Source organism: Eulemur rufifrons, chromosome 7 (assembly GCF_041146395.1).
Source record: "Eulemur rufifrons isolate Redbay chromosome 7, OSU_ERuf_1, whole genome shotgun sequence".
Taxonomy (NCBI): Eukaryota; Metazoa; Chordata; class Mammalia; order Primates; family Lemuridae; genus Eulemur; species Eulemur rufifrons.
The window spans coordinates 254,190,747-254,479,104 of NC_090989.1; the positions used below are offsets into that span (position 1 = coordinate 254,190,747).

The 288,358-nt window shown below is 47.2% G+C and overlaps 3 protein-coding genes across 3 annotated transcripts; 1 reads left to right on the top strand and 2 right to left on the bottom strand.

The window, feature by feature from the left end:
- The first annotated feature begins 3,726 nt into the window (after positions 1 to 3,726).
- DCAF10 (DDB1 and CUL4 associated factor 10) lies at positions 3,727 to 52,953 on the top strand. Its single transcript, XM_069476602.1, has 7 exons — positions 3,727 to 4,920; positions 19,673 to 19,786; positions 34,241 to 34,438; positions 43,199 to 43,401; positions 45,600 to 45,710; positions 48,411 to 48,556; positions 49,561 to 52,953. The coding sequence occupies exons 1-7, from the start codon at positions 4,364 to 4,366 to the stop codon at positions 49,927 to 49,929; spliced, it is 1,698 nt and encodes a 565-aa protein (XP_069332703.1). The 5' UTR covers positions 3,727 to 4,363; the 3' UTR covers positions 49,930 to 52,953.
- Positions 52,954 to 67,586: 14,633 nt separating this feature from the next.
- On the bottom strand, positions 67,587 to 82,981 carry SLC25A51 (solute carrier family 25 member 51). Its single transcript, XM_069474456.1, has 4 exons — positions 82,950 to 82,981; positions 82,399 to 82,425; positions 79,863 to 79,987; positions 67,587 to 68,756 (listed from the first exon to the last, which is right to left on the bottom strand). Exon 4 carries the CDS (start codon positions 68,713 to 68,715, stop codon positions 67,822 to 67,824), a length of 894 nt encoding a protein of 297 aa, XP_069330557.1. The 5' UTR covers positions 68,716 to 68,756; positions 79,863 to 79,987; positions 82,399 to 82,425; positions 82,950 to 82,981; the 3' UTR covers positions 67,587 to 67,821.
- Positions 82,982 to 95,114: 12,133 nt separating this feature from the next.
- On the bottom strand, positions 95,115 to 226,906 carry SHB (SH2 domain containing adaptor protein B). Its single transcript, XM_069476605.1, has 6 exons — positions 225,622 to 226,906; positions 179,701 to 179,821; positions 140,705 to 140,920; positions 124,457 to 124,628; positions 118,537 to 118,656; positions 95,115 to 95,601 (listed from the first exon to the last, which is right to left on the bottom strand). The coding sequence occupies exons 1-6, from the start codon at positions 226,333 to 226,335 to the stop codon at positions 95,418 to 95,420; spliced, it is 1,527 nt and encodes a 508-aa protein (XP_069332706.1). The 5' UTR covers positions 226,336 to 226,906; the 3' UTR covers positions 95,115 to 95,417.
- Positions 226,907 to 288,358: the final 61,452 nt, after the last annotated feature.

Below are 288,358 nucleotides of genomic sequence, written 5' to 3' on the forward strand. Positions count from 1 at the left end.
CACTGCACTTTGCACAGATTGTAACTGCTCAAGATGGATGAAAGAAAAAGCTTGAAACTGTGACCACTGCATATGAAAATTATGTGTCATGATGCTATTAAGGGACTGCATTCATTGGTTGCTTTCTATGTCCAGACATAGGTGGGTCTATGGAAAAACTTGAGATGTCCTTATCAGTCAGGGTCTAATCAGGAGACAAACTACATAGTAATTTGAATAGGGAAAGTTTAATATATAAGAATGATTATTATAACAGAGCATTGAAATAATTAGGGAATGTCTAGTAAGAACTAAAGAGAGCTTTACAGAGTATAGGAATAGCGGATACAAGGAACAGCCACTACCCCTAGTGCTGAGATAGAGCTCCCAAAGAGGAGCCCCTGCCCCTCAACCAGGGCAGACTGAGACCTTGTTGGCAAGGCATGGCCATGGCTCATTGAATGGCGAGAAGTCACTGGGAATCTGCCAGTGGAACTTGTTATAAATCCACCCTCCAGAATTTTCTGGCACTTCTGGGGTGCTGGGGAAAGCTATTCATGGAGAGGGTTTCCTGGAAGCCTCTGCTATAAAGCTACCCAATAAAAGCGCTAGGGAACACTGTTAGCTGCTGGGTGTTTCTGGCCACCACATAAAGCAGGAGTAGATGCCTGAGAAGCTGCCATGCTGCAGGAACGTGCCAGTGAGCACACTAGGACCAGGAAGCAAAAGCCCTTCCTCCTGAAATGCTTCTACAGGGCCTTCTATATAAAAAGTTTATCATGATAGCAAAAGAAAAAATATTTTAAAGGCTCAGATCTATTTTCTCAGAGCAGGCAGTGAAAAGTGAATTTGGAGGAGAGAAGCAATACATTGATAACTGGCACAAGGTATCATGAGGTTGTAAGATCAAACTCATCACTAATAGCAATAAGGTAGTCTGCCCATTCCCAGATGGCTTCACTGGTAAAGTATACCCAACATTTAAAGAAGAATTAGTACCCAGTAATTTCAAACTCTTCCAAAATAGAAGAGGAGGGAACACATTGCAGCTGATTCTATGAGGTCAGTAATACCCTGATTTCAAAACCAAAGACACCCCAGGAAAGGAAACTACAGATCAGTATTCCTTATGAATATAGACACAGAACTCCTCAATAAAACATTGAATCCAGCAATATACAGAAAGGATTGTACACCATGACCAAGTGGGATTAATCCCAGGAATACAAGGTCTTTTAACATCTGAAATCAGTTAATATACCATTAAAAAAGGTTTTTTCCTTTTCTTTTTTATCTTTTACATTTCAAGATCATCGAGTATATACCATCTTAATTGATGCAGAGAAAGCATTTGACAAAATCTAAGACCCTGTCATTTTTTAAAAACTCAATTACTAGAATTAGAAAGGAACTTCTTGTCTGATAAGGACATCTATGAAAAACCTACAGATAATATCATACTTAATGGTGAAAGACTGAAAACTTTACCTATAAGATCAGGATTAAGAAAAGAAGTCTGCTTTTACCATTTCTATTCAACATTACACTAAAGGTTCTATTCAGGGCAATTTAGCAAGAAAAAGCAATAAAAGATACCCAGATAGGAAAGGAAGAAGTAAAACTATCTCTATTTGCAGTTGATATGATCTAGTAAATAGAAGGTCCTAAGGAATCTACCAAAAGAAAAGTAGTTAGAACTAATAAACAAGTCCAGCAATTTTACAGGATTTAAGAGCAATGCACAAAAATAAATTGTACTTCTGTACCCTTGAAATGAACCTGAAAATGAAATTTTAAAAATAATTTAATTATTCGAGGCCAGGCATGGTGGCTCATGCCTGTAATCCTAGCACTCTGGGAGGCCGAGGCGGGAGGATCACTTGAGGTCAGGAGTTCGAGACCAGCCTGAGCAAGAGTGAGACCCCGTCTCTACTAAAAATAGAAAAAAAAAAAAAATTAGCCAGTCAACTAAAAATAGAAACAAAAAATTAGCCGGTCGTGGTGGCTCGTGCCCATAGTCCCAGCTACTCGGGAGGATGAGGCAGAAGGATCACTTGAGCAGAGGAGTTTGAGGTTGCTGTGAGCTAGGCTGATGCCATGGCACTCACTCTGGCCCTGGCAACAAAGTGAGACACTGTCTCAAAAAAAAATTTCAATAGAATTTTAGTCCTGTGTAGATTATTCTTATTTTAAGTTTTAGTAAAAATTATTTGGAATAAGTGAGCATTCATACTTTAAGTAGGAGCATTTAGAAAAAAAAATCTGGCATACTGACTTGTTCCATGTGTTACAACTACCACTGCGTTATGTTTGTGGCTATCTTAACTATTCAAGAACCATCTCATTATCTAACAGTTACATGCAAACCTACAAAATATCTCTGCTGTCATTTGGTTTCTCTAGATTCTCTAAATTGTCAGTGAACAATTCTTAATCAGCTTTGAGGCTCTAGTGTGTTAATTTTGAATTGCTTGAACTACGAAATCTGATTATCTTCAGCCAGCATAAACTCTCACTGCAGAGTTTGTGTTTTTCTGTTGGAACTGTACCTCACATACCTTGGAGTATGTAACCTTTTAAAATTGAGTTTAATTTCACTTTTTATAAAAGGTAATTTATTTTCAAGTAAGGTCACACATACACAAAAGAAAAAAGGCAATAACATTGATAAATGTATCGTGGTCAAGGTTTTGCAGACCATAAAATTTTAGTCATTGACTGTAACTTTAGCAGCGCTGGGGTAGGGGTGGGGTAGGGGGAAGCAGAGGACCGCCACTAAGTATCTGTTTTAGCCAGAAGTTGTGGGTCCTTAGGGACATTATTTGTCAGTCATAAAACAGACCACCTCTTCTGCTCTGTGGGGGCAACTTGGGGGACACCTCAGGAAGAATGACTCAAGATGCCTGCTTCTCACCTTTTTCTTAGTCAGCTCATGGACAGGAAGAACTGAGTAACTACTAACCTTCCTGGTGGGAGGACTTGCTGAATGTTCAGCCTCTGAATTTCATTCCCTTCCTCCAGAGGTCCTTCAGATCTTTCCTCACAGATGTTCCTCCACAGATCTTCCAGACTTATCTTCAAAGTCCCCAAATGTGAGCTTTCTACAACACAGCTTTTGATCAAGGCCTAGAAGAGTTGTCAGTTCTTCACTCTACCTCTCCTTGTATCTCAAGCTGTACTTTATTGAGGGCTCTGCTTCCCTTCCCAAGAAACCCCCAGTTCCCGGTAATCCTTTTCTGCAAACAAGTACTTATCCTTAAGACAGATGAGGGTTAGGCCGGGCGCGGTGGCTCACGCCTGTAATCCTAGCACTCTCGGAGGCCGAGGCGGGTGGATCGCTCAAGGTCAGGAGTTCGAGACCAGCCTGAGCAAGAGCGAGACCCCGTCTCTACTAAAAATAGAAAGAAATTATATGGACAACTAAAAATATATATATAGAAAAATTAGCCGGGCATAGTGGCACATGCCTGTAGTCCCAGCTACTCGGGAGGCTGAGGCTGTAGGATCGCTTGAGCCCAGGAGTTTGAGGTTGCTGTGAGCTAGGCTGACGCCATGGCACTCACTCTAGCCTGGGCAACAAAGTGAGACTCTGTCTCAAAAAAAAAAAAAAAAAAAGACAGATGAGGGTCTTACATCTGTGTCATGGCCTCCACGCCCTGCCTGGCAGATAAGCAGGACTCACCCTGTGCTCTATTGCTCGCAATTTGATTGAGTTTTCCAGCTCCCTTCACTTACTCCAGGCTGAATATGTGCTCCTTCCTGCAGAGAGGAAGGCTTTAGCCTCGACAAAGACTTGACCTACTGGACAGTAGCTGGGAGTTGGATAGATATTCAGGGCACCAGTAGACTCCCTTATTTTAGGCCCTGTACAGACCAGGGCTTTTTAGTGTAAAAGTTAACTTTTGCGTCCAGTGACTCTCAGGATAAGTAGGCAGTATGCCATGCCATGCCATTTACTTTGTGTGACCTGCACATAATACGGTAATTTCTACTCCCTCACTACTCTGTGCAAAATCACACCCAGCCTCACAGGACTGACTAGTCCAGTTCACTCATCCCTGGCACGCATCCACAGGTCACTGACAACTACAGACCGACTCTGCCGTACACGGTGCCCAGGCGCTAACTGCTCCATACAGCCCGGCCCCTGGCACCCTCAGTCGCTCACACGTACAGCTCCCTTCCTCCGTATCCCGGGACTCCAGCACCCGCAGCCGGCGGTGTCCCAGCTTTCCTGGTCCCCGGCGGACGGTGGCCCAGCGGCGGCGCAGGTTTCCAGCCGGCGGGGTGAGGCCGCCGCACGCCGGAAGTGGCGGCTGAGCGGGAGCGCTGAGGTGGCGGCCGGCGGGGCAGCGGCCGGGAGCGGGGGGCGGGGGCGTTGGTCATGTTTCCCTTTGGGCCTTGTAGCCCTGGAGGGGACGGGGCGACCAGAGCCGGGGCCGAGGAGCTGGCGTCCCATGGGGGGCAGGCGGCAGCCGCCAGGCCGTCCTCTCCCCCTCCCCCGCCGGCGCTGCCACAGCCCGGGGCTGACGCAACCCCTCCCCCGCCACCCGCCCGGAGCCCTCGTCGCCCCGGCGCCCCCTCGCTGTCCTCGGCCGCGCGTGCACCAGAGCTCAAGCCGCCCAGATCCCCGGAGTCCTCGGCTGCCTCCGCCCAGAGAGAGCCGTCATCGCCCTCCCCGCCGCGCCAGCGGCCCGGGGCAGACTGCAGGGCCGGGAGCCGGGGCCGGCATGGCCTCGGCGCGGGCCTGGGCGGCCCTGGCGCCAGGCTCTTTGGGTGGCTGAGAGAGCGCAGCTTGGGCCGCGGGCTGTTCGTGGACCCGGCGCGGGACAATTTCCGCACCATGACTAACCTCTATGGTTCCATCCACCCCGCGGACTCGGTGTACCTCAGCACCCGCACCCACGGTGCCGTCTTCAACCTTGAGTACTCGCCCGACGGGTAAGCGCGGCCCCTCGGAGGGCGGGTCCCAGCCCCCGCCCAGCTCTGCTGCCCGTGGACGGCCGCCCAGGACTCGCTGCCTCGGCTCGGGTCGAGGTTTGCGAGTCCGTCTGGCCTACGTGCCCCTTGGGCACTTTCTGAAGCGCCTTATCGCTATTGGAGCCCCCTTCCCAGCCTTTTGAGGTAGGCAAGCCAGACCTCATTTGCTCCCCTTCAGGACTCGGGGATAAATGCCTAAAGCTACACAGCAGGTCTTTCAAGCCAGCCCAGAGATAGGGCTTTCTGGTACATAGTAGGTGCTCAGTAAATACATTTTTAATAAATGCCCTTTTTTTTCCGTGTCACCCTAGGCGTGCGTTTTTCTCGCCTAAACTTGTGTTAAGGGTAGGGAGCCTGTAGATTTCCTGTACCCTGTTCCTAGAGTTGCCACAGGGGACAAGTGCGGTCCTTTGCTCAAGGAACATACTAAGACACCGCAGAGAGGTGCTTCTCCTGAGTTGGTCCGTTTGTGAAGTTCCCAGGCTAGACTACTACATGCTTCTGTTAAGGGTGTCCAGCTTTTTTCTCGGCTGATTAAATATTTCATGTTTAGTCTTGTTTTACTTTGAGCTATGGGAAATTTTCGAAATAATATATATATTTAAAACTTTGCCTTGTGAGTACACGTTTAACAGCAATCCGAAGAAAAATTGGCACACGGTTCTACGATGAGATGACGTTGTTAATATAATCTTAGCCCATCAAGGCTTCTGGGGCGGCAGTTACTTAGTTGTTCATTCATTGATTCCCTCAGTCAGCAAATATTGGTCGAGCACTTGCTGTTTTCCAAACACAGGAATAACAGTGCTGAGCAAAACCAGCTAATGGCACTGTTTTCATTGAGCTTGGGGCTTACTGCTTCAACTAGATGGTAAGTAACCATACTAAATAATGCATAATATATATTTACAAATTGAGATAAAGTCTTGAAGGAACCTGTTGTGGACTAGGGCATGCAAGGTTTCCCTGAGGAAGTGACACTTGAACCAAGATCAGAAAAATGAGTAGGAGGTAAATTAGCCAAAATAGGGTTGGGGACGGGATAGATGTATTTAACATGGAGACTGGTATATCAAGGGACTTATGTCCTACCTGTGGTAGGAGAGCAGCATTCCATGTTAGAGAAACTGAAAAACAACAGGTTTACAAAGCAAAAGGTTTTACTGAAGAAAGACCTAAAATGTGCTAGGAAAAGGAGCAAAGAACAGAATCAGAAATTACTGTGAGCAGGTAGACCCTATTCCAGTTCACTGATGGAAATACTTCTTCCTACTCACAAGTGCTGGGATCTCTGGGGTTTCTCCTTACAGCAGTTGGGTAGAGCTTGTAGCAGTGGATGCACTCCTAAGTAAGGGGTAAAATTGGTGAGAGGAGAAACTATTTTGCGGAAGTTCATTCATGGAGCCTCCTCTCATCCTTCCTCCAACCAAGCCCTATTCCTGAAGTTCTCTGAAAACACCAAGAGTCTGTTCCTCATAAACATTGAGTTTCTCTTTTCTCCATATCCTGGCTTATCTCCTCCCAGCCTCCTACCTATTCTTTCAAGAATTCAGAAGTAGCTATTTCTACTCTTTTGATGTGAGATTTTTAGGTAGAGGGTGGGAGGGGTAGAATGAGTTATGAAGAAGGAATTACAGGGCTTTGAGAATGAGGGATATATTATTAATACTTACAATTCTTGTTTGAATCTAGGCTGTATTTTCCCAGAAAAACATTTTTGTAAAAGATGCTAGGCATTCTGGTACTTAAAACAATTCAATAATTTTTAATTACATAATTAATATATGCTCCTTGTGGAAAACCTAGCCAATAAATAAGCAAAAAGAAGCTAAACATCACTTATGATCCCAGAGACTGAATGGATAGCCAAGGAAATTTTTCTTCATGTATATTTTAGTATAAACATGGAATCATACTGTTTTGTAGCCTGCTTTTCTTATGGTATATTGTGAACTACTTATGTTAATATATTCCTACATTATTTTAAATTTTTCATTAGCTTAAATAAAACCTCTTTGTACTAATATTTTATATTTATATCCTTAGGATAAGTCCCTAGAATGATTGCAAAAGTTATGAAAATTTATGATACCTATTGTTAAATTCCTCTGTGAAGATCATACCAATTCTCATTCCTGTATTCGAGACACACTTGAAAGTGCCTTTCTCCCCATACCCTTGGTAACATTGCATATTGCCATTATTTTTCATCTCTGTCAGGGTGATGAGTGAAAATAGTTCAATGTTTTAATTTTTCAGTATTTTTCAGCTGTTATGCCCAACATTTATGTTGGACTTAAAGTAATTTTACAGGTAGTTGATATATCTGTGTTAAATGAAATAGTTTTTTATATCCTTCAGAGGTATAAGTTAAATCAGCTTATCAGGCAGCATAACCATTGTCACTTAACAAGGACTTCTCAATACAGAGGAGGAGTGACACAGAACGTAAGGATTGAAATTATGAATTTAATAGGCACCAAACTAGAAGGAATTTGGCACTAAAAAAGAAATGAAAGAATATATGGACTAGAAGGTAATTTCTAAAGAATTCTAAAAATGTTTTAAGTGTTAACAACATTGTCAAAATAAGTGTATACCTCCTACAATGACATTTTGAAAAAGTAAATTTGATAATGTTAATAAATTAGATAATAGTATGTCAGACCTTCTCAAGCTGTCCTCTATGAGAACACATTAGGTACAGCTATAGAGAAAATTAGTATATTGGAAAATAGAAGTGAAGAAATTGTCCAGAATGCAGACCTCAGAAACATAAAGACTGAAAATATGAAGGAGGTTTAGTGACATGGAGCATAGAGAGAAAAAGCGTACCGTATATTTAGTCAGACTTCCTGAAGAAAATGAAATATAATGGAGTTGGGAAGACTATTTGAAGACATGGTAGCTGAGAAATCTACAGAATTGAAGAAAGGCACCAAGCCATGATTTAAGAAGCCCAACAAATCCAAGCAGGAATCCTCCCTAGATATAGTGAAACTGTGGGACAATAATATAAGATCTTAGAAGTTAGAGAAAAAAAGAACTCAAAGGAGAATTAGGAGAGTGATAGCCAATTAGTCATCAATTACAGTGTAAAGCCAGAGACAGTGGTCATTATTTTCAATTTGCTGGGAAAAACCTCAGACTAGATTTATACCTGACAGATGGATTCTCTGTCCTTGTCAAGAACAAAGATGAAATGAATACATATTCAGACAAGCAAGGCTGAGTGAGTTTGCCAGCAGAGTTTTTTTATTTTTATTTGGAGACAGAGTCTTGCTCTGTTGCCCTGGTAGAGTGCAGTGGTATCATTATATCTCACTGCAACCTCAAACTCCTGGGCTCAAGCGGTCCTCCTGGGACTACAGGCATGAGCCATGAATGGCTGGCTAATTTTCTATTTTTAGTAGACATCGGTTCTTGATTTTGTTCAGGCTGGTCTCAAACTCCTGACCTCAAGGAGTCCTCCCACTTTGGCCTCCCAGAGTGCTAGGATTAGAGGCATAAAGTCACCACACCCAGTCTACCCGCTGATTTTAAATAAAGGAATTCTAAATTCAGAGAGAAGGAAATTATTTTCAAATGGCAGGTCTGAGATACTAGAAGGAATGAAGAGCAAAGAAAGTGGTAAATGCGTATGTAAAACTAAATCTGATAATGTCTTTTGGAATTAACAAAGATGGAGCTAAAATAGTAGACGATAGTATATAAATTATGAGGGGATGTTTTAAGTTCCTTATGTTTTTTGAGGGAGAATTATATATATTATGATATATTAACTTCAGACTTTAATAAGTATGCATATTAAAATTTTCAAGGAACCAAAGACAAGAAAGTATATATAATTTCCAGACTAGTAGAGGAAAAAATATGAAATGAGAAAAAAAATCCCCAAAGAAGGCAAAAAAGGGAAAGAAAAAAAAAAGCATAATAAAGCACAAAGAATAGCTGAAAATAATCTAAATATTACTAGTTACAATAACTATAAAGGTACTGAATGTTCTAATTAAAAGGCAAAGATTATTAGATTACAGGGAAAAAAGTAAAAGGATTGTGGAAGATGTATCAAACACATTCTAAATAAAAGTAAGCTGGTGAACTAAATACCAGAATAAAATAGGCTTCAAGGCAAAAAAAATTATTAGAGATAGACAGTCACTTCATAATGATAAAAGCTCAATTCACCTGGATGTTTGGGCATTTGCCTAGGGAATTTTTTTTTTTTTTTTTTTTTTTTGGTGGAGACAGAGTCTCTTTCCCTTGTCCCAGGTAGAGTGCAGTGGCATCGTCATAGCTCACTGCAACCTCAAACTCCTGGGCTCCAGTGATCCCTCCTGCCTCAGCCTCCTGAGTAGCTGGGATTACAGGTGAGCGCCACTGTACTGGCTAATTTTTCTACTTGTGGTAGAGACAGAGTCTCGCTCTTGCTCAGGCTGGTGTGGAACTCCTGACCTCAAGGGATCCTCCTGCCTTGGTCTCCTAGAGTGCTAGGATTACAGGCATGAGCCACCAGGACTGGCCTCGCCTAGGGATTTAAATGAGTCTAAACTTGAATGACCTTTAGATTTAAAATGTATACATCAAAATTTAATAACTTTAAGGGAGAAAACAGGGAAATTTATCATCATAGGGAAAGATTTCAGTGCACCTCAGTTAATCAGGCAAACACAAACATAAGGATATACAAGATATGAAGAGCACCATTTAAAATCTTGCTTTTAAGGGCTCTTATAGGCTGCATTCAGGCCTGATATTCAGCTGGTACACATTGGCTCAGGTGTACCAATTGTTAAAATGCACATGTCCATAGTAGTTGAATAGTTACTGCGGAAGCCTGTTAAGTGTCATCCTAATTACTTCAGCACCTTCCTTGGGACTTCCCAGAGTAATCCATTATACAGCAACTAAAGAATTAAGAATCGACACAGCAAGAGACCATCAACAAACATCTCACTGCAGAACTATAGGCCAGCATCCATTGTGAGTGCTCCTCACGCACGCCTGGCACTCTCCCACACACACAGAATCCATAGGCAGATGCCCAGTGACCATCGAGTTTCCCAGAGGGCAAGGCTGCCTACCTTTCTCAAGTCACTTTCACATGGCCACTTGTGGGAACTACAACCTCTGGCGACATACAGAGAAATTCAGTCAAATGAATAGTACTGTGCTACTACAGTTATCCAAACATTAACTCTCTTGGCACAGTGTGTACTGCATGGCAGGATAGAATCTACAGCAGATGAATGAGGCCTATGGGGATGGTTTGTGGATGAATAACTCCTGGGATGCAGATCCTTAATTTTCATTCCTGTTGAATTTTACCATTATTTAATGGGATAAGTTTGCCAAGACCCACTGAATACCTGCTTACCACAGATAATAATAAAACTCATTTTATTAATGAAAATGACTACGAAAAAAATTCTTTTTCTCTGTACCAGTCCCATTTAGTTGGGGGAACTGAGAAGCAGAACGGTCATTAAACAAAGGTTTTGTACCTTGGTGTATGTATGCTTTTAACTTCCATACTACGTTACCTTTCCTTTGAATCGAGGGAATAGGTTTGAGATAAATATGATATATCACTGAGTTATTTTTGTGACTTGGTTATTAATACAATTAAACACATTGAATATACGAAATTAACAATAGGCATTCTAAAGGCTAAAAGTATTTTCAATATACTTCAGCAAAAGCTGAAAAGAAGATTTAGCCCCGTGAACATTTCTGTTGATGTTAATAGAGATTTTTGTTTTTCACTTTTCTTGACTTTTCAGTTTTCAAGTTACTTAATGACTATCAATTTAATATGTCAATTCATGGTTCAGAAAAGGGCTTCTGGGTCAAATTAGAGATGATGGCTACAATTTCTAAAAATTAATAAATGGAAATTGCTAGAATAATTTGATGAAAAATTTGAGCTATAGCTAATATCATTTGGCAAGTATTTTTACAATCTGTATAGATCAGTTTATTTAGAAAATGTTTTTAAATTTTGTTCATGTTAAGTTATATTACCATTGAATATTTAACCTTTTAAAATATCATATTTAATTATGTGTAACTCATGCTTATTTTTTTCAAACACAAGAAACATTTACAAAATTTTCACTTATAAGGCCATAAATTTCAAAAAATTTGTGTTGTACAGAATACGCTTTCTCACCACAGTGAGAAAATAAATAAAAAGATAACTAGAAAAATCTCATGTATTTTAAGAAACATTTATAAATAATTCATAGGTCAAAGAAGAAATTATAAGGGAAATAAAAAATGTTACTGTGAATGTGCCTGATCTTATCCTGCAAGCTAAGCAGAGTCAGCCCTGGTTAGTACATGGATGGGAGAAATGTTTATAGCTAAATGATAATGTAAGTGGCACATGTCTCAAAACTTGTGAGATGTAAGTAAAACAGTACTTAGTAGGAAAATTACAGTCTTTGAATTAATAAACTGGAAAGGAAGACAAGGAAAGTTAACAAGCTAAATATTCATCTCAAGAAAGAGAATAGCAAACTTATTTGCAAATAATAGCCAAGTATATCTATAGCAAGCAGAAGGAAATATAGTAAAAAAAAAAAAGTTGAAATTAGTGAAATAAAAAAAATCAATAGACATAACAAGGAGAAAAGTTTGTCTTTGAAAAGACTTATGAAAAACACTCATGTCAATGATCAACAAAACACAAACAATTTCAGAATGAAAAGGGGGACAACTTCAGGTCCAAGAGGTAGAGATTGTAGCTTTCCAGAAGTAGCAGTCTTAGTGGCTTGAACCAATCCTCTAATTGAGAATAATCAGAGAAACCTGGGGAAATATTAGGCTGGGCACAGTGGCTCACACCTGTAATCCTAGCACTCTGGGAGGCTGAAGTGGGAGGATTGCTTAAATTTAGGAGTTCCAGACCAGCCTGAGCAAGAGGGAGACCCTGTCTCTACTAAAAATAGCAAAAATTAGCTGGGTGTGGTGGCATGCCTCTCTAGTCTCAGCTACTTGGGAAGCTGAGGCAGAAGAATTGCTGGAACCCAGGAGTTTGAGGTTGCTGTGAGCTAGGCTGACACCATGGCACTCTAGCCCTGGCAACAGAGCAAGATTCTGTCTGAAAACAAACAAACAAAAAAACTTGGAGAAATATTAAATATTTAATGTAAGATATAAAAAGCTTATGTTTAAAGGGATTGAAGAATTATCAGGGCAGGCAATAAAGAAATTGCAGGATGAAAATCTATAAAATAGGGAAGCCATAGATGTGAGCCCAGCATTTGAGGTCACTTTTCTCTGAGAGACATCTGTCAATTTCAAAAGCGGCAGCAAAGAGACTATTCTGAATAGAGTTTCTAATGGACTCATAGAGTAGGCTGGATGAGATGATTTAAATTGCACTTTAGGATCTGACAGGGAGAAGACTTCTGGGTGAAACCCCAAAAATATGTACCCTAGGACTAGGGGTGAATCAGGAATAGATGGTACTCATAGGGACTAAAGGCCAGCTTCAAATCAACTTTAAGAAGTTCTTAGATTACAGGCACCTCAAATGTAGCCTGCTTGCCATAATTAAATGTGAATCTTTTCTGGAAGAAGATAATATCATCCAATGCTTTAAATTATCTCTATAATTGTTTATATATAGTGATGGGCATTCAATAAAAAGTAACCAGGCAAATAAGGAGATTAGTTGTCTTAAACCCAAGAGAATCAATACATGATAGAACTAGCCCCACAGGAGATCTGACATTGAAACTTTATTCATGGCTGGGCGTGGTGGCTCACGCCAGTAATCCTAGCACTCTGGGAGGCCGAAGCAGGAGGATTGCTCAAGGTCAGGAGTTCGAGACCAGCCTGAGCAAGAGCGAGACCCTGTCTCTACTAAAAATAGAAAGAAATTATCTGGACAGCTAAAAATATAGAGAGAAAAAAATTAGCCAGGCATGATGGCACATGCTTGTAGTCCTAGCTACTCAGGAGGCTGAGGCAGAAGGATTGCTTAAGCCCAGGAGTTTGAGGTTGCTGTGAGCTAGGCTAACGCCATGGCACTCCAGCCCGGGCAACAGAGCAAGACTCTGTCTCAAAAAAAAAAAAAAAAAAAAAAACCCACAACAATTTTATTCAGTATGTTCAAGGAATTAAAAGATAAGATGGAGAAATTTAGCAGAGAACTAGAAGCTATAAAAATGAAAAAACAGGCCGGGCGCGGTGGCTCACGCCTGTAATCCTAGCACTCTGGGAGGCCGAGGCGGGTGGATCGCTCGAGGTCAGGAGTTCAAGACCAGCCTGAGCAAGAGTGAGACCCCGTCTCTACTAAAAATAGAAAGAAATTATATGGACAACTAAAATATATACATAGAAAAAATTAGCCGGGCATGGTGGCGCATGCCTGTAGTCCCAGCTACTCGGGAGGCTGAGGCAGTAGGATCGCTTAAGTCCAGGAGTTTGAGGTGGTTGTGAGTTAGACTGACGCCATGGCACTCACTCTAGCCCGGGCAACAGAGTGAGACTCTGTCTAAAAAAAAAAAAAAAAAGGAAAAAACATACAAATTCTAGAATCGAAAAGTATAGTAACTGATAAGAATGCACTGGACGATTTAACCACAGACTAGGCACAGCTGAAGGATTTGTGAGCTTGAGACTAGATTGGAAAAAAAATACAGAATAAAGCTCAGATTCACTAATATGGGACATAGAGATTAAATATATATCATAAGACAGCGAAAAAGTCATATAAATGTAACACAGAAGGAGGTGTTAGAATGGGGATGAAGCAATATTTGAGGAGATAATGGCTGAGAATTTTAAAAATTGACAAAAGACATCATATATTGAAGAAGAGCTTTAAATCCCACGCAAGAGAAAGAACCACACTTAGGTACAAGAGTAAAGCTGCTAAAAACAAAATGAAGCATACACATGCGCAAAGACAAAGAGAAAACCTTAAATGCAGGTAGAGGAAAAAGATGGATTACTTTCAAACGCACAAAAAGAGATCTAAGTTCATTGCCAAAACAATGGAAGTCAGGAGACAATAGATGCAATCTTCAAAGTGCTGAAAGAAAATAATTGCCTACCTAGGATTTTATATCCAAATCTATCAAGAATAAAAGTAAAGAAATTTTCAGACATAAATATTGAGAGAATTCACCACTGTCACATCTACACAGAAAGAAGTAACAAAAATTATTCTTTAGAGGGAAGCAAAATTTTATCTCAGATGGAGGATCAGAGGTATAGGAAGAAATGAAAAGAACAGAAAAAGTAAATATATGTGTAAATCAAAATGAGTGTTAACTTATAAAACAAGACTTTTTAGTGGAACATGAAATTTATATATAAATTATACCTCAAAAATTAAATATTAGGGTGGTTTAAAGGGAGTTGGAAGTGAGCTAAGGTTCTTGCATCATCGAAGAAGTGATAGAAGTAATAATTTGTACTTTGCTTTAAAAAACTGATGCATGGGCTGGCTGCAGTGGCTCACTCCTGTAATCCTAGCATTTTGGGAGGCTGAGGCGGGAGAATTGCTTGAGGTGGGAAGTTTGAGATCAGCCTGGGCAATATAGCAAGACCTCTGCTCTACAAAAATTTTTTTAACAAATTAGCTAGGAGTGGTGGCATGTGCCAGTAGTCCCAGCTACATGGGATGCTGAGGCAGGAGGATCACTTGAGCCCAGGAGTCTGGGGTTATAGTGAGCTATGATGGTGCCTACTGCACTCCAGCCTGGGCGACAGAGCAAGACCCTGTCTGTTTAAAAAGAAAAAAGTTGATGCATGATGTATTCACTAAAAGAATACTATTCACTAAAAGAATAGTAAAAGAAGGTATATTTAAATATATACCTATAAAATTAAATGTATAAGGTATATTTAAATATAGACTATATAGGGGGAAATAAGTACACTAAAATTTTAAGAGCAAGAAAGAAGATGAAATGGACATAGAACAGACAGAGCAAATGGAAAGGAAATTCTAAGATGGCAGCTTTAAACTCAAAGATTACTAATAATTACATTAAAGGTAAATCGATTGAGACAATGTTTGTCAGATCAGATTTTTAAAAACTTCTTACAGAAGACATACCTGAACTGTAAGGAGACAGAAAATTTTAAAGTAAAAGAATGTCAAGGCATACCATTGCTAGCATTAATTAAATGAAAGTTGGTGTGCTCTATTAATATCAAAACACAAAAGGCAAATTCATATAATTTCCAAGGATTGAGATTGAGCAGGGTGTGTTCTTCAATGAAAGTACAAGAAATAAATAACTAGAAAATTTCTTTGTTTGGAAATACCCTTTTAAATAACTTGTGAGTCAAAGAAGAAATCACAATATAAGTTATACAAATATTTGATGAAAATACTGTATATCAGGATTTGTGCAATTGCAGCTAAAACCATGAAAAATCCATAACCCTAAATGCATGTATTGGAAAAGAAGAAAGGCTGAAAGTCAGTAAGCTAAGTACGCATCCATCTCAAGAACTTCAAAACAGAATAGCAATTTACACCCAAAGAAGGTAAAAAGGAATAAGATCAGAGTACAGTTTAACCACTTTGTAAACTATTTGTCACTGTCTTCTAAATGATCAAACTAGTACCTATAATTCAATTTTACTCTTAGTATATAGCCAACAGAAATGTATACATAAGTATTGCAGGACATGTACAAGAATTTAAAGCAACCTTATTTATAATGTTTATAATTTACAAATGTCCATCAACAGTAGAATGTATAAATTGTATTTGTACAGTGGAATAACACTCATTAATGAGAATGCCAGAGTGCTAGTGACCACATGGATGAATCTCATAAAACATAATGTGCAAAATAAGCCAGTCATAAAAGAATTCATACTCTATTCTTTTACTAAAAGTTTTTTTAAAGGCAATATTAGAAGTCAGTAATGGTGGTTACTTTTGGAAGTAGAGGCATTAGTGATTAAGAAGTGGCAGAAAGGGAGCTTCTGAAATGTCGGTAGCTTTCTATTTGACCTACATGATGATTACATGAGTGTATTCCATTTTGGATTATTCACTGTGATGCATTCATATGGTTTGTGCAGTTTTCTGGATGTATTTCATACTTCAATTTTAAAAGTTTAAAAGTAGAAATAGAAGATATTGTGACTGATTTTATGCCAATAAAATTTTAAACTTCAATTATACAGGCCAATTCCTAGAAAAGTAGAAATTACCAAAACTGACAATTGTAAAAGATTCGAAAGCCTAGATAGTGCTATAATCATTAATACTGCCTCAGTAGTTAGGTCCAGATGGTTTTATAGACAATAACAAGGATCAGTCTTCAACTCATTTTATGATGTTAGCATAAGCTTTATACAAAACAAGAACAGCATAAGAATGCAAAGTTACCATTCAGTCGCACTGAAGAAAATAGATGGAAAAACCCTAAACAAAATATTAGCCAACTGAATCTAGCAATGTTGTAGAAATAAAAGATTGATTTGAAATTAGAAAATAAAGTTAGTGTAAATCACTACAATAATATATTGAAGGAAAAAATACTGGACTATCTCAATAAATGGTGAAAAATAACTTGCACAATTTGAGATGTATTCATGAAAAAAAAAAAAAAAAAGAACCTAGCAAAATTGAAGTAGAAGAGAACTTCCCTTAATCCAGTAATAGGAATCTGCCTGCAAAACCTACAGCAAACATTATACTTAATGGTGAAGTGTTGAATGTATTCTTGCAGATCCAGGAACAAGACAAGAGTGCCTGCTGTTAATATTTCTGTTCAACATTATTCTGAAAGTCCTAGCCAGTGTAGTGGAAGAAGAGAAGGGAAAAAGTTTTTTAAAAAAAGAACAAAGCAATTATTTGTAGATGATATGATTGTCAACAAAGAAATCCAAAATAATCTACAAAGTATTAAAATAGTAAGATTGATGGATAATATTAAAAAAACAGTTACATTTTTATATACCAGCAATAAAAAAAGGAAAATTTTAAAAAGAACGTTTAGAAAAAATCCAAAAAATATCAAGTACCCAAGATTTTTTTTTTTTTTTTTTGAGACAGAGTCTTGCTCTGTTGCCCAGGCTACAGTGCCATGGCTTTAGCCTAGCTCACAGCAACCTCAAACTCTTGGGCTCAAGCAATCCTCCTACCTCAGCCTCCTGAGTAGCTGGGACTACAGGTGCATACCACCATGCCCAGCTAATTTTTTCTATTTTTAGCAGGGACAGGGTCTCACTCTTGCTCAGGCTGGTTTCAAACTCCTGAGCTCAAGCGATCCTCCCACCTTGGCATTCCAAAGTGCTAGGATTACAAGTGTGAGCCACTGCGCTTGGCCTAGTACCCAGGATTAAGTCTAACAAAAAATAGGCATGGCCCATGTGGAGAAAACTGTAAAACTTTATTGAGAGAATTACAGAAGATTTAAATAAATGGAGCTATACTGTATACATGGATTGGAAGACTCCATACTGTAAAGATACCAATTCTATCCAAACTTTTCTGTAGATTTAATGCAATCTCAATTAAAATCTGCAGCTGGATTTTGTGTGTATGTGTACATAAATTGATAAGTTGATTCTAAATGTATAAGGATGGTCAAAGATTTCAGAATTGCTAAGATACTCTTGCTAAGAAAATTTTGAATGTGTTGGAAAATGTACATATTACTAGATGAGGTGATTTAATATCATATAAATTCTACCCAAGTAATCTGTAAAATCAGTGCATTACAATAAAAATCCCAACAAGATTTTTTAGCAGGACTTGACATGCTATATATAGAATTTATTTGAAGAGAAAGCATGATATTAGCCAAGAAAAAGTGTTTTAAAGCAAATGAGAGAGTTTTGCTTTGCTGCATAGCAAATTTACTATAAACTTTTTAGAAATTAATATAATGTGTTATTGCACAGAATATAATATAGAGTCCAAAAACAAAACTTACATACGATAAAGATGGCATTACAAACCAAGGAGAAAAGGATAGGCTTTGATATTGGGACAAATTATATCCATTAAAAAATATATATATATATATCAGGCCAAGCGGGGTAGCTCACGCCTGTAATCCTAGCACCTTCAGAGGTTGAGGCGGGAGAATTGCTTGAGGTCAGGAGTTTGAGATTGCAGTGAGCTATAATGATGCCATTGCACTCTACCCAGGGCAGCAGAGCGAGACAGTGTCTCAAAAAAAAAAATATATATATGTGTGTGTGTGTGTGTGTGTGTGTGTGTATCATACCATGCACAAAAATATAATTGGATTAAAACAAAACATTAACTACCAGTTATATAGATGTCTTATTTATAATACAATGTTTAAGGTTAAAAATCTCCTAGAATTATTGATTCATTTACTTATGCACAAAAGGAGAAAAGTTCATTTCAGGGTTCTTCTGACTGAAAAAGAAATGGCTACTTATGTATCTTCAAAATTACAGATACTAATATGAATATTTTTACTCATGATGACCAACTAGCATAAAAATTCTTCAGATATTTTTAAACTCTGAAGTCCATATATCTCAAAAAAGGGTTTATGGAGATACCCTGTAAAGGACAATTCTATGTTTACTAAATATGGAAAAGATTTCAATGTAATAGATGTGTTTTCATCTCCCACCTTATCTAAAAAGTTTGTTATAAATAGAAAAGTTTGGCTATTTAAAATTCTATCTTATGCACTTTCATCTTATGTGTATAAAATTCTGTTTGTTATTGGAACTGTAAATTGGGAAGACCTGAGGTTTCAAAGACTCAGGATTTCATTTGCTAGATCTGAATCTGAAAGAGCAATGCCCGCAGAAATCTAAGACTTAATAAAAAGAAAAGACAATAGATTTTCACAAATCAAAATGAGGTTTGTAAAGGGTTTACAAAAATATAACTTTGCAATGTAGAAGGACTGAAATGAGAAAAAACTAAAAAATTATAAAGGAAAAGATTGATAATTTAACTGTTCTGATAGGACATGTACCAGATCTTTTCCAGTACATTTTATAGATATTGATGAAGAAATATATAATTTGGTTGTATATGATTCCCCCCCCCCAAGTTGTCTCATCTATGCATGTTTTTTGGTAAGCAACTGTTCTCATTTATTTTTTTCCCTTATTTTTATAGATTTAGAGGATACAAGTATAGTTTTGTTACATGGATATATTGCATAGTGGTGAAGTCTGGGCTTTTAGTGTAGCCATGCCCCAGCTTTTCTCATTTAAAAATATGTTTTGGGGTTCTTTCATATCCATATAAAGATACCCTTTCCTTTTTAACTTCTGCACAGTATTTCAAATTATTATGTAGCAAGGGTTATATAATCAATCATTCCCTCTTTCATGTTCATTTGTTACTTTCAATGTCTCTTTTTTATAATGGAGCATATCTTTGTATATGTTTCTTTGTGTTTATAAATGATTATGTCTTTAGATTAAATTCCCAGAAAAAATTGCTGAGTCAAAAGATATGCCCATGTAAAATTTTGATAGATAATTTAGAGGTGCTCTCAAAACATAAGCTGTACCTGTTTATGCTCCACCGTAATGTATAAGAGAGAGTACCATTTCCTACTACTCTTGTCAACCTTGGATAATATCAATCTTTTAAATTTGCTACTGATATGGGCAAAAAAAAGTTATTCATCTATAGCTTGTTTAATTATTACAAATAAGGTAAATATCAATAACCAGAGGATGCTAGAAAACTAAACAAGAGAAATGTGTCATTTGCTTTCAGGTCAGTGCTGACGGTTGCTTGTGAACAAACTGAAGTTCTGCTTTTTGACCCTATATCTTCAAAGCACATAAAAACACTTTCTGAAGCTCATGAAGACTGTGTAAATAATATCAGGTTAGTATTATAGTGAAAAAGTGAACTTTATTAGAGTGGCCCAAAATATTCTGTTTTGGAAGTTAGTGAAAATGTATAATGTCTTATTCAACAGTGCTGAAATCATCCACATTTGTGAATTGTGAGTCTAATTCCTTGTAAAACTAATTCCTTTAATTAGAAAACTGGTAACCATTTTGGATTGGAATCTTCCTGAAATACTTCTATATGATTTTACCTTTTCTCTTCATATATCAGGGTCATCATTATGCTGGTCCTATAATGCCTTTGTGCTAATGATCTGTGTACAATTAAGGCAGTCGCACTGCTTATCATCTCTCACCACCACCCCACCACTCCCCAAATCCAAACTATTAGGAGGAAAAAGCACATGCACAGAGAACTTCTTTGTAGCATTGTTGGAAACTCTATAATTCTCAATAATGTGGGAAGTAATTTACCATTGAGAAGTTTAGTGATTAATATGCAGTCATTAAAATGATGGTCATAGAGACTACATAGCAACATAGACAAATGCTTGAGATAATATAGGTTAAAATTGTGATAAAAATTATGCAAATATGAAATGATGTAGAAAGAAAAAATTAAAAGGAAATATTTTAAAATGCTAATAGTAGTTTAGTTAGAATGGATAGATTATGAACAATTTTCTATTTTCTAAACTGCATATAATGGGATTATTATACTTTTATAATTATTACTTTTAATATTCTAAAAAAAGAAATATAAAAATTATTTCTAGTCAAGGAAACACACTGCATTTCAATATAACCTGTATGCTCCAAACACTGAACAATAGATTAAATTACATAGCACAAAAAACATAGCCAGGTTCTAAAACAACATAAACATCTTTGTGACACAAAGCTGTGAAGTCTGAAACCACAGGTCCACTGGGTTTCAGTCTAACACTGACATCTAATAGTTTTGCTCTTGTCAGGTAAAAGGATTAAAAAGTGCTGAAGTGCTTCATGTGAGGCAGGAACTAGAGCTGGAATCAATATATGAAGCCAGGGGTTTGGCTGAAATGTCTCTCTCATTTGTAAAAGTCTGAAAAAAGATAAAATCTATTCACTACTTTGGTCTATAGGTTTTAGCCGATAAAGACATAGCCTCATCAACAGGCATTGAATGAAGCCACTTGCTGAGTCAGTGACTGAATGTATGTGTATGATATTCCCAATATCATCATGAAACTGAAGCCCTGAAATGTAATTAGGCCTGGTTGTGGACTGGGGTTCCAGATGGCCAAGAGGGGGCAACTCTAAAACCATTACATAGGAAGGGAGAGAGAAAAAATTTTAAAAACTTTTCCTACTCAAAATGAGCCTATAACCAAAATTCTAAAATTTATGAGGACATCTATCTAATATTAATATCATAACAAAATCAACCACAGACATTTTCTGTGGATGAAATTAATGTTATGGAGTAGTCCAACAAAGATTTTATTTTAAAAAATAAATTATTTATTTTTTTTTTGACTAGGTAATACATGCACGTGATACAAAATTCAAAGGTACAAAAGGGTAAACAGTGAAAAGTAAGTCTCTCTCCACCTCTGTCGCCTAGCCACCCAGTTTCCCTCCCCAGAGGCAACCACTACTACCAATTTCTTGCTGTCCTTTCTGAGATAGTTTATACATGTACACGCATTTATATACACAGCCATACATATACTTTTATATAAATGGTAGCATTCTACACATTCTATTATTTACCTTGCCTTTTTTACTTAATAACATATTTAGAGATCATTTCATATTAGTATTCACGGGACGATCTTATTTTTTAACGGCTGCATAGTATTCCATTGATAGGGAGAAACTTTTAAGCCTTTTTAGAATGCTCAAAGAAATAAAGGATACTTTCCAATTAAAGAGAGTTCAAAATTGTGAAACAAAAGAGATTAAACAAGAACAAGTTAATGTAGTAAAGAACGGACTAGAACTCTTAGAAATTAAAAATGTGGTTAATATACAAGAAAATACAATAGATGTGATAAATCCTTTATACCATTAATAAGTAAATTAGTGAGTTGGAAAATAGTACTAAAAAATTCACACAGAACACAGAAAAAAGATAAAAATATGAAAGAATAGTTAAAAGACAGAAGAGTAATTGAGAGACTCCAGTGTATGTAAAGAATTACAGAAAAAATGCAGAGATTAGTGGAGAACTAAGTTTTGAAGACATGATGGCTGAGAAATTTTAGCATTGAAGAAGTGGGCTGAGACCTCAAATCAAAAGGGAACTTTAGAGTGTCAAGTGTTACAGATTAAATAAAGATAAATCCACATCTAGACAGGTTGTGTTGAAACTCTAGAAGATCAGAAATCAAGAGAAAAATCTTAAAAGCCACCAAAGTTAGAAATCAAGATTACCTACAGATGAATGAGGTATCTTCTTGGGGAAAAAAAAAAAAAAACCAAAAAGATTATCTACAGAGGTACGATAATTATACTAACAGAAAGTTTCTCATCTGCAACAGTGGATATCAGGAGAAAATGGACTGATATTAATATCTTTAATGTTAAGGCAAAATAATGTTCCTTTCTATATTATATGCAGGTAAACTGTTAATCCAGAGAGAATAATTTTAATTAGGTAAAATGTTATTAATTATTAATAGCAGAAAAAATAATTTAAGAGTTTTTTGGGGGAATACATTTAAAACAAAATTAAAACTAAAATTCTAGATTAGCACTGTCCAATAGAAGTGTAATGCTAGCCACATATGCAATTTTAAATTTTATAGTAGTCACATTAAAAAAGAAAGAGGCAAAATTAATTTTTTTTAATTATTTTTTTCTAGAGATGGTGTCTCGCTCTGTTGCCCAGGCTGGAGTGTAGTGGCATAATTATAGCTCAGTATAGCCTCGAACTCCTGGGCTCAAGTGATCCTCCTGTCTAAGTTTCTCCAGTAGCTGGGATTACAGGTGTTAGCCACCACTCCCAGCTCAAAATTAATTTGCAGTAATTTATTTTATTTAACCCAATATGTCTAAAATGTTATCATTTCAACATGTAATCAATATAAAAATTATTAATATATTTTACTTTCATTTTTCATGCTCAGTCTTCAAAATACAGTGTGTATTTTACACTTAGAGTACATCTCAATTCAGACTGGCTATGTATCAAGGACTGAAAAACCACATGTATCTGATGGTTACCAAATTGGACAGTGTGGCTCTAGATAGTAACAATGAATAGGTTGTATGTATGGAAGAGTTTTGTTCAGTGGGAAGGTGTAATATATTAAGGCCCACTTCATGTTCAGGAGGAAGATAGAAATACTAAGTAATTTCAGACTCTTTTAGAACAATGTATAATTAAATATATATGATGAAAAAACTAAAAAAATGACTAAAATAATGGAAATATAATTTATAGCTTTCAAACCAGCAGAAGGGGGAAAAGGAATATTGAAAACTTGATCAGTTTGGTAGAAGACAGGAAAGCTTAAAAAAGTTAAAAAAAAAAATCAAGCAAAGGAAAGAGATGATGAATAGAAAACAAGAAATAGAAAAAGTTTCAAATATATGAGTAGTTCAAAGTAAATACAAATAGATTGATCTTCTTTATTAGAAGACAGAGTCAACAATTTGAATAAAAACATATGTGTGTGTATATATTATGTTTTTAGAGATACCAAACATAAAACCACTAAGAAAATGAAAAAGAAAACTGATGGGAGATTATCAATATCAAAAAGATGAAAGACCAAGGGCTTTAATAAGGATAAAATGTAACAGTATATACTAATAAAAGGAAAAATCTATCAAGAATATATAATAATCATGAATTTATATGTACCTTAAACATAGCCTTCAAATATACAAAGCAAAAATAGAATTTTAAAGAATTAGGAGTCTATAATTCTAGTGAGATATTTTAATACAGTTCTGTCCAAAACTAGTAAATCAAGCAAATAAAAATTAGGCTGTAGAAGATTTTAAAATATCCTGAACAATGTTTCTAATTAAAAACAAAAATGCTGGATAAAATGTAATATGTATTTTTTTTAATGTATAGTTGAACTGATAAGAAGGAAAGGAATCCTTGGGCCAAAAATGAAATGGAAGCAGGAATGCAAAGAAGCAAACAGGTATTCAGCTGGCTTTTATCCTGGAGGCATCTGCCAAGTGCTGGTGACCTTGAGCTTCTGTTTTGACAGGTATGAAGAGTACAGGGAATAGGCAAGTTAATTCTAGGGCTACTTGAAGGTGAGGAGTCTAGTAGAAAGTGTCTCTGCATGAGGCTGAGACCCCAGAGTGCTCACTTTCAGCAAAAAGATGATCTAGAGATAAACCACCCTGTTCATCTATACTGTAGCATTGGGTAGAAGGGTGTCAGAAAATCTCCTCTGTGAATATCTAACCACGATCCAGTGCTCATGCATGTGTGGGACCCAGATTCACACCATATGGTCCAAAACCTCCAGCCAACAATTTTAAGTTGGATCCAGGTTGGAAGTGCTGTTATAGGTACCTGCAGCTACTCAGGAGGCTGAGGCAGAAGGATCACTTGAGCCCAGGAATTCATGGCCAGCCTAAGCAACATGGTGAGATCCCATCTCTAAGAAAAGAAAAAAATATATGCGAAAAAAAAAAAGAACAAACAAATGCAAATCATCTCTGGAGGAGAAAACTCAGTATCATAAAGAAGTTGATTCTCCCCTAATTAGTCTATAAATTCAGTGCAGTTTTTTTTTTTTTTTTTTGAGACAGAGGCTCACTCTGTTGCCCAGGCTAGAGTGAGTGCCGTGGCGTCAGCCTAGCTCACAGCAACCTCACACTCCTGAGCTCAAAGGATCCTCCTGTCTCAGCCTCCCGAGTAGCTGGGACTACAGACATGCGCCACCATGCCCGGCTAATTTTTTCTATATATATATTTTTTTTAGCTGTCCATATAATTTCTTTCTATTTTAAGTAGAGATGGGGTCTCGCTCTTGCTCAGGCTGGTCTCGAACTCCTGAGCTCAAACGATCCGCCCACCTCGGCCTCCCAGAGTGCTAGGATTATAGGCGTGAGCCACCGCGCCCGGCCTCAGTGCAGTTTTAGTTAAAATACCAACAAGGTGTTTCATAAAACTTGATTTTTTAATTAATTAATTTATTTTTAGAGATAGGATCTCATTCCGTCATCCAGGCTGCAGTGCAATGGTGGAATCACAGTTTACTGCAGCCTTCAACTTGTGGGCCCAAGTGATCCTCCTACCTCAACCTCCCTAGTAGCTAGGACTATTGGCGTACACCGCCATATCGGGCCAGTTTTTTCTTTTTAATTTTTTGTAGAGACGAGGTCTTGCTGTGTTGCCCAGGCTGGTCTCTAACCCTTGGCCTCAAGCAATCCTCCTGCCTTGGCCTCTCAAACAGCTGGGATTACAGGTACGAGCCACTGTGCCCAGCCCCTAAAATATATATAGAACAGCAAATGCCAAGAATAGCTGAGGTGGTTTTGAAGAAGACTAAATGGTGGGAGTAATCACATGTCCATATATCAAATGTAGTCTTAGAACAGGGATAGATTAAGTGACAATGAAATATCCCAGAAACGGACCTATGCGTATATGAATTATTATTTTTTTTTTTTGAGCAGGGCCTATGAAAATATTATATATGACATCAGGGACATTATGAATTGGTTGGAGGAGAAAATGGAAAAGAGAGACTTGGTTATATATATATGAAAAAATAAAATAAAATTAGATCTCTACTTCACACCGTAAATGAAAATAACTTCAGTTAATGACCTAGTTATGAAAGCATACCTTTAAAGGTTTAGAAGAAAGTATAGAATATATTTTTGTTCTAAGTGTAAGAAAGGTTTTGGTTTTGTATTATTTTATTTTATTTTATTTATTTATTTTTTTTTTTGAGACAGAGTCTCACTCTGTTGCCCAGGCTAGAGTGAGTGCCGTGGCGTCAGCCTAGCTCACAGCAACCTCAAACTCCTGAGCTCAAGCGATCCTCCTGTCTCAGCCTCCCGAGTAGCTGGGACTACAGGCATGCACCACCATGCCCGGCTAATTTTTTCTATATATATTTTTAGCTGTCCATATAATTTCTTTCTATTTTTAGTAGAGATGGGGTCTCGCTCTTGCTCAGGCTGGTCTCGAACTCCTGAGCTCAAACGATCCGCCCACCTCGGCCTCCCAGAGTGCTAGGATTACAGGCGTGAGCCACCGCGCCCGGCCTGTATTATTTTATTTTTTGAGACAAGGTCTTGCTCTGGTGCCAGGCTAGAGTGCAGTGGCATCATCATAGCTCACTGCAACCTAGAACTCTGGGCTCAAGTGATCCTCCTGCCTAAACCTCTGGAGTAGGTGGGACTACAGGCGCATACCACCATGCCCAGCTAATTTTTTTTTTTTTTATTAAGAAAGAGTTTTTTAAGACACAAAAAGTACAAACTATTAACGATTGCTAAGCTCAACTGCATAAAAATTTAAAATTTCATTGTAACCAAAGACATCATAACAATGTGAGAAGAGAAGCCATAGGCTGATGGGAGAAGATATTTTGCACATAACCAAAAAAGGATTAGTATCCAGAATATATAAGAAAATAAGCCTTTAACAAAGTAAGTAGAGAATCACAGAAGAGAAACTACAATGAGCAATAAATATGGAAAGATTTTCAAATTTGCTTTTTATCATGGAAGTGCAAATAAAAATAACAGGAAACACCAAGTATTGAAAGATGTTGAGAAATAGGAACTCTTAGATATTATTGATGGAGTGTAAATTTGTAAAATTATTTTGAAGAGCCGTTTAACAATATTTGGTAAAGTTGGAGATAGATATATTTTTTGTTACTGGGCAGATTCAAAGAGATTAATATTTTTTTAAGAAATTAATGCATATGTGAACAAGGAGATGTATAAATAGAGTTCATGATAGCATTGTTAGTAATAGAAGTTGGAAACAACTTAAATGCCTATAAAGAGGAAAATAGATAAATTCTGGTATACTCATACAATGGAATACTATACATTAGTTAAAATAAGTGAACTAAAAACATCAACATCTGATATACATCTCAGAAATTTAAGGCCAAGGCAAAAAAGTAAAGTGTAGAATGAGCTTTACAGTGATGCCATTTATATAAAGTTTTGAAAACTGTACAAACATAAGCTTGATGAGGGCATGTATTTGTCCTCTGCTCTATCCTGGCACCTAAAACAGTGCCTAGCACATAGTGGGTGCTCATTAAATATTTACAGAATATATTGAGTGCAAAACAATATATAAAGTGTTTATGGATACACACATCTGAATTCATGGTATTAAAAACTTGCATGGGGGGAATGACAAGTTTTGGATAGTGGTTCCCTCTGGAGAGGGAGGGAGGGGAATGGGATTGGGGAGGGATACATAATGTACTTCAACTGTGTTTGTAATGTTTAAAAAATATCTGAAAGATAACAATTAAAATCAATAAAGCTGGGTGGTGGGTATCACAGGTGTTTGTTATATTCTTCATAATTTTATCTATGTTGCTAATATTTTATATATTTAAATTTTTCTTATCTCAAAAAGAAAAGACTTATGTCAAGTTGTTTGCCCTCACTCAAAATGACCTTTAACTAATCTGCTGTTAGAATTTGTATTCTTTATCAATGTCAGCTTTCGTTTGCTGCTGTCAGAGTGCCTGCCACAGCTCCTTATGCCTGCAAATTTGAATCTGCTTTTTCTGATCTATTGATTAGACAAACAGATTTTGAAGCTTGTTTAGAAGTACATATAACTTAAGAGTTTTGAGTGAGATCTGAAGGGTCTTCAGTGCATGAGCTTAAGTGTGCATTATTTATTAATAATACTAACTTCCATTTTTGAGTGCTTACTCTGTGCCAAACCTCATATGAAGCACTTTTCATACATTATATTTAATCCTCACAGTATCCCATGTGAGATATTGTACCTATTTTAAGGAATGAAGAAACTGTGACTCAGATAAAGACACTTACCCAAGTTCTTACATAAGTGGTAGAACTGGAATTCATATTTAGTTCCATTAGACCATCTTACTATACTGTTCAGAGATGTGGGCATGCATTTTCTGGTTTGATTCTAAATAGTCATTTTGTACATACTTGGTAATATTTTCTAATTCATTTCTTAAATTTGTGGTTTGCTTATCTTGTAAAATAAAAACACTGATAGTTGTGGAGAATATTTTCTGTTACCTCATATTTTGGGAAAGTAAGGGGGAAAAGTCCATAACTTAAATACTTAAACCTATTAAACAGGCTTCTTATTCATGAAGGATCTGTATGTGGATTTAAGACTTTATTTAATAATCTGGGTCCCCTCAATTATGAGCACTAAGGTCATCATCATAAGAGTATTTCCTTAGTGATATGACAATTAAAAAATTAGTACTCATTTAAATATATCTCAGGATCTATTTCTCCCTCCCACTGTCTTCGTTGGTCTGTTGCTTTTACACTTCAGACAATATAATACTAATGCAGTGCTTATCAATAGGAACATGAAATTTCTTATCTTGCAAAGGATGTAGAATTTCACAAAACCCTGAGAGTGATGTTAAAGAACTGGTCAAGTTATTTAAAAATTATTGGCAAAGAAGGATCTCATAGAGAGTGGTTATCAATTAGAGAAAAGAAAATGACAGAAATGGTTACATGATAGACACTTCAGAGAATTTTGTGAATATCTCACAGGACTAAGGAAAGGCTCTTGGGAAAATTGATAAAGTCCTTGAATATTTATATAGATATGACTCTCTTTTTGATTGTAGTACAAAACTCAAATATGAATACAGATGTCATATTCTGCTATCTTAGTGTCACTGGAAAGATTATGTAAAAATATCCAAACATTTAATTTATTCTTGTTCTAAGAATTTGCATATATAGATGCTCCTCAACTTCCCTGTAAACCCATCGTAAGTTGAAAATATTGTAAGTCAAAATATATTTAATACTCCAGTAAACCCATTGTAAAGTCAAAAATCTTAAGTCGAAAAAATCGTAAGTCAAACTATTATTAAGTTAGGGACCTTCTGTAGTAAAACAAATGGGGAGAAATTTATTTTTGTGATTTTATTTTATTTTTAAGACAGGGTCTTCTCTGTTGCCCAGGCTAGAGTGCAGTGGCATCATCATAGCTCACTGCAACCTCAAACTCGTAGGCTCAAGCAATCTTCCTGTCTCAGCCTTCCGAGTAGCTGGGACTACAGGAACACACCACCATGCCCAGCTAATATTTCTACTTTTTGTAGAGACAGGGTCTCACTGTGTTGCTTAGGCTGGTCTTGAACTCTTGGCCTCAAATGATCCTCCTGCCTCAGCCTCCCAAAGATCTAGGATTATAGGCATGAGCCACTGCACCTGGCCAGTTTAATTTTTTTTTTTTTTTTAAAATAAAGACTCAAGAACACTTTTTCACTTGTGCAATGAAATGTTGGTACCAGTTTTAAAAGAATTCACTTTCAGTTGTTTTTATCTTTTACCATATTCTCTGATAATGAAGACCTCAGTTTATGCAGATGTCAGTGTATCCATAGCTGTTATCATCATGTATGTTGGAGTTTGATGGGGACATTTGGAGAAGTCCTATGGTTCAGAGATTCATAGATTTCAGTATGTGTGAAGGAATGTCTGCCATTTATTAGGACTGTGGAGTTATAAATATTTCACAATTATTAACCTGTTAGGCTAGACTGACTTTTAGTTTGAGAGAACTGAGCCACATCTCCAAGGACTCGTTTAACAATTTACATTCTCTGCATCTGCTTATCGAGACAAAAATTGTTCTAAGTGCTTTAACCAATCTTCTAGTCTGCATTCTTAATATTCTACAATGTATTCTCTTTACTAATGATTCTCACCAAAATTTTTACAGATAATACTTTGAGGTGAAAATAAGCCAACTAAAGTCAAAGTGTTGCATTTTTCATTAAGGTAAACGTATTCAAGTCAAAATTACTAGCTTTTATTTCAAGATTATAATCTCTCTGCAGTTTGGTATTAAAATATCCATTCATGCAACAATTTTAGTTTTTTTAATGACCTTATTAACAAAAATTAAAAAGCTAATCCCCCATTTTATTTTTTATGAAAATCTGGGAGTCTTGGAACTTAGCCATCTCAGAGATCTTTCTGAAACTCCCATCTAATCATCTCATTCTCTTCCTTAAAACCCTTCAGGTGGACACTGTAGCCTACAGCAATATAATCCCCTTGGGGTTTTTAATCCATATGTGCCTTAAGTATTTTCTATAGACCAAATAAAATATTTTTATTTTTTTCTAAATTTTTGAAAGGTATGAAGATGCTTAATTTATTTTAAAAGTTTGACTGACTTTCCAGTAGCCTTTTATATTTTTTTGTATGCATCTTTCTCACTCATATAATTTCTATTAAGTGTGGAAGTCATTGAACTAGTTTTATTTTGAAAAGCATCATCACAACTATAATCCCAACACTTTGGGAGGCCAAGATGGGAGGGTCTCTTGAAGCCAGGAGTTTGAGACTAGCCTGGGCAACATAGCGAGATCCTGTCTCCACCCAAAATTTAAAATTTAGCCAGGTACAGTGCCATGTACCTATAGTCCCAGCTACTCAGGAGGCTAAGGCAGGAGGATCACTTGAGCCTAGGAGTTCAAGGCTGCAGTGAGCTATGATTGCGCCACTGCACTCCAGCCTGGGCGACAGAGCAAGACCCTGTCTCTTAAGATAAAAATCATCAGTAAAGGTAAACCTATAAGGGAAAAATGGATTTGATAATGTAAGAATTAAAATTTTGATATAGTAAGAAAACATATGCCACATTAAAAGGTAGAAATATGGGGAAAATATATCTAACATACAGTATTTGAAAAATGAGATATATTATCCTTACTATAAAGAGATTTTTACAACTCACTAATAAAAATAATACTGCAGTTGTAAAATCAACAAGGAACATGAATAGCAATTCATAAAAGAAATATAATTTTCTAGTAAATGTGAAAAAAGTTCAACGTTACTAAAAATAGAAGTTTCGACTTAAAACAAGATATTTTTTCCCTAGCACTTAGCAGAATTTTTTTAAAGACCTGTATGGCGAGGGTTTGAGGAAATGGACACTCTCCTAACTGCTGGTGGAACTATATATTGGTATGTTCTTTTGGAAGACAATTTGGCTATATGTATCAAAAGGCTTACATTAAAAAAAAAAAAACCATTTTACTTAGCAATACATTTTTCTGGGAATGTACCTAGAGAAATAAATAGGGATGTGATTAATATTTGGCTGTAAGGATATTCATCTTAGTATCTAAATACCCAACAATTACATATCTATTTATAAAAGAAAAAAGATTTCAGTTCATTCATGTGGTAAACACTATTTAGTCATTAAAAATGATTTTGTTAATAAATCTTAATGACATGGCAAAATATTAATGAGATAATATTAAGTTCAAAATATGGAAATTAGGCTAAACATCAATAAACAGTGGTTATTTTGAGTGATGGATTTTTTCCACTTAAAAAATATTTTTAATGGAAATGTATTTTATCATTAAAAAATAGTTATTGGAAATCACTGTAGAATAAATCTATAATATGTTCCCTGTGTGTCTCTACTTTCCTATACACAGCACTCCTAACTACTGCTGCTTCTCAGAATACACCATCCCCTTAACATGCCTCTGTACCTTTGCTTACCGCTGGCCACTTAGGGAGTTCCTACTCATCTGTTAGTTCAAATAATACCACCATGAAGTCCTTCAGCCACCTACTTTTCTTTGCTTATTCCACACAATTATTTTGTGTAATTGTGTAGTTACAATGTCTTCTCCACTAGGCAGTGAACTCCTATCATTTTTTATTTAATAAATATTTGTTGAGTGCTTGTGTGTCTGTCACTGTGTGTATTGTATACTGCAGAACTAATTATGAACTAGGCAAATAGGTTCCCCCGGCCTTCAAGGAGTTTACAGCCTTGTGAAGTTATTCCTTACTCTGTCATATTAAGTATTATGATAGAACTGTAGAGTGCTTTGGGAGCTTAGAGAATTGGTGGATCTACCCCAGGCTGGACAGAAAGGGATGGTTTCCTGGAGTGGATGACAGCTAAATACAGTCATGTGCCACATAACAATGTTTTAGTCAACTAAAATGTTGATTACATATGACAGTGGTTCTATAAGATTATAATGGAGTTGAAAAATTCCTGTTGTCTCATTTTTATCATTATTTTAGAGTATATTCCTTCTACCTATAAAAATAAAGCAGGCCGGGCGCGGTGGCTCATGCCTGTAATCCTAGCACTCTGGAGGCCGAGGCAAGTGGATCGTTTATGGTCAGGAGTTCGAGACCAGCCTGAGCAAGAGGGAGACCCCTGTCTCTACTAAAAATAGAAGGAAATTAGCTGGACAACTAAAAATATATAGAAAAATCATCCGGGCATGGTGGTGCATGCCTGTAGTCCCAGCTACTCGGGAGGCTGAGGTAGGAAGATCACTTGAGCTCAGGAGTTTGAGGTTCCTGTGAGCTAGGTTGACGCCATGGCCCTCTGGCGCGGACAACGGAGTGAGACTCTGTCTCAAAAAAATAAAATAAAATAAAATAAAAAATAAATAAAACAGCCCCAGGGAGGTCCTTCAGGAGGTATTCCAGAAGCAGGCATTATTATCATAGGAGATGACAGTTCCATGTGTGTTACTGCCCCAAAGAGCTTCCAGTGGTGCAAAATGTGGAGGTAGAAGATAATGATATTGATGTTCCTGACCTAGTGTAGGCCTAGGCTAATGTGTGTCTTTGTGTCTTAGTTGTTAACAAAAATGTTTTAAAAGTTAAAAAAAATTTTTTAATAGAAAAAGTCTTACAAAGATATAAAGATGATAAAGATATAAAGATATTTCTATTCAATGTGTTTGTGTTATAAACTGTTATTACAAGAGTCAAAAAGTTAAAAAAATTAAAAGTTTATGAAGAAAAAAGATTACAGTAAGTCAGCATTAATTTATCATTGAAGAAAGAAAAAATAATTTTTATAAATTTAGTGTAGCCTAAGTGTACAGTGTTTATAAAGTCGACAGTAGTGTTCAGTGATGTCCTAGGCCTTCACATTGACTCACCACTCACTCATTGACTCACCCAGAGCAACTTTCAGTCCTGCAGGCTCCATTTGTGGTAAGTGCCCTATGCAGTGTACCATTTTAAAAAAATCTTTTATATAGTATTTTTTACTGTACCTTTTCAACGTTTAAATATGTTTAGATATACAAATACCATTGCCTACAGTATATACAATTGTCTACAGTATTCAGTACAGTAACATTTTGTACAGGTTTGTAGCCTAGAAGCAATAGGCTATACCATAAAGTGTAGGTGGGTAGTAGGCTATGCCATCTAAGTTTGTGTAAGTACATTCTATGATATTCACACAACAACGAAATCCTCCAACCATGCATTTCTCAGAATGTATCCCATCGTTAAGCGATGTGTGACTGTATTAAAAAGAAAGTAAGAATTAACCACATCAAGGGGCAGTGGAATGGTGGTTTCAGGTAGCAGAAACAGCTTGTATAAAGGCCTGGAATTTTAAAACCATAAGTTTCAGGAAGGTTGTTACGAAGTTTGTGGATGTTGAGGTTGATTTCTGACAAGAATTATATATAATTTTATCCTGAAAGAAGCTCCAGAATTCATTTTTTCTGCAAGAGATTAGGAAGTTACATATATAACAGGATATTGTTAGAGAAAGCATCCTAATGTTACATTCAATAGAAATTCAAGTGTGAATGGTCAGTTTGTTATTTTCTAAGTATTTGTATAAAATATATTCTCACTGAGGATTGAGAAATTAGTGTAAAATAAAAAGTCTGAATTATAGATTATTTTAAATCTATTTTATAATCTTGACTGGTCCTAATAAAATGTTGTTAAGTGATATTATTTGGGGAATACCTTTGAATTAATAGATTCAAAATGATGGCAATTTGTATAGCAATTTCTGTATATAAACATGTTCTAAATAGAAAGAGATACTACTTGTAGCAGAGTAAATATTTCTCATGATTTTGAAGGGATGCTTAATGTGTCCCTCTCAGTAATCAAGTCTTCAAATCTCCTATATCTCCTATTAAGTTCTCTCACATCATTTTTGTTTCCTATACAGATTCTAAAGTTCCTTTCTTTCCCTCTATTACTGTTTTTCAAACACTCCTATTTCCAGTTCCAAATAAAAATCAGTAATTTAAAGCAAATGGATCAAATTACAATGTGGCTGTCATTAAAGCAGCGTATCCTGGCCCTGTGATTATATGAATTATACTTACTGTTTATAGTATATCAGAATCACTGGGTTTATACGGTGATTTTTGTATCCCCTTTTTTTTCCTTTCTTGATTAGATAATATTGAGACTGTTTCTCAAATCATGTTGCCTTTAAATGAACCAGTTTTGTGGTTTTTTTTTTTTTTTGCTTTTATAGATTTCTTGATAACCGGCTGTTCGCCACCTGCTCTGATGACACTACAATAGCACTGTGGGATCTGAGAAAACTGAACACCAAAGTATGCACTTTACATGGTCACACTAGCTGGGTGAAGAACATCGAATATGATACTAATACAAGACTCTTAGTAACATCAGGATTTGATGGAAATGTCATTATTTGGGACACTAACAGGTTTGTGAATAGGAGACCATGTTAGGATTGTGAACAAAAACTTTTTTTTTAAACATAGTGAACAAATTCGGTGTCTGTCCTAGCCTTGAGAAAGAAACGCACTTTAGGAAAAACAATCAAAAAGTGATTCTACTTTTTGTTACTTGCACTTAGTCATATATTACAACTGAAAATTTTGGAGCTGGGTGTAGCGGCTGAAGCCTGTAATCTCAGCTACTGGGGAGACTGAGGTGGGAGGATTGCTTGAGGCTAGGAGTTTAAGACCAGTCTGGGCAACATAGTGAGACTCCCATCTCTAAAAAAGTTTTAAAAATTAGCAAGGTGTGGTGTTTCGGGCCTGTAGTCCCAGCTATTGAGAGGCTGAGGCAGGAAGATCACTTGAGCCCGGCAGTTTAAGACCAGCCTGAGTGATATAGCAAGACCCCATCTCAAAAAAAAAAAATAATTTTTTTGGAGAAAATTATATGGGAAGGAGACCAAGTAATATAGTTAATGATGAAAACTGGTTTATAAAATGAGTTTGCTGAATTTAAGGAAAAATGTTTTTATCATTTCTTCTGTGAAACTGAAACGTTTCTCCCTCTTTGTTCTTTTAATTCTAAATATATTTAATTTATAATTTTGTACTTGCACTAAAAGAGTGGTTCTCATTTGGAGTGGTTATCATCTGAAAGGGAATGTTTAGAAATAATATATGGGGCAGTTTTGGTTGTCACTATGGGGGAAGAATGGGGGAATTTAATCAGCAGGGACCAGAGTTTCTGAACTTCCTGTAGTACACAGGACAGTTTGCATAGTGGACCAGTTGTCCCACCTAAAATGCCAGTTATGCCTCTGTTGTGAAACATTTCAATAAAATGTCTCCTTAAAAATAAATTGATCATTTTTTAAAAAAAGAAATTGATTGAATAAAGAGTTGATTTCTGAGAAATAATTAAAATATGCCTGTTACTAGCTATGGTGAAATGATAATACAGTAACATATCAGGATCATTTCTGAAATATTCTTCTGAGAGATCATATATATAGAAAGGGTCATATATATATATAAGAGAGGGTCTGTTTGAGATTTCTGGCTACACATATTGTTTGAATGGAGGATAGAACTATTGATTAGACTAAGACAGGCATACCTGCTAAAATTTGGAAATAAATTTGTTTCTTAAAGTATAGAAAGATAATTTAAATAGGAATATAAATGATAACTTCCAAATTAGTAGAAGGGTAAGAAGCTAATAAAACATGATCAATCTAATAAAAGCAGAGAAGGGGAGGAAAAAAAGAATCATTTAAAACATAAACAGATAAATTAGGAAACACAGAAATGTGGTAGGCAAATAACCTAAACATCAATCCAGATATCAATAATCATGATAAACATATATGGACTAAACTAGCTAAGCAAAATATAGATAGTATTAGATTGGATTAAAAAACAAAACCAAACTATATTTCCTTTGTGAGGAACCCAGCTAAAACATACCAACCTAAAAAAGTTGAAAGTAAAAGGATGGAAAAAAATAGCGGATAGATACACATCAATGAAGAAAATTTATAGCTACACTAATAGCAGACAAAATAGAGTTTAAGGCAAAATATTATTGTTGATAAAAAGGTACTATATTAAAAAGTTCATTTCACTAGAATATAAATGAATTGTGAGCTTGTATGTACCTATAAACATACCCCAAAAGCAGAAATGTACAGAATTATAAGAAAAAAGTGAGAAATCCCCATCTCTGTGGAAAATACTAATAGCATTCTCTCATTTACTAATTGATATGATAGTCAAAAAATGAGTAAGGCTATAGAAGATTTAAATATTATTAATAAGCTTGATGCATTATACATATTTAGAATTCTGCTCCCAGCAAATAGTGAATACATCCCCTCAAGCAAACTTAGAACAGGTACAAAAGTTCAGCATGTACTGAAATACAAAGTAGGTTTTAACTGGTATCAAAGAACTGTTATCACACAAACCATTTTCCCTGACTTCAGTACCATTTAGTTAACACAGGTGATTAAAAATTCACACGTTTAGAGACTTAAAAAATCACTTTTAGGTAATTCACTGCATTAAAGAAAAAATCATAGTGAAATCAGAAGATAGACTGATGAATTGATGAATTAAGCATCTTACTCAAAAAACTGGAAAGTAAAAAAGTAAACCCAATGAAAGTAGATGTATGGAAATGATAAATATAAAAGCACAAAATTAATGAAATTGAAAATGAAAATACAACAAAGAGGAATTTTTAGAGCCTGCTCTTTGAAAAAGGCAATTCTCTGGTAAGGTTCATCAAGAGAAAAAAAAGAGAGGACATATAGAAATAAAATTAGCAATGAAAAATGAGACATAAAAAATAGAGAATAAGATGATAAGATCAGCTTTATGCCAACATACTTGAAAACTTTGATGAAATAGGCAGTTTTCTCAAAAAATGCACCTTAGCAAAACTGACCAAGTAAGAAATAGAAAACCTGAAATAGTCCTATTACCAAGACTGATATTTAACTAATATGGACTGGTTTAGCTGAAGTAACTGTTAAAAGATTGAACTTCCTCCATGCAAATTGGTAAATAGCCACTGCCCTGTGTTATCCCCTGACACCCTATGTCTGCCTAGGCCCCTCTTTTAGGGATACCTCCCTCAAGATCTCCCCATGATGCATTAGCTAAAGTCTCCCTTACACAATGGGGCAATTCTAGGACCCTGTTCCGGCATAGCCATCCTTACCTATTCAGACTAGCTAGTGTTCATGCAGTTCTGATTATTTAAATATTCTGAATATCACCTTTGCCATGGCCATTAAAAGAACTGGAAAAAATCAATTAAAACTTATCTACAGGCTGGGCACGGTGGCTCACGCCTGTAAACCTAGCACTCTGGGAGGCCGAGGTGAGAGGATCGCTTGAGCTCAGGAGTTCGAGACCAGCCTGAGCAAGAGTGAGACCCGCTCTCTACTAAAAATAGTAAAAATTAGCTGGGTGTGGTGATGTATGCTTGTAGTCTCAGCTACTTGCGAGGCTGAGGCAAGAAGATTGCTTGAGCCCAGGAGTTTGAGGTTGCTGTGAACTAGGCTGACACCATGGCACTCTATCCTGGGCAATAGAGTAAGACTCTGTCTCAAAAAAAAAAAAAAAAAAAAAAAAAAAAAAACAACTTACATACAATACTAATAAAAGAGCAGCCTTTTCTGTTTTACAGATAACTTCTACCTAATATTACAAATAAGAGAACATTCTAATTTTACTAACTTGTCAGATTCTAGGAAAAGAAAATTCTCCTTACTTCATATATAAGGCTAGCATGACCTTGATACCCAAACTTCTTAAAAGAAGTACAAGATTTGTGCACTGAAAACTATAAAATGCCACTGAAAGAAATTAGAGAAGTTGTAAATTAATGGAGAGATATTCTATGTTCATGGATTGGAAGACTCAGTATTATTAATCACTAACAAGTACTGGCAAGAATGTGGAGAAACTGAAACCCTCATTGCTGAAACCCCCATGGCTGGTGGGAAAGTAAAATGGTACAGCCACTTTAGAAAACAGTTTGGTAGTTTCATAAAATGTTAAACATAGAATTACCTATGACTCACCAAACCCATTCCTAGATACTTACCCAAGATAAATGTCCACACAAAGACTTGTACATGAATGTTTATAGTAGCATTATTCTTTTTTTTTTTTTTTTTTTTTTTTGAGGCAGTCTCGTTTTGTTGCCCGGGCTAGAGTGAGTGCCGTGGCGTCAGCCTAGCTCACAGCAACCTCAAACTCCTGGGCTTAAGCGATCCTACCGCCTCAGCCTCCCGAGTAGCTGGGACTACAGGCATGCGTCACCATGCCCGGCTAATTTTTCCTATATATATTTTAGTTGGCCAGATAATTTCTTTCTATTTTTTTTAGTAGAGATGGGGTCTCGCTCTTGCTCAGACTGGAGCATTATTCTTAATAAGCAAAAAAAATGGAACCAGTCTAATATCAAGTGGCAAATAGATAAACAAAATGTATCTATACAATGGAATACTATTTAGCAATGAAAATGAACAAAGTATTGATAAATGCTACAACATGGATGAATCTTAAAAAAATAATGCTAGGTGAAAAAAGCCAAATTGCAAAAGACTACTTATTTTATGATTCTATTTATATGAAATGTCTAGAATAGGCAAATCTATAGAGATAGCTTAGTGGGTTGCCTGGTCCTGGGATTGGAAACACGGAATGATTGCTAATGAGCAGGAGGGATCTTTTAGGGTGATGAAAATGTTCAAAACTGGATTGTGTCGATGATTGCACAACTCTGTAAATTTACCAAAAAATTATTAAATTGCATACTTAAAATGAGAGAATTTTATGGCATGTAAATTATACCTCAATAAAACTGTTAAAAACATTAATTAACTAGAGATAGAAGGAAACTCATTAAAAGTATACACTAAAAACCTACAGCACATTTTTTAGTGGTGAATCTTTATAAGTTTTCTCTATAAAATCAGGGAGAACATGCCCACTATGACCACTACTGTTTATTAATGTCATGGGGTCAGGGGGGAGACAGAGTACTAGTTGGTGCAATAGAAAAAAGGGAAAAATATAGGGATTGGAAAGAAAAAGAAATAATATTATTCACCGATGGTGCAATAGAAAAAAGGGAAAAATATATATAGGGATTGGAAAGAAAAAGAAATAATATTATTCACTGATGATATATCAGGGGTTGGCAGATTTTTTTCTATAAAGGACCATGTAATAAATATTTTAGGCTTTGTATACTATATAGTCTCTGAGCAGTCATAGACATACCTAAATGAGTGGGTGTGGCTATGGCTGTGTTCATATAATATAAACTTTCTTTATAAAACAGGCAGTGGGTGAGGTTTGGCCTATGGATCATAGTTTTCCAACCCCTGGTCTATATACAAAATCCTAGAAATTCTTGAGAGAAATTAGAATATTAGTAAGAGCTAGCCAAGATTGCTAGATATAAATTATGGAAAACAGTATGGAGGTTCTAAAAAAATCAAAAATAGAACTACCTTACAATCCAGCAATCCTTCTGCTAGGTATTAATATATAGCCAAAGGAAATTAAATCTGTATGTCAAACAGTTATCTGTACTCCACGTTCATTGCAGCATTATTCACAATAGCCAAGATATGAAATCAACCTAAATGTCCATCAATGCATGAATAGTTTTTAAAAATGTGGTATATGTGTACAACAAAATATTGATACTATGCAGCTTTTAAAAAGGAAATCTTGTCATTTGCAACAACATGGATGAACCAGGAGGACATTATATTAAATGAAATAAACTGGGCACAGAAAGACAAATATGTGGACTCTAAAGAAGTCAAACTCATAGAAGCAGAGAACAGAATGGTGGTTGCCAGGGACTGGAGACAGGTGGGTGGGGTGTAGCATTGGGGAGATGTTAGTCAAAGCATACAAATTTTCAGCTAGACAATAAGGCATAAGTTCAAGAGATTTATATTATACAACAATGTGTGACTATAGTTAATACCAATTTATTGTATACTTGAAATTTGCTAAAAGAGTAGATTTTAAGTGTTCTCACCATAATAAGTATATGAAGTAATATATATATTAAATAGCTTCATTTAACCATTCTACAACATATGCATCATGTTGCATACCATAACTATATATAATTTTTATCAATTAAAAAATAAAAAGTATTACATATAAGATCAAAATGTAAAAACAGTGTTCCTGTATCATAAGAAACAATTTAAATTTTTAAAAGTATATAATTTTTTGTAATCAAAAAATTTAGCTGGTATGTAGGAATAAATTACAACAGAAGATGTGTATAACCTTTATGGAAAATATTGCAAAACTTAATTTAAGTCATGTAAGATGTAAATAAAGTCTATAGATGAGAAGACTCCTGTAAAAGTACAGTAAGCAATTTTTTTTTAAAGGGAATAAACTCATAAAGATGGAAACAGGAGAGGAAACAATTATAATAAAATTTTAGAAGTTGAAAAGCAGGTAGATAAATAGCAACTGACATAAGCAATTTGACTTAGTAAGTCCAGGAAAGCTAAATCCTAAGCTGGCAGTGGGGAAAAGTTAAGAATTTAAGACAAATTACAGAGAATGCTCAAAATATCATAGGAACTGGCAACTTAGGGTACTCTGTAGTAGAAGGGGTAGCTAAAGTAAGGTTTCAAGTGAAAGATATTTAAGAACTTATATCTCCTCAAACTATACCACTGTGCAGTTGACCTCCCATTTTAGCAGAAGTTTTGAGTTTTATTCTCTAAGGAGTACAAAATAGAGAGTCTCTGTATTAGAAGACAGCAGACACAGTTAAAGACTTGGGTTCCTTACCAAAAGGTGACCAAATGCACACTGAATATTGAATTGAGAATTCCTCAGCCATCTTCCAGTTGATGATCCAAAGATACTGTCAATAGGAGGTCCTCAGAAAATGGCTTTACTGTATATAGTGAAGCTCAAGCCCTACCCTGCACTCAAAATTCCCAGTCAGCTTTAGTTTCTCACTCTTAATTATGAGCAGACAGACAAACATAATCAGACTTTTGAGAAAAACTTATAATATATAGACCCACACAAATGGGGAGGATTTTTGGAATGAACAGAGACTACATAGGGAGAAGAAAACTTAAATTTTTTTTAAAAAGCTATTAATATCCTCTGAGAGATTAGAAAAGACATTGTATGCTTGAAACAAAAATAGGATGTAACAGAGGAGAAAAATAGAGGGAAGGCTTCTAAGGTACTGGTATTCTACTTGTTAACATGGCTAATAAATCATATGTGTTCATTTTTCTTTAAACTCTACATATTTTTATCTGTGTACTTTTTTGTAGGTATGACATGGTTCATAATTTTAAAAATAACAAAAAAGGAAATAAAAGAGGAATAAAAATAGGCAAGGAATAAAAATCTACCAACAAAAACAGGCAGATTTGAAAAAGAGCCAAACAGAATTTAAAGAAGTAAAAAACTAGAACTGTGGAAATTTTTAAAACTTAGGGTGCGGCAAATAGGTTAGACACAGCTTAAAAAAAATAGATCAGAAGATAGATCTATTGAAAAGTTACCCAGAATACAACATGAAAATGGGCAGATAGAAAACATGAAAGCAGTTAAGAGATAAGCAGAGTCAAATATGAATGTTTCAAACATTTATTTGGAGCTATAAAAGAATAGAGAAAAATGGATGAAAGGCAATGTTGGAATAATGACTAAGAATTTTCCAGATTATATGAATTTTAAGATTTGGAAGGTCAACTAAATCCCAATAAAGATAAAAGGAATCCAAATTTACACATATCAGAGTGCAACTGCAGTACTCCAAAGACAAAGAGAAGATCAGAGGAAAAAAATAAATAAATTATGCAAAGTAGAGCCAGGAGTGGTGGCTCACACTTCTAATCCCAGTGCTTGGGAGGCCCAGGCAGGAGGATCACTTGAGCCTAGGTGTTTGAGATCAGCCTAGGCAACATAGCAAGACCCCGTCTCTAAAAAAATTTTTAAAAATTAGCTGGATGTGGTAGCACACCCACCTGTAGTCCCAGCTACTGGGGAGAGTGAGGCAGGAGTTTGAGGTTGCAGTGAGCTATGATCATGCCACTGCACTCCAGCCTGGGTGACAGAGCAAGACTACATCTCTTAAAAAAAAAAAACAATTATTCAAAGTAACAGACTAATACGAGACTTACAGATAGTAACAATAGAAGCCAGAACTCAGTGGAATATTATCCTCAGTATTCAGAAAGAAATAATTATCGACTCAAAGTTATATGCTCAGCTAAACCTTTATTCAAAAAGAAGAGTGAAATAAAGATTTTTCAGAACAGTAAAAAAGAGTTTACCTCAACAACATCTCACTTAAAAAAATTGTGAGGAATATACTTTCATAGAGAAACAGGATGATCTGAAAAGGAAGATTAGAGATGACAGAAGGAATGGTGAGCAAAAACATTGGTAAGCATGTATGTAAATTGAAATATACATTGACTATAAATTCTATTTTTTTAAACAGTTGGAAATTTTACAACTTTTTCTTTTAGTATAGTACTCATGTTTTCATTCTACTTTCCTCATAGAATTATATCCTGCTGTATTTTATGCTTTAGTGGTCATTCATATCTGTAACAAAAATATGTAAATAAACTGTCATTAATTTAAAAAATTATTTCCTGTGACCACAGAGCTATAAACGTTAACTTTTTCTGGATTTAATTATCATTACAATATTATTAGTCCACAATTGATCAAAATAACATGTATTATTTTAAATACTATTAACATAAAAAGTAAAATTTTATTGAAAAGATGTCTCTTTTTGAAGTTTCAAATATTTTTAATTGACACATTGTAATTGTACATATTTATGGGTTCAATTTGATGTTTTGATATGTACATGTTGTATAATGATCAGATCAGGGTGTTTAGCATGACCATCACCTCATGCATTTATCATTTCTTTGTGGTGAGGACATGCAAAGGTCACTCTTCTATTTTGTAATGTACTATATCTTCCTGTTAACCATCGTCACCCTGTTGTGCAATAGAACATGGGAACTTACTCTTCCTAATTGTAACTTTGTACCGGTTGACCAACCTTTCCCCATCCTCCTAAATTCTATTTTGAAGGGCAAAAATAAATAAATAAATAAATAAATAAAAAAAATACAACTCTCGCTGACACTATATAACTCTAGGTTTTGTTGGTTTGATTTCTTCTGTAGGTGTACAGAAGATGGGTGTCCACATAAGAAATTCTTCCACACACGTTTTCTCATGCGAATGAGATTAACACCAGATTGTTCAAAAATGTTGATTTCAACATCCTCTGGTTATCTCTTAATTTTACATGATCTTGATTTAACCAAGTCTTTAGAAGTAGGCAGCTATCCCATTTTGAGAGCAAGAAGAACTACATCAAGTTCAGGTAAGCCTTTCTTTTTTGATTAAAAAAAGATTTTTCTCAAGAATCTCAGACAGGCCTGGCACGGTGGCTCACGCCTGTAATCCTAGCACTCTGGGAGGCTGAGGCGGGTGGATTGCTCGAGGGCAGGAGTTCGAGACCAGCCTGAGCAAGAGCGAGACCCCGTCTCTACTAAAAATAGAAAGAAATTATCTGGCCAACTAAAATATATATAGAAAAAATTAGCCGGGCATGGTGGCGCATGCCTGTAGTTCCAGCTACTCGGGAGGCTGAGGCGGTAGGATCGCTTAAGCCCAGGAGTTTGAGGTTGCTGTGAGCTAGGCTGACGCCACGGCACTCACTCTAGCCCGGGCAACAAAGCGACACTCTGTCTCAAAAAAAAAAAAAAAGAAAAAAGAATCTCAGACATAGGGATGGTATATGTTTCTCTTCTGAAAATGATAGCAGGAAAAAGGGAAGAAAATTAAAAGGCATTCTTTGGAGAGCTCAATGATAGCGTTTCTTCCCAAGCAAGTATAATGATCTGTGTCTTTGACATGGCATTAATTTGTACCTCCGTATCACAAATGGTCTAGGAAGAATAACTGCTAACTCAAAAAAATATTTTCTTTTAGCTTTCTGCTAACGGGATCTTTTGTCAGTACTTCTGAATCATTAAGTATCTCAAAAATTAGTCATGGCTCAAGGTAGTATCAGTCTTCTTAAGTCCTTCTGGGATCCAGCAGAGCTTTTAAGTTATAGCCAATGTAGAATTTTAGTTTTAAGTCTGTACTGTGTCCTAGACTTCCAGATGTCCAGATACAGGTAGCTGGTACCATCTTATCTCATGACCCCAACACCTTCCTCCTAAAGCCCTGTTTCTTCTCCCATTGCTGATTCCATTAGACTTCAGTGAATTTAGGTTTAGGGTTCAGAAAAGCTTAAGTATCATATTTTATCAACATTATGTGATAAAAAGACTATATTTCATCTACCTTTGGGAATGAGAGGACTAGTCTGGGGATATACCCATCATTTATAATATCGTGTTTATGAATAAGAACCCAGAAAGAAAGACTGCAGCATTTGAAACACAGAATGTACATAAATTGCTATTAAAAGGTAGCTTCAAATGGTTGGAATCTTTCTCTGTGTGCACAGGGCCACTTCCGAAGATTCCTTTGGGAAAGTGCAGGCATAATTTTATTGCAGTTGCCCAATTTAACTGCTAAAAGTAGAAATTTAAGTTTTATAAACTTAATTGCAAACAAGAGATTTCATAATTATGCAAGTATAATGCTTTTAGATTTAGAATTACCTTTTAAGTTAAACATGATAATCAAGTTTAGCTTAATGAGAAATTATGCTTTATATGGTCTAGCTGGCCTATTTTGACTCAACAACAAAGAAGGTTTTCAGTCTCCCAAGGGTAATTCTGATACTAAATAACACCACAGGAAATTAGATTAATAAGAATTGCAACAGAGGTATGGGGCCACTAGAAAAGTGTAATGAAATAGAGATTATTGTTTGGAGTAATATATCAAACTCTACTATCTGATACTCATTTTATTTTTTCCACAGATTTCAATGTAAAGTTTTGAATTGCTTAGTATTCACATAAACTAGGTGCAGTGGTACGTGCCTATAGTCCCAGCTACTAGGGAGGCTAAGGTTGAGGTGGCAGGATCCCTTGAACCCAGGAGTTCGAGTCCAGCCTGGGCAACATAGTGAGACTCCCCTGCCCTGCCTCATCTCTTAAAAAAAAAAAAAGAGAGAGAGTATTTACATAATTTCAAGAGTGATAATAGAAGTTTTTGGTACACTTTAAAGAAGGATCTGTTCGTATTCCCAGTAATGGGGCTGTTGCTTAGACTCTATTCTAACATTAAACAATAGGCTTAAGAACTTAGTTTTCATTTTCATTGAATTTTCTTGTTACATCTTAGTACAGAAATGATGAAGAACTAAAGATGCCCCTATGCTTATTTGGTTGTTTATTTTTATTTCACATAAGCAAGTTTTTGGTATAAAAGATTTTAGAAAGGGACTAGACCTTAGAACACTTCAAAGAGCCATCCTGCCTTCCTCAGTCTTAGTTATAGGTCAATTTTTTGTGAGCATTCTTTTGGATTTTAACAGTATGGTTCAAGTAGATAATTAAAAAGAGAGACTACCAGAGTTATGCTAGATTTATTGTCAGAGTTTTTTGTATTTTTAAGATTTGACCACTTCATCAAGTTCATCTGGTCCTAGAGTTTCTGGTTCACCTTGTCATCATAATGATTCCAGTTCATCTGAGAAACACATGACACGAGCCTCTCAAAGAGAAGGTAGGTTAAAAGTTGGATTTTATAATCTTGCAACAACAGAGGCCACCAAATAGCTTTCTTTGGTTTGGTTTTTATCTATAAAAATAAAAACCAGTAGAGATGAGGAAATTTCTTACCCCTCATCATTTTCAAAAAGCTAACGAGAGTATCTGGAGTTTGAATATCTTGGGCTTAAATCGTTGGCGGAATTTGAGCTTTGTTTTTATTACCTGGACTTAGTTTGGTCTAGTTGGGAGAAAAAGTAACTGGGAAATATAAATTTTAGTTAAGGTTGTTGGGAAAATTAAATGAGATTATGCATGTGAAAGTGCTATATAAATATAAGGGATGAATTTTCAGGTGATTATGAAAGTCATCTGGTTCCCACCTGGTGGGCTTTTTGCTCTGCCATTTCTTTATCTGTGCAATGCCTGACAGCCTCAGAGGGGTTGTGGGACAAAGTGTGAGCTACAATCTGGCCCCACTCTGTATTTGCCAGTTTTTCCCCAGCCATTCTGGCAGAACTAGCTGCTCTGCCTATCTCTTCTACTTCCTAACTGAAATGCTTTCTACCTGTATGAATTCCATCTGACTGTTCCTTTTCAAACCAATCCACATATAAGGTCTTGCAGCCTTTATTGTTTGTTCTCCTCTTTGTGAACTGGGTATTAAGGGCCAGATATGGATTTTTTTTTTTTTTTTTTGTCATTTTAGAGATATACATGTCTCTACCTCCATATTTAGGGCAGAGACTAAACCTCAGACTTCTAATTTGTGTTTTCTCTAGGTAATTTGGCCTGGTAGATGCTGGTTATCTTGTATGACTATGTCAGTAGAATGGTTTGAGAGCCCTTTCTAACCTAACCTATGGCCAATCCACTTTCTTTTGGATGTTGAAGACAGTGATGTTTCACTTTTAAGGTTAAAAACTCCTCCCCTTAAATTTAAAAATTTATGCCCAGAAGTATAACATTTCTCCTTTGATTTGTAGCAAAAACATCTTTTGCAGATTCTACCTGTTCTTTTACTTGGGCTATGGGAAACAAGCCAAGGCTCCTAATAATCACTGAGAAAAAAATCTTTATTGATTGACTGTACCATCCACAAGAAAAAGAAACTTAAGAAGAAAAGAATAGTTAACATGCTTGCTTGTTATTGACCAGTGTGGTAAACACAAATATAGCAGTTTGTATTATATTATATTATATTATACAGCATAGATAGTTGGGAATGAGGAAAGAGATGATAGATGAGGAGCCTGGGAAGAAAGAAAAAGAAAATTAAAGGGGGAAAAGAGAATAAAAGGTGGGAGAAGGTGGGACTTATAGGTGAAGTTGCTTTGAATGTTGGAAATCCTGGATCTCCAAGTGTCCGAGTATGTTAACACCATCCTTTGGCAGATATAATAGCTGCATAGAGCAGAGGCTTTCAAACTCATTTCAGCATTAGAAGCCTATTTTCCACATGAAATCTGCTGTGGATTCTTAGGATGTAGCACAAATAAAATCAAAGTAGCTCTGGTTCAAGTAAAATTAGAGAGACTCTTGACCCTCTAGTCTTCCTCACCCAGTCTCCACCTCAGCTCCCATGTGGTTCCCACCTTTTGCCAGCTCCTAAGGAACCTCCAAGGAGCACAGCTAGCAAATTGCTGCTTACCTATTTAGAATGGATTTCTTTTCTGGTTTTGTTATAGGTTTTCAAAATTCTTAAAATAGGGTTTTTTTTCCTCTAAAATTAATAAAGTTCAGTCATGTTTGAAATCATTATTCAGGTACAGTTTGGTTGTAACAGTGTTATTTAGAGCTTCACAGGTTTTTGATAACGATGTACTAATCTAAAGGGAATCTTTAAAAAGAAGATAGCACATCTGCTTGAGAAGCAGTTCAAGAAGGATCTATCTGACAAGGGAGGTCATTACCTTCAAAGTAACTCCTTCCATAGTCAGAGAAGTATTGAAATATTTCTCTTGATATTAAATTTCTAAGCTGTTTTCCCACAATGTCTATGAAATTGGTTCTTCACATACCTGACGGATATGACATACTCTCATTAATAACAGTGGCTTACTTCAGCAGTCATTTTCATTGGGGGATAGGTAGAAGGAAATGATGGGGCATAGTAGAGTCACCAGGAAAATATGTGATGGGCAGTGTCTCCCGTCCCTTGTTTTGACATGCTTCTATGTGAGGTGTCCTCCCTCACCTCCAAAATTATAGGTCAATTGTTGTTTATAATACTGTCTTGGGGGCCATAAGTCCTGATGCTTTTATCTACTTAAAGGCAATCCTCATGGCTTCCAAGTATCTGCTTCTCTGGACTAGAGAGCACCAGATCCAGTGAGATGAGAATGGCTGTCTTTACTTTTCTAGCTTCCTTCCATGTCACATAACTTTGGTTCTTACTTACATAAAGAGCTTTCTGAGATGTAGATCCAAATCAAAAGGACCCCTAGTCAGCTTTCATGCCTTACCCTTAAATCGCTGGTGGTTCCTGCTGCAGAATCTTGGATTCTAGTTCTAGTCATACCTTTTTCCCATATTCCACCCCCAAAACTCACTCACACACCATATGTTGGTGAGTACCATGTTCTTTTACATGTGGTAGAATAAAGGGCAGACTGAGGAATGAGGGCATGGGAGGTGGCTGCCAGAAATCAAAACTTTGATGAATTGCCTTAATCCTTTGATAATACAAATCCCATATCCTCATTTTGTATCTCAGGAGTTTCACCACGAAATAGTCTTGAAGTCTTAACCCCTGAAGTTCCTGGTGAGAGAGACCGGGGAAACTGCATCACATCCTTACAACTGCATCCAAAAGGCTGGGCCACTCTTCTTCGGTGCTCAAGCAACACTGATGATCAGGAGGTACAGCAGCAATGCTCCACCTTCAACAGGGCTCATTGGACAAATTGCCATTGCCATGTGTAGACACAGTCTCTGCCCTCAAGGGCACATTGTCAGATCCTGCTTCTCGACTCTCCTGTTGCTGTCCTCTTCTGCTTCATGTGGTATCTTTATCGCTTATAAACTCTTCCTATTCTCCTGCCTGGGTGTAGCAAGCTGGGAAGTACTTTAAAGGCCATGATCAGCTCAGATTGTGCCCAGCTTCTTAATTCTTGTCTCCTTCATCTCACCCTTAAAAAACACATCTCATGCCTGTGTAGTCCCAGCTACTTGGGAGGCTGAGAGGATCACTTGAGTCCAGGAGTTCAAGACCGGTCTGGGTGATATAGCAAGACCCTGACTCTAAAAAACACCAAACAAACACGCACAAAAAACCCCACTGGTAAACATGGGACTGAGATGTTTTCAGCTCAGCTGGCTAAAAGTGAGGTTTTGCTAAGCCAATTGAGTATGATAATTTTCTTTTTTTAAAAACCAGGGAAACCCTGGGAAAGGAAGGGTCTAAAATGATGACTAGGGGAAAAGGTCTTAAATGACTTAATGATTTTCCTCACTCTGGAAAGTAAGAGTCTTCCAAGGAGCTCACTAAAAGGAGAGAAGAAAGAGCCTTTGAATTGTGCAAGGGAAGAAGTAAGGTACTCTAGGACTTGGATGTACCCCAGGAAGTTTTAAAATATCAAGATTGTTGTTGCCCTCAGAAAAGACAATGTATTACTACAAAAGTCACAGGCAGCTTCAGGGAACAAAAGGCTTTAAAGTGTTATAGCACAGAATAACCTAAGCTTAAGAAGATAAGGTATGGGACCTTCAAGTTTCCTTAGTTGGAAGGAAGATAGCATTCATCTGAAGATTTCTTGCAGTAATTCTGTGGCTTTGGCAATATGTTGAGCTTTTTTAAAATAAGTAATATCTGTAGTACTGTTTCACCTCTATAACCTTGGTTTGTCTCCCTTCTCTCCCCTCAGTGGACTTGTGTCTATGAATTCCAAGAAGGAGCTCCGGTGCGACCTGTCTCACCTCGCTGTTCTCTACGACTGACTCATTACATTGAAGAAGCCAATGTAGGCAGGGGTTACATCAAAGAACTTTGCTTCAGCCCTGATGGGCGAATGATTTCTTCCCCACATGGCTATGGGATTCGCTTGTTGGGATTTGACAAACAGTGCAGTGAACTTGTTGACTGTTTGCCCAAAGAAGCCAGCCCCCTGCGGGTGATCCGTTCTTTGTACTCTCATAAGGATGTGGTACTGACGACAAAGTTCTCTCCAACACATTGTCAGATTGCCTCAGGGTGCCTTAGTGGACGGGTTTCTTTGTATCAGCCAAAGTTTTAGGCACAACTTACATCAAATAAGGAACTTCTGGTGTTTGACTTATAAATTACTTCAATTTAGGTGAAGTATTTTCTTTTTAGAACATCTTATAAGTTTGGGTCGAGATCCTGGTTCTTATGGGTCCATGAACACACCTGTGACCTGAGTACTTGGTCATCCAGCATCATACGGGCGTCTCCGAGTTAGATTCTATGCAGCAGCATCTTTTTCAGCATTCCTCTGCTCCTGCCGATCTGTGCCACTGAACTCCAGTTCTTCTAGTTACTTTGCACGGTAGCTCTTGCCAAGTTCCTTTCTCTTGTGTGTGTGTACTCTCTCTCTTTTTGGTTTTTGATTTTGTGGACATTTGGCAGGAGTTTTGGTTGGGGTAGGAGAAACCCATGACACTAGAATTGAATACAACTCAGAAGTTTGATGTTGGCATATTGGTTGTTGAAAAGAAATTTCATCTTTACTGGTTAGTATACATGACCTTTTAAAGTTGCTGTTATATTTCTCTATACTGAGCACAGATAATGGTGTTATTCTCATAATTGTTAAGATAATCTTACACCAAAATGTCTTTTAAGTTTCCTGTTAAAGTTATACAAATTTTTTCATTATCAGAGGGATTTTGTTGTGAAATTCTAGAAAAAAATATTACCACCTCTCTTTGTAATTTACTTTACTTGTATGAATTTAAAATCTCTAGCATGTATCCTTACTTGGTATTTTGTTCCTATCAACAGCATTAGGAAGGAAAGGAGGGGAAGGAATAGGCTTCGGACATTTCTATTATACAGAAAAGGATTTCTTTATTAGATTAGTACAATATCTGGCCACAGAGTGATGAGAACAACGTGACTTAGATTTGCTGTGTTTTCTCTGTCAGATTATTTGAATCACACAGGATGATGTGTTAACAATATTGGGGTGGAGGGGCAATCAGGAGGAAAGAGGTGGAGGTTGACTCATCATTCTTCCCTGAGCCAGGTGTCACAAGCTCAGCTTTGTTACCCTTAGTGAGGGGAGAACTGCAGTCCTCTTCAAGCTGTTGTCATAACCATGGTAGTCAGTGACTTGAATGTCAAGACTAAGTGCTGAGATGAAGACTTGTTTTTATGTTTTGTTATGGAACACAGCAAGTAGAAAGCATTAAGTAGGGGTTAAGCACAAGGCTGACTGCTCTGTTGAATAACAGCTTTCTTCCAGTCTTCTCCACATGGGATGGCATTGTGTTTAGAGGGATGACTAGAGTGACGCAGTGATTTAAGCCATGCACTAGCCTTGCTCTCTTAGGTCTCATTCTCTTTAGGCCAGTGGTTCCCAAACATTACGGTACATTGTAATCATTGGAGAGCTTGTGAAAAATGCAGAAACTTTGGCCTCACCTTAGGAGATTCTGATTCAGCCAGGGAGAGGACAGGAATCTGAATTTTTAACAGGAATCCCAAGTAATCTTTATTCTGGTAGTCTCTGGATCACAGTTTGAAAAACACAACCTTAATCAGCAGTACATACTTCTCTACCCATCTGGTGCTTAACACAATTCCCAGAAGGTATTTAAATTAAAAAAAAAAATAAGTAAATGAAATCAATAGAAGATAACTTGGAATGGAATCAACTGAATCATCTGACAAATAAGAAAAGTTAATTGACTTGTTTAAGGTCACCCTGCAAAGTCAGTGGCAGAGCCAGGACTTGAATTCAAGTCTTCTAATTCCTTGCTCAGGGCAATTTCTACTGTGTTATGCTGGCTATTAAAAACAATGACTTATGGACACTTTGTCTTTAAGTTATATTATTGTGAATACTCTTAAACCAGCCAATAGATTGGGGGAAAAAAAAAAAAAGCACGGTAGTAGATGCTGAGAATTCCAGCCATAGAAGAAAAGTATTTAAAAATCTTACAGAAATGTTTAAACAACCCAAACACAAAGGCATTTCTTCGTAGGACCTACCAAACAGCCATTCACACACATATACAGGGGGTTATATCTCACTTGGAACAATGTTGGCTCTAGGACAAATTCTTAAAATTAGATCATTTTTCCACGGATGTTTAAACAATAAGAAATGTTTTTAGTCATGGAAAAAATTACCACAAAGCACAGTGAATACATAAGCTTGTCATAAACTTTGTAAGAAACATATATTTAAAAGAAAATATAGTTTTAGAGGTAAAAGCGCCCAAACAGTGTTATCATTAAAAATAAGCTACCAAATACAATGATGTATTGATATTCAAAAGAAAATTCCATAAATTTTATCAATTTTGGAAAGAGTTCCATGTCAGATGCTGGACCTACAAGTTGGGCCAACTCAAAATTCAGGCAATGATTCTTTAACCACTATAGAGTAGCTATCATGTGTCAAATAATGTACATACTTTACTACTAACTCTCACAAAAACCTTGCAAGGTAGGTAGAATGAGCCTCAATTTTCTTTGGCGGTAAGAGGTGGGTCAGAAAAATTAAGTGACTTGCCTTAAGTTACAGAGCTGGCAGTAGGTAGCACTGGAGTCAAACCCAGGGTTGTTGGTTTGTTTGCTTTAGTCCAAAGCCTGTGTGTACTGCTTTGCCATTTTGCCCTTTAGTTTGTAAAGGATGGTAAACTGGCCTGCTAATTTATTTGTTTGGTGTCTTCTGCAAGTTTTTTATTACAGAGCTGGCTTACCCTCTGTACCATCTGAAAGAACATTTACAAGATTGACAATTTCCATGAGCATACCATAAACTCAGGGGCATATATACAGTCCATTCCTAACTAAAAAACCTGAAGCAGAATAAACAGCTACAAAATAGAAAAGGAAAATGGAGGAGAGACAGCCTTGTATTAAAATAGAGCCACACAGATGAGATTTTAAAATTAACAGCCAGCAAACTCAAAAGAACTTTTGTCCTCTTTGAGGTATGGTCATGATCAAGAAGTTATCAGGGAATTTTAATCAAGGAATTAAAGGTTATCAGGAATGCTATGGTACTGGAAGAATTTATATCTTACCATTTCAAAGTCCCATTTCACTTAGAGTATAAAATCTAATCTGTTTTTTACTCTAAATTGTATTCAGTCACTTTTATTCATGATAACTGGTAAATGTATTATAATTGGTACTATAGTATAATTGTTGGTAAATGTAGTACAAATTGTTCTCCTGTTTTAAAAAAGTTTTCTGCAGAACAATATATTTATGGCAATGCTATGTTGAATGAGTTAGGCATATAAAGTATACAGTCGTTCCTTACTTTCAACTGTGAAAATGAAGTGGCTAAAACAGAAGAGACCTCTATTTTAAAATGTCTTTTAAAAATGTATGTGAGTGGTCTTTTTTCTCAGAGACCCAAAGCACACATATATTTTGTTATTTCTCCCTGTTATATCCCTGAGAAGAGACTATACCAAAAATTTTAGGAAAACAGTCAAGAAAAAGGTAAATCATGTGTTCCCTGCTCTTGTGTCTAGAACCAAGATCACTTTATATCATTGTTAAAGTTGTATTCTCTAGAACGTGCAATACAGGGAAAACATTCTGAGCATCTCTTAGAAGCCTAGTGTTTCCCATATTTGTTAGATGACATGGTATTGGCATCCATAAGTATCTGTTAAACTTATGTTTAGCAGGAGAAATAGTCTGATAACTTACTGATGACAATCTTCCCCATTTAATGACCAGCAGTCACTGAGTGCTGTGAAAATTCACTCAGTAACACCTGTGTTGGTCATGAAGGAAACCATATACATGGATTTTTGGATAACTAATGCATATCTTTTAAGTGCCAAAATTTAAACTTATAATTATTTTTGATGCAAGTATTTCAGGTATGTGAGCATACCTCCCTGCCTTCTTTTTAAACAGCATGCTCAGTATAATTCACTTTGTCATGAAGAAAAGTTAAAGTTATATTCACAATGTGTTATTACAAATATCCAGTGAGCTCTGATATATGTAAAACACTTCATAAAATGTAAAGGGCTATAACAAATACGAGTTACTACTATTGTAAAGTGATTCCCTCAGCCCTGAGGTATATATAATTGTTTGCCTCAGATTGCTGTTAGTTTGTAAAAATTTTTTTATATCTGCTAAGTAGTTTGTTCTGTCTCCTCCGACACTATCCATATGCTTGCCTCTAACAGGCTCCTCCCTACTTGCTTCTAATGTGCTGTGTTCATCCCATGAGCTGGGACATGGAATAACCAAGTTCAGAGTGTCTCAATTAAGAGCTGGACAAACTCTGGGTACGCAGTCTTTGAGACAGCTCTTTTGGTTGCTTTCCACTTTTCTGACAGGTTCACAATAACCTGGATAATATAAGCTCCCAGGTAAAGCCTAGGCTAGTGAATTTTTTTTTTGGTTGCAACTAAGTAGGATACTACACACTAAGTAAGGATGCTGCTAGATTAAGGAATAAACAGCAATGTACCAAAGTACCGGAAAGCAACAAAGGCTCTGTGTTTGTACAAGGGTCTTTCATGTTTTTAACAAAAAAGGAGGAAGAGTTCAGGAAAAAAAAAAAGAAAAGAAAATCCAGATAGACTTAAGAGTATTTTAGATGCCATTAAACTTTGTCAATAACCATTAAAATATATGCTTAAATTATCACATGTTATTACAAAGACACAGTTTAGTCTCATTGTAGAATAAGACTGTACTAAAATTTATACCCTAGCAGTGATTCTAAATGATGTCTTAGGGTTTCTCCCATTCAAGTAAATAGAAATTATCATCAAAAGGAAAGGCTCAAGGTTACCTTTATGCTGCTCTCTTTAGTTGTAAATGAATTAGTGATAGACATACGGGTGTTATCAAAAGCCCCAAGGAACACATCTCACATACACACAGCTCCTATATGTATGTGTATATAAAAGTCACTATAAATGAAAATGTCACCCAGAGATAATAAAATAATTTTTTAAATTTAAATCTGGTTCAAAGACTTTAAAATAGGTACAATTCTCAGCTTTCCTAAATTTCTTCCTTGTTTAGGTTTCATGATTTTTACATTAAAGGGTGAATATTTGAATTTTTAAAAAAATTTCACTGCATCTTCCATTTCCCAACTGTGCTTTCTGGTAAATTTTAGATTCACATTTTCAGGAAAATTGGAGTGTTCCAGATAATATACTAGACACCCAGAAAGTTTTCTCTGTAGGCTCTGAGGTATGGTAAATTCTTATGCTAGACTGTAAGCTCCTTGAGGGCAGGGACTATCTTATTTATTCTTGTATTCCCAGTGCCTGGTATAGGACCTGACACAGAGTAGTTATTCAATAAATATTTGTTGAATGAATTAAATGAACCTTCACCATATGTGGTCTCAAGCTCCCATGAAGCCAGAATGCAGTGTGCAAATTATTCAGTACTAGAGGAATCCAGGATTTATTATTGTAATTAACAGACTGTATTCATCAGGGTAAGATTTGTTCTGTCCATAAGCAACCAAGCATTTCTCATTGATTTAGAAAGCTGCAAGTTACGACTCAATTTTTCATTCAACAAACATTTGAATGCCTAGTCTACTATATGCCTAGTCTATTTCTAGGGACTCAAGGGACAAAAGATAACTAAGGTTTTCATATTCCACAGCTGCAGTTGAAGTAGACTTAGATTCAGTGCTGGCTTTATGGGTGTTGGACATGTGCAGTTGTATAGTGCCCCACACTTGGCAAGGCCCCATGCTTGTTTTACTGTTCTGCTATAGCCATCTGGAAATCCTTAATTTTTTAAACAAGGGGCCTGCATTTTTATTTTGCATTGGGCTCACAAATTATGTGGCTGGTCCTGCTTAGATATTATCATTTTAACATGATGGAAACAAAATAATAAAAGTTACAGTATCTTTTATTTACCTTCTAGTGAAAATATTTGCATTCATTGAAAACTAGCTATAAAGTGCATGGTTTAGTAAAGTAACTAAAAAATCTAAAATTAAAACAAAACTACCTCCCACAAATTTTTTGACATTTCAAGTATCTTTCATTTCAGAATTAGAAAAGCTTTCAAAAAATGTAATTGGCTTTTACCTTTTCAACTGAATTGTTTTTAGTCTTTCACGTGGAAGAATGTAGAGTTGTAGGTGAGTTTATCTATATACGTACCTACATAAAATTTTAAGGTTTTGATAAACCTTTATATTATATATGCACTGAATATTTGGTATAAGTCTACCTCATAATGTGCTTTTAAAAAAATAAATGCTACTTTGAAACATTTGACACACTTTTTATGTGTGGTTAACCTGTTTAAAAGGTTGATGGCAAACTTGCATTTAGTTGTAGTTTGAAAATTTTTATTGAAACTACCTATGTTGTGCATTTTCAAACCAGAATCAAGCACAAGGCTGTGACAGAGGCAGTAGTTTGGTGGTTCTTGTTAGTGATATTCTAGACTTTTTCAATCATGCAACTCCTATCAGAAAAAAATATAAGAAGGCACTCCAAAATTTGATTATTTATAAATGATAGATACACTATTACAGTGATCTGTTATGTACATTATAAAACATACACAGAGGAAAAAGGAAAAAAAGATAAGATATTTTAAAATTAAAGTTCTAAATGTCTTCCTGGACATCCAGGGATAAACTTTGCTTCAGCTGGTATATGCACATTTCATTTTGGGAAAGCCACTATCTAAAACAAAGAATTGGCATTTTACACTAAAAACACATTTACTAAGATCACATTCATTCACATGTGTTCACTAATATTCAGTGTTCTGGCCCTTACAAGTTAATTTGGTATGAACCATGTTTTGTAGAGTTTTAAAATTTAGTTCTTTATTCAGTAAAAATTGTATGTATATCAACAGGAAGCAACTTGGTAAATTTTACTTTTGGTTGTCAAGCTGTATAGTGATTGGATCTCATATAGATAAACTTAGAACATGCCTTTTCACCGTGTTCCCTAGAATAACATTTTCTTGTTGTATTATTTAACAGTGTGATTGATGGTTCATTTTACCATATTATCTTCATCTACCAGAATAAGGATAATAATATTTGAGACACTCATTTTGGGGGTAAGTCGTTGGAAATAAAAGAGTAAATCCCTTTCAATTCAGGTTATTTTATGAAATTAATCATTTAGACAAACTGATTTAACTAACCGTAGCACTAATTACCACTATTTCTGTTATCTCTATGACTGACATATTTTGGGCTATTTGAAAATAGATTTTTTAATTGAAAAGGAAGTGATTATTTGGCATGCATTAATACAAATGAATTAACAACGTATATTAGTTTTCTATTATTGCTATAAGTTACCATAAACTTGTAAATTTATGGTATATTAAATTTATGTTACAGTTCTGGAGGTCCGAAATGGGTCTCACTGGACTAAAGTCAGGGTGTCAGCAGGGCTGTGTTCCCTCTGGGGGCGTACGGGCAGAATCCATTTCCTTGCCTTTTCCAGCATCTAGAGGCTGCCTGTATTCCTTGGCTCATTGCCCCTTCCTCCTTCAAAGCCGGCAGCATAGCATCTTCTTTCTTTCTCTGACTCTGACACTCACTGTCCTGCCTCCCTCTTTCACTTACAATGACCTTTGTGATTATTGGGCCCACTGCATAATCCAGGATAATCTCTCCATTTCAAAGGCAGCTGGTTAATCAGCAAGCTTAATTACACTTACAACCTTAATTATCTCTTTGCCCTGTAATATCACATAGTCACAAGTTCTGGGTATTAAGGACATGGACATCTTTGGGCGGGCCATTATTCTGCTTGCTTTCCATGTGCTGAGTACTATGTCTAGTGTTGGGTACTCGGCTTAGTGCTTCATGGGCATTATTTAATCCTTAAAGCATTCTTATGAGGTAGGTACTGTTGTTACTCCCATTTTACAGAGGAAGAAACTAAGGCTTGGAGAGATTAATTTACTTAAAGTCATATACCTACTAAGTTTCAGCGTTAGACTCATGCTATTTCTGTCTGACTTCATGGCCTAACTTCAATTGCTATACTGCTTTGGTAATTCAGTGAGAAAATGTTCACTGCATACAAATTGCATACAATGTAGAACATTGTGATTATAGATTGTCATACTGTAAGAGAAATGTATTGCAGCTTTACTCTATAATTAGGTAAAAAGTCTTCTAATACCAGTGTGAAATAGTTGAAAAGGTGTTGTTTATGTGTTTAGGGCCAGTAATGTTTTCAGAGTTGTCTTGTAACACATAAGTGCTTTTTTCCCCTAGACCTTTTTCTACGAGGGGTTAGCTATTTTGGTTTATAGCTCTTACATGCTACTTTTAAAACTAACTATTAAGGATATCGGTTTGAAACAGGAATTAAAATCATGACATGTGTACATTTATGGAACATTATGTACAGTTAGTTAGTTGCTGCATCTTAAAAACTACATACTGGGCTGAAAAAAAATCCATGATATTATCAAAGGGCAAAGATAAGCAAGCTTAAAAGTTTTTAAGGTTTATTACTTCCAGAGCCACATTCTTAAGTTTTGCTCTTGATCTGATTGGCTTCAATTAGGAAACTAATACTCATAAATATTCTTTCCACAATCCTGGGATAATCATAGGATTATCTGGTTCTGGATGGGATAACTGTGGAAGTTCTAAGAGAAGTCACCAGTCATCAATGGTTATCTTGTGTGATGGATGAGAAGTGCATCAACCCTCTTTGGCAGTACTTCCCAGTGAGTATCTTGGGCAGAGACAAACTGCACATTTGCATTCGTATCCTAGGCCGTCTTAGGCCTTAGAATCAGGTTCTCATGCCTGCCTACCCCCACTCCTGGAGGGGCACTCGAGACGATGGGCTGGTACTCTTGGGCCAAAAGCAGCTTAACAATTGTCCTCTCACTGAGTATTAGAAGCACCTGCTGTAATACCACATTAATTAGCTCTGACTTTATCCTAGTCGTGGAGTGTAATTCTCATTCTTTGGAGAGGCTTTATGCTATCCCTGACCTATTGCACTCCACCCTCTTTTGGGAAAATCTGAGTTTTCTTTGCCTAACAACCACTGGTCCTATCCTCTGAGTTTTCCTCCAGGCTCCTCCCTTCTGGCAGAGGACGTGAAAAGTGGTGCTCAAACTCTAGCATGCATTAGAATCACCTGGAAGATTTGTTAAACTACAGATTGCTGGGTCCATAGCCAGAGTTTCCGATTTTGTAGGTCTGTGGTGGGAGCCCCAGCTTTGCATTTTCAGTCAGTTCTCAGCCGATGGTGCGGGTCTGGAGACCACAGTTTGAGAACCACGGATACATAAAATGCAGTTAGGGTTTGGATTTTTCATGGATGACAGATCCATGGATCTCTGTGTAAATAATGGGAGTCCATTTATAGAACATTTTGACTGTTTGAGGTTGATACTGTGGGTGGACAACAATGTGTCCCACTAGCTATATCATTCTTAGTACATTATCAGGTTTGCACTTCTTCAGCTGGAGCTAAGGTTGCCCTAATTTAACATGAATTATCAAGCTAAGATCATCTTACCTTCTCAAGAACAGGAACTGGCCTGGTGCTGTGTGGATCATCTTCTAGCTCAAAAAGAAGAGAGCCGCTACAGAAATACACACTCCCTGGTGTGAGCTGTAAATAGCCGCAACTGTTGCTGATACTAATAACAATACATCTACTGCATCTGTTGATGAGGCAAACACCCCCCCCCCCCACACACACAATAAATACAGAAAAGGAAAACTGAAACTTTACCAGGGCATGCACAACTCAAAACATTTTTTAACCTTTTTTTAAAGTTTTAAAAAATGATTTCCCTGAAATTCATTTAAATTATGGATACACTAGAGTGCTGTATTGATGTTACTTATAAAAGTCCTTCTCTATAAAAGATTTGTTTTTGTGAGGGTAAAATGAAGGATCCAAATTTCACAAAGTATCAGGTCTGTTCTGAATACATTGTATTTATTCTTAAGCAGTTATTACCTAGTTTTTCCTTGCATACTTAATAAATGTATGTAATTAAAAGAAGGATTTCCTGACATTTATTGAAAGTTGCAGTGTACGGCAGGAAAATCATAATCCTTACCCTGGGGTCCCTGCTAGTTGGGAGGTGGGTAGACTCCTCATCTCTGGGGCAGTCTTAAGAAAGAGTGAGGTTGTTTCAACAGTGAGGTTAGCTTCTGTTTTAGCCACTAGCCCTGTCACAATCTGTAGGGGATAATCTGGGCCTGGGGGTCAGGGACCTGTCATCTCATTACGCTTGGGAAGACTGGTGAATCCCCATGCCACAGGCTGTGTTCCCGTCTAACAAGGATTTCAGTAGTGTCCTATAACTTCACAGCCATCTGAGCAAAACTAGCATTCTAAAAGAACTAAACTGTCTTTTCCCAACATTTTATTACGAAAATGTTCAAACATATAGCAAAGTTAAGAAATTTTTACAGTGTACATCATTTACCAACATTCTAATAACATTTTACTGTGCTTGTTTTATCACTTATCTAATAGTCTACCCATCTATAATTTTTGATGCATTTTGAATAAATTGCTGGCATCTGTACCCATCCTTCTAAAATTCCTCAAGATACATATTAACTAGAGTTCAATATTTTTTCATTTTGTTATAAAATTTACTTATAATGAACTACACATATATTAACTGTACCTTAGCTAAATTTACACAAATGTGTACACAAAACCCAAACTCCCATCAAGATGTAGAATACTGCCATCACCCGGCAAGTTCCTTCTGCCTCCTCCCAGTCAACCTCTGCCCCACCCTCCCAGAGACAACCACTGTTTGTTTGTTTTTTCTCCACTACAGATTTGCCTCTTCTAGAACTTAACATAAATGGAATCATACATTATGTATTCCCCTGGTAATTTACAAAAGAAACTCCTAAGAAAAGCGCTTCAGAAGCAGGGCTAAAAATAATGATAAAGACGTCAGGAATCAGCGTACGATTCTTTCATTGAACAGATCTTTATTGTGAGAACCTCTAGTCTGTGGATACAAAGCCCTGTAAGACAGTCGCTGCCCTCAAGGAGATCACATTGTCCCTGAGGATACAGCACAAACATCACGGAGATAGAGCCAGGCAAGAGACAGTCATCACATTCCACAGAAGGGGGTCTAATCCAGCTGAGGAGGCAGTGGGGGAACATTCACATTTTTGCTTTGGAAGTTGTCTCAGGCAGCCAATGTTCTGTATTTTCTGTTAAGTCTAGAACCTCATAACTTAAAATGATTTGTCCTAAAAGGGCAGTTTTACAACACTAAGCAGATAGAAGTCAAATTTGCTAAATAAAATAAATGAGGAAGAAACTGTAAAAGGCACCAATTTAAATTATTAGGCATTCTGTTTTCCTCTAGTTTGAGTTGCTGTAAACTCAAATATAGTTGGTATAGTTCTCAAACAAAAACAACATCCTTTCTGTTCTTGGACCACAAGCGGTAGAAGCTTTCACAACGCTCCAAATAGCAGCAGCAAACTTTTAATCTTCTTGGACTTCACCTTGGCTTTCTCAAGGCATAGCAAACCTCGGTTCCCATGTGTACCTACTTTTCCCTACTCTAGGTCCTTCTCAAAACCGTGTTGCTGTATTCAGTGGGAAGTGAGATGCGGGGAGCCCCAGAAAATATGGAAGTTTGTTTTAGTCACTTTTTTTCCCCAAAAAGTCTGAAAGAGACGGTCTAGGAAAATTCTGAAGTTTCTCTTACCCAAGGGAAAGGAGAAAGCTACTTACTATAAACCACCTATTACTATAGATATGATGACCCTTGAAGAGAAATAGTTTCTTTTTCCTAGTATTATCTGAAACAAATAGGTAGCGTCTCAGTGTAACTGCATGTATTTTTTTTGTCAGTGTACTCTACATGAGGAGCAAGGAACTGCTTAACTAATAGTAGCTGAACTGAGTTTGTTTCATTTCTGTCACTGATGAAAGGTAAAGCAGGAATAGAGGTGGTTTGCTCTAAAACAATTAAAACAAGTCACTGCCTTCATGGCACTTCTAACAGTAACAAAGCAGCAGTCAATAACTGTTTTAAATACTTTCCTCTTGCCCTTCTCAGTCAACTTTGTTCGATTGAGTTCCGCAATTCAGAAACAGTGCCAAGAGGGACAAGAAAAATGGAGTGCCTGCGCATTCTAATCTTGGCTCATGCACACATTTTATCTCCAATTGGCTAGACATTTCTCAGAGTAAAGGACAGCTGACAGTGTTTGGAAGTTAAAGGAGAATAAAGAACACTCATCAATCATGTAGCTCACATTGTGGACCAAATGTTTGTGTCCTCCCACAATTCATACGTTGAAACCCTAACCCGCAATGTGATGGTATTTGGAGGTGGGGCTGTTGGGAGGAAATGAGGGTTAGATGAGGTCATGAAGGTGGGGCCCTTATGATGGGATTAGTGACCTTATAAAGAAGGGGAAGAAACTACAGCTCTCTCTACCATGTGAGGATACAGCAAGAAGGTTGACTTCTGCAAACCAGAAGAGGGCCCTCACCAGGAACCAAATCTGCTGGCTCCTTGATCTTGGACTTCCCAGCCTCCAGAACTGTCAATAAATGTCTGTTGTTTAAGCCACCCAGTCTATGGTATTTTGTTATGGCAGCCTGAGCTAAGACAGTTCAGTACTTTGAGATAAGTGTAAAAATTACCTTTTCCTTAAATAACCTCTATGACCCAATGAAAGAAGGTCAGATGGGATATTCCAGAATGCTGTGAGCCTGAATATCCATGTTGTTAGGCTTAAAGAATTCACCCTCCCCAAACTTCCATCCAAATCTATAAAACCCACCGCTCTCCCCTTCCTAGGGGTGTGTTAGGCACGTAGCGTTTGCCAGACCCCTAGGGAGATAAAGGAATGGAATGCAAGAGGGGAACTTTCCTTATCCCTCCCGAGGAAAAATCCTCTGTAAAACCCAAGGCTCTCCCCTCCCTCAGCTTGGATGCTCTTTCCGGCCTCCACCCATCTGCACCCAGATGCTCCAATAAACAGCATTGTGCTACTCGAGGCTTTGCGTGCCTCCCTCTTGGCTCCAGACCTAACACGGGTCCCCACATTCCTTTTTTTGGCGAGGTGGGGCACAGAATCTATGTTGCCCAGGCTTGACTTGAACTCCTGGGCTCAAGCGATCTTCCCACCTCAGCCTGCCAGGGTGCTGGGACTACAGGCACACCACCGTGACCCACTTTGATTCATTCCTAATGAAATACTTACCAGACGTCTACCAGATGTCAAGCACTAGAAACAGTGGGAACTAGAGCAAAGTCCCTGCCTTTACGGAACTGGCATTCTATAGGGGCTACAGGTATCAAATAATCACAACATAATTAAAAGGTAAGTGCTATGAAAAATAAGAACATGATGATATTATTGTAACAGGGGGAACCGACTTAGTTCTGAAAGTGTGAGCCAGCTTCCCTGAAGTGACATTTGAACTGAGATCTGAAGCACTCAGCAGGAGTTCGTAAATGAAGTAGGGAAGGGTAGTATTCAGGGCAGGGGGAATCCGATGGGCAGAGGCTAGGAGCAGAGATGAGTGTAGCATGCCCCAGGTAATTCGAAGTGCTGGTGGCTGGAGTGCAGAGATTGAGAGGGCAGTTTTAGCAGGAGATTAAAGGAGGCAAGGGCTGGATCATTCTGCAACTTGTAGGCCATGGCATGGTGTTTGGTTTTTATAATAGAGGAAAGGGAAGGCATTTATTGAAGAAAGTGACATTTTAAAATACTACTGACAACAATATGAAGAATAGATTGAAAGGAAACAAGAATTTAAATAGGTCTTATTTTCCTCTCAATTTCTACACCAGAATCAGATATACTCATTGGGGGGAAGGAAGAAAATGTTCCCAAGCTGGGAACTTCAGATAAATGGATCAAGATGGGAGCCAGGCGCTGGGAGACTGTGCAGAGCAGCCCAGGGCCCCGCCTGGTCACACCTGCTGCCTCACTCTGGTGGTCTAGACCTCTGTAATAGGCAAGTTAAAATGCATTTCATCAGATATGATCAAATGCCCCATTTAAACTTCAAGATTTACATTTTCTCTATATGATAGATTTCTATCCCAAACTGGAATTTTAGAAGCAACATATGGCAACTGCTCCCTTATGTTGCCATCACCTATCAGGCAACCTCAACTGTCACTAGAGACAGGGAGCAAGCTAATACTTGACATACACATCAACAGTGTAGCTAATGTAACTTCACTCCCCTAACCAATTAGCTACAACAGAGAGGAGCAGCTATGAAGACAAAGTAGATATTTTAAAAAAACAAACAAACAAAACCCTGAAAAACTGAAAAGCACAAACATCCAGACCATTTAACTTGGGGGTAACCTGTAATAGTGACACTATCATGACAGAAATTACCATAACCTGAATTTACCAAGAAAGTTTATATCGAGTAAGGAAGAATTTATTACAATTGAGGAAAACCTTTAAAAAACAACATGCTTTGCAGTTAAACTATCTGGAAAATAAAACATAACATGGAAAGCCTCTTGACCAAACAAGATGGATAAATGAAAGACTGTTTTACCTGCAAAGTCCTCAGGTCAGTTGTTAGAAGTCACGGTAGTCTGCTAAATGTTTGTCACTGAAAGCCTAATAGATTAGCCTACTGCAAAAAGGAAAGTGCTAGTAATAAGAAACTACCCAACTGCAAGAGTAGACCAAAAAGGTGGTTTAAAAAACTTTATTCCAAACAATTACCCAAAAGTATGTTAACTCTGAAACATTTAACAGATTTCATTTAACTCAGTCACAAAACTCAAAATATCAAACAAAAATAGCACTATGTGCTTAACCACTTTTAAATGAAATTTTAAGAGGAAACATGTAGACTCCCATATAATTTGGGAACCATCAGGCAACAAATATTTAATATTAAGCAAAAAGCACTAAAAACTAAAAATTCTCAAATTTAGAGAGAATGCCTGTTCAAGTCTTTAATATGCATTTATTTGCATATGAGAAAACAAATACTTTAAAAGAAACCAAATCTGAGAGCTTCCCCTTTCTTCACACATTATCTTCTGTCTACCCTTCATCTTCTGACTGCATACCCCTCACTCTGCCATACTTCGTCGTTCCACATGATTGGCTTCACTGAAGTAAGCCCTCCAGCTCCCATCTCGTATCTCCCCTCTACTCCCATCATTCCCTCACATGTTTGCACAGCCTTATAGTGGGTATCACCGGTGCAATTGAGCTTGGGAACTTCAGGTATCCAAAGGTAACTATATATACACAATTGTGTTTTATTGCACAGTTCACAATATATAGCAGGTGATTACAGAGCCAACCATATTAAGATGAATATCAACTATTTAGACAAAAATATCAACTTCATCTCTAAGCACAAATGAAACAAGTAAGACACACATTTGCCACCATATAAAGGTTGTGTTTAGTCTGTGGTGCAGTCCTCAGGGCTCATACCACTCTGTGTTAAGTACAGAATCCGTAACTTTTCTGGTGGCATCAAAAAGTATGACACGTAAGTGTCTTGAGCTCATGAGCTGTTTGTGCCACATATGTAACAGAAAGGCCACTTTTAAAGCTTTTCAGTCATGTTTGCCTTTTCAAAATTATTACCACAGTAGTTCACACTGAAGGTAAAAACAGAATTTCTTAATAATGCATTTTGACTTAAAGTTCAGACAAAGCTGTTGGTTACAAGTTCTGTTCAATTTTTTTGTCAAATTTAAGAAGTCTACAGGGCAACACAAAACCACCTCTGGTAATGTATTTGCAGTTTGGTCTTCAAAAGCTGTAAAAAGTAACAAAGAAATAAAAATACTGAGTTAAAACTATTAAAAATATTTACTAATAATTGTTTTTTAAATGCCACTTATTTGAGACAGCAGAAACCAAAGCCTTTTTGTTAGAATTCTCACTTCACTTCTCTTTCACAAAGTGCTTTAGAACTTCGATTTCTACCACCTGCATGGAGTGTTGAGACGAAGGCAAGCACAGCAGAGCAGCCCGATGGAGTCCGCTCCAGGCTAACGCACCTGAGAGCTAGCCACGCCCGTGAGGCTCAGGGGCACACACGTGAAGGGGGGAGCGGTGGGGCACCAAGGTGCCTTCTTCGTTTCTGAAACTCAATTCCCTTCAAATCCTGACTCTGTAATAGGCCAAAGGATGCTACTCACATTTATTTGGTGTCGAATTCTTTTTTTCTGAAATCGTTACATCTGCACTTTAAATCATCTAAAATAAACTATTATATCCAGCACAACATTGTCAAACAGAGCTGCTACATAGCTATTTAGCTTCCTTACTGTCTAGCTCTAGCTAATGCTTAATATGCCTCCTAATCCTTTACAGTTGGAAGAAGGATCTTCACTTTATTTAACCAGTCATACTGCATTTAGAGGTAAACAGTGTTTTTGGACTATTTGCCCAGAAACTTCGAGTAAACTACCAGTTGAGGCTCTGAGTTTATTTTGGTCAGTAAGTGCACATATTCACATGCAGTTACCCAGAAAGATGAAAAACTAGTTAATAAGAGACCTACTGTCATGTCAGAAGCTGGAAAACAATCTTAACTACACAGTATGTACAGACTGGGGCTTTTAAAGGATTCATAAACCACTTTTCCAGGTTATTTCTTATTCTTCATTAGTTATTCAATTGGTGTATGAGTCATTTTGCCTTATCTTGAAAAAATATCTTAGAATTTTCTGATTCTTTTGACAAGTAAGCTTTTGTTAAGTAAGGGATGAGTATGTGATCTGGCTACTATCACTTCTAGAATACAAAATAACCCCTCCAATGTCTGTGGAGCATATGCTCTCAAACTATCTTATTGTTTAAGTGACACAACGGTAAACTGGGTTCCCAAAATGTCAAAATCCTAAAGAAGTCTTTATTTCCAAGAGTAAAATAAAAGACGGCTAATAGTGTGGAGTGAAAGCTATCCTGAGTCTTTTTCCCCTCGCTCTGTAACATTTAGAAACTGGGGGGAATCTGGGATTGCATTAATAAACCTCTAAAATAAAATTTTATGGAAGTGTTTATTTTAAAAGGAGAGTTTCAAGAGAACGGGATGCTTGAATAGGACATACAACTAAACGGAAAAAATATCGCAAAGCCGTTTGCTAAGTTGGCACCAATTATTCAAAGAAACCAAGCTAATTAGAGTTTGATCTCTACGTGCAACATGAAACTTCTTAAAAGAATGAAAGACCTGTAACAAAAATAACCTATATCCCTCCATCTTTTGGCAATGAAATAAGTGAAATTAACCTAAGTATACTTTGGAAGGTTGAAGATCACATTCAGAATTAAACAGAAAACTTTCAAACCAAGAAAGCAAAATGGGAACTTTCATTAGCTGCTTGATTCTACTATGTCGAAATGGAAATGGTTCAGATAATGACTATGCAACAGGTGCTTAGTTTTTAAAACCAGTACAAGCAATTTATCATGGAAAGTCCATACCTAATGAGCTGTTTCTCTTCAGTTCTGCCCCTCTGTCATATGCTTGAGTTTGACAAAGACTACCCATTGTAACTGCTGAGAGCAGAGAAGCAACACGAGGAGCAACAGAGTAAGCTTGAGAAATCCCGGGACCTTAACGGCCTTTTCCCTGGCTGGTCCTGGCCACGTATGTTCCAATGCAGAAGGTTTAAAGACTATTTTGAGAAAAGGAATCATATCTTGGGTATTAGGTTTCCTGTCAAAGGCCATCAGATAGACAGCTATTTAGCAGGTAATTGGCCCTATAGTTCTTAGATAATGATTTTAAAAAAGCAAAACAAACAAAAAAACCCTTAAACTTTCCCAATGAAACCTTTTATTCTGTTTTTGTTGATGCTTAAGGAAAACAGCTTTGGCCATAACTCACTATGGCCTGGACTTAAGACACCAACTTGTAGTTGGCCAATTAGGAAAGAGGCCAAACTGCATTCTTCTTAGACATTCAGTTGATAAATGGCACTTAACTGATGATTTTTTTCATATAACCTTTAACAAGAACTCATAAGTTGCATTGATTATGCCCCAAGAGATGAGGGACCGATGGTAATTCAGATGGGCACCCCTGAAAAGATTTGTCAGTTTCCTATCCCGTTCTAGCCAGATTTTTTTGAAAACCTTGGGGAAAGACTGAAATTCCCCACCAATCTGAGACTGTATGCGAGTTTTTACAACGTTAATTGGAAAAAATAAGAATCCCAACATGGCACCCAAGAGACCTCCACAGATAAAATCGTTGACCAGATGAGCACTGTGAGTCGTTGCAGTAGGCAGATGCTCCTTAATGGGACCTCGAAGGCCAAAAAAAAAGACATTGCTGAGTCCATTGCGGAAAAGAATGGGCACCAAGCCTCGATAATACTCTCCAATTCCATGGCATCTCAGTGCCTTGAAAGCCTGATAAGTGTTTGTAAATTTGTCATGATGCTTGTGGTCTTGAAGCAATGTCTGAACTCTTTCTAATGGAGTGAAAATTGCTTCTGTTGTCCCTGCCAGTACTGCGGCCACGCTGCGGGTTGCAAACTCTGGAGCACTGACATGCTTGCGGAGAAGGCAGGATAAATCCTCATACATACCAAACATAAGTGCCAGTGTAGTTGTTTTCTGCATTAACGGGGGAAGGATTCCGCGATATAAGTTTCGAAATCCATCCCTCCTCAACTGAAGTACCGCATCCCGGGTTTTGATGCCATACAGCTGCTGCCGAAAAAGGACCTTCTGAACAGGAAATGTGATCGCTACATTGTTGAAAGCTGCACAGCAGCCACACAAGTAATGCTTCATTTCACTGACATTTGTAATGTGAGGTGATACATCTTGTTTTGAAGATTTTAGAATTGGTGGCCTCTTTTCATGAGCTTCTGAATCCATCATGTTGCTTCAGATTTTTATTCTTCATGAAGAATTTTTTCAACCTACAAATAATAAAATGGTTAAATCTATTTATTTATTTTTATTTATTTCAGCATATTATGGGGGTACAAAAGTCTAGGTTATGTATATTGCCCCATGCCCCCCACCTCCCCGAGTCAGAGCTTCAAGCGTGTCCGTTCCCCAGACAGTGCGCATCACATTCATTATGTAGGTATACACCATCCCCTTCTCCACCCACATCTGCCCGACACCCAATTGGTGTTATTCCCAAATGTGCACTTAGGTGATGATCAGGGAAACCAATCTGCTGGTGAGTACATGTGGTGCTTATTTTTCCATTCTTGGGATACTTCACTTAGTAGAATGGGTTCCAACTCTATCCAGGAGAACATAAGAGATTCTATTTCACCATTATTTCTCATAGCTGAGTAATACTCCATGGTATACATATACCACATTTTACAAATCCACTCATGTATTGATGGGCATTTGGGTTGTTTCCACATCTTTGCGATTGTGAATTGTGCGCAATAAACATTCGGGTGCAGATGTCTTTTTTATAGAATGACTTTTGTTCTTTTGGGTAGATGCCCAATAATGGGATTGCTGGATCAAATGGCAGGTCTACTTGTATCTGTTTAAGGTATCTCCATATTGCTTTCCACAGGGGTTGCACTAGTTTGCAGTCCCACCAGCAGGATATGAGTGTTCCTGTCTCTCTGCATCCATGCCAACATTTATTGTTTTGGGATTTTTTGATAAAGGCCATTCTCACTGGAGTTAAGTAATATCTCATTGTGGTTTTGATTTGCAAGTTAAATCTTTTTTGTAGAGAGCTAAACACATGGAATTTCCCCCAATCCCTCCTCTAATTTTTGGACAGTACTACACTTTCCTTTTTAGCCTAGATCTGTGGTCTAAGCATTTTCAGAGGACTCCTGGAGGGCCCTCAGATCTTTCTGGGAGGCCAGGAGGTCCTCCCTTTTCCAACTAGATATCTACGTGAGGCTGGGTTGTTGGCATATACCTTAACCAAAACAACTTACCACAACAGACTGAATGCGGGAGGAGATATGAGACGTCACCTATCTTTTAAGTCAGACACGAAAGAGACTTGGAAAACTGTAAAACATTCTTCTTATGAAAAAAAAAAAAGTTGTGGGAGAATAGTTATTTTTCATAAAAATGTGTTATATTAACATGTAATGGGTTTATCATTACCTTAAAATTAATTAATATCTTTATTTTTAATTCCTAAGACCCTGAATACCAATCCACATAAACAAAAGCTCTTTGGGGCCCATAATAATTTAAGAGTATAAATGGGTCCTAAGACCAAAAAATTTTGAGAGCCACTAGACTAGTACATAAGCATTGGCTATGCTACATAACAGTACGTATCCATTGTGCTACTGAAATAGACTCGAAGTCCTTCCTGTGAGAAATAAAATAGCAAGACACGTACTCATTCTTTCTATTAATACTAATTTGGTACCTACTATGAACTAGGTCCTCTGCTAAGTGCTAGAGATTCAAAGACAAGGCGCTCATAAACTAACAGGAGAATTTGCCAAGGTAAACAGCTATACCACACTGTGATACTTCTATGATAAATATGTGCTGTGAGTACACTGGTAAGGGACACTAGACACGTATTTTGGGAGGTGGAGGTGTGGGAGAATGGGGTCAAGGAAGGCCTGCGGGTATGTATTATGCACTATACTTTCATATATTTAATTCTCAAAACAACTCCATAAAGTAATTATTTTTCCCAGTTTTACAAATAAATAAAACCAATATTCTCCTTTGTCCAACGTACAGCTAGTAACTGGTGGGAATGACACCAGTTGAAATGAAGTCTGACAGACTCCAAGGTTCACATCTCTCTACCATACCACAGATGGCAATGACTCTGGGAGGCTGCCCTGGGATAAGAGGTGGCTACATCAGATACTGCTGAAAAATGTTTGAAGCCTAAATAGATAGGCTTAGCTTATGAGTGGAACTAAGACAAAGTCCTACCCCTGGAATACATCTGCTTCCATGAAATGCAATATCTTTCCCTGATAGCTATCTAAATCTGACCCCCACCACCACCAAAAAAACCCCCCAAACAAACAGATCCAAATAGTTGAATCATCCAGAACAATTCCTACATTCCAGGGATGGTCCTGGAAATCACCTTTATTTGGGGACAACGTGATCATTTCTATTTTAGATATATCAGCCTAAATATCTTTAAATTGATTTTAATTCCTCAACATGTAAGAGATCACATTTAACTACAACTCAACAAAACATCAAATAATCCTATTAAAAGATAGACAATTGACTTGAACAAACATTTCTTCAAAGATGATATACAAATTGCAAAAATGCTCAACATCACCAATCATTAGAGAAATACAAATCAAAACCACAGGGAGGCATCACCTCACACCCATTAGGATGGCCACTATCAAAACCCTCCCAGAAAAAGACAAGTGTTGGTGAGGATGTGGAGAAGTTGGAACACTTACACACTGCTGGTGGGTTCATAAAATGGTACAATCGCTATGGAAAACAGTATGGTGGTTCCTCAAAAAATTAAAAATAGTAGATATGATCCAGCAACCCCACTTTTGGGAATATATCCAAAATAATTGAAAGGAGAGTCTCAAAGACTTTATATACCCACGTTCATAGCAGCACAACTCACGACAGCCAAGAGGCAAAAGCAACTCTAACCACATTTAAGTGTTTTAATGGGGAAATAAAATACCAAAATAGGGCAGATGAACCATCTAAGTCTTTGATGACAACAAACTGTCAAGTTCCTTATATTTTCTCCTTCCCATACCACACACGTGTTGCTGTAAACTGCTAAACATTCAGGACAAAAGATATTAAAGAGAAACATAATCACTGTCAAGGTAAATTAAGAGCGCATAACTGACGCACAGAAAGAATCAGAAAGCATCAGTGCTTGAGGAGCTTATATCTGCAGGAGCCACAGATAGGTAGCATAAAACTTGGCGCACACACACAGCCATAATTTTCCTTCTAAGAATACAGCTTAAGAAAATGATTTACACAAGATATACACAAAGATTCAACCATAAGATAGTCCCAGCAACTCTTAATGGCAAATATTAAAAATTAAATGCTCAACAACGGACACATTACATAAATGAAGATGTACCCAAATGATGAGACACTATACAGTCATTAGAAATAAAGGCGTATTAGGCCTGGTGCAGTGGCTCACGCTTATAATTCTAGCACTTTGGGAGATCAAGGTGGTAGGATCACTTGAGTCTGAGGCTGCAGTGAGCTATGATCACACCACCCAGTCTGGGCAACAGAGACCCTGTCTCAAAAAATGATAATTCTCCATCTCAAAAAAAAAAAAAAAAAAAAATATTTAAGGTTCAGTATGGCATCAAGTTTCAATTTTTAGTGTGTTTATAAAATGTAGATAATGGTGAGTCCTTTATTTGATGAATAAATAGTGTTACAGAAAAAAGCAAACAAAAAAGGAGAATGCTTTTGTTATGAACAGTATTATGGCACAATCCTATTTTTATCAAAACATATACATATTAAAAAAGCTAAAGTGAGTGGTTTATCTAAATTTTCTAACTTTATACTGCTATATTCTCCTTTTTCATGTTTTTCAAGTTAAACTTGTCTCAATTTATTCAACTATTTTCAGAAGTTAAAGATTTCTCCCTCATTCTATGAAGCCAGTGTCACCTGATACTAAAGCCAGGAAAGGACACAATAAAAAAAGAAAGCTACAGGTCAATATCCCTTATAAACATAGATGCAAAAATCCTCAATAAATACTAGGAAACCAAATTCAATAGCACATCCAAAAAAAAAAAATCCACCATGATCAAGTGAGATTCATCCTAGGGATGCAAGAATGGTTCAATATATCCGTATCAATCAATGTGATTCATCACATAAACAATTAAAAAACAGACCATATTATTACCTCAACAAATACAGAAAAAGCATTCGATAAAAACCAGCATCCCTTCATGATAAAAACCCTCAACAAAATAGGCATAGAAAGAACACATCTTAAAATAATAAAAGCCATATATGACAAACCTGTGGCCAACATCATACCGAATGGAGAGAAGTTGAAAACGTTCCCAAGAACCGGAGCAAAACAAGGATACCACTGTCACCACGTCTATTCAACACAGTACTGCAAGTCCACCCCAGAGCAATTAGGCGAGAAAGAAAGAAAGGGCATCCAAAATCGGGAAAGAAGAGGTCCAACTATCCCTGTTTGCCAACAATATGATCTTACACTTAGAAAACCCTAAAAATTCCACCAAAAGACTCTTAGAATTGATAAATAAATTCAGTAAAGTTTCAGGTTACAAAATTATGTGTGCAAATCTGTAGCATTTCTACAAACTAGTAACAGTCAAGCTGAGAGCCAAATAAAGAACTCAATACCATTTACAGTAGCTACAAAGAAAATAAAACACCTAGGAATATACTTAACAAAGGAGATGAAAGTTCTCTATAAGGAAACTGCAAAACACTGATGAAAGAAATTGCAGATGACACAAACAAACTTTAAAAATTCCATGCTCATGGATTGGAAAAATCAACATTGTTAAAATGTCCATACTGTCCAAAGTGATTTACAGATTCCAAGCAATTCCCATCAAAATTCCAATGACATTTTTCTCAGATCTAGAAAAAATAATCCTAAACTTCATACAGAACCAAAAGACCCAAAATAGTCAAAGCAATTCTAAGCAAAAAGAACAAATCTGGAAGCATCACATGACTTGACCTCAAATTATACTACAAGGCTATAGTAACCAAAGCAGCATGGTACTGGTATAAAAGGTAGACACACAGACTGATGGAACAGAAGAGAGAACCCAGAAATAAAACCATATAGCTACAACCAACTGATTTTTGACAAAGGAGACAAAAACATGCACTGAGGAAAGGACACCCTATTCAATAAATAGTGCTGGAAAAACTGGATAGCCACATGAGTAGAATGAAACTGGATCCCTATCTCTTGCCATATGCAAAAATTAACTCAAGATGACTTAAAGATTTAAATGTAAGACCTGAAACCGCAAAAATCCTAGAAGAAAATGTAGGAAAAATGCTTCTAGACAGTGGCCTAGGAAAAGAATTTATGAGTAAGACTCCAAAAGTAAATACAGCAACAACAAAAATAAATAAATGGGATTTAAACTAAAAAGTTTCTGCACAGCAAAGGAAATACAACAGAGTAAATATACAACCTACAGAATGGTAGAAAATATTTGCAAACTGTGTATCTGACAAAGGGTTAATATCCAGAATCTACAAAGAATGCAAACAAATCAGCAGGAAAAAAACAAATAACCCCATCAAAAAGTGGGCAAATGACACGAACAGACTCTTCTCAAAAGAATATAGACCAATGGCCAACATACAAAAAAATGCTCAACATCACTATCAGGAAAATGCAAATTAAAACCACAATGAGATACCACCTTACCCTGTCAGAATCACCATTATTAAAAAGTCAAGAAACAATAGATGTTGGTGCAGTTGTGCTAAAAAGGGAAAGCTTATACACTGTTGGTGGGAATGTAAACTTGTACAACCACTGCGGAAAGCAGTATGGAGATTCCTCAAAGAACTAAAAGTAGACCTACGATTCGATCCAGCAATCCCACTACTGGGTATGTACCCAAAGGAAAAGAAGTCATTTTATCAAAACGACACATGCACCAGAATGTTTATCACAGCACAATTCACAACTGCAAAGATACAGAACCAATCTGATTGTCCATTAACTGATGAATGGATTAAAAAACTGTGGCATATATATACTACAGAGTACTATTCAGCTATAAAAAGAAATGAAATAATGTCTTTTGCAGCAACCTGGACGGAACTGGAGACCATTATCCTAACTGAAATATTTCAGGAATGGAGAAACAGTTACCACATGTTCTCACTTGTAAGTGGGAGCTAAACAAAGGATATATATGGTCATAAAGAGCTGTAATGAACACTGGAAACTAAGAAGGAGGGAAGGTGGGAGGGGATGAGGGATGAAAGTCTACCATCGAGTACAATGTACACTATTTTAGTGACAAGTATACTGAAAGTCCTGACCTTCAGCATGATACAATTTATCCACATAACAAAAAATTGTAAATTTTTAGGAAATAAAGTTAGAGATGACAATAATGAAGGTCTAATCAGGACTACAAAGGCCTTCAGTGACAGACAGATGAGAAAGTTCCAAAGTGACCAAAAGTAAACTGCTTCACCCCTGAGCCTTAGTTTCCATATTAATAAAGTAGGCCAATACAATCCACCTTTCAAGGTTAGAATGAAAATGCATGTCAGGGGAGGTAAGACACGCATATACTCAGACTGCAGGGTAATAAATGCAATCATGGAAGTATGTACAAGGTATCAAGGTCCCACTGAGGAGGGGGTCATTAACTAGCTGTCTGGAGGCAATGACAGGATACAAATGCTGGGCTTTGAAAACTGAATAGGTGTTGCTATGTACACAGGGTGAAGCCTATTTTAGCTAAAGGAGCAGCAGCATCACATTTTTGAGGAATTACTAGTGCGTGTCCTGTGGGAGCACAGTGCAGGTGCAGAAGAATGGGGATGTTCCATGAGGATGGAGAAGCAGGCTAGGACCCTTAAGAAAATGCCAAGACCCTCTGACACTACCTTTTATTTTTCTCATGTGAAGCAAATATATTACACACACACACACACACACACACACACATATATATATATTTTACACCAAGATCTGTGTGTCCCTTTCCCAGAATATAGATTAAGAAAATGTAAACATTTGTGCAATCTATGGCCTATAGCCTCTTTGTTTGGTTTTTGAACTGACTTGCTGTCACGCTTCTATTAGAAAAGATAAACTTGCCCTCAGTTTAGAGGACTTGTGACTGCATGTTGTTGCAGGCCCAAAGTCTACCCTAAGGAAGGTAATAAAAGAAGTCAGGAAACTCTTTTCCCATTAAAAGTCACCTGGTTGTACCCAGAGAGCTGAGCAAAGGCAGGGCTTAGATCTTTCACTGTCTACTCCCCTTCACCAGATGAGCCACACCACCTCCAAGGACCAAAACATTTTGTTCATTTGAAGAAATCTGTTTTGAAAATTTGTTCCACTGCAATTTAAACTAAGAGAGGAATGATTTTCAATTTTGGTAGGTACCAATATAGTTAGGTGAAGTCACCTGTATGCTCAATGGAGAGATACCAGATTCCTTGGAATTAGGCCGTTTATAGATCCAGTAACAAGAAAAAATCATTTAAATAAAAATTCACAAAAGAAATGTGTATTGAAGTGACTAATGGGAAAATAAAGCAATAAATCAATTAAATACACAGACAGCCTCTCCTCCAGGCTTGCTGGTCTACTCAGGTCTTTGTCTCTCACCTAAACTAGTGCAAAGGCACCTGGAACGGTCTACCTGACTCTGGTCATGCTCACCTGCCCCCCATTCCCTGCCCTCCTCCAAACTATCCATCATCTTAAAGACAAAAAACACACCACTAAGTGAAAAAATGAGGTGTACAATAATGCATTTTAGAATCTAGTATCCTCAGTGTTTGGAGTACTCTACTGCACAGTACTCCACTGAATGACTGCACTATGTAATTTATCTTATCTCCCACTTATAGTTGCTATTTTTCCTTTTTTTGTTTTTAAACAGGCAACCTTATACCTATGCCTGGATGAACTATTTTGCTACCTAAAATTTTGAATAAAATTCAGCATCTTTCATTTTTATTGACCATTTTAGTTTCTTTTACTACAAGTTTTCATATGTGTTCACCATTTTTATGTTGGCACTTTGTTTTTCTTATTGATAAGTAAAACATCTTTGGATTTGAAGAAAATCAATCCTGCTTGTATTAGTTAAATTGTGGCAAATACTTACCCCACTTGGTCTGCATCATTTTTGTGATACTGAAGTTCTTAATTTGGATAGTAAATCTATCAATCTTGACTTCTAGAATTTATGTCCTCCTTAGAAGGTCTTCGTTATCCCCAAATTATAAACAAGTCATCCTGGCTTCCTTCTAGAATTTCTGTGGTTTCATTTATCACTTGTACTGTAATTTGGCTGGAATTTCAGTATAAGGAGTGAGGCAAAGATTAAGAGATTGCTAACGCTGCCACAATGGCACATGCCTGTAATCCCAGCTACTTGGGAGGCTGAGGCATAAGGGTCACTTGAGCCCAGAAGTTTGGGCTGCAGTGAGCTGATTATGCCACTGTACCCCAGTCTGGGTGACAGAGTGATACTGTGTCTCTTAAAAAAAAAAAAAAAAGAGAGAGAGAGAGATTACCAACATGGCTGGTGAACTGGCTGATGAACTTTGTTTTCATCAGTGGTCTGCATAATTTAAACACCCATAGGCATTTCCATTTCTTTCTGCACTCCATTCTTTTCCACCAATAGTCTAGTATTAATATTTCTTCTCTAGTACTGACCTATTTTAACCTATTGCAGCATCAGAATATATTTCATTACCTAGTAGAGCTTCCCCCTCTACTCTCACCAGAATTATAGTTTTCTTGGTTTTCTCACTTTTCTCAGGTCAACTTTAGTGTATTTTTGTCATGTTCTTCCCCAAAATCCTACTGATATTTTATGGTAGAAGTGTCTTTATATGTAAATTTTAAAAACTGGTCACGTTTTCAAAATTGAATCTTAACTTTACAAGGACATGATTTTACTTCCTATTTACTTACATTTTTTTTACAAATGTTATAGCATTTAACATTTTCTTCACATAGATCCTATTTCTTATATCTAAGTATTTTACCTTTTTGGTCATTACGATGAATGGGTTGCTTCTTTCCATTGATCTTCTAACTGGTCTTTATCTGTATATGAAAAAGCTACCAATTCTTCTGTATTAAGGTAAGAACCTGCTAACTTACGGAATCCTCTCGCTAGTTCTCAGTTTTTTAGTGAATTTCAGTTTCCATGACATAAAATAACACAAATAATTTTGCCTTCTTTTTATAATATACATCTTTCTTTCTTCTATCTTACCAGACTGGCAGATACTTCCCAAACAAAATTATAGTAATAGTGGACAACCTTACATTTTTCTTGATGTTTGTGGGAACTCTCCTAGAGATTAACATTAATCATGATGCTGGCTTTAGGTTTGAGAAAAGGGAGGGCTCATAATCCAAATCCTAGTAGTTTCAAGTTTACAGAGGGAAACAAATCATGACATGAAAATGTTCACTGATCAACTGACCCATAAAATATTTATTCCCCCAAGTATCCCTCCCTGTTTATCACCTATCCCTGCTCATCATTAGGATATGTTGCAAATGTGAAGGATGTTTTCCTAGTACTATCATATAATTTCATCTTACAAATCATGCTAAAAAACCCACTTCATTCCATATTCATTTTAAAAATTAGTATAGTTGCAATTATAACTTAAGCCCCTGTCCCCCACTATTTACTATGCAATTGTGTTTCCCATTAAAAATGGATTCCATTTTTCTAGTACTAATGATCAACCGATAATCTTAGAGAATTTTAAACATGTGAAGGAAATGTATTTATTTTTGTTTTAATGAAGTTCAACCACCTCCACCCCTGCTCACCACCACTAACTCAAGAATCTACCTTGAACTTTGGCCAATGCTTTTTTTTTTTTTTTCTGGAGACAGAGTCTTGCTCTGCTGCCTGGGCTATAGTGCAGTGGCATGATCTCAGCTCACTGCAGTCTCCAACTCCTATAACTCATGGGATCCTCCTGCCTCAGCCTCCCAGGTAGCTGGGACTACAAGTGTGGGCCACCACGCCTGGCTAATTTTCGCATATTTTGTAGAGACAGGATCTTGTTATTGCCCAGGTTGGTCTCAATCTCCTGGCCTCAAGCTCAAGCGATCCTTCTACTTAGGCCTCCCAAAGTGCTGGCTTTGTAGGCATGAGTCACCATGCCTGGCCTCAAGTGCTTTTAGAGAGCTCCTGAGATAACCATACAGATGATACTGGAAATAGAGCCAGTGTAACAGTTACGAGTACAGCCTCTGGTACCTGCTCATTGCCTGGGTTCAAATCCTAGCTCCACCACACATCTACTGTGTGACCTTTGACAAGTCACTCAGTGTCTCCATGGCTTAGTCCTGCGGTCCCCAAGCCCTGGGCTGTATGGTCTGTTACAAACCAGGCTGCACAGCAGGAGGTGAGCGGCTGGCAACCAAGCAAAGCTTCATCTGTATTTACAGCCGCCCCCCATTACTCACAGCACCACCTGAGCTCTGCCTCCTGTCAGATCAGCAGGGGCATTAGATTTTCATAGGAGTGTGAACCCTACTGTAAACTATGCACGCAAAGGATCTACTCTGTGCAAGGTGGAGCTGAGGCAGTGATGTAGCACTGAGGAGTGGCTGCAAATACAGATTATCATTGGCAGAGAGGTTGGACTGCACAGAGACCATAATAAATCAACTGCTTGCAAACTCATAGCAAAACCTTATCAGTGAGTGGCAAGTTACAATGTAATAATAACAGAAGTGCACAATAAATGTAATGTGCTTGAATCATCCCAAAACCATCCTCCTGACCGTGTCCATGGAAAAATTCTCATCTATGAAACCAGTCCCTCATGCCAGAAAGGTTGGGGACCACTGGCTTAGTCTCCTTGTTTATAAATTAGAGATGCCACCTATCTCACATGCTGGCTCAATTGAGTTAATAACATGTAAGGCACCCAGGAGAGCAGTACGGAATATAACAGGCAACCAACAAGGGCGAGCTATATTATTCTTTTCTGATGTCTTTATCGGGTGTATTATGTTAGCGTATTTCTTGGTAATTACTTACCCTGGTTACATGGGGATGAATCCTAATTGGCCATAGTGAAATATTCTTTTAACATAGTGCTAAATTCCATTTACTAATATTTCATTTTAAAATTTCACATTACTTTTCAGAACAGATTGAGTTTTCAATTTTAGTACTATCTTCACATCAACTGCCAGTGTCAATGTTCCACTGGCTTTGTAGAACAAAACTATTTGTGATTTTTTTCCTTCCTTATACTGTGGAACAATTTAAATCTTATCAAAATGATCTGTTCCTTGAGAGTTTAAAGAAATTTACCTGTAACACCATCTGGGCTTGGTGTTTTGCCGGATGACAGTTTTTTGATAACTTTACCAATTTCTTCCATTGTTATTGGTCTGTTAGGTTCTCTCTTCTGGAGTCAATTTTAATGATTGGATTTCCTTAAAAATAAAAAATAAAACCTGGTTTGATTTATATAGTCTTATAAAGCACTTGCTGTTTTAAAAAATTGTTTGTAACCTTGTATATTTATGCTCCCTTCTTTCTTGAGCAGAGTAACCAGTTTATCTAATTTATAACCCTCTCACTCCCAGCAAAGAACCAAACAGCTCTTGAATGACCAGTTTTGCTATTTCTCAGTTTAAAATTTTGCAACTTTGCTTTTCCTCTTTCTTATCTCCTTTTCTGCTTTGTCTGGGCTTTTCTTCTAATTCCTAAGTTAGATGGTTATTTCAATTTATTCTTGAAAAAATTTGTTGTTCCTTAATTTGTATTCAAGGCACTTTCCTTTGAGCAAAACTCATTACTTTTTAAGACAGTGAGCATTTTATTTTACTCTACTCTAGCTGCTTATAAGTATCCTAAAATTTTTAGTTAGCCAGTTGAGTGTTGTTATTTGCTATAAAAATAGAATTTTAAAAACAGGTCCCAGAATGTTAACCATTCCTTCTCTCCCCTCCCTTCCTTAATGTACTGAGGTTTCAGGACTTAATATAATCAAATTTAAAATATGTTCCACAGATGCCTGAGAAGTTTGTGAAGGTATTGAGTTTGATAATTATTTATCATTTAGTCTACTACATACTTTTTTTTTTTACAGTTTCAGCCAAAAGTTAAAAGCTCTTATTAGTATTACACTTACCAATCTAAGATTAACCAATATTTAAAAAACAAAAATTTAGTACAGAAATGCTTGATACCTACATAACGCTTTGCACTTCAGAGTTTCAGAATTAAACAGTGTTAAAATAAAAAAAAAATATTTAGATTAATGTACACATAATTACACAATATTGTGACAATTTATAAATGTCAAAAACATTTCATTCTTCTGATCAGTGGTGAATGAAAAAAATATTACATTTTTACATACTAAACACATACGATATATTTTAAATTCTAAAGTCACCACCTATAAGCTGTTTATATATGTTCCTTGACTATACAAATCAAGTTATTTGTGTACATGAACAATAAAAACTGTTTATTTCTGATTTTTACTGGAGTGGTACTTGTATTACTTTCCAAAATTTTCCAAATTAAGGTCACTTCATCTAGTTTGTCATGACTGTCTGCAATAATGGAGACTATTACTAGCCAGTCATTTACTGACCAACATTACTATATACTGAGAGTCTCAGATTTAAAAAATAGGCCTAGGTAGGAAAAAGAAATGTTATGAAACCCTCCCAGACTTCATAATATTTAAAGCTTTTCCTCTAGTTTCACCCTACACACCAGGATGGCATGAACAGGTTCTTAACTTAGCAACAGAAGGATAGTGCGCACAGCATTCTTTAGAATGGAGTTTAGAACCTTGCATGTTTACCTGTACTGTGAACATGGCTAAATTTCTTTGCTAAACTAATCTCTGTATTTAAATCCTTTAACATCGACAAGTCTTTGCAATTTATTGCAAAATTTATTTACCATACCTTTACACTTACTTGCTATATAAAACACTCACCCTGTCTCAACTTAAGGAAGCAAAGTTATCCTGACTTTCAAGCAACTACAAGTGTCAAACTTATGTGGTGTAAGAAAAGACCCTAAAATCTAAATACTCAGTGTAATTTACAGCCTACATGGATGAGCACGATCCAGCTATGATCCCAGCACAAAGGTCTCTGTGCAAAAACTGGGGAGAAGGTGATTGTAACTCTCAAAGGGTATGAATTTAACTAGTCAGCAGGTCTGCATCAGCAATCAGGCCAAGATCCGCCTGGGTCTAGTCCTGGCTATGACACTATCCTGCCACTACAATACAAAGCAATGCCTACCATTTAAAAATCCACTAATCTGAGTTTACTTTCATCTACCATACGAGAGAGCAGATGAGTCAACTCCTCTCAGAGCTTATCTTCCCATACAGAACAGCTGAGTTTTCTTTAACAAACTGTTATTTTCCCCTGAGATGCGCTAAGGGTGATTCCTGTTTCAAAGTGCCTAACCCGTGCCCTGAACCACTATGGAAGCTGACGAGTCCTAGGCACCTTTTGATTCTACGGAATCCTTTCAAAGCAAGGGCGAAGGCGGCCCAAAGTGGCAAGGTCACTATACATTTAGTACAAGGCTTCTGTTTCACAGATTACAGGTAGAGAAACAGAAGGTGGTAATTAAGACCAGCTGTATAGGGAGATAAGGGGCAAAATAAAGGTTATGCAAAAAGGGTAAATACAGCTGAAGTGTTGACATACTCCATCAAGCTAACCGTAACACCAAATAACTGGTACACAAACTAACAATTAACAACAATCCCGTCTCGGAAAAGCCTCGTACGACTGAGTTTCCTATAATGCATTGCAATATGGTGTCGCAGAAGCAGCACTGCAAAGCTAGGGGGGGAACTTACCGTTCTCCAGGCGTCCATTTCCCCAACCTGTTAAAAAGAGACAGGGGAGTGGACAAGGTCACTAAAGGCCCTTTTATCTCTGATACTCCAGAGTCAGGGGTCCCCGACTGAGCAGGCCAGAATCCCAGCCTCCGGGAGAGGGGGGGGCAGGAGCCCCTCCGCGGTGCAAGCGCCGCTCTCCCCAAGTGCAGGGAAATCCCGGCCACCTTCCCGCCCTAGCTGTTCATTAGCTCTGGGGAAGTGCCTGCGCCCTAATGAACGCACAGCCTCCTTCCCGGGAAAGTTCGCTCACACAGACGCGGGCGGCGGGAGGGAGACGGGGGAGGACGGAGACGGAGGCGGCTCAGAAGTGATTCCGCGCTCGCCGTCAGGGTGGGGCCCGCAGTTGCCGGCCAGAGAAGCCGGCGCGCGCCTGAGCAGCGGGGCGCGCGCAGGACAGGGGTGAGCCCCAAGGTTGCCGGCCACCCCCGCGTACCCTTCTCCATGCTGCGCGTCTCTCCAGCCAGAAGCCGAGAGGAGCCCAGTGCTTCCCCAGCCCGCCCAGCACTCACCCATCGCCCCAGGCGTCCCGCAAGAACGCGAGCCAGCGAGCGAGACCGCAAGCCGGCGCCCGCGCAGGCGCAGACCTTGACCGACCCGGGTGCGGCGGGGCGTAAAGCGACGCGCTCGGCGCAGCTCGGGTCACGTGAGGAAGACGCCGCCCCAGCTCCTCCCCCGACACCAGCCAACCGCCAAGCGACGTCCGCCTATTTCTGGCTGCCGACTGAGGCACCAGGGCAGGTAGGGGGTAACGCCATCACACCTGTCGTCAGGCTGTGGGGCTCCGCTAGACTGGAGACCATACCCTTGATGCTGTACAGTGGCCCCACCGTGCCAGAAACAACCAACGCGTTTTTTAGCGTGCTGCCGGAGGAGGCCAGGTATTTTTGGTTGCAGGTGGCAAGCACGTGCGCGGAAGATTCGAAAGTGCCCTCCTGGCTCCTCTGGGTAGTGTTGGTTACGTGACCCCAAACCTCTGGAGTGGCATTTTGTCAGTTACACATACCGCAGCTGACAGAACACCTTGTGCGTGCTTTAAAACGTACAAACCACTTTTAAGCGCCTTTTCCTTTGAAGCTCAGAATACCTGCGGGGGTCTTGGAAGCAGCACTGCACCGGGAGTTAGGAGGTGTGGGTCAAAGTCAGAGCTCTGACACTTCCTGGAAGTGTCCTTGGACAAGTCACTGGCCCCCCAGCCCCAAATCCCTGTCTGAAAAGTATTACCCCTGCCTTGTACGTTGCATCCCTCAGCTGTTGGTGAGAATCACCGGGAATAATGGTTCTGATTCTCACTTGTAAACTGTAACGCGCACAGCAGATGTGAGAGGTTGAAGGAAACAAAGTCGGCCTGGAGAGGAGAGGTGCTTTAGGAGGCTTGTCAAATGTGGGAAGTGTATGCTCTTTACTTGGGGCTAGTCCAGCAGGTAACCCCACCGGAGTGCAGCGTTAGTGGGGGGATCAGGTCCTGGTGGGTGACTTTTCCTGCCCACTTCTCCCAAGAGCTCTTTGTAGACACTCACTGCCAAAGTGTGTCTGGTCTGTCTAGCCCTGCCTCAGCTGCTGCATGTAACTGCTTCTCTGGGTGTTGATCCCACTACTTCCCATCACAGCAAACACTGCTGGGGCACCTACAGTGTGCCAGCTACAGGATACAAAACCAAAATGAAACTCAGAAGCGTGAGGGAGGGGACTTTCCCCTTGAGGGAGAACTAGTGGTGGCTTCATAGAGTAGGAGGTGTTTGAACTGGACCTTGGAGGATGAATGGGTGGAATTTGGATCGGAGGAGAAAGTCATAGTAGCGGGAGATAAGATTGTAAAGGTCAGGTGTTGGGGCCTGATAGTGCCAATCTGTCAATTGCAGGCGCCTGGCATCTCATGAGTGTGCAACGGATAGATTTTGGACTCTACAGGATAATGACAAGGCTACACAATGGTTTAGAACAATTAATTGGGCAACAGTTGGAAAGGGCATTTACCTCAAAATTATGTTTGCCCTGTCTTGCGTGAGTTCCTATTCAGATGTATTATTCAAAAAAATAAATAAACCAGGCAGGCATCCAGCATGTTCATAAGCATAAATAATTAATTTCATATTAGAATGGAGAGGAGTTATTCTCCTGTGGTAATACCTGAACAGAAGGAAAAGATTGAAATTAAACATACAATTGGGGCACAACAGACTCAAAAGAGTGAGAAAATCCCACTCAGGCTGGAGCGGAGCCAGTCTGTTTCTTTTGTGCCGCAGGCCACCGCACAGACCTCTGCCACTTGAGCTCTGGGTTCCCTGTCAGAAACCCCCAGGCCCTTAATTCTCTCTTCTTGGCATATGAATGTTTGAAATCAAAACCCTCTTTTTGGATCCAGGATCTGTCGTAAAGATAGCCCTTCATTTCTGTCCTCTTCCACCCATTCTTCCATTCATTATTCAGCCTCTTAAACTGTTCTTCGTATCCTCTAACCTAGGTGTGATCATGTCGCTCCACTTAAAAACCTCTGATGGTTCCGTCTTGCCTCCCCAATAAATCCAAACTCCTTAACTTTGTGTACAGGGCTGTGTCCTGCCTCCTCTGCCCCGTCTGTCCACCTCCACCCCCAGATGCATTTTGTGCTTCAGCCACATGCAGTCTCTCAGTGGTTTTCAAATCCCTGTGCACATTAAGCCTGTTTCCCCCTTTCGCCATGGCATCTTCACCAAACACGTGAGCTCTTCGAGCTCCTTTTCCTTTCTCCTCCCAGAAGCTGTCCCTGATCACTCCAGAAAAACTGATTGCTCTTGCCTCTGCCTTCTGATGGCACAAAGTCTGGGGTACTTCTGACATCCTGTCCTATGTTGTAGTCACTCATGAAGAGGTGACTCTTTCCCATTGCCAGCTCACGAGGACAGAGCTTTCTCCTTCCTGGTCCTCCAACTCAGTGCTTGGCAAAAAGGGTGCTTAGATGTTTGCCAAAATGAGATGCTGGCGGAGAGCACAGTTACTAAAAGGGAGGGTGTGGGTTCTTGTGGGGAAGGACATGGGAATGTTGCTGATGGATCCTTGCTTAAGCACTCTGTACTTCCCCCTCAAAAAAATGTTTTTTAGAAAGTTGTCTGGTACCATCAGACTCCATGGGCCCTCAGGTCCCCAAAAACTGCTTTATGCAAGCTGTCAGTAGAGTCTCAGCTACTGTGAGTGGCTCTGCCCAGAGGAGGTTACCTGAGGTCATCCTCTAACAAGGGGTCAGTGACCTTCCTTTCTCTTCAGCTCACTTTCCCAGGCCCTTGCAATCATCTTCTGTCTGTCTCTGCCACTCCCCTTCACACTCCCCTTCATACCCCGCAGGCTCTGGCCACACGGCCAGCCACTTTGTGTTCCCAACCCTGAACTTGATGCATTCCTTTACACACCCCCAAACTTGCATACATTTTGTCCTCTGTGTCCAGAAGGCTATGCTTGCTTTATAACAATATCTTGTTCATCCTTCATTGTTCAGCTCAAACAGAGGCTTCTTGTTGCTGCTGCCCCGACCTGACCTCACTATCTCATGCCGCAGAGCCCCCCAGTGCTGTCAGCCCTGCCTTCCCTGCCCCGACCCCATGTCCTTGAACTGTGTGGTCTGTCTGTCCCCATGGCTGGTCTGTGAACTGCCTTTCTCCCTGCTCATTGCCTCTCTCCTGCTATAATCTAGCAACTCCCGTGCATCTGAATCTATGACACATATGACTGAGACCAAGGTTTACCCCACAAGCCTATGAGATTTGTTCTCTTCCATTTACTCATTCATGTATTTTAATGCTGATGAGGACCTACAAAATCAGTGATTTGCAACCCCGTTTCTGATGAGAATCATCTGAGAAGTTTTAGAAACGAAACAAAACCTGTCTCCCCATTCTGATTTAACTGGTTTGCAGTAGGACCTGGACCTTAGTATATTTTAAAAGGCCTCCAGGCGTGCTGAGGTTGAGACCACTAGCACTAAATCCTTGTTTCCCCAGTGTGCCTGGAGACAAGAATCTCCTGAATTTGGCCCAACAATGTGTGGTGGTCCGTATACCTGCAGCTCCAGTGTCACCCAGGAGTTTTTTAGAAATGCAGGTTCACCAGGTGACCTGTGTGCACAGGACGGAGTCAAAAACATTGACCTAGATTGTGTGTCCTAGAAGTTTGGTTAAAAAAATAGATCACCCAGTCCCAAAACAGAAAAAATCAGAATTTCCAGGGGAGAGGCCAGTTGGTCTGTATGTATTTAACATCAGCCCAGGTGATTCTTCTCAGGTAATTTTGGGAATTAATAGCTTTAAAAATTGGCATCCAGACCCATGATAGTGACCTAGAGTTTGAAACACGGGGTTCTGCGGGGCCCAGGAATGTGTAAGTGAATGAGCCTGCAGCCCAGAGGGGAAATGATCAGCATTGCTTGAGATAGGCATATAGCCAGTGTTCTGAGTGTTGATAAGAGAAGGAAGTTGTACCAGCTGCAACCAGGGAAGGCTACCTGAAGAGGTGACTAGCATTTAAACAAGGTGGGTTCCAGAAAAAGTGCGGAATGGAAGGAGACACCAGGTGGCTTGTTCTCCCTAACCTCATTTCTGTCCCCCAACTTTGCCTTTTTCCCAGGCATACCTACAAGCAAAGCCTGTGTCCCCTGGTAACTCTCCGGGCTCAGAAAGGCTGCTGACCTCTGGGTAGGATTGAGGACACCTTACTTGGTGTCTGAGTGACACACTTGTGAAATGCAAACACATTTTTATCTAGCAAGGGCCGAGTCAATAAAACAAGAAACATTTGCACAATAGTGTGTGGGTTTCCCAAGCAGTTCTATGATAGTTATTGCCTCTGATTTTCACATAATTTATGTGCTCAGAGAAGTCCTATGACCTACCTGAGTTATTTACGTACGTAGTTAGAGGTGAGGCTGGGACTCCACATCCCTGTCGTTTTGGTAAACAGAGCTAGACAAGCACAGCTGGGTAGTCGATGCCTTCCTCTTTCCTGGCACCGTGCAGAGGCCCAGGTGGACGGGGAGCTGCAGGCAGTGGGCAGCCCGGCCCTTGCCCCTGGAGGAATATCTCCTGAACCCTCGGTCACAAGACACCCCTTGGAAGTTTGTGAAACATATAGGCTCCTGGCGCCTCACCTAAGACCTCCTGAATCAAAATCTCCAAGGGGTCCAGGAATTTGTATTTTTATAAAAGCCACGTGTAATCCTTGTGGTCAGGTAAGTTAGGGGATGCTGCAAGGTTAGAATACTTGGGTTTGAGTCCTAGATCCACTACTTCCTGGTGATATAGCTGCAGTAAAGCCTCCCACCTCCAGCCTCAACATCCCCATCTGCAGAATGGGGGTCCTTCCTGGTGGTCATGTCCTCAGACCCTGAGGGAGGCCCCCCAGGATGGCAGATCCAGCATGACAGAAGCTCATTCTCCTTCAGGTGTGGAGGGGGCAATGGAGCTCAGGGACTCAGAATGTCGCCCTTCTCTCTTGTTCTTGGGGCAGAAGGGACACGTAGTTCCCTCTAGGTCCCACTCACCTCTGGGCTGTGATGAGCCCCTGCCACTACATCCAACTGCTGCTTTTCTTGAGTCACTTCTGAGAGTCAGTTTCTCATCTGCGCAGGGGCTGTCATCATAGGAGACGAAGGCACGTGCAACGTGAAGCGCACACAGTAAGCCTGCCACAAACAGGATCTTTCATCGTCACATCACCTAACAGTTACTTAGTGAGCACCTACTATGTGCCAGGAGCTCTCCTAGATCCCTGCTGGTGCAGAGTCTACATTCTAGTTTCGTTCTAGTAGGCGAAGACAGACAATAAATAAGGAACACAATACATGTTTAATATTTAAACAATAAAGATGTACAGATTTAACATTTAAACAATAAGACAATAAATAGGCTTAATATTGAAATAAATAACAAATGTCATTATTTAAATAGTAAACACAACAGATGCTTATTACTTAGATAATAACTATAGCATGTTAGAATTAATTTAAATAACAAAGATGGGATGTTAGAGGATGCTGAGGCGGAGGTGTGGAAAGCAATGCCGAATACCGCTCTGGACTTCCATCTGGAGAGGAAGAGGGGTGTAAGCTCTGAACCTTACTTCAGCAGATGCTCGGTGGGGCTAGAGCATTTATTGTTTGTAAAATGGACTCCACTTTCACCTCCTACAGAAGCCTGCCTAGCACCCCAGACCCCCGTTCCTTTGAAATTCTGTGGCTGTACTGACCTCACCATTACACCTTGTTCTCATCCTAACCGACCTTGTCTGCAGGCTGACCATGCTAGAGCATGCTAAGGGCACTCACCAACACTGCAGTAATCTTTGCAACAGCCCTGCGAGGCTGCTGCTTTTGCACCTCTTTGCAGTGGAGGAGACTTTTGCAGCTCGCCCATGTCACACAGCTGGAAAGGGATGGAGTTAGCCTGTGAACCTGAGCCACATGGTGCTGCCCAACCCCGATGACTGTTCCTCTCCTCACCTGCCTCCAGCACCCCAAGAGGGCAGGGCTCCTCCTGAGCTTCTCTGGGTCTCCGCCACCCGCCCAGAACCTCACTCGCACAGGGGCAGAGGGAGCTTCTGCTGATGGGAGGTAAGGGTTTGCTGCTAGGGTGCCACAACCAACTGTCCCGGTTTGCCTGGGACCATCCCTGTTTTAGCCCTGAGAATCCTGCATCCTGGAAAGCTTCTCAAGTAGGGACAGTTGGTCACCCCACAGGCAGAGCCCAGACAGCCTCCTGTCCTACCCCCATGGCAAGCCTAAACTCAAACTGTCTTTGATGAAAGGGAACTGCTTAGCGTATGCCTCACCTTTTAGACCAACTCCAAGTTGCTAAAGGTCCTTTAATGTACCTGGACAGCTTTCCTTTGGAGGCACTGCCAGACTCGGCCGTGGAAGATAAACTGATGTCTCTCTGGAGGACAAGAAGTCTTCGAGATGTACCTGGCCTGTGACATAGTAATGGCCCTTCTGTGAATTTCTCCATATTTCTCTAAGAAATATGAGTAACGATTTCTGAACAAAGATATTCCCTGCAGAGCTGTTTACAAAAAAATCTTGAATAAGCTAACTAAAGGCAGAAAGTATCATACAGCTACAAAAAAAATCATGTTATAGGAGATTTAATAACATGAAGGAAAAAGGACATGCCACTATGTTAAGTGGAAAATGGAGGATAGAAAACTATATAAACACAGCTTGAGCCCAATTTTGTTTAAAATAATTGTATCTATGCGTAGAAAAAAGACTGAGGAGATATTTCAGAATATTAAAAGTATTGTTCTTTGAGATTAGGGAAATTTTTATTTTCTTTATATTTTTCTGAAATACAAATATCCCTAATACAAATACAAATTAATGTGTAAAAAGTACATACTAATTTAATAATCAGGAAGTCAGTAACTTTGAAACAAAATTTTGTAAACTCTAATTCAGCCTGACCTTCCCTGTCAGTGGGCACGAATGAGCACAATGCCGTGGAAAGAGCGCTGGTTGGGAGTCAGAGGGCACCTCCGGCTCTTGCCCACGCTGGGGTGCCCCTCCTCCCTGCTGAGGCCTGCCTCACATGCCACTTCCTCTGCCCTTCTGCTAGAGCACCCGTCATCCACCACTCCCCATTGCCTGCCTCTTCCTTCTCTGGGCCTCAGTTTCTCCTTCTGTAAGCCACTTGGAGGCCGTTTTCCTCTCCTGGGGACTGGCTGCAATTCTGAAGGAAACCACAGGAGGGCACCAGAGCCACGCTGGTGACTTCCTCCTGCCTCGTTGGACCGTGGCTCCTTTGGAAACTGTCCCCCAAAGCAAGAGATAACATTGGTCATTGCAGGACTAGGATGCTCCCACTCAGGAGGGAGCCAGTGAGAAAAAAACTAGCTCATCAACTAAGATGAGCCCCCCCCCCCCATCCCTACCCCAGTCATCCCAGAGCTGTGCTGGCCAAGGTGACCCTCTGTGCTGGCCACCCTCAAGCACCCCTCAGGCACGTGGACTTGCTGTGTGGCCTTCAGCAAGCCTCTGTCCCTGCTGGGTCTCTGTGCACAGAGGAAGGCATCCGGCATCCACCACTGCCTGTAGACTGCAGAGGGGTTTTCCTGTGCTCAGCCTCCCTGTGGTCACCAGCGCACCTGTCTCTGTTTCGTGCTCAGTTTGTAAAATTGAACTGAAACAGAAATACAAAACTCCCCCAGACATAAAACCGAGTCTACTGGTGACCCTCTCTCCTTCCCTCGGCAGAGCACTAGCATTGCCCTTGGCCCCTGGGTCCCAATCAAGCTCAGAACATTTTGTCACGAGGCCACATCAGGGCTTTGCCCTCCGTGAACACAGGCCTTCCCCGGGCACGGGCACGTTGGGGGTGTGGGGAGGAAGGGTTGTTAATGCTCTCAGGGGCCTGGGAGCAGGAGGCGTGGATTCTGGGCCGCTGGGAGGTGGGAGGGAGGCGGGAGAGGTGAACCAAAGCCCTGGGGTCCTGGGGGCGGGCATGGGCCTGCTGGGGGACAGAGGCCCACCTCCTTGAGAGGGATGGAGCAGAGGCAGGTGAGTTCCTGGGGGGAGGTGAGGCCAGAGAACCACTCCAGAGTAGGCTGGGGCAGCCTGTGCCCCCTCGGGTTTCCACCTGTATGAGGAAGGTGCTTGGGCTATAGACCCTCCCTGCCTCAGGCAGGCCCAAGGCTGCATAGATGTCGTCATGATGATGGTGTCAGGGCAAACAATGGGAGCTGAAGTGCCAAGAGTCATGCCCTGCCCTCCTCTCCGTAAGGAGTCGCCTCCCCTAGAAAGCAGGAGGCCAGCGCCTCCCAGTCTTCAGGGGCAGCAAGTTACTTCCGAGCATGAGAGGATGAACACCCCTCCCCTTGCCCTGCTTTGTTCTTTTGCTTCTACAAGGTGAAGCCCTTGGGAGTCCCAGGAGCTTTGCCATCTCCTATCAAGGCAGGCTGTGCCATACCAGGCCCCACGCGACTTCCTCATGATGCCACCAACTGTTACCTCTGCCCGGCACATCCATGCCCCAGGCTCCCTGGTGAACTCCTACTCATCCTCCCAGGCCCGGCTTTTCCTGACCATCGCAAGTAGATTGACTTTCCTCTCATCTGGGCTCGCCTCTACTATATCACATATAATAATGTGTTTGTTTTTCCACTCTGGAAACTTCTTAAGGGGAAACTTCTTAAGGGCAGAGACCACGTCCCATTCACCTCTGTATCCACAGACCTGAGGGGAACAGTAGGCACTCAATGGATGTCTGCTGAACAAATTAATTTGTTTCCATTTAACGAGCTCATTAGGGCTCTATCTTCCCCGTAGTTAGGAAGCAGGAAGGTTCCTTTTTTCCTGTAACAATCTTCCTTTGGGAGATGACGGCAGAAGCTCAGCCTTCCCTAGCAGAAGGCAATCCAGCTAGCTTCCTGGGGCACACAGTTGCATTTAGAAGAAATAAAAGATGCATGCTCAAGGAGGTGCATTTAAACAAGACACTTGTGTATTAAAGCTTCACATTAAATATACATCATTATACAGTGTATCACATAGAACTGGAAAATTACGGGACACCTTTTCAGCAGTAGGTGACTGGTACAAGGTTCCTGGCAGTAATACAAACAGCCCCAAGGAGGGTGGCAGAGAGGCTGAGGGCCACCTGTGTCCCAAGGGTGCCTGTGAACAGGTCCTACATCTAAGACTGTGGATCCTGCGGCTCCCTCTGGACAACTTGCCCAATTCGGTCTTTGCTGTTACCTGATTCTGGAAGGGCGATGGGACAGTTTGCTGGACAGCGGCCAGGACCCTTCATGGGCATCCACGGCCAACGCCAAATGCCACATGCACTGTTCCTAGGGCCTGCAAGGGCAACTATAACCCTGGTCACTTGTCCTTGCCAGGCCCTCAGTCAATGACATGACCACTTGTGACAGCGTCTTGATGAGTGGCCAGAGCTTAGTGTTCAAAATCTGACAAAGGGAGTCTCGGGTCCCGGGACTGCTGCAGAGGCAGAGCGCCTGCCGGGGCTCCGCCTGCCGACACAGGCCCTGGCAGGAAGCTGGAAGGGGGCCTCCTGCTCACGCTCTGGCCACCTCCCGAGGGGCTCTAGCCACCACGGCCCAGCCCTCCCAGAGACAGCCTGTTCACCACTTTCCCAAGAAGGGCTGCTCTGCAAGCCTCTCTCCGGGAGAGGATGTCGGCCCAGGCAATTCTGACTTGGGGACGGTGGGACTGACAGGCAGGTGGGCTCTTGTCCCTACAAAGCCTCCTTTCTTCCTGGGCCGCCATCTTGTTTGGGGTCTGCCAAGAGGGCCCTCGACCCCTCAGTGCTCAAGGACAGAGCTGCTCAAGTGGCCAGGGCATTATGGCCCATAATGAAGCCAGCCGAGACGGGAAAGGAAGAAAGAACACAGCCCTGTGGCTCTGAGCACCGAGGCCGTGAGTGGCTGGGGGCTGTGTTCCGAGACAAAACACTCAGGGCGAGATATTGTGTGGCAGGGAGCTTTTTTTTTTTCCCCCTTAAAGAAATCCAGCTCATTTTTTTCCCCCCATTAATTGGCAGCAGATGAAAAACAAAACAAAACAAAACAAAAACCAACGCCAGTAACCTGAATGTGAGTGTTTCTGAAAGGGAAAAGCTGTTTCAATTGTTAGATGTCCAAGAAAACATGAATACACGCTGACAGAGGAAATGGTCACAATTAGAGGAAGAAGAGGGAGAGGTTCATAAAATTAAGGAAAAAATTCTTTCTAGCAGCTCCCATCCTGTAAGCTGGCTCCTCTGCCGGCCTCGAGCCCTGTGGGGAGGTGGAAGTTGGGCCTCCAGGGAAACTTGAGGAAGATGAAGGCAGAGGCAGGAGGGAGGGTCCCAGGAATTTCTTACAGAAGCAAAGGCAAGGCCAGAGGGCAAAGCAGCCCCCCCGGCACTCAGACCACAGGCACAGAGCCTTTTCTGAGGAGAGATTTGCTCTGGAAGATGGTCTCAGAAAAGGGCTGTGGCTCCAGTACTGCCCAACCCAGCTGCCTCAGGAAGGGCCCCGTGGGCCAAACCTGAACCTGCCAGTGTGAAGCCTCCCCCCATTCCTGGCCCCAGGGGCTGCCCCCCACCTTCCCCCATCTCTAACAGGCCTGCTTGGGACCCAGGCTCCTTTGGTTCACTGTGTGGACCGGTGCCAGCTCCTCACCATCTTCCCATTCACTTCCACCCCTCTCCGAAAAGGACAGCATGACTCACCCAGGTACTCACTCCTTCCTCCCTTGCCTCGAAGGATGTTTGGGAAAATGCAAACAAAGGGGCAGAATTGACTTCTTCAGAGACTAGAAGCAGGCCACAACCAATGTGGTGACCCCAGGGGCCTGGGGCCTCTTGGACTGACAGGCAAGGCCCGGGAAGACAACCCAGGAGGTGGATCGGGCATTATAGATGGTTGCCAAAGACACGGCTGTGGCCACAAATGCTGGAATCCACGGCGGCCACCTAAAGGGGCTTTTAGTCCTGCTCTGCCCCCTCCTGACACGTGGCCTTGGCAACTCCTCTTCCTTCTCTGGGCCTGACTCCACATCTAACAGTGAGCCTGAACCACCTCTGAAGATAGCAGTGCTGAGTGTCGGGACCTGCTGGTAACGCCCAAGCTCAGTCCCCGGTGTGTGCTCAGCGGAGGCTCCTTGCACCCAGCCACACCTGTCATGCTGCCAGGTGGGCGGGAAAGGCAGGAGAACTGTGACTCAGCCTTATTCCGGTCTGCCCTGAATGTGTGGGAACCAGAATCCCTGCCCCTGTCGAGGGCAGGGGCAAGTTAGAGGCCGGGGGTGTATGTGTAGGCGTTTTATCTGTGTGGAAATAGTGTGGATGGCTGACAGGTCAGGATTCTAACTTCTCCAAGAGCAGGGTGACAGCGAGGCCACACAGACCCAATAAGGAGCACTGGCTATGGAGCCTGCTCTGCGGCTTATGAGCTGTGTGACCTCAGGCAAATTGCTTTCCCTCTCTAGGCCTCCCTTTCCCGTGTTAAACAGAGGACTTGCCATGGGCAGGAGGGAAAGCCTGGTTGTTCATTAACTTCGAGGCTCCCGACTGCATCCACGGCTGGAGCCTCAGAGTGGGCTGGCTGCGCTTCCCTGCAGGGTGATGACTCCCAGGGGCAGAGAAAGTCCCTCTGGCCGAGCAGTGCTCCTCCAGCCCCGGGTGCCCACGACTGCCTCAGCCCAGCCCCGGAGTGGACGGCCCTGCTGCCCAGAAGCCGCTGAGGGCCCGAGCTGGGGCCTCTGCCCCCGCCCCTCCTCTGGGTCCAGCACAGCCACAAGCCCAGGAGACGCACCTTGCTCTGGGGGTGAAACCAGCAGGCAAGCCCCTCGGAGACCCTCTGCGGTACACAAAAAAGGGGCTAAGACTATATATTAAATGACTATTTTATTTACACACCCTATTCATAAATAATTAAATCCTCTTTTTGACTGCACGATTCCTCGAAGATCTAATGATTACACTGAGTGACTAAAAGTAGATCAGCGTGTGTGACCACATTTTCACACACACACTCACACACACTCACACACACACCAGCGGGGTGGGCCCCCGGGGCCTCCTGGGCTCTCAAAGAGCCTGCATTTGGCTCCCAGCACCAGAGGGGCCCGTGGGAAAACCGTGCCCCATACACAGGTGTGAATTCGTGACAGCTGGAGAACAAAGAGATGCAACCCAGGGAGCTCCCACCCGCCCGCCCCTTGGAGCTGCTGGGCCTCTGTTCATCCTGGGAGGCATCTCTTTGGATTTGCAAATATTTTAATTCACAGAAACTCAAGGAGGGTGGGGTGGGGGCTGGGGTGCTGTGCTGGCTGTCCCTCTCTTTGTCCAGGCTTCCTCCAGCCCCCGTAAATGGCGACAGCATTCTAGAGACATGCAGTGGTGTGCTAGTACCATACACACGACACGAACTGGACACGGCCTGCGCCGGTGGCTGGGCTGGCTGGCAGGGCCTCCGATTCCTCAGGCTCCGCCACAGAGCAGGGCAGGGCTGGCCGCTCACAGGGTCCGCACAGCCACGGGGTAGAGGAGGGACAAGTGCTCCGCTCCCTTGATGGGCAGCTTTCTGGTGGTGTAGTAGTGGATGACTTCTGGGACGCTGTCGAACGGGGGGCTGTTCTGACCCAGAATGTATTTCTCTTTGGTTTTGGCCAGTTTCATGTGCATAAAACCCTGGTTGCTCCTGTGAACAAAACAGAGGTCATTAGGTTCTGCGGATCGGTGAAGGCCAAGGCTGCACATTCCTGGGCTGAGGGCAGAGTCCGTCCTGCATTCTTACTCATTCCCCTGAGAACTACCCCTCTGGCACCGGGCAGGGCCGAGGCCCAGTTCCTGCTAGGGCGCAAGGGCTCCCCAGCTGCTGGGACAGAAGGGATCCCAGCCACAAAGCAGGCAGGAGCTGCACCTCTCCAAGCCAAGACCCGAGGCCCAGGGCCAGCTGAAATGTAGCTGCTCCCAAGAGCACCCCCAATTCCAGCATCCAGCCAGGAACCAGCAGCAGCTATTGCCACAGGAGAGGCTTCCGACACAGAGCTTCCTGGGGCTTTTTAACTCGGCCCATTCCTGTGATGGATGCAGGTACCTGTTTAAGCCTGTCTGGCAGGTGCACAGTGTGTCACGTCCCCAGCCATCAAGCGAGGCAAATGCGCAGGGCAAGGGGTCATGACCCCCAGTTTACAGATGAGGAAACAGGGTGGCAGGTGAGCTGGTCTTCCTTCAAGGGCAGGAAACTCACTGGGAGGGGCCCACCAGCAAGGAACCACATCTCCCAGCCTCCCCTGCACCCAGTTAGCCATGTGACTAGTTTCAGCCAATGGATGTGGGCAGAAGTGTGCTCTTTGCCAGCCTGCCCCAGGTGGGCACCCACCTCTGCCTCCCCTACTTCTCAGTAAACCCCACACCCCTCAAGGCCCAGCCCGTGTTTCCTCTGCCGGGCAGTCTTCCAGGCTCCCACAGGCAGAGCTCCCCCCTTCCCCTGACTGCAGCGAGGACACTCACGCCTTCCCCATCTGTGTCATTACTTAGCTACCCTCTCGGCTCCTGAGAGTGCCACGGAGCAGGGCCCAGTCTCTGCCCACCACGCCGGGCTTGGGTTCCTCGGAGATCAGAGCAGAGCCCACGTGCCCTGTGCCCTGTAGCGAACACCGCCATCCTCCTGCCAGCACTTGCTGGGCCCCAGCCACACTGGATCACTCACCCTCCATCGCCTGCCTTTGTCCAGGCCACCCGTCCCCTGCCCACTCTGCTCTGAGACTGGCCTTTTGTGATTGAACTGTGATTCTGCCGCCACATGTGCGGATGCCTTAGTTTCCAAAGCACGGCCCGATTTACCAAAGGTCTGCTGCTTAGTTAGGAAGCCGGAGTTTCTGACCAACCCCTTGCCACCATCTCCAGGGCCCATCCTCCAGGAGGCCCCTTCCCACCCCACCAAGCTCCGAGTGGACACAGAAGGCTGGTGGCCTTTCTGCCCAAGCTCCTTTTCTGGTTTCTGCTGCTCCTGAGGGTACTGGGGGGCTTGGACACGTCTCTTCCAGCCAGGACTGGGCTCCCCAAGCCCACCAGCACCCACTCTGTTAATAATACCTTCATTTGGGCTCCTGGACCATTTTCAAACGCACAGAACAAATGCTTAATGAAGTGCGGGCTCTGAGCAATACATCTGCTCGTAATAATGTATTTAGAGATGTCACCCTCGGCCTAACGGAAATCACTGGGAGAGCAATTACATTTCAAGAGAGAATAATTCCTGTAAAGAATTGAAATTTAAATCAAGATTTTTAAAGGCTGGAAATGTTCTAATTACAGAGCCTGTGGCAAGTTCTGCTCCTCAGTGCAGGGTCATTTCACCGGAGAATTGCCTCACCGCGTCTAAGGAGGCGGCGCACTTGCTCAGGCTGGTGGAAGGGAAATGGTGTGCACTAAAGGAAAAAAAAACGCACGACCCTGCTTGGGCAAAGACTCACCTACCCACCACGACTGTTGAAGAGACCACGACTCTGGCGGCTCGGGAAGGACTGCCTGCTTCAGTGCAGTGCCGAGCCGTGTGGCTAAGAAACAGCAGGAGAGTTAAAAAGCTCAGCGTTGCCAGGAGGGGGCGGGGGGAGCGTGGGCTAGAGGAGTCAGGGCTGCAGGTGCCAGTGACACCCAGGCAGGGAGGAGGGTGTGACCTTGGCCACGTCATTTCCCTCTGCATGCCCTGAGCGGGGTGATGTGTTGGCCTGCCAGGCCACCGGGCTCTGTGATCCGCACAGATCTAGGCTGGGGAGCAAAGCAGAGGAGGTGTAAGATGGGTCACAGCTGCCGCAGGCATGACTCACGGGCCAGCCGGTTTCACTTTCAACAGGCTAGGAGGGTAACTGATATGGAATAATGTGACATTTTCACACTGGTTTGTTCTCATACCATCCATCCAGCAGGGTAAGTGGGCAGGGATGGGGGCAGTGTTCTGACGGAGCCAGAGGTAGAGGCTAAGGCCCCCTGTTCCCAGGCCGTGGGCTTGGAATGGCCACCAGGTATCAAAAACTATGTGCTGTGGACTCCACCTCACCTGCCAACAGACAGCAAAGTGCGGCAGCTGTCAGACACCTCCTTACAGCCCTCTGACTCTCCTGGCCTGCTGTTTGTTTCTCCCACACACTCCTGTTTCACTCATGTAAGCACCCATTAGTTTCTCTCCCTGAGCCAGGCTGTGCTGACGGGCCAAGCTGGTCACAAAGCTCAGAGATCAAGGCAGAGCTGGGACCAGAGCCAGGGCCCCGTGAATGCCCAGTGTGTGGCATGACCACTCCTGGGCAGACACAGAAAGGCTTACACACTGAGCCTCCTTGGCTCAAGCACTGCACCCAGCGGTTCCCTGGCCCTCAGGCCATCCTTATGCCTTGCTGGGCTCTGTCCCCACCCCTACTGGATCCCAGGGAGGCTAACCAGATGGCTGCTGATGGCTTCCAGCCTTGGGTCCTGGATTCCTCTTGTGCAAACATAATCTGCTGCCTAGCCCTGAGGGCTTCCTGCAGGAAGGGGTGTGGAGGCAGCTTTACATCCTCCCTCTGCTGCTGCCCCGAGCCCCAGTCCTGTCTCACTGGGGCATCGGCCAGGACTGCCTTTATGTGCCAGTAGCTGTGTCCTTGAGCACTGAGGTCCAGATAGGGGAGGTAACTGGCCCAAGGTCACACAGCAGAAGCAGGTGCCTAGAGCTGGTGCTCCCGACCTCAGCACTCCCCAGACCCAGGAGAGGGCCCCACTTAACCCTCAGTGTTCCGTGTGAGGCCAGGCAGGGTGGCGGGTGAAGGGCATCAGACCCGGAGCAAATGTGTCCCCCATGCTGAGCCTCTGCCTCCACAGCGCCCGCCGCACAGGTCAGACACAGCAGAGGGCTGGGGGTTGAAGGCCACAGGCAGCACATGCCCAAGGGCCCTCCCAGGACCAGGAATGGCATAATCTGGCTGGGGGAGCCCCCAGCCTCGGAGGCAGGTGGCGACCCCACCACCAGGGGCCCAAGACTACCAATCCTCAACCCGCGCAAAGGTCAGGTGACACCTGTCCACACGCTCCTGGAGATGTGTGCGACAGTACATCCTGACTGGCCACAAGGTCCCCAGGACTGAGATGCCACCTGACAACAGTTGAAGATCTAAAAATGACTGCCAGGTGGCTTCAGTGACTCCCGCCTCCATGCGAAAGGAGACGCCAGCATGAGAAGGGGACACATGGAAACCTCTGCAGAACAGAGGTTCATGAGATAAGGAGGATGCCTGGGGCGCCACGCCTGCTCCACACAGCAAGTCTGCAGAGCTCTCCTCCCATTCCCTGGGGGCAGGGACCCCGGGGGAAACTGAGGCCAGAGGGCAAGGCAGGCTGCAGGTGCAGCCAGAGGCCTTCCATCCAGAACCAGGTGAGCCTGGCTCAGGGCCACACCTCCGGCCGCCCCTCTTCAAGGCAGCAGGGGCTGCTGAGGCACCGGCTCCATCCTCGGCTCCATCCTCTCGCAGGGAGGCATCTCCCCGGGGAGCTCCCACAGGCTGCAGCCCACGGCGGTGGCCCCACTCCTGCCCCGCTGCTGCATCAGCTCCTTCTCCTTTGATAGGACATCGTGTGAGAGCAAAGTCACAATTAGGGGTGTCTCTGGTGGGTGACCTGTCTAATGAGTCTTGTAAGGCTGGCGGGGCCGGGGGTGCTGAAGCTGTCACGGGCGCTCAGATCGCTCATTATCATCACAAAAAGCACCTCCTCATCATCAGGATTATCAAACGTGCCTCGCACGCCAGGCCTAATAACAGGCCCCACCTCGCCTCGTAATCACAGGCTTCAATAAAACATTACTCAGCCCGCAGCTGCCGGCCGAGGAGCAGGGTGCGAGGCCTCACCTCTCGCTTTTAGACCTAATTGCTTGATGCATATTTCATGAGGAATCCTGGGTAATAGTTATGTTAAATCGGTTCTTTTCATGATGAAATGACTTAAAAATACTTGCATATAATATTTATGAGGGAGAAGGAAGGAAATTGCCCTTTGGGACTAACATATAGGACCCATTTATAGGAGTCCAGACACAGCAGATTTGGGGCTCACCTTAGCCTGACAAGTAGTTGGGGAGCTGCTCTCTTGAGCCAGATGTCTCCCAAACACCGTTCCTCAGCTCAGACCCGCCCATGGCGCCCCACTGCCAACACAGGCCTAGCGACACCCAGTGCTTTGCAAGCCCCTGCTGGGCACCAGGCACGGAGCTGAGCTGTTGTCACATACGATCTCATTTAAACTGCACCGCAACACCAGTAAGTTAGTGTAACTATCATTGTTTACACATGGGGAAACTAAGGCATGGGAGGTTTGTGTGCCTTGTCTCATGGGACATGGTGGGCCAAGATTTGAACCTATGTCGGCCGGACTCTGAAGCCTGCACTCTCTTCTCAGCCTGGCATTCAAGGCCTCCAAGCTACCCCCGCAGCTTGGCCTTCCTCTTGCTGGGCAACTCAACCCAATGGACCCAGGTGTCCAGGTGGGTCTTTGGACTCCTTCTGCTCAAGACGTGGCTCCCCTGCAGCCTGGTGGGATCCCGAGCTCAGGAACCCTGTCTGTTCATCGTGATGCTTCTCAGCAGGCTGAGCCTTAACCCCCTCTGGACCCAGTGCACATGCCTGGCACACGGCTGGGGCCTCTGCCCACCCAGTCCCGTCCATCCGTCGGTCATTCAGTCAGGGTCTGCCCAGAGCCAGGGAAATGCGCCCTCCCCTCCAGACTGTAAGCTTCTCAGGGCAGGCTGGAGCTACTCCACCCCGTCGCCCAGTGTGGCCCAGCTCAGGTCGAAGCTGCCTGCTCCTAGGCCAGACGCGGTGGTTGCTTTTTTAGGTCACCGCCGGTCCCAGGACGAGTCAGCGAGGACGGGCAGCGTGGGCTCATCGAGGGGCGGCGCCACGAGAGCTTCGAGAGGATCATTCCTGCAAGGTGGGTGCAAAGGCACATGCCGTTCACAGCAGAAAGTTTCACCCAAGGGAGCCACAGGGAAGAATCCTCCTTCCTTAGGATTTGAAATAATTCCTGGGGCCACTGAGCCACCTGGAACCCGCTGCCCGGGCCTAAGCAAAACACAAACGTGAGACAACCAAAACCACGTTCTCCTGGGTGGGCCCTGGCCCTCCCCACTCTGGGGCCCTAAGGGACCGCGTCTTTTCTTCTTCTTTTGGGGCCATTTTAAACATATGTGTCTTATATGCTGCAAAGATTCCTGGGCCAGATCGGTGGAAGCAGAGAAAGAACGAGCTTGTGAATTTAAAGTGCACTCAAAACACTTTTGCAGGATGATGCTCAAGGGAGGGAGGCGTCACAGGTCCCCACCTTCCGTGAGCAGGGCAACGAGTGGCTCGTGCTCGGGGTCCCAGTAGCACTCACAGCTGTGCACTTGCTGCAGTTGGGGTGAGGCAGACACGGGAGTTTGTGCTGAATCAGCGGGGACCAGGCCCAGATGCAACGCTCGCCTGCTGTGGCCGCGGGCGAGGAAGCCAGCCTGGAGGGTGACCATGGCAAGGCACCTCCGTGGCCACTCAGAGGCCTGTGAAACAGGTAGTTCCTGCCATAACCCCACCCCCAGGGTGACAGTGCTGTGTTTCGAGAGCAGCGGCTTGAGTCAGAACCTCTGCTCCCTCCTGCATTCTCTCTGACCTCCAGGGAGGTGGGACATTTTGCTGGATCTATGTCTCTAGAGAACCACCCACCCCACCCTCGGTGCGGCCACGCCACGACACTGGTGAGTGCCTGCAGGGCCGCGAGGTGTAGCGTCACTGGTCCTACCCACCGTGCCGCCACACTTCTGGGGGCTTCCCCTACAGCCTCACGGCGACCCTGAGAGATGGTCTCCAGTTTAGAGGTGGGGAACTGAGTCAGAGGGCGCAAGTAACTTGCCTGGGGCTATGCCGCCACAGAGGACAGAAGAGAGACTGAACACAGGTCCCCTGAACTCACGACAGCCCGAGGAGCTGACGGCCTGAGCGTGCAAACTACAGCGGACAAAGAGCGGGGTGGGGACCTGGGCCCCTCCGAGGAGACAGGCCGTGGTTACAGCACAGCACTAGCAGGCAGGGAGGCCCCAAGGTCCTAGGGAGAGCAAAGAATCCCAAACACACAGACAGCACAGCCACGTCCCGGACCTGGGCTACCTCTCCACACACAGCTCCCAGCGCTACGAGAGATGTCACTTCACGGTAGTGTTCCACAGCGAATATTTAAATGGTGCACCTCTGTGGTTCCATTATTCACCCCGAACCCAGGCAGATCCCACCCAGAGCCTGCTTGGAAGACCTTAAATGCTCCTTTGGTCCATGACTGGGCCAACCTGTGGCTTCACAAAGCAGCCGGGAGGGCCAGCACTGGGTGCAAAACACCCACCGCACACACAGAAGACCGAGGGCCAGAGGGAGAAGCCACTCGCCCCGCAGGGCGTCCCAAGCCATGGAACCAGGGCGTGAGTCCATCTCTCTGGGTGACAGGGTCCTCCCGCTGGGTCAGGCATGGGGCACAGAGGCCCCTTCCAGCCGAATGTTCTAGGAGTCTAGGGAGCTGGGTCAGGGGCTTGTGAGCCACGTGGCCACCACCTGCCTCCTGCCACCACCTTCCACGCAGCCTTCACAGTGACAAGCCAAAGACACACATGCCAAGTTATTGTGAACAAACATCTAAATGTTAATGCTGCTTAGCTAAGTAACTTGATTTACAACCAAATAATTAGACTTTCAAAAACGCATCCGCAGTGATTACCCCTCCTGAGACGCCTAGGCATTTCTCAAGCTCTAAGTTGGTGGCCCAGGGTGAAGGCCCTCCGTGAGTCACAATAGAAAGCCGTCTTTAGGCAGAAGGGGAGCTGGCACTTGCCTCTCCCAGTGCACACGTAGAGGCATAAGGCTGGTTTTCGCATACAAAGCAGCAGGTACGTAAAAATGAACCCACTTGGGCAATTTTCACAGGAAAAAACCAACAAAGTGTCAGACAAGAAGTTTTTAATCATGACGGCTCAGGGTGGAGAGTGAGCCTCCCATCACTGGAGGTGTGTAAGTGGGAAGACAATGGTGCTTGGGGGGGGTGGTCAGGCTGGATCACTTGCAGTCACCCTGCTCAGGGTCCCATCAGCCCTCAGCCAAGTGCACACAAAACTGCAAGGAGGGAGTGGAAGCAGGCGGGTGGGGAGGCGGTGACGTCTGAAACGCTGCTGGAGCTTCAGGAAGGGAAAAGAGGGTCTAGAGTTTTCTTGTCTTTTTTACCTCTGAGGACTCTTCTAGGAATATGAAGGCCACGTGTTTTGGGGACAGGTGGGACTGGCAGTGGCAGGTGGAATGATCCCAAGCCCGGGACTGAAGTCAGGGATCTCATTTCAAACTCTGATCAGGGTCAGGGGCTTGTGAGTTTGTGGCTTCTGCCAGGCAGAAGGATCGCTTGAGCCCGGGAGTTGGAGGTTGCTGTGAGCTAGGCTGACGCCACGGCACTCACTCTAGCCCGGGCAACAGAGTGAGACTCAGTCTCAAAAAAACAAAAAAAAAAAATTACATTACAAAGCTATAATAATCAGAACAGCATGGTACTGGCATAAACACACACACACAGACATTTGGGACAGAACAGACAGCCCAGAAACAAATCCAAACATACACAGTCAACTAACTTTTGACAAGGGCACCAAAAATGGGGAAAGGGGAAGGGACAGTCTCTTCAATAAGTGGTGCCGAGAAAACTGGATTTCCACACGCAAAAGAATGAAATTGAACTCGTATCTTCTATGTTACACAAAATCAACTCAAAATGGATAAAAGACTTAAATATAGGAATAGAAACTACAAACCCCTAGAGGAGAACACAGGGGAAAAGTTCCTGGACACCGGCCGTGGCAACGATTGTCTCGATATCATCACACCAAAACTCGGTCCACAAAAGCAAAAAATAAATAAATGGGCCTATATGCAAGCGTCATTCACATGAAAGGAAACAATTAACAAAACAAAACAGCAGCCTAGGCCGGGCGCGGTGGCTCACGCCTGTAATCCTAGCACTCTGGGAGGCCGAGGCGGGTGGATAGCTCGAGGTCAGGAGTTCGAGACCAGCCTGAGCAAGAGCGAGACCCCATCTCTACTAAAAATAGAAAGAAATTATATGGACAACTAAAAATATATATAGAAAAAATTAGCCGGGCATGGTGGTGCATGCCTGTAGTCCCAGCTACTCGGGAGGCTGAGGCAGTAGGATCGCTTGAGCTCAGGAGTTTGAGGTTGCTGTGAGCTAGGCTGACGCCACGGCACTCACTCTAGCCCGGGCAACAGAGCGGGACTCTGTCTCAAAAAAAAAAAAAAAAAAACAGCAGCCTACAGATTGGGAAAAAATATTTGCAAACCATGTATCTGCTAAGAGGTTAATATCTCAAATGTATAAAGAACTCATACAACTCAACAGCAGAAAAACAAATAATCTGATTTAAAAAATGGGCACAAGACCTCAACAGACATTTCTCCAACGACACGAAGACGGCCAACAGCTGATGAAAAGGTGCTGGACGTCCTTACCCCTGTGAGGTTTCTCCTCACACCCGCTAGGATGGCCAAGATCGAAGAGCCAGATGTCAGTCAGAGACACACAGCGGACAGGTAGGACGGGCAAGTCTAGAGACCTAGCGTACAACACGACGGCTACAGGTGATCAAATTCGACTGCATCTGGGATTCATGTTAAACGAGTAGATTTTGGTTGCTCTTGCCACAAAACCAAAATAACGGGTAACTTAGAGACGATGGATATGTTAATTTGTTTCGCTATAGTAACACTTTTCCTATGCCTATGTATCCCATAATATCATGTTGTATACCTTAATTATACACAATAAAATTTATTTTTAAAAAGGGAAGAAAATCCAGAGGGACCTTTAAAAACTGCAAGTTGAAGCAGATCCACTGCTCGGCGGTGCTGCATCTAAACCGCGGGTGGTTTTTCCTCCCCAGAAGTTCGCCTGTGAGCCATCCCGACTCCCTGGCCGCGGGACTCCTGCAAACCGTATGAATGACAGTGGTTCCCCTGTGGGAAAACCCCACCAGTCCCTGGGAGGCTGGGCCTCAGTTTCGCCATCTGTGAAGTGGGGAAGAGTCTACAGTGTTCCCTAGAGGCCACCGGGAGCAAGAGAAAAGACCTCTGCACGGCTCCTGCCCTTTCAGGCCTTGATTTCCCCATTTGCATAATGAAGGGACAGGACTAGATGACCCCGGAGGTCCCACCCACCCCTAAACCTTTGAAGCCTGGCACACAGGAGATGCTCAACCTCATGAGGAGGGAAGAAGGACTGTTCAGACATTAAACGAAAGGGCTCACCTTCATCAGGGGCCCCCCGGAGCCCCGGGGCTAGAGGAGTGCAGGTTTTTCGAAAACAATTTCTTCCAATGAGTCCCAGAATGTCCACAAGTACCCAGAGACTTGTTGGGCCTGCAGTTCCCTGGGCCTCTCTGGAACCAAAACCTGCTTTAAACATGCTGAGATTCTGACACACATTCAAGTTTGAGAACCAGCATTCTAGTTCCATCTGATGATGGAAACCCCTTTATAATATTCATAACATTGAGTGTCCGGCTTTGTTGCTTACCCCCAGCAGCAGGGAGCTCACTCCCCACCAAGACAAGCCCTTTCAAACTTAGAGGGCTCTGCCCACGAGAAAGTTCTTCCACACCCCGAGCTGAAAAATGACTAACTACAGCTTACTGACGGTCACCCCAGCTCTGAGCTCTGGTTCCTGCAAGCCAAGGCTGCTCCTCCTGCCCAGGGAAGGCCCCTCACAGGCAGGAGCTGACCTGAGCTGCCCACGTGGTCAGTGCCTGCAACTGAAGAGCGTCCCTGGTGCATCTGTCCAGCTTGGCCATCGGCCTTGCTGTCTGGACACAATCTGCCGTTAATGTGGACAGCCCTGTGCCTGCGCTGAACTCCTTGTGTTGGGGTCTGCTGACCTCATGAGTCCACCTCCTCCCACGTCCCAAAGGACAGGATCTATTGACATGCAACTGTCACCAGGTATAGACAACACTCGCCTCGTGACCAAACCCAAAGGGGCACGGGTCCAAGAACATCAAGCAGCAAAGCCCACTGGCTTTGGCCACACTTGGAAGATTTAGAAATGTAATTTTCAAAGGTCACTGTCAGCTCTTAGTAGTCTGGACTCCGGAGGGCAAATCCTCCCATGTTAGACATTCATTCTGGCAGCTTCTTGACAATCTCTTTCCACAGGGCGGAGAATTTTCTCAAAATTAAATCTCCAGCTCTTTGCTCCCTAATGAAATTGACTTCTGCCTTGATACACAACAAAGCTTTCATTTTATTATTTGGCCAGGGTTTGACCACATTAATTACAGTTTTTTTTTCCAGCATGGCTGCAAGTAAATTGAGTTCCAAAAAGTTACTTAAGATCGGAACTGATTGCTTTTTAAAAGCGCAGCTCCCACAAAAGTAAAATAGTCAACCCTAGCCTTTTCATAGATGACGTTTTTGCTTAAGATTAGAACAATTCAGGGCAGGAAAATATATTTTCCTAGCCTGAAAATCTGAACTCAATGTGGGGTTGTGCTGATATTTGGAGACCCTGAGTCTGAAATTTCAGGACCCAGATCACACCACCTCTTGCATTTGCTGCCTCTGGTTTCACCAGAGCTACTGCTCCAAGATTTTAATCATTACTACTGGCATTTTTCCTGCACCAGAGGACACTCTGCAGAAGCCTGCTCAAATCAATTCCTATACCAGGGACTGCAAAAAGCCTGCCTGGCACCGGGTAAATGGGTTTTGCTCGGGGAGGCTGTGTTCAGCCTCGGTGGGGCACACACCTTACTGTCAGGAGCAAATGCTGGGCACACGGCTTGCTCTTTGGCAAGATGGGAGGTGGCAGGGAATTGAGGAAAGGATGCAGGGCTGGGAAAGCCAAGTGCTGTCGTGGCCACAGGGAAGCCCCTTGCCTCTCTGAGCCCTTTTCTTGGAGGAGTAAGTAAGGCTACCGTGGGGAGCTGGAGAGAGCTGACCGGGACTTCAAAGTTTACAAGGCACGTCCCTGACTGCAATCTCATTTATGCTTCACCACGACCCTGGGACACAGGGACCATTACTGTCCCTACTGTACAGGTGTAGAAACTGAGGTCACACAGAGAGTAGGAATCGAGATTTGAACCAGGGAGGGATCCTGGCTCTAGGTGGTGTAGCTTCTTAGCCATGGCACTGTGTGGTCTCTCTCTACTGACCCAATTAAAGTACCCAAATAAAAACATAAGACAGAGTTGAGACCCGAACCAGGTTTCCTAACTCTATAGCCAATGAGCTTCCTGCTCTACCTCATTAAAAAACAACAAACAAACAAACAAAAAAGAGATTTTTATATAAAAGAGATTCATTGTAGAAAATCTAGAAAACACAAATAATCAAAAAGACGACAAAAATCACCCGCCATTTCACCGCCCACATACAGCTGTTAATCACAATTTGGCAAAGTGCCTTCCTGAATTTCCCCCACATGAGCATTTGTGTGTGTGATACACAGTTACAGACGGGGCTGATTTTATAACTTGACTTTATTACAACCATGGGCTCATTTTGAATGTTGTGATTATTTTCCTGATTGTCATCTCCAAATGTTCCCTGAGAACCTGTAATGTGCCAGGCTTTCTGGTGGCGGGGAGATAGAAAGACACTTTCCCAAAGGAACTCTCAGCCACAAAAGGTACCAAGCAGATGCCAACCATGTCAGACCATGACCCTGAGGGTCAAGGTCAGCGGCCTTAGCTGCCAGAGGGCAGATTTAGGATGCAAAGTTCCTAGGTTTATGCACCTTAGTTTTAATGTGGAAACTAAAACCGGGTGACGTTTTGCAAAATAGAGAGGGGTCCTATCACCTCCAAGGGAAACCTGAATAGCTAAGCCACCGAGCCAAGGTGGGAAGACAGGGAGAGGGGACACCACTGAGGCTTCTCCTCCAATCCCAAACCTAAACATCCTTGTACTTTGCCATTGCTTCCTTAATAAATTACTCCCCTGGTTTTCTCCTCTCAAAAATCTTATTTATCCCTGCTCAATGGCCACCTCCTCCAGGAAGCTTTCCAAGATGCCCCCCACATCTACTTTCTCCCTCCCTCAGTCATTCTCTGCCATACCTCCGTCCATCACAGTGCTCACCTACCACCTTGTCTCCTTGTCTAGACTGTGAGCTTAGGTCTGATGTGTCTGTCTCCCCACGTCATTGAAGGCCCCAGTGCATGGCAGGAATCCAGCAGTGACAGCCACGCCGCTGACTTGTCTGCGAGCCCGGCCCTGAGTGTTTGTGCTGACAACGTGGCAGGCTGATCCCAAAGCCGCCTGGGACTATAAGCAGCATGTCGATTTCAAAAGGAAATAACAAAAATAAAATAAAATAAAAAAATGGTTCTAATTAAAGCATTTCTAATAAGCTGGCTTTGCCAAACCCAATTGTTTCTGATATTCCCCTTGGGTGAAATAATCTTAAAAAAGAGAGAAAGAAAAGCACAGCGTTATTAAAAGTGGCAGAGAACAGCCGAGGCTGGAAGGGGGATGGCGGAGCAGGCGCGAGACACGGAGACCTGGGCACCGGGCGGCCGCCGCTCCACAGTGGGCAAGGGTGCGGCACGGTGCCACACAGCAAAGCATCGCTGTACAGCTTTAGCATTTGAACTGTGCGAGCAAAGACGAGGGCTATGAAACCCGACATCTGATTTTACAAATCTGCCTCAAATACTGAGAACGTTTGCAGAGAAAATGGGAGAAGAAAATATGGTGCTTACGGGGCCCAGAAGGGCAATAACCCTGAAATGGGAGCTGGGACATCTGGGGGGCTCTGCCAGCAACTGGCTGAGAGACCTTGGGAAGGTCCTTTTCCATTCCCGTGCCTCAGTTTCCCCCATCTGAAAAAGCCAGGGTCTTGACCTGGATGATTCAAGTCTGTTCTTCTGGCTCTAACTGCCCAGAGGTCTGGGGAACAGCCAAACCCTGCGCTTGACGTCTGGATTTCACTGTGAAGTTGGTTGCCTCAAGCCCTGCCAAATGCCTCTAGGTGGGGACCAATCATATATTCTCTGGGGCCTTCGAGTGATTTAGCCCAGCTGAAAGCAAAATAAAACCCTACATCACACATATTTCCTGCGGTCGGCAGGCAGACTCTGCAAATGACCCCACTGCATCTGTACAGCCCCTCAGAGTTTATGAGCACTTCCCCTGCGTCCCCAGCCTCGGGGCTGAGAGGATCAGACACGGGAAGTGACTCGCTGGTGACCTCCCCGCTGGAGGAAGTGGTGGGATTCAGGCTCTGGTCCCCCAGCTCCCAGCCACGTCCTTCTCCGCATTTCCGCATTGTCTCCCTTTCACTGACGGCAGATACGATGTCTGTGGCTGTCCTCGTTGCCTGTCCCTGCATCACCCCACGTGCCTTCCCCCTAGTCCCCAACAACCCATTCCCAGATGGGTTTTGCAAAAATATCAGTAAATAAATCATATTAACGAGATGTTAGAAATGTGTGGAAAGCAGTGTTTTTCTCATTTGGAGAGACCACCCAGTGCCTCCAAAGGCAACTGTCCCGGGCCCGAGAGATTTGCTGGGGACGGACGGGCAGTTGGAATGCCTCCCCGGCAGCCCCGCCGCACAGGCAGATTTATGCGCGCTGATAGGAGATAATTAAAAACTGGCTGGAAATGTAATCGGGACCACTCAGACGCTGCTGAGGACCCGGGAGCTCTCGGGGGAACCAGGGCGACGCTGCGTGCCTGGCTCGGAGGGGAGACGGGGCAGAGCCGGGGAGGGAACCCAGCCTGTCCACGGGCACGTCTGGCCCCGCCAGGGTGCTGTGGACCACAGACGGGCAGAGGCAGAAAGAGCACAGGCCCCTCTTGCCTCGGGGTTTTGGGCAGCAGTGGGAAGAGGGGAGCTGAATTAGAGGCAGTGTGTTTTCCTGGGTCTTTCCAGGTCCATGTTGCCGCCGAGGAACCACCACCCACCCAGCTGCTCGGAAATCTGGATGTGCTCCTTGGAGTCTCACTCTACCTTCCCCTCGTCAATTCCACAACACGCTTCTCCTTCCTCCCCACCGCCCAGTCCTCACTCCTGATCCAGCACACCCAGGCCAGACGGGGCCTCTGAAAACCTTTCTCGCCAGCTACGGAGGCCACCGCTGGCCCTTCTGAGTTAGCCTCCCCCTCTCTGCCACCAGGTGCTCCCAGCTTTAGCGCAGCACCCGGGGGGAAATGGAGAACTTCCCAGGTTAGCCGCAGCCTTTGGCCAAGAGGGGCCGGGAAAGAACAGTGGCCTGGGAGTTGGGCAGATCCCGCCTCTTCCCTCCCCTGGCAACGTGGCCTCGGACGGGTTCCTAAAGGTCTCTGCACCTCGGTTTCCTCCTCTGTGAAGCGACAGCAATGAGTTACACTCTCTTCACCAGCTGTTGAGGGCTAAACCCAGAGAGGAACCAGACTCCCTCAGTTGGGTCACACATGCTGACAGCGTTGGTTTAGAGCCAGCCACGACCAACCCCTGTTCTCCGACTCCCACAAGCTGGGGGAAGGGGTGTTAGGTCTGTGGGCCTTGTAAGTGTCACACTGCCTGTGGAAAGGTGCCAGAGAAATGCCTGGCAAGGGGCTTGTGGCCCCAGGTCCTGCTCAGAAAACCCAGCTCGGGTCTTGGGCTACACTGTCCAGAGACCGCCCTGGCCCTGGCTGGGATATTTCTGCTCAGAGAGACCCCACAGGGCAGGAAGGCAGCATCGGGCTGTGTTAAAATCCCAGCTGTTTACTCACTAGCTCTGACGGAACATGAATGGCAGTTTCTGTATCTGTAAGCGTGAAGGCGACAGCTCCCGTCCTCACTACGTGCTATTACAGTGGGGAAGCTGGATGTTCCCAAACGCCGGTTCCCAAGCCGGGAGCCTGGACACGTATCACCTCACACGTCGCAGGGGCAGGACTCACACCTGTTTTGCTGGAGACTAAACCAAAGGCTCAGAGACGAACAGAGCTCAAACTGGGGTCTGCCTGGACCCCCAGAAAGGAGGGTGTGTGTCATAGTGACTGTCTGGGGCCCCACAGCTAGCTGGAGGTGGAGCCAGGATTTGAACTCGGTCTCTTGGGCACAAGCCCAGGGCTTTTTCCATACTCCCCACCCTATGGCTTCAGAATAACCAAAGCACCACGCGCCGACTCAAGGAGGTGCCGTTTTAATGGTGAGGGCAGCATCCCTGGAAATATTTTACCACCAGCTGGGCACATTTTCTCAGTAATTCTGAATCAAGGGAAATGTCATCTAATATTCCTCACAGCGTCCTCTCAACGGCGCGTCCCTTCATCCTGCGAGGCATCTGCGCGTTCTAAAGTTCACTGTTCTCGTTTAGTCCCCTGCAAAGAGCATCTGAGGAGTCTGTTTTGCCTACAGCAGCAGCTCCTAATTGTGGCATTTCCTTTAAACCTTTCAGAAGGAGAAACTACGAGGCACACTAATTGAGCAGAAAGTTCATCTTTCCTCCATCAGCCCGGAGAGGACATGCAATCCTCTGTGTGGTGGGAGCCCCCCACCCTCCCCCTCTGTCTCAGGCCTACTCAAACGCTGCTTGCAAACACGGCCTGCCGGGAAAGCTGGAAGGCAGGCGAGCTTCTTCCTCTGCCTGGGCCTCAGTTTCCCCACTTGTGCAGGGTATTGGAGAGAAGATCTAAAAGGTCTCTTTCTACCCCCTAAATCCCAAGATTTCTGCTCAGCGTGTTCCGGGAGCTGCTGCCCTGGCTTGCTGCAGACGTGCTTCCCCATGAGACGATGGGGAGACCAGACTGGGTCCTGGTGGGAAGGAATACTTGAGTTATAGCGTCTGCAGACTTGGCAGGACAGCTGGAAGGGCAGCAAGATGGTGAGGAGGACAAAGGACACCTGCTGAGGTGGCCACCATCTCCAGCTACCGATGAGGAGTCGGGAGATCAGAGAAGCTAAGTAACCCACCCAAGGTCACACAGCCAGGATTTGACTTTAGCTCTGTGGGATTCTCTCAGATTTTCTCTAGTTGCAACCACACGACCTCTAAAATCCCATCACCGTAAAGGAGGGTGGACAAGGGCATGGACTGACATTTCTAAGTTCAACCCAGACTATCTGTAAGGCTCTGGGCCACGTCAAGCTCAACACCTGTGGCTCTCCACGGTCTGTACTGAAGACAGTTGAGCTACCACTGATTGGGCAGTAACTGTATTTGGACGCATGCTAAGCAGTTCACGTATTGTCAATTGATTAATACCCCTGTGAAACTCATTTTACAGAGGTGGAAACTGAGGCTCAGAGATGTTAAATCCCCTTTGCCCAAGACCACCCTCCTAGCATGTAGCAGAGCCAGCTTTCAAGAGCCCCAGATGGGCTGATCCAGAGCTGGTATCCCCACTGCTGGGCAGAGCTCCCTCTATCGTGGGGGGACTGGGGGTAAGGAGCAGGGGCTGTTGATGATGGGGTTTACTAGAACCGTGGACTGGAAAGCAGGAAGCTTTCTCCCCTTCCAGGTTGCTGCCCCTGTGTGGACGGCTCCTACTGCCCCCTCCCCTCGCCACTGTCTGCCTGGAGCCACAGCCAGCCACCCATGGCCGGGCCACGTGACCCCACCTCTCTTCTGCATCCCCCCCTCACACCCACCTGGGAGCTTGGGAAGGCCAGGAACCCAGGGCTCCTGCGGTCCCCGCCGGCAGTGTGGGGTCCCGAGGGAAGCAGCAGCTATGCCCCAAGCTACACACACTGCCCTCCTTGAAGTTTGGTCCCTAAGAGGTTTTGGCATCCCCTTAGGGGCTGGGCTGGGGAACAGGGCGACCGATGACTGGAGGCCTTGCAGGGACTGCGCCGGTGGTCACACTCGGGAGCAGCAGCCACCGTAGAGCTAAGTGTTTGGCGCCTCGGCTGTTGGTCCAACAGCCACTGCTCAGGCGGCCGAGGAAGTGAAGTCTGTGCTCCCGCTGACAGACGAAGGGCGCGCAGCCCTTCCTCCTCCCCGCCCCTCCCCACCTGCAAACCTTTATTATTTCTTGCTCCTGGCTGTCAACAGCAACAAACTAAGATTAATCACTCGCCTGCCTAGACCCAGACGTGCCTACTGTTTGAAAACTCTCTCCTTCCCTATATTAATCAATGAAGGGAGAGACGAAAGAAAAACAACCCCAACTGCAATGCACCCCCAGCGCCCCCCAGCTCTTCCTGGCCCCATACACCCACCCTCCCTCCATTGGACCCTGGGAGGCACTTCGGGGTGAAGACCGAGTACCCAGCAGTCAGCGCAAACCCGGCCACTCCAGGCAGGATACAAAGGGATGCTATTATGCAATCTGAAGGACAGGAGGCTCATTCTTGATGACCTTCCCGCCCCCTCCTGCCCTCCCTGGAGGAGATGGGGCCTTCCCTCCATCCCTGGACCAAGAGCAAAGTGGTGTAATCACGGAACCCTTAAACTGGAAACTGGAAGGTTTCCACATCAAACACCAGACCCTCATTTTACAGATGCAAAAGGAGAAGACGCTTGGCCAAGTCACCCGACATAGCGGAGACAGCCTGGACTCATCCACAGCACCCAGTCCGCCCACTGCTTCCACGGCAACTGCTAAAGGCTCTGGAAAAGCCGGGCAGAGCAGGGACGGGCACACACCATGCACCTGCTGAGCGCCAGCGGTTACCTGCCAAGCTGACTTCTTGCCTTCGCACCCTGTTTTGCAGGTGACTCTCAGGGAGGTCAAGGGCCTTGGCCACCATCACATGGTGGTAACCAGGGCTTGGATTCAGCTGTCTGACTGCGGAGCCTGTGCCTTTCCCCCTACGCCTTGCAAATTGCTGCCCTGCGTCTCCCGGGATGCCCACCCTCCTCCCGGCCTCCTCCACAGGCCCCTGGCCGGCTCAGGGGGCTCCTGGGGACAGAGGGAGGTGGAAGCTGTGTTCCCTCCTCGACAATACTCATGGAGCTCCCTGGATCACTAAGGTTCTAGAAGAAACACAGGCCTCCTGCAGGCAGAACCTGCCCCACAGGACTGGAGGCCTCAGCATCCATCCTCCCCCACCCCCAGCTGCAAACCCTTGTCTCTGAGGTCCTGTTTCCCTCATCTAGTCCAGATTCCTCTGCAAACACTCACAAAACCAGAACTCATCAGGGTGGTTCACAGTCCAAAGTGCCTGAAGAACTCTTTTAATGAGATTTTTCATCCCTTTCCTCCACTGCCAGAGACAGGAAACTGTGTTAAGAGTTTGATATTTTCTTGCGAATTTCTAAGGCTCAACTCTCTGCTCCCCGAGGCTGGAGTGAGCGTACCCAGGGGCCGTGGGGCGGCAGCCAAGGGGGAGCGTGAGGATGTGCTACCCTGTCGAGGGGGATGGGGACAGGGATGGGGAAGGGAGGGTTCTGCAGGCAGGAGGGGAAAGAGAAGTGTTCGGAGGCAATTAGGCAGGATCACTGAAGCCGGCTTCATGGGCGGGGGCATCTGCCGTGGAGGAGGCTCTGAGATGCGGGGGTGGGGTGTGCAGGAAGCCTGGGGGAGGGGCAGATGGATGCCAGCTTGGGCAGTCCAGGCATCTGTGTGGTCCCCACAGTGGGAAGGAGTTGCCGTCTCTGCGGTCAGTGTGGTCAAATGCCAGCTGAGTAGCCTCAGGTCAATCACGAATCCCCTTGGGGGGTCTCAGTTTCCCCACCCATAAAGCAGAGAGATTGCACCAGATGGGCCTTCTCCGTCCCTGCCAGGTTTGACATCCAAAGACCTTCTGACTGTGCGGGCTTGGGAAGGGGTGGGAAGTCTGACGGCCCCCACTCCAGTCCTGGCCCTGCTATAGACCTGGGCGGGTCCTTCAGCTTCCTCTGCCCTAAGATGAGGAAGAGGATGGCAATCTCTGCCTGAGAGCAGGACCTCTGTGAGTGGAACTGGCGTGTCACAGGTCCGTCACTGGGCACTGCGTCTCAACTCTCCTGCAAGGAGCCTGAGACCTGCCGAGGTGCTTCTGCACCTCCAGGGCTCTGCCCGAGCTGCTGTGCTCGACATCCCGACCCGGGGGACACCCACCTTCTCTCACAGCTCCAGCGCAGCCTTCTCCCCGCAGCTCCCCCGACCCTCTGTGCAGAGCTGCTTGCGATGGGCACAGGCTGAACTGGCCAGAGAGTGAGCCCCTGGAGCCCGGCCTGGCTGTGCTCACCTTGGTGGTCTCCCTGATGCCCATGGGGTGCATGGTACAGAGGACTCTGGTAAGTATTCTGCTGAGGGAAAGCCAGAGAGCGTGGAGGGCCCTGTCCTCTGACGCTAGACTCCCCCAGATCCTTTCTCCGCCCTAGAATACCCTCATGGCCAAACCCAAGGCTCACATGAGAATGGCCAGAGACAGAGAACCCGCATAGCTGGAATTCCGACGTCAATCTGCACCAGCTCCTGACAGTGTCAGGAATGCCCTTCCCCACCCTGCCCCAGCGCGGCAGGCCCTGAGCACCTCCCTTGATGGCTGGCAAAGCTGGTGTTTGCCCAAGCAGCCGGGACACTCAGTGCCAGGGCCATTCCATTTGCGGTCGAAGTGATCAGTGCCAGGGTGTTGCTCCCTGGCCAGCAGCTGGACTGCTCATCGGGAATGGGGGCTGCTCTGGGAAGCAAGCCCCCCTCCACTCAGTGGCCTGCTTGGCTCAGCCACAGCGTGGCCCCAGCCCATCTCCCCAATTCTGGGATTCTTCAAGGGAAAGCTGACCAGGTGAGATCACCCTCTGGCCTTTGGGGGTGGTGGCCTGTTGCCTGCATGGGAAACTAAACCCTCCACTTCCAGCCCCCCTGCTAGATCAGTCGCCCAAACTGCAGTTCCTACTAATTAGATCCTAAAAGGACAGGTACAGGAGCAAACCCAGGCTCTGATGGCACAGGCCACTGGGCCGTCTCCCCAAGTCCCCCTCCCCCCCCTCCCCTGACCTGGCGGTGCAGGTGATCCGGCCAGAGCACACTAAGCGCAAAGCGGGGGCTGAGCCCACAGATGGGGACACATGGGGAGTCAGACAACACCTCCATGTCAGAGGTAGAGGTGTCCCTATGGGCTATCAAAGTCCAACTCCCCACTGGACAGAGGTGGATGCTGAGACCCAGGGGGGAGGAACTGGCCCAAGGCCACACAGCGAGCAGCGAGTGGCAGGACGGGACTCCTGTCCAGGATTTTGGATGGGTTCTTTCTACGGCTCTTCAAAACGGACTTCAGTCAAACTGCAGGGTTGGCCTCAGGAAACAGGCAGGCTGGGAGCAACACAAGGTAACATTTACACCGCACTGGCTGGGCTGGGCACACTTTCTGTGTGAGCAGGTCGTCACCATCCCCGGTGCACAGATGAAGACACCGAGGCCTGGATGGCATGACTGACCAAGGCCACAAGGCCAGTGCGTGGGGGGAGTCAGGCGTGAGGCCCATGCCCTGCCATCCTCACCACACGCAGCTGGGCCCTCTAGGCCACAGGCCTGTGCTGCGAGAGTGTCCTCCTCCCTAGGGAATGGCACACAGCAGGGCTGGAAGGGAACTGTACTCTCGGCCCTGAGATGCACTGTGGGCTGGCGTCTGGGCCCGCTGTAGAGCTGAGGGTCCTGCGGGAAGCTGGTGTGATCACACTTCTGCAGATTCTGCTCGTGCCCCTGCTGGGCCCTCAGCCCTGGCACATCTTGGGTACCCGTAGCCTGTGTTCTTTCGCAGGTGGGCCTGTGTGGGAGTTACCTCGGGGTCCCCATGCCAGCCAGGGCCCCCAGTTCAGGGGCTTAGCACTTCTCCATTGACAGAACAGGAAGCTTGAGCAGTTCACGGGGCCCCGGCCCTCGCTCGGGAACAGCCAGGCTTGGTACGACACGTTCTGTCCCTTCCTCCTCTGTGATCCAATCAGTCCTTTCTCAGAGGTCCCTTTGGGCCAAGACCCTAACCATGGGGACTCCGGGAGGAATGAGATTCACTGAGGAACTCAAGATACTGACAGGGAGGGAGGCAGAGTGACAACCCAGCACTACCAGGGCCCTGGGGGGTCCCCAGAGCACCAAGAAAGTCTGGGGGTGGTGGGCAGGCTGCCTGCGTCTGCAGGGAAGGCTGGTGACACGAGTCCCATTGCTGAGGCCACCTGTTTCCTTTACCTCTCGCAGAGCACCCTTTACCTTGACGCCGGGGGGTGGAGATCAGGCAGCCCCGCTCACAGGGACCTGGGCTGCAAGGCTTTTGCTGGGCAGTGGGGTGGGGGACAGCAGGGAGACAGCGCCGTGGCCCCGTCAGCACGCCCAGCGGTGCGCAGGCTCTCCCTGGCCGCTGCCCTCTCCTTAATCCAATTACAGCTCCTCCAGCCTTGGCGCCTCCAGCCCAGCCAGTGTTTAGCTTATTGAATTTTCCTCGGCTGCCATAACCGATGCGATCCTTTAAGCCATCAGGTCTGACACAGATGATGAAGCATGGGACACCAGCAGCTCGGGGGACAGCAAGGTCCCTGCTTTTTGTTTGTCCTGAGTGCCCTCCCATCCTCCCTGGCCCAGTGGAAGTCCATCCGCATCCCTGACAGTCCTGGAGAGATGCGTGGTCCCTGCCACACACTCTGCACACCCTCCCTTCTCTGGTGGACTCCCACAGCCTCTGCCCTGGGCCTCCCTCTCGACTCCACAGTGTGTCACCACCCCCGCAGGGCAGAGCCCAGTAGGCTGGGTGGGGTCAGTCCTGAGCAGAGAGCACAGGCTGATCTCACCCTTCTTGGCCACACGGGTACCTCAGTCTACATGGCCGGCATGTGCCAGGGGTCCCCTTATAGCCGTGTCCCAGCAGGTCTGCTCTCTGTCACGTGACCTCTACTAATGTTGCGTGGGACAGAGGCGAAGCCAGGCAGAAGGCTTCACTGCTCTGGGGCTCTGTGCTGGCTGAAGTGCCTGGTTTATAGCCCAATTATGTCACTAACTCTCTATGTGTCCTTGGCAAATCCTTCCTTTCTCTGGGCCACAGTTTTCCTATCTGTAAAATGGGCTCACACAACCCATTTGGTCCTACCCAGCAATAGCACTGAATGATGGGGCACTCAACCAAAAAACCCTTTTCTTACTTCTGGGCCTGCCCAACCTGACAATGCCTCGTGGGTGGGAAAGACTGGACAGTTTACACAGCAGCAGCAGGTGACACCACCGGCAGGTTCTTCCTGCTCGTCCTCCCCAACTTGGTGAGACACACAGAAACCAGACCTGCCCAGACTGCGACCTAGAGCACAACGAAAGGGTCGCTGTCGCAGCGGCAGTGTGGCACGTGGAGAGTCAAACGGCTGGTCACGAGTCCCAGCCCTGCCACTTCCGCCAGCCACATCCCCTCTGTGAGCCTCGGTTTCCTCCCGTGAGGGCGCTGAGAGGGGCGAGGCTAAGTGCCCGCGGCACGTGGGGAAGCCGTTCCCCGCTAGCTAACGCGGAGCCTGAGAAAAGGCCCCTCCTCTTCTGGGAAGGCAGCAACGGCAAACGCAGAAACTCCTCTGTGTCCCAGGAGAACAGGATCAAATTGAAAAACCGAGGCTTGAAATAACTTGTGCTGGCGAGTTTCCCGGGGGACACTGGCGGGTCTCTCCGCCACGGACACGGCGGCCGAGGAGGGCTGCGGGGGTGTGCGGGGCGGTACTCACTTCAGGGAGAGGGAGTAGTCGTGCTTGCTGGTCTGGCTATTCCGGACAAGGTAGCTGCACTCCTTGCAGAGCCGCAGCAGGTTCTCGGCGTCTCCTCTGCTGATGGCTCCGTGATACCATCTGGGGAGAGAGCAGAGAGCGGTCAGAGCCCAGCACGATGGGACTTCCCGCAGCCCTGACGCCCCCCAGGGAGGCTCAGGGTCCTCCGGGGGCCCCCCGTGACCAGGCAGCCGTGCGTTCCTTCATTCATTCAGGGGACACCTGCTGACTGCCAGATCCTGGGGAGGGAACAGAGAACAAAGCCCCATCTGCCTCCTCGGGAGGCTCACGTTCCAGTGCAGGGAGTCGGGCCACAGACACTCGGTGATCTCAGAGCGCACAGTATGGCGACAGGTGCTACGGACATGAAATGGCTCAGGTCATGCCGCTGGGGGGTAGTGGGGGGGCTGCTATTTCAGGCAGGGAAGCCTGTGGACAGAGTGACATTTCAGTACAGACCACAGGAGGCCAGGGAGGAAGCCACGAAGGGAGAAATCTGGACAGGAGCTTTCCTGGCAGGAGGAGAGTGGCAGAGGCCAAGGCCAGGGGCAGGAGGCTGCCTGGAGTGTTCTAGAACTAGGAGTGAGGCTGCAAGGGGGAGAGGTGGGCTGGGCCAGGGGCCTTTCTCCGTTTGGGCCACACAGAAGCCATCAGAGGGTGCTGGCGGGAGGGCCACGCTCACTCCGACACATGCAGGGAGTGAGCGGTGGGCAGCGAGGCGGGCGGCCGCACCATGCTCCTCGGAAGGAGGCGGCTCTGGCCCCGCGTGGGCACCGACATGGCGGCTCTCGTACACCACGCACACCCCGGTGAGCAGCAGAATCTGAAGGGAGGGGCGCGGTGCAGAGGGCCCGACTACGGCCCCCGGCCACAGGAGGACACGGGAACCTGATTTTCGTGAATGGAAAAGCTGAAGGTAAATTTTAGCAGAAGAGTAAAGATCCTCACTGCCAGCGAGCGGGCATACTCAAAACGCGCTTCTGTCTACAGTTTGGTCTCTGAGGGACGGGGCAGCGGAGGGGAGACACTCGGGGCCAGCAGGAGAGGCAGAGGCGCCAGGCAGTGCGGTGGCCAGAAAGCACCTCGTCCACGGAGGCACAGCCGCGGGTCGGAACCAGGGCCAGCTGCTGGCCTGGCTGTGCCTGGGCCCTCCACGGAGTGAGGGTCACACCAGCCCCTCCTGGGGTTGTGAGGCTGGAACAAGAGGACCCGCAGCAAGGGCTCACGCAGGGCCTGGTGTGGGGCGGATCCCAGCACGTGGCAGCTGGGAGTGGCAGCAGAAGGAGGCTGCCCTTGCAGGCCACAGTGGGTGACATCCCATCTACAATGACTGCAGGCTCCTGCCCGGCCAGAGGCTGCATTTTAAATTTCTAGATGCAAACGGGGACGCTGCCTCCTGGTGCTTGCCCAGGAGTGCCCTGTAAACAGCGCCTCGGAGAGTCCTGCCACTGACACTCTGCTTGGGGGACAAACCCACACTGCCTGCCCTGTGCCCTTCCCGCCATGCACAAGGCAGTGCTCTCAACAGCAGCCGTGGCCATGACAAAATTATAGCCCTAAAACAATCAACTTTAGAGAGTCAAGGACTGGAGAGTAGACGTTGAGTGTCCCATCCAACAGGAATGTGACTGAGTCCCAGGCTGTCCAGAAAGCAGCCCCGGAGCCAGACACCTGGAGGGGAGACCCGCCGAGGGAGGCGGTGGGGGAGGCGGTGGGGGAGGGTGCCGCCTGCGGGCAGCCTTCCCTTCTCGAGTTAGAGAGAAACCCACAAAGAGCAACGTCAAGTGGGGGGTGCATGGGCTGCCACACTGAAACGTTTCCAGAGACACGAAGGCCACGTTATGCTTTAGAAAGGATACGTGGCTGTGACTGGCAGAAACAAAGACAGAGCTGATTTTAGAAATAAGAGTTAACAGATTTGGTAAGATCGTCCTCCGGGAGATTTCACTGTGTAACACACCCCCAGCGAGCTGACAAAAGCGTTTTATTAGGAAAACAAGTTCCAGCCACTTGAAGCTGAGCCGTCCTCGGGGACGGGCCTGGAAGTGGTCTCCGGGGAGGTGCTGCCCGCCGCCTGCCCCTCCCTGAGCGCAGGAGCAAGCCCGGCTCGCAGAGGCAGCGGCAGACGGGCCTCGGGGGCCGCTGGATCGTTAGGGATAATCCCTGGTGGTAAACAGGAGAAGCTTCCCCAGCTGCTCCTCAAAGAGAGAAAGGCAGGCGACTCCGGGTCGAGGATCAAAGGGGAGAAAGGCAAAGGGCACTGGACCAGGGGCGCCAGCCCTGGCCAGCCCGGTGGCAGGAGGCTGTCCACCCGCAGCCAGGCTGGGCTTGGGTGGTCCTGCGGGGCCTGGGGCCAACTGCTGGGCCTGAGCAGGCCTTGCCTGGACTGAAAAGAGAAGCCAGGCAGGGGCCATCTTGGGGCCACGCTGGACCTTGTGGAGCTGGCGGTCAGGTCAGAACCAGGGAGTCAGGGAGGCTCGACCATGGCCGTTCATCCCAGCCAACACCTGTCAGCTCATCTAGTATTTACTCGTGACTCACTGCATACCGATCTCATGGGGCTGATGTGGGGAGAGGGAGAGTCAACACACGGATACAGAAAAGGGTTTCAGATGGAGACAGGTGGCATGTAGGAACACTGGGGTTGCACTAAGGCAGTGACTGGGGCGGGGGAAGATGCTGACTCAGGAATGAATGGTCAGGGGAGGACCCGAAGAGATGACATTTGACCTGAGACCCCGTATCATCATGAGATGGAGCTAATCATGTGGAGGGCCAAAGAAAACATCTCTGCAGGGGAAACAGCAAGTGCAAAGGTCCTGAGGTAGGAAAGCGCTTGGGAGGTTTGCATAGCAGAAAGGTGAGAATGGCCTGAGCACGGTGACCAGGGGTGTGGTACAGGATGAGGGTGGGACAGGAGCAGGGGCCAGTTACCTGAGGCCTTGTGGCCAAGGGGAACAGTCTGATCTCATCCTGAGTAAACTGGACAGGAATAAGAGTCTTAAGAGATATTACATGCTCTGAAAGATCTTACAGAAGACCAGCCAGGCTGCCCTGAGGAGAGGCAGCGGGAGACAAGTTAGGAGGCTGAGCGTGGGTCAGGTGGAAGGTGGCTGCAGAGATGAGGAACGGCTGGATTCTGGTGGTGTTTTGGGGAGGGCTGGCAGGACTTGTGAGCCGTAACTAGCTAGACAGGATGTCGTTTATGGCAATGAGAAGCTGGAGAAACACTCCTAGCATTTCTAGGAGCTCAGGAGCCCGGTTCTGAACACATTATGGCTGAGATGGCTACTCGTCAGCCAAGCGGAGCTGCCAGGAGGGCAGTGGATGGCGGGGGCAGGAGTCCTGGGAGAAGTGTGGGCTGGGGCTGCACACCCGTGAGTCACCGCCAGGACGCCGGGAGAGATGGCCCAGGGAGAGACGACGGCCCAGGGAGAGCCGGCCCAGGGAGAGCCGGCCCAGGGAGAAACAGCCCAGGAACACTTGGAAACAGCCCTGGGAAGTGCAGCCTTCAGGTCAAGCAGAGGTGAAAAGCCAGCGGAGGAGCCAGAGAGGCAGGAGGAACACCAGGAGCAGAGAGTCCCAGAAGGAGGGCACGGCCAACTGTGCTGCATGGAGGACAGAGGGGTCATCCGGGGACCGGGCAGAAGAGGGGAGCTGGCTGTGGCAGGTGACAGAGAAAGGGAGGTGACGGAGAGGGGAGAAGTGCTTATAGCTCTTTGGAAACTTTGTTCCTTCATCTATTCATTGGGCTACCATTACATGCCAGGCACTGTTCTGGGCACAGGGGAGGCAGTGGTGACCTAGACAAGCTCCTGTCCTCATGCTGTTCCCAACAGGGGCAGGACCTGGAGAGGGATGTCAGGCCGAAGCTATCTTATTTACTTGCTTAGGCAAAGCTCATGACTGGAACATGTCTGTTCGCTGATGGTAACGATGTGGGACGGAGGGGGTGCTGGGCTGCCTCCAGGAGGCGGGGGGACACTCCCTGAGCACTGGAGTGGCCTTTCCACCATCCCAGGAGGGAAGGCAGGAGGTAAGGGGTTCCCAAACAGACGTGTGCCTGCTGACCCCCAGCCACCCCGTGCAAGCTGGGGCACCCCCAGTGCCTCGGTCTCTGCCTCCCGCCGCCCCCAGGCCAGGCAGGGGAGAGGTGCAGACTCGAAGGTGCCTCCTGACCTCTGAAGCAGCATCAGGCCAGGTGGGGGATTAGGCTCCACTCGCAGTGAGAATTTACCTAAACACACCTCCTGGGTGATGAGTCAGGGCTCTGGAAGGCCAGGATAATCCTGGGGAGATGAGATGACGGGGGAGGAAAAGCTTGTCATGACTCTGGCTTGGCTGGGGCCCCTGGCGGGTGGGAGCCGGAGAGGAAAGAGAGCCCCACCCCCAGCCGCGGGAATGAGGCTCAGTAGGGGGTGGGCTGGGCCCAGGCAGACCTGGCCACTGAGGGGCAGGACGCTCGCTGAGCAGCGCTAATGCATTTCTGGGTCATACTTTGACTAAAAATGTATAGTTTGATCATAAATAAGCAAAACCTGCCCCCTAACCTGCCTGGCTATGAGGATGATTAACAATACCGGGAAGGACCGCCTCCCCAATGTGCTCCGTGTGGCAGAGCAGGTGTCACGAAGGAGGCTGTGGCCTCCCGAGATGATAGCACATGACATCATTCGGAAGACCCTGCATCCTGCACCGAGCAAGCACTTCCTGTGGTGCTGAGGCCGGACTCCCCGGCCTGGACCAACACAGCACACGACACACACAAGGACTCAAGAACCGAGTCTGGCGTCGGCGACTCTCTTGACCTTATGAAGGCGCCTACTCTGCGCCAGGCGCGTGCTGAGGGGGGGATGAGTGAAGAGGAAAAAGAGGGGAGGTGTGGGGAGAGGGCAGGGTCTGGGTCGCCGGGTGCACTCTGAGCCGTGAAGGCTCTGCACCTCTCTGGGCCCCGATTTTCCCATCTGTGCAATGGGGACGATAACCCCACTTACTGCACATTCGCTTGTTAAGCAGATGTTACACCTGAAGGTACCAGCACCAGGTTCCACACCTGCTTTAGCAAGTCCCTGAAGCAGCTCACTCTGGTCCAGGGATGTGGCACGGTTAGAAACTGAAAAAGCAGTTTGGGGACAATCCACGGAATGAACGGCGGACTAAGGAGAGGGGACTTTATCCTGGAGGCAAAGGGAAGCCACTGACCGTTTCACAGCAGAGCAGGGACCTGTGCACAGTGAGGCCCTGGCAGAGCAGGGAGATGGAAACTGTGGTCGAGGGGACGGGCAGGAAAGGGCCCAGCACGTGCTGGGCGCAGCCAGGAGGGGACGGAGCACAGCACAGACTGGACCACTGACTGCAGGAGAGAAGTCCTGGGCAAAGGCCTGAGAAAGCCCAGATCCACAGCAGAAAGGCCTTGCCCACCTGATACCTAGCAGGTGTGGAGCAAGAGCATCACTGTAGCTAGAAAATTAGTCTAATGCACACTTTGCCTTACACTTAAGGGATAGGATTTCGTTTATACATCACTTTTCCAAGAACTCATTTGCTGCACAGTGAAATGAGAAACTAGGATGTAAAAGTGAGGGGTGGACCACGAAGACGATTCTGCAGTCCCTCCTAGCCATCGAAGGCGAGGGCGGCAGCACAGTGTGGAGAGGACAAGCTCGGGGCTAGGGTCAAAATGCACGTTCTAACCCAGGTCTGCTGCTGACTTGACGGTGGCCTTGACCTCCCATGCGCCTTAGCTTCGCCCCTCTGTGCACGGGGGCGGAGGCAGGGTCAGACTAGAAGGCCTCTGGAGCGCTAACATGCTCTCCGTCTGATTTTTTAAAAGAAGATAAAGAAATGACTAGGAGACCTGGGAGTTCAGATCAGAACTTACATTTGCTTCTCCAGGGGAACGGCAGGGTCCACTCTTTCTCCCAGGATCCCACAGAACTCGGGGCTCCCATGCTTGATGGGCTTGAAGCCCCCTCCAGGAGCACGAAGCTGGCGCCGCCGGTCCCGAGAAGGCGAGGGAGATGACTGCCGCTTCTCGTTGCCGTTAAACTGGGCTGTGGGGCGAGAGAGAAAGTGCTCGGTTACCCAGGGCTCAGTCCGGGGAGTCACCGGTGCCGCCCAGCAGGGCTAACATTCAACCGTTCTGGTTGGCACTGCAAAATCTGCAGGAGGACCAGTTTCAGGCAATGCAAAAACATGGCTCAAAAGATTCTGGCTTCCTAAGACAGGACATTCAGGTGCAGTCAGAGCCGGATGGTGCATTTGAAGGGCTGGCTGAGTCTCTGGAGGCCACGGAGCTCAGCCTCATCTCTGCAACCTCCAGCAAGGGGGGCACGGCACTCCCTTGGGGGGTTCTGCCCACTGCACAGTTTTCAGGCAAGAAAGTTGTTACTCATACTGTGCCAGAAACTTGCCTCCAAGTGGCTCCTGTCCTCCTCCCATCTCACCTAAGGCCCCACTGGCCACACCTGTTGCTCCCTGCTGGGACACCCCCACAGAGCTCCACTTGGGGGCCAGGCTGCATCTCCTAAGTCTGCTCCCCCTCATGCAGATCCCCTGCATGGGCCCAGGCACAGCCTGCCCTGTCCTGGACTCACCCCCCAGGTGAGGCTGGAGCAGCGCACGGCACAGGACAGGCCTGTGGGAGCATCTTGCAGCCCCCTGGACTTGAGGAGGACGCCCCTTGAGAGCAGGACCCTGGAGACACCCCATAGAGAACAGAATATAATGAACTGAAATTGGAGTTGCCAGAGGCTTCCTAGCGACCAGGTGTTCCACCTTGCAAGTCACCTGAGCCTCAGTTTCCTCTGAAAAACAGGGATAACGACAGCACCCACCTCGCGGGGATTCAAGCAGGTGGTACAGAGATCTTAGCAGAGATATTTACTTTTATTATCACATCTGCTCAATGGAGACACGGCACCAGGCACGTCACATAGACTACCAAACTCACGTGACCCGAGTTCCTCTCCTGAGTCTGCCAGGGACTAGCTGTGTGGCTTGGCTAAGTTACTCGACCTCTCTGAGTCTCTATTTCCTACCTCACTGGGATGTGAAGATCAGCTGGGAGGATACAGCCAAGGACCCAGCACGCAGGGAGTGTCGAGCGAACCCGGCCAGGGCCCGCAGCACAGGGTCCTGAAGCTGAATGCAGCTGCACGGACACACGTCCTCAGCTGAGCCACCCAACGGCAGGAACCTCTGCTCTAACCAGCAAGCACGAACACACCGAGCCGTCCTCCAACCCCGGCCAGACGGTCCCGACCACACACAGCATCCAACCCTCGTGTGCATGGAGGGTGATGGGGAGACCCCAGACCGACTGAGGAACGTGGGCAAACCTGTTCTATGTCTCGGCCACTGAGCAATCTCCTCCACCAGGAACTGCGGGGCACTTCCGTCCCTCCAAGACACTCTCCATCAGCCACCACAGAACACAGCAGGTGGGGGGTGGGGGGGGTCCCGTCCAGGGAAGGCCCAGCCACGCGAGACCCACCTGCTCCCACGACTGTGCAGAGCACATGGCCAGCTTGTCCACCCAGTGGTGAGGTCTGACAGGTGGTCAGTCTGTCTACCTGTGACATTCCTGACCACTCATTCAATGCGCCAGGCACAGTTCAAGGCCAGGGAAATAGCGGTGAGCATACAGACAAAAGTCCCCGCCCTGCGGAGCCCAGAGTCCCAGTGCGGAGAGGCAATAAATCAGTCAGTGTATCAACAGCTGGTGACAAGCGCTATAGAAAGAGCATAGCAGGACGGGCCTCTCAAAAGGGCCATCTGAGCAAGAGCTGAAGGAAGTGAGGAACGTCCATGGGAGGGACATTCCAGGCAGAAGGAAGAGCAAGCTCCGGGGCCCTGGGGTGGGACTGTGCCTGGAGCATCAGACAAACAAAACAGTCTGGAGCAACTGAAGCAGGGTCAGGGAGGGGACAGGGCCAGGTCACCCGACGTCCCTGGCCTTGGGAAGGACTCTGGCTTCATCTGAGACACGGGAAGTTGCTCTGCCGTTTTGGTGGAGATGGTTTGCCTGGGCGCTTTTTAAAGGGATTGCTGTGCTGAAGAGAGACGCAGGCAAGGGGCACTTGGGAACACGCTGGGCGTTCCGCTCAGTTTTGCTAGGAACCTAAAACTGCTCTGAGAAATAAAGTTGAGTAATTAAAAGAGAAGGTGAGCAAGAGAGTGCGTGCGCACAGGAGAGCAGGAAGTGACAGTCAGCGGTCGGGCTCCGGCTGCCTTCTGCTGGCAGGGGCGCAAGACTCGCCCACGTACTGCAAGTGGAGCATGACAGATCCACCAAGAGGATCCAGGACGACCACAGGCTTTTGGCCCGAGCACTGGAAGGATGGGGCTGGCATTTGCAGAACAGGAAGACTCACCAAAGACTCCAGTTAAGCTTTGTGAGAGGCAGGACGGAGGCCAAACCCCCACCTAGGCCATGCTGGCTGCATGGAGGGGACAGACGTGCTGAGGGCTCCGGCCCTCCTCTCTGGCCACAGCTCTGTCCTGGGTCCAACCGCACACACAGCAATGACCTCAAGGCCCTCCCAGGCGACAGGCCCTGGGTTGGAGTGAGAGAAAGCCCTTTCCCTTGGCTGACGGGGGAATGGGGGCTTTCACGGCAGTGGGGCAGGTAAAGCCTAGAGCTGGGGCCCTGCCACACACGTCACCACCAGCACCCGCCCCTCCCTGGCCTCCCAGCAGCCTGGACCTCCCCAGGAAAGATGGCCGTCCTCATGGCAGTCAGCCACGGGGTGCCTGTTCTTGGGCAGGGCTTGGGGAAGGAGAGAAAGAGGTGAAGCAGGTGCTGACCTGAGCGCCTACCTCGCACAGCCCTCAGTGGGTGACCTGGGCAGGGGTGAGCCCTGGGGCTGGGGGACAGGTGAGGACCAGGTCATGGAGCCCCTTTCTAAAGAGTTTCGACTTGATCCTACGGATGGGGAGGATCAGAGACCTCTCTGACTCCTGATGGAGGGTGGGTTTGGGGAAAACCCCGGAGGCGGGGACACTAGTCAGGAGAAGGTGATGAAGGGATGTGGATGAGTCCGACAGCACTTGACTACTTGTCGGGGTGAGTCGGGGAAGACTGTGTGATGCCCAGACTCCTGGCCTGGGGGAAGGTGAAGCCCCCGTTGAAACGGACTCAGAGGAGACGGGGTCAGGGAGCGTGGGACCCATGTGCACTTCTTGCATGCCTCCCCGCTGCGAATTTCCAGGTTGTCAGAAACAGGGAGGAGCCAGCAGCAGCTGTTCTGGCCCAGGAAGTTAACGGTGCACTGAGGGGCAGTGGAGCGGCCTGGTGTGGGAAGGGGGCCAGGCTGGAGAGGTGCCAGGCTTAGTTCTGCCACAGGCTCAGGAGAGGGAGGGACCAGATGAATTGTTAAGTCACTTTTAACCTGATATCCTGGGGCTCCACTGGCTAAAATCAGGATTTGGGGATCTCTGCCAAGATAAAAATCCCATAATAGACCCCCTGCCACACAGAAGATTAGCAGAGAGGCATGGCCCACTGTGGGCCGCCGCACCTGCAGTCCCGGCTACTCAGGAGGCTGGGGCAGGGGGACTGCTTGAGGAGTTCCCGGCTGCAGTGTGCCGTGATCACCCCTGTGACTAGCCACAGCACTCCAGCCTGGGCAACACAGCGATACCCGGACGCTAAAAAAAGAGTGGCATGGACCACAGAACACAGATCAGGGAAGGAACCCAACACAACCTAGGAGGCTCTCCCAGACCTGGCTGCCTGTCCAGCCTCGGGTCTCACCACCCTCTGCACCTGAGCGACTCTACTTACTCTCCAGGGTTACCCTTCCAGGAAGCCTCCCACGGCACCCGCATCGCCAGTGTCCTCGTCTGGCTCCCTGGGAGCCCCGAGGGCAGGGGCTGCGCCGTGCCTGCCCCACCCCTCATGCCTAGTGCAGTACCTGCAACGCAACAGGTGCTCAGTGAGTGATTAAATAAAGAAACTTAATGAGCTGCTGTTTTGCTTTACTGGGAAAAATATCGGTTTTCATACCAGATAAATTGGATAAAACTTAATAACGTCCTAGTCAACACTGTAATTCCCCGATGAATTAATTTATACATTTGCTGGCAAGCTTAATAATATAGCCACATATTTTAGAGAGAACAGGTGGTGATGAATGACAAGCTTAATTAGGCAAATCATTGCACCTAAAATACAAATATACGAACTCCGAGTGCTGTGCTTCGGCAGCAAAAGAAAAAATTTTAAGAACAAAAAGCTCTAAACACAACTGCTTTCATTCCTTCTAATTAATCTAGATTAATCTTCTTTCTCTTTAATCTACAATTTAACATGGCAATTCTTTTAATTTAGTGATTTTTCTGCAAAAGATAAAGACACAATCCCTCAAAAGAATATCTGCATTTAGAGAAAAAAATATGCTACCCCTGTGAGTCATTAGAATGACAGAACTAATTAATTCCACCTATAGGCAATTAGAAGTGGGCGCGAGAGTCCTGCAGGAGGGAGAGAGACTCAGAGCCGGGCGGGATGAGGTCCTGGGAGCCCTTCTGACTGGTTCTCATGACGCTTTTCAGAGTCCCGGTGGTGCTGGGAGAGGTGGCCTGGTTAATGTCCTCCAAGGCTGAGCCAGCCACCCTCTACATCACCCCAATATCTTCCCCAAAATTCTGGTCCAGTGACAGGACTCATCCTTTAAGACCCAGCTCAAGCGCCCCCATCTTCAGGGAAGCCGTCCTGGTCCTCCCATCTGGATTGGCCTCCGCAGCTCATGGTCCCCTCTCTGCTTTAAGACACAGTTTATACCAATCAGTCCTGTGGTCACCGCCAATGACAGACAGTGGCATCCAAGGCACCCATGTTAGCGCTAGTCCTAATAACCCTGCCATGTGGCCAGTGGGCAGGGAACGGAGTCCAGAGGAAGGGTGAGGAAGAACTCCTCCAGGGTCTCGAAGCCAAGGAGCAGGGCGAGACTCGAGCCCAGGACCGTGGGTCCGCAGGGCTTCCTTCCCCGCCAGAACACCGAGGGCTGGGCTGGCAGCAGCTGTGCCTCACTCCCCTCCCCTCCCTGCGGCGCACTTTCCACCTCTGGGCCTGAATGACCGCCCTCCTGCTCCATCTGGATGACGACTAGAAGCCTCCAAGATGTGGCACAAATGCCATCCCCTCCACAAAGCTTCCTCCAATCCTACCTGTAGAGAACTAACTTCTCCTTCCTGGCGGCTCACAGCCCTCAGGATTTACTTCTCTTTGTCTTCTCCAGTCTGCTATCTGCCCTTAAACTCACTGCAACACCGTGCACGGAGAAGGTGCTTGAAAATGTTTGCTTACACGAAGGAACTGTGTTCCTTCAGGGCCCACCTCCTTCCTGCCCACTGTTCAGAGAGCAACCTCCAAAACGCCAACAGACTTTCTAAAGCACAGCGCTCCTGGGCTCTCAAACCCTTGCTGGCTCCTCAGTGCCCCACGACAAAAGGCAAACTCACTCTGATGTTCAAGGCCTCAGTGGCTCCAACGCGACCTGTCAGATGCATCTTCCCCTACAGGACCCCTCGGGGTTCCACACCCACCCTTAGGGTCTAGTCACAAAGGATGGGCGGTCCCCAAATCCATCGTCCACCTTTCTGCCTTTACTGTGGCCACACCTACCCTCTAGAATTCCTTTCTTCACTATTTCCGTCTGCAAAAATCCCAGCTATTCTTCAAAGCTCAGCTCCAAAGCTACCTCCTGGGGTAAGTTTTGCCCTAGACCCCCTAGGTGGAATGCCCTTCTCCCCTCCGAGCTCCAGTCCCTTGTGTCCATCACTGCCCCGGCACTGGCTTCTGTAACAGTGAGGTGTGCAGGTAGGTATCTTCTCAGAACTGATGGCAGCCGCAGCCCTCAGCCTTCAGCTTTGGGATTCCAGCCCTGGGTGTGCCTTTCCTTGGGGAGGCGCAGGGAGAGAGGAGCCAACAGTCCGCCAGACCCCCTCTTGTCCTCCCCACTGAGCTGAGTGTGGGCGGTGGCCCCGAGTGAGGCCTTGGGCCCCAGGTAAGACCTGCACTGTTCTCCAAGTTCAGACTGCTGGGCTGCTTGTTGCTGGCCTGAAGTCTACGACCCTCCCAGTTGTCCAGTCAGTACAGGATGGGGTCTCCTTTAAGCAGAGGCAGCGAGGCTTAGAACAATATAACAGGACGCTGTGCACAGACTGACTTCAAGGAGCTCTCGGCTGCCAGAGGCTTCTTGAGCCTCTCAGTGGATGAGCCGGAAATGAACATGAGCCGTGTTTATAAACCACAGGGGGCTGACGGGAGGGGCCTGGAGACTGTTCTGGGCCTGGTGTTTGCTCACGGATGTCCTATTACCCTGAGAAAGCAAGGGTGCACAGGCAGAGTCGAGGCACCCAAGGCCTTCCACTCGGTCCTGGGCAGGATTCCTGCGTATTGCCAAGTGCCAGGCTGGGTGCTGGGGGTGTCTGTGTGGGGAAAGGTGGGCGAGGGTGGGGGCGGAGGGCACAGAGGGGCTGCTGCCCGGGCAGCTGGGAGCCCCCGGGAGGGGGCAAGGAGGGCAGACTGTGCCTTGGTTTGGGAGGTGGGGTGGACTACATGACCCACTATGAAAACACCATAAACTTTTGCAGCAATGCACAAACACCTATAGATGACTGAAATTCTGTTCCCATGACAACAAAGTACTACGTCATCTCACCTGACCCCCATCAACACACAGAGAGACCAGTTATTAGAATTCCCATTTTACAGATGGAGAAGGTGAGGCCCCTTCTTCCCTGCGGTTCAAGAGCAGGCCTCACTCACCCGCCACCCCGCCTGCCTGGTGAGTGTTGGCTCTCCCTCCAGGGAAGCTGTAAGACAACGGTGGCTCAGCAAATGTTTGGTCTGGGTTTCCAGGAACGCCAACAAGAGGCCTCTGTGTTCGCCTCGCAGACACATGCAGGCCTCAGGGCACCGTGCTGACACTCAGCGTGGGAGGTGCCCGGGAACAGAGTCCTCATTGTGAAGGGAGGTAGCTAGCGATTCCCGCAAAACAGGCCGTCGGGAAGGCTGCGAGGCAGGTGCTGGGATGCTGCCTGGGTTCCAGGAATACTGTGCAGCACGTCCAAGCCCAGGATGGGCGGGGAAGGCAGGCCTGGCAGAAGCGGGTGCGCCTTGGTCCTCCAGTTTATGACTCCCCAGAGGAAACACGGACACAACTCCTAGGTGTAAAGACCCCACCCCAAGGGCTGCTGCTTGGCTATGGGAAATCTAAGGATAAAGCCTGACTGAAACGATGAAATAACCCAAACACGGGCCTCCACAACTGCCAAAGCAAGCCATCTTTACCGCCATAACTCACTTCATAGGCAAGGAATGGAGAGCTGCAAAAGGGACTGACTCACCCAAAGTCAACAGCTAGACTTGAACTTGGACTTGAATCCTGGAGGCCCCTAACAAGTTCAGCATAAATCCTGCCCACCGTGTGATGCAGTCTCACAAACAACAAGCAACAACAGTGATGCACCTACTGAGCACTCACCGTGCCCCGACTCCCAGGGCCTAGCACCACCCCGCCTTGCAAACAGGAAACAGACAATGGCCCGGATCACCCCGCTAACAAGTGGCAGCCCAGGGCTTTAAATCCAGACTCCCCCGGCCCCAGCACCTGCGTTCTAAGTCAGACATACCTGGGACCTATTCACGTCTACTGCAGTGTGTCTCTGACACTTTTACCTGCAGGACTTAGTTAGCATCCTAAGGCCTGGGAAAGCGACTTCTCCCCCATCCCGAGGGCCTGTGTGGAGCAGGCTGGGCATCTGCGGAAACCAGCCTCCTCGTCCATGGGACCCAAAGCCCCAGCCCAGCTGTGTATGTTTCCGCTACAGCCCACTGCAGATGGCAGCGGGGAGGTAAGGAGACAGGAGGGGACAAGCCAGGTGCTGGCCACAAACACAGCTCACATGGTGCTCCTGCCGCACACTGGCACACCCGTCCTCCCGCCCCAACATGGCATCTGGACTCACGGCCAACCTTCAGACAGGCAGGGACACACTTTCCGCTTCCCAGTGGGAGTGCAAACCAGAGGGGGCAGCCACAGCAGTCAAGAGCCGCTCAGAAATGCCCTCCCCGGAGGTCTCCTCAGCCTCGTGTGAAGAGGAGACAGGTGGGCAGCACACAAGAGGGACATGAAAACAAACCATCTCCATGCAAGCAGGCCACACGATTATCTGTGTCTTCTAGTGCCTCTAAGAGAACTTGCGGTTGGTTTTCCTGAGACCCGATTTACTCAATAATTTCGCAGCTATCTGAGAGCTCATGATGTGCCAGGCACAGATCGAGCAGGGACCCAGGTGGGAACAAGACAGGCAGGGTCTCTGACTTCATGGAGCTTAAAACTCTCCATCCACATGAAGATCTCTGACCTGCCAGAGAGAGGGGCAAAGATATTCTACCAACTCTTTGGGTTTTTTTCACGCAGGAGACAAAGGCACTCAAAGGAACATGTCTATCGATATAATTAGCACATGAACCAAAGCTATTAGACACGGATGTTTTTCTTTTTTCTTTTTTTTTTTGAGGTTACTAAATGAATTCATTCATATGTCAAATAGAAAAACCAACTGGAAAAACCTGTCCCTCAGTAACATATTAGCCAAAGGAAGCAAGTGATCCCAGTTCTCTCATCGAAACCCCCCCTTTCTGGGCAGACCTGCTGTTCACACGTGTTAAACATTAATTACAACTGTTACTCATTACATAGCAAAAAGCTTTTGGTACAAACACGATTGTTAATTTCCTCGCAGGCCCAAGGCATTCTGGGAAGCTATGCAGGGGACAGGAAGCATCATGGGAGCCCCAGGGTGCCAGTTGTGAGGAGGTGGCAATCGGCTGGGTCAGACAGATGGCGGCCAGGTCTAAGATTCTCTGAGGAACCTCTGCAGAGGCCGGGCCTGTTTATTCTAAGCCAACGAGGACGACGACGAGTCACGGCTCAGCAGGAATCGTGAGTGTGGAGGACGCACATAGTGCTGGCCTTACCAGCTTCGGAGCACCTGTGTTTCACTGGGACAGCGACAAATTATGAGGGCAACATGGAGCAGGTGCATCTGCCACCAGTGTACAAGGGGAAGGGAACGTTCAAACTGACCCTGTCCATACTCAAGATATCCATGCAGTAGTGAAAAGGGCTTTGCAGACAGACTGACCTGAGTTCACTGCTGTGTGACTGCGTGCAAGCTGCTCACCCTCTCTGAGTCTCAGAATTGTCATCTGTGTGATGACAAGGAAGCAACCCTCACCTTGCAGGGCTCCAGGGGGTTAACCCAAGCCAGGTTCATAATTATTGCTCAATAAATGTTAATTTCCTGTCCTACCTCTGTCCCCCATAGGATTATCTTAAATTAGCCAATGGAGCTAGCTCAGACTTGATTCACAGTTGTTTAGGAAACAGACATACCTGGGACCTTTCCCTTTCTCTGCCCTTCAGCCTCACTCGATGAGGCTGTGAAGGTGTCAAAACTCAAGAGGGAGGCTGGCTAACGGGTGAACACCATAGCATTAGCACCCCACAAGTTGATAGTGACAGTAGGTATCTGGTTGGTCTAGAATAAACCAATGTACAGGGTGCAGCAGGAACACAGAGGAGGGGTCCTAACCCAACCTGGGATGAGAGTAGGGAAGAGACTGGTAGTATCAAGGAAGGCTTCCTGGAGGAGGTGACATCTCCACCCTCACCCAACAACTAACACATAGCACATACCCAGTAAGCTCTAGGTTCTCAAAGTGAGGTCCCCAGACTGGCAGCATCAGCTGGGAACTCATTAGAAACGCACATTTTCATGCCTGACGCCTGGACCTACTGCACCAGGCACTCCGGGGTGGGGCCCAGCAATCTGTTTAACACTTCCCCCAGGTGATTCCTCCGCGTGCTCAAGTTTGAGACTGCTCTAGGCACACCGATCCATCCACAAGCCTGTCAGACCCAGAACAGGGAGGGGGCAGAGGGGAGAGAGGCAGCGGGGACCCTCTCACACGCAGGGGACCCGTGGCTCAATCCTCAACAAGGACTGAATAAAGCATAGAAAAAGTGGGTGACTCGTGGTTAGAGCTGCTGCTGGAATGGGGGTTTAGGGCCTCCTACACCAGCCCTGCTTCTCAATGCCAGGCATAGCTGGGAATGAGCTTTGTAAAGGGGTCCTCTGGGGCCACTAAGTACCTTTTTATGTAGTACTGATTTTATATGAAATTAAGTTTCATTTAATATAGCAAGCCCTCCTCGAACACAATAACAATTCTTACATGCATGGCCCTTTAGGGCTTATAAGGTCTTTTTATCCAGATCTTTGCCTTTAATTAGTCATCACAGAGATCCACTGTGATAAGAGCTGTGACAATCCCATTTTACAGATGGGTAAACTAAGGCTCAGGGAGACTGAATAGCCTGCCCGAGGTCCCAAAGCTGGTGAATGGTGGACAGTGTGTGTAAACTTGGGATTGTCTGACTCCTACTGCCCCATTGGTCCTGCCATGTAAGAAATTTCCTAAATTTTCAAGGGCTGAGAAACCCACCAAGGAGCTAGTGGGGAAGACAGCAACTATGCTGTTTGAGTCACACGTCTGTCTGCCGTCTTTGCCAGGAGGCAGACCTGTCGCTGGCTGAGCCCAGGGCACTGCCTGAAAAGTAACTTCACTCTTCAGACAGCGAGTCAGAAACGAAATGACTTTGTTTCTCGAGGTCTGGGGGGTGCCTTTTTCACATCCTCCCCAGCTGTCCGGTTCCTCAAATGAGCACGCAGATTACTTTCTTCTCAGCCACAGTTGCAAATTATTAGACACGACTGTTACTCCAGACACTGGATTAAAAGGAAACGCTGATGCATCCTCCACGTGGGCCTGACTGGCTCTGCCATGAGGTTCTCCAGCAGTTTCCTTCCGCTCTCTGGGCCTCAGTTTCCCCAGAAGGACAAGGGGGAGCGGACTCTACGGCATGTGCCCTCCCCGCTGTGCTGAGCGGCGGCAGAGCATGACCGACCCGCGGGAAGGTGCTGGCCCGTCATCTAGGAGGAACCGCCAGAACCTGGTCTCATACAGAACCCCCGGCTGGAACCACTCCAAGTGGGAACCCACAGCCGAGTACCGCACCGTACAGCAGCAGATGTGGGAGAATTTGGTGCAAGGGAGGTGAGAGGCGCCCTGCCTGGGGATGTGGAACGGTGAGAGCTCCAACCACACTTCCTGCAGCATCTTGGCTAGAGTCACGGCGGCCAGACACCAGCTGGGTCAGGGCAGGGGCTCTGGAGTCGGACCTGGCAGGTTTGCAGCCGGCTCTGCTGCTGACCAGCAGTGGGCCCCCGGCCCTCCTTCTCTTTGCACCTCAGTTTCCTTATCTGTGAAAGGAGGAAACTACCTCCCAGAGGGTGGCGGGGAGGGTTAGAGACAATCCCCTCCAAAAGTGCTCAGCAAATGCTAACAGCGATGCCAGCACTTTCCTGAAGTGATATTCAATAAGCCTCACCCTCTGCAGTAGGGACTACTGGTCTCACTTCCCAGGTGAGGAAACTGAGGCTTGCAGGAAAGTTGAATTCCAGTCCTTGCACTGGCCCTTCGGGGATGTGAAGATACCAAATCTGTGCCACCCCACCCAGGTCTGTTCCTACTGGCTGTCCACACCCTAGCGCCTGGGCCCTCCCTACCCGGCCACTTTCCGCGCAAGCTCCATCTGTCCAAGTCAGAATCTGTGCCACAAAGCCCAGGCGCTAGTCGGACTTGCCACACCAACCTGCACCGCCCCCCCCAGACAGTGTGACATCATCTGAGGCTCCTCGTCCCCTTCCCCACACGAGGCAGGGAGTGCCACACAGGCCTCACCTGGGCCCAGAGCTGCATCTGGCGGGTGGGGAGGGGACACGGCAGAAAGGCCATTTCTAGACCCACCTGCTGGCCTCAAAATTTGTTGCAGTGAAGACCCCTGGGGGTGATTCAAAGCAGGCTGGATGCAGAGTCCAGCCAGGTCTGGAAGGCAGGTGGCTCTGCCAGGTGGGAACGGGGCAGACAGCTTGGTGGCAGCCACCCCACCTCTCTGTGGACAGAGGGGCTGCAGCCTGCTTCATGCAGCCAGTGGTGAAACCTGACCGTGCACCAGTCCTGGGGGCTGGGGTCCGACCAGTGGGTGGGGGTCTGGCTGAGCCCGCAATCGGCTTCCTGGAGGGAGAGCAGGCAGTAGATATCCCGGGCTCTCTGAGCAGCTTCGGGCATTTCTCACCACCAACTCCCCGAATCCTGGATTAAATGCTGGCCACAGAATTCTAAGAGAAAAGATGACTTTTCATTCCCAAGAAGCTGGGACCACCTCATGCCCTGCCATAGCTGCTTTCACGGCAACTGGGAAGTGATAAGCAAGCCTTCCTGCGGCTGCAGCCTGCAGGCCCCAATGGGAAGGGACTGACTTCCACAAGGCTGGCAGAGAAGGGCGACTCCTGTAGAAGGTGCCTAAGAAGTGCCTCTTTCCACGAGCGCAACGCAGGGCAGTGCTCTGCTTCATGGCCGGAGCGAGCTAATCCAGTGGTCTCCCTCTCCCCATCTCTGACCAGCACGCTGGGCGTTTGAAGCACAGACACAGCCCTGGAGCTGACCACAGACCAACAACCCAGGACACACCCTCTGTCATCAGTCCTGCCTTGCTGACGCTTTTGCTTGCATACCCCCCATGCTGGGAAGCTCATTACACACACTCAGGTCTAACTGAGATTCTTACCACTCACCTGGGCCCTCCACCCTTGAACTCCCCTTGTTGGTAAGCCCAGCTCTGCCCTTGGGGGGTCCCCCCTACTCTACACCCTTAGGAAATTGGAAAGTGCTGACCCGATTCCTAGCCCAGGTCGCTTCATCCAGGCTAAACCTGCAGAAGCAGCGAATACAAGAGGTGAAAAAAGAGGGAAATGGTTTTGCCCAGCCAACTTCATCCCACACAGATGGAGGGATGGATCCTGCACCCCAGGCTCCCGGGACCCCCACAGAGCTCCCAAGAACTGAGATAAACTGCATGGGGCATTTTCAACAGGTATTGCGACAAGCATGAGGCCCAGCCAAGCACTGCCCTACTCTCTGACCAATGACTTGCTCAAGCCTGAGTGCATACACTTGCACACTCACCCACACGCACGCACACAACACAGACTCAGGTAGCAATCCTCCCGTCAGGCCTGAGTAGCCACACTTCCAGGTTTACAAATGGGGCCATGACGCCACTTGAGCAATCCATTCGAGCCGCTTCCACCCATCCTCAATATCTGAAATGTGGCCCACCCACCCCTCATTCCATTTTCTTTTTTTTTCCTTTTTATTCTTTTTTATTTCAGCATATTATGGGGGTACAAATGTTTAGGTTACATATATTGGCTTTGCCCCACCCGAGTCAGAGCTTCAAGCGTGTCCATTCCCCAGACGGTGCACACTGCACCCATCCCCGCCTCGCTCGACACCCGATGATTGTTACTACTATATGTGCACTTAAGTGTTGATCAGTTCACACCAATTTGCTGGTGAGTACATGTGGTGCTTACTTTTCCATTCTTGGGATACTTCACTTAATACAGCGGGCTCCAGCTCTATCCAGGATAATACAAGAGGTGTTAGTTACTTCACCATTGTTTTTGTGGCTGAGCAGAACTCCATGGTATACATACACCACATTTTATTAATCCACTCATGTATCGGTGGGCACTTGGGTTGTTTCCACATCTTTGCAACTGTTCTCACTCCACTTTCATTCAAGGGCAGGAAACAGCAAGGGTGCTGTCTGCCAACACTGCACCCGTGAGGCTCTGTCCACAGACACGGGAGCGAAGGCTGGTGCCCACACCCCTCCAGCCCCTAAGTGACACAGCCTCCTCCTCCTGTGCCCCAGGAACCAGAACCGAGCCAAGAACTGCTTGGGAAAAGCACAACCAGCATCTGCTCTGGAGCAAGACACACAAAGGTAACTGTGACTGGAGGAGACACAGACATGGACATGATTTTGCATCTGTCTCCTATCAACAGCCTCAGTCAGACAGATAATGACACCCGTGACGGCAACTGAGTGACACAAAACCAAGGCCAAATGGATACTTGTGGGCTCAGATACTTATTCAGAGATAGTTCTGTGTGAGACATTAGGATCCTTTGTGAGCAACTACACTTACAGAAATACTAAAACCACCTTTGGGCAGAAGTGGGCAAGTTCTGGCCCGAGAGTCCTCTGAAAAGATGACATCCTGTAGGGTAAGTGCTTCTCACCTTCATACAGACACAAATCACCTGGCATGTTGTTAAAATAGATTCTGACTCTGCAGGTCTGGGGTGGGACCTGAGACCCTGCATGTCTACGCAGCTCCCAGGTGAAGCCATGCTGCTGGTCCAGGGACCACACTTTGATCAGCAAGACGCCAGACTAGACTAGAGCATGGAAGGTGACATCTGCCCTTGAGGGACCTGCAGGTGGTCAGACCAGGGAAGGGCGAGGCCCCACAGCTGCCTGGGGTGCTATGTTAGGCCACGGTCCTGCTGTCTGGGAAAGTTGCCAGGTGAGTCCCTTCAGCCCTTTAATCAAACTGGTGTTTGCAAAGAACAAGATCTTGGATGGCACTAGCTCCTCCCACACCTGATCGGAATGCCCAGGGGACAGTTCTTGGATTTCCTTGGGTGAAACACACAGGGGAGACCCGGGGTTACCCAGGGCCTCCAGCCACAGGACTACTCCTGTCTTTGGAGGACTACTCCTGCGTGTGGCCCTCGGCCACCAGGTGCCAGGGATACAGAAAGGTGATGAGACAGGCTGTCCTTGAGGAGCTCACAGCCTGGCAAGCGAGACCAGTACCTCCAGAACTCACTCTGAGGTGCTGTGAGAAATGTTCCGCCAGTGACAGGAAACTCAACAGGCCCAGAGGGTGGCAAGGAAGACCGGGGGACGCATGGCCATGTACCGGGGAGGGCTTGCAGAGACGGCAACGACCGAGCCGGGCCTCAAGGGTGGCACAGATTTTTCCAGGCAAGATAAGGCAGGGAAGAGCATTTTAGGTAGAAAAATGGGATTTTTCACAAGGCACGCTACGTCCAGGGAATGTGAGAAGTATGTGCTGGAATAGCCAGGACGGCAGTTGAGGGGCCCAGGAAGGGGTAGGGCAGGGGCCTCCCTGTTGGGGGCTAGAAAGGGGGGAAGGGTGTAGTTGAGTGTGAAAAAGAGGAGATTTAAGGCAAAGTGAATTTTAAACAAATTAAAAATAAACACTCTTCCTTTACGACCTTCACTGCGGTAAGAAATCAGTCACTTGATGTCTCTTTGTACATGCCTCAACTCTCAGATGCATACACATTTTTTGGCATCTGGCTTTTTACCTCTTAACATTAAACAGAAGGATTTCCCTGTATCGTTATAAACTCGAAACCTTCCTTTTTAGTGGCTGCACAATATTCCCCCACACGGACACACAGGAGCCCACTTCACCGATCCCTACTGCTGGACATTCAAGCTGTTCGCAATTCTTCCTGATTATAAACAATGCCTTTGCTGAATTTCTGATCATAGCTTTGGCACAGATTCTCTGGAGTGGGATCAGAATCACAGGGTGTGAGCACATGTTTATGACTTGTGACACGTGGCCAGACTGCTTTCAATCGGGCCATGGGGGAGGAGTTTTGGTTCAGCGATGAACACCCAGATTCTAGAAGAACAGTCTTGGGGTGGAGAAGAGGGGGGCGCCTGGGTCACTCAAGAGCTCCTGGCCTGGGGGGTGGGAGGGGCTGAGCGGTCAGGCTGTGCCCCTTGCCTATGCCCTGAAAGCCATGCAGGTCTTGCTCAGCCCACAGGCCTGGCGGGATGGCCGGGCGCCACCAGGTCCAACAGGAGCTGGCCTGCGGATTGGTTTTCTCTTAGTCTCTAAGAAAGTTCCTTCTGAAGCCTGGAATCTTGGCTTCAGTGGGCTGGGGCATTATCAGCAGGACCAAGACAGCAGACAGCAAGCACATCTTGCTGTCGCTGACGACTGGGGAGACTGGAAGCCACACCCAGGGTTCCCCTTGGCTCGGCCTCCTTCCCCTCACGTCTCCCAAAGCCGCGGAGTTTGTGCTGAACGCGGGCTGGGACCACTGTACATACTCCCTTCATCCAAAGGGAGCGCAGGGCCGTGGGCTCCTTACCTGCCAGGGCTGGGATGGTGACCCGGTTCCACTCCCACGGCTGGTCGTACTCATCAGCGGGCCTGTCGTCGTCCTGGGGCAGCTTGCTCTCCCGCAGTCGGGGGCTGACCGTGGCCTCCGAGTCCGAGTCGACACTCTGGCCTTCGGGTTCGTAAGGGGTGTCGTATAACTGGATGCCTTTATGCTGGGACCGGACGCTTTCCTGCCTTTGAAATTCTGCAGACAAAAAGGAAGGAAGCAAAGATGTAATGGATGCGCGGCCTGTGCTTCCTCACCTGGCTCCCCGCCAGGGAACACCCTTGAACTCAGAGCTGCCAGGCTGGAGGTGAGGATGACACAGAGACAGGCCCCGTTCTGCGTTTTACCGCCTACTTCCCCCGAAGGCAGCGTCCCTGCTCCCACTGGGCAAGGCAATCTCTCAAAGATCACAGGCTCCTGCACCTAACACCAGTGCCAGAAGGTTCCCAACCCCATCCACTTGTGAATCTCAGTCTTAAAGAGCAGAGCAGGGCCCAGACATGAACACGATGTTCCAGGTGTGTCCTGACACCCGCCCAGAAAATGCAGAGCTCTTGCCCCCTCACCCGACAGAAGAGTGGGGGGTCTTCCCCAGTAGGGAAGTTCTCCATCTTCTCTGAACTTTCAGTCCCCATCTGTGCAAGGAGGAGATTGAGCCCTTCTCCAAGCTCCCAACCAGCTCACATATGCATTTAAAAGAACCAACAAAGAAAGAGCCTCCCCTGGTGGCCCTGAGGCCACCATTTTCTCCCCTACGAAGCCAGGGTGATCCCCTCCTGCCATGTCTGCAGCCCCCAGAGCCTGCCTGTCTTTACCAGGCTGAACACCTAGGGATTTGGGATTTTCACTTCTGAGTAACGAAGGAAAGCCCTAAATCTTCCGAGGAGAACGCCAAGGCCTGGCTCTGGTGTGGGCCAAGGAGTGGCCGCCTGTCCAGATGAGGACCCAGACAGGAGATGTTCATTTCAGCTGCTGCTCATTCCAGGGAGGCCAGTGGTGGCCGGAAAGAGGGATGCTAGGGTGCTAAAGCCAGGTGCTCCCTGGTCAAACAGCGAAACCTGACGTGCTGTTCGATCACGGAGCCTTGTGTGCAAGGCCTGAGCCAGGCTGGCTGGGGGGGCTGCTGTCGGGACACCTGCTGTTCCCAGGGGACACGACAGGTGCCTAAATCACCGTAACGCTTAGGGCAAAGGGGGCTCCGTGCAGGGCCTGGGAGGGGGAGAAGAGAGATGGCATGTGAACTGACAGCTGTGACAAGTGGAGACAGGAGAGGGCCAGTACTCCCTGTGGTAGGACCAGGGCAAGTCAAGGCAACGTGGCTACAAAGAATGTGCTAGGTACCTACTTTATATTTTTACTGTGATAAAACACATGTAATAACATTCACCATTTTAGCCACTGCTGAGTGTACAATTCAGTGGCATTACACACTTCCACACTGCCACCATCCATCTCTAGAATATTTTCATCTTCCCAAACTGCAGCTTTGTTCCCCTGAAAAACTAATGCCCCATTCCTCTCCCCCAGCCCGCACGGCCACCATTCTCCGTGATGTCACTATGACTCTGGCTGCTCTAGGCACATTCTGCAGGTGGAATCATCTGGTGTCTGTCCTTCTGTGACTGGCTGATCTCACTTAGCATAACGTTTTCAAGTTTCTTCCACAGTGTGGCCTGTATCAGAATTTCATTTGCTTGAAAGGTTGAGTAATATTCCATTTTAGTGTGTACACTGGGCAGGGAATGTTCAACAAGTTGTGTGGTTTTTATTCACTGTGTATATTTTCACTGTCCATGCTGGCTGGAGCACTAGGTTGGTCCGTGGAAGTGAGACTTGATGCACGACAGGAGGGCCGTGACAAGGAGCTGTTTGAATGTACCCTTGAGGCTTCCCCCAGGGAAGAGTTCTGATGCCACAAAGAAAGGGCAGAAGCCCACGGAAGTTGTGTGGCTCGCAGAGTAACTGATGAAGCACGATGACACCAGCCCTCCCAAGCTAGAGCAATGCTGTCAGGCTGGGCTTTATGATCCAGCTATGAGGTGACAAAAATCCTAATCCGCACACACACCCTGATAAAACAGAAGCCAAGGACATCGCACTGGTGATCTTTCATGTTACATTAACTTTATGCTAGGACTTCCCAAACTTCATTTAGTCACAGACTTACTTCATGACTTTGGCTGTTTCCACCTAACACCTGGGTTGTTAACAATTTACCAGTTTTATTTATGTTGCCTCACTTTTAGATTAAATAAATTCACTTAAAAAGGGAACTTTGCATCTCCATCCCATAAGCCATTATCCTTTGCCAAAAACAGATGCTGAACACAGAATGCACGAGAACCAACCCAGCTAGGTAGGTCCTCCTGCCTGCTGGGAGGCCGAGCCGGGACTTGCTTTCTCTCTGCCTAAAAGGCAGATCCGCAAGTGTAGGAGAGCACATGGGGAAGCAAGCAGCAAACAGACACTTCCATGGCAAATGACAATAAATTTCTCTCTCTAGAAAAGGAGAGAATAAAAACCTTCTCACTACATCCTACTCGGGACATCTAAAATCACATCTCTTATGAGACCGTGTCCCATATTTTGGCAAAACATGGTTTTTGTTGGGTCCCATGAGTAAACTGGAATCATTTACTGTGCTTGAGGATGATGTTTCCCTTTTTACAGAAGGAGAGAGGGTCAAAGAGAAGGGAAGAGCTACAGAACGATAGGACTTGGTCACTTCAAGGTGAAGACCAACTGTAAAGTACTGTAGACGACTTTGCAAATTACTAAATCTACTGAACTATTTGATCTGCTACATACCGCTTTGCAGGGTCTTCGTCATTTGCATAACTTTCCCCCTGGTTCTTTTATTATTATTTTTTAAATTTTTATTAATATGGGGTCTTGCTATGCTGTCCAGGCTGGTCTCAAACTCCTGAGCTCAAGTAATCCAAGTAGCTGGAATTACAGGCATGAGCCACCGTGCCCAGCTCTTCCCCAGGGGTTGTGAGGAGTCAAGTCTAGCCTCCTGTCTGGGGAATTCTCAGGGCTGAGGACATTGCCCCACTGACCAGGGGAAACCACCCTTCTCTTCATGCTCCTTCCCAAAAGCAGGACCAGCAACCATTACCGTGTACACTACAGTTTACAAAGCACTTTTCATGAGATTTGCTACTGAGTCTAAAGATACCACAAAGCAACCCACAGATGCCCTGCCCATCAGTCCCCAATAATCAGAATGTCTTTGCTCACTCCCGCTCTCACAGACCCCAGCTCCGAATAGATACTCAGTGAATGTGGGCGGGATAAATGAATGAGAACTGACAGCCAGGAACCACTATTTACCCCCAATTCCAGTTAATTTATGAAAGTCCCCGACAGCAGTGATAAAGTATCTGGAACAATATGCCAAATGCATACAGTTTAATATTACACGATATTCAGAAGAGGCACATATTCTACATAAATACCAGCCTAAAAGGAAAACATGTGCAGTGAACAGATCAGCTATTAAATCAGAGGGACTTGCGCGTATACCTCTCATACAGGATTTATTGTTCCGAAAGCATCTGCACCTTACCAAGGCTGGGTTAGTAATGGCTTGCAGTTAGGGCAGGGGAAGTTATAATGGTAACCATGAAAAGAAGCCTCCTGTATTACACGGTGAACTCAAATTTTCATTAAGGCCCCAACAATAGGGAGCAGTTAAGTAAATTATGGCATGTTAACTGGATGGAATATTAAGCAGCCATTAAAATGATAAATCTGAAGATTATGTAGCTACATGGAAAAGCGTGCATGAAATTATGCTAAATTAAAAAGTAAAACACCAGATTGTTTATTCGTTGAGGGCAAAGCGTATAACGCCAGTTCTCTAAACAAGTCCTGGGCAATGTGAACAAGGCCCCAAAGGGAATTCTGCTCCTTGCTTGGGGATTGCTAAATACCGACATCGCACATTTTGCCAGATATCTACAGTCTGATGACAGCAATGTTGTAAGTACAGACACACACAAAGAGCTGGAAACCCAGTACAGGAAGGGAAATAGCTACCGTATAGAGGGGGAAAGATTATTGCATAATTATTTTTGAAAGTTGCTTTAAATAATGAATAAAGACACTGGTAAAGAAAAAATGTAATTAAGACGAGGAACACATGAAAGTAAATAAGATTTTAAGCAGGTTGTGCTGCCAGGAGCTGTGTGTGTGTGTAGGAAGCAGCTGCCTTTCCCTGAGAAAATGCCCATTTAGGCACATCTCCTCCCCAGGAGAAGTTCACCCAGAGCCCACAAAGCTGAGGACCATTGTGCTGGCCAGTTTGCCAGACGCTGCTGTCTCTTGCCTAGAGACTAGGCCTGTCCTACTTAGTAGCCAGGGCAATCCGTGACGGCCCAGAGACTGATCTAACAGGAGAGCTAGGGACCATATGTTTTAAGTCACAAATTATCCAGATATCACCATCTACACATTTATGGAAAATGACCTTTACTATTAGGTGGCAGGCTGTAATTTCATGCCTCTTAGGCAGAGAGCAGAAACATTACATTAACAGGGTGGGGATTTCTGCTGACCTGTGGAGTAGAAAGGTTTGCAAGTAGGACTACATATGGAGACAGAACAGAAAAATAAAGCACCTCCTTTAGAATCAGAGAATGTTGGAACTGGAAGGGATCTTCAGGGTCAGTCTGGGCACATTCCCCGGGAGGCTGGGCAGACGTGCTGCCCACAGGAACGCGGAGAAGGCAAGGGCCGGGGAAGACAGCAGGCGACAACCCTGAGTGGATCTGATGGGGGGTTAGAGGTCCCCAGTCCACCAGCAACAAGCTACACTTTGCTCTAGTCTTCGCCACTCTGTGTCCCCCCTTAAAAAAATAGACTTTGTATTTTAGTACAATTTTGGACTCACAGCAAAATTGAGTGGAAAGTACAAAGATAACCCATATACTCCCCGCGTAGCCTTCCCCATTATCCACATCCCCTGTTAGAGTGACATATTTGTTACAGTTGATGAACATACATGACACGTCACCACCCAAAGTCCACAGTTTACATTGGTGCTCACTCTTGGTGTTGTTCGTTCTACAGGTTTGGACCAATGTGCCTACTTATCGCTCCTTCCCTCCACTCCCTAGCAACAATCGATCTTTTCACTGTCTCCATAGTTTTGGCTTCTCCAGAATGTCATATAGTTGGAATCACATAGTATGTTACCTTTTCAGACTGGCTTCTTTCTCTAAGTAATATGCATTTCAGTTTCCTCCATATCTTTTCATGGCTTGACAGCTCGTTTCTATTTAGTGCTCAGTAATATTCCATTGTCTGGATGCACCACAGTTTATTCATTCACCTACTAAAGGACCTCTTGGTTGTTTCCAAGTATGAGAAATTGTGAATAAAGCTGCTATAGATAACTGTGTGTAGAATGTTGTGTGAACATAAGTTGTCAACTCCTTTCAGTAAATATCAGGCCATATGACTGCTGGATCATATGATAAGAGTATGTTTAGTTTTTTTAAGAAACTTCCAAACTGTATTCCAAAGTGACTGTACCATTTTGCATTCCCACCAACAATGAATGAGAGTTCCTGTTGTGTGACCCCCTTTTTTCACTTTGGCTGCCAGGGAGCTCAGTGTTAATTTTGATCCTTAACCTCAGGATCTATCTTAGCTTACATAATAGGTAGATTCACTCGCTCTTTCTTATACATACATTTTGACTTCCATTATAACAGCCTTGTTATATACAGCCATTCCATGGTGATATTGAGAGTTCAGTTCCAGATCACTATAATAAAGTGAATATCACAATAGAGTCACACAAATTTTTTGGTTTCCCTGTGCATATAAAAGTTATGTTTATACTATACTGTAATATATTAAATGAGAAAAAGCACTGTCTTAAAAAACAATGTACATGCCTTAATTAAAAATACTTCATTGCTAAAAAATGCTAATGAACATCTTTTGGCTGGTGGAGGGTCTTGCAAGATGTTGATGGCTGCTGACTGCTCAGGGTGGTGGCTGTTGCAGGTTGGGATAGCTGTGGCAATTTCTTAAAATAAGACAACAATGAAGTCTGTGCATCAATTGACTCTTCCTTTCATGAAAGATTTCTCTGTAGCATGAGATGCTATTTGATAGCATTTTGCCCACAGTAGAACTACTTTCGAAATTGGAGTCAATCCTCTCAAACTCTTCTGCTGCTTTATCAACTGATTTTATATACTATTCTAAATCCTTTGTTGTCATTTCAATGTTGACAGCATCTTCACCAGGAATAGATTCGATCTCAAGTAACCACTCTCTTTGCTTGCCCATGAGAAGCAACTCCTCATTCGTTTTTGATCATGAGATCGCAGCAATTCAGTCACAGCTTCAAGCTCCACTTCTAATTCTAGAAGTTCTCTTGCAGCTTCCGCCACATCTGCAGTTCCTTCCTCCACTGAAGTCTTCAATTCCTCAAAGTTATCTATGAGGGATCCTCAAAGTCTTCCAAACTCCTGTTAATGTTGATATTTTGGCCTCCTTTCATGAATCAGCAATGTTCTTAATGTATTTAGAATGGTGAGTCCTCTCCAAGAGGTTTTCAATTAACTTTTCCCAGATCCATCAAAGGAATCACTGTCAATGACAGCTCCAGCTTACAAGATGTATTTCATAAATAACAAGACTTAGAAGTTGAAACGACTTCTTGATCTATGGGCTGCAGAATGGATCTTGTGTTAGCAGGCATGAAAACAACATCAGTCTCCTTGTACACTTCTATCGGAGTTCTTGGGTGACCAGGTGCATTGTCAATGAGCAGTGATATTTTTGAAGGGAATCTTTTTTTTTTTTTTTTTGAGCAGTAAGTCTCAACAGTGGGCTTAAAATATTCAGTAAATCACACTGTAAGCAGATATGCTGTCATCCAGGCTTTGTTGTTCCGTTGATAGAGCAAAGGCAGAGCAGATTTAGCACAATTCTTAAGGGCCCTAGGATTTCAAGATGGTCAATGAGCTTTGGCTTCAACTTAAAGTCACCAGCTGCATTAGCCCCTAACGAGAGAGTCTGCCTGTCATTCAAACCTTTGAAGCCAGACAGTGACTTCTTCTCTCTAGCTATGAAAGGCCTAGATGGCATCTTCTCCAAAACAGAAAGTTGTTTTGTCTACATTGAAAATCTGTTTTTTAGTGTAGCCACTTTCATCAATGCTCTTAGCTAGATCTTCAGGATAACCTGCTGCTTCACCTTGCACTTTTCTGTTATAGAGACAGCTTCTTTCCTTAAACCTTGTGAACCAATCTCTGCAGGCTTCCAACTTTTCTTCTGCAGCTTCCTCGCCTCTCTCTGCCTTCACAGAATTGAAGAGAGTTAGGGCCTTGCTTTGGATTAGGTTTGGCTCAAGGGAATGCTGCGGCTGGTTTGATCTTCTATCCAGACAACTCAAACTGTCTCCATATCAGCAATAAGGCTGTTTCACTTTCTCGTCAATGGTGTGTTCACTGGAGTAGCGCTTTTAATTTCCTTCAAGAATTTTTCCTTTGCATTCACAACTTGGCTGATTGTTTGGTGCAAGAGGCCTAACTTTTGGCCTATCTCAGCTTTCAACATGCCTTCCTCCCTAAGCTTGATCATTTCTAGCTTTTAATTTAAATAATTTAAAGTGAGAGATTTGTGATTCTTCCTTTCACTTTAACGCTTAGAGGCCACCGTAGGGTTAATTGCCTAATTTCAATATTGTTGAGTCTCAGAGACTAGGGAGAAGAGAGGAGGAGGAGGAGGAGGGGGACAGAGACCAGGGAATGGCCAGTTAGTAGAGCAGTCAGAACACATAGCACATTTGTGAATTAAGTTCTCTGTCTTAAACGGGTACAGTTTATAGTGACCCAAAGCAATTTCAATAGTAATATCCAAGATCACTGATGACACATTAGCACAACAAATAATAATGAAAAAGTTTGAAATATTGGGCAAATTACCAAAATGTGACACAAAGTGAACACATGCTATTGGAAAAATGGCCCTTGGATAGACTTGCTCATCTCAGGTTGCCGTAAAACTTCAATTTGTAAAAAATGCAACATCTGCAAAGCGTAATAAAATGAGGCATGCCTGTAAATTTCTTATTGTGGAAAGCCTCAAATCCATATTTTGAAAGCAGATGGACACATCTAATGAAATAATATATAACACACTTTATGGTAAATATCTATTATCAGCCAGAAGACTAGAAGAAAAGAAATCTCTTCTTTACCTCCTGACCTCCCCTTTGAGAATAGAAAAAGAGGGCGTGGCTTCACTCTCTGGGAAACTGAGGCCAAGGACATCAACACACATCTCTGCCCCCAACCCTGTCTTCTCCAGCAGCAACAGCATCCCTCTGTCCTCGCACCCAACCAAGCGTCTACCAAATGTCCAGAGTGAGAGGAGACGGAGAGGAATGAGACGCAGTCCTGGCCTCCAGGGAGCCCTCGGCAAGACATGGACAGACACAGCTCAGGCTCCTTAATGGGAGCACACCTGATACTACAACCCGTGAACTAAGACATGGCTTTCCTTTGTGGGAACCTGGGAGGGCCTTAAAGAATCTAGATACAAGGTCATGGCACAGTGGCGTAGCAGAGAAAATGGGCATTGGAAGGGGAAGAACTGAGGCAGAGGCCCAGGGGATCAAAAGTCTAAGGTGTACATGGGGTTGCTCAGGGGGCTGGTGGGCTTACAGGTGCCCAGTGGGAGAAAAAGCTGCATGGAGGTGGAAGTGGGCTTCTGGATGGCCTTAAATGCCACAGGACAGTACCCCCAAGAGTGTTTAAGGAGAGGTGCCCTGGGACCTGTGGGTGGGGTGGAGCTGGGCGGGGCGGGGCTGGCACAGGTGTGCAGGAGCGGCACTGGAAATGACAGACGCCAGCCTGCAGGCCCCTCACCTCTAATTTTCTCAGCTGGGCTTGTCTGGAATTCACACCACTCCCAAATCATAGGGTGGCAGAACTCAGTAGGGACCTGTGGCCCTCTACTCCCAGGCCCTGCCACCAGCATCCCCTAGCTATCTCTCACATGGCTTTGCAGCCACTGGGGATCCATGCCTGAGATGCCAGGGTCGTGGGGAGGTTAGACTCAGAGCGCCTGCGGTGTCAGGAAGGGCTGCGTTACCGGAACCATGCACCTGCCACTGACTGGGGCTGCCCCACGCCAACCTCCTGGAGGGAGGCAGAGCCCTGGGTCCAGGTGAACCAACAGGCACAACAGCACTGTGTCGTGGGTAGAAACACTGATCTCACCAGACTGCTTGGCCTGAATCCCGACTCCAGCAGGTGACCTGGGGCAAGTTACCTCAGTGTCCTCATCTCTAGAAGGGGAACGACAGTACCCACCTTGGAGGGAGATCATAGGGATTCAATGAATCCACATATGTCAAGTGTACACAGAAAGTGTTCTATGAATGTTATTTCAATTACCACTACTGGGGGCTTCCTTAGGGCCCTATCCAAGACTCATCTTCCTCTGAGATGCTCTTTGCCCCCCGAGCCACAGAAGGCTGGTTACTGAAACTTTACAGGCAATCCAGTGTTGGAAACGGAGGGGTTTCAACACCAGCCTGCTTCCCTTTCTGGGTCCACAACTTCCCATGTCACTGCTACTTTGGCAACGTGACCCCCCCCCCCACCCCACGCGGGAGCCAGGCTCCGGGTCAGCTCTTGTACATAAGATGAAACATACAGGGGAGGTCTTGGGTATGTCTATTCCCACCGTTTTACAGATGGGGAAACTGAGGGCTGGAGAAGAGAAGAGAGTAACAGGGACTAGACCCCAGGACCCCTAATCTTGGACCAGGGCTCTTCCTACCTTACCCAGAAGTTTTCTGACATCTCTTATCAGTCTGTCTTGTTTTTAATCTTCTAGAGGCAGGGCACCAATTTCAGTCAGGTCTCTGAGGTATTAAAAGCACACCTGGCACCACAGACCGAGCGATGAGCTCCACAGGAGTGGCAGGCGGCTGTTCCTAATTAGACATGCAGTGAAAACCCAGCCAAGTTCAAGGGTACCACATCAAAGGGGAGACAGGAGTTTCTCCCCATCTGAACTGTTCAAACATCTGCTGGAGAGAGATCCTCCTCCTAACCAGGGTGCTTCAAGGGCGTCTGCATTCAGAGGTTCCACGGAGGCTAAGGGTGGGTGGCTTGGGACAGCAGGAGTCCTTTGCGGTGGATGCTCAGGCCTGCAAGGGCAGAGCAAGGCAGGGACAGAGCCTGGAGACATCTCAACCCTCACACGAGCAGGAGGCCTCACCTCCTCCTCCTCTATCTGGTCTAGTTTCCAGAGCTGTCTAGGAGTCAGTAGACTGACTAATTGGAGTTCTTTTGCCATCTCTTTTCCAGGAGTGCACAGAAACACCCAAGCAACAGGGGCTGAGCTCTGTGGAAGCAGAGCTGTGGGACAAGAACAATGCTCATGTCGGAAGCAGAGCAGAGCCTGTCGCCGCCCGGAACCTTGCTGCTCGATCTTTTATGCTCAGCCCAAGGGCGAGGTGAAGGCCCAGCTCTGGAGTCAGGAAGCCTGGGCTCGCTCCCTTCGTTGGTCATCTGTGCAGTGACAGGGTCTCCTTGGGACCCCCTCTGGTCTGAAGTACCAGTAGGGAGACGGCCCGTACACCTGGTGACAACAAATGTGCTTTCATTTCATCACGATTTAAAAGGCCACACGGGTCTCGCCACAGAGCTTGTGGGTACTCTCTGCAATTACCACGGAGTCCTTTAGCCCTGCCCGTCACTCTGCATCTTCCGGTGACTGCCTTTGCGTGCGGAGGCCTCTGAGCCGCTGCAGGCCCGAGTTCTGGCGCCATCCCCCGTGGAGACTCACTGAGACGAGCTCGCTGCTCCGAGGGCCCACGGCAGGGAGTGAACGGGCCTCCCGCTAAAAGAGTCACTTTCTTAGGAGACAGTTTTTGATGCCATGTCGTTCACAGGCAAGGGGCAGGCTGCCTGCTTTTCTTCTCCAAACACCCACCAAATGCCTGCCACGTGCCACGCCTCACCCTAGGCCAGGTGCTGAGCACTTACATGGCCTTAGACAAGGCTTCTCCCACTCAGAGAACGCCTGGCTTAGCGGAGGAATCAGGACGCCACCATCCTGTGCGTTAACAAGACTTGTAAGTTACTGAGTGCCTGCCTGTGCCAGGCACCGTCCCGGGTGTCGGGAACCAATTATTCCTCATCTCCAAGACACACAGAGAGGAGTTAGGCTGCATTTTACAATGCAGAAACTGAGGTTCCGACCGGTGCAGAGGCTAAGCTGGCCACAAGTGCACTAAAGCGGTACGTGCACTGGCTGCTCTGCGGAGACAGAAAGCAAATCCAGTCCCAGGATTTAGTAAAAATTCAGGGAGGAGGTGGCACTTCACAGAATCTCAAGTCTTTGTGCAAGGAGACCCTGTGAGGGTCAGGGAAGCCGAAGGACCCACCTGCTGTCACGAACAGCGAAGTGTGGCCCCAGGAATAGAATGCATTCAAGGAGAAGGAGCAAGGTTACAGAGGAGAAGATGAGGTCACCAGAAGAAACAGCAGCTGAGGCAGGGCAGGCACGAATCAAGTCTGGGGGGATTCTGAGGTAAAGTCAAATAGTTCCCGTTGCCGTAAGCCTGGCCCTCATGAGGCAGACAGAATCCGGAGTGGCCCCCAGAAGAAGGTGGGGCCAGGCTGCGGAGGGCCTGGAACGCCAGGATGAGGGGTGCAGGCTCCAAATGGCAGGAAATTGGGAAAGACAGACCAGGAGCCTTAATCAGGTCTGTGCTTCACGTACACAAAATTCCTTTTCCAAGTTGGCAGGAAGCACCAGGGTGTGGTAATCAGTTGCTGATAATCCGAAGGTTGGGCCCTCTGACCAGGGCTCCGCCCTTTCAAGAAATGGACAGAGGATGCCCAGGACTCCAGAAAGAAAAACACACTCCTGTGAACAGCCGCCAAACGTGGACGTGCTGGCGTTTCCACCGGGACGAGAGGCCGAGATCGGGCTAGCACGGTGGCACCAGTATCCTCAGGCCAGCCCTGAAGGGGTGGGCGTTCCCAGACCCCCCCATGCTGTAGACAGAGGCCAGGGCCCAGCAGGGACTTGCTGGGATCTTTGCAAACAGGAGCCAGATGTGCGTCCCGCCTTGTGTCTTCTGAGTATCAACGGACTGTGCTGTAGGGAGGACCAGCGCCCCACTGACTCGATCTTCCAGTCTGCTGGGCATGGCGAGGTCTCGGCTTCCAGAGAAGCCTGGGGCCACACTCTAATGAGGTAAAGCCACGGGGGACAGGCTTTCGTGCCAGACCAGCCACGGCTGCAGCCCTCACCCTATGGGGGCCTCACCACTTACCAAGCAGCTCCACCTGCCGTTCTCACGGAACCTCAAGGAGCGCGCCTTGGGGGGGCTGTGACCACACCCAGGCCCCCCTTCCCCTAAGAATCCCATGCTCTCCACCGTGCGGCTGTCTGCCCTGCCCTCCCAACCCAAGCCGGTGCTCCCTCCGCTCCACCAGGCACAAAAGAACACAACACGGGTGGGTCGGAAGGGAAGCGAGCCCTGGAAGAGCCCAGGCCTGGCTCCAGCTCGGCCCCTGCCCCACCAGGCTGAGACGCCTGGCAAGTCACTTCTTCCCTCTGTTGTCAGCCGGCTCATCAGTCAGGGCAGTGGGGGCCCCCTCCCAGCCCTGACGTTTATCTGAACAAACGCGGGTGCCCATAGGATTCATTACGTCAGTCTGGGAGGGGGCAAAGACTTCACCATGAGGAAGAGGGCTGCCCATCGGGGAGATACTCAGCACACTCTAGTGCCTTAAAAGAGCGGCCACCTCACGCTGCTGGTCCCCTGTCTGGCTGGCGCTTAGTCATTACAAACCGGCAGTGGTGCAGGGGCCAGCCTTCCAGGGCAGAGCCAGGGCCATCTTCTGGGCAAGACCCTTCCCTCTACCTACACCTGACGGCTCGTGCCGTGTACTGCAGTACCCTCACCACATGCCAGGCCTCCCAGCCAAACCCCACCCGCACACCTGGGGCCAGTCACGGGGGCACTGCCTCAAGCTGAGGGTGTTGCTGGCATTGTGCCCGTGCCCACTGCAGCTGCCCAGGCGGAAGCGACTTGCTGTGATCTGGCGAGCGCTCTGCCCAGCCTTCCTCACTTTGGAACTGCTTCAAGACAGGAACTAATCCCCCCAGAGAGGTACAGACAACCTCTGCCTTGTGGACAGTGACGATGAGGCTGCCAGCCTGGGACCAGCCTGGCTCTCCGCTCACCGGCTGTGTGACCCTGGCCAGCTGCCCGATCCATCGGGGCTAACATTCCTCCCTCACAGGTGAGGGGAGAGGGGTAGAACCAGACGACCAGAGGCCTTTCTGACTGCTGCTACAAGCAGATATTCACACATGCTTCTTGTTCCAGTGCTGTGGCACGTGAAGGGGAAAGGGGACGCGTATGACAGCACCCGTCCCACCAATGTGTGTGTCGCCAACCTCAGCATCCCAACCGCCTTCCAGCAAATGCCTCCAAAATTCACCCACCACATACAAGAACCCCGCCTGGTGAGCAGCTCTGCTCCAATACAAAGTCGTGCTTTCCTGCCCGGGACGGTTCATTGTATGTGTCAACTTGGTTGGCCTATGCGGTGCCCAGATATTTGGTCAAACGTTACTCTGTTTCTGTATGATGTCAATATTTAAATAGGCAGAACAAACCAGATTGCAACCCCCCATTATGTGTGGGCCTTGTCCAATCAGCTGATGGCCTGCACAGAACAAAAAGGCCAACCCTCCTCTGAGTAAAAACAAATTCCCTGCCTAACTGCCTTTGAACTGGGACACCAGCTCTTTTCCTGCCTTCACGCTTGAACTACACCACTGACTCTCCGGTTCTGCGGCCTTCAGACTTGGACTAGCACTAAACCATTGGCTCTCCTGGGTCTCCAGTTTGCCAACTGGCAAATCTTGGGACTCGCCAGTTTCCATAATTGTGTGAGCCAATGCCTTACGGTAAGTCTCTTTACACACACCCTTAATGGTTCTGTTTCTCTGGAGAATCCTAACTCACTCACGCCTCCACGAAGGGTCCTTCCCCACACACCCTGCATGTGGTCCTTGGGCTAGCGGCTCGTCTGTTTCCCTTTTCAAGAAGCAGAGTTCCTGCAAAGACTGGACCAACTCAGAGTCAAGTCTATAAGGAAACCTCTTTATCACAGTGCAGGGGGGGGATCTATCTGCCACTTTTCCTGACCTCAAAGAAGCTGGCATGCAGCCCAACAGCAGTTCTCTAAGACGACCTGCAATACTACCTTCAGGAGACGCAACAGTAGCAAAGCCACCCTGGGCCTCAGGATCTCAGCGGGCACCCCCATCTGGCCCAGGAATGATCCCCTGCCAAGGGCCAACTCAAATGTAACAAACAAAGACTAACAGCAAGACTCCCTCCTTCCATATAGCACTTCATGGTCCACAAAACCCTTTGCATCATTTGGTTCTGATAACCACCCAGTTGCAGACGGAGCCAGCCTGCCCATTTAAGAGGGAAATGGGAAACTCGGAGGGCCTTGCCAGTCACAGAATGGGACATCAGCACAGTTCCTAGCGAGGAGTCTTACAATTCCTGCCCTGCCGTCCTTTCCAACTCCACCATCACATTTTGTACTTCTCAGTTGTACAGCACAAAAAAAACACAAAAAAACTATGAAGCATCTTTTGTTTTAAAGAGGAGTGGGGGAGGGGAAGGCTGTGGGATTGATACACACAGGAACCTAAAAGCTGCCACTGTTCAAAATCACTCTGAAGTGGCTCTTTTTAATCAATAGCTATTAGATCATCAAATACAAAATGTCTAATTTCAAATCAAAAGCGTAGTTTATGATATCTCATACTAGAAGCAGTACAATTAATCAAAGCATGCACCTAAACTATCAACACAGTTTTGCCATCTTAACAGTAATTTGTTTATGCCAGCAGTGAAGCAGCCTGGAAAGCGAGTGGCGATGAAATTGCGAAAGGAGGTTTCCACAGCTTGTTGAGACTGAATATTTTTCCTTGCAAGAAGTGGCAGTCGGTTGGTGCAAGGTCTGGTGAACACGGTGGATGACAGAGTTTCCAAGTCCAACCTGTGTAGTTTGAGCAGTGTTGTTTATGCGACATGTGGTTGAGCGTTGTCTTGCAAGAGAATTGGCCTGTCTCTACTGGCCAATGTCGGCTGCTTAATCATAAGCATCCTCATCATTTCGTCCAATTGGTTGCAGCAGACATCCACTGTAATTGACGGACCAGGTTTCATGAAGCTGTAGTGGATAACACCAGCACTGGACCAAACAGACACCATTAGCTTTTTTTGATGAATATTTGGTTTTGGGCTATGTTTCGGCACTTCATCTTTATCCAGCCATTATGCTGAATGCTTGTGATTGTCAAAAAGAATCCATTTTTCATCACACGTAACAATATGGTGTAGAAATGGTTCCCCCTTATGTCATGACAGCAAAGAAAGGCAAGCTTTGAGATGATTTCTTTTCTGACGCTCATTTAATTCACACAGAAACCATCTATCGAGCTTCTTTACCTTGCCAGTTTGTTTCAAATGGTCCAATATTTTTGGAATAGTAACGTCAAGTCTTGCTGCTAATTCACACGTAGGTTGAGATGGATTCGCTTCCGCTACAGCTTGCAGCTCATCATTATCCACCTTGGTCTCAGGTAGCGCACATGCATCATTTTCAAGATTAAAGTCACCAGAACAGAACTTTTCAAACCATCGATGTACTGTACGTTCATTAGCCACATCCTTCCCAAACACTTTGTTGATACTTCCAGCTGTCTGCGCTGCACTGGTTAGATGACGGAACTCATATTCAAAAATAACACGAATCTTTGACTTAACCATGGTTTCACAAAAATTGCTCTTAAAAAAAAATTGAAAGATAATCACAAGCGAAAACATGTGTTGAAAGACTTGAGGATGTACTTTCACAATAAAAGTAAAATAAGAAGTGTCAAAGTGAAATGTCAGAGGTATCAACTGCCAAACTTAGTACTTAAGGAAATCGGACGTTCCATACTTAATAACCTAAATATTAACAGATGACACCGTCCACACAACTATCCCAAGAATTATGTGGAAGGAAACATCTGGAAAATGAATGTTTTTGTTATAAGAATAACTCCTCCTCAGGGCCCTAAAAGGTGTCCTGCAGAGGCTCAGTACTGTGTGAAAGGCGTCGTCAACTTCCAGAAAGTTAGAGCAGAGGCACCTTGAGACTCTGAGTAGAAACGGCCTCTTTTCCGCTGGTGGCCTCTTCCAATCGGCTCCTCTCCAGGTCATCAGGCTGACACGCCGCTGCCCCCAAGCTTCATGTCCCAGCTCTGTCTAGTTTGGGATGCCAGGTAACGACCTCCCACCAAGTGTGCTGAAGGCAGTGTGGGGGCTCAAAGATGAATCCAACACCCTCTCTGGCATCTTTTCCCCAACCCGGGAACCCCGAGGCTTCTGTCGCTTTCTAGCCTCTGCGTGCTCTCTTCCCACCCCCACCCAACTGCTGAGGGCCAAGGTCAAGACTAACGGACCTGCACACATCCCCTCCGAGTCCCAGCACAGAACCTGGCTCCACAGATGCTCAGTAAATACTGGTGAAGGAACAACACAAACAGCCTTTTGCAAATTCGGAATTTAGCATAGAAAAAAATATTTTAAAAAACATTCGGCTACTCTAAGAAGGAAACCATACTCATAGACTGCTGGAGAGAGTATAAACTGAAAATGGCCTTTTCAGAGGTAAAATTGGTAGATCTAACAAAAATTGAATATTTTATGGCCTGAAATTCCACTTCTAAAAATCTACCCTACAGAAATATCCAGACCCATATACAGAAATACATGCACGCGAATGTCTGCTACAGAATAAAAAACCAGGAACAACCTAAAAGCCTAGGAATAGAACAACTAAGTACACAGTGCTACAGAAACATTATAGAACCACTCAAAAGAACCAATGACCTCAGACAAGATCAGTGACAAAGAACAATGTTTAGCAGGACAGTACTGACACAGAAAAAAACGTGTGTGGACACGTACAGGTGTGTATTTTTATAAGCAAATGGGAAAAGGGTTAAAAGAATATATAACAAATTATCAATGATCCTTGTCTCTGAAGAGAGATTTTACTGCTTGCTTCCTATGCATCTGTATGCTGACTTTTCTTACCTAGAGCACATTTTTTAATGTGATAGAACAAAATTTTTAAAAGGAAGTTGCGAATGTGGCACATGAAGACTATCCTCTTTAATATCATTCCTATTCATGACAGCACTTGTTGAGCGTCTATGCTGAACCAGGCACCGTGCCAGGAGTTTTACGTTAACCCCAGGGCAGACGGGGAAACTGAGGCTGAGACCAGAAGAGCAGGTATCGGGGTTGGTATGGCACAGCTGGGATTTACCAGGTCTGCTTCCCCGTCCCAGCCTGTGCTCACTCTCCTCACCACCGCTCCTCACTGCTTTCGGGAAGCAGCGCACCGCGGAATTCCCTCATTTCTATTTAACATTTCGGGGGAACAGGCTTCTGTTTTTATGACTGCTTCTAAGCCATTTCCATTTCATGCGATGTTTACACATTCGAAGTTCAGGAAATGAAGTTCGGAGCAAATCACATTTCGGTTTTTAACTCCAAGACGTACATTTTCATTATAACATGTCCCGAAACATGACCCTGGTCATCCATGAAGAACTCGATTTTTAAAGACACATTAAAGAGCTGTAGTTATGGTCTCAGTGCCGCAAATGATGACAGCTTTCCTTAAAAACACAGTCTCAAGGAAGAGTCTGATCACTCTTTGGGACCCAGGGTTTCACTGCAAAGGGCCCCACCCTCCTGGGGGCTCGACACCCTTTCTTCTGAGTCACAGGTCAAAGTAATCCCCATCAGCCAGCTTTGATCAGCAAGTCCTGGGCCAAAAAGCAACTGGAGACGGAGGGTAACAGGCTGCCTGCGGGGAAGGCTGCGCTCAGGGAGGGAGGAGGCCACCATGCCCCCATACAGGAGAGGCTGCCTCCTCCCCAAGGGATCAGAAGGGATTTCGGGGAGCACAAGATGAGTTTTTATTCAGGGACTGACGGGATTCCAGGCTCCGACACAGGAAATGTGCTTCATCCAGATGGACCAAGAATCCTGACTCTGGGAATCCACGTGGCTAGAGGGGGTGAGGACATCCAAAAAGGACAAGTCACTCCACTAGCTCACTCTTTCACTGGCTCGCCCTGCCGAGCAACTGTGTTGCTGGTTTATGGGAAAACACTGATCAAACCTGGTCTTGCCCCAGAGATGCTCACAGCCTAAAAATGTAGTCGTCTTTGGGGCTATTTAGTTAAATGTGTCACCTGATCCAGTACTACAAGGCTAAAGAGGTTCACGTTTTACTGGAGAGACAACAGGGAGCCACTGAAGGCTCCAGAGGACAGAGGGTGAGGAGGGGCCTTGGTCTGCCTCCCACACTGTGTCCCATGTTGGGGACTGGGCAAGTCATGTTCTCCCTGGCCTGTTTCCTCAAACTTTAGACTGGATTCTCCCTGCTGCCCCGCCATCACACACAGGGTGGTGTGAATGACCTAAATGGCACCAATGCAGTTCATCAACCGTGGGTCTGAGGGCAGGTGTCCTCTGGGGGTGCCTGGAGCCAGAGTCAAATGCTACGGCTGTCAGGAGACAGAGACAGGGTCTGGGAGCACCTGTGTGTGTCTGTGCACACACACTTATGCACGAGCACTCTCGGGCTCCAGGCCCCTAGCAGCCTAACACCTGAGCCCCTCAGAGCACCCCCCCCAACCCTGGTCAGCAGATCTTCTCTGCAACGAAGGCGGAAGCATCTCTTATCAGGTGTGTACAGGAGAGCATCTCAGCCAGGAGTCAGCGACAGAGGAGGTGAGTGACAGGTGAAGAGATTTTAATAAAAAGACAAGCTGTAGCCCATGTTACAAGCAGATCTCCAGATTTGCTGACGGCTCTTCCTCTTCCTTTTTCCTGGAACAGGATGAGGCTTAACACTTGCCTTTTTGGATTATGTCTTGTGACCTAGTGACTGAGAACTGGTGGGGAGGGTGCGATGGGAAAGGATGCCTATTTGAGAGAGTGAGAGAGAGTGTGTGTGTTAAGTTAGAAGAAAAAGGAAATCACAGGAAGAAACACGAACCAAGCTAAAAATAAGTCAGCTCCAACACTTGCTAGACAGAAAATAAAACCCAGCTAGGCAGGGATGCCAAAGTGGTATGAAAGAGAAAATATAAAGTTCCCACCTAAAAATAACTAGGAGTAAGAATGTGGACTCACCGTGGAGAGATATGGAGTTTCTGACATGAGCCTGAGACTGCAGTCTCACTTGGCAGGGAGGGGCTGCCTGCACTCTGGAATTTAAGGTTCTCTTCCAACTAGGAATCCGGTGATACAGAACCGAGAGCAACCCCAAGAGCATTCCTGTCTGTTGGCTCAAAGACCTACAGGAAACTCAGAATGCAAGGGCTTGTCTGAAGCCGAGAGCCGGGGGCAGGGGGCAACGGACCCCAGACCCGGGACAGCACCCCCTCTCCCTTGCAGCTTCCTCGTCTGTAAAGTGACCAAACTCTAGATGGCTGACTGACCTCAGTTGTTCATTTATTTACTGAATCACCCTTTATTATCCCTTCATCTTTATATTTCGCATTTATGTGGTTATAGCAACACTGTAACATGAGAGAGTATACACTGTCCACAAGATCTGAACTGGACTCTCAGCGGGCCACCTCCGAGCTGGGTGACCCTGGCAAGTCCTCCAACCTCTCTGGGCTTCCAGCTCCTTGACAGTCAAATGATGTCACTAGACCTCACTGAGTGACCAGAAGAACACCATGCATGCAAATTATTCTCTTCTGCCTCATTCCTCATTCCAACTTGATCAGGTTAGAATAAATGCAAATACAACGCAAATGATTAATTACTTTCCCTTTGAGTCCACGTATGGAGTACGTTGGCAATTCCAAGTACCTGTAAGCACATTTTAGAACCGGACTTAGGAGACTTAGGTTCAAACCCTGGCCCGGCCATTTACCATCTAATGTCCTCTGGGGAGCCACTTGCCCCACTACAGCCGTGGCAGCCTCTGCTGTGGAGTGGGGAGAATGTTAATATCAACTTCATGGGGCTGCTATAAAATAAAACCAGACAAAGGATGTAAAAGAGCCTTATAAACCATAAAGCCCCATGCAGATGTTACGTATTAGAGAGGAATATACATCCGTGTGCACAGATACCCGACCTTCTTTCTAACTGACATCTGGTATAAATGACTAACCTGTCAATCGGTTTATGTCCACAAGGAGAAGATGTCTCATTGCATTTTTCTGTTTTAGTATCAGTCATGTACGGTGCCTTTCAACAGAATAAACTTCTCCCTCACTATGCAACATTTGCAATATTCATCCCCAAAAGGAAGGACCCTGTGCTCTGCGACAAGGTTGAGAAGGCATGATCTGATTCCAGGGCTCAGAAACATGACACACAGCCCCTAATATCTGGAACCCCAGCGTTCTTCCTGAGTGTTTCATTACGTGCATCATCTGCTCACACTGGGCACTCTCCCACTCGCTGGGAACCTGCGCAAACTGATGCGGGATGACAGCTGAGTTGGCGCTGCCAGACCAGCTTCCGCACTCAGGAGCGGGTGGGGGGGGACAGCCGGGAAGAATCAGGAAGGGGGGGCGGCAGCTGTCACGTTTCAGCTGCCGCCACGCAGACACGCACTTCAAATTTCACTCACGTCCCCTGACGGCGGGAGGCACCAGCCACAGGCCACATGACCGCCCAGGCTCCTGCTCATCTTGTCCCGGTGAGACAAAGAGGCCAGACGCCTCCCTGGAGAAGTCCCACCTGCCCTCCAGAGGAGCCTTGGAACTCTCCTCTGCGGCACACCTGCTGGCCTCTGGGCCTGACACTCTGCCCGCCTGCCCGCCTGCCCACCGCTGACTGGGAGGAGGCTCCGCTTTTCCCAACTCTGGCAGAGAGGCTGCCACTGACTGCCAGTCTGTAAAAATGCCCCTCTGCGGGCAGTGGTCCTGGCGGGCTCCGAGCCTGGAGGAGCACGGGACCTCAGAGGCCCCGCTGGGGAGCGTCTCATCTCCACAAAGTCCATTCCAATCTCACGTCCCCTCCACCTGGGGAAGGGAGGCTCCTGCCTGGCTTGTTCTCTTCCTCACTCACTGACAATGTCAAGTACACGAATAGTGGAGGGATACTGGGGGCCGGGGGAGCAGAGAGAAGAGGGGCGCTCAACATGAAGAGGGAGGACACACATACCCAGAACACCCCCAGCACCGGCAGAGGCCCTCGTTCCACACCCAGACGGAGCTGGCTAGTTCTCATCATTCCCTGCCACTGGGTGAAGGCCACTGTCCTTAGGACCCCAGCTGCACTCCTTACATCTGCCAGAAGGAACAGTTTACGATCAACCACTCTGAGACCCAAGTCACTGTCCTGGGCAGTAGTCTTTCAACACCCAATTGGCTCACACCCAACAATTCCATATGACAGGTCAAATCATTCTGTTTCCTGGAGGTTTCATGTACAACTAATTCCTCTTACAGGGTTCACCAGGAAGCTCCCGCTGTTTAAAATTCAATGTACGGGGTGCTTTGTGGAGGTTTTCCTATGTGGTGGACCACCTGAAATGGCTCTTCTGAAAAACGTCCAGGCTGAAACGACTGCAGCCATTCAGCGCACCCAGAGCCAGCCACGGCCCACGGGTGGAAGTGGACGCAGGGCAGCCTCCTGAGGAAGCCGCTGGGCCATCTGGCCACAGACCTGACTGAGCATCTCAGTTTTCAGGAGGCTCTGAACCCCGTCTCTGCCCTCACACCCAAGATGAGCTGTTCAGGTTCTCACCGGGATCACATTTGAGTTTAGCTGGGGCTCGTGGTTGAAGCCTGCTCAGGAGGGAGAACAGCCTGTGGTGGGGACAGCAAAGCAGCCTGCACAGCCCCTGGATGGAGGGTCTTTAACCCAGGCCCAAGGCCTGCACACGCACAGAAGTCTGTGCACACAGCAGCCCACACTGCACAGACCTGCCCTAAGTAATTCTGAGGGCAGTATTTTAAAATACTTTATTTAAATATTATTTAAATAAAGCAGTAGTTCTTTAAAAATATTTGGCAAGTCAACTAACACTTAGGCACAAGCCTAAAACCCTTATCTCTGTAACACCGGCTGGTTCCCCGCCCCCTGAAAGCTAGACAGATTCAGAGTCACAAACATCAGGGTGTCCAGTGACATGCTGGCCCTGGGCCCAGGTCAGAGCCTCTCACCCCACGTCCCTGGCAATGACCTTCCTTTCAGCTCCTCTTTTCCACACCCAAAGGCCTTCAAGGTCAGGCTTACACCTCACCTCTTTCAAGGGCTGTCCCCATCCACCCTGGGAGGAATTATGTCCCTTTGCCACCCCACTCTAGCACCGATTATCTATCTGCCTGATTCATACGCCAATTAGTCGCCCAAGGCCTTAAGACATTTCTAGTGCTGGCTTTAACTGCCACGTGACTCTGCATATTCGACTTCTTACCCTGTACTAACTTTCCAACTGGACCCAGGTTTTTGAGAGTGGAAGCTCTACGGGATAAATCTACGCGCCAGCATGGTCTCAGCAGGGTCTTAGCGCACCCAACCGTTGATCCAGGCTGATGGGTGGGCTCAATAACTTCAGACAGTCCCAGAGGTAAAGCCCAAGCCCCCTTCAGGGGCTTGGAAAGCCCTCCACGGACTGGCCATTGGGCACCTCTGCAGACACGTCTCCCCACACGCCCTCTGCAGGTCCCCAAAGCTGCAGCCACACTGGCCACTCGGGGCTGCTCTCTTCACCTCTGGCGTGGCACAGGCCTCTACCTGCAAAGCCATCCTTTCCCTCCTCCCCACGTGGCACCCACCTCTGAGTTAGCCTCGGGATCCAGCTCAGTGCATGAGAAACAACCAGTGGTCGCCAGGGCCTCCACCTAGTCCCTTCTTCAGGCCTTAGCTCAGGCCGGTGCCTGGAAGGCCCCTTCCCTCCTGGCCTGCTTTCACATCTTTTAGGACTTAGGCCAAGGTCTGACTCCTCGGAAGCCTTTCCTGCCTCCTCTTCCCTTGGAACCCGAGTGACTGCAACATCTCTGTGAGGGTCCCCATCATGTGAAGTCCAAGACATGTCAGTGCCCAACCTGGGTCCAAGTCTACCTCCCACTGGGGCCTGGGTCTCATTTCTGTCTGTCCCTGGGCACCCAGCATAGGAACAGGCACAAGAGGTGCAACATGACTGCTCACGGGCAAAGCTCTCTGAAAGGACTGCCACCCCCAAGTCATCTCATCTTGTGGTTGACCTGGACTGCCCAGCTCCACCCTCCTCGGGCCCCCGAGGCCTGCTGCCCCTTGGGTCACAAAGAGAGATGGAGGCCGAGGAGCCCGGCCCCGTCACCCCCAGCCAGACGCCTGTCCAGGGGGCCAGAAGCTGCTGTGAAACGAGGGCCCAGGAGGAGCCCCTGGGGGGACAGAGGGCCCCAAGATGGGGGTGGGGATGAACAGGAGCCACGTTTCTCCCTGGCTCGTGGCACCTACTGCGCACGACTGAGCAAGCAGAGGCAGGAGGAAGCAGGTCACGTGACAGGCGCTCGCTGCATTCTGCTGTGGCAGAGCTGCTTTCCCTTGTAAAGGGATGCCCCGCTCACCTGCCTCCTTGTAAAGGGGAACAGGACGGGGATTTGCAGCATTCCTGTTGCTCCCAGCTCTCAGAGTTCCAACTGCAGGGCAGTGGCCAGCAGTGGGCAGCGTGGAGGGAGGAGGGTGGGGAGCGCCGGAGCCAGGGCCCCGGCACGGTCCTCAGTCAGACCCTCTCCTGCTGGCCCGGGCTTCCCAACCACAGGGCTCCATAACTGTAAACTTCCCAGAACCGCAGACACCCCAGAGACTCACAACCTCCCCCGCCACCCCCAGAGCCAGACACATGGTCTCTGCCTCGCCTGTTTTCAAATCCAGGACTCCACGTGCTCTGACAGCCTCAAAATCCTATTTTTGAATGCTCATTTTTCAGGGACAAACTGGAGATTCAACAGTCCAAGTCGTTATTACCTTTGCAGCCATGAAACTGAGTTCAAAGGCAAGGCAGAGACGGGAGCAGAGGAAAGGCCCATTTTCGTCCCATGTCAACAAGCTCTTCCCGAGCGCTGGGCTCTGTGGAACCGATTGAGTCTCTCAAGCCCTGCCCAGGCCACAGGTGGAACTGACAAGCAAGGCGGAACAAGGGGAGGGACGCCCTGGGGAGCTCCTCAGTACAGAGGACAGCGAGAGCTGAGAGCTCACACAGGGGAGAGGGTGCTGGGGTGCTGCCTGGAGTCCTGAGGGGGAAACCCAGGGAGGCGTGGCGTGGGGAAGGCTGCGAAAGTCTGGACTCGGATCTGTGGGACCCAGTGAAGGTCTCAGAGCAGGAGAGTAACATGATCTGGCCAAGCCTGGGAAACTCATCAGGGCGCAGTGAAGGGGGGGTGGGTTGGGAGGGCCCTGCTCGCTCAGTTCAAACCTCCTCTCCGAGGGCTGCCCCCTGCACGTGTGTAAGACAGCCTGCTGCAGATGTGGGGTGCCCAGGAGCTCAAATGGCTGCTTCTCTTTATTCTGACAGCCCCTTAAAATACATTACAAAATTATTTTTAAAGTAGGCATAGTGAAATTAGGCCCCATTTGGAAGCAGGCCTCTCTGGGAAGACATCCCCTAGGGAGGCTCGTGTGACTTCCCGGAGCACTAAGTGGAAGCTGCTGACACTAAGTGTCGCCCTGTGTGGGGGTCTGATCAAGACTGGGGACAAATGAACAAAGGCACCCGAAGGCTTTTGTGTTTTGGGAGATCGTGTCCCTGGGCCTGGCAGGGTCTGTATGTCCGGTGTGTCTTATGGCTCCTACTGCCACCACCAGGGCAGGCTAGCAATGAGCTCACCTCAGCTCAGGTCGAAGCCTTGATTTTAGAGATGGAGAAACTGAGGCCCCGGGGGGGGGGGGGGGAGGCGATGCCTTGTCCAAACTTAAACTAGGAGCCAAGAGCCAGGAGCCAGGATTAGCTCCCAAGGCCTTTAGTTTGTGACTTTTCCCCTGACCACATCAGCCCCTCCACCCCCAGCCGTGTCCTACTTGGCAGCCCCAAGATTTACAAGATTGTCATTGTTAGGAATCACAGCTCTGAGAAGCCACCACACCAGAGCGGGCAGTTTTCATGTCTTGCCGTATTTCCAAAGCTGCAGGCCAGGTCCTCAGGACCTGCAGGGGGAATGTCAGAGAAATACAGAAAGAACATCCACCCCCGGCAGTGGAGAGAAAAAAGAGGGAGGGAGGAAGTCAGGGAGAATGATGCTGCCGGCAGACCAGACCAGAGCATCAGGAATTTAAGGAGACCCCAGGCTTGAGCCCTTTGCCAAAGCAGGGCCTCTCTAACCGCAGGACCATCTGTCCCAGAACCACGGAGCCATGTTATTGCAACGCAGACTCCTGGGCTACAAAGAGAGTCTCTAAAGGACGGGGCCTGGGAATCTGCATTTTCATTGCTGCCCACCCACCTTGCCCTCGCTTCCTCCCCAACCTTGTAACTATGGTACAAACAGACCCTGGAAGGTTCTGTCCTCATGGGTCTTCAGGGCACCTGGCCCTTCGCCCTGACCCAAGTGGGCAGAGCCTGTGGGGACAGTTCCACTGAGCCTCCGCATCCTTGCACTGTGTGCACACGCCTGCAGGGGCAGTTCCGGGGCTGGGCAGGCTCGTTCTGTCCACAACACTGGGTTAACCTGCACAGTCCATCTGGGGACAGCGGCATGATTTGGCCTCTAAGTCTTTCCCTTGTAAAGTGACACCCTGCTCACCTGCCTCCTTGTAAAGGGGGACACAATGGGGATTTACAGCATTCCTGTCACTCTGAGCTATCAGCGCAAGGCAGTGGCCAGCTCGGAGGGAGGCAGCGGGAAGCGCTGGAGCCAGGGCCCCAGCACAGCCCTGACCACAGAGCTGGCTCCCATCGCAGCCCTATAAAGGGCAAGACACTTGGCCCTCTGAGCGTGGGGTTGAGGGAGCTCGCAAAACCAACCACAAACACTGCAGGTGCACAAGCCTGGCTCACAGTCAGGGTGCCGGGCTCCAGTCCTGGTTTCCTGTGTGACTTCAGTTCAATGCCTGACCTTCTCTGAGCCCTCATCTCCCCTTCTATATAGCAGGAATGGCACCACGTGCCCTTTCTGCCGCCCTGCAGTGGTTTAAGGATCAAGGCAGCATGAATGTGCTCAGCATGTAAACACAGGATTATTGTCACGCAGGTTTATGCTTTTCCTATTTTTTCCCCTAAGCATCAGGAAAAGGTTCTTTTTTTTTCTCTCCCCTTCAGTTTCAGAGACCGAGTTGACTCTGAGGTAAGCGGGCATCTTTTTCAGCAGCAGGCAAGAAAGCACTTGCACGGCTCATACCTGGCTTTTGCTTTTCTCCTAGAAAGGCAGGGGTCCTTGGTAGGCAGTTCTGAGTGGCCCTCTCGTAATTCTGAAATCCCAAGTGCGCGTGTGTGTTTATGTCAGTACTTACGAAGGGAGATGGAACCACCCTTGTCAGAAGAGGAGATAATCACCGAGCACGTCTCCCTGTCATGTAATTAAAGATGATAATTATAGCTCCGCGGCTAGTGTCAAACCCAGGGCTCCTTCCAGACATGGCTGTGCCTTCCCCCACCCTCAGTGTGAAGACACGCAAGGCTCTCTGTGGGCTGGGCAGTGCCTGGACGGTTCTGTCCTTCAGCCAAGGACGGCTTCGCAGGCCAAGCCCTTTGGACGCTTTGACCTGAAGGCCTCATCCAGACGGCTTGGGCTGGGTCCTCTGCAGACGTCCTGCCTTGCTGCAGGGAGAGACCAGGTGCTGGGGACTCTGAGGTCCCCAGACAGCCCTTGAGAGTGGGAAGGAGGCTGGCCCCAAGGGTTGGAGGTGGTTCCCTTGGAGGCCACACGCACACTCGCCGGCACAGACTCTCCCCTCCAGCGTCCAACACCGAGTTAGAACGCTGACTCGGGCTCTTGGCAGTTCACCAACACTGACCTGCCGAGTAGATAAGAGGTCAAAGGAGATGAAGAGGAGAGGAAAGACCATTCGTGCCTGTCCATGAGTTCTGGAGAGTCGCAGTGACTGGCTTGTATCTACCCCAACCGCTCTCTGCAGCGGAAGAAGAGGGCAGGAGACAGGGACTGACAGGATAGAGTAAAAAGAGACCCCAGTCGAGGCCTGGCCCTACGGTTGGGTGACCCAGGGTGGGTCCCCTAGATCCTCTGTTTTCAGTTTCTCTATCTTAAAAACGAGCATAGCAAGTGCTGCCTCCGGGGCTGTTCTGAGGACGAAATGAGGTAATGTCTACGAAAGTGCTTCGCAGCCAGTAAAAGGAGGAATAAATATATGTGGTGATGGCGATGACCCCACACATACAACCGAAGGCCAAGATCCTGGAAGAAATTAGAGAAAGCCAACCATGGGACAATGTTAATTAGGAATTTCCGCAAACTCACAGATTTCCTGAAACAAACAATTTTTCCTCGTAGACTCTTAAACCTAAGAGAGGTAAAAGCCACCACTGGGGGGGACCTGGAGACAGAGCCACTGACCCACCTGGATGGGGCTCCTATGGGGCAGGCGGCGGGAGGGCCTGCTACATTCGCCCCATGACCAGACAGAGGTGACAACTCCTGGGTGCCAGCTACAAAGACTGAGGGATGCACAACGTGGACAGGTCACCTGCCGTTACACGTAATGAGCTCTCCAAGCAGACTTACTGGCTGCAGACCCTGCTTAGCAACCGTGCTACTGAACCACATAAGGAGGCGTCGTGGGGGCTGGACGGGGTCCTGGGCTGGGACTTCAGCTCGGCCACCATGCACGGAGCCTTCTGTCTCTTCACCCATAAAACAAAGGGGCAACCAGATAGTCCCCCAGTCTATCCCAGCTCTAAAATTGTCACTCTATGAAACAAGATGTGCAGAGAGGGGAAAGGTTTTAATACCCAAGTTTAAGATTTTGCAACAGCATCACATACAGTCCAGGCCACAGCACTAGTTCCTGCTGACTTCAGGACCCTGTGTCAAGGCCCCTGGGGCAGAGACCGTGAGGCCCACGGGTTTTGAGATCCATCCACCCCAGCTCACCCCAAGACATCACACACTTCCGCGAACTAGGGAGCCAGAGCCAAGCCCAGGGCATGGGGCTGGGGCCCCAAAGGCCGCTGAGAGCTTTTGATTAGCACTGAGAGCCTCAGGAATTTACAACACATCTTGGTCCAGATGAAAATAAGTTTCAAGTCTAGGGGGTGAACAGGCTGAAGATATTAATAACAAACAAACCCCTCCTCCTCATTTCTGGATGTAAATTATGAAAATGAGGAAAACATCGCCTAGTTTCCTCAAAGGCTCAGTCTGAGGACAAGGCTCACTTGGTGTGGCAGCCCAGGCTGTGCTGGGGTGGGGGTGGGGGTGCCCAAGGCCCAAATGCCTGCCCTGGGTGGGTGCTTTTCACAATTCTGAGGCCCCTCCAGCAAAACACAGGCACCTCCTTGGGTCCCCTCCTGGGCCAGACCCTCCGGCAATACCTTCCAACTCTGCCCTTAATGCTCAGGGCTGGGCCACGCCCCTCACTGCCTCCCTCCCACCATCCTTCCCACCCAGTCACCAGGGGAGAAGTAGGTCCTAAAACACCCACCCCCAACCAAGTGGAATGGGCCACACACTCTCTGTGGCCCCCAGTTCCACGAGGGCAGGGTTTTGTGCCCCAGAGCCCACAGCAGTCACGCGGCCACCTCCCATTGGACTGGCCCTCCTGAGGGCAGGGCCCAGGTGGGCTCCACCTCCCAGCCCCTGTGCTTGGCACCGTGCCCAGAACAGCAGGGGTCCAACAGAAACTTCACCCTGAAGGGCAGGACAGGAGCTTGGGTCCTGGTTGCCCCTCCTCTACCTTACCTGGCTTTGACACGAGCCCACCCCACAATGGCCCTATCCCCCCACAATCCCACGGGAGCAGGCCCATCAGTGGCTCTGCGTTAACTCTGCCCTTAGCAAAACTCTCTCAGCAGAAGCAGCTCTACAGAAGGGAACATGAAGAAAACCCTAGAAAAGTCATGGAAAGAAGGGTGCCGTCACCCACCAGCTGATTTCCAGTTCTGCTGGGCTGTGAGGCTGGTGCTGGGGAGGCCAGTCGGGGCTCCAGGCCTCCGCCTGTTGCCGGGGAGGGCAGGAGCTGGCCCATGGACCCATCCAGCCTGACTCCATGGCTGCCCGTCACCGTCCCACCATCCTCAGGCCCACGTGCTTCCCTCAGCCCGGGGCTACTCCAACCCCACTGACCACCTGACCTGTTCCTGCCTGGGCTGCGGAATGCAACTCCCAGGCTGCCAGAAGTCCTCCCCGATGGCCCCAGGCAGTCGCTCAAGCCTCTGCTCCTACTTTCTCACCGGCAAAATGGAAACAATGCACACGCTGCCTTCTGGCCTTAGGGAGGCTGGGGAAGGATGCTAGGAGGGGCGTGAGGTCACAGGGCTCCCGGACAAACAAGCCACTTGAGCAGAACTGGTCGGGTTCTGACTTGAAGAACCGTGGGCATCTGAGGAGAGGGTTGCAGAAGGGCTTCCAGGGAAGGGCAGAGCTGAGCAGAGCTTGAGGCCACGCTGGACCCAGAAGGGCAGGGCTCCCCCACCCACCCTGTGCCAGGACTGTACTGGCATGTAGGGGAGGGGCCTGGAAAGGTCGGGGTGGGGGCAGGCCAAAGGTTGTCCCAAATTTGGCAGCAAGATGCTAGTGCTGGAGGAAGGCGTGGTCAAGGCTGTTCATAGGAGGAAGATGACGGCTCAGGCACCCAGCAGGAGGGGCAGGGTGCGGGGCAGGTGGAGACGTCAGGGGCCAAGGGAGGCTAACAAGGATAGCGCAAAGACTTGAAAGGACCCCCAATCTTGTGACGGGATGCCGAAGAGGGCGGCTTCGTGGAGGGCTACATAGGGACATGAGTGTATGTGCCAGTCCCCACATGGAGACACAAGGCCTGGCAGACTGGAGGGAACTGGCAGAGCCACAGGCCAGCAGGCAGGAGACCAGTATCAGGGAAAGGGACATGTGGACCACTGGTCAGAGCAGAGAGGTGAGCCGGCCTGGCAGGCCATGACACCCGGCTCTAAGCGCTGAGAGCTTTTTATCTTTGGGGGAGAATTTACTCATCACTTGGACAACGCTCCACCAAAACCAGCAAGTTCTGACCTGGGGGACATTCTTCATGGGAAAGCTCCAACAGCGGCCACTGACAGTCTGAGGGCAAGAGTTCCCGGCCCCTGCCTGCCCTGTGATCCTGCCCGCAGGGGCTCCCGGTCTGGCAGACGAACTAGGATGCGACAATGAGTGCTGCGTCAGCACGAACAGCGCGGAGAGTGCCCGCAGCAGCGAGAGCAGAGACTGAAGCTCAGGCCGCGGGAGGGGAGCCCTCTTTCAGGGCCTCATTTTTTTGGTGGCCGGGTACAATCACTAGCCTGTGCACTGGCAGGGAGGGAGAAGAGACGGCATTTTATTTAGTTGTGCTCACGCTGCCCATTTCAGCGCAGGACAGGAGGCAGCGTGCCACAGTAACACCCGTGGGCCAAGCTGGCTGAAGGACAGCTGGAAGGCAGGTCGCCCCAGGAGGGGGAGGAGCACGGAACCTGAGCACCTGCTAAGTCACCCCCATGGGGAGAAGGGGGCCTGGGTGGGGGCAGAGTTCCTGTCAACCACCACCTCATCTGCAAAATGGAAATCATCACCTGCTTCTGCCTAGAGCCTTAGGGAAATTCCCGGCATCGTCTATAGAAGGCACCCTTTAAACACAGACCTCTGTCATCTCTATAAGCTTCCAGAAAGCCAGCCTAAGCCCTACTTTAATTAGTCAAATAATGAGGTGTGGAGCAAATCATGGAATCTCACTTTTCAGGCCTGGGAGGGGCAGGAACTGGGGCTGGTGGTCTCCCAGGTCAGCTCCTGCACACCAGCCCCTCCTGGGGAGGCCTCCTGGCCCCTGGGGCACTTTGGGGCCCTCTTCTGACCTGACCGCAGTAACTTCTCTAATGCACTGATGTATTTAATCTCTCCCAAGCACCCAGCTGGTCGCTCCAACCTCAGAGGGGCCCACACCTGAACTCACTGACTCCTCCCAGGAACTTCCTTCCCCTTCTCAGATGGGACTGTCCCCACTGGGTGCCTGGCATTCCCATCCTCCCACTACCAGAGGACACCACTGGTGGCGTCAGCCCAGCTCCCCCTCTCCCTCAAGCACTGCGCCCACCGGCTGGGCAGGCTCTCCCACCCACCTGCCCCACCTTACCTGCAGCACTCCCACAGCCCCCGCTCTGGCCTAGATGACTGTCGCAGCCTCAGCACCACAGAACCAGTCTCCCTGCCACACCGGGCTCTGCTCTGATCCATCCCACACTCCCAGACAGGCCCGACTTCCTAAACGACTTCCGAACTGCGCCACACCCCGCAGTGCGAGTCTCCCCACTACCCCTCGCCCCGCCCAGTAGGCAGGGAGCTGCTGGGTGGGCCCGGGACGCAGGAACTTCGCTGCAGATAGACTTGAGTCCTCCTGAGCCTACTTCAGACAGGTATTCCCATCAGTTCTGCACTTTTAGATCTTTTAATTTCTCGCTGAGATTCTGAAATGCAAGGCTGGGGCAGCGGTGAGGATGTGAGCTCCTCTATCTCACACTCCTGTTCCTTTATTCTACCTTGGGTAGAATGCTTGTTTCTCTCAACGCTGCCAGGGAAGAGGAGTTAGGGGCTGCATTCCTAGGGGTCTGGGCCCTTAGCGGCCAAGTGCACAACAGCAGGATTCCAGCCAGCATGCTGGGCTCTCACACCTACAAGGCTGGGTGCCAACCCTCCACGCCTGTGCTCCTGCACGGGGCCCAAGAACAGAGAGGAACACGCATGCCAACCACTGGGCCAAAGCTGTTCCCCTCATCCCCAGAAGACAGCACCAAGACCATCCTACCTACTGAAGGTGGCCATGGCCCTGGGGACAAGTCTCCACTCTGCTCCTGACTTTGAGAAAGCCCCCAACTCCCAGGCTTCAGTCCCCCACAGTGGCAGTGTCTGGGCAATGAGTTCATGGGAATCGCAGCTAGGCGACACTGCCGCCTTGGTCCTACAGCCAACTGTAAGCTCCAAGAGAACAGGGACTTTGTTTTGTTCACGGATAGACCTTGGGGCATAGAGCAGTGCCAGCACACAGCAGGCGCTTGCAAACGTCCACCCAGTGAGTGACTGCATCTCACGTTTCCCCTGACGAAGCCTTGGCGACTTCAAGCAAGTGGGTCTTGCCAAATGGGAAAGGCGGTACACAGTGAGTATTTGTTTACTGTTTGTTTCCTTTCCTTTCGTTTCTTCTCCACACAGACGTGCATTCCTGCACTCATTCATTCACCTGGTGAGTATTTACTGGGCCCAGCGTAGACATGAAGATGGGTTAAGCCCAGGCCCCTCCGGCAAGGAGCCCAGGGAGGGAGGGAGAAGAGGCACAGGCAGACGTCCCCACATGGTCTGCCAGCTGCCAAGACAGAACTAGTTAGAAGGCACCCAAGTCTCCTGCCCGACTCCCACCTTGAGTCCAAAGCCAGCTCCTTCCCCACCTCCCACCCACTTAGCAAGTGGCTAAACTCAGACTTTCCAAACCTGGCACTTTTAGGAGGAGCTCCTGGCGGGGACCCAGCATGCTGCAGACCAGCTCCGGGGCCCTAGAGTGAATGAACACACTGATTCATTCAACCACTATGTGCTGAGCACTTACTTTGTGCCAGGCACAACTCTAGGTACCGAAGTTCCTGCAGGGAACAAAACAGACATCTCTGCTTCTGTGAAGCCCACATCTCAGTGGTGAGACAGACAATAAATTAGATAAAACATAAAATATGTAGCATGCTAAATAATGACAAGTATTTAAGGAACAAAATCAAACAGAGCAGATGGATGGGTTGAAACTTAAGGTAAGTAGCCAGGGCAAGTCTCTCTGGGAAGGTCATTTTGAGCCAAGGCCTCAGGTGTGACTGTGCTTGAATGCCACTCACCCTGTGCGGTCCCCTCTGGCTCAGGAGGTCCTTCTGTCCTTGCCCCTGTGTTCCCCCAAGACCAGATGTCTATGTCCAGTGTCTACTTTCTTGGCCTGTTTTATACTACAGACATCAAGTGCTTCTCTGGGTCCCTTTCCACCTCCCCTTTGTGGCAGGGGCACCTGGAGGGCAGGGACCCTCGCTGGCCCACAGCAGGTGTGCCATCAGTAACTGTCCCTTTCCTGAAAACCTGGCTATGCTCAGTGTCAAGGGTGAGAGGGAGTGGGGGCTGAGAGAATAGGAAGTGACCCCCTGAGTGGGCCCACTGGTCACCATGGAAACCCAGGCTTCCCGCCCTCCTCCCCACCCTGCCACTCACCAGGTAAGCACCACCGGGCAGGGCGTGTGAGCCCTGCCGTTTCTCAAGAATAGGAAAGTCATCGGGTGACTAATACAAAATCTATTTACACTTGATTATCTCCTTCCTGTCTGGTAGGTAAGTCATTCTGGTAAATGATAGACTAGCGGGGAACTCTGCACAGTCCTTGACCAAGCCTTCTCTCCGCCAGGCAGGAGGTGACGACACCTTTCAAAACAAGGCCCAAGGGCGGCAGGTGGGAAGTCAAGAGACTCAACCTGTGGCTTGCTGCTGGGCGACCCTGGCCAATGTGCGCTCTTCTCTGGGCCCTGACAGTTCCATCCAGCCATCCTCCAGCCAGGGGACGGGACCACTGGACAGGCTGAAGCCTGAGGCAACTTAGGGGGAGAGCCGGCCAGAGAGGAGCCTGGGGCCTGCAGAGGGTGAGAGGCAGCCAGAACGGAGGGAAGTGAAGGGGCTCAGGGTGCAGGGACGCTTTGGGGAGCAGAGCTGCACAGAGTAGGCCAGCGAGGAAGAGGAAGAGCGGCGAGTGCGTGGACATCCTGGGAGCAGAGTCCACAGGCACCACGGAGCTGGGGCTGGGAGGGGCCTGGACTCAGGGGCCCAGACAGAAAGGCCCTGCGCATTCCCAGCCACCAGGAGGACCGTGCTGCCTGGAACTAGGGGGCAGAGATGGCAGTGATCACAAATGGAAGGGGAAATCTCAGGCAGGGTGGCCAGAGACAGCCTCTCTGACACCCAAATCTGGCAAGATTTGGGCTGGTGCCATATGGAGGTGGGAAAGTAGGGGGCAGAAGGTGTCTAGGGGCTGTCAGGGGCAGTCCTGACGAGGGCAGCAGGAGAAGCCCAATGTGGCCCCAGAGGCAGAGGGCTCATAACGTCACTCCAGATCCATTACCTCTTTGGACCCTCATGATACTCAGTGGAGAAGGCAGAATCTGATCTTACAGACTGAGGGAACTGAAGCCCAGAGAAGGGAAGCAACCTGCCCAAGGTCACACAGCAGACCAAGGCAGAGGCACATTTCCAGCCTCCTTTCTCCTGAAACAGAGAGGCCCCGACTGGAACACAGTCTCTAACATGATACATATTGCGCCTCTCTCAGACCAGTGGTCCCCAGCCCTTTTGGCAGTAGGGACCGGTTTCACGGAAGACAATTTTTCCCTGGACTGAAGGGTGGGGGTGGGAGGGTGTTTCAGCATGACGCAAGTACATTACATTTATTGTGTACTTTATTTCTATTATCATTACCTTGTAATATATAATGAAATAATCATAAAAACCTCTCTGCTAACGATAATCTGTATTTTCAGCCACTCCCCAGCACTAGCATCACCCCGTCATCTCCCCCTCAGATCATCAGGCATTAGACTCTCATAAGGAGTGCGCAACCTAGACCTCTCGCATGTGCAGTTCACAGGATTTGTGCTCCCGTGAGAATCTAGTGCCACTGCTGATGTGACAGGAGGCGGAGCTCAGACAGGGATGCGAGTGATGGGGAGCGGCTACAAACACAGACGAAGCTTCACAGGCTGCCACTCACCTCCTGCCGTGCAGCCCAGTTCCTAACAGGCCTCGGACGGGTACCGAGTACCAGTCCGCAGCCTGCGGGTTGGGGACCACAGTCTAGGCCGACATGCTGCCATTACAAGAGACCAGGCCAGAGGACCAGATGATACAAAAGCACATCCCTCTTGTCTCTGAAACTGGTGACTGGCTTTATCTGGACCACGCCTACTAGCACACAGAGTTAAAGAGGGCAGAAGGCAAGTTGTCCGCAAGGAAAACAGCCACGTCAGGGCAGGGTGGCTCTGTGTGAGATGACTTTCTTTTAATTTCCTCTTATTATGCTATAAAGTTGATTTAATAATAAAAACATGCTCAGGACTTTTTAATGTGCAATTGCTTACATATTAAAAATTATGTGAAAATGCTTTTAATTAATGCTTAAGTGATTCATCCTGTGAGATGACACTTTGAACAATTTTATAAAGGATGTTGGGGAAGAGTGAGTCACATCTAAAAAGGGGGTCTAAGTTTCCCGGTTATTCCCGCAGACTCTGGGAGCACAGGGCAGATGTGAGGGCGTTTCAGCTGCGCGCGAGGGCTCCACTCGGTGCTGCTTGGTCCTGGCCTTGCTGCTTGTGCAACCTGAGGCTCGGAATTCTCCTCTGTGAACAGGGATGTGACACAAAGTGGAGTCTGCATAGAGGGTAAGTTGAGGCAAACGGGGCACAGAGGTGAAAGGAGCCCCTGGCAGAACAGGCACACCTCCCATGCCCTCCATCCCTGCTACAGCCCACAGGGCTGGGCCAAGTTCCCGGTGCACAAAAGCTCCCTGCCACCTGCTGCATGAGGACGCAGAAGACAAAACCGTAACAGTTAGTCACAGCCCAAGTTGCCTTTGCTAGGGAGTCTGACCTCAAGCCACCGAGCACCAGGGCCGCCGAGCCCCGGAGAGAACGCCCTGCCTGGTGGTTCAAAACAGGGCCTGGGAAGCTAGCCCCACAGCTAACTAGCTGGGTGCCTTGGGCTAGTTAATCTCTCTGTGCCTCAGTTTCTTCACTGGCAAAATGGGCAACTACACTCCAAAGGGGGTTGGTGAGGACTCAGTGAGAGTTCACACCGAGTCTGTAAACCAGTCCTAGAGAACTTACCAGCTGCCTTCGCTGCTGTTACCATCCCCGACCCATCATTCCATACGTAGGAAAAACAGGCAGAGTGTGCTGCTAAGCTCAAACAGCCAGTTAGCAGCCAAAAGTGGCTGGAAGTCCTACTGACTGCCCACTCTGAGGCCACTGCTTCACAGGGGGAAACTGAGGCCTGGGGTCATTTAGGTGGCAAGTGGCCGTTCCAGATCTGCTGACTCCAGCCTGGGCTCCTGCTCGGGAATGCCATCTCGGGCACAGAGCGGGCACGGCCTTCTCGTCAGCACTGTGCTTATGTACCAAAGACGCTGCCCCCGAAGAAGTTACGTGCACACAAACACATAAAGTATAGCATCATCCAAAAAGGAGTCATTCTGAAAGGTTAAATGTAACTTTTCCCCTGCCACCTGCACTCCACTGCTGTCACCACCGCCCTCTCTTCCCCCACCCTCTCCCTTACAGGGAGCTTCCTCCCATCAGCTCAGCCAGCTGACACTGCCGGCTCACCCTAGCCCACGTCCAGCCCCTGCATCCATCACTGTGGTGACGTTACACACAAAGAATTCGGAATCACAGGGAGCTGCAGCAAGATCATTACAACCAGAAAACGCCTCTTTTAATCACCTACATTCTTACAAAGAAAAAACATGGGTAAACTTGGGCATAGCCTCCAAGATAGGAAGAAAACAGAGAGCAGCAAATACTACATAGAATGCTGCTTTGGAGAGAGAAAGCATAAAGTCTAAACAAGCTGCTGGTGACATCACACTGCCCTGCCTTGGACCTGGCCCTGTGGAGTGTGCCCTCATTAAGAAGCCAAAGTCCCTCAGGACAATTCTACCCAGCGAAACAGCTACTCAACTTTGAGGTCCAAGACAGCACCCAGTGAGAGCTCTGGCTCCACTCCAAAGGTGCCAGGCAGGGGTAGACCCTCCACAATGTCTGGGCTCCCAGCAGATGTCCCCTCCCCACCTCCCTTCTGTTCCTGAGCCTGGACCCCTGCAGCGATATCCTGCCCGTGACTGGGCGGGACCTCCAGCCCCTGCCTCACTGCCTCATATCTGGGATGCCCCAGCATCCAACACAAATGCCACACTTCCTTCAGTACTCAGCCCCAACGTCTTCCCTGCAAGCACAGGGCACACCTGGCACTCTGCCACCAACTCACTCTGTGTCCTTTGGTGAATCTCTCCCCCTTCCTAGCCTCAGTGTCCAAATATGTAAAACAAGGCTGTTAGGTTTGGATGACTTCAAAGATCCCTCACTGCTCTGACATTCTGATCGTGTCCCAAAGTCACTCCTGTAACCACCACTCCTTCAAGCCCGGGCCAATACCGACTGAATGCAAGACTGGTCGAGCCGCGAGCAGGTGCAGGCCACAGCTCACGCTGCTGGCTCTGGGGCTGCGGCTAGTCTGGGGCTCCCACAAAGTGGGTGTCTCGCCAAGCCCGATGGAGGCAATGGTGTGGCAGCCGGGGCTGCTGCAGAGCCCGGACACACACATGTGTGCTGAAGCTTCCTGGCGTTGCTGCAGGACAGCGGGATGCCCTCCCGGGGACCCCAGCCCCGCACACCTGCTCAGCTCTCTGCTTCTGCTGCCCACATAGGCTGTTTTGCCAGGTGAGATCAGAAGGATGTGACTGAGGGCAAGGGGTGGCCTTCCAGAAGTGTGGCCTAAGCCCCTCTGGTCAACTGCTACCTGCCTTGCCCTTCGCAAAGTGGCCAAGTGTCCTGGAGGCCACACTGCTGGTCAGAGAACTGCTTTCCATGAACAGGAGCATGAGGCAGAGAGTACTAGAGGCAGAGCCTGGGCTCGCACCCAGATCCTTCAACAAGTGACCTACATGGTCTCTGCAGCCCCGTAAGCTAAGGTTCAGCATGGGCCCAGTGCACGCGACATGCTCAGTAAGTGCCACTTCCTTTCCCTTCGCCCTGCTAACTCAAAAGGAATCAAGAGAAAGCACTCAAAGACATGAACACCAAACAAAAAGAGGCATCTGTACCCCAAATCCCCAGACATACAGGGCACCAATTCAATAGGCCTCTAAATCTGGGCAGCTCCCGACCTGTTCCTGGCCACCCTCTTGCACAGTGCAGCGCGCTGTGCCCCTGCTGTGCCCCCACCTGTACGGGGTCGGAGGGGCCAACCGCACAGCTGCTCTTCTGTCTCTGCACCGTAATCTCCGGCCAAGAGAACCCACACAAGAGGTTTCTTTCTGCTCGTGACCTTTCTACCACCCTGCCCGCGGCTGTTCAAGATGGCTGATGTCTGATAACTGTTCACTCCCTATTATCCTGGCTAAAACAGGCTCCTAGGATGTTGCATACTCGGCCACATTCTTCTGGGCCTCCCATAATTGCTCTGACAAGGTTTTGTCATCAAAGGCCAACAGGATAACAGCCACAGGGAGAAAGTCTCCATGTTTCCTGTAAACCTGCTTGCAGCCCCAAAACAAAAATTTCTGGGTAGAGTGGCCAGGGATAATTTTACTGGTCTGTCCCCTTCTACTAGACAACAAAAGCAAGGTGACCCAGTCTGCTTACCTTTTTGCCCTAGCTGCTAGGAAGCTCCAAGTTTTATGTCTCAAATGCTGTATCTTTTTCATTCAGAACTTTTTTCCTCCTCTTCTCCCCATTTACTTCTTGGCCCCCATCTTTGGTTAACTGTATGTGGCACTCTGTATCTCTACTGTCGCTGTGCCCTGCCCGTTTTTTCCTGATGTGGGTAAAACTGGGGAAGACAATATGGCCCTGCTCCCCAACCACCACCCAGAGAGCACAAGCCATCCCCGGCTGAGGCTGGCTGGGGACCACCCAGGAGTGTCCTGCTCCCCACCACCCTGCTGCTGGGTTGTGAGCCCCTGTGCCCGCAGCTCTGCTCACCTGCCATGATCCTCTGGGCCTCATAGGGCTCCATGTAGCCAGCGCTCTCCCCCTTTCCTGCTTTGCTCTTGAGGTCATTCTTGGCATCAAAGGGGTCTGAGTAGTCATCAGCTATGGTCACCTGCAGGGAGGAAGACAATGGGGTGAGACCACCTGTGGCTTTTTTTGTTTTCAGCAAAGCCTCAGCTAGGTGAGCAGGGCAGGAGGGGCGGTAGGAACGGAGGTGGAGCCCACATCTCCTGGGGGTAGGAACAGGACCCACATACTGGTGGGGCTGCACCCTCTGAGCCCGTGCACGCAGCCTGCCCGCTCCAGGCAGTGAGGTGGGAACAGAAGGGCACAGGGGTGGAGGCAACACACTCTATTCTAAGCACAGCGGCAAGAACCCAGAGGGCATCTTCGGGGAATGTGGATTGCTCAGTTAATGGAATGGAAGTGGAGGAAAAGTTGGAAACGCCATCGATCGCAGAAACCCTAGAAATGCTGACATGCCCCTCGTGCTGGCTGAGGCACGGAAGAGCTTGTCTAGAGACAATTAGCTTGGCATTCAATTTCCCCAGACCTGGAACACAACCACGCCTTCGGTAATCAGAAAACAATTTGGTGAGATCAACGGACTGTAAGGTTGACTGTGGCCCCAGACAGGCCAAATGAGAACACAAAGGCGGCCCAGGGATGGACAGACTGCCAGGGCCCGAAAGGGCTTTGGAAGCAACAAACCCGAAGACGTTCCTATAACACACTGGGAAACCGAGGTCTAGAGGGGCAGGGGCTCCACCAGATCCTCCACCTCCAGGTCCCCTCACTAGTCGGTATTCCAGAGCCCAGCCCCCACCTTCGCCCTAGAGAGAAGTTCCATGACTAAGAAAGACTGAGTCACTTGGGGGTGAGGCAATCCCATGAGAGTATCTGCGATTCTAAATTTTAGAGACAAAGTTCCACATTTTCCCTGGAGAAGGGCAAAAATTCTTGGTTGGAGGCCATGAGCAAACAAGGCACTATTCCTTTCACCTCTTACTTCCTAACCCGTATAAGAGGTTCCCACTTTCCAGAGGGAAAGGACAAGAACCCACCAAGCCCATGCCCCTACCACAAATCCACGGCTTCACTACAGAAGTGCCAGATGACGTCCCTCTAGACTTCTTTGGTAAAATGTCTGGCAAAGGTCAATTCCCCAGCCCCCAACCAGGGCCACCCAGCTGCCTCTCATGGGAGGGGGGAGGTGAGCATTACTCTCCACTCTTGGGGTTGCATGAATTGTTATTTAAATTGTGGGTTTAATTAGAAGCCACAGGAGCCTCCCCTCTCCCACCCAGCTCCTGGAATGCAAGGCATTTGAGGGGCCTGCAAACCCCAGGGGAAGGGGAAATACCCTTTGTCTGCCCAGTAAATGGCAGCCGCCCTGGCAGGGTAAGCGAGTGGGATGCCTGCAGAGGGGCAGCGGGTGGTAGCTGTCCCCGGTGCATGGCTGGGGCCCAGTGGAAGGCACAGCACAGGGCCACCACTGCTCCCCAAACAGAGCAGCTTATCTGTGAAAGACCCGAGCCTGGAGCACCCAGCACCCACTACCTGCTGCTGGGGGTCAGGCTCTGCGTCCCAGTGGGGGCCGCCTCCAGATGCTGACACTGTAATGGCAGCCTTTCTTGAGACTCACGGAGCTCAAATGACACCAGGTCAGGGAAAGAAGGGGGTGGGAGAGAGCAACGTCTCTCATTTGATATTTCTACTCTACCATTTGCAGAACACATTAGGGAAAAAATTATACATGTGAACCACTGTCAAACAGAACCGTTCAGATACTGGTCAGGTGCAGGGTTGTACGTCTCAGAGTTCAAGGGACCAGACGTCCAAATGGAGAAAAATGATGTGGCTGCTGTATATGACATCTAATCTCATTCCTCTCGTCCCAGACTTCCTCACTGTCTCTTTTCAGCATGAACATCCTCCATCGATTTTGCAATGAGGAAGGGAACAAATATTTCCCCAAGAAAACAACATCATGTTTGGGGACTTGCTGGGGGGCACGGAGGGCTGGGAAGGGGGAGTTGGGCTGCAGTCTCCATAGTAATCTAGAAATCAGCATTCCAGCTCTTCTCGGAAGTGCTCTGTCATTTGCGAACACGGAGGCTTGCAGGATAAAACCAAATCTTTGTTCACCCTGGGACGGGAGCTCTGGGAGGCATGAGATTCAGCAGGCGCTATCTGTATTTTCTAATTAAAATGAGATCTGAGCTCAGGCTGTCAGGGGCCCCCAGCTGCCTGCACTGCTTACTTCCGTTTCAGTAAGAATTTACAAATCCTAAAGCCAGGGAAAGTCTCTGGTCTCTGCTGACATATGGTTCCAGTTATACCTGCTGACAGTTGAAAATCCTTCCATTTAAAAGGGAAAAAAAAGTTTAGCATTCTGTTAGTTTAAGAAGCAAATCAGAAGTTTCCTAAAAATGTATATTTAATCAATTTGCTTTCGAACTTCAAAGTGAGGTTGGTGGAGGGAAGAGAATTTGAGGTTTGAGCAACCTGAAACTCAGCAAACACTACACTGAACTGTCTGACCTTATGCAAAATCATGTCCTAGTTTTGGGAATAAAAATTTAACCAGGTGTTAGGAGAGTTGCGCAGGCTGTCAACCTGAGCACCATGTGAAGTGCCACAGGCCCAGCCACCAGGACTGGGCAGTGTGACCACTGTCCAAGTTACCCAGAGCTCAGTCTAAGTCAAGATGGCCAGGCAGGAGGTTTGTGTGAAGGGCGCTGCTCTTCTAAGTTAAAAGAAAGGGAATGAGTTGTCCTCAGATGTGGGCTTGGATTCCTGGTGGGATTGTTTTTGCTTTGCTTTAGAATGTGCCAGTTAGTGGACAAATCCTGTGTCTCCAAAAATTCAACCGAAAGGGAGTCAGCCAGGACTTCTCTGCAGGCCAGGTCACCTAGGCATACAGGAAGCTTTCCTTTGATTTTGGTCTCTGATTGGCAGAGACCCTGGCAGCCACACAGGGCAGACGCACGGCTGAGGTGGGAACCCTGGCCACCGGTCCTACCACTCCGTAAGGAGCTGACTGGCAGCAGAAAAACAGGCTGCTGGGATGCTTGGCCTCTTGGGATGGGTGCTGAGCCCTAGGTAAGTACCTTTCCTGCCTTCCAACAAAACTACAGACCCTAGGTCAGCCAAAGCCCCTAAAGGACTTCCAGAGGTTCACAAAGTAGCCAGGCTTGTAGTCCTGAGACCTGCTCCGGCCTCCCCTTAGGGCAGGGCCTTGTCACAGTCACCTAGCATGCCAGCAATGGCCTCAGGGGCCTGCTCTCACCTCTGGACCCCCAAGCTGGGGTTCTAGAATCCCACCGTACTCCCTCAAGACACACACACACACACACACACACACACACACACACACGGCTCTCTGAGCTGGTAACAACCTGGGAGTTGGTCCACGTGCCTCCTTTCTGGAACGCACATGCTGCTGGATAGAACTCAATCCCTTCCAACAGTCGGAGGCCCTGGTGCTTCTATCTTAGGGACTTGGTTTTGTGGTAGGAAGTAGTCTGCAGCTGTTCACGCCCAAAGGGAAGCATGGGAGGAAGGTGGGTGTTGCCACTTGGCCACACTTCCATACGCACCAGTGAGAGCGGTAGTTGCTTTCGTGAGACAGCTGCACTTGTGTGGACAATTGGGTCCTCTCCTCATGCCCTCAGTGGAAATGTACCTTGGTAGGGCCACTCCAAGGGCAACTTTCAGCGGAATCCATTAAAATCCCCAAATGCACATAGTTTGACCCAGCCATTTTACTTCTCAGTATTTATTCCCAAATGTGCACAAGGGGATATGGGCAAGGATGTTCACTGAAATAATGAGAAGCTGCAAGCAACCGCTATATCCATCGATAAGGGAATTGCTAAATTAACCGTGCTAACTCCATGCTATGTAATATTATGCAGCAAGTACAAACAAACAAAAAAAGCCGTCGCTCCATAGGAACTAACATAGTTCTCCAAAACGTAGCTCTGAATGGAAAGCAAGCCAAGTTGTAGAATGATAAATACATCATCATACCTACTTACAAGAAACAAAAGAGAAACCTGTGTCTTTATTAATTTAAAGAAAAGCCCCGGGGAGACGTACACCCCAACCTGACATCTCTTCTGGGAGGAGGGAAGGATTGGGGTGGTGAGGGGGAGTCACCCCTCAAAGAGACTTATTTCTAGTAATGTTAAAACATTTTCAAACAAGGAGAACCTATTCATGTACTATATGCAAAAGGAAACTTGTTTAAAAGCACTCCTCTTCCATAGGCTATTTTTGGTGTGGTAGACAGACTGTTTCCCAAACTTGCCTGAAGACAGGAATGGCCTGGAACTCTTGTTAAGCAAACAGATTCCTGGCCCCAATACTCTGTGTATTTAACAAGCAACCCAGGTGATTCTTATCAGGAAAGTTTGGGAAACCATGAGCTAGAGCCAGCCCCTGCCCCGCCAGTCTAAAGGCAAGCCTCCAGATATTACTCTGGAATTCCACGTTCCCCAGGTATTTCTCAGCCCTGTTCATTAAAGTGAAGCAAGAAGTCTGAGTTAACTGCAGCTCTCTGGCTGCCCTCCCTGGGGGTCGGCTGGAGGAGATGAGCCAACATGCCTGGTCCAGTCCAGAATCTAAGACACGGAGGTAACAGCATCCTCTGTGCGATCCTGCAGGTGCTCCAGATTGAGCAACTTGGCTGTGCAGGGGGAGAGGGCTGCGTACTCGGGACCCCTGCCCTACTCGGGACCCCTGCCCTGTCCCCACCACCTTAAGCAGGGGCCCAACGGGGGTCCTGGCCCTGAGGACCTGGAAGGCTCTCTGTCCTAAACCACAGCTGCTTTAGGCCAAGTCCACCTTGCTCGCAGCAAACTTGTTCCAGGAAGATCATGGGCCGCAGGCACCGCCAAGAGGAGCCACTGCAGAAACGCGCCCGGGAATCCCTGCTGACATCTCCCTGCCCACATCGCTCAAACCTGCTAAAAAGGAGGGACGAGAGAGGTGGCACAGTGCCATCTTCCAGGAGTGGCTGGCCCACACTGTCCCCACTGCCACACGGTCACCTCCACGTGCCCTGTTGTCTGTGGAACGGTCAGCCACAGGCTTGCAAGACAAGGAGTCTCTATACCGCTCTCCTCTCCCCGGAAAGTGAGGGGGCGGCACCCCACGAGGCCCCGGATTCCTGCCAGGCCCGAGACTTCTTTCTGGCCTACTCCAAAGCAAACCACACGTGAACACACTTGAGAACGTTCTCAGTGGTCCCAGTCAGACCATTTTCTTATTGATTCACCATTAAGACTGTACATTAGTTTCTTTAACAGTATTGGGGCCATGAATCTCTTTGGGAACCTGGTAACAGACGAAGCCGTGGCTGCCCCGTCACGTTTATATATAATGTGTTAAGCACATTAGAGGAAGGTCATGAACCCCAGGTTAAGACCAAGGCCCCGTTTTAGACACGCCGTAATGGTGGAGACAGACACACTCTCTCTGCCTTAGCAAGGTGGCAGGGGCAGGACCACATGGTACTTATTCCATCATAATTCAACATTCATTATTCATCTGGCTAAAAATATAGTGTGGTGTGTGACAGGCCTGCCATTTGGCTGTGTCGGGGGCACTGAGAGAGAATGATGGCCTGGGGCTCTTTGTCTCCGCCTGCCAGCTTGAAACTCAGTGACCCTGGCCCTCTCCCCCACTCTGGGGGTCAGAGGGGCTCCGTGGAGGTGAGCGAATAGTGTTTAGGAGCAGCAGCAGCCAGAGTACCTCTCTGTCCCCATTGGAGGGCCAGACAGGCCTGCAGTTCCGGTTGTCCTCTGGGACCCATCGTGACACGGGCCCTCAAAGTCCTGACGCCCAGAGGATGGAGGCTCTGTTGCCATGCCAACAAAGAGATGGCATTAAAGAAACAGGGATTCAGGAGTACGAATGGGGCTTCACATAACCAGGAGGATGCTTGGGGAAGAGGCAGTGGACAGATGTTCTGCGCAGACACAGAGGCAAGCTGGGTGATTCGGGAAGGACATCTGACAGCCAATAAAGGGACATCCTGCCTGGGAAAGGGAGCTCCTGCCACTTTGAGTGTTCAAACGGAGGCTCTGAGATGGGCTTCTGTTTCGGGTGGAAGGTCAGCTAACCGGATGCCACTCTCAGTATTTTCTTAGCACAGGCTCAGTGCAGATCCCACACTAGCTTAGGCACAGAGATCAGAGTTGCCCCACGGCGGAACCTCGGCTTTAAGGACTGCCAGGTGGGTGGGTGTTTGCAAACCTGCCACCCTGGCCAAGGCAGGCAGCACTTCCAAAGCCCCAAGGCTGACCAGTGGCCACTGGGCTGCAGCAGCCGCCTGGGGCTATGCAAATACACAGAAAGGCAGGTGGCACTGCAGAAAGGACACAGCCAAGCAGGGACAGCCCAGGCAAGAGGAGCTCTGGAACCGGCTCTGCTACACCCTTGCTGGGTAACTCCAGGCAACCTGCTTTAGCTCTCTGAGCTCCGGCAGTTCACCTGTGAAATGGGGCAGAGCGGTCTGCCTTCTCAGCTTCACGTAAATGTTGTGAGGAGCAAATAATGAGATGATTCAGGGATGTGTTAGTAATTTATAAAGAAAAGGCTATGTCCTTGGTACAAAGCAGGTGGCACTTCCTGGGTGCCCAGGACGGAGGTAAGAGCTGTGAGGTGCAAAAGCACCTTAAGGCAGGGTCTCTGCCCGCACAAAGCTGCAGATCCAGTGGGGAAGACAAGACAAAGACGTGAGAAGAAACCCCCGGCCAAAGCCGCGGTCATAACCAGGGAAGATAGCTGCAATTAGGCAAGACGACAGCTGTCCTATTTCTCGGCCACAAACAGGAAAATGTGAATGATCCTTTTTCCCCCCTTTTATGCCTTGGGTAAGATGCACCTCGTGGTCGGGGCACCTGGCCACTTGGCAGAGAGGCTCTTTGGACCCTCAAGGCACCCCCACCTGTGCTGGCAACAGCAGTATGCTCCTCTACACCCAGTGTCCAGGGTCCACGGGGACCACAGAACTGGGCTATGGGGACAGCCCATGCCGGCACACAAGAAAGCACCCCCCACTCGGCTCTGACCGGCTTTGACCATCATAGACGAACTCTCCTTTCAGGTGTGCAAATAAATCATTTCTGACACGGTTAGGAAATTCATCTGGGGAAGATTAATTAGCTACATTCACGCACTCAGCCACAACTCCTGGAAATCAGAGGGTGGGGAGGGAGCTTTTCCACCCTGGCTTAGAAGGAAGAAAAGGAATGAGTCCTGAGGTCCAATCAGTCATGCAGAGTTGCCTCAAAGTTCTAAGCCCCCTCTTGCATGCACGAAGGCCCCCGCCAAGCTCTCTGCCCACAGCCCTCCAGGGGCAGGGAGCTCGCAACTTGGCAACACAGTCCTCTGGGACAGTCATCACTCTAAAGGAGTCTTCCTTAATGTAGAGCTGCAATCTGCTTTCCAGCAGCTCCCGGCTGTTTCTCTGCACTGACCTAAGGTGTTCCGTTGTAAACGTTCCTTTACAGACCTGCTGGTTACCTGTCTCATGTGTCAGAAGGTTGGGGGGATCTGAAGTGGTCACCACTGATCTTTCCAGTCCTGCCCTTCCCATGGCCACAGCTGCTTGCCTAGACACCTGCAGGCTCCAACTTGTTAGGGAAAATACATTCCTAATTACAGCCTCTGTCAGCTCCTCTCCAGCCCTGCTTGCTCAGCACCTGCACCCCACCCCCTTTAAGCCAGGGCCCACGGACAGAAAATTCAGTGCATCCTTCCTGAGAACAGAAACACCCAGGTAGGGGTCTACAGGCACTACTGAAAGGGCCCCCGGGAGACAGCCCAGTCTGCTGGGTCTCAAACTCTTTTGTATGTCTAATTTGTGCAAAGGAAATCTTATATGAAACCCCAACATGCACCACTGAAGAAAGTGCCACCACCCACAGTCTGAAATCCACAAATCCACTAGGGACAGGAGGCTCTGGGGTGGTGAACTTAGCAAGGTCAACGCTAAAAACAGGTAACCAAACCCTTGTTTCCTAACTCCTAGGTCCACATTATTTCTGTAATACCTATACAGCTATCTAAGTTTTCTCTTAAAGTCATCCTTAAAATTTTCAGGGCATATCAACCACAACTGCCCCCCAGGAAGAGAACCTTGCTCCTCTTCCAAGGACCACCACCCATCACCGCAGACAGTTCTTTGTGGGAGGTAGGCCCAGGCCAGGCTGGGTCCACGGGAGGTCCTCAACTCAGCCTGCCTTCATTCTCCCTGAGCTCTGCCTCGGCTCGGCTCTGCTCTCCTGCAAACCCCTTCAACCCCAGCCCACGTTCCAGACAGCCCCTCCTCTCAGCCTTTCTGCTCAAAAGGGTACAAGTGTTCCTCCAAGGGTTTGGGGCCACTGCCTAGAAAATGCTCTTGCACCAGCCCTGGTCACGAAGAGTAAGAGCAGGATTTTCTTCCCTTTCTCCTGCAGAGCTAAGGGCTGGAAGGCTAAGGGGAATGCGCCAGCCAAGAGCAAGGACATGGGTGCCGGATGGTTCCACAAGTCATTTACACCCATCCTCAGCTTCCTCACCTAGAAAACGAGAGCGTGAGTACATGTGGCATACGCAGAGGGGGCCTGGGACACCACGAGGCTCAATCAGGGTCAGGTGTGATTGTCGTCATCCAGTCTGACGGACTGCCTCATCTTACAGGGGAGGAAACCAAGGCCTAGAGAGCGGGAGGGTCTTGCCAAGGTCATCTGGACGTTAGCTCTCCCACCATGCTTTAGAGTAGACAGGTGACGTGGCAGTAGCAGGGTGACAAAACCGGACTCCTACCAAATCCCAACCACGAGAGAACCTAAGTCATTTGTTGACCTACGTATTTATAGCCCGCCCGCTTCCAAAACTGGCTTTAGACAGCTTAATTCGAGGCATTTTTCTGTTCCTGATAGGCACAGGCTGTTTGTCTGCCGCTCCCTTCCCAGGAAGGGTTCAGGAATGCCCGTGAGGCTTTCTCACGGTAACACACAGGCTCTGCACAGTGTGCTCACAGGAAAAGTATGTAAAGCAAAACAGCGGAGCCTAGAAGCCAAAGGCCTTTCCTGTGCAATATGGGCCCCTTCAAAGCCAGGCATCTGCGCCCCATCCAGGAGCTGGGAGCAAGCAGAAGTCCCCGAGTGCAGCCTCTCCCTCCAGCGTGAGCTTTCTGCACGCAGAGCCGAGGCTAAAGGGGAGGACAGCTCGGGCCTGGTGCAGCGCACGTAACTCGGCCAGCACAGTGCTCTGTAGTCAGCAGCAGAGGCGCAGGAATCTGTGCTAAGCGAAGCGGCCCATGAGGATGATTCATGCACATTTCCCACAGGGGAGCTGAAAGGCAGGCCAGGCACCTCTGACACACAAGCAGCACTAACGGCTGCTCGCCCCAGCAGCCACAGACAGGCAGCACTGGCCACATTCACCACCAATGAATTTGAGAGCTTCCAATTATATTCAGCTTAACAGTGGGTGCTCAATAAATGCTTATTCAGTTTTTAAATCCTGCTGCCTTCTGTGTCTTCCAGCAACCAAGCTGGTTGGTTGTGCCATTACCTAAGCTAGGAAACCGTCCCTGGACCCCACGGCACTGTTTCTCACGTGACTTGGCACTTCCTAACACACAGGACAGTTGCTGTGCACAGAGCTGTGCAGCATCGAGCATGTCTGTGACGGTGCTGATGGCCGTTCAGTCCTGTTCACTGGGTGCCTACACGTGCCGGGCAAGGGGCTCTGCGCCGGGGATACTGAGGAGCGGAAAGGCAGGCCTGTTCCCCCTGCTCTCGTGGAGCTTCCAGGCCCCTACAGAACACGGGCATGAGTCAGTTCACCTCCCCAGGGAGGGCCAGCAAGTGCCAGGCAGCGGAGCAAATGCACGGGTGACGGCTCTTTCACACCCTGCCTGAATCACAGCTACTTGCAGGCCTGCCGGCTTCCACCGCCCGCCCCTCCGGGAAGGCAGGTTCTGGAGTGTGTTCCCTCTTAATATATTACAGCGTGGCACCTGCACAGCAGGGCCCCAGCAAGGCGTGCTGGGCAGGAGCCAGGGGCAGGGTGGGGGATTGCAGGGCAGTGTTGGGTTCTGAGCCCTGAGCTGCAGGGCTTCCAGCTTTCCCATCAGCTCTGGGGCTCTACCTTCCCCAAGCTGAGGTTTCCACGTTCACCGGGAAGTATCTTCTTCCTGCTGTTTGGAGAAGACTGAGGCAATGAACCAAGGGACAACATAATGCCTGGCACATGTCGGTAAGGTGAGGGCGCCAGGACACTGGAGAACAACAGAAAGAACACTGTTCTCATCCCCTAGAGCTGCGGTCCCCAACCCTGTTAGGAAACGGGCCACACATCACCACCTGCCCTCCACACACCTCCCACCAATCCATGGAAAAACCGTCCTCCGTGAAACCAGTCCCTGGTGCCAAAAAGGTTGGGGACCGCTGCCCTAGAGGGCATAGGCCAGGTGCCTAGTCTGGGCTCCCCAGACACAGATGCTTAAGCAGGGACTCAAGGGCAAGCAGTTGATGTGACAGGAGACATGTATGAGCGGTGGGGGACCAGGCACGAGAAGGAAAGGTGGCCGGGAAAGCTGGATCAGGCCAGCTACCAAGGGGGGCAACTGGAACTTAGTCTGACAGAGAAACTCTGGGAAACTGTGCATGAGGCACCCCTCAGAATAACCTCCCCAAGGGTGAGGGAGCTGGGGGGTCAGATACCAGCCCTTGGGAGTCCCCAGTAGAGGCTGCTCTGTCCTGACCTCCTCATGTGCGGGCAGAGCGTCCCCCATTCCTAGGTTCCGGAAAAAGCCCCCAGGCACAGAGGTGCAGATCCCAGCCAGCTGGAGAACACCAGACTGGAGAGGCAGGAGGGACAGGGTGGGGCCCTGACGGCATCTGCTGCCCCAGGCAGCGGAGGTGAGCAAAGAGGTCCCTTTCGGTGCCTTTACCCCAGCTGAGGCAGCAGCAGCAGTGGCGGCACCAAGAGCGTAGGAGGCAGGAGACTGCCTGGGGCTCCCGTCTGCTTGGCCCCTACCTGGATCTCCATGCCCCATCTCCTTCCCAGGGTTCCGAGCAGATAATGGCTTTGCGAATGCAACGGAGACTGCACAAAATCACAGAGTCCCCAGAAGCCACCCTCCCTAGTGCAGGCTGCCTCCTCTTGCAAAGCCCATGAGTCATTTTCTCCTGGGCTGTGGTCACTGTCCCAGAGACCAAGCAGGTACCTCCCTGAGGAAGCACATGGACAAACGAAATGGGGACACTAATGGGTCTCTTTAGTCCCTGAAGAGGCCTGCAACATCAGCCTGGAAGCTTCAGGGACAGCCCAGAGCTGTTGTGCCAATGGGTGGGCTTGGGCACACACATGAGTGCTGCAGAGGCCTCAGGGAGACACAGAGCCCGCTAGGGTGAGTCCGTGTGTGGACCAGGCTGCAGCCCCCCGCGGCTGGGGGTGTATCAGAGCACTGCCAGGCCCCATTCCACTCACCTTGCAGCTGGGCGTGCTGAAACCCAGGCCAGCTCACGACCTCACACACACAGAAGCAAACCACCTTCAGTGACGACTTTCCTGACGTCATCTAAAAACCAGTCTCCTCCTTTGTGCCAACAAATACAGCTCAGGCCACAACCGGAAGTGCAGAGAGGAGAGAGCCCCGACCAAAACGCCTATGGCACCTTTGACCCGGCAATGCCAGCTCCAGGACAGGGCGAGTTAACTGAGGACACACACCGGGCAGCCAACAAAAGAAGTTAAGGAGTCTACTTGTTGATTAAAACAAAATGCTTGGCATCTCAGTAACTGACAAAATCAGGTCTCAAAACAGTAGATATAGGAGGATTCCACTTTTCTAAAATATAACACCAAAGACATGTGTTTATGACAGAAAAAGGGCTCAAGAAAATGAAGTAAAATACGCACAGACACATGCTCCCTCCCTCCCCACCACCTGCCGTTCCACGGGGCCACTTGCTTCCCAGGCCCAGGGAACCCTCTCCACTCCTGGAGCCTCCCCTCCACGACCCCGGACCCCTTGCTGCATCCAACCCTACGCCTACCTTGCAAACACATAAACCATTCCAGGTCACCACAGCCTGTGTCTTGAAAACCTCACTGGGCCCAAAGCTTCCAACACCGGGGTGGTCCAACCGGCCATGCCCAGTGCCGGCCTGGCATAAAGAGGTGCGAGTAAATGCTGGGGGAGGCAATGACGGAATGAACCAACGGAGGGGCTGCAGGGCCACTTCCCTACGGGGGAAGCCGGACGTGCTCGCCAGGGAGGGGCAACTCATGCTCACCACAGTACGGACAAGCGAGTTTTCACTCAAGTACTTGCCCCTTCCTGGCTGCATGACCCTAAAGCAACTTACATGACGTACTTGACCTCTCTGTGCCTCAATTTCCCCATTTGTAAAATGCGAATAATACTAAGGCCTGCCTCATGAGGTTGCCATGAGATTTAAATGACTTAGTATTTGTCAAAAGCTTAGAACAGTGCACATAGCACGTGGTAAGCGCCATTTTAAGTGTTCGGTAAATAAAATAAGTAAATATGTACATTTTTGCATAGCATGTGCACCATACCTAAACATGCACGTATGTACACAGGCAGGCATGCAGCACAGTTTGTTTTCTTCACGTGTGCTGTGAGGTTGGATGTGTGAGCTCTCCCACAGCCCATGGGGAACGGGAGGAGGTGTGCATTCAGCCCTACACCGAGAAGCCCAGAGTGTAGTACAGCAAGGGCTTGCCTGACAGCTGTGGCCAACGGACCCAGCTATCTGCCTGGCCCGGGCTCTTCCACACCAGCTGCTGTTCCCAGTCAGAGAGCACCTGTGACAGGGGCCCCAGACACACTGGTCCTGGATGATATACAACTTTCCTCCCCAGAGATATGGAGCCCCCAGAGCAAACACTGCAGATGAGACAGCAAAACAAGCCCAGATAACCCCCACCTGCCAGCCTCCTTCCTCCCGGTTTACAAGAGGCCTCACCCCTACAATTCTCCTCAACTGCTTTTCTAACCTCATGCTTCCTCACAGAGGGCTGTGAGGCTCTAAGTGGGCGGGATTTAGGAGACTAAAAGGCCCAGCCCAGTGCACTTGATTTCTCGGGTTAAGTGCTATAGGTTCTCATTTTAAAACACCAGTACATCAGGGACTTTGACATTTATGGTTCCCAGGGCCGGCTTCATAGGCATGTGGCCTGTGCAGTCACAAAGGACTCTGCACTTGGCTTGATGCCCAGCCATCACCACCTGGAAATTCTTAATCATTTTTTAATGAGGGGCCCCACATTCTTACTCGCACGGGGTGGGCCCTGCAATCCGTGGCTGATCCTCATGGCTCCCCACATCCAGACATTTCCATGGGGAGCTTGAGACCCAAACTGTAGCACCTCCCCCTCTGGCAGGGCACCATTAGCTTAGTCACCCTGTTGGTACCTCAGTTTCCCCATCTGTAGGTCAGGAAGGGTAGAGTGAGTCCTCAGGGCCAGAATTCTGAATTCCATGGACCATTATAAACTATACAAGAAAGAGGAAGGGCAAGGCACAGGGTCACTAACACTAAAAGAAACTCAACTACCAACTGTCCTCACCCACATTTTATACAGGGAAGAACAATAACAATCAACAGTAACAAGGAAATTGAGAATAAAGGACAGTCCTTTAAAGTGAATAGATTTTGCTTCATAAAATCCTCCCTAATTTTTCATTTTTCTAATTTCCCTGGAGATCACCATGCTTCTTGGGAAAAACATTAGGCATTTCTGCCCTTTCACCAATATTTTAACAACAAGCCCTCCTTTCGGTTCCAAGGGTCTGGTGTACCCGTTACAGCTGAAAGGTACTGGCTTTTCCTGCCCCTTTCCCACCCTGCGTCCCTCCCACACTAAGGGCACTTTCTAGATCACCACTGGGCTGCTCTCTACGAACACAGCACCTGACAGCAGCTTCGTGAGTCAGGTCTGGAACGGCCCTCGGTTATTAACGCACGTTGTAAAGTCCCCTTTCCAATGGAAGGTCATAAATCACCTGCCACCGGAAACATTCCATCCTGAAAGGGAGGCAAAGGTAACTCGAGCTGAATCCCAGACTTGGCCATTTCAAAAGAGTAAATTCTAATCCGCCGCTGAGTAAATCAAGCGATGGGGGAGGCAGGCTCCTCGCTGATAAGCTGCTGTCACTGGACGTCCCCACCCACCACCCCGCTTCCTCTTCCTCACGCACTTCTCTGCAGAGACCCCAGTCCTGGAGACTGGGATCCTCTAGTGCCAGGACTCGAGACTCTCGGACCACTCCCTGCAGGAGCTGGGGGTTCTAGAGGATTAGAGCTGGCCACAGGCCTAGGGACGCTGCCGATGACAGAGGTACTGCGGAAGGGCGCCTACCATGTGCCAGCCTGTCAGCTCTGTGCTTGCACATCTGCCCCCTTATTTCACCTCATTTTTAGATGAGAAAACCAAGGCTGAGAGACATTTAGAAACTTCCTCAAGGCAGCACAAAAGGTGGTGCAGGGTTCAACCCAGGCCGGCGTCACCCAAACCTCTGGTTCTTCCATGCCACCCACGGCTGTTGCATGAGTTTCTAATATTGCAGGCTCCTTCCCGGCAGCAGGAAGAGATCTCCGAAGGGAGGTTTGACAGGAAGAAGAGGAAGCTCTGCCAATTTGGCTCAGATGTGCCAGCCCTGGGCAAGGGCCACCCCTGACACTCCCTCAGTCAGCCGGGCACTGGAAGTCTCCCTTCCTCCTCCTCAGCTGCCCTGTGACTCCAACACACCTGCACCCCGCCCGGGCCACACCTGGGGAAACAGCACTTCCACCTGCAGCCTGCACGAGGCCTGGCTTCTGGCTCTCTCCTCCCTCTACCCCTACCGGCCTCGTCCTTCCTGCCAGGGGGATCCCACCTCCCCACCACCAGCACTAGAAACAGTGCAGCATGGCACAGTCTTTGTCCTTAAATTCGAAAGCAGTAACACCCGTGTTGTTTTGAAGAGGCCCCGCGAAGAGGCCCTGAGAACTCCCTCACCGCTGGGGGGGAATGAGCTAGAAGGTAAAGCTGCTTTCTTAACAACGGTAGATCCTTGCACCGTGCCCAGCCGTAGTGAGCACTCAAAACACGCCAGCTGTTGTTATTTACAAAGATGACTGTAAAGAAAATCTGATTTTTCTCATTAGAATTGGCAAGAGAAGGGAATTTTATGGTAGAGTTGGTTCATTTTTCATGTGGTTAGGGTGAGCACAGCTGAATTCGAACTACCAGGCGTCCAACAGGCAGTGAGGATTGGAGGCTCTGGGGAGAGGAGGTGGCCCCCGGGGTCAGCGTGGTCAGCGTGGTCAGCCTGAAATCACTGCAGGCTCAAGGCTCAGAGGTGGTGGTGGTGCCTGAGCGCTCACCTAAGATAAAAGTGAGAACCCCATCACTCCCACTTCTTGGGGATAACACCAGTGATTTGGGCCACCTGATTGGCAGAAGGGGGCCCTTCCAACCCACAGATCCCCGAAGAATGTACCCCTGGAGATGACCATTTTGGAAGGGCTCGGACAGGGTCCACCTGAGTGGTCTGGTTACACTTCCCTCCCCTCACATTTTTGACATGCCCACCCTCTGATCAGTGGGCAACAAGACTAAACACATGGACCTGTCCTGGGGCCCGTAACGAGCTGACACAGTCCAACCTCTTGGCCTCACAGACTGGCTTGGGCAGGCCTGCTCGGTGAGTAAGGCAGGCAGGGCCCTTGAAGCTGTCCACAGCCTTTTCCACCTAGGAAAAAATCCAGTGTCAAATCCTGACACCCTCCCCAGCACCGCCTCCTGGATTTAAGAAGGGGAGAGGTGGCTTGGGTTTTAAAAAGAAAATTGGATTCCCATTCATGAACTCCCCACACGGAGGGCACTTAACAGGTAAAACAGGTTCTGCCATTGATGAATGAGCTCGGATAATAATGGGGCTCACCCGTCCCCATTAAAAATATTAACCTCATTCCGGCCCAGTGATGTCATAAACTCAGGGCCCACGAAGCTCTCTCACGACCTCACTTCCCATCTGCCAGCTGAGGGGGCTGAGTGTGCGCCTCTCACCCCAGGGCCAAGCCAGGAAGGCACAGGCCCTTTGGGAAGTCCATCGATGCCCCATAAAACTAACTGCAGGTGGACAGGAAGGAGAAACAGTGTCAACTTGCCATGCATATGCAAGAACCCAGGGGCCACAGCTGCCTGGGACCTTTTTTAAAGCCATGCGGTGCTTACCTGGTCTCACACGGCTTCCCAAAGCCAACCTGACCACCAGCTGCGTTGACAGTGGTATGACTTTATGATCCACTGCCAGGGAGGTGACTGTCTCCCTCTTCTCTGCACAGACCAGAGGACCACTGGAGAAACTTGCTCAACTTCAGGCCCTGCACTTCAATGAAGAGCTGTCACCAGGATAATAAAACACCTGGACTCCATGTCTCATGGGCATAATTGAAGGGACCAAGTAGTGTGTTCTAGAGAAGATCCAGGGGTCGGGGGGGGGGGGGGTGCAAGATGGGTGGTTAACCCCCAGGACGGGATGCAGATGGGGTCAGAGGACAGAATGAGGACCAATCAGTAGAGGTTACAGAAGATTTCAACTCAATTTTAGGAAGATTGTTTGATCAGACAGACATTCAAAATAGAGCAGGATATTTCGGGAGGTAGTGAGCTCCCTGACACAGGGGATCTCTAAGCAGAGACTGATTGAGCACCTGGTAAGCAGAAGGACCCAGACTAAGACCCCCCCGCCATTGCAAACTATATGCTCCTCCTGAGATTTTCATGGTACCCCAAAGCATGGGGCTAGGGGTGGGGGGGCCAGTGTTAAAGGGGTTGGTCCAACCTTATAAAAGTACAACCCTCTCTCTCACTTTCACAAGAAGCCCCCAAGACTTACTGGCTTTAGGGACCAAAGGGTGCTTCTCTGTGCTATAACCAGCTCATTTCCTGAAAGCATGTGAGGGTGAGAGGCTAGACTTGTCCCTGCCCTCTCAGGGAGGCGGCATCACCACCAAAGTAGAGATGAGATGGAGGAGGTGGGTGTGGCTCCAGGTGGGACCCGGGCTGCTCAGCCGGGGAGGGTCTCAGCCTTGTTCCCCGACAGCACCTGAAAGGTTGCATGCTGTGGGAGATGCACAGAATTATGTCCAAACCACCTCTGTCCTGGAATTCAGCATTGTCCACAGTGGGCCAGGTCCTGGGGACAGAAGGACAAGGATAGCTCAGTGTCTGCCCTCAAAAAGTGGATAGTCTGGGGAGAAGTCAGCGAATCTCCTCTGCAAAGAACCAAACAGTAAATATTTTAGGTTCCTGAGGGTCACACAGTCTCTGCTGCAACTACTGAACTGCCCTTGTAACCTGAAAGCAGCCATACATAGAAGTAATTATTCACAAAAACAGACAGCAGCTGAATTTGGCCCAAGGGGCTGCAGTTACCCTGGTCTAGCCCAATGGTTCTCAACATGCTGCACTTTAGAACCACCTGGGGAGCTTTCACAATCCACCAATGCCTGAGCTCCACCCCCAGAAATTCTGATTTAAGTGGTCCAAGGTGGGGCCCAGGATCAGTGTTTTCTAAAATCTCCCTCAGAAGCCTGGATAGGATGCATCGAAGATCAAGAATCACTGGTCTCTAGCAGAGACAGACACGTGTAAACACCTCACTATAATACCACATGATTTCACAACCCCAGTGAGGGGAAGTGACTTGCTCAAGGTAACAGTGAGTCAAGAGCCAGGGAATCTGGGCTCAAGATCTTTTCCCTGCACTTGGCAGAGGGGCCTGAACGCCTCTTCCAGAGGTAACAAGGGCCTTCTTGCTCACGCTCCACTGCTCCAGGAAGGCGAAGATCCCAGAGAAATCCCTGCCACACTGGCCCCAACCCAGACCAAAGCACAATGACCTACGGCTAACAGGGGAACAGAATTCTCCAAACAGCCTTCCTTCTTTTGAGGGACAGCATTTTTACCCAATTTTAAACAGTTTATTAGCATCTGCAGGAAGAAAAGGAGGCTATAAAAACTGTGTATCTTCAGTCCTAACAAGCACAGCCACAGGAAACTCTTCACCAATGACACCACCTTAAAGACCTGCCAAAACGTGCCGCTTGCCCGGAGCGCTGCCCACGCAGGACTCGGGCACAAGGAACCCCCAGAGGAACAAGGAGCCCTCAGGAATGTTGCAAGAGCTTGGCTGAGGCTGGGCAGCCACTGGCGGCGATGATCTCAACGTCTACCGGGCAAGCGAGCTCCGGCAGACAGGGCAAACCCAGGCATTCCCTGCCTCACAGGAGCTCTGCTGGTGGCCACTGCTGGAGAGCCTCTGAACCCCAGACCCTCCGTTCTATCCACTGAGCCACGAGGTCAGTCAGGAGCCCGAGAGAGCAAGGACGGGACCAGCACAATAAAAATACAATAAATATGACCAGCTACCAGGGCCTGTGCTAGTTCCTTTAATCCTCTCAACAACCCTATAGATTCTTACTGTCCCGTTCTACAGATGAAAAAACTAAGGCACAAGGTGGCTCAGTAATTTGCCCAAGGTCACTAAGGCAGTTAAGTTGCAGAGCTAGGATTCAAACTCAGGTGCTGTCCCAGGTCTGGCTCTTCACACTGTGCTCAAAGGACTTTATAAGTGACTCTACTGTGAAACTCCTCCCATAGATGGCAAAACAAACCCAGAGCGCAAGGGGCCGTGTGGGACCATTCAGCACGGGGCAGGGGTGGAGCCAGTTCCATGTACCACCCTGTGGAGACCCCAGGTTTCAGCCCTGCCAGCTCACACACCCTCCTTTCCTGGAGAAGGATCCTGCCGCCTCCTTACAACAGACACATGACAACAGGCACAAGCATGAGAGCTGCAGAAAGAGCCAGCTCACAGGCTCTCGTCTGCCAGTCTGCAGGAAGTACCAACTGCTGGGGCACCCATGTCATTTGGAAACGTCCCATCTCACCTCCATCTGGGTCCATGATCCAGAGGGCTGTGTGCCTGTTTCCAGTGTCATCCCCCACGGTCCCCTCCACTTGCACAAGAGCCACCAGCCCCAGCTTCCCTCGTGGGTCTATACCCATGCTGTGCCCTCCTGGCCGCTCCCTTCTCTAATCACTGCACATTCAAATCCCACCTAGTCTCCACATAAGCTCTGGAGGGAGAGCTGGACTCAAATCCTGGCAGTCACCTTGGGAAGGCTACTCAGCCTCTCTGGGCCTCAGTTTCTTCATCTGTCAGGTGGGGCAGTAACAGAGCCCACCTCGGCGCTTGGCAACAGCAGGAGCTCACTTGAGTATCACGATCACCACCGATGCAGCCACCCTGTTCGCCCTCTGAGCCCCTCACCCCAGCCAGAAGTGAGCCCTCCCTCCTCCGGGCCCACAGTCGTCTGCACCTCCACTGGGCCACTGCTGGGGCAGGTCCCGTGCTGGGCTCTGGAACCCAGAGCAGAGTGAGACACGACTGTGTCCTGGAGGAGTTCACTGGCTAGTCAGGGGGACGGCCACAGGCTCATAAATAGCCACAACACAAGGCGGCTGGGCTAGTAAAGGGGCTAAGAAGTGACATTTCACATTCTGCCAATCTAACAAGACTTTACAAGTCTGGCTCTCTTCCCCCTCACAAAAAGCAGCTTCACTAACTCCTGACGAGTTGAATGAGAGTTTTTAAAAGTCAGATCAAACTACATTTGGAGAACTCCCAAAAGCTCCAAGAATCTTCTCTCACCCTTACTTTACGGGGTTTGGCTGCCTGGCTCCTGCCCTCCCCCCCACTCCACGCCGCCGTGCCCGTGTGCCCCAGCCCAAGTGTTCCATGCATGCCAGAACTCAGCAGCCACACATCAGGGGGACGCACAGGCACCGGGCTTGAAGGGACCTCCAGACTTAAGGGTGTCACGAGACAGGCCTTGTTCTATTGTGACAGTGATGGACCCAGGAGCCCCAGGAACCAACACTCTTCCTATGTGCACTGCACTTTACAGTTTATAAAAACACTTAACATGTCCGAGCGTCACTTGCATACCCATGAAGTCATCTTACCGTAACTAAGACTCCTAAACTGGGGCTCTGGGGCAGGGTCTATGTCCACTCATCTTTCTGGTCCCTGTAGCTCTCATGGAGCCTGGCACAGGGTAGGATGCTCAGTCAATGAAAAAACGTGCTCATGGCCACACAGCAGAGGAGAGCAGCAGGTCTGCCCGACCGACTCTCCCCTCAGACACAGGGGCGCCCACTGCCCACTCTGCTCCCCACCCACCCCAGCCAGCCTGGCTGTCCCGCCACCCTACGAACTGCCTGAGCACCCAGGATCCCCCGGGGTAGGGAGAATCCGGGCGCTGGGGGGGGTGACAGAGGGCAGGAGCTGCTCCCCAGGGAGGTGGTGACTGGAGGGGGAGAGCAGGAGCAGGGAAAGGCAGGGGGAGTGTGTGCCAAGGAGAGAACAAAGGCAGGAACGGAGACGGCGGGATCCCGCCCGAGGAAGTGAGGCGGTGGAAGTTTCTGAGACAGACTGTCAGCTGTGAAGAAGAACATGTTTCTGAACTGCCGACGCTTATCAGACGGGGCTGGCGGGCACGAGGGCCCGGACGACACGGCTCAGGACAGGGGTTGCCACAGACCGTTTTCTTCCCCCGACAAACGGACAACATGTTGTCAGAATGATGAAAAGCATTCGCAAAATACTCTCTCAAATACTGTCAGCCTTTAAGTCTCCGATGTCGTCCCCAAACCACACAATGGAATCTTAGGGGGAAAAAAAAAACCCAAAACCACCACTTTTCTGATTTGTAATTACATCTAAATCAGAAGAAAACTGACAAAATGAGCTCTTTTACAAGAAAGAGCATTTTGAATTCAAAGCCCAAGAGAAGCCGAGCACTAGACTTTATCGCAGTGTAGGAATTACTCTGTCATTAGCTGTTTGTGCTGCTGTAGGTTTCGAGGATGCGAGATCCAAAGACGGGCCCGTGGCCTGGGGCCAAGGACTCCCATCCCACTGTGTGGCAGGGGAGCATGTGAATGAATGGATTCCGTGATTCTTGGATTTTACTGCCCCCGGCCCCTCCCCATGGGCCCACTCCCGGCATCCACAGAGCAGAGGTCGCAGCCGCCACAGGGTCCCCTTGTAATCCTACTTCCTGCCGATGCCCGGTCAGGCTTTCTGAACAACCTCTTTAACCTGACCACACAACCGCAGTTAAAAATGAAGCGAGCGCGTCGCCCAGAAACAGCTCTGAGAAATCAGCTCCGGTGAGTCCAAGCCACCGCTGGCCCAGGCCTGCCACCCCCCGCCCCCACCCCGCTGCAGCGGCCCAGCACACTCCAGCAGGCGACAAGGCCTCTCCCGGTAGCTCGGTAGAGGGTGAGGGGAGAGAAGGCGGAATTCCGGCTCTTGACAGGAGTCTGGCAGCTCATGCCCTGCTCTCCACAAATCCCTGGGCCACAGTCTTATTTTGAGCCAGAATCGATGACTCGGGTTCTGAGGTCACATTCTGGAGGTGCATGCCAGACAGGAGGGTTTATAGCTGCCTGATTCTTGTGGTGTGATTGTTCACAGAGGACCAGCCTTGGCATTCTTCCTCCCCAGAAATTCGCACCCCACCCCACAGCTCTCTCCCCAGAGACACTGGCTGTGGCGCTCAGGAGCCATGTCTGTAGGAAGGCGACTCTGCCACCTGAACGTCCAGGTTCACAGAGGGTGCAAGACAACACGGGGCACAGCGGGCTGCAGTGTCAGCCGGCACCGTGCTGGCCCTGGGCAAGTCTTAGCTGTCTCACGGGTAAGACAGAGACATGGTCTGCTGAGGGCAGTGGGGAGGAGGGGAGGAGACCGTGTGTGAAGCCACCACACAGAGGTTGGCCGTTATCCCTAAAGCCAGGGCTCGTGAAGGGAGACTCCTCAGACTCTATCAGCACTGAGAGGGCTGAGAGGGCACAGGACCAGCCCACAGCTCTGCCACTCTGCTAAACGGGTGAAGAACCTTCCACCCACCACCCCCGGCCACTGCACTCCACACCAGTGAGAGTGGGCAGGTGGTGCTGGAGCGGTCAGGACGCCTTCCTGGAGGAGGTGGAGGACTCCCGGGGGACTCAGCGCAAGTATCATCAATAAGGCACATAGGGGGCACAGGGTCCTGCAAGTCAGGGAGGGGTGGTGAAGAGACCAGCCCCGATGCTGCAGAGTTTATGGGCATTGTTAGAGCAAAACCTAGAAATGGAGTCTGGGGATGGATTTTGAGGGCTCTGGATGCTAAACTGTTTGGGGCTTTGCTCTAAACAGAGGAAGCATCAAAGTACTGGAGGAGCAGAGGCGTCAGTGGGTTCAGGAAGGTGAGAGCCAGGGAGGGTGCAGGGTAGGGGTAGAGGACGCCACCCCAGGGATGCTGAGAAGGAAGTTAACACCCAGAGGACCTGGAACCTGATGAGACCACAGCAGAGGCGGCCTGAGGACATTTGTCCTTACCTGAATCCCCTTTTCTCCAGGCTAAAAAACCATGGCTTAGTTTCTTCCAGGCAGGGATGGAGGGTCAGAAAGTGCAGTTATCACCGGGTGACTCTGTTTCTCTTTCTACACAAACTGAAACAAGCCTTCTTCCCTAATCAAGAACCTTCCTTTCACCTTTGCCCAGTAAAGGTTCGGCTCCTGCTGCCTTCCCACAACCAGGCACATGTACCGGTGACTCCCCCAGCAAGGAAAGGGAAGGGACACAGACATAAAACCGTACAACTATGAGACAGGATGGGCCAGGCAGTCAGTCCCGAGCAAGGCGCAGGCATGACCCCGGGTGGGGGGCGGGAAGGCGCCTGTGTCAGCATTTGCAAGGCTGGCTGGGGTGGTGTGAGGAGGGGCACGCCTGCTTCAGAAACGGGCACAGGCAAGGTGCAGAGGTGTAAACATCCAGTGAGTTCTGGGAAGGATGTTCTCTGGCGTAGCAGGAAAAGGAAACAGAGACTCCCTTGTTGGGGGCAGAGCGGGGGCTTGAATGCCAGGTTAAAGCAACTTAATGACATTCCAAAAGGCAGTGGGAAGCCCCGGGAGGTCTTGAGAAGTTGAGTGACCAGTTCAGAGCTGCGCTTTTACCAGAGGGACGTGATGTTAGCCGCCCTCCAAAAAGAGGTTGTGGCTGGTACTCAACGCACAAGCAGACGAGAAAGAGTTACTTACGGGGGAGCCTTCCCCAAACCTAGACAGCCAAAGTCGGCTTTCAAACGTAGTTTTTAAATAGTGCTTTGGGCCTTAGTGGAAACAACCTCATTCTCTACCTATTTCCTTTCTTGTTCTTCAGTTTTCTCCCGAGTTTCTGAATATTAATCTCACGAGGAAGTCATTAGCTGGAGCTGCAGTCTGTTCTAATTATACAGCACGCGAGGAGCGCCAGGGCAGACGAGGGAAACGTGCCGACGTCTGGCTTCCCAGAGCCGCCCCAGGGTGGGACTGCCGGGATCGGATGCCTGTCTGTCCCACTCGGGGTCACTGAGTATGTTACTCAAATCCTCTGCGCCCTGGTCTCCTCACCAGGGATAACGAGAGTACCCACCCACAGGGGCTGTCGCAATGAGGCAAAGAAGAGCTTAGCCCAGTGCCTGGCATACAGTAGGAGCAGAGTATGTGTTAGTAAATTCAGAGGTCACCATTCACCTTGTGACTTAATTGCTACCCTTACCTCCATACACCCTTTAATTACTGAGGACCAGTGTTGTGAGTGACACGCTGGGCTGGGAATGGAGAGGCCTCAGCCCTGCTCAGGGGCTCCCTGACTCTGGGGTGACATCAAACAATTCACGTCTCCATCCCTCAAAGAGGAAGGGGAAATCCCCACTGTCTCTGCCTCCCGGGGCAGCTGACACAACACTGGTGTGAGGGCTCAGGGCAAACTGTGGAGTGCCTGTGAAGCGGTCCATGCTCCCCTGCCTCCAGCTTCAGCTGAGAGTTTAAGACGGGACTTGCCTCCGAGGGAGAAGCATTTCCATCTTGCTCATCTGTTGGCTTCACTCGGAAATCACTTGTGACAGGCTCTTGGAAGGCTGGGCCAAGAAAGCAGCCGCTGTAGCCAGAACAGCAGGGGCCCAATTCCAGCCTGGCCAAGCGTGGGTTTTCCTGGGGCGACCTGACCCAACCTAGAAGATGAATTCCTATTAATTCCCACCATATTCACCAAATGCCAGCCATGCGCCAGGCCTGAGTTTCCCCGCGGTCCCTGCAGGGACAGAGGCCTATATAGGGGCCCCTCATATCCATTAGCCCACAGCTAATCTCTGGCTAAGCGCCGGGAGCCACTTCAACTGCTCCCCTCTGCCAGACTGCCCACAGCCTCCCCTGTTCCCACCCTGAGCTCCAGCCTCCCAGACCCAAACTGCCCTTGCCAACTTCCATGACTTCTGGCCAAGCTGTGCCCTCTGCCTGGAGGACATTTCATTCTTCCCATAGCCACTTTTCAGGGCCAAGCCAGAACCCACTCCCACCTCCTCCAAGGAGCCTTCCCAGATTCCCCTCCCAGAGTCCATCCATCTGACATCCCTGCAACCCCCCGGCCTGCCTAGCAGTGGAAGGCCCTGTGTCTGCTGCAGTGACCCCAGCTTCTCTCCTCCTGCTCCACAGGGCCCCCGTTTTGCTTTCTTCACCATGCCCATGCCAGGGGGCTCATCTAGTAAATGAACAGGGAACTGAACCTCAAAAACACCCCGCTTTGAATAGAGTAACAGCTCTACCACATACTTAGATTCTGGGGACCGACATCTTGCCTGTGCATTTCCCCATCTGAAAGCCGTGAGGTGCATCCTTGCTGGAAAGGTGATCTCTGGGGGCACAGCTGTGGAGCCAGCTGTCTTCAGGTGGGAGAAGCCCAACATGACTGAGCCTGGGGACATGCAGCTGGAGTGGGGGTGGGCGGATCAAGGGTCAGTGGCTCTCCCCCATTCCCTGCCATAGAAACCATTAACTGCATCAGCAAGTCACAGAAGAGCTGGGCTGGCCACCTTTAATCCTCCCAGAACGCGTTAGCCACAGAGAGAGCTCAGTGGGTGAGGGGCAGGCCTTGTGGCAGGGCCACAGCCCCTATGCTGCAGCCAGCAAGCCGAGGCGGTGACCTAGAGAGGCGGGCAAGCCCTGGCTCTGCCTGGCAGCCCACTCCAACCCGCCACTGCACATAAATTACAGGGAGGAGGCTGGTGGCCAACTGGCTTCAAGGCTGGCCCTGCCTCTCTCCGGCACAAGGAAGCGCTTTGTGCAGCCCAACACCTCATTATCTGGCATCTCAGTCACACCGGAAAGGGCAAATAATGGGGTGAGCGGGACACATGTTGCGCAGACGTCCCTCCCTGCACCAACCTGTCCTCAAGTCCCACTGCCTGTGGGGCGAAGGCTCAATTAACTCCTTAGTACGGTATTTGCAGCTCTTCAGTCTGGCCACAACAAATCTTTCCAGAAAAATCCCCTCTAATTTGTTTATTCATCCATAAAATAGTTATTGGGCACCCACCTTGTGCTGCGCACAGTGCTAAAGGAGCTGAAGGACCCCTAAGTCCTGTGGCAGATCACACAAAAGCCCCCAGCTTAAAGCTTTGCAGAGGGCGCTCAATTTGGCAACTGTAACTATCACACTCCCACCTGCCACTGAGAGAAAAGGCTGCTCTTGCCGAATGTCCACCACCACACCAGCAAGGCAGGCAGCACAGGCCACTCGGCCTATCGGAGGCTGCTAAATGCCTGTGATGCAGAGTGTCTCAGCTGCTCTGGACGGCACCGGGGTTTGGGTTTTCTGTGTTGGAGTTACCGGAAATCTGGGGATTATCAGGGGCACAGAGCACATCGGGCCCTCGACCAACCTGTCTGATGTCACTCATCTGACAAGCACTCCTGGGTCCACTCTGGGGGTCAGGCCCTGTGCAAGGTGTGGGGCTCCCACTGCGGCCCTACAGGAGCCCAGCAGGGACAACAGACACAGCAGCCATGACATGGTGTGACCTGCCACAGAAGCATGGACATACGTACATGGAGAAAGGGACGGCGTGAGGGTAGGAAGCATCTGGAATGGTAGGACAGCTGAGCTGGACTGGGGAGGACGAGGAGGACAAAGGCGTGATGCACACATGTGAAGACACAGAGGCACGCAGGTGAGCCCTGCATCCTGGCGAAAGGCTAGGAGCTCCCAGCTGGCTGGCATGGAAGGGACGGAGTAACGAGAAGCCATTCCAAGAGGTAAGGGTCAGTGGACCATCAAGCTGAGTCTGGATGTGACAGAAGCCACAGGGAATGTTTAAGTGATGACACATCCAAAGTCATTTTTGAAGACAGAAGATGAAGAATGGATCAGAAGGGTTCTCAAGGATATGGGACATCAGCTATGGGGCCTTTTTTTTCTGATAGTATTTGAAATAGCCGTAAAAATAAGCAATTTCTTTTTCCTACCTCTTTATCATCTACAAGACTATGCCAGAGATCCTACACAGGACAACACAGTTGCAGGAAAAAAAATGGTGCATTTTAAAAAGACATACATTTTTTGACACGAGAATGTGGACACCTTTTGTGCAACTAAGGATTGATCAAAGATCTTCTAGTGTGTCTAGACCAGAGACAGCCTGCAAGAAACCAAGAGGGGGTGGGGTGGGGTTCTTCATACAATCAGGAGGTCAAAAGGGGTAAGTATAAAACACCGAGAGAACAAGTCAACACGGGCCATGATTATGAAGAGAGGGGGCAGTGTTTTCCACCAGGGATGGGCAAAGCTTTACTTATGTAAATAAAGCATTACTGGAACGCAGCCACACCTGTTCGCCTATGTACTGTCTACGGCCCTTTTCTCGCTACAAGGGCAAAAGTGAATTGCAGCAACAGGCAGCATGTTGCTGCAAAGCCTAAAATATTTACTATTTGGCCCTTTACAGAAAATTTGCTGACCCTGGTGTTAGATGCACGAGAACCTTAACACATGCAACAAGAACAAGGACATCTTGTGGGCAACATACTTGCCCAAAGCCCGTCTGGGTCTTGCTTCTCTGAGCAGGGCCCTCAGGAGGCCCCACATTTCTTTGAACATATTGGGGTGGTCAATCTTCCATCCTCTGGAGTGGCTTTAATTTCTGGAAACTGCCCAATGCTTCTCTAAACCAATTCAGGTGAGAAGGTGGGTGATCACCAAGGAACGAAACCTGCAAGCTTGCCAGGGGCAGGACCTGTGCCTTCAATGCTGGAAGAATTAAAATGAATTAAAATCGCAGTGAGAGATGTGGTTTCATTGTAAAGTTGAGCAACTTTGTTTCTTGTGTCTCATTAATAGGGGACAACAGTGATCTGATGTTTGGGCCTCAACCTAACAGTAAAAAACCCTCAGTCTCTTGTGGCTCGTGACTTACCTCCTACAAGACAAACCGCATTCCACAGGAACCTGCGGTTGGTCGGTAGGGGGACAGCTGTTAGGGACTGTCCTGGAAGTTTTTGGAAAAGACAGGGCCTGCTTAAAAAGGAAGAGCATTGGGCATTTTACGAATGCAGACACTGTGGCTCAGAGAGGGGAGGGAACTTGCCCAAAGTCACCTAGCCAAGGAACCTCAAGGGTCAACTCATCCAGAGTGGCTACAGTGTTCCAGCTTCTGTGCCAGCTGGGGGGGAGGGGGGAGTAAATAAAAAAATGAGTTCAAATTCTCAAGGAGCCCAGTCCCTGGTATCCAGATAACACAAGAATGTCAATAAAACAGAGAAGTGTGGCAGGCCCTGGGCACGTTCCCTGACTTCTCCACGTCTGTTTACTTTTGTGAAAAATGGAGACCACCTTCCTTATAGAGTTCCTGTGAGAATTACAATGAGCTGCATCTAAGGCACCCAGCAGAGTACAGCACACAGTGCATCCTCAGTAGAAAGCAGCTAATAATCTCAGGCACAAGGCTGAGCTATTTTCTAGTTGCAACTGTCCGATCTTCTTACCCACAAGTGTGTATATACACACGCCCCCTTCGGTACAGGAAACCCTTGGAGGCTGCAAGGCTTCACTGGGCACCTGTCATGTGCAAGGCCTGGTCCCGCCTGCCTCCCACGGGGAGGTTAACAGAGGGGAAAACTGCAATCTGCCTCTGGAGTGGCAACATTCCCACCGCTCTTGGCTAATGCCTTCTGCAGTCCCACAGTTGTAAACGTAGGACAAACAGGAACTGAGAAGCAGAAGCAGATCAAAAAGCAGGTTGGAGGCAGCCAGCCTAGATTTCTTCCAAAGAGGCAAAGGGAAAATCCCCACACCTTCGCAGCTCAGGAGCAAAGCCAGTAAATCCCTCCACACCGGCCTTTCTCCTTTCATGGGACAGCCCAGTGTGCTGTGGGTGTCAACCCAGAGAAGGTGTGAGTAGCAGCTTCCTGTGCCTGACTGAGCAGTTCCTGTGCAGGTCCTTACCCAAGCTACGGGTGTGGCCTCGGACACAGACAGATAACGTCCTGAGCGAGCACCAAGGGCCAGCGCTGGCACCGATGAGCAAGCCTGGTGAGCTTATATAACAAAGGGCTTGTCACCACTTCCTGTGATCCTCATCGCCAGCATTCCAACACAATGAGACACTCTCAGCCTGGCTTTGAAGTTCAACAACTCATTCAGATGGGCCCAGCAAAAACACTCGGCTGGGAGGTGGAGAGCCTGCACTTCCTCACCTTACCTTCTTGTGCCCACCCCCCCCCCACCATGTTGCCCTTTTGCGGTATCACTTTTAAAAAAAAAAAAATTTTATGTTGGCAAATGAATAATTCACATTTGTTTTCAAAAACAGCAAAATATTTCAACCTTCTGGTGATAACCACTGTTTGCATTTTTGTCTATTTCCTTCCAGCCTTTTTTCTACATGTGTAGCTGGGAAGGAGGTAGGTAGAATGAATACACATATTCATAGTTTTTTATGTCCTGCTTTTTAAAAAGATTTACACGTGGGCCTTTTCCCTCTTGATGATTCTGCAATGGAGTCACTAACTCCGCTTTTTTTGGCTACGTTCCTTCTCACTATATATAGGCCATGCATTAGCCAGTCCCCGTGGCTGGATATTTAGGTATTTTCCAGCTTTTTGTTTTTCCAAATGCTTTAGGTGACTTGTAACTAACTAAATCATTGGGACTCTCTTCACTCTCCCCTTAGGATAAACTCCCAGGAGGGAACCACTAGGCCCCAGAGTAGCAACTTCTAAGCTTCTCCTTGTTGTTTCTCCTTTCTGGTCACTCTTTCTGACCTGAAACTGAGTCTACAACATTTTTAGGGCAACTTGGATTTATTAAGTCCTTAGACAGCTGCCTTCATGGCCAGCTTCAGGATAGGCATGGACAGCCTTATTTTAAAGATGGGAAAGCAGGCGCACAGAGATCCAGTGACTCGCCAAGGGCACGGACCCTCACCTTGAACCCAGACTAACCCTGAGCAGAGCTCCTCCACAGCCCCACACTGCCTCCCTCATAGGCCCCCAGGCCAGGACTGAGCAGGTACCATGGGGGACACTTGAAAACCGAGGGCCTGACGATCTGCTACACACACAGCTTGCTCCAGTCTCCAAGTCACACCCTGCAATTTTGGGTCCACCCGCCAATGCCAAAGTCTGCACCATCCCATGCAGGGAAATGTCCCAGTCCTTCAGCAAAACGGCTTATGTGGTCTTTGACTCGGCAATGGGGAAGGTTCCCTTCACCACTAAACAACTAAGGAGCAGAAAATGTCATGCTCAGTTAAGTCTAAGGAATAGATTTAACAATCTAACCCATTTATCTCAGATTTTTAGACTGTGACTGCAACGTTACCTTCGATTTCACATTGAAGCAAGCCTCTGAAATTCAAATATAGGGATCTTCTAAGGAAGCCTCCTCCCACAAGTAAAGCCCTGATTTCCCTGTTTTGGATTTGTTAAAGAAAATTCCGGGAAGTCACAAAAACAGACGAGCAAACTGTATGTTTTGTTTCCCTATCCTTCATAAATCTAAAGTCCCTTCCCTGTAACTATTAAGGTGGCCATCAGAAATGTCCAAATGGCTCTCTAAATGAATGAATGTATACAACTGAAATTTACTTTCAGTGTAAGAAATATTTGAGTACATATGGAACTACAAGCTGCTGAACTTTAAGGAATCCAATACTCTTAAGTGTTCGCTAGTTCGTAGAAAAATAGGCGAAACCATCTAAAGTAAAGGGGTAAGATATTTTCTGGGATAACCGCTCCCCAAACAGCTAGGCAGGTACAAAAAAAAAAGGCATTTCTAACTGAGAAAGAGAAAGAGAGACAGAGAGAGAGAGAGAGAGAAACAGTACAAAAGAATGTGTCTTCACCCCCATTCACTGACTACAACTTCTTACTACCAAACTGCGTAATCAGCATCCCTCTGTGAGCTGTCACAATCTCTGCTTCCACTGGAGGCTTCATGTCTAATAATCTTTAAGGATTCCTCAAAAACAGTTTGCCTGGATGAAGAAACCAGGCAACACTAAGGCCCCCTTCTACCCTAGTCTGCCAGTGATCAAGCACCTGGATCAAGGGTGCACACGAAATTCAGGGTGGTAGAGCAAGGGAGAGGCAGGCAAGACCCCAGGGCACGCCTGGGTTTGGTGACTGCACTTTGACAGCCTTCAGGCCCCAGGCCTGGGTGTGTAATCCAGGCTGTGACAGTGTTCTCAGCTGTCCTGTGGGTGACTAGGAAGTGATGACACTGACTCCCACCACCTCGTCACTTCACAGTCACACCACAGATGGCTTTCAGACAGATCCAGAGCTCCGCAGAAGCCCAGGGAGCAGGAGCTGACTGATAGCAACACTATCGTCACAAAGCATTTCTTCTGGACTTGTAGAGCGAGCTCTGCCGGCCAGAGTGGCCCTCTGATTGAGCAGTGAATGTTGAAAGAACTGGCCAGGGATCCTCAGGGGGCTCTTCCATTCAGCCCAGCAAACATCTTCACCAAGGCTAATGTTTCTTTCCTTCTGGGGACCTGAAGGATGCGGAGCACTTACTGTCTCTCAAAGAGCTCCTCCCCCGGGAGGCCGTCCTCCAAAGGTCAGCGTCTGCACTGGCTCAGAGCCCTGGTTCTCCCTCTCCCCTTTTGCACTCCCTTCTTCTGAAGACTGCAACTGTGACACCAGTAGCTTTACCAGATTCCTTCTAACTGCCATCATTTGTCCGCACATCCCAGAATGCCTCTAACTCCTGAAATGTTGCCAGGAGACAGGAGAGCAGAGCCTCCATCTCACCCGAAACACACATGGCCCACTGCCCCATCTCCTTAGTCCCCCATGTCTTCCCTCACCATGGGCTGTTCCGCGGCCGTGCCCGTTCCTGCTGCGTGTTTCTGCAGACGCGAGCAGCCTGATGCACACAAGGCCTCCTTGGCCCAACTCTCCAGCCAGCAGGACCTCGAGGTGCTGATGCACTGGCATCCCCAGCCCAGACTCCATGCCCCCGGCGCATGTTCCGTCTGGCTCTGACAGAATGCAGACAAATGCTCTGGTGGACTGAGTAACTTACAAACTCCCACTGGAGGCATCTCAGCTATTGACAACCGTCCAGAAAAATCCATTCTCTTGACAAGCTCTCGGTCAATTTCCCTCAGCTGACCAGTGTCAGCTGAGAGCTGCCTGAGCGGTCAGGTGCAGTATTTCACAGCCTGAGGATGCAGACTGCGGTCAGGCCCTTGCTGCCTCTGCCCAAAGCAGCTGATGTCCCCCTAACTGGAGTCCCCGCCTCCAGGCTCAGCCGAGGCCTCCCCACCCCACCCTCGCTCACCCATCCTCTTACGAGGCAGACATTACACGTTCTCCTAACGCACTGATCTGACCCTGTCACTCCCTTGCACCTTTCATTACCCACAGAATAAAGACCAAACTCTGTTGCGCAGCCCTGAGGCCTTCCCCTACCTGGCTTCATCTCCATTCTAGCATCTCCTTCAGTCACTAGCGACTATTCACAGGGACCTGTCCCAGGATGTCCTCCTCATATCCACCAATCTTTAAATACCCAAATCCTCCCTATCCACGAAGGCCCAGCTCCCACACCATCTTCTCCATGAAGTCCGCCCTCATGCCCCTTTGACAGCATTACCCTGAGAACGCATGTGGAGAGAACCTGGCCCAAACCGCACACTTTTCAACAGCAGAGAGCTGTGGTTTCTAAATGGCTCTGGTCTCATGCTCCTGGGACCACCAGGTGACACAGAGCTGACCACGTCACTGTCCTCTGCATCTGTGTGCACAGTAAGGGCAGACACAGGAGCCAGACTGACTGCTTGGGCTAGACCCCAAGCTCCAGCTCTGCCCATTACTTGCTGTGTCACCTATGACAAGGTACAAACCTGTTTGCTTCAGCTTCTCCATCTGTAAAATGGGACTCTGAATAGAACCTGCCTCCCAAGAAGAGCTGTGGGGATCAGTGGGTTAATACACAGAAATCTCTTAGAACAGGGTGGTCATCCCACGTAGAGCTTTTACTTCCACCCTCCAGCTGCGCAGAATTGTGCGTCAACCGCAAACTGACCCATCAAGATAAGGAGAGGGTCACTTTTTGAGGATGACATCATTGGCCCAGAAAGGGTAACCCCACTGGCTTTACTGTGGCTATCGAAAGCCCAGATCTTCAAGCTGGACTGAGACCTAGGACAGACTGTGGCCAAAATAATATAAAACCATTCATGAAGCTCTTCCCACAAGCCAGATACTGTGCTCGGCCATTTAAACAAATGATTTTATTTAATCCTCACAATGACCCAATGTACTTCCCCTGAACATCTCGTCCTCCACATGTTTTGCTATCTATAAACTGGGGACTTTCATGGCACCACCTCCAAGACCCACCGCGAGGATCAAACATGCAAAGTGTTGCATATGGTACAAGGCACACAGAGCAAGTTGTCAGCAGACACCATCTAGTATTGTTACACCCACATAACAGATGGGGCATGCCAGGCCTGGAGAAGTTAATCACCTGTCCCAGGTGACTAAGCTTCCAAGCACCAGGGCTAGGATTCGAGCTCCAGACTTCCGACCCTAAAGCCAGTGCTTGTGTCATGCCACCACAGTGGAACACCACTGGGCCCTGCTGTGTTTGCATCGCCAGCTCTGGGCACCTGTGGCACGTGGCCTTGCTTGCCCCCACAAGGGGCAAAACTCCAAGACAGAGAATGCCCGGCCCCTGACACCATGCCACCTCCACCCTCAGCCAGGCAACCTCTGCTTGCTCCACTTGCTACCTACTCAGCGCCGAGGTCCTGAATGGCAAGATCCTACCTGTTCCTCTGGAATCTACTCCTGACTGCTCAGGTACTCCTTTGCTGAGACTCCCCAAATCCACCAGGGAATCTGACCTAGCTCCCTGCCTGGCTAACTCCTCAGTGCCAACCTTAGCCCACCCACTCGGGACCCGCTCCCACCCGTGACTTCCTGCCCACAGGAAGCTCCTGGACTTAGGTTCCACTGAGGCCCCCACACTTGCGCTAGTGAAGGGTCCCTGCTCTTAGCAGCTGCTGTCCTGGCTGGGAATCCAGCTCTGCAGGGCAATGTTCCGGCCTGCAGCTTCTCTCTGCCTTTGAAGATACAATCACACAACTGAGGGTCGTCATGTGAGAGAAGTAAGGTTAGACTGGTTCTACTTGGCCTCAAAGAGTCAAACCAAGACAGCAGTAGAATCTACAAAGAAAAAGAGTTCAGCCAACAGCTCCTGTGAACACTAGGCACTCAACAAATTGGAGTGAACATCAGAAAAATACCTTCAACCCCAGCTGTGCAAAGGTGGCTGCCCTGAGAGGTGACAAATCTCTTTATAAGTTTTCCAGCATGGATGGAAGAGGGCTGGATGGTGTGAACCCCAGCTCTCTGCAACCCCAAAGGTCCAGGACAGTGGCTTTCAACCTTGGCTGCAGACCACAATCATCTGGGGAGCTTTGAAAAATACTGACGCCCTGGCTCACCCCCAGAAACCATGGCTTAATAAATCTGGGATGGGAGCCCAGGGAACTGAAATTTTAAAAAATGCTCTCTGGGTGATTCAAATGTGCTGCCGGCGCCAGCCTTAGGTTCGGTGACATGATGTAACACAGTGCAGCGAGTTAGGTCGATACCCTCGGCCTCTCAGAACCACAGAGATGTTCACTCGTGTTCAAAAATCTGCATTTTTTTCCCTGTATTTATTCCCCGTGAACACTCCTGGACTTAACCTGTTCCCTTACTGCCAATTTGTTAATGTCATAAACCCCACAGCAAACACTGCAGGATGGATTATCCTGACACTGGCCAGAGCCAGAGAAACAGGCAAGAGCAGTCCGGAAAGGCTCTCCACTGACTGAAGACAGAAGACACCTCGGTTGAGGAGGCACAGAAAAGGCTGGGGAGGGGCCGGGGAAGAATTTGGTGAATTATTACCACTTGAATTGTATTTTTGTGGGTGTTAAAAAAATGTAGGTGACCAAAATCACATGGTCCCCACATGCCAGACCTTCAAGTCCTACCCATCCTTCAAGCTTGAACTCTCCTACCGGCCACACCCACCCCAGCTTCCTTCTATACTTGGAGAGTCATTTACCTGCCTGTCTGGGCTGGCACTGAACTCCCTCTGCCTCTCTTTAGAGCCACTCTCCAGAACCCCCTCCTGGGCTCCGAGTTGGAGCAACCAGGCTGACTCATCTGAGTGTCCTGTCGGTCTCAGCCCAGTGCCGGAACATGGGCAGTATCTGAATGCTTCACCCTCTTCCACCAAAGCCACTGTGTGAAAGCTGAAATACTCACTCAGTGCAAGGCACACGGGCAGGGAAGACTACAGTAAGTGATCACCCCAAATACACGCAGACAGCCCAGCCCCATGGTCCCGGAGAGGAAGCCGCCACCACCAGAGGTAAGGCAGAGCTTTCCTAGCCACGTCCCACCCACCACATCAGGTCTGGCATCCAAAGATGGAGCGCTAATACCTAGTTACTTCCCTTAGATGTCAGGAGTGGAATGTGTAATAAGCACGTGGATATCTGCAGAAGAAAGGTGTCATTTTAGATAAAGACAAGCCTTCATCACCATTATCATAATCACCGATGAGATCTAAACACAGTCAGGGCGAGACAGAGTCAAAATATTTAAGTCTAAAAGGTACCTGAAGAAACAGACACACCACGAGCAATCAAAGAGGACAGGATGTCCAGAAACATACTGGCCATTCAGAAAAATAAAATTACAATCCTATCTCATACCATGAGATCAAACTCCAAACAAATTAAAATGGCAATGTAAAAAGAAAGAAACCATCAAAGTATTAGAAGAAAACATAAGGAAATACTGGAGTGGGGAAGGCTTTTCCAAGCAGCATACTCTAGAGGGCATGAGCAACATCAAGACTGACTTAACAGAAAACAATTCATGGTAAGCAACAACAGTCATCAGACGCAGAACCAAAAGACAAGTCACAAACTTTAAAAAATATCCTGCAACCCAAATGGCAGGCAGGGGGCTGCCATCCTCAACCCACAAAGAGCTCTTACAAAGAAATAAAAAGATAAACCCTGCAGTAGAACAGGATGGTCAGAAGATGTAAGTGAGCAGTCTACAGCCATACCACCCTGAACACGCCCCAAGCTAAGCAGGGTCGGGCCTGGTTAGTACTTGGATGGGAGAAGACATAAGTAAGCAATTGTAGAAACGCCACACGAATGGTCAATGACCACATGCACCAAGAATCCAACACGTTGCAAAGTCAACAAAATGGCATTAGAATTCCCAGCATTATGAGAGAAGAATAAAACAGGTGTAAACTTGTAATAGACAGTCTAGAACACAATTTGAAAGCACACATCAAACTTTTTAACTGTCTTACTCAACAATTCTCCTTCTCGGAATAAACCCCAAGGAAATAATCACAGACCTGGGCAAAGAATTAAGTTAAAAGGTGTTCACACAGCATGTTAAATGAGTGAAAACCAGGGAGAGCCTAAACTGCAAACAGAACACAATGCGGTCATTAAATTGCAGTTGTTGAATGTTCAAAATAATGTAGACACCTTTCTGTGGCTTTAAGTAAAAAAAATATATATATACACAATATCACTTATTTTTGTGGAGGGAATAATGGATACACATGCGTTGAAAAATGGTTAAATGGGAAAACAGTAAAATGTTAATGGTTTCTTTGCATTACAGAATTAGGGTTGGTTCTACTTCAGTTTTGCTTATCTATATTTTCTATACCAAATTGGTCTTAATTTTGTAATAAGGAGGGGAAAGTTACCTCAGAGATAAACATGTAAACATCCCTCAAGCTAGCCCCTTCCTGAGGAACTGGCTCGGAGCACAGCCACCTCCCAAGGGCCCCATTTGGGGCAGGTAGGGGTTGCACCATTCCGGGAAATCACATGCACAGCTTTGGAATGCACGGGAGGGATTACAGGGCTGTCTGGCTTTTTGGGAATGCACATCCAACAAGATGGTAAACTTTCATTTCAAGAACTTTCTGGCCATTTTTATTTTTAGAATTTAGCCATGGCCTGCAAAGTTCCATTCCTCCTAGTTCTGTTTTCCTCCTTCCCGTAGCAGGTACCTGTGGACCCCACACGATCAGAAGTGGTCAGCAATGAAAACAGCAGCGACTCCAGCCCTGCCCCCGGAGACTGAACCACCACGGCTGTCTCCAGGCTGTCTCCACCCTCCCATGGTGCCCAGCTCAGCCATGAGGCACAGCGGGTGGCCTCTTTTGAATTTGGAGTACTGGGGCGATTCCAGGCCAGTGGCAGGCAGGCCCCTCCCCCTGCAGCCTTCCTCTCTCCCCTGCAGTCAGGCCAGGGCAGGCCCCAGGCTCTGGCCATCTGAGTGCACACAGCAGGGCTCCCCTTCTCATCTCAGTCACTGTGGATGGGATCCCCTCTGTCCTAGACATCCTTCCTCCAGATCCACCTCCTATGTGGCCTCCTCGTCCTGGTGGTTTTCCCCATTTCCTCCCCCAGACCCAGACAGAGGCCATCAGTGTCTTCTCTGGGACCTTGGGAACCTCACGGCCCTGCAGGGTGGAGGGCATCCTGCTTTGTGTCCCTAGGACTCAGTTGCTTCATTAATCCTGTCGACTGAATTGTGACTGCCCCTCGGAGCCTTCCCCAGCCCAGCTCATGGCCACCCTTCCTCCTGGTTGCTGGGGCCAAAATCTTGCTATCACACTGGCTCTTCTTCTCTCACATCTCATCTGTCAGGAAGTCCTGTGGTCCTGCCTTCAGGACACGCCCAAACCTGACCTCTTCTCATCATCTGCTGCTAGCGCTGGTCCCCACTGGTCCCCTCCACTATATTTTCCACTAGGCACAATCTCCCAGTGATCCTCTTAAAGCCTGAGTCAGACCGTGTGGCTTCCCCTGTCAGTCGGAGTTCACGTGGAAGGCCTTTCCAATACCTACAGGCCTGATATACTCCACCCCCCACTGCTCAGCCCGCAGCCGCCCCCGCCTCCTCCTCACCTGCTCTGCTCAGTCACACAGACCCCCACCTCGTCCGTGAACCACCCAGGCGTGCCCCCACCTCGGGCTGCTGCAGTGTGGCTCTTCCCTCTGCCTGGAATGCCCTCTTGGAGAGCCATCACGTCCTTCACAAAACACCAGCCCACTCCAAACTCAGGCCCGCCTGGCCTCTCTCTCCTACTTCATGTTTTCCCACAGTCCCTACCCCTGACATCCTGCATTTGCTCCACTCCTCATGAGAGAGTGCGCTCAGGAGAGCACGGCTTCTTATCTGTTTTGTCCACTGCTCTATTCCCAGCGCCTAAATGGAACAATCCCCGGCACGTAGCAGGCTCTCAACAATAGACATTGAATAAATAAATGAATGAATGAGGAGAAAGGACTTGGCTCGGGCTCTCCTGGCCCAGCTGAGAACTCTGGGTCCAGCCCGTACGTCAAGGCCCAGTGGATCTGTATCCCCCAAACCCACCCACCTGTCAAGTCACTTCCCCGCTCCTCGACCTTAGGAAGCCCCTTTCTGACCGTTACTATTACGCGCTGCTTGGAAAACACTGGGCCTGAGTCATCCCCCAGGGCCCTGACTAATTCTCTCTCCATCCCTTGGACCCACCTCCAAGATCCTTCCTTTACAGTGTAATGGGAAATCCAGGAAGCGCTCCCCTTGGAGAAAATGGAAAGGAACTGAATGATTTAAAGGAAAATTCAGTTCTTCCTGCCTCAGCAGTTGAGAAAGCCCAAACTCTCAGGAAGTCAGTGCCTCTGAAAGTGAAACATTAATAGAAATATTACTGGAAAATACCAAACAGGAAGAGGAGGAAAATTCCATTGTGGAAGCAAGGTCCTCTGTCCATGCTCCTTAATGGTCTCAGCAAAGCGTTTCAGAATCAAAACACGGAAAGAAACGGAAATCAATCAGCTGTCACCCTTCCTGCAGACTCCAGCTTTGGCCAAGCCCTCCACGCCACCCCGGCACAAAGGGCACTGCACTCAACACAAGGTCGACAGCCTGGCCGCTCCCTGCCAGTACCTGCTGTGAGGCAGGGCAGACTCCACTCCTCCGGGAGCCTAGTTTCTCCATCTGCAAAATGGGAATACTGGGAATGGGAAGCCGTAGAATACTTACAAAAATGTTGGAATCCGTCACTCCTACAAAGCCAAGAGAGGATTTGTTTTATAAAGAGTAAGTCTAGCCACAAGTAAGGCAGAGAAAATTCAGGCATGAGATTGTGCAGCTTGCGGTGGTTATGGCACAGTGGTTATAATACAGATGCTGGATCTGGCTTCACATCTCACCTCCGCTACTTACTGGCTGTGTGACCTTAGACAAGTTACTTAACCTCTCTGTGCCTTAGTTTTCTCGTATGTAAAAATGAGACTAGTAGCACCTACCTCAAAGGACTATGGTGAGGAGTAAAAGAGTTACATGTAAAGTATACAGAATAGCACCTGGCTCAGAGTGTGTGTCATAGAAGCATTAGCTAATATTACCTTTGTGGAAAGCTGCCTTAATTCAAGTATTATAATTGTGCTTTCTTTACACAAATGCCTCCTCCTCACCCTGCTTCTCCTCTGGCTCCACGGAATCAAGGCCCTGCCAAGAATAGCCTCTGTGCCAGGTTGGCTTTCAGCTCACGCACACCATTTTGTTTATAGGTAAATTCTGCCATAGGGATCCGTGTTCCAACCTTGGCTCTTGTGACCTCAACCAGAGGATAAGTTACCATGGGCAGGCCCTACCCAGCAGGCTCATCCCTGCAGCCACACAGCTCCTGATAGCGGGCTGCATATAGCAATTTCTCAGTCAACACAGGCCAAACACACGTCTCGCAGTCAGAGACCACTGCTGCCGCTGTCCTGCGGAAAATGCACCAGCACCGCCATCACCCAACCTCAGAAAGCCAGCAGGGTGTGCTGCCATCAGCCAGCCAGCATCCCGGCTCTCTGCTGCAAAGCCACAAGTCCTGGTTTACTTTCTAGGGCCAAGTCTGACTGCCCCCTCCCCACAGGCCACTGCCTCTTTGCTGCTCTAGCACAAGCTAAGCTACTCAGGGGAGAGCTTGGCCACAGGCAAGTTCGACTTTGTTGAATGACCAGAGGAAGACACACCTGTTTCACATTTGCCTTTTAAAGCCAATTTTATGGGATCAGAAATGTTTTAAGGACAGAGAGAAGACAAGGTCAAGTCATAGGGGTTAAGTCCCGGAGTGATCAGTCATGTTCCGAGATTGTCAGATTAGAGGGGACAGTCACCCGATCTCCTTTAAGGAAACTTAAGTTCCTTGTTGATAAAGTCCAAGGTATCACCAGTTTTTTCCTCAAAACAGAGCACAGACCGCCTCGCCAGTCCTTGGAAGGAAGGAACGCTTGGTGTTAGAATGAAAAGACTTGACAGTTACAAGACTCACATTTTGTGCAGCTGCCCCTTGGGATGCGCCAACTCTGTGTGCAGAATTTCTCTATAAAATAACTCAAGTGCTGCATTAACATCTCATTTATGGAACTCTGAGGCAGACAGGGGAGAGAGAGACAGAAAAGCCAGCTCTGGAGCTGCCGCTAGGAATACCAAAGCCCAGGCTGAAAGGCGGAAGCTATGGCAGAGGGACGCAAGAGGAGAATTAAGCGAAGGGGAGAAGGAGACACGTAACACACATTTCTGCAACTACCAGAGCCTTCCTACCGTATCTCCATTTAAACCGTAGAAAACCGTGGAGCAAATCAGCAAAAAGCACATAGATTTTGAACTCAAGACTACACAGGTATGATCCTTGCTCCATCACTTGGTAGCTATGTGACATCTGGCAAGTCATTAACCTCTCTAAACCTCAGTTTCTTTATCTGTAAAACAGGGGTCATACCACCTGAGGTAGACGGATGGTGTTGAAGGCCCTAATTAATGGCTTGCCTGTATCCCTGCCCTTTGCCATGGGACTCTGCGGCTCCTTCTCTCTCCTTGAATCCTGACCAGCCTTGTGCCGTGCTTTGATCCACCGAATGCAGCAGAAGCAACAGTGTGCCAGTTTCCCACCTCAAGAAACCTCATGGGCTTCTGTTCTTTCTTGGAACCCTGACACCATCATGTGAACATGTGCTGGAGGATGAGAGACCACAAGGAATAGGGCTGAATTGTTGCCTCCCAAAGCCACCCTAAACCAGCCCACCAAACACTTAAGAAAGCCCAGCCAAGATCAGCGGGGCTGCACACCCACCCACACTGACTGCAGAGGCACGAATGTGCCCAGCTGGGACCAGACAAACTACTCAGATGTGCAGGCTCATGGCTACAATAAAGGCTTACCATTTAAAGCAGGGGTTACAAACTACCGCCCACAGGCCAGCTCCTGCTTTTGTAAATAAAGTTTTATTAGAACACAGCTAACCCCATTAATTTATATATTGTACATGGCTGCTTTCAAGCTACCATGGCAGAGCTGAAGAGTTGTGATGGAGATCGCATAGCACGTAAGCCTAAGAATATTTACTATCTGGCCGTTGAAGAAAAGTCTGTTGACCCCTGGTTTAAGAGTTTGGGGTGATTTGTTCTGTGGCAATAGCTGATACAGTACCTAAACCCTTTCCAGTGTGATTGTGAGGATTAAATGACCAATTAAGTGGTCAGTATGAAGCCTGGAGAATATATTTTCCTTCTGGGGCATCAATGGGAGAAACTGGATTTGCTGTGCAGCGGTTCTCTCATGCTACTTTCAAGGGATGGGATTTCAAAGGGAAAAGTGTCCCAAGCCAAATCACAGCTCCCAAGTTTGGCCCTTACCTTTTCCATCCATGACATGTTAAAAACTAGAAAACGTGGCTACTAATCAAATGAAAATGACTGACACTCTGGCTTCAATCAAGCCCTACATCAATGATTTTATGTGAGAAGGACCAACAGACAACTCCCCACTCCTCAGCAAGGCACGGGAAACACTTTCTTCCCTTTGAGGGCTGCAACTTCCCTCTGCAATCTCCTGTCACACCTGCCACACCTGCCCTGCTGAGGCGCCAACCATTCTCTCTGGGCGCAAGCTGCTCTACCCTCTCTGCATAGAGCCCTCTCCCCCACCTCCCTGCCTGGAAACCACCCACTCACCCTTGCAGACTCAGCTCAAACGTCACCTGCTCCTGAAAGCCTTCTTTGACTTCCCAGCCCTCTGCACACACTTTGGTTTTGGCATTCTTCAGGTTGTGATACAGTCTCTTTGGTTTTATCTGTCTCCCCAGCTAGACCTGGAGAAGCTGGTATTCAACTGCAAACTGCGAAGCTTCCTTCCTGGAAAGTTGGCCACTACTGATTTCTCTCTGAATTTCCCCTGCCTAGCAGGCAGCTCAGAAACTGTCTGCTGGATGTTTAAAAAAAAAAAAAAAAAAGTTAGACATGACATTATTTATTCCGTAACTATGGAAAACATGTTATTTAACTCAACTCTGTGGATGCTGACAAAATATAAAGCATTGGTACACATTAGCATGTATTTAAAACCCAGGAAAACTGATGTCATGATGCGTCTTGACTTTCTCAGTTGTGGAAACATTTACTTAATTATGATAAAAGAAACAAGACTTCAGCAGAAAACATAATTGGATGAGACCTGTTTGGCCGCACAAAAGGAAACCTACCAAAGTAACTGGCCTCTTTTGTCATTATTTTTTTATAAAGTGCAACTTGAAGGAATAATATTTCTACCTGCTGCAGTTTCATTTTCTTTTTCCAGGACCTCAGCCCTCAGTCTCTCACCTGAACTATACTGCATTGTCCCCTAACTCCAACCCCACTGCCCCCAGATTCTGGCAGCTATTTATAGCCTGAGATGCTCCCCCACCATGGCTGAGTACACCCCCTTCCCTGGCTCAACAATATTCCAGGACTCCCCTGCATCCAAGCTCAGCCCCCACCTCTCTCACACTGTCATCTCTCATTCCCCAGGCAAGGCTCGCTGCATGAAAGGGTTGGTTTCCAAGAACACATTACACATTGAGGTTTTAAATATGTTTACACACACACGTGCATACACTTACATACATTCTCATACATACACTTAGCCTGACACATAAGCACTCCTGCAGCCTGCAGTCACCCCCTCCCCTATACTGAAATTCCACGTCCAGCTCCAAATGCAGCTCAAGGCCACTTCCTAGATAAAGACCTCAAATTCTCCAAGACAAAAACACAACAAATGATGAAATATGTGTCAAGCTCCTCCAGGGGCTCAGGCCAGAGGTTACTGACAAGTCTTCTGCATTCTTCATTCCCTCCCCTCCTTGCTCACACTTATACTAAGACATCTCTGAGCACAAAGCGCTGGTAACAGCTGGCTAAGTTATGTTAGGAGAGAAACTGGCAGGGTAAGCCTAGTCTCACTTCCAAATGATTCTAAAAGGGAAAATGCACAAGACTGGATGCTGGCATTAGGGGCCAGGGGGATGTGGCCAGGTGTGTGTGCCCCAGGACTCACCTGGGAGAACACGTGGACGCCTAAGTGTATGATAGAGGGAGGCAGGAGATGCGCCTCCAAAGATGGACCATGGCGAGGGTGGCACTGGAAGAAGGGGCTGTTGACTAGCAGCTCTTGCTCTACACCTCGGTAACTCTTGACTCAGGCCTGATGTTCAAAACAAACACGGGCGCATCCAACAGACCTAAGAGTCTCATCCTATTCCCTAACAACTGATAAAGACTAAATGGGGTGCTAGAAGTGTGTTTTCCTGGATCCAGGAGTGAAGGGCAGAAGGCAAGCTGGACCTATAGTACGCCTGGCCTTCCAAAAGCTGTCTGGCTGGAAATAATGTGAAAACCAGACTGCCTCGCGACTGCCTAATGGCCTGGGGGTGGAGTAGGGGGCTGTTGGCCCTGAATCAGGAGGTGGCCACACACAAGGGGCAGAGGTGAGGGCATCCAGAGTCTCTGCATCCCAAAGCTGCCCTGACCAGAAGACCCAGAGGGAGGGTGAAGAAGAAGCCATTGTTGCATTAGTGGTTCTCAACATGTGGTCCCAGGATCAGCAGCCAAAGATCACCCGGGAAATTATACGAATGTAAATACTCCCAGCTTGTTGAATCAGACACTGCAGGATGGGTCCCAGCAATCTGTTCTAACCAGCCCTCCAAGGGAACTAAAGTTTGAGGAGCACTGCACTAGAACGTCCTGCCAACCCTCCCTGGCTGCCTCCCTTCCTCCTCCGATAGAAAGAACATCTGGACAACTTCGCAAAAGATCACAGGGCTCAAAGTCACAACCTAGTAGGTGAAAAGCAGCCCAGAGAGATCTTTTCTAAAAAACCGTATCTGATCACCACACTTTTAACAGCTAACCCCCTTCACTGGCCCCCACTGGGCTTAGCTTACAAGGTCCTCCCTGTCCAGGGCTCTAACCAACTCTAACCTCTCAACTCCAGCCACAAGGGACTTCGCCTGTAGTTCCCTAAAGCATCAGGCTCTCCCTTCCAGCCACCATGGCCACCACCCCTCCCCCGCATAAGAGCCCTCCCTCCCTGCCTCCGAGGTGCCTTTGAGCCCTCCTCCTGTAAACAAGGCCTCACCGTGGCACTCCTTCAGCCACTGTCGCCTGTCATAGCCTTAGCTGCAGAGGGGCCCTGCACCAGCACCCAGCAAGGTAGGGCACATAGAAGGCACCTAAGAAATATCTGGTGACAGAATGAAGTCAAGTCTTAGTTTGACATTCTGCCCATAAAACAAACCATTCCTCAGTGTTTAAAACAGTCTTAATTGTAAATGGGGGAAAATGTTTATTATAAAATTTTGAACCAGTAGCAGTGGGAGAGAAAGGAGATCTGCCTGCCTGGGCCATGGTTGCAGGTAACCAGGGATGCAGAGCCCAGCGCAGTTGGCTGTGAACCTTTCTCAGGCCTTCTGAGAACTCCAGGGTCTCCCAGTGCCCCCACCAAGCCAAGCTTCAGCAGACATGAGACTGCAGGGAGCCTCTTTGGTGTTTCCCTCACTGATCAATCGCAAGCCCAAGATGAGCCCAAGATGATCCTGATGGCTCCCAGAGAAACCTGCCCCCTCCCCCAAGGCAGCTCCTGGGTGGCCACCTGGCTCCCAGCTCCCTGTCATCTAGGTGTGGCACCCTGGGTGCTTAGGAAGCCCAGAGTCCAAGCTTCCGAGGTGTATCCCCAAACCGGCTCCAGGGAGAGGTGGGCTCCTCCACAGACTGCCCATGTTGCTCTCAGCAGACCAAGCAGGGGAGGGGATATGCAGGGGACCTCAGGGAGAGAAGGCTAGGCAGAAAAATTAAAGGAGGGACATTCCCTCCCTCCTCCCTCCTGGAAAACAAAATAGATCCCTTTCCAAGCACCAGCTGGCAGGTGGGAGCCTGTCTCCCTCCTGTCTGGACATCCACTCCTAAAAGGAATTCAGACTCTTTATCAGTCTCCCCCAGTCTAGGCCTGGGTAAAAGTTTACCTTTGGGAGAAAGTGGGGAGAACAGCGGCGGCGACGCAGGGCACTGAGAAGGCACTAGCTCTCCCACCGGGCCTCAGATTTAATCAAAACACTGCCTTCCACCAGAAGTAGACAGAACAAGTATTATTTATAGGGGAAGGGAGGGCAGGGCATCACGAGTGTGAAGGGAGAAAAGGGGGCCGAGTCTGGCTGTAATTAACTCGCCTGCTTCAAAACCTGGGGGGGATCAAGAAGACCTGGTATGTTAGTAAGGAGATTGTCACAACGTCCCCCCAAGTCCCTGAGACGGTTTGGGGTGGGGGTGGGGGTCAGGAAGGAAGAAGGTGAGGGTAGGAGAGGTGGGGTCTCCTTCCAGCCTGGCCTGATAGGCGGACCCCTCCGGCGCGCGGCGGGAGGAACTGTCCGGCTTGGCGTGGAGCGCTGGGGGGCAGCGCATTTCAACCGGAAAAGCACGCGTGGGGGTTCCCGGAGCAGCTCCAGTACAAAAGGCAGCCCGGATTTGGAAACCTGGCGCGGGGGGTGGAGCGGGGCAGGGCCCGGCAGGGCGGACGGGAGGGATTTACATACACACGTTTAGAAACAGCCGGTCCGGATCTGCCACCAAGAATGCTGTGTAATCTCGGGCGAGTCCCTCCCCAGCTTTGGACCTCAGTTCCCCACCTAGAGTGTGTGTGAAGGGTGGAAGGTGGGGTAAGGGAGAACAAGCGTAAAAACTCTTTTAAGTCATTGACAGCTCTGACTCCGACTTTACTCCTTGAGAGCCGGAAGGGCTGGCTGGGTATGTGTTCCTTGGGCAAGGCTGGGCGGGGAGCTCTCGCCTGGGCTGTGGGCTCAGAGAGGGGACATTCTGGGGGCAGCAGCGAAAGAGATGGTAGTCAGTAGGCCGACCGCCCTGAACTCCAGGGGAAAGCGCGTGGGAGGGAGCAGAATCGGGAAGAAGCGCGCGAGGCCTGGCCCCAGGGACCTAGGCCGAAGTAGATGTAGGGACCCAAAACCAGAGCGCTGCCTCGGTTTCCCCGTGCTCACAGTGGCTCTTCAAACTCAGGGTAAAGCCAAGGAGCAGCTTACCTTGTCCTTCTTGCTAGCACCGCTCTCCTCTGTGGCCGAGGCTGCGCACTTGTTGAGCAGTTTCTTGCCTCCGCAGGCCGTCGGGCTCCAGGTGCGGCCGCCAGAGCAGGCGCCCCCCTGGGGGTCCCCGGCACCGCCGCCGACGGCGCTCTCCACTTTGATAAGGCGATGCTTGGGGGAGATGTAGCGCACCTCGGCCGGAGTGGCGGGCCGCCGCTCGCTGCTGCTGCGGTAGAGGTGCGGGGAGCCAGAGGACGAGGACGAGGACGCAGCGGCGCCCGCGCCAGAGGCACAGCAGCAGCCGGCGGCGCCCGACGCGGACGAGGCCGAGAAGGCGCGCTGGCCCCCGCCCGGCTCCCCGCCGCCGCCGCAGTAGTCCAGGCGGCACATGGCGCGCAGTTTGCGCAGCGACGAGCCCGGGCCGTTGTAGGGGTCCTCGAAGTCGCGCTCCTTCTGCGCGCGGTAGGCGCGGATGAGGTCGCTCGTGCTGCCGCTGTCGTCGGGCAGCGAGCCCGAAGAGCCCGAGAAGCAGGAGGCAGCGGCTGGACCGCAGGACGCCGAGGCGGCAGAGGCGGCCTGCGGCACGGCCTGTGGGGGCTGCGAGGGCCGCTCGCCTCGGCGCCGCTGCTCGCGGTAGTCGGGCCGCGGCGGCTGCGGGGGGCTCTTGGTCTTGCTGTTGCCCAAACTGAAGTACTTGTTCAGCCACTTGGCCATTGCGAGAGGCCGCCTAGGGCCGCGGCGCGGGATCCCGGTCCGCCGCCGCGGCCATTCGGGGGGCAGAGCTGCCACCCAGGTCCCTCGGCGCCCCGGCCCCGGCCCCGGCGGGGGGCGTCCGGGGCGCCCGCTCCTGACGCCAAGTTCAAGTTCTCGCCGCCGCCTCCTGCCGGCCGCTCTCTGGATCCTGCAGCTGCAGCACCGCCCTCCGCCTCCGCTGCGCGCCGCCCGGGCTTCGGATCTCAGGCCCCTCGTGGGCGCGTCTCATGGGGTCCTGGCCCAAGGCCCCGCGCAGAGCCGGAGGTCTGAGCGCCCCTCGCCGTGGACGCCCTAGCCGTGCGCCCCTCCGAGGAGCACTCGCCTGCCCCGTCGGAACCGCAGCCTCCGCCTCGGCCGGGATCACGGCTGCTGCGAGAACTTGGCGTCCTTGCTCCTCTTCTCCTTTCCTGAGAGCGCTGGGGCGAGTCAGGCCCCGCAGCTGGCGAGAATGCGGACGAGAGAGCGAGACAGCCAGCTAGCGACGGACGGAGGCAGCCGGCGCCCGCGCGCCCGTGCCCGTCCCGGCGGCGCCTGCCGCTGCCGCTGCTGCCGCCGCCTCCCGAGCCGCCGCGTGTGTGACACTCAGGCCGCCAGAGCCCGCCCCGCGCCGCGGCCCCGCCCTCCTCGGTCCTGCGCGCGCCCCGCCCCCGCGGCCCCAGCTCCGCCCACCCCGCGCGCCAGCCCGCCGGGCCTCGGCCCAAGCCCCGCCCTCTTCGTGCCCGGCTCCTCGGCGGGCGTCCCTCTCCGCTTCTGCACGCGCCACCTCCCGCGGCCGCCTCGGCGCCAGCCCTAGGGTCGTGCCCCAGGGCGCCGAGGTCCCGCGGCGCGGCCAGCTACGCCTCGCCTGACTTGCAGCCCGCTGCCGCCTCGGGCGAGACGTCGCCTGGCTGAGCCTGCAACGCAGAGGCCAAACCCGTCCGCAGTCCCCTGGGACCCGCGCGTTGTGCATCCAAAGGATCGTCGCCGTCGGGGTTGGGCGAGAGTGGATTAACTCGGAACCTTTCTAGGCTACGTCGTGGCCTGTGCGGAGGAAATGCAGTGCCTAGTGCCCTATGGACAGAGTGTCCCCCTTCTTAAAGGGACAGAGACTCCGGTTTAGTTCCCCTGCTCCGGATCTTCGGAGGAGTCTTTATGCTAATTAGAATATTAGCAATCTAGATGGCGGATGAGGCTGGGATGGGCGGTGGGGCCCGGGCCAGGCACCAATCCGAGAGCAAGCCTAGGGGAGATCAGAATGTTTGCTTACCTGCTCACCTCTGAAGAAGTCGAGGCTTTAACCTTGTTCACTGCCAACGTGACAGAGCCAGTTGGGGGAGGGTTGATGCCTAAGGCTGTAGGAGGTGGCAAGGCTCCATTAATCCAGGACCTCATTTTATGGATGGAGAAACTGAGGCCCAGAGGTAGGTCACACAGGTGGGCTTGGATGCCGGTTCCCAAGTCTGGTGGTGCCATAGTGATGTCATTTCCACTGGTCTCTGCACCTTCAAATCATCCTTTGATTATTAGCCAAAAATGAGGAAACTGAGGCCGAAGGAGGGGCACAGTTTGCTCAGTGTTGCTTTTCCTGGGGTCTGCACCCAGGGGAGGTGGCATACTCCGGAAATGCTGCCTGAAAATGAAGTAGCTGCCCCTAGGGCCTGTTGCTGCTTTGAATTCCCTGGGGTAAGCCCCAGAAAATGGCTTAACCGTAAGATGTGGCTACCTGAGAGCCGAGAAATTCTCTAAGAATGTTGATTTACTAAAACAATAGCCCAAATCAACAACCCCCATTTGCTGTCTGTATATTGTGGATAGGTTTGGGAGGAATCTGTTTTTCCTGTATCCTGTAGGAATAGTGAGACCTGTTAGGGCAGGCAGCAAGGCCAGGTGCCGTTTTGGTCAGGTCATGGTCCAGGCCATGCTGGAGGTAGAGATCAAACTCTCAGTCTGAGCCTCTGGGAAAGGGAGAGTCTGAGGGCTGGTATTGCTTCCTCTGTAACCCACCCAGACTCACACCTGAGGCCACAATGCCAAAGTGGCAGAAGCAGGACTCCAACTTGGGTCTTACTCTGAAGCCTGAGCTCTGTCTGCTCAGCCACACCCAGTGATGCAAGTTGTTGACTGCAAATTGTTCCTTCAGGATCAAGCTATTTGCCCTTTCCCTCTTCAATCAAACAAGACTGTCATCTTGGGTGGCCAGTTGAATTTTCCAAGCCCGCTATGTGACCTCGCCCCCCCCCACCATGGTCACAGATATACTGTCACCAGCAACACATCGCCTTCATTACCTGAGATCTATTTATTTAGCATCTCATGGGAAGTAATCCAAGGGGTGTGTGTGTGTGTGCGTGTGTGTGTTTGATGAGTATGGGTGATGGGGAGGGGACCCAGAGCTTGACCTGGCTAAGATGTTTATTTTGGGTATCCCTAGACTTTCTCAAATTACCCTTGAAATTGCTCCTCTGCTGCATAAGCACTTAATTATCTTGCATATAGGGAGGCCCCAATAGAAAACCTGAAAGGCAAGGACATACTTGTCCTAAGCCCCACCTTTCATCCAACCACAAATCCTTTCCAGCTCCCTTCCTTCCCATTTCTTCTTCTAGGCTCAGGAAGAAGGTCAGATCCTGGCAATAGGCCAGGCCACCTGGGACAAGAAAGTCCCTTCCAGAATCTGGAAGCTTACTCCCTGCATGTGGCTTGCACATGGAAGAGTTATCTCTGCCTTTTTCAAAGGTTTAGGAAGAGAAGTTATATTTCACAACTTATTTTTTCCATTTCACTCCAGCAGGCCATGGGGTCAGACCTGCTTTCCCGTGTGATGCCTCTGCTGGGGTATAATTTGCAAGCCAGAATTATTGTAATGCTATAGTATTACGCCAAGAACTTCCAGAGCACTTGTGTGTCTGCTCAACCCTTGAACACTCTGTATATAATTAACCCTCCTCAATATCCCTGCAATCTGGTGTCATGCCCAGTTTATACATGGAGTAGATGGCCTAAGGTGGTATTTACTTCAAGCAAGCAAAAATCCACATGAGTGTTTTCCTTTGGGAACTTGTAGAGACATACCCTCCAAGATTCGTAGTCAGAAAAAATTGTTCTTAAAGGAAATAGAAAAGCTTCCTAAGGAAGATGTTGGGGAAGCAGTTGTGTCAAATGGTTTGGGAAGACAGAGATTCGTAGGACTAGGATCAGAGCACTACAGGGGATGAGAGTGGAAGAGACTCTCTTTTCAGAGATCCAGCCACCCCATTTTACAGAGGGAACACTGGGACCAGTGAAGGGAAGAGATTGACTCAAGAGGCATAGCTGGAATTGGCACCCAGTCTCTTGACATCACAAACCTAACACTACAGGATGCTGTAAACATGCCCATCATTCTTGGCATTTCTGCTTCTCGTGTCCTGCCCCCTCCCCACTCCAGTTGTATCATTGGAAGGGTTGAGTATGGCCTGGTTTCTATTTCTATTCTATCTCAGCTTTTCACTTTAGAACAAGAGCTCTCCAAGGGCAGGGACATGGCATCTCCTTCCTCTGCACCTCCTTCTGTTATCTGGAGAAAGGGTATGCCATTTGTACAGGCCCAGAAAAATGGGGCCACCAACCCAACAGACTCATCTATTTCTTTTATGTAACATCATTCAGTTCAGTCCATTGAATGTTAATGTCAGTCCCCTGTCTGTGTGCCAGGCCCCAGGGGTTGCAAAGATAATTCAGACAGCAATATTGTTTCTCACCCATAATTGTACAAGGCAAGGCAAGAGAAGTGCAGGACAGAACAAGGGACAAAGAACTATGGGGCCATGGGGATGGGAGTTTAATTATGAGGGGAGTAGGTGGTGGAAAGTTCTCAGTAAAGGTGATATTTGGGCTGGGCCATGAAGAATGGTAGCATTGGCATATAGGAAAAGTAGGCAAGGGAATTCCATGCAGAGGGAACAACATAAAGAAAGGCATAGAAGCAGGAACGTGTGGGAAACCACTTAAGCCATAGTAAGTGGTCTGGTTTGAGTGCAGTAGGAGTAGCCGAGAGTCTGTGAATGCAGGAAATGGTGGAGAAAGGTAGAAAGATAGGCTGTGCCCCATCAGGAAGAGTTTTGAATACCAAACCAAGGAAAATGGAACTTCATCTTATAGGCAATAGGGAGCCATTGAAGGTCTTTGAGCAAGGAAATTATCTAATTTTTTCTGCATTTTATAAAGATCATTTGGGAAGCAGTAGGGAAGATATATTTCATGGAAAGAAACAGAAAGGAGGCAGAGCAGTTAAAAGAATGTTAAAGGACCAGGAAATGGTGCCTAGAATAATACCTGGTACACAGAAGGCACTCAATACCTATTTGTTGAATGAATAAATAATGTTGAAGTAGTGGAAGAGTGATGAGCCATTTTAGAGGATGAACTCTGTATGACTCCCAGGTCTTGCCTTTGGGCCACTCAGTGAATGGTGACCAGCCACTTCCTAATGAAAGGTAATACTGGGGGAAAGAGAGAGGGTTACTTTGGGGGAGAAGATAGTTGACCTGGCATTGGCCACTTTCATAAACAGTTGTGAAGTTCAGGGCAGCAGACAGGGCTGGAGGCATAGATTTGAGAGTCATTAGATCTCAGTGAGGATCTGAAGCAAAACCCTCAGCTATCCTCGACCCCCTCCCTCCTCCTTTCATTCCGACCTTGTCCTGCCCATCAGCAAGGTATGTGCAGAACCTGATCACTTCTCACCCTCTCCACTGCTACCACCTGGAACAAGACTCCTTCATCTCTTGCCTGGATTGTTGCAGACTCTCTTTCCCATTTTCCCTGCTTCCATCTCAACATAGCAGCCAGTGACCCTATTAAAATGAGCCTGATTATGTTCCTCCTGTGCTCAAATTCCCCATGGAATCCTCATTTCCCTAATAGTAAAGGCCAAAATCCTCACAGTGGCCCATGGGCCTTATATGACCCAGTTCCCTTACCTTTCTGCCCTTACGGTTAGCCTGGCTTCTCTCTCCTGCTTCAGCCGGCCTGCCTCTTTGCTGTTCCCAAACCCTCCAGGCACACTCTTGCCTTGGGGCCTCTGCACTGCTGTCTCCTGCCTGGAATGTTTTTCCCCAGCAATGCCATGGCTCCCCCTGCACTTCCTTCAGCTCTTTATTTAAATGTCACATGCTCAGTGAGGCCTTCCCGGGGCACAGTATTTAGAATTGCAGTCCCTACCCAACACTTGCCATCCCTCTTCCCTGTTTTATTTTTCTGAATATTACTCACCCCCATTTCATCCACTGTGTATTTTACTTTTTTTTCCCGTGTTTATTCTGCTCTTGTCCTGCAATGGGAAAGGATCTTTGCACTTTTTGTTCACTGCATATCTCCAGGGTCCGAACAGTGCCTGATACACAGTAGGCACTATGTGCCTAGTATTAGTGGGATGAGTGAGTGGGTGGAAGTGGTTGAGACCGTGGAGGGTGGAAGAGCAGAGGGCTACAGCTGTCTGCTCAGGCTTGATGCCAGTGGCTATTAGCCTTGCCTGAAGGTGGGAGGGTGTCGGCCTTGCTGTATGTTTTTAATGTATATTTAAAGTGTATGACATGATGTTTGGGTGTACGTATACAAAGTAAAGGGATTTCTACAGTCAAGTCAAGCAGATTAACATATTATATCATACAGTTACCGTTTTTGGTGGTAAGAGCACCTAAAATCTGCTTTCTTAGCAAATTTCTAGTATGCAATACAATGTTTTTGACTGTAGTCCTCACGCTATACAGTAGATCTGTATAGACTTATTCATCCTAAATAACTGTCCCCTTTGAGCTACATCTCCCCATTTCCCATCCCTATTCCCCCATCCTCCCCCGCTACACCACCCCTCGTAACCACCATTCTAGTCTCTGTTTCTATGTGTTTGACTTTTTTTTTAGATTCCACATATAAGTGAGATCATACAGTATTTTCTTTCTATGTCTGACTTATTTCACTTAGTATAACATCCTCCAGGTTAATCCATGTTGTCGAAAATGGCAGGATCTCCTTTTTATATTTCTTTTCTTTTTTTTTTTTTTTTTTTTTTTGTTGAGACAGAGTCTCACTTTGTTGCCCAGGCTAGAGTGAGTGCCGTGGCGTCAGCTTAGCTCACAGCAACCTCAAACTCCTGGGCTTAAGCGATCCTACTGCCTCAGCCTCCCGAGTAGCTGGGACTACAGGCATGCGCCACTATGCCCGGCTAATTTTTTCTATATAGATTTTTAGGTGTCCATATAATGTCTTTCTATTTTTAGTAGAGACGGGGTCTCGCTCAGGCTGGTCTCGAACTCCTGACCTTGAGCAATCCACCCGCCTCGGCCTCCCAGAGTGCTAGGATTACAGGCGTGAGCCACCGCGCCTGGCCTATATTTCTTTTCTTTTATTTCAAAATATTAAGGGGGTACAAATGTTTTTGGTTACATGGATTAGCTTTTGTAATACTTGAGTCATGGCTATGGGTGTGCCCATCACCCAAATCGTGTAGGATCTCGTTTTTAAAAGATGAATAATGTCCCATTGTTTTACCACAAGGGATACCACAACTTTTCTATCCGTTCATCCATCTACAGACCCTTAGTTTGTTTCCACATCTTGGCTATTGTGAATAATGCTGCAATGAACGTAGAAGTTCAAGTATCTCTCTGAGGTGCTGATTTCATTTGCTTTGAGTATATACCCAGAAGAGGGATTACTAGGTCATATGATAGTTCTATTTTTAATTTGTTTTGAGGAACTTCCATACTGTTTTCCATAATGGCTGCACTAATTTCCATTCCCATCAACAATGTACAAAGGTTCCCTTTCCTCCACACCCTCAGCAACACTTGTTATCTCTTGTCTCTTTGATAATGGCCCTTCTAACAGGTGTAAGATATCTCATTGTGGTTAATTTGCATTTCTCTGTTGATAAGTGATGTTGAGCACCTTTTCCCATACATGTTGGCCATTTTTATGTCTTTCTTGGAGAAATGTCTATATAAGTCCTTGGCCCATTTTTTAAAAATCAGGTTATTTAAAATTTTTTTTAAAATTTTGCTACTGAATTGTGTGAGTTCTTTATATATTTTGAATATTAACCCCTTATCAGATACATGGTTAGAAAATATTTTCTCCCAATCTGTAGGCTGCTCTTTCATTTTGTTGATTGTTTCCTTTGCTGTGTAGAAGCTTTATAGTGTGATGTAGTGCCATTCGTTTATTTTTGCTTTTGTTGCCTGAGCCTTTGGTGTGATAGCCAGAAACTCATTGCCAATGCCAATATCAAGGAGCTTTTCTTCCATGTTTTCTTCTAGGAGTTTTCCAGTTTCAGGTCTTACGTTTAGGTCTTTAATCCATTTTGAGTTGATTTTTGTGTATGTGTAAGATAAGGGTTCAATTTCATTCTTTTCCATGTGGAAATCCAGTTTTCCCAACACTATTTATTGAAGAGATTGTCCTTTCCCGTTTGTGTGTTCCTGGTGCCTTTGTTGAAAATTAGTGGACTGTATATATGCTTGGGTTTATTTCTGGGCTCTCTGTTCCATTCCATTGATCTGTGTGTCTGCTTTTATGCCAGTACCATACTGTTTTGACTAGCGGTACTTTTGAAGTGGATGCATTCTGGGGTTCTGTTCCCAGACCCTGTCTCTTAAATGGAGGAAGGAGAACATGATTCATCTCTGTCTTCCAAGCACCTGGAGAGGGCTCCAGGAAGGTTGTGGCATTCAGTTAGCCCCTTCCGCACGAGTCCCAGTCCTGCTGACATGCAAGCCTGTCCCCAGCGTTGCCAAGCCAGCTGTTGTTCTCTCCACATTAGGTACAACTAATCTTAGGAATCTCATTATGGGTCGAAAAATAATCCTCTATATCTAGATTAAAGACTGTGTTTTGACCATTATCTTGCATTGAGCATTGAGCCGACAATTTAATTGAGCTGTTATGCCGCTGCCTTGATCTCTTCCCAGAGAATTTACAGCTAATTCCAAGTGTCTCTCTGAATTAAGTGGGCCTCTCCCAACATGCTTTGCCTGTTGTTTGCCTAGTCCAAATCCCACTTGTCCTTGTGTTACCCAATTATGGGCTCTCACACACAGCTGTCTCTGGCCACTTCCAGCCCACTTCCTTCCTAAGAATGGCTGTAACCCAGGGAAGCCTCTGTTATACCTGCAGCAATAGAAGGGAGGGGGGTGGAGGTAAGGACTGAGGTGGAGCAGAGATGTCATAAATCATACTGACCCCTTTAAAGTCACCTCCAGGCAACTAACTGACAGTAGCCCTCTAGCAAGAGGAGGTTGTGCCTTTATGACAGCTGGTGTAATGGAAGCAGAGAGTTCCAGACTGTGACTCCTGAGATCTTATCCTGGCTCTTACCCTTCCTCTGTGACCTCTGGGCCCTCAGTTTCCCTATTTGTATAATGGGAGCTGACAGATTATTGCTTTTCATTCAGGGTTATGGACGTGTCTCAGGATAGGACTGCCATGTTTAGAAAAAACAAAACAACAACAATAGGACATCCATGCAATGGTTGGGGCATACTTACAGTCAAATATTATTTGTTGTTTATCTGAAATTCAAATGTAACTGGGTGTTCTATGTTTTCTCTGGTACCCTACTCAAGGGTCACTATGGGGGATAAAGAAGACTGTAATGTTCAGCCAGGCTGCTTACCACCCCCCCACCCCCGCCCCCCAGCCTCTGCCGATGGAATGGACAAGAGCAGAGGTTCTCAGCCTGGCTGAACATCAGAATCACCTACAGAGCTTATAAAATGCCCAGTATATCCCAGGCTGATTCAATCAGAATTTCCGTGGGTAGATTCAGGTGTTTTTTAAACTCTCAAGGTGAGTCCCATGTGCAGCCAAATTTGAAACCCAGTAGATTAGTGGTTCTCAAAGAGAGGCACGTGGACCAGAGCGTGGGCCCCACCTGAGAGCCTGTTAGAAATGCAAATTCTCCATCAGACTTTCAGAGCCTCAGACTCAGAAACTGAGGGCTGTGGCCCTCCAGATGATTCTGATGAGGCTAAATTTGAGAGCCAGTGTACTGAAATAGTTTGAGGGTTCCTTTGATGACAATGGAGCTGTGTACTCAGGGGCTGATCTACAGGTTGGTGCGAGGAAAGCAAATGAGTTGAATTGCTTTGCAGCAATGCACTTTAATGGTCAAACTGCCTGCCATCTGGTAAGTGTAGCATAAATTATGGAGGTCGTATTTAAATCCACTGAGTGCAGTGGCTTTTTCAGGCCCAAATGTCAGTCTGATGGCAGTCTTGAAGGCCACCATTGACACCTGAAGTTTATTGTTAGGCCAGGAAGAGCCAGAAGTATGCCAGAGGGGCCTAGGGGCATAAAAGTCTGGGTCAGGCAGCCTGAAGGCCCAGCACAAAGGGCTATGGAGCCGGAGGGCAAGGAGGAAGTGAAGTGTGGAGGAAAGGAACCAGGCCCAGTCAGAGGCATAGCGGTCAGCCCAGGTCCCGAGGAGGCGGCAGGAGACAGAGTCAGGGCCTCAGGAACATCTGCAGGCCTGGCTGGGCGGTCTCAGGCATTGCTTCTCTGAGGAGCTCTGCTTCCCGGGCCAGAACTGAGGCCGACTGGAGGAGGCAGGTGTCCTAGTGGAGGAGGAAGGCTGTGCTTGTTTTGTTTTGCATGAAGAAGAAAGTGATCTGATCGAGAATATAGCAGCATTTTTCTGCAGCCGAGGAGGACTTAAATACGATGAGCCCACTGGCACCATTGGGTTTTCCTCTGTGGGGGTCTTGCAGTCACAGATTGATTAGTTTCGGAGATAATCCCAGGTGCCCAGGATGTGTGATCCTCCTGTCCTTGAGAGACGTCTGGAGGGCAGGCAGCAGGGGCTGAGCATCATTCATTTCTGTCCACCTCAGAATTTGCTCAGTGCCTGCCAAATGCTCAGCCCCCAGTGACTGTGTGGGAATGAATCCAACAGAGAGCCACCAAGTCGCACTTCCTAAATCTGAGTTATCACCTCCGGCCTCCATAAACCACACCACTGAGAAGCCACAGACATTCCACATGCAAAGGGGCACTTTCCTCCGTGTGGAATCATTGCAGACTCTCTTCCTCCTTGCTGCCTCCCTCTCTCCCACGTCCTGCTTGGCATCCTTTCTGTGCAGAGTGGTCCAGATGTTAGTCCCACGCCCACCTCCCCCCCCCCCCCCAGGCTTCGCATGCTGTTGGGAACAATTGAAATAGAAGACAGGAAGGGGACTTTGAACACTGAAACCACCAAGATTAAACCTAGCTGGGTTTACTTGTGAATGACTTCATGTGCTAGGGTGCTAGGAAAACACCCTAAATCTGGAGTTTAATCTAATTCTCCTTATTTCCAAAATAAACTTTGGTGTTCCTAAAAAGGTGACATAGTACTTGAAGCCCTACAGTTGGGAAAGTGATTTAGTTCTTCAGTGTTAAGCCACACCAAAAAATGTTCCTCTGATGCAGTTTCCATCCTCTCACTTTGGCTGTAATATTTAAAGACAATTTTTAAAAGTCACTTTCCATGAATAATTTTCTCTTGCTACACTTTGGTTTTTTTTTTTTTTTTTTTTTTTTTTTTTTGCTTGAATTAAAATGGTTACCATGCTGCCATCTGAGGCTTTGCTAAATGGGATCATTGGTTTTTGCCAGAGCCAAGAAAGAGTTAAAGTTGCAAATGGTCCTCTGTTGTCTGTTTCAGTTTGGGGGTGGGGAGGAGACACCCCAATTGTGTGTCCTTCCCCTCCCCTCCCTACCTCCCTAGGGCCGAGTGCAGGATGTCTCCTAAAATATCTCAGACCCTGTGAGGAGAGGCCTGCCTCAAGTGTAGGGACCGGTATGGACTAGAGGATTCCAGGATTAGAAGGAAACTTTTCTGGCTACATGGTCTGATCTCCCGAGCTGGAAGACAGAGAACTCAGCAACCTTCTAAACCAAAGGTTCACTAACGAGCCCTTGCAAGGGTCCACAGGGAAACCAGGTGAGTGCTTGTCATCTTCCTTCACCCAGGTGGCATCTGACAGAGCACCCATCCCCAAAGAGAGTCCCGTAAGGCTGTAGGCACAGCCCACAGAGGTGCCAGCAGATGCAGAGCAGAATCTAAGTGTGCATCTCCATCATTAGAATTTTCTGGCGCTCTTGGAGTTTACGTGGTGCTGTAGAATCACTGTGTGTTGCAGATGGCCAGAGGACAGAACTGTTTGTTGGTTTTTGCAGCTTTCCAGAGTCACAGTGGGTGGAGGGGCTCCTTCTGCCAGGCTGTAGAGCCCACTCTGACCCCTTTAGTCCCAAGGTGCAGGCAGTGATGGGTCTGGGGGCTCCGGACTAGGGGCCTCCTCACTCCCAAGGCTGGGGCAGCATTTTATTCACACGCTTCAAGTCTGGAGCCCGCACAGCCCGGAGAGAAGCACTGTTTTCTTCCTAAATGTCCTGCTTTTATTTTTATGTACAACTTGATTCATATTTTCCGTTTGCTCCCATTCGTGGACATTTTTGCGGTGGGTATAGCCTTTTTATGTTATCATTAGGCACCAACCACAGGAATTCATTCTCCAATGGACCAATTTTGCTATAAAACAGTACATCTGCCACAGCCACAGTGTAGGTCAAGGACATTGAAACTTGAGTGTGCCTCAGAGTCACCTAGAAAACAGTGCTAGGATGTACACTCCCAAGACCACTTCAGAGAAGCTGACTCAACAGAGCTGCAGGGGGCTCAGGAATCGACATTTCTGCATGAACCAAAGCCCATCCTGCTGCAGATGGGCCAAGGACCCCACTTTGAAAAACTGGTTAGTATCTGAGCTCTGACCCGTGGCATGAACAGACAGGTCATGGGAGACAGAATCTGGGATAGAGACATTTCTGACCTTTGACTCAGCGACATCTCCGTGGTCCAGCGTTGAGAGGGTCGGCCAGCCTGCGTCACAGGTAGGCAGGCAGGCTTCAGCACGGGTCCCTGCAGGGCGTCATGTCACCTCAGTGGTGTGCCCTACGGGGTCCATCACTGCTCTTTATTTATCCTGAGCTAATCTGCCTCAGTGTCCAGTTGAATGGATTCTGCAGATGCAGTGGGGTTCGGAAGGAGAAAGGAAGAGAACGAACGTGAATACTGAGAACGCCGTGCCAAGTGCTGAGCTTTAGGCTTCGCACAGTCTCTGACATCAGCCGCACGGAGACGCTCACGCGTAGGTGCTAATGTGCCCTTTCCCAGCTGAGGAAACGAAAGCTCGGAGTCACACAGCTAGGAAGTGGTAGGCCATTTTTGGTAACTTAGGCATGTTCAATTTAAAGCCCTTCCTCTCTTCTTTCCTTTTTTGGGGGCGAGAGGGAATGGAGGCATTTCCAATTTTTTCCCTCAAATATTTATTTTGAAAAATGTCAAACGGCAGAATAATTGTAAGAATAGTACAAGGAACCACACTGACCCTTTAATTGTTAGCATCTTGCCACATGTACACTCTCTCTCTACCTACCTTACCCACCTGCCTACTTTTGCTAATCCGTTTGAGAATTACTAGGAAACATTGTGTTGATTCACTTCTAAATATTTTAGCTTATCTCCAAAGAACAAGGGCATTCTTCAACTTGGGAAGTTTAACACTAATACATTACCATTTAACTGATATCTGGTTAATTTTCCCCATTGTTTGCAAAATGTCCTTTATGGTGTTTTTATTTTTTGTTATTTAGGATCCAATCCAGGATCACTTATACTGCATTGACTTGTCAAGTCTCTTTTCATCTTTAAGAGTATTCTAGTCTCTCTCTCTCTTTTTAAACAACTTCGACATGTTTTTAAAGAGACTGGGCCAGTTGTTTTGCAGAACATCCCCCAATTTGGATTTGTTTGTCTGATGCCACTGCCTCTTACCAAGGTGGGATCAAGTTTAACCCTTTATATTGTTAAACAGACCAGGGACAGGAAGGAAAGCAGCACAGCTTGGTGGGGTGAATGAAGCTGTCAAGGGCAACAGAAGAGAGTTCAAGTCTTGGCTCTGGTCTCTGGCTGATTGACCTTGAGCATGACAATTAACATTCCTAAAACCTGGTCTTCTCCTTTGTAAGTGTAGATGATTTTGGCCTTGCAGATTATAACTGACATGAGTAAAGAACCCAGCAGGTCACCTGATGTATAGCTAATCATAATGTCATAAAAGGCAGCCATTATTAAGTCCTTAAATACAATATACCAAAATATCCTATTTCTTCTCCTGACACATCTCTCAGATGCACCCTTGTCTGTGCTTTCACGTGTCTCCCTTTCTAGGGCACTTCTATTGCCACTACCGCCCTCCTGCCACCCACATGGCACTCTGTCCCCATGCACACCACCACGCCACCATGGGCTGCCCCAAATGTGGCCCTCGCCATCATGTTCACCTGGCTTCCTTCTTCCCCAGCACATCAAGTCTGACTGCCTGGCACTCAGCGCCCTCCTACCTCTCACCTCATCCCACCTACCTGATCATACCTCCCACTGTTTCCCGTGGGGAAGAGGGGTTGCTCTTGATTTGGCTTCCAGCATGTTCTTCTCCACTTCTCTCATTCGAGTGACAGACACTCTCCTCCAACCCCTGCAGGGGTGTATGCACATGTCAGTTAGGGCAGCGGTCCCCAACCTTTCTGGCACCAGGGACCAGGTTCATGGAAGACAATTTTTTCATGGATCAGGGGCCGGGGGGATGGTTTTGGGATGATTCAAGTGCATTACATTTATTGTGCACTTTATTTCTATTATTATTGCATTGTAATATATAATGAAATAATTATATAACTCACCATAATGTAGAATCAGTGGGAGCCCTGAGCTTGTTTCCCTGCAACTAGACAGTCTCATCTGTGGGCGATGGGAGACAGTGACTGATCTGACGGGAGGTAGAGCTCAGGCAGTGATGCGAGTGATGGGGAGCGGCTGTAAATACAGATGAATTTACAGATGAATCCCCAATCTGGGGATTGAGGACCACAGCATTAGGGTATGGTCACAAATGGAAACCACTCAAGATATTTCAAATGGGAAGGGATTTAATGAGAGTAATTAGCTACTTGTAAAATCTGGACAAACAAAGGTCAAGGGAAAGTCTGGACAAGCAAAGGTCATGGATGGTCAGTGGTTTTGTCATTAACTTTCATGGGTATGGGTTTGAAAGAACTCAGAAAACCACTCAGAATGATTACAGCTGCCTCTAATTCTGAGGCCTTTTCAGGAAAGTACCTAGAAGCCACTAAAAAATGTCATGGCTGCTTAAGCCCAAAGTTTGACACTTTGACCAGAGGAGCAAATATCTGGTTTCTGCCTTTCTTCTGCCTTCCCAGTCTTGGCAAGTGCTTCTCACTGATGTTTTCTAATGTAGGACTCTGTAGACCGGGACTCACAGTTCCCAGTCTTCCAGCCCTGTGAACCAGGGGAGAGCATGGAAGGGATGCTGGGCCCGTGAAAGGCTTTCTTTGGGACCCTTCTGATGGGACTAGTGGGGGAGACTTGCTTTTGCTTCTGGGGTCACAGCTTGGAAGGACATGAAGCTGGCTACCTTGAAGGCCGTCTTCCCTGACTCTTCAAGGAAGCCTGGCTGTGGTAGGAGGGAATGAGCAATCCATAAATTCCTTTTTGCCCTAGCTAATTTAAGTTGGATTTCTGTTACTTGCAGCCAAGTGGGTCCTAACACATAGGAGAAGGGAGACCAAGTCAACATTACAGAGTCTCAGTGTGGCACGTGCTATGCAAAGAGGACTAACAAAGAGGTTTGAGCACCCAGAGGAGAAGGTAAGAAAGGAGTTCAGCTGCATTTTATCTTTTATTTTGGGAATGTTAATTCATCATATTTATCTTAATTACTTCTCATGGCCTTTGTTCACTTCTAGAATGCTCTTCTTCCTTTCCTTCTGGTTTTCAAAATATTTCCTGTCTACCAAAGACCAGTTCAAATCTGCTCTTACCAGGGGCCTCCCCAACGTCTTCACCCCATTTCTTAATTCTTGAAGATATTGGCACAGAACACTTGAACCTCAAATTATTTTAAACATTTTTGTGAGTGTTTGGACTCGCCCTATTGGCTATGAACTTCTCTCCATGGATACATCTTTCACCCTCTGTGTCCTCGTCCCAGGTTTATCATTGTTGCCTGGTGCCCAACTAATATTTGGAACCCGATGGACCGAAAGCTAAATGGGAGGCTGAAGTTGCCGTGCGCAATTAAATGGAAGAGTAGGTGTGGAGGAGAGGAATGCTGTCCATTAACAGCTGTCTAGGAATAAGGAAGCCTTTCCAGAAAGAACAATCAAGCTGGCTCAAATGCATTTGGCACACATGAGTGGACTGAGTCCCAGGCCAGGCACCTCTCTCAGGGGCCACAAGGGGGCGGCAGAGGGCACGGTCCAGGTGCCAAAATGTTGCTCTGGCCACTGGATCAGCGGGCTGGCTGGTCAGCAAGTTGAGCCCCGGCTGAAAGGAGATCTTGGTCCAGGTGACTTGCACAGGATAAGGTGGGCTTCCATTCAGAAGGCCTAGGAAGCAGGGTGCCTGGACCAAGGTTGGGAAAGCCAAAGGATGAACAGATGCATGGTGAACATCAACAGGCATGTAAGAATAGGAGCTGGGCTAGCCTAAATCAAAGCAATAGGTAAACTTCAAGAGATGCATATATTCTGTGAAGGATGCGGGGATGTTTCAGTGCCCTGGCAAAGGAAGCAGAAAGTCCAGGCATAGTATGGTGGCAAGGGCAAAGTCTGGGAGGCAAGAGTCTTAGAGTCTCACCTATTTTTTTTTTTTTTTTTTTTTTGAGACAGAGTCTTGCTCTGTTGCAGAGCATCCTGCAACAGTGCAGCGGCGGCCTCCTAGCTCACCGCAGCCTTAGACTCCTGGGCTCAATTTTAATTTTTTTGTAGAGACAGGGTCTTACTCTTGCTCAGGCTAGTCTCGAACTCCTGACCTCAAGCAATCCTCCCATCTCAGCCTCCCAAAAGTGCTAGCATTACAGGCGTGAGCCACCACGCCCAGCCATTTTTCTTTCACTTATTACTTTTTGTCTCAGGTTTTCTGGCCTGAGAGCCTTAGCAAGCTTTGAGCACATCAACAAGGAAAGAGCACCCTTCCCACTTCCCTTTAATCTCAGAAACTTCATTCCAACACCTATCTTCCAGCTGAGCCGGCATATAGGCAGGCATCAAGGTGGCAGAATCTCCCCTCGCTGGGATTTTTCTGAAGACTGTCTCTCCCCGTGGCTCTCAGGCATACTGTATTCAAACCAGACACCGTCTCCACTGTGGGTATTCACAGAAATAGGTAGCCCACAAAAGGCGCTAATCTCACCTGAGAATTTGTTTTCTCTTGCTGATAATTTCTCTCCACAAACATTTTTGAGAGTGATGAATAGGTGTACCTTTTTGGAAGAGCAGGCAGATGTTGGGGCGTGAAATGACTTTGCGTGGCATGTTTTATGGATGAGGGGAGGGGCCCAAGGACCACCTTTTATTTTCTCAGCCTGTGACTTGCTTGCAGAATGCCCAGGTTTGTTTTTCTGTAGGTGAAGGTTTGGCAGCAACTTCGCTTGCTGCTGCTAACCTGAAGCTTTGAAGCTTCCACCAGCCTGGGTGGAAGCTAGAGATGTCCAGAAAATTGACACAAAGCACCACCAGCCTGCAGCAGCTCTGGGTCCCCTCAGCACGTGTCACAGCCAGTGCTGCTGTCTTCAGGCATCTCATTGTGCTGGTGTCCCCTGCCCCCCGGCCCCCACTCCATTACAGCTATGAAGGGAATGAATTCCTTCCTATCATGGTGTTAATGAATCTCAAAGGAATACAAAAAAGAGATGTGATTTCAGCAAAATAAAGAAGCCAACGTAGGGAGACACGGTAACCTTCAACAAGATGTGAGATTTTTCCATTCGTCTCTGCCTGGGAGATGGGAAGGGTGATTGTTAATAACAAAGTGACACCGAATGATTTGCTGACAGTTCATCAGGGTCCCTAGAAAGCCCAGAGTCAAGAATGCCAAATGACTCATGAGGGTGGCCAACCAGAAACTGGGGCGGCGGAGGGGGGACCCAGAACTGCAACCCAGGTCACAGGTTTCGAAGCAGGTTTATTCTCATCTCAGGGCAGGTTTGCCAGAGAGCAAATAAAAATGTAGGATGCCCAGTTATATGTGAGGTTCAGGTAAGCAATAAATAATTTTTTAGTATATTTGGGACATATCTGTACTAACAGTTTATTTGTTTATGTGAAATTCAAACTTAACTGGGCAGCCTGTATTTTCTCTGGCAACCCTAACCCAGGGCCACAGCACTCTTTTCATTTCCCGAGAACTTGCGCAGTTCCCAGCTCAAGCTCCACCAGGAAGAGGCTCCTTCCAGTCTCAGCTTCTTGAATCCTACACTGTCTTAAAGGTCCAGCTCAAAGGCTACACTGTTGTGAAGACGTGCCCCCATCAATCAGTTCTCTCTTCTCTTCTTTCTTGCCCCACTTGCTTATTTTTCTATGTTGGTTTACAATTAGTTGCTTCTGTTTTCCCCACTACACTGGGAGCCACTCAAGGGCAAGGATTTTATCTAAATTCTTTTCCTCCATTGCCCCCAGCGTATCCTCATCCGTGCCTGATATATAGTAGGTACTTTGTGGATGTTTGTTGATTGAATAAATGAATGATCAAAGCTAACACCCTGAGTGCTGACTATGACATGCCAGGCGTGGTTCTAAGCACTCTGCATGGATTTAGGTCCTTGAATATTTTAGTAACCCTTTGAGGTAAAGGTCTGTCGAATTTCCATGTTAGAGATGGAGAAATGGAGGCACAGAGAAACTAATAACTTGCCCAGGGATTTAAGCCCAGGCACTGTGGCTCCAGAGCCTGTGCTCTTAACCTCTGTAATGTAGTCAGTGAATGAATGAGTGAGCAGAAGAGGAAGCAGAAGAATAAATGAAGGAATGCATGAGCAGAGGGGGCAGCCGGTATTAAAATCAGGAAGACACAAGCAGTGGGAGCCAAGGTGAGTAAGAGGAGATGACAGGCAGGAGGACTCAGGAAGACACCAAGAGGACAAGCTGAGGGGTGCACCTGGGAGAAGCAGGGGACTTGAACATCAAAGGTAGCCCAGCAGCGGGAAGCAGCGTATCTCTGGTTCCTGTTTCTGCTTTGGAAACCAATCCTTGGGTCCCAACTCACCTACATCTCTGCAGGGGCCTGACTCTAACTCTCCTCCTAGCTTTCTTCTCCTCCATCCTCCTCTCCCCAGAGCTCACTCCACGCTGCCTTCTCTTAAGAGGCTCGGACCTGCTGAGCTCTGAGGCCAACACTGCCTTTCCCTGCATGCACTCAGCTAGGAGTTAAAGGGCCTCCCCATGAACTCAGCTTGGCTCCGGGGCCCCTCCCTGTCTAGCAGACCTCTCTGCCTGGTTCTTGCCGTGGGTGTGACGTGATATGATCCGTGGAGGGTGACCATGGGCTGCCTGCCAATCAGAGCACCAAAAAGATTATTATAGAAACTTAACAACCCCCTTCTCTCCTAGCCTATGGAAATAGGCAGTGGCCTGCTCATGCCTTCAACCTATTCTTTTTTTTTAAATTGTGGTAAAAAACCAAATAACATAAAAGTTACCATCCTAACCACTTTTAAGTGCACAGTTCAGGAGTGTTAAATATATTCACACTGTTGTGAAACAGTGCTCCCCAGTTTTTTATCTTGTAAAATTGAAACTCTATACCCATTAAACCATAATTCCTCTCCCCACCTCCCTCCAGCCCCTGGTAACCACCATTCTACTTTCTGTTTTTATGAATTTGACTACTTTAGATACCTTGCTCAAGTGGAATCATGCAGTATTGCTATTTGTGTGACTGGCTTATTTCTCTTAGCATAAGGTCTTCAAGGTTCAGATGTTATAGCATGTAACAAAATTTCATTCCTGTTTAAGCCTGAATAATATTCCATTGTATGTATATATCACATTGTCTTTATTCATTCCTTTGTTGATAGACATTTGAGTTATTTCTACCTTCTGGCTTATGCATACTATTACTATGAACATGAGTGTGCAAATATCTCTCGAGACCTGGCTTTCATTTCTTTTAGAAACAAATCCTGAAGAGAGATTGCTGGATCCTATGGTAGTTCTAGTAGTTCTAGTCTTAATTTTTTGAGGAACTGCCATACTATTTTCCAAAGTGGCTATACCATTTTATAATACATTCCCTCCAATTTCTCCACATCTTCACCAACACTTGTTATTTTCCCTTTTTTCAATAGTAGCCATCCTAGTGGAGGTGAGATTGCCTTGGAACTATTCTTTATTAGGAGGTTGTATGTTTGAACTGGCTTAGAGCAGTTTTTAATCATTTGTTAGAACGGAGCCATGGGGAAAGTATAGCACCATTCTGTGGGTAGATAACCTAGAGCCACAGAGAGCAATCATAATTTTGCCAATGACTTTGTGACTCTGGGCAAGTCGTGCAATCTCTGAGTTTCCATCTGCTCACTTGAGAAGGACAAGACCTCCTTGATGACACAACTTCCTCCCTCCTGTGCCCTGATGTTTCTGCCAGGAAAAAGGAGGAAGTGAGAAATGGGAGATAACTTGTTAGATATGGGTCTTAATCTCAGCAGCCATCACCCTGTGTTTTTTTTCTGCTATAAAAATAACTCATGCTTATTTTTTAAAAATTAGAAAGCTCAGAAAAACATTAGAAGCAAATATTTTTCCCCGGAAATATTTTTCCCCCATTCGATCACCCAGAGGCAACCACCGATAACATTTTACTGTGTTTCTTGTAGTCTTTTTTTGCCAACGTAAGGCAAACTTCTTTCATCTTTAATAGAGTTCCTATTTTTCTAAAGAAGAGCTACTCATTTTCACAGCAATCATTAGCAAAGTTAACTGAGCTCTCAATTTCTTAAATATATCTTTCTTTGTGCTAGTTCGCTTCTTAAATGTGTCACTTTGAGTGAAAAGCAATTAATTACAGTGGAAAGGCTGCTCAGAGACGTCTTATGAAATTATGTTAATCTGTATAGGGAGAGAGAAAGGAAAGGAAAGAGAGTTGCTGGGCAAAGTAACTGAAGTCTATTTAAATGGATAATTTCCTTTCCTTTCAAGTTTCAGAGTTGGGGATCTATATATTTATGAAAGGACTAGAAAGCTATTATTGTAGCTCCAATTTGTCAAAATCAGTAAATCCCAACTGAAAAGCAAAGTTGATAGAGCAGCAAAAAGGTAACAAAAGAATGACTTTGGTAAATGTCATTTAATTTTTTTTTCTTTTTTAAAAGATCATTGCTGTATTAGTTCAGGAAAAACAATTAAAATGATAATCTGCAGATTAGAAAAGGTGGCATGTGGGAGAGCCCTGGAAGCAAAGGCGCCCTCTAAGGAATGTCCGGACTCAGGAAACCATGCTTGGAAATCTTTGGGGCTGGCTTTGGGACTGCAGGAGTCCCGGAAGTTTTCGCCTTTATAGCTCAGCCTGACTGGGACCCTTGAGAATGGTCTGGCCTGGCTCCTGGGCTGGGAGGATGATGCATGAAAGGTGTTTAGCACAGCCCATGGCACAGGGGAAGTGCTCAGTAACTGTTCCAGACAATTGCTGTCATCTGGGGCGGTGGAGGGAGTGGGCTTCTGGGTCTTCTCTTGGCAGTGTGGTGGTTGGTGGGGAAGAGTCACATTTGGAAAGGGGGGGATGGTGGAAGTGGATTAATCCCTTCATCTACTTTCTAATTCCTCCTTAATCTGGGCTTCCAGTGCTCTATGTGTATGTGTGAGTGTGTGTGTGTGTGTGTCAGAGCATATAAAATGGAGAAGGCTCAAGGAGGAAGAAGAGTCAACTAATATTTATTAAGCTGCTACTGTATATTAGACACCATGCTAAGCATGTAAGAAAAAAACCAATTTTGCAAGACAAATTAGGTCACTTGACTAAGCATTTGGATCAGGATTATCTGTCTGACCCTAAAGCCTGAGAAGGCACATCCCCTCCATTTTCTGTGGACCTATGGAAGTATTTCCTCCGTCATGTTCCTTAAGAGTTCAAGTCTAGCCTTGCCTCAGGTAAGGTTTGAAGAGGCAGAGTTTTCCTAATCCATGAAAACTCAAGAGATTTGCCCTTTGGAGTGTTCAGGGACTTCCTGCCATGACAAGAGCTACACCATCACTGGTTCCCATTCAGCAATCAGGGCTTCTCCTAAAGGGCTTGAGAAAGATGTCCCGAAGATGCCAGCCAGCAGCTCTCCCAGCCAATTAGGCTTGAGTTTCAACACAGAGGGAGAGCACAGGAGCCTGTGAGCATCACTCTGCTCTCGACCCTGAAGCTGCGCCAGAGAAGACCCTAGAGAGTCCGGAGCACAGCAGATGGGAGAGACAGGCGTGGACACTGGACTCCTGGGGATGTACCCTCTCTGGGGAATGTGGCGTACCCTCTGACACCACAGGACTGACTGCGACAGGAGCATTGCATAAGCCGTCCCAGGGGGTGGAGGTGAGCTTTCCTCAGGTATTTTATTAATACCTGTGAGATCTTAGAACTTAGGCTAGAAATGTTTTTAGAACCCCTGCCTAGTCCTACGGTCCCCACACCCCAGTCCGTGGCCTGTTAGGAATTGGGCCACACAGCAGGAGGTGAGTGGCGAGTGAACAAGTAAAGCTTCATCTGTATTCATCTGCTCCCCATCACTTGCTATTCCCTCCACCCCCTGCTGTTCATGGAAAAATTGTCTTCCATGAAACTGGTCCCTGGTGCCAAAAAGGTTGGGGACCGCTGGTCAAGTCTACAATGAACTTCTTCATTATGCAGATGGGGCAATGGAGGCCCAGGAAGAAGAGAGGACTTTCCTGGGCCTACATGTTGGAGCTGGTGGTGGAGCTAGACCAGAATCTACTGCAGTGTTCTTTCCATTTCTCACACTTCCTGGTCCTCTCAAATGACCATAAAATTATAAAGGGTTTACAATAATAGGACTGGTCTCCTGCAAGAATCCTTTAGCTTTCAATCTACTCTGTGAAGTCCTGAGGACTTCCCACTAACCAGGGGCCTGCAGCATCTTTTTGATCTTAGGAATAGGAATTAGGTCAGATCTTTTTCTCTTCCTGGCCAAACTTCTTCCTACTTTTTGAAATCTCTTGAAACTGCAGTGAATAGTGGATGAGAAGCCAGTCAAACAGGCCAATGCACTGTCTCCACCAACAGAACATTCCCCACTTGAAATCTTGGTGTATGTGCCCCAATACATTGCCTATATCCGTATCTATAATCTATATCATCTATCACTGTCTCTCTTATATGCATTGTATTTTTCCATGTCATTACATCTTCTTGGATATGTGTGACAATTTTCCGTTGTATGATTACACTAAAGTTTGTTAAATTAATAATATAGAGTTAAGTTCTTAGGCTTTTTCTTATTTTTTTTTACTGCATTGGCTAGGCCCTTCAAAACAGTATTAGATCCTGAGGTGATAAGCATTATTCTCCTCCTCTGATTTTCCAAGATCTGTGCCTAGAGTTTTTATGCTTGGTGAGTATGGCTGGAATTACATATCCTTTATCTTAGGATTTTTTTCAAATTCCTTTTGGGTATTTATCAAGATGATCATATTTTTCTTTCTTAATCTATTAAAACAATAAATTATAATAGATTTTCTAATATTGCATCAAACTTATAGTCATCATGAGATATTCTTTTAATATATTGTTGATTTATTTGCCAGTATTTAACTTGCTACTTTTGTAAATATATTTGTGTGATATTAATGTTTAGCTTTTGATGTGCTTAGTGTATCTTGAATCTTTGTGGATAAAAAATTATAAGGTTTGGTATGAATGCCATGTTAGGTTTATAAAACCAATTAGGGAGTATTTCAACTTTCATTCTGTGGAACCACCTAAATAGCATAGGAGTTATCTGTTGCTTGGGGCTTAAAATCATTCACCTACCTATACAACCATATGGACCTAGTGTCTATGTGGGAGGTTATTTTTCAAATAACTTTTCTGCCTTTTCCATTTTTAAGTGTGTATTTATTTTTTCTATATCATCTTCAAAATAATTTGGTAATTTTTTTTTAGAAAATTCTTTTAATTCTAATATTAAAATTTCCTTAGAATCTCTGATTATATCTTCTTTCTCATGTCCACATTGTTTCTGTTTATTTCTCTTTCTTGATTAGAGATTACTGTTATTTGTCTCTATAGTCGATCTTCTCAAGGAATTTGCTCTTGGACTTATTTACTAATTCTACTTTGTGTGTGTGTGCATGTGTATGTGGGTATTTAATTCCTTAATAACTGATTTTACCATTACCATCTGCTACTTGGATTAATTGGGTTAATTTTTCCCCACTACCTTTTTGAGTTGAATGATGAGTTTATTTTCATGTTTTTCTTGTGTAAAAATAAAAATATTTAAACCTAAGAATTTTTCTCAGAGTTCAGCTTTAGCTATTCTCCAAAAGTTATTTGAGCATTGCATTTGTACATGAATAACAACATTGTTGGATATAGATTTCTGGATTATAATCTTTTCCCTTCAAACTCTTTGGATATTACATCATTTTATTCTAGCCTTTACTATCTCAGAGAACTATGATGCAATCTGATTTTTTTCCCTATTTGAACATAACTTAATTTTCTCCAGGTCTGATTAGCCTATAGAAGTTTTCTTTTATTTATCTGTGGCACATAGCTGGAGCTTAGTAAATCTATATTGACTGACTGGCTGAAAATTTTACCAGATTATATCAAAGAGTCTATCTCATTTATTTAATTTTGCCCAGTATTCTGTAAGCCCTTTTGGTCTGACAACTACAATGTATGTTCAGTTCAGGAACATTTTATTCTACTTTTTCCTTGATGATCACTTCTCCATCTGCTCTGTTCTTTCTCTTTGGTATTCCTACTAATATCTGGATTCATCATTCAAGTCACTTTATTCTTCTCCTTTGAGTTCTTGGAAAATGCCTTGTGTTCATATTCCAATTCATAGAGACACAAACTTTATGAAGATTTAAAAACATTGTGTTTTACATTTTAAAGCAATCTTTCCTAATCTAGTGGTTTCTCCTTTTTGTAGATACAACCAACATTTCTCTGTTCTCATATCTTTCAGGCTTTCTCAAGAAGGTGACATGGAGAACCACTCTCTGTCTCCCTAAAACTCTTTTTCTCTTGGATACTCTGATATCACACTCTCCTGAGTTTCCTCCTTCCTAATGGCCAGTTCATTTCAGCCTCCTACCCTGGCTCCTCCTCTGCTTAACGTTGAAGTATTCGAGCACTTCGGTACTTGGGCTTGGGCCTTTTTTTTCTTCCTCTATCTGCACAGTCTTTCTAGGTGATGTTATCTAGAGCTGTAGCTTTAAATACTATCTCACATGAACACTCACAAATTTATATCTCTGGCCCATACTTTCCCCCGAACACAGACTTCTATGTCTCCACTTTCACAGCTCCACTTGGAAATCTAATAGGCATCTAAAACTTAGCATAAAGAAAGAGAACTCTTACTTCTCACTCCCAAACCAATTTCTCGCCATGTCTTTTCAATTTTCACCAAAGAGCTCAAACATTTACTTTTTCAAGACAAACATATAGGCATATTCTTATTTTCTGCTTTTCTGCATTATCACAGTTAATCCATCCTCAAAACCTGTTGATTCTACCTCCAAAATGTATCCTGAATTTGTCTACTTCTCTCAATCCACACTTCCGTGGTCCTTGTTCCAACTATCATTGCAATAGCTGCTGGACAAGTCTCTCCATGTCTACTTCTGCCCTGCCGTAATCTGTTCTTTATATAGCAGCCAGAGTGATCTTTTAAAAACACAAATGAATGCCAAAAAATTAGATAACTTAAAATGGAAATATTCCTAGAAAGATACAAACTGTTGAAACTGACTCATGAAGCATTAGAAAATCTGAACAGACCATAACAAGAAAAGATGGTGAATTTTAAAAACATCTCATAAAAAAATCCCAGATGTTCCCCTGGTGAATTCTTCCAGATATTTGAAGAAGAATTAGTACCAACATTTCACAAACTCTTCCCCAAAGTGAGAGCATTTCTCAACTCATTCTGTGAGGCCAGTATTACCACAATACCCAAATCAGACAAATATCACAAGAAAAGAAAACAACAGACCAATATCCCTTATGAATATAGATGCAAGAATTCTCAACAAAATACTAGTAAAATGAATCCAGCCACATGTAAAGAAGATTATACACTATGACTAAGTGAAATTTATTCCAAGAATTCAAGGTTAGTTCAACATACAAAAATCAATAGATAAAACATGCCATATTAATAAAGTATAAAAAATGTATTATTTCAGTAGATGTAGAAAAGTATTTGACTATTTAACACTCTTTCATGATAAAAACAATCAAGAAACTAGGAATTGAAGGGAACTTCTTCTATCTGATAAAGGGTATCTATAAAAAACCCACAGCTAATATGATATATAATGATGAAAGACTGAAAGCTTTCACGCTAGTATCAAGAGAAAGACAAGAATGTCTGCTCTTGAAACTTCTATTCAACATTATATTGGAGGTTCTAGCCAGGGAAATTAGGCAAGAAAAGAAATAAAAGACAACCAAATTGGAAATGAAGAAAGGAAAACTAGCTCTGTTTGCATGAAATAGACATAAACTAGTATGCAGATGCTCCTTGACTTATGATGGGGTTACATTCTGATAAATCCATCATAAGTCAAAAATATTATATATTGAAAATGCATTTAATACCCTGATCAACCCATCATAAAGTCAAAAAATTATGTTGAATCATTGTAAGTATGAATGCGCCTCGATTTACAATTGGGTTATATCCCAATTAACCCACAGTAAAGTTGAAATATTGTAAGTCAAACCTTTGTAAGTTGAGGATTGTCTGTATAAGAAGTCTTAAGGTATACATAAAAATCTATTAGAGATAATGAATGAGTTCGGCAAAGTTAGGTTGTAGGATACAAGATCAATATACAAAATCAAGTTGTAATTTCATATACTTGCAAGGAAGAATCCAAAACTGAAATTAAGGAAATGATTCCTTTTATAGCAACATCAAAAAGAATGAACCACTTAGAAAGAAATTTAACAAAAGGAGTGTAAGACTCATACAGTGAAAACTAAAAAGTAATCAAAGAAGACCTAAGTAAATGGAAAGACATCCTATGTTTACGGATTGAAAGACAGCAATACTACCCAAAGTGATCTATCTATAGATTCAGTGAAACCTACCTCAAAATTCCAGCTGGCTTTTTTTCCCCCCAGAGATTGACAAGCTGATCCTAAAATTGATATGGAAATGTAAGAAGCTCAAAATAACCAAAACAATCTTGAAAGAAAGGAATAAAGTTGGAGAAATCACATTTCCTTATTTCAAAACTTACTAAAAACTACAGTGATAGGCTGTTTGGTACTGGCATAAGGGTAGACATATAGATCAATGGAATAGAATTAAGGGCCCAGAAATAAACATCTATGGCCAACTGATATTTAAAAATTAATTACATAATTAAATAATTAATAAGTTATAAATTGACAAATAACAATTATATATTTATAATGTACAACATGATATTTTGATATATGTACACATTGTGGGATGGCTAAAGAAGGTAATTAACATATCTGTTATATCACATACTTTTGTGGTGAGAACACTTAAAATCTACTCTCTCAGCAAGTTTCAAGTATAGAATACATTATTATTAATTACAGTCACCATGTTGTACAATAAATCTCCTGAATTTATTCATCCTAACTGAATAGGCCAACCCTCAGCCTCAGCCCCTCTGTTAAGCCTCCCTGCCAAGTGTTCATCAGACCTCTGCTTGCTTGCTTCCTTTGACAGGAAGCTCATTTCTGCTCAAGGCAAACCCTTTGGTCTTAGGCTGCCTTTTTTTTTTTTTTTTTTTTTTTTGAGACAGGGTCTTGCTCTGTAGCCTGGGCTAGAGTGCAGTGCCATCATCATAGCTCACTGCAGCCTCAAACTCCTGGGCTCAGGTGATCCTCCTGCCTCAGCCTCCCAAATAGCTGCAACTGTAGGCATGTACCACCATGCCCAGCTAATTTTTCTATTTTTGTAGTGCGAATCTCACTATGTAGCTCAGGTTGGTCTTGAACTCCTGGCGATCTTCCTGCCTCAGCCTCCCAAAGAGGGATTACAGGCGTGAGCCACCTTGCCTGGGCAATTTTTTGGAAGTTCTTTATTGAGAAAAAAATCCTTCCTGTAGTTGTTCTCTGCTGATCCTGGCTGTACTCTCTTTGACACGGAGAACATGTCCAATCCCTTCACTCCGTGACAGCCCTTCATGGACTGATTACATTTACCATGTAATCCCATGATCTGCATCTCTCTGTGTTCAAAATCCTTAGCTCATTGGGCACTGGAGAGCCTGAATTGCTTTCATCAAAGCAAGAGATAATTATGTATTGCCGTCATGCATTTTTAAAAAATAAAAACAACTGTCTACTTATATAAACTCTCCTAACAAAACAAAGTTGAGGACCAAGAATTAAATTATGAAGTTCTGTGAGTCTTTCAAAGCGGTATCAGAGTACAGGCACTTTACTTAAAAAATAGACTCTGCCTAGCCTTGTTACTCTTTGTTTACATACAATCCTAACACATCTGACTGCCAGTTCACTAGACAGCTGTGGATCAGAAGGGAGACATAGAACCTTTTAGAGGCAGGTCCTTCATTCCAGCCCCTTCAAATGGTCCCAACTCAGCCCCCATTGACGATCCTATACAAAGTGCTGTTTCTGCCCATGCCCTGTCTCTGGAATTGTTCTGGGCTTCCTCCTGGTACTCCTTATCTTTCATTTTCTCAATTTCTATCCATACTGCCACTGCCCAGCATTTTGTCCTCATACCTGGCCACTTCAATGGGTGACCAGGTTTTGAACATGCTATTGCTGCCCTGATTTTAGTATTCAGCTTTTCTACTTACTGGTGGCATGCAAGTCACTTAACCACTTTAAGATTTGTTTTTGCTTTTCTTTTGTTTTAATATGTAAAATTCCAATCTCACATGTTTGCGTGTGCGTATTAGAAGTGACGTGTGTGAAAGGATAAGCAGCCAACGAGGGCAGCTGTCATGATGATCTGGCGTCTGTGCACATGCACCACAGCACCCTGGTCTTGGCGGTCCCCAAGGGACTTGCTCTAGCCAGGTGCAGAGTTTCAAAGGCAGGATTTCGGAGGGCAAGCACAGTGATACGTGGTAGCTGGAGAATAAGGACAGAGTTGGGGAAACTTTAAAACTCAGGCACTAATATCTGGGTCCTTCAGTGAAGAGGCAAGGGCTCTATGTCCCTCGTGAACCTCCAAGAGCATCGTCACTATAAGGCTTCGCAGAACTTAATGCCTGTGCCCATTCCTTCCTTCCCTAAGCAAAAATGTATTGAGCACCCACTTTGTGCCAGGCCCTCCTCTGCCCACTGGAAATGTAGCGATGCATCAGACAGAGCCCTGCTCTCCTGGGGCCTCCATCCTTGTTGAGCCTGAGTCAGGAGAGAAGGCAAAGTATATTTAATAGACACTGTTTAAAGATGCAAGAAATTTTATAGTGTGTTTTAGAAAGGTTTACATTGAAAATGATTACAGTTGTTAATTTATATCTGAAATAATTATAGTTTTAGACATTTTGGCCAAGGGAAAGCTTCAGTTATCGTTGAATTTCATTTAAGTGGACTGGGTGTGGTGGCTCATACCTGTAATCCTAGCACTGTGGGAGGCCAAGACGGGAGGATTGCTTGAGCTCAGGAGTTTGAGACCAGCCTGAGCAAGAGTGAGACCCCGTCTCTACTAAAAATAGAAAAATTAGTTGAGCACTGTGGCGCAAGCCTGTAGTCTCAGCTACTCAGGAGGCTGAGGCAGGAGGGTCACGTGAGCCCAGAAGTTTGAGGTTGCTGTGAGCTATGATGACGCCACTGCACTCTAGCTGGGTGACAGAGTGAGACTCTGTCTCAAAAAATTTTTTAAAAAAATTAGCTATAACTTAAACAAAAGAAATGCTCCCCAGGCTCCCTCATCCCTCTCTCACCTTCTTTGCTGGGGCGAGCACAGGATCTGTTCTGCCTTTAATCAGAGTCAGGGTCAGAGCAGAGGGTCTAGGAAAGGAAAACTGGGCCGGGAGGTCTAGACCACATGACTCGGGTGACAGACACTGGGGCCTGGCCATGGCCAAAGCCATGGGGCAGCCACACAGTCATCACCCACCAGTTCCTCCACCGCCATTTGTCGAATCCCTTACAATGCTGAGACACCATCGACTGAGAGGTGCTATGAGAAACAAGGCAGATTTCAGTGTCATGGCTGCGTGACAGAAATACTGCAAGGGCTCTGGACGGGCAGTCAGGAGGCCAGCGTCCAGGCTTGGCTCCGCCACTGCTGTGAACGCAGGGGCAAGTGGACACGCCCCTCTGGGCCTCTGTTTGCGCATGCATGATGTGGGGTTAGGCAGCTGCTTGTCTATTCATTCTCCTAGGATTTCTGTGAGGCTAAAAAAAGAGAACAAAAGTGAAAGTGCTTTGGAAATGACAAAGCAGTGTAAAGATGCGAGGAATTATTGTTGTGCTGAGCTGGAGCCAAGCAGGCAGTAGCTCCGTGTCCCCTGCCCTGGTGATAAAGGTCAGCATGAAAGACCTTATCTGCTCCCTTCTGCTGTATCAAGACTTGTTCCCTGGAAGGGATCTGGGCAGTGGGAAAACAGAGCCCAGGCTGGGTGGCTTCCAACCCATGTGTTGGCTCTCCTGAACACGGGGCCAGGAGGCAGGAGCCTGGGCTCTGGGCCCTGCTCTACTGCCACAAGCTGTGTGCCCCAGCTGGGTTACAGCAAGCAAACCTGACTGTTGATGTGGACGCCTCAGGACTTCTGCTGTGGGCAGACCCTGGTTTCCGTCACCCTGGTCACGGGGTCTGGACCTCCTGGCTCAACGTTCCTTTCCTAGGCCCTTTGCTCCCATCCTGACTCTGCTTAAAGGCAAAAGAGATCCTGTGCTCTCCCTCCATTAACAGCCCCAGCAAAGCAGGCTGAGCTACGTGCCACCATTTAGCCTCACTGGGCACTGGCTAGTGCTAAAATTCTGATGCCACGTCATCAGCTTGAATGCAGGGAGCTGGATCAGCTCTGAAATCTGGGGCAGGAGGGAAATGGGGGGAAATGCCTACTGAGTATCAGGTCCTTTCCATGTCATTGATCTTTTCGTTCATCCAGCCCATGATCGTGCCAAGCTCTGTGCCAGTGGCTGGGGACCAGCCATAAGCAAGACAGGCCTGGCTTTCTGGGGACTATAGCAAAGCGGGAAAGACAGGCATAAAACAGATGTTCACACAAATACAGAATGACAGTTGTGGCAACAGGTAAAGGAAAAGAATAAAGAGCTATGAGGAGAGACTTCACTGGCCCATTATGGAGTTGGAACTCAACAGATAATAAGAAGATGTCCAACTAGAAGGGGACAAAGCTTCCGTGCAAAGGGAACAGGTGTGAAATCTCCACGGCTGGAAGGAGACTGGCATGGCCCAGAGTCCAAGTGAGAAAGCAAGTGTGTGCACGGGGGGTGAGCAAGGCTGAACTGTTGCTGGCACTGGTGCCAAGCACTGGCTGAGGCCATTTGTAGGCTGTAGTCAGAGCAGAGGTCTTGATCCTAATCTTGGCATCCTTTTATCTTAGAACGTGAGCTCTGCTGACCTAGATCTTCAGCATACAATTAGAATTTCTTATTTTGTGGACACCAAATTCCATAGACATTCACTGTATTCAGCCCTAGAAAAACAGGGCGGGCTGGGGTTGGGGGGGACATTGTCCCTGCCCCTTAGGTCCCTGTTTGGAGGACAGGCTGGTGAGAGGGCAGTGGGTGGGGCAGACACTTTATTAAGGAACTCAAACAAGACAGGCTGAGATTATTTGCCACGAAGGAAGTGCAAAGGCCAAGGCTCAATGACGGTGTGACAGTTGCAGGAGCTTGCCACGTTAACGGCTACATCTTTGTAATGCTTGTCATACCCACGTAGGAGGCTTTCCAGGGAAGAGTATAGTTTAAGCTGAGCCTTGAAAAGTGATAGGAGTTTTTATTTTAATGTGTTTTTATCCAAGTTAAAAATAATCTATGCTCCTGAAAGAAAATTTGAGAAAGAACATAAAAGGAAAAAGGAGATAATTACCACTACACTTAATCCAGAGAAACTACCGTACACATTTTAGTGTGTAGCCTGCAGGCTTCTTGTCTATGTTTAACAACATTGAAATCATTGTATATGTACAGTTTGGCAACACTCTCATCTTTCATTTCACAAGTCAAAAGTCTTTTCCCATGTCATTAAATGGTCTTTAAAACTATGATATTTAATTGCTGTTCTGTTCTTTGGATTTGTGTGACTACTTTGCTATCATTGGATATTTTGGTAGTTTCCAAATTGGTCGCTACTATGAATAATGCTGGAATGAGCATCTTTGTACACAAAACCTGTGATGGCGTCTGGGTGGTCCCTTAGGGCAGATTCTGAGGTGTGGAATTGCTGGGTCAAAGGGCGGGAACATTTCTATGGCTTTGGGTATGTGTTGGCTGATCACACTCCTACCAGCAGCGTGGGAGCTCTTCTATCCCTCTGTGCACTTGCCAACACTGTTTCCTTTTTTAAATATGCGCCATTTTGATTGAGGAGAACAATGCTGTCTTGTCGCCTAAGTGTGCCTTTCCTCGACTAACAATGAGTCTGAAAAACCAGCAGAAGTGAGAGAATGGGGAGGTGTGGAAGAGCACAGAGAGAACAGTTTGAGGAAAGGCTGGCACAGTTCTTCCCCAGGCAGCTCTGAGGAAGTTTCTGGAATATTTAGGGACTAGCTCAAAGGCTGCCTCAGGTCACTGGTAATGTCTCCTCTGCTGTCATGAGTGCTGAGAGCAGCCGGCTCAGGACACTTGCGCCAGGAAGGAGAGCGGCTGCCTGAGACCCGGTTCTGTTTGTCCCAGAGTGAGCTTGGGAGGCAAGGACCCTTCTCAGCCACCACTGGCACTGCTGTCCTACAGGATGGATCCTCACTCAGCCACATTCCTCCAGTGAGAGAGGGAGTCTGCATTCCTCATCTCTGTGAAAAGTGAAGTACAGTGACGTGGGATTTGGGAATAAAACCTTTTTGGAAGATGCCTTCAAAAACAGGCCTTTATATTGGAGAGAGCATAAATTGGTGCACCCTTTGGGGGGCAACTTGGTAATATGTCCCAAATTGTAAAGTGTGAATACTCTTTAACTCAATATAAAATTACTGAGTAAAAGTAAAATCTTTTAAGAATGTATTCAAGGAAATAAACAGATAAGAATACAAAAAATGTGTGCACAGGGAAGTGTACAAAAGAAGTATTACTGGTGTCAGTGAAAAAAATGGAAACAATCTAAGTGAGTAACGTCTGTGTGCCTGAGAAATGGAGACATCTGCATGAGAAATTGTGTGGAAGTCTGGATTGAGTAAAGGGCCAATAGCAGCTAAGAAAAAGCTGTCTGGAAAATATCCAGAAGGATCCCCTGCCTAACACCCAAGAGGAGCCCTTCCTCCCAGCCCGCATTTGGCATCGACAGCTTGCAAAGCAAAGCATGGCTTGAGCCTACCACAGGCGGGCACACGGGCAGCAGCCCACTTCAATCTGCATCCACAAATGGGGAAAATGAGTTGTTTGGCCAGGAGGGTGAGGCCCCAGGCTCTCCTGGTGCCCCTCGAGCTACTACTGTGGCCAAGAGGATAGTAGTTATTCCATCTTGGCTAGAAACATTCCAGTACGGGGTCAGAATATCCCATTATCAGGGAAGTATGCTACTCACAACCTCTAATGATGCATGTACAGAAAAACGTCATTGTATTTCTTTTACGTGATTCAAAAATTCCTGATCAGGGGACCAATCAGAGTAAATGTCTCCCTCACAAAGAGACATTGCAAAGAATAGAAAAAAATATTAGAAAATATTAAATTCCAAATGACAGCAAGCTTTGAGAGGACATTGCAGTGACTCATCATTCAAAAAGCATGTATTGAGTGCCAATCCTGTGCTAATGGTGAACAAGACAGGCAAAGAACCTGCCTTCATGGAGTTTGTCTTCTAGGGTGGGAAGATAGATAACAAACAAGGAAGCGAGTACTAAATGGTGGGTATGGAGTGCTGTGGTGTGGAGGAACAGGCTGGGGAGGCATAGGGACTGAGGGAGCACGCTGAGAAGGGTGCTTGGGGAAGGTCCCTCGGTGGTGATAGGGATTGTGAACTGAGACCTGATGTCTGGGAATGACCCAGCCGTGCAGGGCAGGGCGCCTCAGGCACGGAGAACAAGTACCGGGACAAAGCAGAGGCCAGTGTAGCTTCAGTGCATAACAGGGAGACAGACGTAGGCCAAGGGGGAGAGGTGGGCAGGAGTTAGGTCACGCAATGTCTTACTCATTCTAAGAGCAATTGGGGATTATTGAAGAATTTCAAACAGGAGAGGAACATAGATGGTTTATGTTTTTTGCTGTTGCTGCTTTTTAGTTTTAGTTTTGTTTGTTTATAATTTTAGTTTACTGGGTGTTTTTTAAAAATGATATGTAATTAATGTATCATAAGATTCACCCTTTTAAAGTGTTGAATTCAAGTCATTTTTTATGACATTCGCAAGGTCATGCAGTTGTCACCATTATCTATGTCCAGAACATTTTCATCACCCGAAAAAGAAACTGTATACCCATTTGCATCACTCTCCATTTCCCCCTCCCCCAGCCCCTGGCGACCACTAATGCATTTTTGTCCCAATGGATTTGCCTATTTTAGCCTCTGGACAGGGCTTCATTTTGGGAGCAGTGTGATTGTGTTTCTTGGAGAGATGGCAGGGTCCACGTGGGGCAAGCTGCTGGAGTGGGATTGTGAGGTGTTAAGAGCCCTGGGCTGGTGGGAGGAGGCTGGCTTGGAGCCCTGACTGGCAGCGGGACCTTCTTCCAGGCCTCCAATCCCAGGCTTTGTAATGCCAGGGGTCTCCAGCAGCCAACAGGGTGCTCTGCGCTGGGTGCTTCTGTGATGGAGAACTGGCTTGTGTGTGCTGTTGCACGTCACAGCCCCTGGGGGATTCTCTGTTCCAATAGATCGGGGATGGTATTGTTCAGGGACAGGGGACATATAAAATGACCTCTCAGTCTGTTGCTCATAGGGGATGGGGTATGACCATTGAATTTTCCTGGGTTGGCAGAAAGCAGATGTTTATATGCCCCGTGGAAGATGAAGTTGCTGAGACTATTTCAGCTCTGCCTCACATACCTCTAGGTTCTTGCAAAGCCTTAGCAGAAGCTCCTTATGTTCCAATCTCCACTTGGTTTGTCCTGTAGAACCAACTGACAACAGGGTGGAGTTTATCTAGGATCAGTGTCAAGTCCTACTCTGGGAGCTAAAAAGCCAATTGCAGAATTCTGGCTCAACAGAAGTAAATGAGAGAAGAGCTCAGGTGACTGAAGTGATGGAGATAGGGAGGAAGTATGAAGGGCCACCCTTGGGGACTAAGATGATCTCAGATGGCATTAAGAGTGGAATAACATCTAGAAGGAGGAAGGTGACTGTTCCACTCACTCTGGCCTGCACCAGACACTCACAAGTTTTTGTGTCCTAGAGTGTGTCTGGGTGGGGAAGGCAGCCTGGAAACTGTATTGTGTTAGAACAAGGGAAGGGCTGGGGCTGCAGCTGAAGCATGACAGAGTCATGGGACATGGGCACTGTCTGCAGATCTGTAGAGGGTTGTCCTGAGGCCGAGAGTGCAGGTGTATGAGGCCCCCCCCCCAGGGCAGAGTCAGGTCAAGTAGGGGAAGCTACAAAGAAATAGCTCTCAGCTCGGTATTGAAAAGACCTCTATGATAGGCTGAGTGTCCAAGTATGCAACCTTGGGCCCATGTCTGGAGGTAGCGGTCCCCCCAGTCAGTCCTAAAGGGCCAGGTTGGGAGAATTCCAGAAAGTGATTTGCATAACACCCACAATGATGTTATCTCAAAAACATGTTGGAGCTGGCCAGGTCACCGTGTCTCAGATCTGCCCCTCTTTCATTCCAGATCTCTAAAAGAATGGCTCTGCCACCCACCTAGCTGGGAAGCCAGAAATGTGGGCATTCTCCTAGAGTCCTCCCTCCTCCTACCCACGGCAATCAATCAGTCAATCACTCATCTATCACCAGGCCCCATCCAAGACAACCTCAGGGTGTCTCTGGCATCTGGCCCCTTTTCTCCATCCATTGCTACTGTCTTCACTCAGACCTTCATCACGCTTCTCCTGGCCTCTGTTATAGCTCGAGGTCTGTCCGGTGGCGATCGAACTGCACATGGCCATGTGAGCCCTTGTGGAACTATTTGCCATATCTCCATAGTCTCAGGATCAAGCACAGACACCTTAACATGATGCTCAGCCCACTTCTCTGGGCTCACTGTTCTCCGGGTGCTCCAGGCTCCGGCCGCATCACTACTGCCCTGCCTTGGTTTTCACTGGTCTTTCTCTCTAACGTTCTTCTCTTTCTTGGCTTGGGTGTTTTTTTTTTTAAGAGAAGTTTTAAGTTTACAGAAGAATTGATTGGAAAGTAGAGAGAGTTCCCACATATACCCCCTGCACCCCAATTTTCCCGTTATATGCATCTAGTATTAATTAACGTGTTGTGTTTGTTACAACTATGAACCAATGTCAGTACGTTATTATTAAGTCCATAGTTTGCATTAAGACTCACTGTGTTATATATTCTATAGGTTTTGACAAATGTGTAATGACATGTATCCACTATTCCACCATTGCTGTATCATACAGAGTAGTTTCACTGCCCTAAAACATTCCCATCCTCCACCTATTTATCCCTCCTCCAAGCCCTCCCTTACAATGACTTTTCCTGGCTTTTATAGGTCAAAATCTGCCCATTAATCCCATTAGGAAGCGCGCGCTCTCTCGTACTCTCTTTCTCTCTCTCCCCGCCCCTCTGCCCCTTACATCAACCCTGTTGGATAGATTTTAAGTTACAGATGAAGAAACAGAGGGTCATTTATTCAAATGACTTGCCCAAGGCCACACCACTAGCAAACCTGGGACTGAGATTTGAACCCAGGTCCATCTGCCTCCAAACCTACCCAGAGCCCTGTGCTTAAGTCCTTGATCCTGTTCACCACCTGCCTTCCCCTCTCATCTGGGAACTTGAGATCAGGGACTATTTCCAGCTCATGTCTGCAATTGGAAATGTCAGAACCTAGCTCAGGACCCAGAACAGAGCAGGGATTCAAGATAAATATGGATAGATTGAAAAATATTTTGTTTATTGGAATACTAATAAAATACTAGCTGGAAGCACCAAAGGAAACAAAATCAGGAGCCTTTAGGCTGTCTGCAGGAAAAGATATTAAAAATATTTACTCCATATACTCTGGCAGGCCCTCTAGGCCCAGCCTCTTGAGTGAACTTAATTCCAGTGACAATGACCTGCTCGTGAAGAGATCCCTCTCCCCCTCACCTAGGACATCCTTAATAGGGAAACAGGCTGCTTTCATCCCAGCCCGAAGAGGCCTGGAGAGGCCCATCCTTTCCATCTGGGCTCTCCTGGAGAGGGGCCAGGCCCCGCGTGTGCTCACGTGTGTGCACTTGAGCTCAGCGCCTTCTCTTCTTCACAGATCACGCCACCAGACTCATAGTTCTTCTCTCTGCTAATGCAATTTATATGTCTGAGCATGAACGGAGGATTTGTGAGCCTTCAAGGCAGTGGCTTTGGAAATTACTGCGACAGGCTGGGGCTGCTGGATAGAAAATTGAGGTTTAGGAGACTTCGGAGGAATTATTTTCAAAGGTGCTGAGGCTTCCCCTGGAGCAGAGGGAGAACATATTCTGGGCTCTGAATAGCCCGTGCCCACCCCACATCCTCCCCCCGGCCCGTCCTAGGGTTCCTTTTGAAACATACCCAATAAGACTACCCAGCTTAGGAATGAATCTGACGGGAGCTGTACACCGCGATGGAACCAGGGTTCATTTAGCAGAATCAGCTGGTTCGGGAGGCGAGGCGGGAATGAGAGCCATTCAGGCCTGGGTTCACATCTAGTCTTGGGCTCTCACCAGCTGGGGAAGTGTCAGGGCTTTTAAAACTCCCTGAGCCTCAGCTGCTACCTGATGAAGTTGAAAGGGGTAATGTCTCAAGTTGAAAAGGACACAGGCTTTTGTGTCCAAAAGACCTGTGTGGCCTCAGCAAGCTACTTAACTTCTCTGAGCCTCTTCTCTGTCATTTGTAAATTTGGGAATAGCCACATACCCAACAGGATTGTTTTGAGGAACTAAATGAGATCAAGGGTGGAAAGTGCTCAGGGTGGCTCCTGTCACCTGTATTAGGGCTCAGTCATCATGGGTTCCAACTGTCTCTCCTGCCTCATCCCAGGGCCTCAGCCCGCACTCGGTCCTCCCCACTCACCTCCCACTCCAAACCCCCACCAGCGGTCTTGACTGGCAGCGACAAGCCCGCTGACTTTCTCTGCACATGCAGAGACCAATGCTGTCTTCCACACCCGCCTAGAAATGCTCTTTCTGAATCCTATTGTGACCGTGTCATTTTCCTGCTTAAAAAACCTCTTGTGACTCCCCTTCGCCTACAAGATAAAACCTAAATTCCTTCCCGCCTTCCACCGTCCCCGGCTTAGCTCCTCGTCCCTTAAGCAGATGTCACGCTGCAGCGGCAGATCCAATGGCTGCAGCTCCCAGCGTCAGGCATCTCTTGTCCGTATTTCTTGCGTATCATTATCGATCTTTCAGCCGCCCAAGATGAGGCTGGTTTTCATAGTGAATTTTGAAAGAAATAATATCTTGATCTAGTTAAGAAATAATTCTAAGGAAAAACAAAACAGTGATTTTTCTCTTTATGCCTTGAAAACCACTTGAGTTTTGCCATAGGTTTATTCACTGTTTTCCTGTGAGCCGTGGCCATGGAATGATCAGAACATTCTATTTCTTTGTAATTTCCCTGTGCTGGGTTGCAGGCCTGGAAAATGATAGATGCCTAAAATTGATCAGGGTAATCGATGCTACGTGAAGTATTTACACATGATGGATGTATCATCTGCCAGATGTGGGTGTTGGCAACGGCTTGTGCTTGTTTATAAAACCCCTGAGATCCCATTTGTATCGGTGACTAATGTTTGCACACAGAGCTGCTTGCTGCGTTTCAGAAATGACTATTTATTCGACATGACCACCTTTCTCCTTTACTCTCCATTCATCACAAGCCTCGCTGCTCTTTCCTACATAACAAAATCAGGGTTTTATTCAATCTTCTTTCTCCTTGACCTCTGTGATATATGGAGGTGGTTTTATTTTGCATTTCCAACTGGCTTCCAGTCTGGCCTCTCCCTCTAATTCAAAACTTCCATGTTGCTGGGACTCTCTCATGAGGCTCTGACGACCCATCACTGCACCTCCACTACAGAGTCTACCCCCCTAGTGTGGCACCTAGAATCCTCACCAGTCTGGCCGCGGCTGCTTTCCCCAGCACTGAACAGGGATATCCTTGTATATCCTTGTTATATGTGATAGGAACCCAAGCTAACTAGCTTACGCCCATGAAGGTATTTACTGACAGGTGCCTGCGTAGGACACAGAATTGAAGAAAGGCCTGCCTGAGTAAGCTCAGCTCTGGTGATCTCAGAGACTGGGACTTGGGTCTCCAAAACCTTCAGCAGCTGCCATCATGCCCTTTCTGCTTGTCTTATACGATGGCTTCATTCTCTACTACAGACAGGTTTTCTCTATCTGGTGGGGAATGTGGCCATTGTTAGCTTAACTCCTCATGGGGGAGAGTGTGCTTCCTCCCAGCTGCACTAGGGAAGACACTGATCCTCCCTTTGGTCACATGCAGCCCTGGACCAATGACCGTGTCTGGGGGATGGGGAGATATAACTGACCCAGCCGGCATCGCTGGCCCAGCCCTGTGGTCAGGCGGGCAGGGCAGGCTCCTAGAAGAAGGGAGGACGGGAGCGTGCCGGGCAGACGGAGCCATGGCTGCCATCCCTGCTCCGTGCATCCTGGCCACAGCGTCTGTTCCACTCAGTTAAGCACTTACTGAGCGCCGACTCTGTGCCAGGCTCCCAGCCTTTCTTCAGCTGAGCTTGCAATCTGGTGGGGGAAACAAGTACCCAGACAGATCATTCCAGTGCAGGAGGTAGAGTGCGACAATGGAGACGGCCTCGGCATGCTGTCAGAGCCCAGGCGGGAGGCCTCTCTACTCAACCTGTTCAGTGGAGGAAGCTTCCTGGAAGAGTGACAGGAACCCGTGTCTTGGAGGGAACAGCAGGGGTGAGCCAGGTGATGAGGCGGGGACAGGCATTCCAGGTGAGCAGCAGCATGAAGGAGTGAAGCTGCAGGCCTGTGCCCAGAGAGGGCGGGGAGGGTGGGCAGGGCTCACCGGGGCTCTTGCCCTGCCCTCGGGCCCTCCTGCCCTCCTGCCCTCCTGCCCTGCGCATAATGAAATCCCACTCAGCCTCAAGGCCAAGCTCTAACGCAGTCCCCTCCTTTTGAATCCATCAGTGGAGAGTCACAGCTTCCTCGGGGATTCTACAGCGTCATACAGGTGCCTCTTACTCCAGACTTTTATGTTCTGCCTTGCTTTCAGTTATTTATTTACACATCTGAGATCCTTTGCTACATCAAAAGCCCCTTGAATGCAGGAACCATGCCCTAAACGTCCTTCTCTCTCACAAGCCCAGCTCACGCAGGGCCTCGTTCGGTGTTCGGAAAATAACTGAATTGTGATCACTTGGCTAATTGGACAGTTTTTCCCCCTTTGGGAGCAACTAGCAAAATGACATTGGTTTCATGTAAGTAGAAAGAATTTAAAAAATTATCTATCAACATTTTTTCAACATACCCAATTAGATATATGTTTTTCCAAAACAAAAGAGCTTTATGGATTTTACTGATGATAAAGTTGATAAATATGCCTACGGAAAATGTAAGCGATACATAAAAGCATAAAGAATAAATTTAAAATCACACAAGATACTATCTCCTGAAGGCAGCCACTGTTAACATTTCAGATAACAACCTTTCAGACATTTCTCCATAAATCCAGCTATCATTAATAGATAACTTTATAAGAAGGTAGTAAAAAATGGAACATAAGCTAGCCCTCAGAGTAATAAGTTCAAAAGAATTTAACAGTTGAGTAAAATCTGTTTTTTTCTTTTAGATGGCATAAATGGGCTCTCTGACGTTCCCCGAGGGATTAAACGACCACTCAGTATTTGCTTAGAAAAGTTTTACCTGTTCTCTTTCTCTTTTATTGAGATATAATTGACATACCATAAAATTCAGCATTTAAAATGAACAATTCAGTGGTTTTTAGTATACTTACAAGGTTATGCAACTATCACCATTATCTAATTCCAGAACATTCCATCACCCTCAAAGGAAAGCCCATACTTTTTAGAGCAGTCATTCCCCATTCCTCTCTCCCCCCACCCCCCAGCAACTGCTAATTTAGTTTCTGTCTGTATGGATTTGCCTATGTTGGACATTTCACATAAACGGAATCACATAATACGGTGCCTTTTGTGTCTGGCTTCTTTCATTGAGCATAATGTTGTCAAGGTTCAGCTGTGTTGCAGCGTGTGCCAGTACTGCAGTCCTTTTTATGGCCGAATAATATTGCATCGTGTGGACATACCACACTTTGTTTATCCATGCATCAGTTGATGGACATTTGGATTGTTTCTGCTTCATGACCACTATGAATAGTGTCGCTATGAACATTAGTGTAAAAGGTATTATTTGAGCATTTGCATTCACTTTTCTTGGGTATATACCTAGGAGTGAAATATCTGGGTCATATGGTAACTCTATATTTAACTTTTTGGGAAATTGCAAAACTGTTTTCCAAAGTGGCTGCACCATTTTACGTTCCTACTAGTAATATATAAGAGTTCCACTTTCTCCACATCCTCAACACTTGTTATTGTCTTTCTTTTTGATTATAACTATCCTAGTGGGTGTGAGGTAATATTGTATTGTGGTTTTGGTTTGCATTTCCATAGTGACTAATAATGTTGAGTAACTTTTCATGTACTTATTGGCAATTCATATATCTTCTTTGGAGAAATATCCTTTTCTTCAAATCCTTTACCCACTTTGTAATTGGGATATTTGCTTTTTTATTGCAGTTTTAAAAGTTCCTTAAATATTCTGAACAATAGACTTATATAAGATTTGCAAAAAAATTGTCCCATTCCATGGCTTGTCTTTTTACCTTCTTGATAGTGTCCTTTGAAGCACACTATCAGTTTGATGAAGCCCAGTTTGTCTACTTTTCTTTTGTGTCAGGGCATGTTGTTTCCTGATATGCCCTCATCGCTTTGGTTGTTCCAGCCCCACCCCAACCAGAGCTCTCACCTGCTCTCTGACTGTCCCTTCTAAGTCTTCCAGGCAGCCCGGGCACCTGCAAACACTGGGATTTCTTGTTGCCCAAGGCTCATCTGAGTTTATTGTGATCAGTACATCTTCACTACACAAGACACTTTGGATTGACTTCAAGAACTCACCTTGAGAAAGCCAAACTTTCTCCATCTTTGGCTTCTGTGACAAAGACTCTATTTGTTCTCCCGCTGCCCCTGTCTGCTGCTCTCCGACTCCTTACTGGGTACGTCATTTTGCTCAGGGTGTTCTGTCCTCTCACTTTTCTCTCTCTCCTCTCTGCTTTCAATGTTCATCTGCTTTTATTTCTTCAACTATCTCCTCTCTTTGGCTCCTTGGCAATGGAATGCAAGAGTGGGCTTTGGAATGAGGCAAACCTGGGTTTCAAATCTGGCTTGGACTTTGTTTTTTTTGGGGGGGGGGTGGGGAAGACAGAGTCTCACTCTGTCACCTAGGCTAGAGTGCAGTGGTGTCATCATAGCTCACTGCAACCTCACACTTCTGGGTGCAAGTGATCCTCTGCCTCAGCCTCCTGAATATCTGGGACTACAGGTGCACGCCACCTCACCTGGCTAATTTTTCTATTTTTAGTAGAGATGGGGCCTCACTCTTGCTCAGGCTGGCCTCAAACTCCTGGCCTCAAGTGATCCTCCCACCTTGGCCTCCCAAAGTGCTAGGATTACAGGTGTGAGCCACTGCGCCCAGCCCTGGCTTGGACATTTACAGGCTGGGGGAACTTGGACAAATTTATTTACAGCTCTATTCTTCAGTTTTCTCACATATCCAATAAGGATAATAGTAGTATCTTCCCAAGGAGTTCTTGTGAGACTAGATGAGCTATCACAGATACCCTGTGCCTGTGGTAGAGGAAGTGCTCAAAAATATTAGCCACTGGGGTCCTGCCATCATTTCAAACTCAACCTGCATGAGCCAAGCTCATAATCTCACTCCGAACCAGGTCTTTCTGTCTTCTGCCACCTTTAGCCCTCCAGTGCCCTTACTTTGGGGGTCAGTTCTGACCAGGCCTTGTTCACTAATGATAATAACATGCCGCTTGGGTCCGACATTGCCAGAACTTTCTCATGCCCAGATTCTTCCATCTTAGAGTATCATTCACTAATCCTGCTAACTTTTCTTTCAAAATTTCCCTTTCCCCCTTTTCTTTCCATCTCATGGCCCCTGTCCTAGCTCTGTACTCACTGGGGTATGAGTGGAGGGACAGTGCCTGGCACCACGACAGCCTGCCCACCTCTGATCCCTGGCCTTCGGATTTGACCTCTCAGGAGCTAGGAGTCCAGGCATCTTCCCGTGGTTCCTGTGGCTCCAGTTTTTTCCCTAGCAAGGCAGAGCCACAAGCTAACCTGGCAAAATGCGGGGGAGGGAGTACACTGCAGGATCGGGAGGCTGGAGCTCTTGGTTCTAGACTAGTCCCTGCCATGGGCTTGCCCGGAGACCCGGGCAAGCCCTTCATGCTCATTGGATGTTGAATTCCCCATGCATGCAGGGGATGAAGAATTTAACAGTCCTGAAGGCCCCTGCCGGCCCTGACACATGGCGATTTATCACTCATGGTCTCTTCCAAATGCAAAGCTCATTCATGGGGCTTCTGAGACGTTGTTCTTCCTTCCCACTCTCCTTACCTTGACAGAGTTGTCTTCTAAGGCGAGTTTCTTCTTTGCCGAGTCCTATCCAGACCTCATTTCCTGTCTCTGACTCACTTGGTTGGCTTCTTCCCTTGCCTTGCAGCCCAGGGTATGTGCGTTGACGTACAGATGTACTCTGATCGTTGGCATGGCCTCTGCTTCTGTGTTCTCTTGTCCTTTGCAGAGAGGCCTGGCCTGTTTCTCCTGTGCCATCCCAGCCCCTACACTGACAACAGGGGCATCTTTCTAAAGCATAAATCTGAGCTTGTCACTCCCCTGCTGAAAAACCTCCAGTGGCTCCCCAGGGCCCCAAGATAAAGGTGGTCTCCTTAGCCTTCTTTTCAAGGACTCCACACCCCTCCGCAGTCTGATCTCAACCCAAGTGCCCTGCTCAGCTGCTCCTGAAGGGACAGACCCTCTCTTCTTTAGTTTGTTCTGTCTCTCTGCCTGGAGAGCACCTTTCGCCCGCTTCTCTGTCCAGTGAAATTCTACTCGCCCGCGGGGCCTCAGATCAACTATTACTTTCTTGGGAAGCTTTCCTTGATCTCCTCCTTCAGAGAAAAACGCTGTTGCTTCTGCATCCCACAAAGTGTTCTTCATTCAGCAGGGAAGAATCACATTCTTTCTTCTTCATAGCATAATAGAGGCAGAGACATTGTCTATGCCACGTAGGTACTGCTCAGTAAGCATTTGTTGACCAGGGGAACACTTCCCTCTGGGTTCCTGGCTTCCTCCTCCCTCCCCAGCTGGGCTACTTTGAGAAGCCTTTTCTAATCTACCCACTGTAGGTAGATCTTTCTGAACGGCAGCTGGGTTCATCTGCAGCCAAGCCCAACGCATGTCCCACATTTAAACAAAGGAACAGGAAGAAGCAAATATTAGTGCAAGATCCTAATCATTGAGCACACAGCTACCTGCTGGCACAGGGAGCTTTGGTGAATTTCCCAGCGAGTGCTCACAAAAGCAAACGGTCCGTGGTGTCCACAGGGAGAATTCGTGCTGGTTGAGGAGGGGAACCTGAGCATCTGGATCCTTCCAATCCTAAAGAGCTGGAGCTGGTGCCCAGGATCAATGTGTCCCAACCCCCTAATTTTATAGATGCAGAAGCTGAAGGCCCAAGAATACTTCCCACGATCACTCAGTAAATCAGGGCAGGGGTGGGCAAGAAACCCAGAGCTCTCACTCTCAGGCCTGCGCTCTTCCGTCTCTACCAGGCTGTGGACTTTTATAAGCATTATTGTCATTCCTGGATGTTTTATTTCATGAATAGGGGTTTTCCTAGAGCTGGATTAATATGACCTTGAAATTGGCACTTATCCTTGAAATTCCAAGAGCAAAATCACTGATGGAGAGAGGGAGAGTGGCAGAAGGAGGGGGGAGGGAGAGGGGGAAGGAGAGGGGGAGGGAGGGGGATGGGGGAGGGGAGAGGGAGGGGAAAGAGAGAAAAGAAGATGGAGACAGAGAGAAACAAAGAAAGAATGAGATAGAGACAGAGGAACAGAAAAAGTTAGGGACGAAAAATGATTAAAGCCCAACAGGCAAAGAGACCAAGAGAGAATCAGACAGAGACAAACAGTGTGTGTGAGAGACAGGAAGCAGAGATGGAGGGAGACTGTAATAGCCTTGTCTCAGCTGCCTGTCTCCTTCCTCCACCAGGTCTCGGGAAAACGCTTCAGAGGTGAGTGTGGCTGCTCCCTCTTTGGGTTCTCTGAGGCCCATAGAATGACATGGCCCCAGAGGCCTTTGCCCCAATACTTCCTTATTGGGGCCTGGGGCTTCAGCTTTTCAGGCAGTGTGGGGGCTGCAACAGCTCTGTAGTGTGAAGTGGGACTTTGAGAAAAGTGTTGGGGTCATTCAGGTTTCCTGGGGCAGCACAAAGAGCTCAGAAGGGCAGGGATGTCAAGAGCTCTGGCCCTGGCCCAGGGTCTTGCACTGCCTGGCTGGGGTCTTGGGAAGGTTTTCACTCCAGGGCTTGGACCAGCTGATCCCTAAGCCCTTCTAGCTTTAAAGTTCCTGGCTGAGCCCATGGGACCTGCAGATGGAAGGCTCCACCCCTTCTTGGATGCCCATCCCAGCCACTACCTGGGGTTCATGTATGCCATCAGAGATGTAAGCAGAGAGGGATTACCTGTCTGAGGAGACCAACTCCACTATTGGTTCCTCCGGCCGAGGAATCTTTTTGGTAGAAATATAAAGTCACAGACCATCAGAACTGGAAGAGCACCAGACACATCTCTCCTGACTTGCTCATTGCTCAGAGGGGGAGACATGCAGAAAGTCACCATCCGGAGGGGAGCTAGAAGGTAGGACTCAGATCTGCTGGCTCCCTGCCAGCATCAGGGCATCAGGCTACATGCTGAGAGGCAGTGAGGGGAGTGCAGAGGCAAGAGTGAAGTTTCTTAGGCAGTGAGAATGGCCAAGGCCCCCGAAACGTCCCTACAATCTTCTCTTTTCTCTTTCCCACTTCAAACTGGGCTGTTCTGGAAAGCTGCATGGCAGCCCACCACCGCGCCCAGGGGCTGGCTGAGAGGCAGCTGTCCGCACACCTCCCCTCATTCACCAGGACTCGACTTCCTGCTCCTTTGTCTCAAGGCCTTGCCAGCCATCTGGGCACTATCTGAGAGGAGGCTACTCCGTGACTGGGCTTTGGGGGACAGTGGCTGAAGAAGGCAGCAGATGGAGTAAGTTGAGAAGAAGGAAGGGATATTAAAAAGATGAAGCTCAGATGTGCAAATCTATCTACATAACGTACTGCAGATCACCAAGTGGTGAAGGTGACTTTCTTTCATCGACAGGCTGAGGTTGTCTTTTCTTTTTCATTTCTTTACTTATTCTTTTATACCCTTATTCATTCACTCATGTGACCAAGCAACCAACCCATCATTCATGGTGCACACTTCCAGGGGTGGTGATGGTGGAGGTGGAGGTGGATGTGTTAGTGGTGGTGATGGCAGTGGTCGGTGTGTTGTGTTGGTGTTGATGGTGGGTGGTACTGGATAGGTGTTGGTGATACTGATGTGGGTAATGGTGACGTAGGTGTTGGTATTGATGATGATGGGTGGTGGTGGTAGGTGGGTGTTTTTGTTGTTGGGTGGTATTGATGGGTAGTGGTGACTGTGGTGGCATTGTTGGGAGTAATAGCGGTCATGCTGATGTGGATAGTAGTGATGGTGAGTGTTATTAATGGTGATGGAGGTGGAAATAGGAAGAGTGGTGATAGTTGTTTTGGGGGGGTAAACTTGCTGTTGATGGAGGTAATGGTAATAGTGGTTGTGGTGGTGGTGTTTATGATGTGGTGGTTTTGCTGGTAATGGTGTTGGATGTAGCGGTGGTGTTGGTAAGTGGTCGTGGTGCATTGATGATGGTATTGTTGATGGAGGTCGTATTAGTTTTCTGTTGCTGCTGCAACAAGGTATTGCAAATTTATCTTACAGTTTTATAGGGCAGAAATCCAACATAGGAACAACTGGGCTAAAATCGAGGTGTCAGCAGGCTTCGTTCCTCTCCGGAGGCTCTACGGAAGAATATATTTCTTTTCCTCTTCCAGATTTTAGAGGCCACACACCTTCCTGGGCTCATGGCCTCCTCCTTCCATTCTCTAAGCCAGCGATGCCACATCCCTCGGACCCTTCTCCCACTGTCAATGTCTCTCTCTCACTGCAGCCTGGGAAGAAGCTTTTCTGATTTTACAGTCTCCTGTGGTCAGACTGGACCCACCCAGATAACCCAAAATAATCTCCCCATCTCAAGGTCTATATTCTTAATCACATCTATAAAGTCTGTTTTGCCAAGTAAGGTAACATATTTACAGGTTCCAGGGATGAGAGTGTGGACATCTTTGGGGGCCTACTGTAGGGGTGACGGTGGTGGTGACTACGGTGGTTGTGCTGTCACTGGTGATGAGTGTACTGGTTGTGGGGCTGGGGCAGAGGTGGTGGTGAGGATGTTGGGGGGTGGTGATGGGTGGTGACAGTTGTGCTGTTGAAGGGGGCAGGAGGACGGTGGTGATGGGCACACTGGGGGTAGGGAATTGGGCAGTGGAGACAAACCACCCAGTTTGGTCCTCAAAGCACTCACAGTCTGGTCAGGAAGTAGGAATAACCTGGACATAGCACCCATATCTGTAGACACGTGGTGGTCAGGACATGGAAGAGGGAAAATGAAAAGCTCTGAGGGCTTGGAAGAGGTAGCTGATCTTGCTGGAAGGTGCTTAGGAAGCTCTTTCTGGAACCTGAAGGATAGGTAGCCACAAAAAAAAAAAAAAAAAGAGAGAGAAATCTCCATACAATTAATAGCTTTATTGCTTGATATTTTTAATACTTGCTAATTAAACAGAGTCAAGCAACACAGAAGAGTGCAAAGAAGAAAAATTTTTTTTTTTTTTTTTTTTTTTGTTGAGACAGAGTCTCACTTTGTTGCCCAGGCTAGAGTGAGTGCCGTGGCGTCAGCTTAGCTCACAGCAACCTCAGACTCCTCGGCTTAAGCGATCCTACTGTCTTAGCCTCCCGAGTAGCTGGGACTACAGGCATGCGCCACTATGCCCGGCTAATTTTTTCTATATAGATTTTTAGTTGTCCATATAATGTCTTTCTATTTTTAGTAGAGACGGGGTCTCGCTCAGGCTGGTCTCGAACTCCTGACCTTGAGCAATCCACCCGCCTCGGCCTCCCAGAGTGCTAGGATTACAGGCGTGAGCCACCGCGCCCGGCCAGAAGAAAAATTTTAAATGAACCAACATCTTACTTCCCAAACATGAAGTTGGGGGATGGAGGTCATTTCTGCACTTGGAGGCAGAGGTTGGGGGTTCCTGACTCAGAAGGACGTTTCCTTCCAGGTGCAGGAAACCGTGTGTGAGCAATGGAATGGAAGTGTCCCAGGGCGGAGGCTGTTCCCTGTCCTGGGAGGAAGGAGAGTGGCACTCGGTCGGTGAAAGTGACACCCTGCTCCCAGGGGTGCTCCCAGAGAACAGGTAAGGTGGGGTGAGCAGAGCGGGCCCTCCCCTGCCTGCCCTTTGTCTGGTGACCTGCCTGGGTGAACAGATAGGCTTTGAGGCTCATTGTGTTCTGTTTGTCACTCCGGGAGAGCATCCAAGTGTATCGGTGCACACTGCTGTGGAATCTCAATGAGCAAGAGGGACCTGGACAGGGACAAGATCATGTTCTTTCTCTTCTCCCTCTGGTGCCACCCCTCCCTGCCTCTGCCTTGAAGCTGGGCCTTCCTAGAATCCTGGCATTTCTGCCTGTTTGTGGATCTGTGTGAGGCTAATGGAGTGTCCTTGACAATGACCTTGGCGGGGAAAGACTTCTTTGGGTCCTACTGACACTAAAGGATATCTAGAAGTTTTATATGCAATTTGGGGGCCAATAAAAGTCAGAATTTAAGGGCCCCTTAACATGACTGAGCCTCAGTCTTTTTAGTCTTTCCTTCCTTGTTTATCCTTAAAGCTGTGGCATCCTTCAAGCAACGTTTTCAGTGACAGTCCAATATGGACACCAACAAAAAGGAAACGGCTCTGAGAGAAGTAAAGGAAGAAGTCTCTGCCTACCTGAGCACCTGGCACCTGGCTGGCCAACTCACCCCTGGGCCTTGGACCAGGCATAAAATGGGGTGGCGATGCTTGTCTTTCAGGGCCGTTAGGAGGACTAAAGGGGATGATACACACAAAGCTCTCGGGACTCCACAATGCTGGGAGGCAGTGAGGGCTTCCTAGCAGCTCGGGGTTCACTCTGGGCTCTGTTTGAGGGGAAGGTGCCAGGGTGGAGCCTGGAATATGGCCCTGGAGGGTGCCCAGGCAGGCAGGCTGTCATTCTGACAACTGGCAGGCAACACTCAATTTGACTTCCTCTCTGCCTACATCCCATGGCTGTCCTAGGTGACCTCAGTGTCCCCTGGATTTATGTCCCACTTCAGTCCTGCAGTCCCGGGATCGCCTTTTGTCACAGTCGTAGCAGCTGACATGGATGGAGTGCCGTCCCATGCCAGGCATTTTTCTAAGTTCCCCACACGTTATCTCACTTGATGCTCCCAACAGCCTTGGGGGGAGCAGCGTCATTCTACCCATCCCACACAGGAGGGAGCTGCATCCCAGAGTGGGTCTGTGATTTGCCTAAGGTCGTGCAGGTCAGGATAGCAGAGCTGGGATTTGGCTCAGGCACCACTGAGCCAGAGCCACACCTCCTGGGGCTTCCCCATCCTGGAAACCTCCACTGCCACAGCCCACTCCCTGGCCGCAGTGTCCCTCTGCACCTTGTACAGACTTCTAGTCCTTTTTGTGCCTTTCCCCCATTTTCGCCCAGTCCCTCAGTCCCTCCTATCTTCACCAGCCCCAATCCTTAGACTTGTACTACTAGGCTCAGCAGCTCTCTGAAGCCCCAGAGCTGCTACCACGTCTGGGAAATCCTAGTTTCACCTGCCTGTAATGAAAAGCAAAACTGCTCATTTGAAAGCTGGCTGCTTTGGAAACTTTTGGCAGGTCTGCAAAAGTCTTCTGTAGAAAATGACCCGTTTTGTTTAGAGAAGCTCTTTTGAGAGCCTTTATGGGAAGCACAGGGCGTGGGCTTGGGCCAGGACAGCTCTGGATAGGACGGCGGGAGAGAAGAAGGCAGTCAGGGGAGGCTACTCCCAGGCTCACAGCCTCGCACCTCACCTCCGGGGGCCTCACCCACACCCTGCGTGAATGCAGCCTCTGGGGCTTAGCATGTTGTGAAGGGTGTCCCTCCCTCCCATCCCCTTCTATCCGCCAATGAGAACCTCATCAGGGTTGATCACAAGGGATGTTTCTCAGCGCTCCCCTGGAGTATGAGAGGGAGTCGTTATGGACCTCCCTTACAGTCTTCACGCGCCTGGGAAATGCACAACAGTGTCCTTGCTTTGGACTATGAGGCCCTATGCAATCTGTTCCTTGCCTGTCCCACACCTCTTCGCCTATCAAGATCACATTGCTTCCTGGCGCTCCTCAAACACCAGGCACAATCCAGCCTCAACACCTGCCTGCACCTGCTCCTCTCCTGCTGGGACATGCGTCCCCTGGACACCCAAAGGGCCTGCTCCTTCATTTCATTCAGTCTCTGCTCCAAGGTCACCTCCCCAGAAAGGCCGCCCTGACCTGTCTAGCTGAAATTGCACACGGTCACTCTCTGTCTCCTCACTAAGCTTAAATTTTCTTCATAGCACTGATCATTACCTGATGTCAATGTATAATTTCCAAAGAGTCAAAAACATGACTTTCATATAAGCATCTAAGGGAATGTGTCAGTGATTTATTTAACTCATTAGTGAGAGAATCAGTGAGATGACAGAGCTCGTTCAAAAGAGGTTATGAGAACCCACTACATGTAATCAATGGAAAGAGAGTGCTGGAATAAGATTGCAAAGTTAGATACTAAATTGGTTAATGTCCTATAGGACAATAAAACTGTAACCTTTGGGGTTATCTTTTCTTCCAGATAGAAACCATTTGCATCTCTGATGGACAAAAATCATTTACAGTTTATTAATCTTCTTTAAGATAACATTTAACTTCTTAGAGTGTGGGCCCTAATCAATAGTAAGTCAAACAAAAGTTACTGTCCTAGAACAGTGCTGTCTAAAAGGACTTTCTCTAATGAAGGAACCTTTCTATAACTGTGCCATCCAATATGTATCCCCTAGCCCCAAGTGGCTGTTCAGCTTTTGACATGTTGGTGTGACTGAGAAACAGAATTTTAACTTTTAATTATTTAACATTATTTTAATTATTTAAATTAAAATTTAACAAACAAATTAAAAAACAAAAATAGACAAATGGGACTTAGTTAAACTAAAAAGCTTCTGCACAGCAAATGAAATAATCAACAGAGTGAAGAGACAATATTGAATGGGAGAAAATATTCGCAAACTATTTATCCAATGGGGGATTAATATCCGGAATGTACAAGGAACTCGAATGACTCAACAAAAATCCCCAAATAATCCCATTAAAAAGTGGGCAAAGGAAAATAATATATCAAAAAGATACCTGCATGCATATATTCATCATGGCACTATTCACAATAGCAAAGACGTGGAGCAACTGAAGTGTCCATCAAAGCAGAAATGGATAAAGAAAACGTGGTACATATACATAATGGAACACCATTTAGAATGAAATCATGTCTTTTGCAGCAACATGAATGGAACTGAAGGTCATTATCTTAAGTGAAACAAGCCAAGCACAGAAAGACAAATATCACACTGTCTCACTCATAACTGAGTGCTAAAAAATGTGTTCATGTGAATGTAGAGTATGGAATGATAGAAAATGGAGACTTGTAAAGGTGAAGGAGTTGGGGAGAGGACGAGGAGAAATTGGTTAATGGGCACAATGTACATTATTTGGGTAATGGATACCCTAAAAGCCCTAACTTGACCACTGTGCAATCTAGGCATGTAGCAAATGCATATGCACCCCACAAATTCATACAAATGAAAAGGGAAAAAATAAATATATTTAATTAGTATACTAATATCTATTATATTTACTTATATATTAATATAACATGTAATTTGATATATTAATATAAATAATTTAACATTACATACAAATAATTATATACAAATACATAATTATTATATTAAATATATTTAATTTAGTTAATTTATATAAACTTAATAAATTAAATTTAAATGGCCAGTCTGGCCAGTGACTACCATATTGGATAGCCCAGCCCTAGAGTGTTAGATGACAACTAGGCAGCTTGTTAGACAATGCTGTAGTGGAGAGGGCCTCGTTTTCATGTTTTGAATAATTTTTCTTAACTCTGACACCATATTACATGTTTGTTTGTTTATTGTCTTTGGTCCCTAATAGAAAGTAAGCTTCACGATCACAGGGACCTGGCTTTGTCATCTGCAATATCCCAGCACTTAGAAGGGGTGCCTGGAGCACAGCAGGTGCACAATCAATAATTGTTGAATGAATAAATAAGCATAAAGTGGCTGGGTCTCATCAGAAGGCACGGCAATAAGAGACTCCCCGTGGTAAGTTTGGTGGATGAGCTGTAAGCAAAAGTGATGCCTGGTGTTTCGTATTAAATGCTGCTCTGATTCTGTAAAGTGATCCCCTGCTGTTCGCCTCCAACGTTCAGTGCTGTGTGTGGCTGTGGTTAATGGTTCTTAGGGAAATGAAGGTCCACGGGGGAGGGTGGGGTGCAGAGTTGTGGGGCGGGCGGAGGCCTAGGGGTGACCGTGCAGTGCTGGGGGTGAGGAGGATTGAGTTGGGTGGACTTACAGAGAATGGGAGCGCTTCCTGCAGATCTGCAAACTACCAGGGAGACCCTCAGGCACCCTGCAGTTAGGGAAAAAACAACCCCCAGGCATTTACTTTGGATAGTGCGTTAGCCAGGGTGGACTAACTGCAGTGACACAGGGTCCTAAAATCTCTGCGGTTTGACATAGGAAGTTGGCAGGACAGTGCGTTGGCCTTGGAGGACATGGCCTAGTGGGGGCAGAGCCAACTCTTCCTCTATTTGTGCACAGTGGAGGTGCAGCTGAAATAATCCACAAGTCACTTCTGCCTGTCCTGGGGCCACGTTGGGGCCCACGTTTAAATGTGGGAGTGCTCACCCAGGGAATTCACAGGGCATCGGCCAGGAGGCTCCGAGTGAAGCCGGGGTTCTCCTTCTTCCCCTTGCTGGTGCCCCCATCCTGGCCCCACCTACTCTCCCTTCCTGGGCCTGGCCTGAAGCAGCACACAGCACGGGGGCATTTCAGCCCAAAGCGCTCTCACCCTGCTTTTCCAGGCCACTTAGAGGACGTGGCCTGTCCCCCGAGGAGGGGAATGGTGGCAGGCCTGGCCCTGGGAGGTGGCACAGCTCTCACCTGTGAGGGTCCTTGGCTGCCCATGGCGGCTGAGGATTGTAATTTGCGTGAACAGGACTGTTTTTCTCTCTCCTCTCAGGTAACCACCAAATACCCCAGGTAAGTGAGACTGTGAGATTATCGCGCTGCACCAGCCCTGGGAGAATGAGGCTCTAGAATCATTCCCAGGGCAGTGGCTCCCAGAAGGCAGAATGTCAGCGATGGAGGGTCCTTAGCAGTAGAATGGCCCCAGCCCTCACTGTGCAGAGGACAGACCTGGGCCCAGGCCCTGGGGGTACAGAAAGGACAGTGGCAGAGCTGGGCCCTGAACCGTGGTCTCCTCCCTCCCGCCCATGGGTCCCCCCAACTCCTGAATCCTCCCTCAGAGGAGCTTGTTCTTTGGGTTTGTCCCCTGGGTCCTTGCTGCCATTTTCCTACCCTCAAGGGGGCCAAGATGAAGAGGGAGGAGGAGGGATGGTGGGATGGGTGCCAAAAGAGGGATGCTATCTTAGGCTGCAGGGACCTGCATTCTGGGGGCTTGGAGCCAGAGACCTTAGCCATGAGGTCCTTGTCCCTGGGGGTGGCCCCCATGCCGTGTCGAGGTCTGAAATGAGGGACCTGGGCAGGGTGGCAAGCACTGGTCTCCAGCTGTGCCCGGGACTGGAGTGGGGTCCCAGGCTGCCACTTGGATGCACCTCTCTGGTATGTGCTGCACTCTCCCCCACCCCAGGAATCCCCTGTCCCCTCTCCCTTTCCACGTCAGAGCTGGCAGGGTCCTAGAGCCTCCAGCCCCCTCACTTTGCAGCTGGAGAGGCCCCAGAGAGGGGACAGGGCTTGCGCATGGCCAGGCCAGTCAGGGCAGAGCTGGGACTAAAGCCTGAGGCCTCTGCGCCAGCCGGGGGCTTTCCGGCGCTGCTCTCCTGCCCGTGTGCTTATCTTGTCTCATCTTGTCTCAGCTCATTAAGGATGAGGGGCTAGAGAGATAGCACTGGGATGGGATCTTCAAATCGACTTGGGACATCTTGGCTGTACAGTGTGTCATCTGAGAGATGACACCTTCCCTGCTCCCGCCCCTTACATGAGCCCAGAAGTGGAAACCTTCCCAGGTCTCCGTCCCAGTCACCGCTCCTTGCTGGCCAGGCTGTCTGGGTGGGGAGACGTAAGTCACAGTGAGCACACTCCTGTCTGTGTGCAGCGGAAACTCCGCTAGGCTCGGGCTCCTGGAACCAAGGAGGGCAGACAGGCAGCCGCGTGTCAGGCTAGGTCCTTTGGGATTTCGTGGAGTTCTCTAGAAGGGAAGGCGGAGCGGGGAAAGCACCTGAGACTGGAGCCAGGGAAGAAGGAGCAGAGGTAATAACTGAGTACTCTTGTTGCCCCAGGGGGATGAGAGGGCATATTTGGGCCTCTTTCCTACAGGGAGTCTTCCAAGCTTGGCTCTAGGATTCCTTACAGCAGAGGCAAAACTCAGAGCACACTTGGCTCACTCATTCGTTTATTGTTAGGATGCTTTTCGTTGTCACAGAAACCCAACTTGAACAAGCTTAGCGCAAGGGGGACGGGAATTATTGGAAAGACGCTGGGCTTCCCCATGTCACTAAATAATGGAAAGGCCTTTCCTATGTCAACAAATCATGTCCCTGTGTCCGAATGCAGCCAAGACCCTGCTTCCGTCTTCCATCTCCGCTTATCCTTGTGGCAGCTTCAGCTCTAACGGCTTCTTCCACCTTAGGGGACAGAGTGCCGACCACTGTCCAGTGTCCCACAGCTCAGAGCTTTGCACGGAGACAAGATGGTTCCTCTTTCCTCAGGTCTGGTTGGGGAAATCCCTGGAAGGGCTCGAGCTGGCCTGGGTTGGGTCAGCTGCCCATGCGCAGCCTGAACCATGGGGTGTTGGGAACTGTCTCCAGAGAACAGAGAGTCGCAGTGAGCCAGGGGCGTCCTTCCAGGGGGCTGCTCTAGGTGGTTTCTTCAGAGTGTTTGATCACGCCCGCTGCAGCTGTGCCCAGTCGGGGCTGGGCTGTGAGCAGCCTCCAACTCAGGGTGATCACAATTTAACGGAGTAGAAAACACAAGGCAGGAAGTTCTTCTGCCCTCGAAGGGAGACAGATATGGCACCCTGGGATGAGAGCAGGTTCAGAATCAGGTGGAGAGAGCAGAATGTGCAAAAGCTTGGAGGAAACCATGAACCTCTAGTGAGCTGGGCAGGTACAGAGCTTGAGAGTTGACCTGGAGGCAAGGGCGGTGCATAGAAGGCAGGGAGGTGATGGGGTCAGACTCGTCCACTTCTGCCCCATAGAGCCCAGTGCTGCGTCTGGCACAGGGTTGCAAGGTGGCCTGTTGCAGGATGTGTGCAGGGGAGGCTGAGATTGGAGGCAGGGGAGTGTGTGGAGATGAAGCCACAGGCTTATCCCAGGGTAGCCTTAGCACGCCAATGCAGTTATGTAAAAGCTATTATTAGCATCGTTGAGCTCCTTTGTTTTGTGCTGTTGTGGAGCCGGGAGACAGCCACTACTCCAAGGAAGGGGCAAAAGGATTGCTCTGTGATGCTGAATTCATCCTCTCAAGAAGCTGCTCCTGGCTTAATTCTAACATCTCACTTAGCTTTCCTCCTCTTCCCTGGTCTTCAAATGCTCCCAGTCCTCCGGAGCAGGCTGTGCCCACCACCGGCCCCACAGAAACACGTAGACTAGGTTCTGCCTTTGGAGTGTGGGGTGGTTTGAAGCTCTGGCCCGCCACTGAGGTTGAGGGGGAGCTCTCCTTAGCAGGAGAGTACCTGAGGGCCTGGGGGAGGAGGGCAAGAAGTGTCAGACTCAGCCTCCCTCACAGGGGTTCTGGGTGTTGGGCTTCCCTCCCTGGGGTAGGATAAACATAGGGCATCTTCCTGGAGCATCAGTTGTCATCAAAGATTTTGGAAGAAAAAAATCATGTATCATTTTTATATTAAAATCAGATGGATATATTATGGAGTAGAATCCAAGGTTTTCATACATTTAAAAAATTATAGTAAAATATACATAACATCAAATTTACCATCTTAACCATTTTTAAGTATACAGTTGAGTAGTATTGAGTATATTCATGTTGTTGTGCAAACGTCACCACCATCCACCTCCAGAACTCTTTTCGTCATGCAAAACTGACACTCTGTGCCCACTAAACAAGGGGTCATTCCCCGCCCCCAGCCCCCACAACCACCGTTCTACTTTGTGTCTCTGTGAATTTTACTACTCTAGGCACCTCATATAGATGGAATCATACAGTGCTTGTCTTTTCAGGGCTGGCTTATTTCATTTAGCATAATGTCCTCAAGATTCATCCCCATTGTAGCATGTGTCAGGATTTTCTGCCTTTTTAAGTCTGAATAATATTCCATTGTATGTACAGACCACGTTTTGCTAATCCATTCATCCATCAGTGAACACCTGGGTTGTTTCCCCTTTTGGCTCTTATGAATAGTGCTGCTATGAACATAGGTGTACAAATATCTCTTTGAGATCCAGCTTTAAATTCTTTTGGGGATATGTATATATATCCAGAGGTTGAATTGCTGGATCATGTGGTAATTCTATGTTTAATTTTTTGAGGAACTGCTGGACTGTTTTCCCTAGTGGCCATAGCATTTTACATTCCCTTCAATAGTGCACAAAGGTTCCAATTTCTCCACATCCTTACCAACACTTGTCATTTCTGGTTTTTTTGTTTGTTTTGTTTTGTTTGTTTTTGATAGTATCCATCCTAATGGATGTGAGGTTTTGGGTATACTTTTTTTTTTTTTTTTTTTTTTTTTTTGAGACAAGGTCTCTCTCTGCCGCCTAAGCTGGTGTGCAGTGGTGTCATCATAGTTCACTGTAATCTCCAACTTCTGGGCTCAAGCGATCCTCCTTCCTCAGCCTTCTGAGTAGTTGGGACTACAGGCTCGTGCCATCGTGCCTGGCTAAATTTTTTATTTTTTGAAGAGACAGGGTCTTACCGTGTTGTGCAAGCCTGGTCTTGAACTCCTGAACTCAAGCGATCCTCCTACCTCAGCCTCCCAAAGTGCTAAGATTACAGGTGTGAGCCACTGCACCCAGCCTGGGTATACATTTTTTAAAAAATTTATTTTTGGGTATATATTGTTAAAATAAAAAGAAACATCTCAGCTCTGATAGCTGGTTTGAACCTCATCCTCAGAGCCTCAGGGCCTTCAGAGCAGAAGGGGGAGCATCCAAGCCTGATACAGCACACAGCAGGTCTGCAGGAGTCTCTCCTCCTCCTCCTCCTGCTTCTCCTCCTCCTCCTCCTCCTCTTTGTCCACTGCTTCCTTCCTTCTCGCTCTCACAGCCTCCAGGGAAGGATAGACCACACATCGTGACATGCAGCAGAATGAAATCCCTTTTATCAAAAGTCAGAGCCTTAAGCTCAGAGGAGGGGGAATCCCTCCCACCCAGGGACATCCAGAAAGCAGCTTCATGGAGGGGGTGATTTCAAGCTGGGCAGTGAAGGTATCGAGGACTTTGCAGGTGGAAGGAAATGGCCTTAGAGGAGAAGAAGGCTATATCTGAGCAAAGGCCAGCAGGTGGGAGGTTTGCTTGAATGAGCTGTTTGTAGAGGGGGAGACTGTTTCCTCCTGTTAGTCACAGCAGGTGTGAGAGATTCCAGAGGGCTCAGCACTTACCCCCACACTCCCCACTCCCACCAGCCAAGCTGAGCTTTCCTCTAGGCCAGGGAAGCCAGTGTCTTCTGGCTCCTTCTCCAGCCCTACAGATCACTCCCTCTTTCTTGAAATACTTCTGATGCTTCCTCAATTGACACCTGGCTCTTTTGATTTTTCTCCTCTTCTCAGGCTGTTCCTCGTCTTCTCCCATTCTTCTTCTAGCTCGTGAAGTGTGTCCCAGGGAGAGGTCTTGGCAGCTTTCTGCATGTGATGTCCTTGTGCAAATCTGCTATCAGAATCCCAGGGAAGGAGCTGTCAATAGTTGAAGGGGTGACAAGCCCTGTGAATATAGCCTCAATTGCTGGTCCCCTAAAGGAGTCCCACTCTGCCATCTCACCTCTTTTGCCCTAGATGAAGTAGCAACTGCTCCTTTCTGGTTGAGCTGGATTGATTCAAGCTCCCAAAGGCACCCTGGCATCCGGTTAAGGGGACAGTACCTGATGACATCAGGCAAAGGGGTCAGAGGTCTTTCTTGTACCTGGTCTTACGGTGGAGACAGAGATGAGTCTGCCTGGCCCCTGCACAAAAAGAAGAGAGCCAGATTTGGGAAGAGGCAGGTATAGTCACCGTGAAAGGCAGTGTGAGTGATGCGCCCTGTTGCTATGGGAGCTCAGAAGAGGAAGACATCAATCCAGCTTCAAGGCGAGGCTTCAAGTAGACATGACAACCTAGTTGGAGAGATGAGCTGTGTGAACCCACACACGGAAGCAAACCAAAGGCAATACATTCTCAGTGGCATCAGAGATACAAGCAAGTGCTTTAGGTATTGGAAGAAGAGGGCATTTTTTTTCGTGCTTGGGAATGCAGGTGGCACCAAGACTTCCTGGATAGAACAATTCGATCCACGCCTTGGCAGGATGGAAGCAAAGATGAGATAGAAAGAGAATGACTAGAGAAGAGAGTGAGTGGAGTCCCAGGGGCAGGAATGTGTGCAGTATGTTCAGGGAATGGCAGATGGAGCTTTTGAGTGATGGGGAGCCACAGAAAGTTCTTGAGTGATGGGGATTGGAGATGTGCAGTGATTGGCAAGTCTCTTGTAATGGCAGTGTTGGGACTGCCATTAGCTAAAAGCATGAGGTTTGGGCAAAGTGAAATCTGATCTGCGTGGACTCATCAGCAATGATTTCTGGGCTGGAGAAGGGGGAGGGAGTCTAACCTTTCGGAAAGCAGTCACTTGAGGCATTGATGCACAGCTCCTGCTTAGCTGATCCTCAATCTTTCTCAAGATGCCATTTTAACCCAGTTTCCTGGGGCTCGTACAGCTGAATACAGTATTTGATGTTTTAAAAATTCAATTGCAAAAATCTCAAACAAAGTAAAAGAAGCTATTATTTCAGGCTTCCTGTGGGCTCCGTTTTAGCCCGTGTGTGTAGCGGCTGGGGAGGCTGCAAAGGACAGAGTTGGAGGAGCAGGTCGGCTGGGCGAGGGGAGGACGAAAGGTTCGGTTCTGCTCGTGCTGAGGCTGAGGTTTGTGGTGGCTTATAAAGGGAGGTATCTGGAAGACTGTTGTGTTTACAAATTTGAAGCTTCAGATAGAGGTTTGGGAGTATATTATCCAGTGTTCTTCTAGCTGTAAGAGACATAATCCCAACTGTAACTGGCTCTAGTCAAAAAGACAATTTATCGGCTCATGTAAGGGGAAGGTCCAAGGGTTGGTTGGTCCTGACCTTAGGTGTGGCTGGATCTGGGGGTTCCAGGATGTTCAGTGATGTCAGAGAGAGTCTGTCTGTCTGTCTGTCTCTCTATATCTCAGTTCTGCTGGTCTCTGTTTGGCTTCATTCTGCATGTAGGTTCTCTCCATCCACCAGACAGGGGAAAGAGGCTGATTTCTGCCAGTAGTAAGGTCCTGGGAAAACTCCGATTGGCTTGGATTGGGAATAAATAGACCCTAACCCTGAGGCCAGGGAAGGGCGGCCATTGTGACTGGCAGTTTCCCTGTGACCCTGTGTAATCAGGAAAGAGCAGTTTCTCAGAGAAGAAGTGTGGTGTCATTCTTGGGAATGTATGCTGGGTCAAGAAACTCTACGTTGTCCATGGGCCGTGTCAGGGTGTCTTCACTGCACACGTGTGGATTCTGTAGCTCGAGGAGTGGATGAGATCACCTAGGGAAACCGTATAGAGAGATGAGAGAAGAGGGCTGGGGCTCAAGTTCAGGGCAGGGCTACAGCCATAGAACTGGCCAGAAAGTCTCCCAGGAGCTGGGAGAGTCAGGGAGACAATGAGGATGTGATGGGCTGCAGAGAGCTCCAAGTGATATGGCAATGGAACAGAGTCCGTGGTTTAGCAATTAAGTCACTGGAGAGCTTGACAAAAGCCAGGGAGGGGTGGATGGCAGCCAGCTTGGAGGGGCTATGAAAGGAACGAGAGAGCAGAGCGTAGGAGCCAGAAAGGTTGCTGAGCTCTTGTTTTTGCTTTTGCCTTAATGAGGAGACACCTGATGAGTTAATGCTTAAGGGAGAGGTTGATGTCTGGGGAGCCGGTGGGGATTCTGGAGCAGATGGCAGGGCTGGAGTTAAGAACAGAGGCAGCAGGGTTACCTTCGGCTCCAGAGGACCCTGCTGCACACAGCTCCACGGCACGCAGCGTGCACAGTCCGTCTTGGTGTTTTGTTTGGTCATTTATATCATACGTACTTCCCATTTGCAATATAGTATTCATACTTATCTTTTAAAATTAGTTTTTAAATCACAAAATTAACACACACATATGGTAAAATAAAATGCAAACAATTCAGAAAGGAATAAAAGATGAAAAGTGAAAGTCTTCTCCATCTTCCCCCAGCCTGCCTTCCTAGAGGGAACTGCTTTTCATCGTTTTCTTGGGAACTCTTCCCAAAATTTTTAATGCATATACAAGCGTATATGTGCGTATATTTTAAAATAGACAAGTGGGATCCTACTGTGCATACTGCTCTGTACCTTGCTGTTTCCACTCGATAGCGTATCCTGGAGATACTTCCTGATTAGCATATAGAGAAAGCTCATTCCCTTTCAAGAGCAGGATGCTGTTCTGTTGTGGGGATAGGGCAGGGCTTATTCAACCCATTCTCTACTAGCTGGACTTTCTGTTGTTTCCAATCTATTTCCATTAAAAGTAATACTTCTATGTACCTTTTAATACATTTATTTTCGTGCATAGGTATAACTATTTTTGTACATTAAATTCTTAGGCATGGAATTATTAGAGTTAAAGAGTATATATATTTAAAAATGTGATAGATAATGCCAAATTGCTCTTCAAAGAAGTCACATAAATGTTAATATTGCAGAACTTGGGTAGGAGATACACAGGTGTTCATTATATCATTACCCATTTTTTTTGTATGTTGGGATAGTTCACCCACGTGAATAAGAAGTCACAATGTTTGCACTCCTATGAATAGTGAATAAGCATGTCCCCATTGTGCCAACAGGACATTAACAAAAGTTTTAATCTTTATTCATCCGAAGGGTAGAAAATGGTATATCCCTATTGCTTTAATTGCATTTAATTATGAGGGTGGCTGATCCTTTTTTCAGTAAATTGCTTTTTACATTTCTAAGAAGTCATACTTCTTTAATGCCTACAGAATATTTCACTTTATACATGTGCCTTAATTTACTTAACTATCTTCTTGTGGGTTATTTATATGGTTTCTGAACAACTGTGAATATCTTTGTACGTGAAGCCTTTTTTCTCTTCTCATTTTAGACTTTAAAAGAAAAAATGTATCATTCCAGAAGATGAATTGCCGGGTCAACAGTGTGGACATTTTTATGACTCAATACATGTTGTCAAATTGCTTTCTCAAGGGACAGCACAATATACAGTACCTGTAATTTAATTATTCTCTTATCAACTTCAGGTATTGTTAATAAAAATTAATTTTTACCAATTGTATAGGTAAAAATGGGGCCTTAGTTTCCTTTGTATTTTTTAAAAATTACCAATGAGATTGAATATTTTAACGTTTGTTTATTAACTGTGTTGTCTCTCTCAATGCCCTATTCATTTTTCTGCTTATTTAACTGATAGCACATGCTTACACAAAGCAAACAAGATGATGTCTTATCGGGGAAACTTCTATATCCTCAGGCCCTGTGAACCTCTGGGAAATTATTGACTGATATCAGATTATCAAAGTCAATCTCTTGCATGAGAACACGGGGGAGGGAGTGGTTGAAAAGACTTAGGTGATACGGAGTGAAGACAGATGGGAGGGCTGAATGAATAAGACTCGAGGTAATGATGGTGGGTAGCAGAAATGAGAGAGGTGGGAGGGAGGGAGCGGGAGAGAATTTATGAGTGGGATGAAAATTCATGGGCAACACAGGGAACGTGCTGCACTCAGAGTTCTCCATCTCTGAGCTTCCAAATGGAACTCTGATGGCCAGTGGGACCATGGCTGTATTTCAGAATACTGACCTGGGTGTTGTCATTTCTGCGAGGTGAGGCCTTCTTTCAAGGCCAGTGCTGCAGAGCTGGAGAAA

Coding starts and splice junctions, on each gene's coding strand:
- DCAF10 (XM_069476602.1), top strand. CDS start 4,364: ATGTTTCCCTTTGGGCCTTGTAGCCCTGGAGGGGACGGGGCGACCAGA. Junction 45,711..48,410: donor ACGAGCCTCTCAAAGAGAAG/GTAGGTTAAAAG, acceptor TTTGTATCTCAG/GAGTTTCACCACGAAATAGT. Junction 48,557..49,560: donor GCAACACTGATGATCAGGAG/GTACAGCAGCAA, acceptor CTCTCCCCTCAG/TGGACTTGTGTCTATGAATT.
- SHB (XM_069476605.1), bottom strand. CDS start 226,335: ATGGCCAAGTGGCTGAACAAGTACTTCAGTTTGGGCAACAGCAAGACC. Junction 140,921..179,700: donor GGCCCAGAGGATCATGGCAG/GTGAGCAGAGCT, acceptor TTTTGTCTGCAG/AATTTCAAAGGCAGGAAAGC. Junction 124,629..140,704: donor CACCATCCCAGCCCTGGCAG/GTAAGGAGCCCA, acceptor CTCGCCCCACAG/CCCAGTTTAACGGCAACGAG.
- SLC25A51 (XM_069474456.1), bottom strand. CDS start 68,715: ATGATGGATTCAGAAGCTCATGAAAAGAGGCCACCAATTCTAAAATCT.